Source organism: Calypte anna, chromosome 12 (genome assembly GCF_003957555.1).
Source record: "Calypte anna isolate BGI_N300 chromosome 12, bCalAnn1_v1.p, whole genome shotgun sequence".
NCBI classification, from domain to species: Eukaryota; Metazoa; Chordata; class Aves; order Apodiformes; family Trochilidae; genus Calypte; species Calypte anna.
The window spans coordinates 10,143,432-10,428,961 of NC_044258.1; the positions used below are offsets into that span (position 1 = coordinate 10,143,432).

Genomic DNA, 285,530 nt, shown 5'->3' on the forward strand with positions numbered 1-285,530 from the left:
GATTAAAGATTGAGCTGCTTAGAACAGCAGCACCAGTACAGCAAATTTCCTGGCAAGGTAACTATCACTTTGCACATCAGATGACTGCTCCAGCCTGCAGTGCTGAGCAGGGGTGGATTCTTAATCCATTTTGAAAAGTACTTAACAAAAACCTTTAGGAAGGACTTATCAGCTATGAATACTGAAAAGAGGGTGAACTTCCTATCCCATGGTTTTGTTATGCTATTTGGCATCTTTGTATAAGAGCACGAGAAGCCACCAAGCAGTGAGCTATTAATGCATGAGTCATGACAAGGCTTTGCAGCAATTATCTGTCTTATGAAGTCTTTGACTATTTGTCCCCTTAATGCACTCCAAAGAGTGGGCTTTACAGGAGGACAGTTTCAGAGTTGAGGTGAATGCTGATGCATTAAGGCACAGTTTGATGAGTGACTTTTATAGTGGCAGTGCTGGCACAAGCAGCTGCTGTACCACACACCCATTAGTGGGCACTTGTTCTGCCTCTGTGCCTCCCTTTGTGCTGTGTGGGTATGTAAGCAATTTTATAGCTTCATTGCAATATGAACAACAAAATGATCTGGCTGCAAAAGACTTTTTCAAGTTCTGCAGCTGAACTACAGGATTTAGCCTCTTACATACTCATTGAGGTGTTCTGTCTGTAACATAAGTGAATACCTTAGTTTGCTTTATTTAAAACTTGTAATTAATGAGAGCAGTGAGCACTAACAGCTTGAGCTTCAGCATGGGCTGCCCAAGCCAGCTACAGATCACACCCAACTGCTAGGGCAGCTGACATCTGGACTATGGAATCTTCATTGCAGATCATTAGATTTGGCTAACACTGTGAGCCTCTCCACGATGGGAAAGAGATTTTTAGGTAGGTCTGAGGATCTTCTCACACCTTTGTTTCATTATTTACTTAACTAATAGCTATACTTCACTCACACTGGTGTGGGTGGGAGAAGGATCTGTCCTGTTTTTTGTTTTGTGTAACTCTCTGAACTAATTTTTTTAAAGGGTTTCAACCAGTTGCTGCACACAAACTTCCAGCCTAGCACATTAAAAGGAAATAAAGCAATTAGGCAGCTTTCTGATCAGAGCTGTCTTGAAAATAACTGCATTTATTTATTTTGTTGTTTTGTTGGGGCCTTTTAGCTGCAGGGAAATGCCAGTGCATCTCATTGTCTGCTTAGTAAAAAACCTGTACCCTGCAAAACTTGTCTTGACCTAGAAGATTTTTTGGAACTTCAGGCCTTATGAATTATAAATTACCTGTCTGTGAGTACTATAAATTACTTGTCAATTCATCAAAGATTATTACTCACACATACTGTTTGGGAAGGCAACAAAATCACCAGTATCAATTCAAAAGCCAACAAATAGATGCCACATTTTTTACACTTAACCATTATCCTAAAACCCTCCTTTGTTCACTGCATAGATGATTCCCTGGATGAAAGAGTGCCTTTTGGTGACTAGTTAAATGCATCACAGATATGTTATGGGAATCCCCAGAGAGCTGAAGCTTCCTTATCAAAGCTGTGACAGATTCCCTAACTTCAGGTCCCAGTTACCCAGTAAATCTCCTACACTTCTGTAAAGCACCTTCTCTTTTTTGCTTCATAGCAACTGTGGCTAAGCAGCATAATTTATTAAATCAAATCTGCTTTGAGAAAAATACAGTTCACTCATTCTTCTAATTACTACTGTTCAAATTTAGCCACAATTAGTGACCTCTCAATTTGCTGAGATTAGTTCTGTCTGTGTGACTAGTTATGAAGGCTCATGCAACAAGCCTTACAATTTCTTCTTCTGCCTAATGTACTACACAATTTGATGTCTCTTGTTGCTTTTTTGTGAAGGAGTAAACAAAATCCCTCATTAGCTGCAAACATTTAGCATCTTCTTTCTCAGAAAGGCCGTTCCTGTATGCTATGGACAACAGTTGCCAAAAGTCAGGGAGGTATCAGCAATGCTATAATGTTAATATTTTACTACTGTATTTCACTTTTTGACCTCTGAAGCTCAACGTAACATTACAGCCATCCATAAGCCACCCCCTCTAAAACCACAGCAGGGCAGACCCAGAAAATGAGTACAAATGAATTATATCATTATTTCACATGGGTGAACTTAGGCACAGAGATGAAATGCCCAGGTAAACCAAGTAACCCAACTGAAAACCCCAGAGGTTCAGATTTCCCAGTCTAGTTACAAGACATCCCTCTGTGATCCTCCTTCTCATACTGGAAAGCCTGGAAAAGCCTCCTGAATGGGTATCATAGCTTTTTATGTTTGGATTCAGCAGTTGTTTTAGCCACGTGTGAAAGGAATGAGTCAGGAAGTTGTGCATGTGGGAAGTGGTTTCCTCTCACACTACTGTATGTATGTATGTATGAAATACATTCCCTCTGCTATAAAGCTGCTGAATGAGAAAATAAAGTCATGCAGCTGACTGGCACTCCAGTGGCTTTACTTCAACCCTGGTAATGAAAAGTCTGTGGCCTTGGGAGGCATAGAAAAGCTGGTGAAATCACTTGCATTCTTACAAAAAATTACTAGAGATGGAAAAGAGTGGGGAAAAAGATATCAGTACTGAAACCTGATAAATTGGAGACCAGGTTCTTTAGTGAAAAGGGGCCTGACTGAAACTGCAGGAGAAAATCCAGCTTTAAGACGAGAGCTACAAGGCAATAATGAAGGTGCCTCCCTCTGTGCTTCAGACAGTTTTAGCAGTAACTATTGTTCAGGAACTGGAGATAATGATACTGGCTTGTGCCTCCAATCATTACAGCTATGGCACATGCAGTATGCAAGGCATTTAGTGTCAAACTTACCAGCAGCACATAGCGAGACAGTGGCAAGGCTGAGCAGGCTGCAGGTCACTGCCTTCCAAGCCCAGACATAGCCAGGGGATCAGGAACACTGCAGAGCAGGCAGTTTCCATTTGCAGTGAGACTGAACCACAGAATTTGGGTTGGGGCTAGAACCTGCTCAAAGGTTCGTGCCCTCAAATCCAGGGAGCTGATGTGGTCTTCCTTCTGTCCTTCAAAGCTGATCTGCTGCTGCAAGAATGGGCTCCTGAGAAGCCTGGTGAATACTTCGAGTGTTTGTTCCCATCTTCTGGGGAACTAAAAGGGAAAAGGAGGAGTTTAAGGGCTGGTCAGACAAGTGGGCTGAGGCAGAAATGGGGTTGGTGGAAGAGAAACAGAACAGACTTGCACAAATCTTTCAAAATTACTCTGAGATTCTGAGGGGAGTGCTACAGACAGAAAAAAAAAGGAGAAGGAAAGAGACATAGGTGAGGACTAAAAGATTACCTCAGTTGTTCCTTAGCTCAGCAAGGAATTTCAGGTTCTTTTTTACTTGAAGCCTGGAATAGTTCCATATATTTCAAGACCAGTCATTTATTTAAAGGACTTTGATGAGCTATGCTGAAGACAGAGTTGCCAGGTATGTGTTAAAAAAAGGATCTTACTGCTGTCAGCAAAGAACTTCTAAAATAATTTTATACATATAGATAGAAAACACATAGGGGTATACATCCTGGAACACTTAAACATTTTCATTTGAAGGTAATCTTTTATTTAGAGGCAGACCAGCCTGTCAGAAGCCTCAGCACCATACTGGTTCCCTCTGCACTGGCAGCACAAACACCAAGGCCCAGGATGGACTTTACTGTGGCTGCAATCATGGGTCATTACTAAGTTATTCCATCAGACACTCAGGCAGAGAAGCAACCCAAGACATATTCATAAGGAAATAAGGAAGTGTAGTTCCATGTACAATCTATGCATATTTTAACCGTTTTCCAATATTTCTTTTGCTTTCAACCTCTACCTGTCAAATGGTAGTAAATTGCATATGTACTGCTTCCAGCTGAGCACAACTGGGGGTGAGATTGCTTTTCTTTGAAGCTGAAGCTAGAGTCCACTTGAAAAGCTATAGGGAGAGCCACAGAAATTTTCAAGAGAGAAACTGAAATTCTAACCTGGTGATTCAAAGCATTGTGGTTCATGAAATAAAATTTCAGAGGAGGTACATAATACATTAAGAGAGCAGCCTGTGAATCAAACCATCACTACAGCTAACATAGCAATCACTACGTAAACAGCTTATTAGAAGAATGCCATTGTTTTCCAGATCAGCAGAAAGCCAACACCAATCTTTGTGAATATATTTGAAAATTAAAAATGTAATATATTATTCTAGCATTTGTTTTGATGCTTTTCAGGTGATCAAGGATCTCACTGTATGTTTCAAATAGAGAAAGAATATAAGATGAAGATCCAGGGCCAAATCCTTCTACGTTTGAACCCTTCCTAGGAAGAGATGCTCCAGCCCACTTTGGCTCTACTGCATGTTTTAACATTCTGGGAGCACATCCCATCTCTGCTGCCAGTCTCTTGGTTTTGATGCTCCCTCAGCCTCTTACCTGGGGTATATTTGGGAGTGCTGATAGAGGAGCTGACAGCTCTGTGTGTTCCAAGGCAATTTTCTGTTGGGAAATCAAGGCTTCCTGAGTGGCACAATGGAGCTGGAACACAATACAGAAACCACCCCATAAATTTCAAAATTGCACACATACAAAATGTGTCTGTGTGTTTGCCTGTCATGGGCAGGGACTGAGGTGAGGGCAGTCACAGCAGTGACAGGGAAGGATTGATAGTCAGATACAGGCAGTTCCTGTGACTACATGTATGAAAACAGAGATGAGATCTGCAGGGATCCTCATGAAATCAGCTACACACGGACATTTTCAAAACAGAACATTAGCTGGAGATGAAAATGGAGAGCTTCAATTTAGCTTTTTATAGCATTTCATTTTTTGCTTTACCGTGTGCCTTGCGACCAGCTACCTCTCCAACACTTTTCTTCATATTTGGCAACTAGTGATGCACTTCAGCATTTCAAGTGAAACTGAAGTACATGCCTTTGCTTAATAATCCCCCATTCATTTAAATTGCTAGTAGCTTGCCAGCTCTGCTTTGTTTGCCTTTTAGAATTAAGATTAAATGCCCAGCTAACTACTGCTCATATGGAAAGTGGCTCAAGTAAACTATTATTTCAGTGAAACTCACAAGCTTGGAGAATGCATATTCTATATCATTCTTTTGCATCAGGATTTGTAATAGAAGAAATCAAGACTCTTAAAGACTTTCCCAGCAATGCAAGATTAGCTATGGACATCTCAGACATGCAGCATTCATACAGTTTCAAAAGGATTTTGGCTCAGACTTGTACCTCTCAATAGGCATGCTCTCTGCGGCTCCCTTCCTTCCTCAGTCCAGCTTTCCCTTCCCAGTACTGGTTTAGAAACATAATTGCCCCAAGGGCAAAACATGAACTACACACGGGCTACACAAAATCATGGAGCTGCCTCCCCCATTCTAGATATTTAATGCAGAAGAATAGAATTCCTTGCTTGATACATAGTAGTAGATGTTTGGACTTAGGCAGAAATAGAGAGATGTGGACACACAAGAGTCCCCACTGCCAGCCACCCCCTGGGCAGCAGGAACCAGGATGCTTGGTGTGGGCAGGGCACTTGCCAGGCTCACCACAGCTCAAAGTGGCTGCTTGTAAGGCCAGTAGAAAAAACCATGCAATTACTCTCTCCAGTTCCAGAGCCAGACCTTCTGGGAGTACATACTTTCCTTCCATCCACCTCATTCAATACCAGTCTAAAAGGCAGAACATATGAAGTGGGAAAGAGATTACCAGCTCACTACTGGAATTAAAGTTTACTAGAGGAATCTCAGCTGTGTTCCATATGTATATAACTAATGAAATCCTGCAAAAGTCTCCCTTCTCTCCTTGAAATATTCTAAGCAGGCTGTCTTTTAGAGAGTGAAATCCAGCAGGCTAACTCAGGCTTTAAACCACAGGAGGGTTTGAATTGTCAAGAAGAAGCCACAGAGCAGAGACTGAAGACAAAAAAAAACCACTTTAAATAATTCTTTCTTAAAACAAATAGAGTGAAAGCAAAACCAGTTGTAGAGAATAGTTGTACAAAATCTACAGTTGCAGATTTTGAAATTTCACAAGGAAACACTTAACTGATGTTCAAGAGTATTGCTTCCAGCCACCTTGAAACCTTTTCTGTAGAGAAATTAGAATGAGATAATCTTTACTTTGCAGTAACAATGAAAGTAAAAAATAATAAAAAAAAAAGTATTTCCAATATTGGATTACTAATTGGAAAAACTTTCTATTAGTTTTGTTTAAAAACACATTAAAGCTGAGCTGGCCTTCCTGATCTTATACTTACACCTGCACCTAGCTACCAGAGTGGTAAAGACCCTAGGAACTGATCACTAAATTGCATCACTGAAGTTCATCTTTGTCACAACTTTGTTCTAGACAGTTGATGACCTCCACATGAATAATGGAAAGAAAAAAGAATGGCTGGATGATACAGAAATGATGCAAACACTTGAGTATATGTTCAGGCTGACACACACTCTGCTTGGGAAACATAAAGGCAGAAAAGAGATTAGCTGTGAGGCTCTCAAATTTACTCCTTTTCTAAATGTTTTATTTAGTTTCATCTCCACTAAATCCCTTACTGTCTGAGAAGTTCTCAGTGCCCTACTATAGTTATCAGGTAAACTGTAGTGACCTTCCTGCTAATTGTTTTTATATTACAGTTTAATATTCCCACTGGGTATTTCAGACTATAGTTCATGACCCAGAAAATTAAGAATTGGTAAAGGGCTTTTGGGTCATCCTCCCATCTCTCTGCCATAAGCATTGCAAGCTCCCCGGCCCCCTCCACAAAAAAAACCAACCAATCAACCAAAAAAACAACCAGCTGGTATTTTTGCAGCCTAAAATGCAGCTGAAGAAAAAGAAAATGGAAATGCTCTTAAGTGCAAGTCCTGCAAGTGATGACAGACGGGGTTCCCTCACTTTTTGGGATTGTCTGAGGGGTTCCCTCATTTCTTTGCCAATTATTTCCTTCTAATTTTGTTGCTGCTTTTGTGGACACCAAAAGCAACTTCTTGCTGGCAATGATCATTCTTGTACTATTTCACAGACTACTCTTAATATTTGCCTCTGCCACTCACTGTGCACTGCAGCATAATATCATTGCAATTATGGCCAAGGAGCACAACTGAGACTTCCAGCTCTCTTGTTCACACTGCCCAAGTGGTGACAGATACACAAAGCCTGGCACCAGAAAAGTCATTAATAGCTATTAGTAATTTAAAGGGGGTAGCAGTACTTTTAACAATTTTCTCTCTAATCTATGGTCTTCAAGACCCATTAAGGCTTACACAGCCTTAAGAAACACTGTTTGAATTATACCTCTTTCCTGTTATTATAGCCAATTCTTTAAGAAAAGAATTTTCCTTATGCTACTTCATTAAAGCTACTTCTATAAAGCCAGCTACTGCTACATAAACAGTTGTTCAGCACATCTATTCTTTGCCTGTAGCTGCAGAGCTGCTATGCAGATAATACTGGTCTCATTTATCATATTTTAGTTTATATCCCATTCTTGAAGGAAGAGCTTTTTCTAACTAAGCTTTAAGAATCTGGGCACATTAGACCTTGTAACAGGTAGGATCTATGTGTAAATGCAGAATTCTTCTTGCTTTTGGTACAGACTGCCTACTAACTCTGCTGGGAGCTTCACTTGTAACTGCTTGCCAAAACACTGCTTTTCTACAAGCACAGGCTCAGCTCTGCTGGCACAGACAGAATCTCCTGACTCTCCTGTCTGTGGCTTGGGCAATGTTTGTAGTAGCTGGTGTACTTGGCTAATGAAGCTTGGCTAAGTTTTTTTGTTTGTTTGTTTAAAACAAAAAGGCTCTTCTCCATTTTTCCTCTGCTCCTGCATCAGTCAAGTACAGTCTGGGCCCCTTTGGTACAGCTGGGCTGGTTTTCATCAGCTGACTTAATATATTTCTTAGCTGCATTGGTAGCTTAGTGGAACCAGGTGGGATGAAGAGCAAAGGAGGGATTTCCCTGGCTAGAGTTTTCCTTCCTGTGTCATGCCCTGCTGTGAAATGAGCTCTGGGCTGTTGCTGTGCCTGTGAGGCAAAGGATCCCAGAAGCCCAGGCTGTGCCCAGCACTGGAGCTTACACAGCCAGGTGGAAGATGAAGAGCCACACACACAGGCTGGCAAACCTCAAATTTCAATCACCCAAGTCTGGAGTACCAGTACTAGCAAATTAAGCAGTCTGAGAAGCACAGCTCCAAGGCAATTCTGTCCTTAAGCATGTGTGGCTGGTTCCTTTTTGTGGGACTCAGCTGTCATCCAGAGCCAATGCAGCATTTTCCCCCCTCAATTCTTCAGTTTCTACAGATTCTGAAAGCATTGAAAGTCACTGAACTTCTATTGGTCCACCAAATCTGGAGGAGGAGGGATGAGATCCCGTGGGTTCAGCCTAGCAACGAGGCAGACATCGTAGCTGTCGTGCATGAGAACATTGATGGCCACCACGTTCCACTGGTTCTCCCATGTATCCAGCTCGAGGATCTCTTTGGTGATAACTTCATGACGAGCTGAAAAAGAGAAGCAACAAGAGCAGGCATCAGGAGTCAAGTCAAACAGGATCAGAGAGGTTTGTGCAGTTGTTATTATGACCTTCCTATAAGGCAGCAATGAAAAGATAATTTTTGCAGTACTAACAGCTTCCCTGTTCAAAGAACATGTGATTTGTCAACATATAGAAAATAAAATAACACAGATGGAGATCTACTTGGTGTATTCAGTCCTCATGCTCTGGGCTCCAGGTGCAGCTGGCAGGGACAAAAAGCATGAAGTACTTCTCCTTGGTACAAGTATGCAGGTGGCATTTCATGGTGCAATTGATTGTCAAATGCTCATACTTCAGACACAGAGGATCAGCAATGGTTAGAGAGCATGCCTACTTGTAGTATATGTTGTCTTTTCTTTCCCCTGACTAAAATTCATCTCTCAGGCTCCTGGAAGCAGTCCAATTCTATGGCTTTTCTTGGGTGTGAAGTATGGACATCCTGGCATTTGGGGAGAAATAAAGACAGAAAGAGATCTCCAGGGCTTTAAAAGTACTTTGGCTGTTCTGAAGTGCTGAGGAATTTGTCATGAACAGTCGGGTTAGAAGAATGCCATTAAATCATAGTCAATCTCAAGACAAGAAGCTTTTTATTGAGACTAACAAAAACCAATGAAAGGATCACCATGCAGCCAAGAGTAGTTGTCAACCAGCAATGCTCTATTAAACTTCTCATAAGAACACAAAAAGCTTTCTTTGCTAACAAAAGTCCTGAAACCTCCAGCAACTTTACTCCAAGCCAAGTTCTCTCCTAAAAATAAAAATATCTTTCATTTCTTCTCACTTCTTCTCATCTTAAAGTTGCTTTTCACATCAAGTAACCTTGGTGTAAACTTCTACTTTCAGCTGAGAACGTGTACGTGCTTTGCTGTCGGCTTCCTTCTGGTGCATTTTTTGATAAAATATCAAAACCAAGCCTCAGAGATTTCCAAGCAGAGACACTTCACATGTACCAGAAGAAGAACCATCATAGTCAGAAACACTGAATACCCAACACTGTTTTACTTAGCCTTAAAAGACTGGTTACAAGCTAAACTTTACAGGGTCCAGACTGAGGATCTCACCCAGCTATCCATTCTAGAAAGCTCTTTTTTAAAAAACAACAACAAACAACTCCATCCTTCACATACATCAACTCTGCCCTTCCGTGGAACCAACAGCATTGGACTGAAGAGTGGGAAAAGAATGTACTACAGAAGAGCATCCAGATGCCTATATTGCTTCTCATGTTGGAAAAACAGACTACAGATTACTCCAGAGGACAGCAACCCAGGGGGTTTAATACCCCCAAGATGAGGCTGCTGTGGTTTAGCATCCATGTAAAATTGATGTCCATTTTATGATGATGTAGTGTCAAAGGATTTAAAATGCCCCTGGGACTCCCCCACAAGTAGCCTCAGGATGTGGGGAGGTCCTATGGAAACGAGGCTTCTTCACTGCACATGCTGCACATATATAGGAGTTGTGGATGTTTTAGCTTTATGGAAATTACTGCATATCTTTTTCACATTTAAGGAAACCACTCACCAACCATCCACTATCTGTTCCCATCTCTCACCTGATCAAAGGAATGCAGCACAGTATTTCACAGCCTGTTCTCATTTTACCCTCAGTTCTGTCACAACTAATTGTGGTATATTTTTTGTTGGTCCAAATCCAGACCTCTGGGGCTTTCACAGATCTCTAGGATCTTGTTTGTGTAAAAATCTGGGTAAGATTGAAGGATTTAACCTCATCTGAATAGTCCTTGTTCCAAACGAAACAATAGCCATGGTGGTTTGCTTTTTAAACCCGGATATTAAAGGAGAAATCATGCAGGAAAGCTGCACCCATTCAAGATAGAAGAGAGCAAACTGCTAAAAAAAAAACCCCCAGCTACATGGGAAGAGAAAAGGCATGACTGACAAACTGCAAACAAACAGCACATGCCAGTACCAGCAAAGAGCTCCTTTCTAAATTACCCTGCAAGAGTGAGCAGTTGTTTCCTAAGCAGCAAATATGGAGCCACAAACAGACCTGAGCTGTGACATGGGAGGCTCCAGTCCCTGTATTTATTATTAGATCATCTCCTTTATGCAATAAATTTTTGAGCCTGGATTTTCTTTGGCATGGATGATGACAAAACCGAGACAATCAGAGGGAAAAAACATCAAACATTGGAACTGAGACCTTCTGGGGGTGATTGTGACACTTGAGGAAAAAAGAAATCATAATTAAAACATCAAAGGCAGATTCAGCAACCTTTCCTTACAGGCCTTGCTGTGTTTTTTCCTGACCCTTGTGACTCCCAACCTTTAGTATCCCCTGTTTCCCTTTTCTGTGAGATGTTTTAACTGGTTTTGTTCACCTCTACAAATTCTGCTTTCCAGCATATGGAGTGGTAGTTAACTCTTAACCCTTGGGAGATAAAGAGAGAATGTTCTTGGAATAAAGGAAGCAATCATTTCTCTAGTCTTATCTTGTTTAATACGAAAGGAAGCAGAAACTTTTGGACGAGAAAAGTTCATGTGAGGAAAAGCACTGCTCAAAACACAGTCATCTGCAGAAATAGATTACATCCCCCCTTTCTTTTTAAAAGAAAAGTGAGTAAAATGAGTTAAAACATCTCAATTTGCAAGTCTTTCTTTTTAAACTTATATTTCTTGGTTAGGACAATAAAAAAAGGTAACAGTACCTTTGATTCCAAGTTGTAATGTTGGACTTTTGGACTTCCAATGAAACTTTTTAAGCTTGAGCGTGCAAATAATTTTAGATTTTACCTCATTGGTTCACCTTATTTGATTGTCTTTTTTTTTTTTTTTCTCCTTATAGGAGTATAATGTAACATCTACAAAAAGAAATTGGCTGAATTACACATTAATGGACTTAAAAAGCCACCCATAGAAGTACCAGTCATAGCCAGCATCATTTGTAATCACTTACCAGACAACCACCTCATCTAATGAAAGGATTTCACTCCTTTCCAAATACTTTCATTTTTCCTACAAAACCAGAAAGTATTTTTCTGCACAGTCTTGTTTAACCATGAGAAGTTTTAAGAACTTTCTTTACATTATGCTTTTCTGCATAGGAGTTAAACCACTTTATATTACAATTATTCAGGTAGTACAAACCTAACCCTAGCACAGGTTCTTTTCAAGCAGCAAAACAGTTCTTGTAGCAGTATGGTCCCCTCTTATTCAGGGAAGGAAAAGGCTAAACCAGCACAGGGAACATTAATTCCTGCAGAAATTTATCCCCACGAGAAATTGCAGTATGTTAAAACCAAGTCAGAGCTCTTTTGGTATGGATATGGCTTTGTGATGCACAGGTGCAGACTGGAGGCTAACACTGAGCCTACAAACCCATTTCATCCCAGTGAAGGAACTGGAGTTATACCTAAAAATGTTTCCTTTATAAATGTTAAAATATTTCAAGCATGCAAATATAGTAGTTAGAAAGCAAAATTGAGTCTAATCTTTTTATATTCTGGTCTGTTCACAAAACATTTTCCCACAATTTTTCATGTGAATATTTTCTTTGTGCAGAAAAAAACAATAAAAATATTAAAATTTATCAAGTTATTGCATGCACTCTGTATATACAATCACATTTTCTCTTTAAAAGGTTTATTTTCAAATATGATTCACTTCCCAAATATGGCCAGACTTCAATTTATGCTGTAAGTTTTCTCATGTCACTTGAATCAGGTCTAGCCATAAATCAGAATGAACCATTCTTGGAAAGACCCCCAGTATGACTGCAGGCAACATAAATATTTGATCTGCTTTTTCTTGTTCTTGTTCTTTTTTTTTTATTTCTTTCTTCTTTTTTTTTTTTTTTTCAACTGCATTCCATTTGTGATTTGGAGGTTGGGGATAGAGGGACAACTTTCCATGTGTATATAGTATTTATTACCACATCTGGTCTTTTTTGACCTTGCTTTTTCTCCCCTGTTTGGAACAGAACATTCAGATACAATCATTAGGTTTTGGGTTGATGTAATTAAGGAGAGGCAGATGTAGAAGAATTAAGCAACATTCTTAACAGGTAGAAAATCTATAGGTCATCCAGTACTATTAACCATGCAGCTATTATGTCTGTAAGCCAATGCAGATAAATGCACTCTACTGCAGCCTGTTCAATGGGCAGAGAGCACTGAACTAAAAAAAAAATCATGCTGAAATTTAGCTCACTGGAGTTAAATCCATGGGGAGTTTTCTGAAATATGGTCAATACTTATTTCTTACTGAAACCTATTGAGATCACCTGGTACATTTGTCTCCATCGTATGAAGGAGGTAACAGAGGTTACAGAGAGAGTGAGAGCATCTGCTAAGTCACGAGTGGCAATGCCTCTGCATCAGCACAGGGCAGGGATACCCAGAGTAGTTCTGGTTGGGTTCACCTGCCTGCCAGCTGCAGTGTAGTTACACTGACATGCTGGTACAACAAGACCTAAGTGAGTTTATCCATAGCAGGGCCAGGAACCTCAGCACTGAACAGCACTGTGTCATGGGAATAGTCTCAGTGTTGTCTCTGTCCCTGTTCATGGGCTCTGTGCCCTGGGACACCCTCACACAGGCTACTTGCCTGAGCTCCTGCTGGTGTTGGTCCTAGGTCACCACAGCACCTTTTCTTTCCAGCTTGCAGCTTACTATTGTGGTCTATCTTCTCTTGCAATAAATCAGTTTGTAAAAAAACAAAACAAAACAAAACCATACAAAAACCAAAAAAATCCCCCCCAAAATTCCAACTTGTAGTGGTTAAACCATTAACTCTCAGCTCTTCCCATGGAAAAAAGCACTTGAACATCACAAGATATTTACCAGTTCCCCAGCAGTACTCAAAATGTTTACTCAGGTTTTTCTTTCACTGGCTTCCCAGTTCTTTTCACCTACCAGCCCCTCCCAAGCTGCCTTGAAGCAGTTCAGACTCCACTGCTGGTTTGTACCTGGTTTTGCATGCCATTAGCTTTGCCAGAAACCAGAGAATGATTTTAAACATACGAGATGAGCCTCTGCTACTTATCTTCCTCATCACTAATAGCTGCTTTCCTAATTACATGATGTGGAGTTAGGTGACTTGGGAATTCACGTTTGTGTTGCAATGGGATAAAAGTGCATTTAGATCATTACCACCAGATGTCCTGGCTCCCCCTTTGCAGTAGGAAAAGCAATAAGTTCATCAAGTCTGTGGCCTTCAATCCCATTTGTGTACACAAGGTACCCCTAACTCTGCCAGCCAACACCCCTGGTGGGGTCAAGTACATCCATCATCTGTGCCTGTGGGCAGAAGCAGGAAGAGAATACACAGGAGAGGGAACTTGACTTGGCTGTTTAACATGCTGGCCAGCCTTCGTGATGCTAAGTATGAAGGCAGTGTATCCCACCAGGCACAGCAAAAGCTGGGAGGCAGGTTGGGCTTGAATTTACAACTGTGGCAGCTTACGGTTTTCAGAGCACCTGCGTGGAGTAAGGTAAGATACTAACTCTCATAGACAGGACCTCTAGCCTCTTGCTCTGCTGTGTAATTCTTCAGGACTATAGTTTCATGGTCCATCCACTCACTCATGAATCAATATGTATTAAACTTTATATATATTTATATATATATATATATATATGCATATATATAAATATTGGGATGGTATACAGGAAAGAACTTTAATTCAGTTGCTGCAGCTGTTTTTTTGGGGGATTGATCCAGATACTTCAGCTTTTAAAATCTTTCCAGATTGTGCCTGATGTTCAGAGGCAAGGCCTCTTTCAGACATAGTTTTACAAGGATTGGTCCTGCTTGCACTGCAGGTGACAACAGGATCACAGATTACAGAGGCACCAGGATCAGCGCTCTTGAGGTCAATGCACCATTCATATGAGTAAAAGCTGCAAGATCATAATAAAAATTACTGGCCTCAGACCATCCTGAGATACTGTTTCTAAATGCCTTACAATGGGTTAATACATTATTAATAGAGGATATAAAGCATGTTTAGACTATGCATGACAGGCAGTTATGAACACAACAGAAGATGTCATACATGGCTACAAGTCATGTTTCTAAACAACCTATTGACCTCTTCAGCAATTAATTACAACACATTAAAATATCTATTAAGCATTTATTAACCATTTATAAACAATAAGTGAACCTTTGTAAGAAGCACGACTGGATTGCTAATACCATGCTGTCAAATGTGGGTCTGAAATGAGCAGGTGCTGCTCCCCAGCAATTCCCCTGACCTGTACTGGCCTTATTTACAACAGTGAGCTTCTCACTAATGAGCAGGGGTCAGTGGGCAGCCCTCCCCGGGAAGGCAGGGAGCTGAGGAGCTCTCTCCTGCACACCCATCCCCAGCAGCTCACACCAGCACTGGGGGAGAAGCAGGGGAAAGGCTGAGCAGGGTGGGCTGGGGGGGCAAGGGCTGGAGAGATGTGGCAGTGCCTGCAGTGGGCGGCTGCCAGCAGATTTCTGTGCTGAGCGAAGCGCAGGGACCCTGCATCCATCTCGCTGGTGGGAATATTAATTCAAATGGTAACAACTGTGGGCAGGAGAACTTTAATTATTCATCGCTGCCCGGTGAATCTGAGCAGACGGAAACAAACAGTGGTGCAGATCGGCAGCCCTGGGGTTTGCCCCTCTGCTTTATTTAGCTGGGAACATGGGAAGGTGCTGGAGAAACAGGTTTTGTTCCAATCCCTCAACCTCCAAGCTTGACAAGTGCTGTATTTACTGTGCTAGGCTGCTTAATATGTCTAAATTTAATTTGATTCCTGTAATGTTCCATAACCACTACAATAAAAAAAGAAGTACTAAGAATGATTCTCCATATCAATCACATAATGGAGGAGGCTAGGGGGAGCAGCCTTTATGGTAGATTAGTCAAAATAAATAACTATTAAGCTACTGCACTGTCAGGAGAAGATGGCATAGAGACACAAACTCATTAGCTCAGCTGGAATACAATAATTACTTCAGTGCCGCAAGCACTGCCACTGCTATTCCAATGCATGGATTGCAATTTATGTAAACGAGGAACAAGAGGTCAGAAAATTAATCTAGGATTTTTTTTTTTTTTTTTGTAGAATCAGAATTACAGATCTAATAGGGCCCAGTGTCACTATCACCAATCTTATTTAACTGTTGCAAACACAAAACTGAGATTCATACATTCTAAGGGCATAGATATTTCTTCACTTTCCCTTTCCTCTGACTGTAACACCACCTAAGTGAAAAATAAAAATTCTACCTGATATCAGCAAGTAGGTAACAGAAGTGGGTTGAGCATCTCTAGACCCCCACGTGATGCTAAACACAGTACAGAATTCTTTAACATATATAGTAGGGAAGCAGTACATTTATATTCTCTGCTATGAACTGGATTGGAAGGAGATGGGAAAACAGCCAATTCAGACAAAGACAATTCCATGTCAAGTGCTGATGACCTTTTAAGTGATATGTGCTGCTAACACACGTTAAACATTGGTCTCTGTGTTGAGGTGGCTGCCCCTTTTCTTCACACATCAGCTGATGTCACATTGATGGCATTCGAATTAAAATCATCAAGTTAAAAAAACAACCCGACAACAACTCTGGATTTGAAATTACTAACTCAGCTCTGTGTGGCAGGCAGCTGGACCAACCCCTACAAACTGAAACTAAAGCTACAACCCCCACCCCTCAGAAACAGGCTGCAAGCTCTGCATTTGTGCAACAATTCACCATACACGTGCTTTCACAAGCCTACAGTGACAGCAGACGAGGCAGTCCCAGCAAACAGGCACACAGCCTCAGCCAAAAAAAAAAAACAACAACAAACCAACAAAAACACAAAAAGAAAAAAGGGAACCCAGTCTGGCAGGAATTTTATAAGCATGTGATGCTGCATACCTGAAGAGCTGCTTCTCAGCACCTCGGTGGAGCTTGCTGCTAATGAGGCTGCAGCTGCCATGCCTGGGCTAATGCTGATCACTGCCAGCCCGCAGAGGGGGCAGGGTTTAGCTCCATGCGAAAGGCAAAGGCAACAAAACACCACAACAAGAACATTATACACTCAGTCTACAAAGGCTGGTTTAAAATCCATAGTGGAAGCAGTAAATGTGGCAATGTATTTTAGCAGTAGAAAGCTGGCTGCCTGCTGCACCTCAAGTCCCTTTGAGCATTCACACTACAGTGAGTGATTTCTCTCTGTGCAGATCTACAAACCAATGGACAAAACCAACGGTTTTAAACATTTCTGATTATTTCAATGAATGCCACAAAACTGCTAACAGATGACAGACAACATTCATGACACTAGGCTATATGAGCTGGAGCCAAGCATCAGAGACAAGCAGATTAACATTTCCTATTTGCCATAATGAACTGATTTGTATGAACCACTGGCAAACAGACAAAGTTTTGCAAATTTTGCTAAAGGAGGAAACAAATGCAAATCAAACAGAAGCAGGCTTTTTAGGTACTTATGATTGTAAGAAGATAACGTTTGTCAGCTAGTGACACAAGGCAGAAGACTCGGAAGGGTTTGTACCACCTACCACAGACACCAAGCTTCTGATGCGGTTGCTTTAGGTAAACCAAGTCAGGATCCCTCATATCCCAACCAAAGAACAGATCATTGAGAGATTATAAATCTCTCCTAAACTGTTTTCTGGTCTTTCAGAGTAGCTTTAAAGCACCAAGGATGTGAATTACCCTTAGGAAGTGTCTGTGCTCTTCCACATGCTGCAGTGATCCTGGGGTCAGTAAGGTCTTAGTGAAGGCACTCCAGATAAGTGTCTAAACTGAAGATGAATTAATCCCCTTCCCCCTTTCATAGCCAGGCCATGATCAAACTTCTGACTTGAGGAAGCCACAGCAGGGGAGGTCTTCCAAGCTCTGTTTACCAACCCAGCTCAACATCAAACAGCATTTTTTGCAGCTCAGAGGAAACTTTCTCTTGACGAAACTTGAACACACTTTAGAATGCACTCATCCTTCACAGAGCCTGCAGCCTGCATTCTGCAAATGCTACTCCCAGCTGGCCAAGCTGACTGCCCTCTGGAGACTGGAAGTAGCTACAATCTCTCTTTGCTCCTGAGGATGCTATTAGGGCTGCTCCACTTGCTCTCCTTCAAGCAAAGATTTGAGAGGAAAAATATATAGGGCGAGAATCCTGGCGTCACAACACTACCATCAGAAGGCAAAGGTAGCTGAGCAGTACTCATCTTTTAATTCAAATTTAAGGCCCTTTGAGTTGCTTTTCAGCTTTGTGTTTGTATACAGCACTGCTGGTCTCTAATTATGCATTTAGGTCAATACTTGTGCAAGAAAGCACATAGAACAGGGCACATATGAATAAAATTAAAATCTAACAATGTCCTTAGTAGGTCAGCTTTCACACTGCAGGATTAAGAGTGGGTTTAATCAAATGCAAAGGCAAGCTGAAGCTGCAGATCTGGGTACAGATGTGTAGTATATAGAGAGTTGGCTATAGGCCCCTACATACATTCGCTAAGACTCTCCACTGCAGAAGTGCATTTGGCTTATTTTCTTTTTTTAAGCAGCACTCAATTCTTGAATGTTCAAAGCAGCCCTTTAGTGTTCAGCAGGCAGAAAACCCAGAGACTACAGCTGTGCCTCCAGCTTGTTCCAAAAAGCTCCAGTTGGTTAAAACTAAATTACAGTATTTTGTAAAATTGGAATATCCTCCCTTGGTTGCATCCCTCCCCAAAACCAAACTGATGTGCCAAGGAACCCAAAAGACTAAAATCAAACAAGCACATTCTAAAATAACCCTATCTGCTACTAAGGCAGCAGCAGCACATGTTGTTCTGTGAATATCTTGAAGCTGCTGAGCAGCTGTAATTGTGAAAGACCAGAATCAAGCCACCCTCTCAAAAATCTCATGTGACAGTAATAACTCTTTTGCTCCACTCTTCACCCTCAAACAGTGGATCAAGTAAAAGGTCTTTCCAGCACCGGGCCAGGGAGAGAGGCCAGCTAGATGGCCTTTTCAGGTTTAACATATGGGTCGCACCCACCCTTCATTATGGTAGCTAGAAATTGTTACTGTTATTAAGATTTAGAAAATCCTGTTCCTTTAGTAATTGGAAAGTGACATTAAAAAACCTGGCTTTACTGCACAGCTTCTCAAGCCTTTTAGGTACATTTGATTTACAGTTGACAGTTATAATCTTATTTTGGCTCCCTTGTTAATAGATATAACAGCCAACAACACAATCACTACTCCTAATCACTAACAACGTTATTTCTTTGCTGGTATACAAAAATGCACACGTTGGGGGTCAGAGCTGAGGTTGCACAGGTAACAGTAAAACTGGCATTTTCCAACTCTGACCTGTTATTTTCCTATCTAAATAACAGTGCAGGGGAGTGCTATACATAATTATATAGATTGTGATAGTACAGTCAGGAACTGGGAACCCACTGAGCTGGCATTAGGCAGACATACAATAGATGACCATCTTGAAATCCACTGGGGGGACTTTCAGCTTCTCCCAGTAGTACCACTCCTTATACATGACTCAGTGCCAGAACGTGGTGGTATTGTACAGAGAGTGCTTTTATGGCTCCGAAGCTACCTTATTCAGAAAATCTCACACTCATTTTAGTCATCTTGAATGAAATTGCTTCATTTGCCACTATGAATGATCATCCTTTTGAGATTCATATGCACTGACTTTCAGCTTTTTCCTAATAGTGCTGAGAAAGAGACAAATATGATGGCACAATGTTTGCTATGGAAACACAGCAATGTATCAAAACCATAATTGCTCTGAGGTCACAGAACTTCCATCAGAAATAACAGAAGAACAAGCCTCTTATAGAGCTGCCATGCAATTGTTCTCAGGAAGCAGCTTCCTCAAACAGCAGCAAATGGAGGGAGGGGCAGGTGAGTTGTGAACTAGGTGATGAAAATCATCACTACAAAAATAACAGCAGCTTTAAGTTTAGAGTTTTTATACAAGTAAAAGTCCATGCAACTGCAATCAGTGTAATGTGAAGGATGTTGTCACCCAGTGATGATACCACCTGGGCAACATCAAGCCTTCCATGACATTTATCAGCAGTGGATCTGAATTACTAGCACAGAAAGGAATCTGAGGCAGCAGCTGTATGTAGCAGGAGAGTTTAAGTGTGCATTTTTGAGGGACTCTTTGCATTTCTAATGGAAAGGAAAATGGCTTTCAGTACTAGGGATTTAGACAGAGCCAAGCATAGTTGAGAGAAAGAAGACCTGAAAAGAGAAAGATGGCCACAGGGCTAGGATTATCTGAAATCACCAGATGTGAAATTTCAGTGTCTTTGTATCTCATTAAGTACACAAGGTTTTTCGACACTGATTATGAAAAGCATGTAAGTAAATAGGCAGAGCCAGATAGCTTGGCTAGGGACAGTTGGATAGTGCCTTAATCTTTAACAAGTATGTCCAAGCTCTTAAGTATTCATAACACACTAAGTTCCAGTCTCAATAGCTTTGGATGTAACTCGGACAGGTTTAGCAAAGAACAGAAATATCTTTAATTTTTTATGTTTTGTTAAGGAAAAAGAAAAGCAAAATACAAACAGAACACAATTAATGTTGACACTAGGAGCTGGCAGTCCAAAGGGCTGAATCAGCTCTGTAGTTCCAGGGTATGCGAGAGCAAACTGATAGGGTTGGTCAGTCACCAGGTCAGGCTGTGTACAGTGAAACTGATTTCAGCTCTGCAATGAATGTCAGACTCATTTTAATACCTGCTCCATGAAATCCTCCACAGAGGTACAGCTTCCCATCCACGGAGCCTGCACTGGTGGAGTTCGTTCGTAAGGAGAGAAGGGGAGAAGGCATAGGAGGTCCATCCCTCCAGAAGTCTCCATCAGGGTTATAAATCTCCACTGCATCAAGACATTTTCGTGTCTGTCCCCTGTCACGACCAAGGCACCCAATTCCTCCTGCAAAAGATACGTAGGTCAAAAGTAGCAGCCCCAGGTTCTGCTGAAAAATGCATTGCTGGCTGCATCATGTGTTGTTTACATGTCCTCATGCTTCTCCCTTTCTTTTCCCTTTTACAGCTCCAGAAATTTTAGAAAGTAAACTCAAAGCAGAAGCTACTTCACGTTATCTACAGACATCACAGCAAGATCCATTCTGAAGTCCTGTATCAAGGGAAGGACAAGGAACATGCCTACAAAGAGCAAAGGTATTTCATCTTGCTTTCTTCCTAGACAGTAGAAATTGTCACAATTACTTATTCTGTGTGCTTTACTTTATCATTAAGTTGCAGTGAATCAAAAGTCACCAGCTAGTTAGTGAATTTGACCACTTGTTAACCAGCAATCATTTGAATTTTTTGGTTGTCTTCAATTAAAAAAAAAATGTACATCCATTTCTTAAGGGCAATCAGCTTCCAGGACAAAACCCATCCAGTATGCAGGAGTGCCAGTGAGGTTGGTTGTGGCAAGCCCTACTGCTGAAGGATTAATTAGGGTGCTTGAAGTTGGTGTGCAGGATTCAAACAAATCCCAATTTTCATTTGCTGGGACACACCCCAAGAGGCTGCAGACATACCTGTGATCACAGCACACACTGCAGATGATGTACACAGCAATCATGGTGTAAACATTGCCTTCCCAAATCCTTCCCAGTGATCAAAACCGAGTTTGAATTCACAGCCTTTGGTTCTCAAGAATTAATATGCTGACGTACCCTTGCAGGTTTTCCATCTGTGCCAATGGACACAATACCCTGTAATGAGCTCTGATGCTGTGCTCAAGCAGTTCTTTTGTGCATGTATGTGACCACTTTAAAATGTAAAATGACTGCAATATGCAAGCAATTTCCAGATGAAGGCTAGCATTCCAGATACACGTGTAGGACTGCTCAATTGTGCAAATTCAAAATGCATTGTATGGCATGTAATTATGGCCTTGCATATGCCTAGGGAAAGGATAACTTTTGCAGGGTTAGGGAGGCTACTTTTAAAATACATTCTCTCTCATGCTGTTAAGCTAGTCTGTCAGAGAAATGAACTCCTAGTGCTTCGAGTTTTACTTGCATATGGTTTTCCATATGCAAGGTATTTGCAAGAGGCAGGAACATGTAAATGAGGACTGTACTGCTTCTAATTTCCTACCATGGTATTTCTGATCTGTATTTTAAAGCCAGGTGAAGACAAGATCAGCTATGGCTGCATAAGAGCTGCAAAATTAGAATAAAATTCAGTGTCCATTACCACCAGCAGAGAGTTCTGCTCCAGCTGAACACAGCAGCATTTGATTCAGGTCAATACTTGAGTTTGAAAACCCTCACTGGATTTGGTTTTCGGCTCCTTTTCCATGCACAGCATATCTTAATTTGACCTAATACCTACCAACATGATCCTAGCAGTCTGTATTAGCCTCTCCTCAGTGTGTGCTTAAGCAAGGCTCACATCCAAATGCTTTCATTACTAGCTTAACACAACTAAACAGCATTTGCTCTGATGGGCTTCTCCTATGAGGCTTGATTCACCTGAAAGAGCTGAGGTAGGGAGTAATTGCAGTCATGGAATTTTGCTAATCGTTTCCACACCAAAAAGGGAATTGTACACATCATCACACTGCTCCTCTCTTACAATGGAGTCTGATTGAGCTATTCCTTGGGATTATTTGGAAATAAGAATAAGTTTCAGAATTCAAACATTTATTTACTGTAGTGTTCTTTATGCCAGGAGCATTGTCCTCTTCTATGCAGTGTTCTCCACTTCTCCTTAATGGCTTATAAGAGAGATGCCAAGCTAAGGACAAGGCAAAGTTTCTCTATATTTATTAAGAAAAAAACCAAAGCTACGAGGCCTTAAAATTTCTCTGCTAAGACTGTTTAATTGATAGCTTATCATATAGTCTTTCTGATGCTATAGCATCTTTCAGCAGAATTGCAAAGTACAAGCATGCAAGACAATTTGCTGCCAAGGTACATACAGTGCAACACAGAAAGAGATATTTAAGGCAGTTTTAACTGGGAACCAATTAATATTAAAGCTCCCCACACAATAATTTTATCTGTTCAAAAGGCAGCTTGGTGGTGCTGACTGCTGCTGATTATCAAGCTCACTTGTTTTAAAATGAGCCCAGGTGTTACTGTACACTTGTGCAAGGGAAAAGCCTCCATGTGAGGAATGAAAGAGCATCTTGTTCAGCCAGAGGAATGAATGGTACCAGCTAGGGAATGCATGCAGCATGTCAGAGTCAAACAACAATAGCTTTGCTGATTTCCTCAGTATTTCAATGGAGACAGTGGACAAAATGCCTCAGAACTATTCTAGAAGAGTAATTGCTGTTTATTTCCTAGTGTGCTTTTACTGTCATTTTCTACACTGTGTAACTGTAGGGCATGGCAACTTCAGAGAGAACAGAAATAATCAAGTACAAAACTGATAGAGCACAGTCAGAGACTTTTTGCTAAAAAAATCACAACTGTTACCAGTTAATGAAGACATTCAGCTGCCAGTCCAGGGGGCCAGCTTCCAAATATTTTTCCTGTCTAGTTATTAGAGGAATCACCTTTTAAGATCTATTGGAGCATCTTTTAAAAAATTTAAGAGCTACCACATATTTTCAACCACTTATGAAGTCTTTGTTGCATAGTTCAAGCAACTTAAATTTAACCTCCTTTATTTAATCCTGTCATTATCAGAGACAGTCCTGAAGGTACAAAATATTTCCATTTTATTTATACCCTCCACAGCCATTTCAGATAAATTCAATTTCATGTTCAATCTACAACATGAGCAAAGTTACATTCTTAGCAAATAGAAAACAAGATGGAAAAATCAGAGGGGAATAAAATTTAATTTACAAGCTTAGAAAAGCAGTATTCTGTTAACCAGGAATTCCAATCACCTCTTCTAAAGCAATATTAACTCTGAACTATTGCTAATATAGGAATCTAAGGATATTAGACTCCACCAGTACTGCTCTGTCATGTTCCCAGATGTAGTAGCTGAGAAATACTCCTGTGAGACAATACTCTTTTTCCTCTGTGGAGGCTGCTGTCTCAGGCCTCTTCCCAAATAACTGAACACACAAGTCAGAAAAAAAAAAAAAATCTCAAATTTAAATCAATTCACATGTGCAGCCAAGGAGAGGCATCTTGCATTAACCATGCTACCCATCATCTACAATGCATATAACATGCAAGACAGACAGGAAAAAAAGAGACTTTGTGGCAGACAATTCAGGATGCTTTATGCTCCGACTCATGACTCCAGATCACTCTGTCCCACTGCCTTCTTCATTCAGATTTATGGAATCATTACAAGTGCAAGTGGAGACATATGGAATTGCAGTTAAGACCATGACAATTGTCTTTAATGCACTCTGGGCAGAGCAGCTGAACAGCCAAGTTCATGCTCTGCTCCTACAGGAGCCCCTACATAAAACAGGGGTAACATTTAAAAGTCTGTAGCACAATTCAGTAAGGAGGGCAGAGGGCTGTGGGTCATCTGGGGGAGACTCTTGTGCCAAGTGACCCACCAGCATCATATGAATCTGTACTTCCAATGGTGCCTTAAACCACCCAGAGCTATAGATGGGATAATTAACACACACATGCTGTGGTCACAGCCTCCTGGGCATCCCAGCAGGTGGGTAAAGGGCAGCAGTTGCCATTTCCATGCCTGGACTAGGGTGGATGCTGGGAGAAGTCCTTCATTAAGCCACACTTGCCTATCTTATGAACAGAGCAGGTGAATTCAACACCACCTGGCTCAGTGCTCTGCATAAAGCCCAATTATATGTCGGTAGTGCAGGGGGAGATGGATTTCTCACTGGGAGTTTTGAACATTTCTGTCATTTTCACATTAATCACACAAGAGGATTTCACCCCAGAAGTCAGTCTTCCCCTGCTCTGCCCCTTACAAATACACCCTTTCAACACGTTAGGCTTTTTACATTATGCGCTTTCACCAGGAGATATTTTGGATGCCACTAAAGGACTGAAAAAGCCACTGAAGCCACCTTTGTGTTCCCAAGCCTATTAATGCTTGAGAGCTTTCCATATCACGCTTGGATGATTCTGCAATCAAACATACTTTCAAGAGCCCTCTGTAAGCAGTGGTTCTAATGGACTTTAAATTTAAAGTGAAGCTCCATTAGTAAAATAAATATATAAATAAAATACATTACCATTATTAAGAAATCAGGATGGAGAAGACAAGCCTTTGACACCAGAAGGCAAAGCAGGGTAGGTGATGTGATTAGCATACCTTCAGAATTTTGATGAGGTGCAGCTCTGTGCCTTCCTATGCCCTCATGCTGTTTATAGCTGGCTGAAAGCAAAACATTCTGCTTTGACTGAGGTCAGCCACCTCCTGCTTACCCCATGCCCATAGAACCATTTTGTCTGGGAAAGACCTGGAGGAGAACACCACACTGCCAAGTCCATCACTAAACCACGTCCCTCAGCACCACATCTACATATCTTTTAAATCCCTCCACTATGGGCAGCCTCTTCAAATTATTTCTTTCAGGGAAGAAATTTTCCCTAATACCCAATCTAAACCTTCCCTGGCACAGCTTGAGGCCATTTTTCCCTGTTTGATTGCTTGTTACCCAGAAGAAGAGACAGACTTCCCCCTCACTACAGCCTCCTTTCAGGTAACTTTAGAGTGTATGACAGTCTCCCTTCAATCTCCTTTTCTCCAACAACCCCAATTCCCTCAGCCACTCCTCGTAAGACTTGTGCTCTAGAACAAGCACCTGTAACAGCAGTGAAGCAGTGGGGTTGCTGGTAATAACTGGTTTGGCATGAGCAAAGGAAAGAAGTGCCTTAGATATATCTAAATATGTATCTATAGCCATGAAACTGACACATACTTGAGTTTCAAGAAACAGGAATCATTCCTACCTACACTTCACCCATGTCACTGGTACTTGTAAAAACAGGCACTGGTGTAGAGCAATTGCACCTCGAAGTCACACCCACACCAAGCTCTTATGTAGCTAAATCTGCCAGGCAGCTGAATCCAACGTGGCTGATTTTTTTTCCACCCAGGATAACCACCCAGATCCAAGTCTAGATTGTCCATTGCACAGACAGGATTACTGCCCAAAACAACACATACAAAGTTGTTGGTGGTCCATATAGGACTGGAAACAGCTTATGTTCTTGATAGAGTAGTTGTGACATCTGAGTATCAGACTACACACCATTTAATTTGGTTCCTTTACTAACAGACAGCTAAAATTAAACATGAAGTACAGTGTCTCAGTCAGGGCTGTGTATTGAGAAGCAAGAAGAGCATAGCTGCTCCCCAGGGGAAGGTGATGAAGGTCATGAGCTCACCATAAGAGAGCAGCTCCACAGAACCAGAGAGGAAGTTGCAGAAGGTCCTACCAGTAGCTTTCAGAAAAGGCAAGGGGGATAAGAAAAGGCTGATCCTCCCCAGGTCCCTGCTGAAATGATGCTCCTGGACCCATGGGCAGAGGGTGTGGGTGGAGGCCCCAGGTGATGCCAATCAGGATGATCACAACCAATTAGTGCCCTCAGGGCAATGACACTGTGATTCTTTATCATATAATTAAGTCCTCAATTCACAATACTGAGCAATATTTATTCTTAGTAGTGCCTATGAATTTTTATCAAAGGAACTTGGGAAATGAGTGAAAAAAAAAAAGAGAAAAGAATAAATCTCCAACAAGCAAGTGAAATTCAAGCTTTGCCTCCCGCAAAATAATTCACTATTAAATTGATCTCTGGAATGCACAATGGATTTCACAGCCCTAATCTCTTATGTAACATTTCCCTTCATTACTCTAACAGCACTCAGGCTGAGAGTCTCAGCACTTACATTGCTTTATTCTGCAAGGCAGGGATGTGTAGCTGGTTTCTCAGAGAAATAAGGGAGCAATAAAGCTATCCCTGGCAGGCATGTCCAAAGATGAAACCAAGAAGCACTGTCATTCTTTGCTAACACAGAGCAAAGGGGATGAGGTAATGCAGCTTATAGAAGACACAAGGGCAAAAGATTGATTAGAAACAGGACTGAAAAAACAGGTGATTGTCTTCCAAAACATGGTAAATCTCCTTGGTTTCATCTCCTTTTCTCCTTTAATGCCTTGTTCTCATTTTCTTTGGTAATCCTAAAGTGGGTAGAAAGCATTTCTGACCTCATCTATCATTCCAAACGTTTGACTTTTTTGTTCCTCCCTGCACAGAGGCACTATGAAGGCTGTTGCACAGGTATAACAGAGCAGAATCAGGCCCCTAAGTTGCTATTTGTCAGAGGGCCAAAGCATATTTATAAATAGACTTGTTTATTTTAGAAGGTGTTATTCAAATGCACATGAAAAGCATGAAAGCTAACAAGTCTCCTTCCAGCCCACCCTACACATGCTTTCCTTTCCAGAGAGACCCCAAAGTACATATTCATTAAAGTATTTCATGATCAAGACATTCAGTATTTAAATTGAACCTCATTTAACTGCTTAAAACTTTAAAAAGATCTCAGAAAGAACTCGGGAGGAAAAAACCAAGTTGTAAGAGGTAGGATGCCAGGCTAAGGAGCATAAGCAAAAAATCTTTGTTTCCTTAATCTTCCCTAATAGGATTTCTCATTTAAGTCCTTCTATATGTTCTTATTTATAAAGCTGGAATTATATAACATAAAAGCAACACATGGTTAAAGCTGTCATGGTGATACAACGTTTTTACGAGTGACCTGTATTTCAGAGATGGTAGTTTTACTGAATGTGTTTTGACACATTGTTAAGCGAGTGAATAGGCATTCAAATTGATTCATTTGGAATATTTTTTCCTAATTTGTACGTTGGCTGTAATAAATTTTCAGAGACTTAGCTGGAAGGGATATTTTTTTTAAGCAAGAGATTAAAATGAATGACCTTAAATAGAGCTCTCCCATCTGGTTTTTTTCCAAAAGTGTCTCAATTGCCTCTGTCATTAAGAACACAATACTGCTCTTTCTTGGGCTTTCCAACGAATATAGTTATGTTCCTGGGAAAATATGGAGAGAAAGAGCTAAAACCAATCAAATGGCATGAATAGGAGAAAGGATTTTGAGCCTGAGGAAATGCTGTTCATTTACTTATGAGGATTATGTACACTGTATAAATAGTGTAAGATTCTCAAGGAACACTGCAAACAATTACATTGCAGGATTGCTGATTAAGACACATGGTAGAGGTTCCTGAATGCTGCTATTACTCAAACCAAAAACTCCAATCTATTTCTTATTTGCCTCCCATCACACTCCAGAATAACTCCATTTAAGTCATTAGGATTTTACACACTGGAGCTGGCAATTAGGCTGGGAAGAGTTTTTGGACAGTGACCACGTACTCTCTGTTCTGTGCCAATAAGACTTTTCAGAAATTAACGCTTCAAAGGCTAAAGCACCAGAGTCTGAACTGGGTTAGAACAAAATGAGTCTGACACAACACAATTGAGATCAGAGACTACTAACTACAGATTTACACCTCCATGGATGAGAGCAAAATTTATACTTGTATATCAGAGTCTGCTACTGTGTCTTACTCAAAGCTAGTGCTCCATCTCTGCTTTTTTCTTCATATTTATGACAGAAATTGTATTCATACACCAGAGACACTAGAGAGGATCAACCCTCTCTGCAGTGATTTTTTATTTACTTAGAGGCCCACCAAATCCTGAGTGTGCTGACACCTGTATGAGCTGTACAGGAAGAGAGATCCTGCCTGAAGGAGCTGACAAACCCAATTCACTGAAGGACTTTGTTTTCAAGGACTGTTGAAAGAAGTTTCATCTCTCTGCAACACTACTTTATCTAGCTAAAGTGATGTATTTCTTTATTTCATGGTTTTGTTACTGGGAAGCAGGTCCTCATGGCATATTGAAGATATCTTGCATTTACCTGTTTCCACCTTGCCTCCCTGCCTCTCCTTTCTTTGCCCCAAGTGGATCTCCTTAGATTGGTGCAGACTGCAGGGAGCCCATGGAAACACTGCACCACATAGGGAACAAATATGATGTGAAAAGCAGGTGAGGCTTGTGGGAATCAAAGCACTGCCATCAAGAAAGATTCTGAATTGCTCCTTCACCAAATGCCCTGTGGCTGGGGCTTGGATGTTCAAGTCCTGTGCACACACACTTCTCCATGGGGAACACACATGTGGAGGGAGAAGCTGAATCAATGGCTATGGGAGAGACTCCACAAAAGTCTCTCTTTCATCTGTAGCGCAAAATCTTAGTCATTATGCTTGAGCATATATGTCTCTGAGATCACTACATAAGGACAACCAATGAGCTCTGATCCTCTTCAGAATGTGGCTTTTGGAACAAATCACCACTGACAGCATCTTTTTAGACTCCCACAGTGCCCAACATTCCTTGAAAAATGGGGTGATGTCTGAGGGATCCGCAGCTTTGAACAGCTTCTGGTGGTTTTACCATCCTCGTGACAGTTGCTATTCTTTGGTCTGTCACTATCAGCCTCCATTCTTTCCATTCCCATTCTCTCCTGAATGTCATCTGCATGAGCAAGTACCACACCAGTGAGATTAGGAGCACTTTGTCTGCCTTCCTCTCAGTTCCATGAATACCTCTTCACCCTGCTGTGCTTTCCATCACAATTGCTCCTGGAGGAGAACTCTACCCATCTCACAGCCCAGCAGCCTGGGAGCCCATAAGGTAACAAGAACCTGTCACCAGGAATAAACTGTGGAATGTAGCTTTTCTGTGTGAGGTTTTAATTACAGTTGGTGAATGTAAGTTTACAGCTGGAGGTGAGGCCATGTGTGATCTCAGCAGAACATGAGATCTCAGTGACTGCATCACTGTTTCCAAACAGAATTTGTTTGGAAATCGCTTCTTCATTTTGAGAGTTCTTGGAAAATGCTTTCATCTCCTCTGCAGAGGTTTCAGACAGTGATGGTTAACATTTGCCAACCACATTGTTTTCTCGATTTTAACAGATAGGTCTTCATTTCCACCAATACAGTTAAAGGTGGATTTAAACCAGTGTCTTTAATTATTGTAAAATAATTTTTGGCTCAGTGTCAGGCTTGTAATTTCATTAAAAAATTAGTTCTTATATTATTTGATTTCCTAAGGAAATAAGATTCATGCAATTAGTCTCAGTATATATGTGTTCTGTATCTGCATTTACATTAGTCTGCCACTCAGAGCTTTGGTGCCCTGTTGGCAAGTTTCAACCAAATTTCACAGATTTACAGACATTAAACTCCTCACAATGTTTGTGAAAACAAGCAATAAGGAGTTTGCAAAAGTAGCCCAGACCTTGGTCAAACTGTCTTCCCTGCAATCAATGTTCATGCTGTCTGATGGTAACTCATTTCCCTCTGTACTTGCTGCGGTTACACACTGAGTGGTCACAGCATCACAACAGATGCAGGGTAAGAAATGTGATGGTAAAAATACCACAATCTTTCTCAAAAATCTCTCTGGAGCAATGTGTGAGCTTAAATTACAAGCAAGTTTGTTCATTACAGTTAAATTATCCCAGATTTAGACTGCCAAAACTGCAGACAATCATTGCCTTGACATCTACCTCATTACATTCAGTAGCAAGGGTGAAGAGTCCAGTGCAGCAAATTGTCAGTCACAGGATTAAGTGCATTGGTTCCCTTAGGACTGGTAGAATAAGGACTCCTCATGTGAAGGTGCATGAACCAGCAAAGTGATAGAGACCAAGCAAGAGCCTGTTCTGGCCCATGCACCAATCCCTTTGTTAACAAAGATTTTCTCACAAAAAAAATATTGTCACTGGCTGTTATGAAGGAAGACATTCTAGTCAATATTCAGTTCCCCAAACACTGCAGAACTGGCAGCTATACATAATAAAAAAATGCTTTTATTTTATTTTTTTTTATGTTAGCAAGATGCTTGTGAAGGTCTGTGAGACCGTGAACTTTCCTCGGTGCCATTTAAATAGGCACTTTTCAGATTTAACACTCTGCTTTGTGTTCAACCTGAACATTTCATTACTGTAATCACTCAGAGATGCTTCTTGCTTTCTGAGGTTTTGAGGGAAGAAAATTGAGGGAGTTTTCCTTATTAGCCCCTCCTTTCCCTTCACTCAGTGTCAGGCTTGCTGTGAAGAAGGCTGTCAGTTTGTTTAATCACTTGCATCCCAAGGTGGCTCCTTTTTTTACCTCTCTGACTCTCATGTCACCACAGCATTTGTGGTCTTGATCTCAGAATGCCTCTTACTGAAAGACAGAAATACAGCCTTTATCTTCCCATGGCTGCTACTGCTGTCCATTAGAGCATCAGTGTCAGCATAAATAATTATATACATCTAACCTTTTACAAAGGATGGAGTTTCCACATTTTCCATGCATCTTTCAAGCTGTACAGCCAACACTCTTGCTCTTTAACAGTATACTGATGTTCTCTACCACTAATCTTTGAAAACAATGAAGTTATTTTCTGTTTGCAAAACTCTCTTTTCTACACATGATTCTTTCACCCTTTTCTTGTCTGTGCCTACGGGTTTGTGGCAAACCACCTAAAAGAAAGAATTTTCTCTAAAAGAAAACAAATGCAGTGCTTGAGCCATTTCCCCTTTCAATTTCAAAGACAGCTTTCTTAGATACACCCTCTGTCAAATACTTCCTGTATTACATGCCAGGAATAAGCCTTCTTCTACCCATGGTATATAACATACCAGACAAAATTAGAACATCCCTTATACAGCAGGTGTATTAATTTGTAGTTATTGTGTTCACTTCAATACACTTGTATGCAGGAGCATACTTTCACACAAGTCTTAGAACTTGGTCAAAGCACTGTTTTGAAATGAAAAATTAAAAAGATTCCATTAAAAGATGACAAAAAGGAAGATTTGTATTTTTTTAAAAATGCACTATTGGGGTAAGTGGGAGAAACTGACTGAATTTTGTCAGCATCCACAATAATGTTGGCTTTGACTGGGAAATCCAAATTCTCTTTTTCTCTGTGTCATTCTTTTGTGACATTGGGTATATTCCTTAGCTTTTCACTGCTCACCTGGGAAATGGTACTAACAAGGCTTCTGTACTCACCTTTTAAAATCCGGTATTATTTATAGCACACACTGGTTCTCCAAAGAAAAGCAGTTTAAAAAGAAAAGTATCTTTATTATGTTAATCCCAAACACTAACCACTCAATTTCTTCTACATAAATTAAGGAAATAAGAAATTATATGGGGAAAAATAACTCTAAAAATCCCTATCCCTTTAGTCCAACATACTTCATCCTACAGCGTGTAGTAAAGGGTGAGATATTTCACTTTGCAGAGCCAAATTGCTGGAAAGAAGAAAAACTCATGGTGCTATCTGTTAAAAATCTGTTTCCTCTTACCCAAGACATAAATCTCGCTGTTGACTACGGCTGTGCTGAAGCGATATTTGGAGTACTTCATTGGTGCCCCTTCTGTCCATTTGTCTTGGCCCGGGTCGTACCGAAATACTCTGTTACTTAATCGATCGGGCTCATCATCAGGCAGATCCATCTGTATGAAATATGACAGCCATATAATAATACAACATTTGGAGCCCTCTGCACACGCCTGCATGCAATTAATCACTGCCGACAGCTGAGCAGATAAATAACATAAACACATCAGTTCTAGCTGCAAAGTGATTCATACTCACCAGGGTTTAATGGCACCCAGGACTTGGGGCTGGGAGCAGGCTGTACAAGGCAAATAAAGAAGAAGGCATCTCTATTCTGCAGCAATAAAGCTGAGGATTTGGGTAATAACAGTATGGTCATAGGCCCAGCTCTGGTAGAACATATGCCTTCCACAAGGCTACTGTAAAGTCTTAATAATAACAGAAGGAAAACCAGCCCATTGGACTTTTTTTGTTTGTTTGTTTTCTGGTGTAGGTTGAAGTCTATTCCCTCTGTTACTCCAACTGTACTGTGAGCCTTAGTAAGGTACTTAGTTGGCCTTTCTTAGTCCTGTGTATATACATAACTCATTCTCAAGTCATTCACACCTTTTTAAAGTCAGCCTAACCACAGTAATGTTGTTCAGCTCCCATAACTTCTCCTTCAATAATTTCTATAACAAGCTCCTAGCCCCCTGCTATATCCTTGCTGCCATAATACTCTTTTTATACTCACTCCCCCTCCTCTTGTTCTCTCCAATCTTCTTCCCCTTTCTCTGCTTGTCTAGTGTGATGCAGAGAACTCAGATTATATCTTCTGGGTAGGACAGCCTTGAATATAAGCAGTAGGCTGTGGGGGAAGCATCCTGAAATACTTCAGGATGAAGGGTTTCACATAGAGTGAGGAGAGAACTACTTTGCTCACTCCTGATGTTGTTATGTGTTCTTGCTTTGCTTGTTATTTTTCTTTCCCAGAAGACCTTTCCAATGCTGATGTAATAGACAAGACAGGAGAAAGCAAACTAGAAAATAAATATATAGCCCTTTGGTTACCCCCTGTAACCAGAGGCATGCTCTTTCTCTGTGTTGTGAAACACTGATTTATTCACTGGAAGAGGGGTAGCTGTGTACTTTGAACACAGAGTAAGGCTACACTTGGGAGTGGGCACCATTTGGCATACTGTAAATGCACATCCTACCTCATTTTTCTGGTAACATTCACCTCTGTGAATGTACAGAAAACATGATGTCCAGTGGCTTTAAACTCCGCTTGCATCAGTGAGGCTAGAGCAGTGTAGAGCCAGAGCAATGCTGCTGAGGGTTGAGCCCTTGCCCTCCTAAGCTGTCATTTTCTGTCCTGGCTTGACTTTATCTTGTCTTGTTTCAATTGCAAAGCCTGAGTAGGAGGGGAACATGTATTTATCTCTGCCCTGTAATGGACACATGCATTTACAGCACTATCAGTGCTGCATAGTGTTTGTTCAGGATTGACAGAACGTTCAGTGCTGCTTGAGCAGAGGGACAGCTCCTGGCTTGACAAACTCATTTGCTTCCACAGTGCAGCTCTGGTAACCCCACAGACACAATCCCTGCATCTGGCAGCTGAGTGTGGGAGGTTTATGGTACCAGAAGAATTCAGCACTCTGCCATGCTGGTCATAAACCACTTTTTTTGAGACCTTTAGCCAATTTGGTCTGATTCATTCAGGTACACCCCAATCCCACAAAGGTATGGGTTTTAATCAGTTACTGTTAATCTGCACATCTCAAGCCTGTTTATGGATAAATTCAGACTCCAGTGTATTGTTACTGATAATACTGGTTGGCAAGTATCCACTTCAGGTGTTCCCAAGGTGCCTGTATATTTTTAAAAACCATTCTTGCCTCAATATTCCTGACCTGGATCGTGCTTCTAAGCCACTTTCCCCTATTACAATCTGTTCTGGAGAACTATTAAGAAAGACAAAGCTGGCTGTCTGACTTCAACATCTGCCTTTGTGATACAGCCTATCTTTCAGTTAAAATCTTTTTAACAGGCAGATTGTTTCTATATTTAGTATGTTTTCATATTTTAATTCTCTAAACAGCGAGGTATCCCTGCTCGGTGAGTTCAGTTTCAGAAATAGTGTGATCTTTCTGTTTTCTCCTTTGGGGACTCCTGCACTCAAAATACCCAAAGAGGTAGAAATTGTTTGCTACATCTCACTTCTAATTACTTTAAACAGTAATTTATTTCAAGAGAACACAACTCTATGAGATGTGATGGCAGTCTGAACATACTGCTGTCTGCAATAAGGATTACAGATACTCCACTTTATTCTCAAATACAGTGGGGATTTATCTTGAATGCTAAAATTTAAACTGCACTGAGTAGTAAATAAGAATGAGACCTTAAAAGAGGTTTTTTTTGCACTGGGAACAACTGGAGAGAGCAATCAGTATTCCTGACATCCATCTTCTTTGTAGCATAGTGCTGTATATTCCCCAGGCTACTGAATATGGTATCTGTGGCCCAGCAGAAAACTTCCATTAAAACTTTCCATGCCAGGCAATCCAGCTGAAATGAATAAATGTACTCATTACTGAAGTCTGTTTTTCAGAGAATGCTGTGACTCTTAATTTAAAATATAATTTAATGAAAATCAAATAAATTAACTGGTTAACTAAGAAGGTTTCCAGAGAAATGCAGGTGAACTTTAAACAGAATTCTGTCCCTGAATTTTACCTGTGTACACAGGTTTTGGAAGACAGGGCTCAGTTAAGGACCTCTGTATGATTTAAATACCATTACTTACTGAAACCTTGAAAAATTAAGTGGACAATATACAAGGAAAGGAATGTCTGAAGTTAATGCAGAAGTCAACACATTTTTCACAGCCTGTGATGACAAAAAAGTGTCAAGTAAGTACTAAATATCTATTTCAACTCAGTAAAAGTTTTTTGTTTGTTTTTCAAATAAGGTGTTTTAACAAAGTAGCTACTTAAAATGCAAACCATGTTGACACAGAAGATGTATTTTTACATCTGTGAAAGCACTGCCTTTTCTAAAGTTGGTAGAGTGTGGATGGCATAAGATGGATGTTATTCCTCTTCACCCTGTTAGTTTTTTCTACAAAACATATTTAATCAGAGGAAGGTGAGCAATTTCTCCTAGAATTATCCCTGCTGTGCCTTTCCTATGCAAGAAGCACCATAAAATCATGCATCATCTAAAGCAAGCATAGCTCTACTTGTTAGCAAACAAACAAAACAACTGGCATGTGTCTTAACCTGTGGTGTCCAGCCCCCCAGCACGTAGAGCTTGTTCTTCACTGCCACCACCACATGGCAGGCTAATGGCACTGGCAGAGGCGCCGTTCTTCTCCAGGTGCCTTGCTCCATGGAATACTTCTCCACACAGTTGGTGACCACATACTGATTTTTCTCTTTCATTTGCCCTCCTATTACATAGAGATCGTTATGGATAGTGCCCAGGGCATAGAGTTCCCGGTGCTGGGTGCTGCACAGACTGTGCCAAAACTGGTTTCCTCGCTGATGGTATCTGTAGGAATATCCAAAGCTGTAAAAGCCCTGGTTCACTGAGGGCCCATCAGCTGCTGTGAAACATCATCCCCATCATCAGCATTGTTTAGTCAGACAATGGTACAATAACAAGAAGAGTTTCCTCCTTCACAGAGAAGTTATAAAATTGAGCCAAATTTTTGCAAGGTCGATATTTTTAGTGTGAGGGATCCTAACTTTAGGCATCCTTTCAAAGTTATTTGACCCTAATGAAAGTAAGGATTGCCTAATTTCTGCATGTGCTGTTCAATAATGGTTTCCACTGAAGTTAGTGGAAGAGTAAGAGCTCAGCACTGCTAAAAATAAGACCATCAATTCATCTGCCTTGGTATGTATTTTCTTCCTTAAATTTACACATCTGTATTTGAAAATGCTATCACTATTTTTTAAATTTTCCTTTAATCCAGCAAACGTCTGTTGTTTTTGTTAAATGGGTTCATCTGAAAAAGACATGAGGAAATGCAGAATGAGGGCTTAAAGCTATCAATATTTATCCTTTAATCTCTGAAATCTTATTATTAACAGAGATTTGTGTTATCTCTGTCTTATTGGACTCCTTGGGTCATTTGCTTTATTCATGTTCTACTACTGCAAATGCCCTAAAAAAGTGTACCTGAGGAAAATGTTTGAGTAAGGAGAATATAAAAGGCATGTACATTGCTGTAGGATCTAATCAAGATCATCTACACAGAGATGCCACTACAGTAAATCCTTCTTCTTTCAAGAGAAAAGGCATCAGAATTTGGCTGTATGTGTGTAATTCATTGTGCCACAAAGAACAGTTGTGACACATTGATTAGAGTAATCAAAATTTCTGGGAAAATGTTAAAGGAAGAACTCTTTGTCTAATGGTCTTCTTTTGACCCTCGAAACATTTAGATTTATCTTTTTTAAGTAACTAGGGATTTTCCAACAGAGGGTACACACCTATAGATTTCGATGTTCCTGGTCTTTTGTCTAGACATTTTGACAGCACTTGCCTCTCCTGCCACAATAATATCATTATTCTCGGTGACAACGCCAGTGCAAACACATCCTAAACCCTCTCCATACTTTGGAGAGGAAATGAAGTAAGTCTTCTGTGTTGCAGGAGCATAACAAAAGCTGGCATCTGCATAGCTACCATGTCTTGACCTAATGCCGAGGGAGTTGTTGCCGATGCAGAGCAGGAGATCAGTCGTCTCCATGCCGTACCGCAGGCTGAGAGGAGGGTTCCTGGATGAGAGCTTGATGGCTTTCAGGGCTTCCTCAAACATCTCATTGCATTCTGAGCTGCACAGGATCATGGTGTTCCTTTTCCTGGCTTCCACAAGAAAGGAAGGGCTGACAAGTACCAGCCTCACTTGTTTCAGGAGCTCAGTAAGGTGCTCTACACGCGAGTTTCTGCTGTGTTTGACCCATCTAATGACGAGATCCAGAATGCTCTCCTCCCTGGAAATATTCAGATCATCTGATTTTATGAGAGACAACAGCTGATGGAATTCAATCTCTAATATTTCTTCCTGCAAGCTCACCTCGGCGAAATGCTGATATAAGTATTTCCTTGCTTGATCAGCTAAATCTTCTGCCCCAATGTGGTTTGCAAAGTAGTAGATGCCCACACAGTTAGAAGCATCCATATGGTCCATCATGTACTTCTGACACATACTGAAAACTTCTTCCATCTGCATGAAATATGCAGCAAGCGCAACAGTCTGCACATTCTGATTCGTGAGGTGCAAATCTGCACTGTACATGTAATGGAGGATGACAGACACACTTTCTGCAGAGATGTCATACAGCTCCACTTCTCTCTGCGTGCATTCGGCCAAGCCACAGGTGAACATGGCTTTGAAATAGGGACTGAAGGCTGCCAGCACTACCTTATGGCAAGGGAATTTCTCACCTTCTGCAATGAGGACAACATCAATTATCTCTGTTGATTCCTTCATTCTCTTTACTTGCTCCAATAAAGTCAAGCTATGACGCTGCTTTCTTTTCTCCTCAGCCTTATGATCCATGGTTTATCTTCAAACTTCCTGGTTTTAAATCTTTCCAAAATTCAAGGTCTTCATCAGGTATATTTCTAGAGGTAGAACCATAACACTGTCCAATGAGGACAAGGTATTTGTGAAATTAATATTGTCATTAATACCTAAAGCTAGTAATTCCATAAAGTGTGATATAAATCAGTGATGCATAAAAGTTAGTGAGGTCTTAGGCTCAAGGTCTCCAAGACACAAAAAAATAAAATCAACTGTTCAAATGTTCATCAATATTCAGCACCTCACCTCCAAGTTTTGTGATTATTTAAAGAAAATTTCAGACTTTCCTACAAAACAGATTTTCCAGCTGCCCGTTTCCCTGGTCCTGATCCAGAGCCCAATAAATAAAGGGAAAGATTGCAAGTGACTTTAATGAAGTCAGACCCTTAGTCCCTTAGCTATTCAAGTTTTGTCTTTCATGTGCACCTAAAGGAAATTAGTCCTTGCTTAGATGCTGAAAGTATCTTATATTGCCCACAGCCCCTTAGGTTAGACAGCTCAAATGGAATAGTGCCTCTTCAGTGCTCACAGCTCCTCTCAAACTAGGAGTTATGCCTAAGCAGAGACTTCAGAAAAGGGCCCAGCTGACATTTTTACAGAGTGCTAACTGGATGTGTGGATGTTTAATCATAGAACCATAGAAGGGACCTTAAAGATCACCTAGTTCCAACTGCCCTGCTATGGGCAGGGGCCAGTTGCACAACTGATTCTGCTTATACCCTTACAAAGCCATCAGGAAGCTGGCAACCCATTCCTCTGCCACTGGACTTGTCTCTGCCACACTGTGCCCCACTTTACCACTAGCTCTGTCCCCAGGTTTCCAGCTGGGAGAGTCAAGACAATATTGTGGGCAGAAACAGCTTCCACCCCTGGAGTATGATGGTGGAAGCTGCAGGAAGCAACTCACTTGAGTTGGTCAGATTCTTTACTCTTTCCCTCCAAAGTGTCGGTCACCGATTTTTAGAGTTGCAACTGCTTTGCTTTGAGATAAAAAAGGATTAGTAAATAGGGACCAGTTTTTGAGTTGCTTCTCAGTGGGATGCTTAAGTGCTGCAGATTGACAGAGTTTTGGTTCTACTTACCTCAGCCTCAAATGGGATTTTTAATTAAATTCTAATTATTAACATACTCCCTCTGGTTTTATTTATTGAGGAAAATAGAAGGAACTTCATGGTCCCGTATCTGTGTTAGTGTGGGAGCACTTTACTGAAGGCATCAGGCTTTCAGATCAGCAAGCTGTGGGGTAAGGTGGTGGAGCTGTCAGTGGGGAAAGAGAGCTAACTCACCACTTGAGGGATACCAGTCCATAACACAGGTTTTGTCTCTAATTGGATACTGAGGCAGTTCTGTTGTGGAAATGCAATAAGGCCTCATGTCCTCACCAATACACAGACAAGTCCTAAAGCTGTGGTATAACCATGTTTGAAACATGTTGTAAACATGTAATGAACTGCTTTACGGGACTGTTCAAATGAGTAATATTCCTCACCAGCTTAAATATTTGCAGGATCAGGCTCTTGTGCCACAGATTGAATTGGTTTTCTCCAACCCTAGAGGCACTAAGGGTAGAAGAAATATGCATCAACATAAAAAGGAGTGTATTAAATTCTTTCAAATGCACCTAAAGGTGTTTGCACAAACAGTCCAGATTTCTCTACAGAGCTAGATAGATGTTTTAAAACAAAATATTGAAGTAATTTCCCAGGTGAAAAGGAAATCTACAGCTGTATCATCAGTCTCAGACCTACTCTTTTAGCTGTTCAGTTGGTTTTGGAAGTAGTCATCATCCTATTTTAGTACATTTTATCAGCCTTCATATAGCACCCTCACTTGGGTGCTAAATTAAAAGCCAGGCATGCTTGAAGAACACCATTTCCTTAATTTTACCAATTCTTTCCACATTTCAAATCTGGAACTAGGAGCAACGCCTCTGAGAAATTACTCTGGGTTATTGCTGCATTTTGATAAAGGGACCACACCATACACTAAAGATCATAAATTATAAGGACACATATCATAAAGCAGATGAGCTGTAGTATCTTTAATCATGTTGTTCACTCTCCAACTGGATAAAAGTATTAATTATTCCCAACAACCCTGTTTAGCAATCTGATTAACCAGAGTTTTTTCCTATGAAATTATCAACTTCTCTCTTTTCTCTTTTGCAATGTCAGAGCTTCACACATCCTCCAGCTTTTCCATAAAGGACAAAATGTACATTTCTAATGTGAAGAACAAGTGAGATGATTAATCACCATCATCCTTCCCAGACTTTTGTACAGCTCAGGAAGAAGCAATGTGAAGCACTGAGTAATGATTTCGCTTCCTCTGCTGGTCACCTTTAAGTTTTCTTTCACTGGTAATTTAGCTTTCTTAAGAGCAACACTTTGTCTTTGATTACACCGTTCAGCAGATCTGTGAATTTTATGTGTTCATTTACCAGTGAGGAGGATATCTGGCACAACAAGCCTGTAGCTCTTTTCTCCATCATTAAAATGTTAGCAATAGGAAACTTGGAGCACAGCATAGCTTGTGCCATAATGTACTACTTCAGGCACAAATTATCTGATGGATAAATCCTGCACCCACTACTCAGATGATGAAGGGGACTTCACAACTTCACCCTGTGCAGGGTGGTCTCCTCTGTTGCCACAGAGCTAATGGGGCAGCTCTTGCTGCAGGTCCTGCAGCTCCATCCTCCCCAAGAGCAGCAGCAGAGTGACATGCAGGAACCTCCTGGAGCTGGTCCCTACCCATGTACAAGGAGTCTCCACCTCACAGGCAGGCTCATCTGCAACCCTCCAGCTGCCTCTTCACCCAACTCGTTAAGGTCTGCAGGACAATGTGACTTCCCCAGCCAGAGCTATAGGCAGGATTTTGTCACCTTCCACTTTCAAGAAGACTCTATTTGCCTTTCCCTATAAGAACGCACCTTCTCCATCTCCTTGCTTTGATATCTTACCAAGCTCCTGGCTGAACTATACTCAATAAAACAGTGCTGTCAACTTGTAGGCAAGTCTACTTTCTCCATCCTACAGCTCAGGAAACTGAAGCTATAAGGTTAAAAAGAAAATAAGAATAAAACCCAGGGGTGAAATCCTTTCATTAACTTCAGAAATTCTTCCCTGTACAGTAGCTACAAGCTTGTCACTCCCTTCCTGGCTTTTAGCAGTGTTTAGGTGAGGTCATGGAAGGATATTAATATTCCCGTTTATATCACTGGGAAGACTATTAAAGGGTAGTAATGAAATGGTGCTGCTTTGCTTTCCCTCTGGATTACAGGGGAAAAAGATGGTACATTGATATTAAAAGAAAGGATAAATGTGATACAAATATAATTTGCAGTGAGGCATTATGCTGAGACTGTGCCAGAGGCTGGCTTGTCATTATAAAAGCTCCAGTGCAAGGCTCAGATCATATGGAATGTTACCAGGAGCTGAAATCAGAGTCATTGCCTTATTCAGAGTTTTGGTATATTTTTTTCTTCTATTGTTAAAAATGGGCTCAGGTGCAAATCATCATTTGATGTTACTTTATTTCAGAGCCATGCTGTTAATTTTCCTCCAGTTCTGGCTGATACTTTTATTTTTTTATCAGCTGTTTTGTTAGTCTATTTTAAATTTTTTTTTTCTGTGTGCCATGAACCTTATGAAGAGTCACATATAATTTTATTCAGGAGCTACAGCAGATGTTTTGCTAGGCAGTAGGGTGCTGCCTGAGCAGTTCAAAACATATATAAGCACACTGCTGTGAGCTCAGCTCTACAGCTTTTATGAGGTTATCAAGCTAAAAATAAATGCTGTCCTCAATTCTCAGTTACACTTCAGCCTCTTCGAACTGTCCCAGAGCAAAGGGACTGTAAACCAGATGGAAGTATCTCATCAGGAATTTCCCCTAACCTCTGGAAAAACCTCTGGAAAAACCCTAACCTCTTGTAATTAGAAACATTATTTTGTCTGGGACATAGATTTTTCTTGTCTTTTTCCCTAGTCCCAAGGAATCTGTTCTTTCCCATGCCATGGTGGGAGGGTGGGAGCTGCAGGACCTGGTCTAGAAGAGGTCACAGTACACAGCATGGGGCAGGGGATGTGGGGCGGGGGGGGGCACCTCCTGCATCCTCCTCTTCCTCTGCTGCTGTGTTGGATTTTTTTTTCTTCTCTGTCTTAATGAGGCTACACTGCCTTCATCCTGCCTCCCTTCAGGTGCTGAAGGGATCAGAGTTCCCATCAGATCAAAGAACTGGTGCCTCTGCTTTTGAATTATTTGTGCTTCCTTTGTTATCAGAAAGCTGAGAAGCAAATCTGTTAATTGTATGCATCATGACATTTGGCTGACAGCCACAGCGAGGCAGAAATCAGTACCCAGATTATAATAATCTTGTAATCTCAGGGTTTAATTATGAAAGCTGTGCTGGCATTTAAGATCAAGAATTTAAACTATGCAAAACGTCCCACAGTGTTCAAGAAGGGCAACTAATGATGCTATTCTTGATATAAGGAAAATCTATAAGAATAAGATAGAGAAAGGAAGCTTTCAAAGAATTACATATGTTCCAATATCTATAGGATAATAGGAACTGTTATGCTAATTCTTATACCTGGAAAGATGCTGGAAGAAATTGTTACATGATTGAATTATAAGAACTTAGAAGGCAATAAAGTGATAAAAGCAGCTATAGCACCTATTTATCAAGAACAAATTGTGTCAATCCAATCTAATTGTCTTCATTTTTTTCAGGGATAATTAGATACTTTGTCTTGAGTGAAGTTACTAATATAATCCTACTGATAGCACCAGAAATTAATTGTGATTAAATCAGCTGACTAAATCACTGTAAATTAGGTGCCCAACTGGCAAAAAAAAAAAAAAACAGCAGATTCAAAGGATGTTTGTCAGTGGTCAAGCTGGGAGGCATTTCCAGTCTGTGCCTAGAGATCTGTGCTGAAGAGGTCACTTACAGCTTCAGGGAACACCTGCCTTCTTGGTTTTAATTAGAAAATACTTGTTGAATTAATTTCATCAATTCTGTCCAGATAGTATAAAAAATTCTGGCAGAGATATTAAGTGGGAAAACATCGGTTTCTTTTTTGGAAACGCATGTCTGTATAGTTTGAGATGGCATACAGGTAAGTGTCTAAAATAAATGGTTCTCTGTTACAATTACAGTTAGCTTTTGGATGTGTCTCAATTGTCACCAGATTACTAGGAGCCAGGATACCTTTTCTGAAGTTGTTTGTACTCTGTCAGTCATCAGTTACTTAGAGTTTTAGGATTTTCAGGCTTTCAAAGGTATCTAAGTTAAAAGCACAAGTCTGACTTAAACTCACTGTGCAGTTTAGGAACTGAAGTGTCTGCATTGTTTTTAGAGACAGAACTTCAGCTTGAAATTGCTTAGGCAGTTTTAAAAGTTGTGCTATGTCACATGATCCCTTTCCCATTAAAATCAGAGAAAGAAATCTCCTTGCTCCACCCAATTGATCCCAGCCCCACAGCAGGTACATTTCAGGTGACCTGAACCAATTTATGGCTGGCAGGGAAGCAGCAATTTTGAAGTTTTTAAACTCTGAACACTACAAATCAAGTCATGTCATTAGCCTGTATAAAATAAAGCACAACAACCCCTCTGAGGGAGATTTCAACTGGTTTCCTCCCCCAGTCCCTGTGGCACTGTGTTTGTTTTCACATGCCATCTGATACTGAGGAGCCTGAGTCAAGGCAGCCTGAGGTCTCATGCTCCCCAAGCATGGGCCAGCTCCCAGCAGACATGTGCTGCCAGGCATGCTCACTGGAGCTTTCTTAGCTGGTTACAGCCTGCCAGGTCTGTAAAAAGGAGGTTCTCAGTGCAGAAGGAGGCTGCTGACCTACAAGCTGCTGCTATAGAAGCAGACAGTTGTGGCAGTGCTGCATTCCCCTCTGCACATCCCTGCTGCTGTAAGCATCCTACTGCCAGCAATGCCATCCCACAGCCCAGCCCCTTCCAGTAGCTTGTTTTCTTTCTCATTTTGTTGCTCTTAATTTAAAATAAAAATAAAATGGGCCTTTTCAGGCTAGGACTAGCTTGACACCTAATAGTGAGATTTTAAGCTGTGTGCAAAGCTTCAGAAACTGTGTTTGGGAGACCTGAAGATGCCTTGATCAGTTTTCAAAGCCTTTGGGTGGTTTATTATTCTGCAAAGATTTGACAATTTGAGCTCCATTTACTGCCAAGACAGAAGCCTAGATTTGGGATTGGATTAATATTGATCCCATCTTAGCAAATACCAAGCATATTTTTTTTTCTTAAACTGTTATAGATTCATGCAAAAAATCAAAGCAGCTGAAAGAGAAAGACCCTATGGGCCATCTTTTCAAATATGCCTTCACCTGACCTTAATCTTACTCTGAATCAAAGTTCAGTGAAGTCAGTCACAAGAATCCCATGATTTAAGTAGATGTGGCTCTGTTCACAAATCCCAGCCTGAGCCAATTATGTGCATTAATTGCATGAGAAGAATAGAAGATAAATACATACATAGAGCCCATTTCTTTTACAGTTCACATGTGTAGATGATTTTTCTTACATATCAAAACTAATTGAAATGGCAAAGTGCTTTTTCACAGAAGGAGGATGCATAACTTTTTTACATCTCCAATGACAGATGCCAGCAGAACTAAAATATGTTTCTAAAATATATTTCAGCAGCTCTTCAAGCAGACTGGCAGAGGTCTTAGAGCTTTCTCTTTTTGCATTTAAGTAAATGTAATGGCAAGTAGAGGAAAGGCTTACTTTCTGGAACAATTATACAGTGTAAATAGAACTGCAACACAGTCTAAAAAATTCAATTTAGTAACTTGTTGCAAACCTGGCTGCATTTGCATTTTTACAACAGAAAAAACTGTGATCTTCTATTGATGATATTTACATAAATCTCTAAAGTGTAGATCTGTTTGGTGGGCAAATGCTGGCATGCAAGTGCTTGAGTATCCCTGACACTCAGCAGTGAAATGAAAATAACCTGAAATCTGTAAATCCTTATGACTCGATGTCAGCATTCCTTTAGTTACTGTCAGAATCCAGCCTTCCCCATAAATTTCTCTAGTTTCAGCTTCAATCACTACCAAAGACCAGGGTTTTCTGGGTACCCACAGAAAACAAAATTCACCACCACCCATGGCAAAACCCAGCAGCACTTTCAAAATAGCCCCTGCACTGACACATGTTCAATACCTAAGAAATCTGCAGTCCTCGGTGGACCCTCATGTTGAAAACATTCATCCTTTTGAAGGTAAGGATCAGCCCCAGGTCTTGATGGGAGAAGCAGAGTTTCCTCAGGATTCCTTACTGGAATCAACTCGAGATGTTTGCAGGTTGTGGGGTCTGCAAAGGTCCCCCCTGCCCCATGCACAGACCTCAGGCAGTATTTCTGCATCCTGACATTGCTGGCAAACCCCGTGTAGCTGCAAACAAGACCCCGAGGTTGACGTTTTTCAGGGGATCCCATCCTAACCTTGTAATTAATCTCTTACATTCCCTTTACGAACCGAACAGAAGGCACTGTAAGGAACTGAGAGGGTTTCACTTTAGGGACTGACAAGGGGTCCTACAGCCCCCCACATGGCTGCCTTGCAGCTGACCCTGCACCACCATACCTAGGTCCCCCTCCAGCACCTCCAGGAGTTCCTCAGGGCACCCATTCCAGGACCCCTGCCCACAGATTTCCCACCCCAGCAACCTGCAGCTGCCGGGCGTGCGCCTTTCCGCACCGCCCGCCTCACACCGGATTCCCGCCTCTTTCCCGCCCAGGGTGGAGAAGGGACCGAACCGAACTGTACCTTCTGTACGGCAGGACCTGCAGGTGCCTCAGAGTGTGCGGGAGAGGGAAAACAGAGACCTCACAGAGCTCCTGGTGAGTGGCGAGGGGCCAGGGCTATAAATAGCCCCAGCTGGGCTTGGGGCAGGCATGAAGAGCTGCTCCAATGTCACCCGCAGGGGCACCTCAGGCCGCAGGCTCCCCCTCTCTCCTTCTTTGCCAGGCTCTGGGCTCAGAAGCTGCAGGGCCCCTCTGTGCTGGGCACAGCTGCCACTCGCACTGGTGGCCCACCCGAAGAGTTTTGTGTCCCCGTCCCCAGGCATGGCTGTGGGCACATCTCTGCTGTTGTTTCTGGGTGGTTGGAGTGGCTCTGGTGTTGGCCATGAGCAGAGTGACCGCCACCACCTCAGGTACTGCACCACAAGAGATGCTCCTTGGCCCTGTCCAGCTCACTCCCGAAACCAGTGCACCGTCTCTACATCTGAGAGGAATTTCCCCAAACGGTTTCTTCTGCCCTTGCTAGATCACTGAGAGCTGAAGTTGTGCATAAAATAAGGATTCCTGACTGAATGTAAGTGTTAGCTGCATATTTTTAACCAGGCATAAGGCCTGACTATCTCCTTGTTTGTGTGGATGTAAATCAATAACACTGGCTAAATCAGTCTGTAATAGTGGGGCTGCACTGTTTTACATCAGCTGCAGATCTTGTACTCCTTAAATTAAAGGGGAATAGAAAGGGTTATAATACACTTTTTATATCTCCATATGTTTAGGCAAAGATGGAAAAAAGATTAAGCAAAGGTTAGGGTCATAAAATTGATTAATGTCATGCCTATACTTTTGTTTCAGAAAGGCATTAAGGGGCTTTCAGAATGTTCTTTTTTAAATGGCATTTATTTATTCACTGTACTAATTGGTCAGTTGATCATAACAGCTTCTGAGAAAAATTGAAAAAGAAATATATTTCCTTATCTAGATTTTTAGTCTGATAGTTCTATTACAGAGTTTTTCCAGTGTTCAGGAATAAACTAATTGCTAATAGCAATTTGTTGGTTTTAGGGGGAAAATTAAGATGTGCATCACTTAAAAAAGCATATTTCATCTCATTTGTGAACATTACCAGGAAAAAAACACCGAAGTGACTAAAGTTTACTCATGTCAGAAAATTCAATGGATCAGATCACAAAGAGATATATTTTCTAAACTCCCAGATTGTTCTTATTAAAAGTTCAACTTTATCTTGGAAGTAAAAATATCCGATCTGATACTATAGCTCTCACAGAAGCCAAAATGGAACACTGAACTGATGAAATGCCACAGTTGTGATAAAAGTGGACCATATCCCCTAAATTGCCTTGTTCTCCTCTTACATTGAACAATTTCTAGTGTGGTGATGGTTAACATGGAGTATTTATGTAATGAATTTTGTTCACATGAAACCACCACCATAATAACAATCATATTTCCTTTATGGGTCTATATTTTTAGCTAATTTCTGTACTGAGTCTGTTTCACAAAAATACTAATACTTGTAAGACAAATTCCTTTTTGTTGCTTATGAAGTTCAGAATATTTCTCTTACACTTCACTGAATTAGCCAGGACATCCCCTCTTGCAGTGAGGCAACAGCTGGACAGCTTTCAGCAGCACTTTGCAATTACACAAACAAAGTAACACCACAATGAATCAGGGCCCCAATATTTTTGTTAGAATTAAAAGCTTTCTCTGCTGAAAGCCAAGCTTATTTTCATCTTCTTCATTTAATTAAGTCATAGCCCTTTCGTTCTGATATCATTCTCTGTTGTCATGGTGATTTTAATTATAAAAATGAATGGTTGAGAAGTGGGTGAAGACAAAAGTTTTTGTTGAACTTCATTAAGTTAATGGCAAAGGGAAGAATATCTATGGTAACACAAAAAATGGGTGATCTTTTAATAGAGTGTATTTTAAAACAATGATAAGAGGTAGGTGTCAGAGACAGAGAAGACACATTTGATGTGATTTTATCAGTGTTTAAGAAACATGTGTTCTATTTCAATGTTTTAGAACAATTTTTACATGGCATTGATCCTACAGTCCCTTCTGGTGTTGCAGTAACAAAGAAATTCCCTTTTAAATCTCAACTGCTAGTGATTCACCTACTGGAAAAACATCCCCTTTTCAGGCGAAACTGACCAGTTTCCAAGAGTGTGTTTCTCTGAGTACAGTCTTTGGGAGCAGCTACACAGCATTTGCAGTTCATCCAAAAGCAGGAAGGCTGTTTTGATGGGAGGTGGGCTTGCAAATTGTCCATAGGTGAAACTGTGCCATGGTTTGTTTGAGAGGACCCACAGTCTGAGCCATTTGAATCTGAGCTTTAGAAGAGATCTACATCAGCTCAGTTAGACTCTGGGTGGTATTAGGACATGTTTTTTTCTTTGCTACCCCTGTAACATCTCCTCTGTCACTCTTGCTGTGGTTCTGCAGTTTTGCTCTACCTTACTCTTTACTGTTTTACACAGTTTTCTCATAAAACAGTGTCCCAACACCATAGCCTGGGAGAGAAGAGCCTTCATGCTTGGCTCTGTGTTCAGGCCTGAGTCCCAGTGTGGCCACTCCATTTCTCCAAGCTCAGAAATTCCTCAGGGCTGCTCAGCCTTTTCCTGGTGAGGCAACTCTGCTCTGGGGGACTGGTTCCTCACAACTGCTTTACCTCCCACATGTGAGTAATACCCTGATGTCCATTCATCCACTCAGCCAGATGTGGAAGCAGCTCCAGTCTGGCCACAGCAGTGATGGCACCAGCACCAATGGCTGCTCCCTTCTCCCAGTACATCCCACAGGACCAACTTTGGCATCTTTCTGCTCAGGCAAAGAGCTGGGGTGTGTTCAGGCCCTGGTGGTGGGTGTGGACCACAGCACATGAGGTGATCTACAAACAGAGATTATTTTATATATATTACATTAGCACCAGTGATGGTATTTTGGTTATTGTATCCATATATACAGTGCCAGTTTGGATACACAGGGAGAAAAAAAACAGAAACAGAAAGACATTTCCAGTTTAATCCTATTATCTACTGTCTTATGTCAGTCCAAGTACAACATAGATTTTTTTTTTTCTTGGAGTAAGTGATGACCTTTAGAGCAGACCAAGGGCAATCTTGAGCTCGCCTGTGACCACCGGTCCAGGGGGCATCACCTCTACAGCTCCTCTGAATTGAAATCTCTTTCTGGCTCTGTCAACCTCATTCCCAGGTTGCCTGACAGATAATGCAGCATGCCAGCCACCCACTGCTTTTTCATTTAAATAAATGAGAAAGTTGTGGCTAAATTAACACTCCAGCGGAGGTAATAAGGACCGACTCAGCAGCTGCCCTGATGTATGCAAATTGCAGTTTCACACATTAGGATCTAGATGTTGCTTAATTTGTAAGTCTTTCTGTCTTTTAAATGAAAGACCCTCCATTGAATTCAGGGAATAATAAAAAAAAAAAAAAGGCAAAAGAAAGATCCCAAAGTCAACTACTCACTGGTGCTTCTGACTGTACCTACAATCTCTCTTCTGGGGTTTCCCCCTGATCCCCTGAGAAGCAGTTCTTACTGAGTTACATTGCTCTGATGGATGCTTTTAGGCAAAATAATCTGCTGGTTTCCAATGAACACACAGCCTGATTAAGGAGGTACTGCCAGCTCTTCAGTATAAATAGAAACCTAGGATTTTTTTTTTTTTTTTTTTTTTTTTTTTTTTTTTTTTTTTTTTTTTTTTTTTTTTTGCAGTGGTGTCACAGTCCAAGAGCTCAACATCTTTTTTTATTATTATTATTTTCCTTTGGAAATGAAACTCTATTAGCACACTGCAAGACCAGGGACAGTTAACCAGACAGAAGGAATGAGCTGATAGGAGAGCATTTTTTCTCCTTTTAGATCAGTAAAGATAGAACTGGAGATGCAAAGAAGCAGGTAGCTAAATGGGGTTTATGGAACTAGCTATTCTGTACATTAGGTTTAGTGCTTTTCAGTCTTTCTAGGAAAACCATGCATAGAATGTTTTTACCCAGCACAGGGTCAAAAGATTCCTAAATGCAGACCCAACTCAGGAATCAACATCAGAATAGCAGAACTTGGGGCATCTTGACCACAGAAAGTAGAAATAACAGTGTTTCTCAGGGCATGTTCTGTGATAAGCAGGTACTTAATATCAGGTTTTAGCTCAGGAATTCTGCAGCCACAGGGTATAGGGCTAAGAAATGTTCCAGTCTCACCCAATATTTCCCAGGTTTTGTTCAGAAAGGCAAAGGCTTAATTCTAAAATAAACCCCATTCAAATGAGATGAGGTTTGCCTATCTTTTTTGCTCTCCTGACCTGCAAGGTCAGTCTTTAAAAGCTATTGCCACAGGTCTTTGAACTCCTGTGGAGATGCTTTTTGCTCTGCTCAGCAATTCTTCCATGCTCAATTCCTGTCCCTGGATGTCACTTTCCCAGCCTTCACTTATCCCTTCCATAACCTAGAGATACCACAGAGTCCTGCAGCCTGCTGCCAGCAAAGAATCACAGGAACTTGCCCTGTCTGGTCACTATTGGGGTGCATGTGTTAAAAGAGGTACCAGAAAATGCAAGTTAAAAAGCCCCAGTGAATTTGTGGGCAAGGAACACTCAAGACTACAACCAAAACTCAGGGTCTGAGAGTGCTTCCCAACTCTCAGAAGTTAATGCACATGTGGGCTGGTTTTCAGGTCCTTGCTGCGGGCAGAGCTGGCTTACATCTCCTCCCCAGTGCTCTTACTCCTCAAGGAAGAGAAAGCTTCCTGTCCCTGGGGTGGGACAGGAGCTTCAGCCTGCCCTGAACTGAGGTATCACAGCTGGCCCTGAAGTGCCTCCATCCTGCTCTTCAGATGCAGTCTTGGCAAACCAAAGCCCATGGTTCTGGCTTCTGGGACTTTGTCACACAGCACAAGCCCCAGCAACACTCTTTGGTCTTTTTCCCTCAACACAAAACCAGGATGAGGATGCTTTTCTATCAGTCAGAGAGATTAATTGCTATTCACTAAGATACAGGGCCTATCTGCCAACTGTGCAAATTAAGAAGGGTATCCAGGTTTGTGTATTTCAATAATTTCTGCATTTGCTGCAGACCCCCAACCTGATGCACAACTGTGCCACAAAAAAAATACATTAAAAAAAACTTTCTTATGCAGCAGTTGTTATGAATGAGTTATGAAATATGAAGCAAACTATACATTGTTTTTCAGACATCGAGAGACAGTAACTCTGAGATAAATGGACTTTCCACATCGTGGGCATGAGACATCTGTCTCTAAAGCGGTCTGAAGACAATGTTTGTCCAGTTGTGAGCACTGAGCTGGAGCTGCCTCCTCTCTTCCATTTCTCCCCTGACCCAACCATGGCTGGCATTTGCAGAGTAGTGCTGCAGCTCCAACCTACATAATGAAACTATGTCCCAGAGACAGACAGACAACCTGGACTGTCCATCCATCCATCCATGGGTGTCAAGGTGATGGGTAGACAGATGGTCACAGGAGGAGAAAGTAGGATGAACCACCTATCAGGGCCTTATCCTCAAAGACCTCACTAAACGGTCCACATCCAGGCTTAGGCACCAGATATCCTCTTTCACCTCATGATCTGTCAAACAATCTTGTAGTTTTGTGAGTTCATTCACAGGGGCCATAATGAATTAGGAGGTAAAAACTTGGAAAGATTAGCAATACTGTCATACCTTGAATTACCCACCTTCAGTTGCCCATAAACATGCAGCTGTATTTTCTCAGACCTTGCAACTGAGCATAGTGCTTTATTCTAGAGAATCAGCACATCATAGGAAAGGAAATGGGAATCAGAATCCTTCAAAAAAGTTAATTTTCTTCTACTTTTATCCACAAAAGAGGATGAAGAAATGTAGCATCTTCCAAATTATAACCCATGTGGCAATCTTCCAAACCTCTTTCCATATGCTCCTAAGTGTTGAAAGCCCAAATGTTCCATATCTTGCTGCCAAATTCTCTGGCTCAATCCCAACAGCTCTTACAATACTGTTGGATGTTGTCTAGTAAAAAAAAAATCACCTAAGATTGATAATTAAAAATATACTTGATCATTGGATAGATATGAATGAATTGTTTGTGCTCACAGATTTCAAAGCAGCAGAAAGATGTCTTTCTGATCTTACTGAAGTTGCCCCAGAAATCCTTGTTTGTTGCAAAATGTGTTGCTGAAGAGCTTTGAAACTGGGGGCAGAGCTGGAAGCAGATGAGCCATGGCAGAGAGCTGTACTGCTGGGGTGAAGCCTGGGGTATGTGTCTGAACTGCACAGCAGAGGCAAGGTTTGCACTCAGGATTGTTTTCAGCCCTGCCTCATTTCAGACTGAGCCCCACAAGAAGTTTGTCATTGCTCTTAAGCAAGGTGCAGATGCTGCTGTAATCCCACTGCTGCTGGTGCAGAGGCACTGGGCACAGGTCTCAGTATGGGCCTGAGGACATAGGTGTTGCTCAGCACATCTTGTACACGTTTCACAGCACAGGAGAGGAAGAGATGCTTTGTGCTCTCTGGACCAGGTGCTGAGTGTTGCAGCCTTTCCTCTGCAGTCCTCTTCCTCAAAACCTCCCAAGGACTGGGAATGATGAAGTTTCATGCCCATATATATGTCCAGGAGCTGACAATTTCCTCTTCTGCCTGAAAGGGTAGCACCTCCAAACTTTAGATTTCCATTTGAATGTCACTGTAACTACTGTACTGTACTAGGAAAAGTCAGCAAGTAAAACCAATGCATACTGAAATCAAAGCACAGCACTGTGACCTGAAAGGTTCCTGTGTGCAAGAGTTGAGGGAGCCCCACTGACAGGTCTGGAATGGGAATCTGAACTGACATCACCAGCCCACAGCAGCTGCAGATGCTGATGACTCCAAAGCACAAACAAAACCACAGATACCTTTGCTACAAGAAAATCAATTACTGCAGCCATGATATAATAGGTATCTTGTGTTGGAGGAAATGGGATGAAGGTTGGGGGAGGTGAACCAAAAATACCAAATACCAGATACCAAAAATTTCGATGCTGTTAACAGCACATGCTGCTAATTTGCAGAAAGATCAAATTCGAAGGGTGTTCAATGGCTTTGGGGATTGATGTCCATCTCTAAAGGATACAAGGCTTCTTGTCCAGAAAAACAGCATTGTTATCTTATATAGGAAAAATTTTGCCTATGGATGTTTTGTCCCATTTTTCACTGCAATGCACCTCATTTAACATCCTCTTTCTCAAGCTGTACTGCTAGGTTAATTATCACGAGCATTAATTCTGCCTAGGAGGAAAACCAGTGGGTGTGTTGTCCTGCACTAGAAGTTATGAAGTAAATTGTAGCAGATGCTGTAAAAATTAAATAACTGAGAGGGAATGATAATGAAACAGATGCAAACATTAACAAATGTAGTGTTTAGTGCAGAGTAGGTCACATGTGAATTCATGTTATTAGAGTGCAACACTGAGCACAACTTGCCCTTAATTTTGTTGGCTGCTTGGTGTTACCACAGTACATACAGAAGAGAACACTCCCAGGAGTGAGCAGTGCATTTCCTATAAGACATTAAGCTATTATCTAACACCAACACCAGGATGGCAGAATATCTGCCAGAATTCTTCTAATTGTTCCATGCCATAATGGTTACTTTTTTCCTAAGATGCATTTTGAACTGGGGATGTTCTTTATTTTCTCTAATGGCTCTCCTGATTTACATCAATGTGAGGAAGGGCAGAATCAGGCCTCCAGTTAAATAACTAATGCAGCTGTTTTGCTGAACCAGCTTCCTGGCTGGGAATGAATCCAGTCAGTTGTGGATAATAAACCCCAGTAAAAGAGATTTCAGAGATTTCATACATTAATTTTTGCCTTAATATTTGCAGTTACTTTTCTTTCAAAATTTGTTATGCAGATGTTCGGAAGTAATTACCATTCATGAATCAGGAAGAAAATGTACATCTCACACTGAACATGTGTGAGTGGACCGAGTAAAGAAACCAAAGATACATGAGAAGAAAGCTAAAAGATATTTGAGCAGAATCTGTCAGTATTTATGACAGAGTTGTAAGGAAGGAACACGGCAAGCTCTTCTCATGAGCCATGTGTTCATCATATATCCAAAAAAACAAGCCTGCCACCTTTCCTAGCAACAGCAGCTTTACACTCACCATTCATGCATCAAAGATGAAATGAGCTCTGGCTGGGCAGGTACAGTTGCCATTAACATTGGTCAGAGGTCTTCAGGGAACTGCATCAGTGACCAATATGGCAGAGAGTACTGAAATCTTGCTACATACACCCTGATGCTGAAATACCCTTAAGTGTCCTTACATGCACATATGTAATGAGGACTAATCATCTGAGCTAAAACTCTTGCCTCTGTGTACAGAATTATTGTAATTTTTATATATAAATACAACAAACCTTCAAAGGATTATGGCAGCTGTAATAACACCCAGGAGATAAGGATGGAAAAGGATACTGTAGGGAAACTTTTGCCCTCAAGAATGTAGCTATCCAGGCTGTGGTTTTGTTCAGGACACAATATTCCCTGTACTTGTGAATCTGGGTAATTTTTAATGACTGAAAAAGTTACTGCTTCAGTTTTTCACAGCACTCTGATGGATAGATTTTGAGATAAGATGGGAGTTAGTAATGGTATAACTGGGTGAACAAAATTAGGAGCATTACAAATGGATTCTGCATCAGCTTGCCTCCAGCACTGAGCCCTGTAAAATAAAAATTTTATCCTTTATTATGAAGTACTTTGAAATCTCAAGTTTAAAGAACTAAATTAGAGTTAAATAAAACATTTCAGTAAGTAATAATGAAAATACAGCATGCATAGGTTAGATATTAGAAAGAATTTCTTCACGGAGAGAGTGATCAGACATTGGAATGGGCTGCCCAGGGAAGTAGTGGATTCTCTGTGTCTGGAGATATTTAAAAAGAGACTGGATGTGGCACTCAGTGCCATGGTCTAGCAACTGCAACGGTGGTTCAAGGGTTGGACTCGATGATCTCTGAGGTCCCTTCCAGCCCAGCCAATTCTATGATTTTATGCCACTTACTACTGCTACCAGTTAATGAACTTCATAGGTAAGGTTAATATATTTGATAATTATGAAGGTAATTAAATTACCTTAACATTGCAGTGGCTGAGCAACTGAGGCCAAGTAATGAAATAATTTACCTGTACCATGAAAACTCCCTTCTGGTGCCTCTTAGGGACATAAAGCAGACCTCCAGATTGTGCTGATTTTCATACATAGAATCAATTTCATTCAAAAAATAAATTGCACCTCAGTAACTACAGCCCTCTAAAATTCCATCTCAGTGGTTATGAACCTATAAACACCATAAAAAACTGTTGCAAAAGAAGCCTTTAAAACTACAAACCAGGCAAGATGTTTAATATTTGAAATCTAAATGACAACATAAAACCTCATTTGGAGAAATGCTATGAAAGCATCAGGGTTGGGTGCATTTTAGAACAGCATTTTTCATTAAAAAAAAAAAAAAGAGCTTGAACATTTGGGTTGCCAAGGCAGAAACAAGCACCACAGACACGTTTTACCCTTATGGGGATTCATCAAGGTTGTGCAGTGCAGCTGTTGTCTTAGTGAAAGAAAGTATCGGCCCCTGGCTGGAAGAAACAGAAACATAATTATGTTATGATGAGCTGGAAAACATGCAAAGAAAAATTGGAATGCAAAGCATGATAAATGTTGCTTTGTCAATTGCAAAGCAGCAAGAAAACCAGGCAGCACAATAATAACTCTTCTCCAGTCAATGCTTCCAGTTTGGCCACCAAAATAAAGCACCACTCTACCCATGAGAGGATAGCTCTGTCTTTTGGCTGGTTTTTTTAGTTCTGAAACAATGATGCTGCATCTGTAAAGTGGATTATGCAGTCATTCTTAGCATCAAAAAATGAGAAAAGGAATGGTCAGGTACTTCTCAAAATTGAGACTGTAATTCCAGCCAGATAAAATCTATAATGCTGTCTTCTAATTTTTATGCATATTAAAATTTAAAGCTTAGAGCCTTTTCCTTTAAGATGTCTTTTAATTAGATAAAACCCCTGTTTTTGCCAAGGTGACCAACATTTTATCAATAGAAACATGCAGTCATATTGCTGTAAAATAGGAAATGCCATCCTGTAATGGACTCATTAATTTGTCTGTCCCCAGAATGACAAGGACAGGATTTCCCTTCAAGTTCTGCAGCAATGTGCTTGTCCAGGGGATAAACCACTCGAGTTTATTCTCATGATGTGCGTGAAAAAATTTTCCTAATTCTATACCAGCACAGGAAACTTCAATTTAGAAACTAATACTGGGCAGCAGAGATTAAAAGGAACAAAGCCTCGTGATAAAGGGGAAAATGATGAATCATAGAATCATAGAATTGGCTGGGTTGGAAGGGACCTCAGAGATCATCGAGTCCAACCCTTGAACCACCGTTGCGGTTGCTAGACCATGGCACTGAGTGCCACATCCAGTCTCTTTTTAAATATCTCCAGGGATGGAGAATCCACCACTTCCCTGGGCAGCCCATTCCAATGTCTGATCACCCTCTCGGTAAAGAAATTCTTTCTAATATCCAACCTAAACCTCCCCTGGCACAGCTTAAGACCATGCCCTCTTGTCTTGTTGAAAGTCGTCTGGCAAAAGAGCCCAACCCCCACCTGGCTACACCCTCCTTTCAGGTAGTTGTAGAGAGTGATGAGGTCTCCCCTGAGCCTCCTCTTCTCCAGGCTGAACAGCCCCAGCTCTCTCAGCCTCTCCTCATAGGGTCTGTGCTCGAGTCCCTTCACCAGCCTGGTTGCCCTCCTTTGGACCTGCTCCAGGACCTCGATATCCTTCCTAAACTGAGGGGCCCAGAACTGGACACAGTACTCGAGGTGTGGCCTCACCAGGGCTGAGTACAGGGGCAAATATGAAAAAATGAAAATACTGATGGGAAGAAAAAAAAAAAAGTAACGAATTCCGGAGGAAAGGGGCTGTGGTGGGGTTCCCCCACGCTCCCGGGCACACAGGAGCTGTCGCTGTGCCCTCTGCTGCCGCTGAGCTGCAGCGCTCACCGCTGCTCCTGCGAACCCGCGGGTTCTGCGGTGGGGAGAAGGCACCAGGGAGCTGCTTCCTGCAGCATCCCGCCGAGCAACTCCCCTGCTGGGACACTCCTGAGGTGCCTCAACTCTAGACTTCTCTTTCAGACTTATTTTTTCCCCAAGGCAAATGTTATTCTGAAGCAAGAGGGTTGCTAGGATAACTCCTGTCAACTTCCCCTCCAGAGGGAATTTCCACCTTTCATTTTGAATTTCCTACCTTTGGAGGATGTGTTTTATATATTTCATAGTAAGAACACCACAGAATCTGATATTAATATTCTTATGGGGTTTTTAATTGAAAAACCTAAATAAACAAACAAACAACACCTGTATTGCTTCTGTAATTAAAAGCAACCAGTTCTTAAATTAGCATCTACGTAGGATGGGTCATCATCTATACATCAGTTTACAGAACTGAAACCTTTATTCAAGCAGTGTATTTTTAAGTGTGTATTTTTGGTTCTGTCAGATAAGGAGCACAGGAAAGATACTGCTCACTTCCCTCATACAGCTACACTTTGCAGTCATGGCTTTGTAAGCAACTTCTAGTGACAGCATGATTTGCAGAATTTTTATTACCTATTAAAAATAGGACTATTTTTACCATGAAATTGTTTTCACTTACATAGTAAAAAAGCTTTATTACTTGACTGTAATTTGATTCTAGAATTATTAAACCACTTGTAACTTAATCTAATAATTCTGTTCCCTCTGATTATGGGAGGTAAAACTGCTGATGGGCAACAAATCAGTGGAAGTCTGCAAACAATTTCTGTGATGCTCAGATATCCCTGGGCTAGTCCTGCAACCTCTCTCCATTTTACATTGTGAAGAAGGGATGACTGCAAAACTGCAGCTCAGTGCCAAGCTAGTTATAATTTCTCCTGATACTGGTAATCTTAACCTGATCAATAAAATATTGGCCTTTAACATTTTCTTCCTCAATCTATTTTGCCCAATACCAGGTTTATTTTGGGGCTGAAAGGCATGAAAATAGATATTTTACAGGAAAAAAAAAAGCAGTTTATCCCATCCCCCACTCCTGTCTCATCCCATATAGGTCTTATTCAGGAATAGCAACAGGCAAGCAAAGGCAGATTAGACACATAAGTGAAGCTGAATGCCTGGATTCTGGCAAGGGATAAATTAAAAAATAGCCAAAGAGGAAGGCAAATCAGAAATAACAACTCTATCCTGTCAGTTTTAGTGACATTGGCTTCTTTGCTTGTCACTGGGTTTTATTCTTCCTCTTCATGCTTCATCTCCTGTTGTTTCCCAAGGCTCTCTTCCTCCCACTGTCTGTTGCTCTCTCCAGTGGCTCCCTGACTACTGTAACTCCAGCATTTTTCTGTAGGAGCACATTCTTCCATAACCACATACTTCTTAGATATTTTATTGTTGCATCCTCCTCCACTATTACTTGTTTCCTCCTTCCTGTCAGCAGAAGTTCTCTTTGTGGTGCTGGTGAGCAGAATCCCAAATGGTTTAGCACTCACACCCCATCAAATGCACTTCTCAAGTAAAAATACTCCTTTGCAATTTAAGAGTGTGGTATTGTCAGGGCAGAAGCATCTCAGGAGTTCATTTGCCTTTGCATGCCAACAGAATAGAGTCCATTAAAAATTAATTTTATGAATGAAAGCCTAATGACTGAGAAAATCCTATCTCATTCCCTTTCCTCATGGTCAGAATTACATGCCATCCACCTTACTCTTTCTCTTCCCTTCTCTCTAGCCTGTTCTCTCTCTCCCCTTGCTGGGATAATGACTCTTCATTATATGTGTTTTATCTGTCATTGCAACTATTGATTATTTTCCTAAAATTTGCTTTGTTAGAAGGTGTAATCGTTTTTTTTATACTCTTGTGGGTACCTTGGGAATCAGTGAAGATGCTTAAACTAAGCAGGGCTGAGCTTCTAATAAACCAATCACCTTCCCTGCAAGGCTTATGTAATTGCTGAGTTAGTGTAAAGATTCACCAAGAGTATTTGTATTTTTTTATTAAGAAGTTGATTTAGCTTAAGCTGTATTTCAAAAACGTACTTCAATCCACTGAGAAAAGAGGAGACATTGCAGTCTCATAAATACCACATGCTCAGACATCCCTTTGATTTCTCACAGGGAGCCTGGTGTGCAAGAATGGTTTTGCTAAGGCTCAGTATATTGTTTGGGTATAATCTAGGTGAATTCTTCCCACTCCGTCCAGTTTTCTCAGATGACTTTTCACTCATAGTTTAAACTCCATAAAATAATAGGTAACTAGACAGCTTCTCATTCATTTTTTGATGTTATCAGGGGATGGAGGTGTGCTACGTATGAAGAGAAATATCCTCATGCTCCTGGGGGCTCACAGAAGGTGGGGAGAAGGAAAGAGGGTCTGGTTGATCATACACTCCTGTGCTGTGGGGAGAAACTGGACCTGGCAGAGCATAGGGTTAGACCACAGTCCTGCTGCCTGCAACGTTAGCTACACACAAGTTAACAGGGTATGTAGGGGATCATATATCTGGCCTGACCAGGGCAAGCTTTCAAAGACAGGATCTTGCCCTTGTGTCCCGACAAGGGTCATTTTCTTTGAGATGCTATTTTTATCCTGAATTTCAGAAAGAGATTTTTTCCTTGTCTCTTCCACCTCTCTGTGTCCCTGGGAACTCAGATATTCCCAGCATCACAGCAGGAGAGGAGCCTGTTCTCGGCACCAGGTTTCATGGATGACTGTAGGGAGGCAGATAAACTGTGAACAGGGAAAGAGGCTTCTTTCCTTCTTTCTTTTCTTCTTACTCTGGTTGTTATCTGATCTCTATCCTGTAAATAAATATATATGTCCTTGCTTTTCTCAGGTCTGGTGCTGGATTCTGATAGGTTTTTAATTCCACCCACCCAGGCTTAGACAGTAGCTGGCCTAGCAAACTGTACATCTCTAAGCTTCCATGTCTCTGGTTAAAACCCCACCTGACCTAAATCTTGCTTATTATAAACAAGATTACAAATGTTGTTTTGGGGATTTTGGGTTGGTTTTTTTGTGTGTGTTTTGGTTTGGTTTTTTCCCCTATACAATAGCTATTACAGGAATACATAATTTTGCTTTGCAGTTTCTAGCTAAAACCTCCTCTAGGGCATTTAATATAAATGGCACTGAAAAAGTCTGCTCTTTATTCCCTTTTTATTTTTATATGGGTCATCTCCAACGTTTTGCATGTATTGTTATTATTGTTAGCATAAATTTCTTTCCTTCCCTGAGGCTTTGTTCCCAGGTTGGCACTCAGTGAGCACATTGCCTAGCTTTAAAAAATATTGTTAATAGCTGCCTCTTCCTCAAAAGGCCTGAGACCTCTAGGTATATGTACTAATGGGAAAATTAAAGGTTATAATTTTATCCCGATGAAACATGAAAGGCATGAATCTGTCCCCTAATGTAAACAATTTAAAAGTGCTTAATAAATGCAAAGCACTTACCAGTATTAAGTGACAGAGCTCTGTATGGGGATGCCTTGAGGCTTGGGAGCTATTTTGACTTCGGGGAACCTTGCTGTGACAATTTTTACAAGCAAGTATCAGGTACCATCAAACAGAGCTTAGATTGCATAGTTGCAACATATGTAATTCATACAACCTATGGTAATTATGTGCACTATAAGATGATGTGTGTGTAAATTATCCACTGTATTTATGAACTGATGAGGGCGCAAAGCAAGGGGGCTTGGGTGCTCTTCTGAACCAGTATCTCAAAGTCTTGGTCTTCCGGCACGGCTTCAAAGCCCGAAGAGCTGCGTGTAGAAATAGAAACAACTTTGGGTTTGGGACTACAAAGAGGGGTTCGGTGCGGGGAAGCCCAAAAGGCAGCGCGCCTTCAGCATCTTCCCTCTCCGGATCCAGCCCGTTCCCGGGTGTCCCCGCTACCCGGCTGTCACCCCAGCGGCCACTCCTGTGCCAGGAGCCCGGTGTTGGGGGTTCTGTCAGCCGGCCCGGGCTACGGGCGGCTCTGCACCTGCTTCCCCTGCCTGCAGGGCCGGCCCGGGGGAGGCCGGCAGCGGCTCAGCCGGTGAGGAGGCACGGCGGGCCGGGCAGCCCCGCACCGCCACAGCCCCGGGGAGGAGGCAGCGGGTTCTCCTCCCTCCCCGCGGCCGGAGGGCACCGGGGGGGCTTCTCCGCTCCCTTCCCTGCCGTGCCCGCCGCTCCCCTCTCCCTCCGGCCGCTGCCGCTCGCTCGGTCGCCGCCCAGCTCGGCCCCGCCCCCGCTCTCCGCCGCTGCCTCCGGGAGCCGCCGGTGCGCGGTGGAGCCACCCGGCTCGGGCTCCGCTGGGGGCAGCGGGGAGGATGCGTGTGCGGGGCTGGCGAGCTGGAATCGCGTCGGTGTTTGGAGCCCTCCTCCTCCTCCTCCCTCTCCTCGCTCTCCCCTCCTTCCCCGCCTGGCAGCGAGGGGCTGGGGAAGTGGCGCTTACACGCGAGATGGCTTCGCAGCGGGGATCGCTTTGAGAAAAAGATCTCCCCCTCCCTCGCCTCCCCCCGTCGCCGTGGCCTCCGAACAGTAAGTGGCAGGAAGGAAGTAAAGTTGCAAACAACCTGCAGCGGCAGGAACTTTCTGAGCTGCTCCAGCTGCATGTGTTCAAGGTGCCTTTGATGTGCGTGCAGCAGCTTCTGGAAAGTGGACTGCAGCTTCCCCACTCGTCAGCCCTCCCTCTCCCCCACCCTTCCCAACCTCCCCTCCCACCACCGCCACTTCAGCCCACACACGCAATTTATTTCAGAAGGGAGAGGGGGGAAAAAAAAAAAAAGTGATGAAATGAGCAAGAAGTGGTGAATTACCACAGCGACTTTTCTGTAAGAGCGAACGAGCTGGGAAGAGGAGCAGCGGCGAGCCACGGGCACCCACCGGGCACCCACCGAGGACCGCGGGGGCTGCCTGGTTGGCGGAGTGTGAACGCGGCTCCGCAGCGAGATGCAAAAAGCCTTATCTGCTTGCATTTGACTCGCGATGCCGGCTCCTCACTAGAATGCAAACGCTTTCACAGGATGAAAACAGGTTTGTTGCAAATTCTCCTGGAAACGTTTCATTCTCCACCGCCACCACCTTCCTGTCTGAGATGTCAGAGAAGATCTTAATGATGACACGGTGGCAGATCCCTCTGCTGCGTACCCTCCGCTGTTCTTTGGAGATGTTAAGGCAGAGATAAATCTTTTATGCAGCTGTCTTTTCATATCGGTAGCGGTTGCTGCACAATCTGCACTTGATTGCAGCGAAAATAATCTTTTTAGGATTCATTTCACAAAATGATGCAAAATAAACACTGATGGGAGAAGTGGGGGAGAGAAAGCTGTAATGAAGTAGCGATGGTGGATTAATCTTCCCTCCTTTCCCTCCCCTCTAATGCCCTCCCCCAAAATGTGAGCCTTTTCTGAACGCAAAATGCTACATTTCTGTTTTAAAGCAGTATAGATGTTGGGGGGGTCTTTGGCTGAGGTTTTGGAGGGAGACTTCCATCAGTGGTTCTTGCTTTATGGACTGACTTGCTTGAATGTCTGGCTGCCAAGGCCATCAGCTTCTCTCTTGCTTTCACCTGTTTTAAAGCATGTCTTGTCTCTTCCAACACCACGCAGGTCATTCTTCCAGAATGCCAGAGGAAAGTTCGCCAAAGCGGAGTCCTCAAAACATCCCATACAAGGACCTGCCCCATATCATCAACGCTGATGGGCAGTATCTCTTCTGCAGGTATTGGAAACCAGCAGCAACTCCCAGGTGAGCACTTCCAAGCAAATGTTCTGTTTCACTATCAGTAAATAAGACTGTGTAATTATTTATAGCTTGACAGGCATTACAGGGCTGTGTGCATGGAGCTTTGCAGAACCACTAGGAAAAATTTCTGTCATCTGAGAGAGCCCCTGCTGTAAGAACTGTATTGTGCAAAACTTTTCTCACTCAGATTGGCCTCACAGATGTAAAACGTGGAGTTACTGTGCTTTCATGCACAGCTGGCTTGGTTGGCAGTTCAGAATGCTGCCGAGTGGCACATGCAGGTGGCTGATGCCTATCAGCAATGAACAACTATGTTGAAACTAATGGCATGGGCAGTCAGGGAGGGACAGCATACAGGCTTAAGGATCTTTTTGATTGTCTCAGTGTCAACAAATTAAACATCAACATCTGACTTCAGTTTCAAGAGCAGCTGCCAAAATCTCAGGGCAACAGGCAGAATATGGTTTGACTGTTGCTTTTTGGCTGTCATTTGTTTTTTCAAAAAGTTATTTATAGTTAGTAAATGATTTAGGGAGCTCTTTCACTGGCAACTGTGATTTCAAAACTAACCTGAGTAATAAACACTGCCAAGGAACCAGATGGAGAAATTTCTCTATTTTTTTTGTAATGTAAATAATCCCTTTATTGTAATAGCTTTCTATGCTAACTGTGTGCTGTTTATGATCTGCTATAGAAAGCTATCAATAGTTATGATCTTTCTTCTTCCTCCCATGCTGGCTTGGCATGTGTTTATGCTACCACCGCTTGTAATATAGGTAGCTACTTCATAAAAGTCTGGATGTTGTTTTATTGTTTTCTTCTTCTGAAAGCCAACAGGAAAAGCAGAAAAGCAGTCACAGTAAAAAGTTGTTCCAGCTGTAGTAGGGAGTTGAACTATTTCCTCAACCACCCAACAGGGTAGACATCTTCCTGTGTCCAAATCAGTGTTCAGCTGCACTGAGAGATGGGCATGGGTCCGAGTTGTGGTTTGGTAGCTGGTTGTGGGTTTTCTGCCTGCCAGTCTAAGGGGCAATGACATAAAGCTGTGAGGTGAGCAGATCACCTAAGTACACTGTCCTCAGGGGAGGGGACTGTGCAGCCACCCCACCATAGCTCAACTGCATCATTTGGGCTGTAGGACATGGGTCTTGTTTTAAGATCACCAGGTCCACAGAACATTTTAGAGTTACTTCTATTCACTGGCTTTCAGAAGCAAGGAGGAAACTTTTTGGCAATGCTGCCTTACATAGTCTTTGCACCAACCTGAAGATTTTCTCTACAGAAAAAAAAAAAAGTTATCAAAACAAGCTTCTACTGTGAAACCAGACTGTCTTGTATTATAATGCTAATTAATCATTAACTGCCCAGAAAGTTCTTCACCCAGTTGTGAAATTGCTTTCTTTTTTTATGTTTAATTTCTTAACAAATTAGTAGCAAGTGGTTGGGTCTTTGATCCAGAAATGAAAGGATGATAAAGAGTTGAGAGTTAAAGCTTGCTGTGTAAGTCCTCTGGGTAGTTAATTTTTTTGAGGGCTCTGTGCACCAAGCAGTTGACTGAGAATGAGCTCGCCCTAGTTCTGTGGCAACAAAAGTGGATGGGATCAGTGTTTGCTCATTTAAACATGATTCCTAAATGCATGTGTGTGTGTGTTTGTGTTTGCATGTTTCTGTGTAAGGAGAGAGCACACTGTTATTAGCTCTTTTTGCATCATTGTGTATGAGAGAGATGGTAAGTGACTGGAAAAGAAGTTAGTGCCTGAATCCTACAGTCAAAAATGCTCTTGAAGGGCTTTGATAGGCAAACTAAAAATACATTTTTTTTTCTCTTTTGCTTTTCATAAGTAGCTCAGCTTTTTCTGCTTCATATTGTAGAAGCTCAGCAGCTTTCATCTAATTTTAAATGTTCATCGAAAGTCATCTATATATATGTATAGGGAGAGAGGGACACCTCAGGGGACTTTTACAGGCCCGTTACAATTTATTCTCTTTCAAATACTGAAGGCAATTCTTTCAATCTTCTAACTCAATTGTTGGTTCAGGTTCAAATCTTAACACTAATGAATGATGCTATAACTGTCAAACAGTGGCATCTTCCATTGATCCATTATGCATTTAGTCCCAGCTAGGCCTGTAGAAATACTTCTTCACTGCAGATGCCCAAAGGTTCTCATTGGTTTGTCTTCTATTAGAATAGAACTTACCATTCTTGATCCCCCCCCCAGGGAGGGTTAAAAATGGGATATCTGCCAAAGGAAAAATTAAAAAGTAGCCCTAGCCTGGGGTTGGAGAGCAAACAATGTCTCTGCAGCCTCTGAGAGGGGGAGCAGCCAACAGGCATGGCCCCTTGGAGCTAGTGCTTCTTTTTTATCTCTTTTTTTATCTTAAGGTGGATAAAGGCTGTGGCTGACTAATGTGACGTAGCATTTTTTTTCTTAATTATTTTTCAGGAAGAAAGGAAAAATTTGTGAGGTTCTTTTTCTTCATGCTCAGAAATATCCAGGCTCTGATCCTGTGTGGTGTTGATCTGCCTGATCAGCCCATACTGGTGCACATATGGAAGCTTTGTTAGAAGTGCCACCGAGGCCAAGGTTGTCCTGTGAGTGAAAGGCACCTATTGTGAGTTCCTCAGCAGGGTCTGCTTTGTTTCCAAGGGGGATTTAGGTGATTACTTCACAGGAAGCTGACACACAAAGGCACTCAGATGTCACAATGATTAGATGGGGTAGATAGAGTAGGTAGTAATGGGAATAAGGAAGGAGGGTAACACTGCTTTCCTCTTGTTTTTTGGGTGGGCAGTAGCTGACAACATCAGAGCTGGGGACTGGGTGCTTTCTGCTGGCAGTTGGTGCAGGTGTGACCTCCCAGCAAGCAGCCCTGCGAGCTGCCCAACTTGTTGAGCCAGTTTCATCCTAAGTTATAATTAAGTGGTCTTGCTGAATGCTGCAGGGAGGAAAAAGCTGTATGTTCTGGTGTAATTTTCATGGGTTGTGCCAAAGGTAGGATTTGTGGAGCATAAAAACAGGTAATTCTTGGCACTGAGAGCTCACTTGTGAGTCCAAAGCTGAAGATCTGGGCAAAGCGAAGTATTTTAAGGTGCACATCATGGTGTTTGGGGGAACTTAATCATTGTTACCAAACCAGACTGATCTCATGCCTGTGGTGTGTCCCAGTAGCTGAGGAAATCCTACTTAATGGGAAAGTAGTCTTTGTGTAAGCAAAACCAAATGGCTTTGTGTGAGGTTAAAACCTCTGCCACCACCCTGAGCAGTCTGAGTCGAAATCTGAGGTAATAGGAGATGAGGAATTTAGAATCCATGCTCTGTTCCCAGCTTGCAGACAAAGATGCTAAGAATAGAGGTGGGGTGAGGGAGGGGAAGGAAAGTTGGGAGGAGAAGTCAAGACATTTCCTTTGAGGCCCCTAGAGGGCCCGGAGAGGTTCAGAGATTACCTTCTTTTCCTCTCTGTTCTGTATCCCCATAGCCTTTTCTGGATGCTTCAGCTGTTCCTGTCACTACCTAGATAAGCACTAACAGTTTGTTCTGGGGCACTTTTCAGCCCCTCTGCTTGACCTCAAATAAACCCTGTGAGATTTATTGACCTGGAGTAGTTTTTTCAAAGATGTCAATGGCCTGCCTCTTGAGAAAGTGATGCTCAGCTCTCTCACTGTAGATTTGCTGCTCTAGGTGAGACACTTGAAGACTGAGACATTTGTGGTTAGAGGATGCTTTTGAAAATGTGGGTTCCAGACATCCTTGTTTCTGAGCTTCCTCATCAGACAGACATCACTCTCTGGTTAGTTAGCATGATGCTTGTGTGTCTCTGCACACTGTGGTCTGGTCTCTCCGTGCACTTCTTTGGTTGTCTGCAACTGAAGTGGGGTGCCTGAGGGAGCTGCCTGAAGCTGAGACACCTGTAGGTCACAGATGTGGTGCTGGTCAATTGTTAATGTGTACTAAAATGGGTTGCCTCAACTTTCAGCATTGTGAGGGTTGATTTAAGTGATCAGATTTGCAATTGTCTGAGTAAACAGTGTCTTTGCAGGAGTCCTTTCAGTTCTACACCTGACAAGGGTGATTAAAAAAAAATTAAACAAACAGAAAGCACCTGCTTTCCTGTTTACTTTTAAAAATTTGTTTTACTCTTTGAAAAATGCCTGTCATTCATTCTGACTTGTTAGCACTGAAAGGCCAAGCCAATAAGGAGAAAATATATTTCTTTCTTCCCTAAGGACTTTACAGGATGCCTGTGGTGCAGGAATACAAACTGCCTTTATATTTGAACTGGCCCTGAAATTGTGAATATTGCTTGCTGATTTTGGCACCTCATTACCAGCATTGCCATGGCATTTCCAGAAGAACAGCACAGCTCCCAGCATGAGCAGATGACAAAGTTGAATTTGACTTTCAGACCCTTCCAAAATGAATAAATAATAAACCAAAGTGAAATCAAAGCAAAAGGAATCACGTTACTAACTGTAATGTCTTTAAGTATACTGGGTGTTGTTAGCCTCTATAAACAGGGAAAGGAAATTCACTCTGGAAGAACACTTGTTTGTACTAGTGGGGCTTATTTCAAACTAAGGCACAAGGACTAAATTTGTATCGTACAAAGTGACTTCTGTCAGCACAGTTTGATGTAGGATGAATTTAGCTCCCTCTGTGTCTGATCACATCATACACAGTGCACAAGGGAAATAACAGTTATCACTGTCAAGTCAACGTTCCAGGCTTTGCTTGTTGTATTTCATTGCCTGAGTTTCTAAAGCCTCCTTCCTATTCATCAGCCGTGTATGTGTTCCCTTAATGCCTATATTCTCTTTCCTCCACGGAACTGTCTTATTTATTGTGAATAGGGGCATCCTTTTTATGATTTCTACTGCATTTCAGAGAATAAATTAGCAAACCAGGTTCACATAAGAAGGACACTGAGAAACAGGAGAAAGGCTTTTATTCTCAGTGTAGATACTTCCAGCAGGCTTTTTTAGCAGGATAATCTTTTTCAGTACCTGCAGGAATGTTCAACAGAAGTAAATATAGTTTTGTAACTCAGAGCAGTAAAATTTCATCCTGCTCCTGAGGCAGCAGCAGAAGAAGCAATATGTTAGTTCTTGGGATGCCACTTGATGGGTTCTTGGGAACAGTGCTGTCCAACACGATGAATGTCAGAGGCAGAGCTAGAAACAGAAGAAAATAGAAATGGTGTTAAGATTGTGTTGAAAAACTCAGTTTCTGCTCATGAGACAGAAGGCTAAGCAAACCTGGCTTCTCTCATGTAAATAGCTCATTTGCTTTCAGTGTTACAGGTGTGGTCATCAGTATTGGGTTTGTACCATGATCCTGCTGGATCCCTAGCTGGTCGCTCAGCAGTTGGAGACCTTGAGCTTGTCCCAGCAGGTCTCTTTCTCCTGGGTAGACCCTGCACTAGCTCTCCTGTCAGACTCTGGTGCTTCAGATTTTTTCAGCTCATCAGATTGGGAGCACTCTAAACCAGGTGTTTGTTGACAGTGATGCAATAGTTGGAGCAGAAAAACTTGACAACCTTATCCAGGTTCCAGATGCAAGAGCACTTCACTAGCACAAGAAATGTGTGGGTTTATACAAAACAATAAAACCAGATGCACACAGTTCCTTGCCTCAATATCTTCATCACTCTTGAACATCCTTTGGGAACATACAGGAGTTCTTTTAGATCACCGTGAGTAAATCCACAGCAAGAATTGGCTGGTCTAGTTGTACTGGCTAGAAGAGGGCATTTTTTCTAGATGCCTGTGCAAAGGAGTTGGCTTGTGTATCCTTTCAAGTTCCCTTCAAGCTGCTGTGGTTTTGTGCTTTCCAGAATCAGGGCAAACATCTGATCTCTTTGTTCTTCTAGGGAAATTGCATTGTTCTAAGAGCTGTCCCTGCAGACACATTTGGCTAAGCTGCCTTCCCTAGCTTTAGGCATGTCATTGTCCTAATGGGCTTCCACTTGAATGGAAGCCATCAGTGTTTTATATCTCCTTATCTCCTTTTGTCCCTTATCCAAGAGATGTGACACAACCCTGATAGCAAATGGCTAATTCTCCTAAGTATTCAAGGAGATGGTTTTGCATCCTGTCCATGAGATTCCTTAAGATATGCTTAGGCAGGTCCCTCACCTCCTCACACCCCTGTTATAAACTCAACTATTCCCACACATCCCCACCCTCACTGTTCCAGTACAGACATCTGATGCTATACCATTATGGCTTTATTATCCTAAAGGAAGGAAATTAGCAGCATTAGGGTAAAGTTTTTCAGCATCATTAAAACTATACCTCTCCCTAGTCTTTCTCCTTGCAGACAAACAAAATCTCACTCAAGCTAACTGGAAGAGAAGTACTGGTATAACAGTCCCAAATACCAGCCTTGGGCTGGTCCTGACCACAAATATCTTCTAAAGCAGCCAGACCTGGGCAAGTCATTGTGTGGTGGTGTCAGGAAGGTTTGTCAAAGCTGACCAGACTCGCTGTCCAGACAGTGATACCAAGGTGTGGCCTTGGTGACAAGTAGGAACTGGCTGGTGGAAACAGTGCAGGTGGCCAGAGTGCTCCAGTCAGGTTCACCTGCTTCTAAGCACATTCCTATGGGCTGTCCTCATCTAAGAGGAGCAGGAGAAGGGATGGGTCTTGGAGTGTGCTCTCCTTGGGGATGTGTTAGTTTCTTCTACACAGATGCAGTGTGTTTGTAACCAATGGGATTCATTATTTTTGCAGTAGTAGCCATGTAGCCATTTTCAGTGTCCCAACACCTTGTGTAACACCGAACTTCTTGAATACTTTCACTGGAAGGAAAGAGTCACCCCTTCTGTGTGACTGACACTTGATCTCCAACCAGGAGCTATCTTTATTCCTGCTTGGCAGGCACCCCCTTGATGGTGGAAGCCTCTGAACCCTCCCAGCTAAGTGATGGCAAAGGCATCTTGCTAGACCTAGGAAATTTAATGACAGAAGGTAGAATAAAGAAGTCAGTGAGAACAGGCAAACACACGGTCAAGGCTGTCATTAGTCAGTGGCACAATGAGCAGTGATACACAGAACCGGACCCTTAATTTTCTGTACTTTTTGTTTCCTCATCTAAAATTTGGTGAAACCATCTATGCAAGTGATATAAATTGGATCTAGAATCACTAGAAAAGTGCCAGAAAAATTAAATTCTTATTGAGGTTTTGGTGGTTGAAGAGTGCTTGAGAATCCACTGCTCAGCTACAAGTAAATTGTCTCAGCAGCAGTCTGTTAAAAGCAAGAGAAGAGAGGGAATAAAAAAGGGAAAGAAAATATTGACAACTGGACTAAAGCCAAGCATTTAGTGGTAACAGGGCAGTAATCATTTGCTCCAGTATTGTGTGTAGATAGGTAAGGAGAAAATGTACAAACTACCATAGATTTGGTAGGCAAGAAAGATTACTGATCTTTTTCAGCCATTTGTCTGACTTGTGATATAAAGGGCTTGCTCTATATGTTTTCTTTCTTCCTTGATCAAGCTTGAAGCTTGCAGAGTGAGGGAATAACACTTACATCTTTGGCCTTTTTTTAGAACATAAAGTTGGTTTAATTTGCTGTGGTTGTCAGCAGGTTAGCTAGTTCACCAGCTGGCAAGATGATCTTACTTTATAATTTTTCAACATATTTTTTACTTTTATTTTCAAAACTATCTCAGTGAGGTTTCAAATTCAACTGTCAAATTCCAGAAATATGCAGTGGCTTAATTTGCTGAGCTAAAGGCATGAGGAGCATTGAGGAAGCAGTAAGTAATTAAATTGCTGCAGAGATAACATCAAGCTGACTTAATGGGTAAGATTTTTCTTCATATTTTTGATTTTGTGTGAGAGCTAGCTTACAATATTTGGAGTATTAAAACTGCATTCTGTGTAGCATTTATAGTCCCATTTTATTAAAAGGATATTCAAGCAGTGTTCAATCATTCTCTGGCCTTCTGCAAAAGCTTTTGGCAAGGAGCACCAAGTGCCTCACCCCAGGTTGTCCTGAAAATGTACAGATCACTGCTCTGACATTATTAGCTGCCCACAAGTTCATTAGGACAGGAAGCTTTTTTAAAAACTGACATTTTTCTTTCCAGGTTCACTGTGGCCCCTTGCATGTAGCACGAGGCTGAAGCCATGGTGACATTTTGACTCCTGATGGTTGTAGCATCAAGGCAAAATGTACCATCAAGGGCTGTTTACATTTTGCTAAGCCCAGAACACTGTAGGACAGATCCCTGCTCCAGCAGCCCACAGCTCTGCAGGCAGTTACCAACTCTGCTGCCATGTGCCCGTTCCAGATCTCAGACACCACACAGGGTGTGGGCAATGGGGGCTGCAGTGCTCCCTGTCCCTATCTCATGACAGAACTGAGGTTTCTGTTCCTCTCTGTGTCCCACACAGCATGTGCAATGGTCCAAACCTCATCTGGGAGCTCTGTTGTCTCTGGTGCCATGAGCATCCCCAGTGTTCATAGAGTCATAGGATGCCTGGTTGGAAGGGACCTCAAGGATCATCTGGTCCAACCAGAAAGGTTAAAATGTAGTTATGTAGAAACACCATTTAGAGGAGGTGGCTGTTAAGCCTATCAAGATGAGTCTTAAAAGCATCCAATGGTGAGGAATCTTCTTAGGGACATTATTCCAATGTCTGTCTGTCAGTCATGCTGTGGTGCTAGAGCTGATGAAGCTTTTCCCATTCCTTAGCAGGCTGTGACAGATGCTCCCCTCACATGTGATCCAACAAATGGTGTCTTGTAAGTTGGCAGAAGAGAAACTCAGGAGGAAAGACAAAACATCTTCCCTGCTGCTAGCTCTGACTTGAGCTCTGACTCTTTCTTTGCCAGCAGAGAAGTCAGAGCTGGTCTGGCAGTGGTGGGGTTAATGATTGTGGTATTGAAAGTATTTGCTCTTGATATTGCGTGGGCTTTTTAAAAGTGGTCAGAAATGTGTGGTACTTCTCAGTTGCTGGTGCAGCACTCCTCATAAAACACAGCGTTCCTGCAGCAGAATAACAGCTTGTGGTTTAAATAAATGTTGTTATTTCTGCTCTGCTGTAGGTGTACATGTATGTTTTGGTTCAGTGACTGCCAGATACTGTAAATGAGTATTGATTTCCTTTTCTATTTTAAGCTTTTCTGCAGAAAAGGCATCCCACATGCCTTTTGCTTTCTTTGCTTCTACCTAAAGCGATCGCAGCCAAGGATTTATCTAACTGAATACTCTTTATTTTATTGTTACCACTCATCATTGTTTTAGTAGTTGCACCCCACATTGCTCAGGTCCCCATTCACCCTTTGGTGTTTAAAGCTTTTACATTTAGGGCTTTTTAAGAGCCATTCAACAAGACAGTGTTTAAAACTCACGGCAAGTAGTTCCTTATGTACATTGGTGTGGTAGGTATCTCTGCCATGGGTGAAGCTGCCTTGGTGCTAGAAATGAATGAGCATTTTAGGAAGCAGGTAGCTTCAGCTGTAATTGAAGTGTACCAAGAAATAACACAGACCTGGATTTGGCAATTGCAGTCTGAAATGTCTATCCATTTGTGAACTTTCAAGTCATCTGTAGGTAAACTATTGCACCTCAGCCACAGTTCAGATTTACTTTGGTTCAAAACATGAATAAATATTTCAGCTTTTAAAGCCCATGTTGCAGCCATCGTTGTCGTAGCAGCATTCCTGTATCTCAGGTTTAACTGCTTCCATTCAGCTTTCTTTCCTACCCCAGGTCTTCAGCAAACGAGGAATAGTAAATTAATCGAACATGCTCAAAGCCTTGGCAAATGCTTTGCCTGTGACATTACTGATTTCCCAGAGGAATAGCTGCTGATATTGATTTTGACAGAGCCTGTAAAGCCTCTCACTGAAAAGATTCCTCTCATAGCTGGGCAAGCCAGAAGTGCAGCTCTGGGATCTGCCGAGATAGGTTTACTTACTGGAAATTAATGTGCTTAATCTCAAAGTATGTTAAAATATACATAAGTGCTTTATGATTAAGAAATCAATCCTTGAGGTTCCATCTCTTAAGTCTATAGGATAATTCCACCCTGGCTTGTGGAAAAACCATGCAGAAAAAGATTGGCTATTTGGAGACTCATGCTATCTGTGTCATCTGAACTTTTAGTGCGTTTGTCAGTTTGTTAAAGATAACCTGTGAAGGGAGGCCACAGATGAAACTGGTAAAAGTGAGGACAGGTAATTGATTCAGTCCAGGAAGTGATCCAGAGGTTCACATTGTTGGTGGAATCACCTGGTTACAAACTGTGCTGTCAGGTCTAAATATTTCAGGGAACTGAGGTGGTTTTTTTTTGCTTTTAACCATTGCCATACGACTGGGAATTGCACAGTTAGTGCTTTATTAGAAAGTGATAATATACTACCTCAAGTTCACACAACAGATGAAGTGTCATCCCCTTTCATGCTCCTTCCTTATTCACAGCTCTCTTTCAAGCTAGTTAAGACCACATAAGAACAAAACACCTGATCAAAGTGCTTCAGTTGTGCAGTTTTATTGCAAGAAATGCTTGGAAATGTGCTGACTCCCTTGTGCTGGGTGTGTTCTTCTTGGCTTCTTCCCTGCACCAGTGCCAGGGTGATGAGCAGAAGTCTTCCTTTAATAGGTTTTTTGATACTGCTTGTCATGAGTTGTCTATACCATCTACTCCCTAAAATAACATCTTGAGACTGGAGGTGATTAGAGCCATGGCTAGATTCTAAAATGTGGACAATCCCATTTTTAAGAACCATTTTTTTTTCTAGTGAGACTTACCATGAACTCCTGGTGAGCCCAGGTTCAGACCACTAGTGATGTCCAGCTCCTGCATGAAAAATACCTTGTGAAAAAAGTGAAGTCAGAAAAACTGCAGACTTGTCTTAGAGGAATTTAGGAAACACTGCTCAACATGTAGATGATTTGTATCAAACTACAAACACTAGTTAGCAAGCAAACGTGTTCCTAAGGACTTAAAAGTCAGCAGGTACTTGAGTGAACCTAACCAGAGGGATTGATTTACTAAGTAGAGTAATTTTCATCACCTACAGAGACTCAGTTAGAACCTCTTATCTCAATACAGGGATTCTGCTGTCTAGTTCCATCCTCTGGGCTATGCAGAAAGGTGAGATTAAATGGTCAAAATTGGATTTGGATGCCATTGTAGGGTGCATTTTTGCATGCCTTGAGCTGATCCCTTAATCAAATACACCTTGTTCCTTCCTAGTAGGAAAGACTTGTCTTTTGGTACTGAGTTGGTTTTGCCAAGCTATGAACTTGCAGCAGCAGTAGGTAGTGACTTGTCACTGGAACAGGTACTGGTGCTCTGAACATGCTGAGATTGCAAGTGAACTCAGTAAGAAAGAACTGTTTTTGTAGAGGTACTCTGAAACAGAGATGTACTTTTATTAAAAAAATCCCTTCTTTGTTCGCTGAACAGGTTTAGTCCTGAACTCATGAGTAGTGCTGAGTTGAAGTGATAGTGACTGTGCAGAAGAAAGCTTCTGGCCCTTCAAGTGCAGCTTTCTTATGCTCTGAAAGGACAGTCCATCTAATTACATAAGACTCTCTTTTTCCAAGATTTTGTTTTGGAAATGCAGGCAGTGCCTGCATTTTGATTTCAAGAAGAAACTACTACATGACTGGTTAAACAGTAATTTTTGTCCCTTTGGAAATCAGAGGTTCAGTGCCAGTTCATGAAAGAGGAGGGGGAGGTCTGCAAAAACTGTTCTTGCTCTTACTCCCTATTTGTTGGTTCTCCACTGAGAGTTGTGGTCCTGCTGCCATCTTCCATCTGCAGTTGCTTTGCTTCCAAGTGAAAATAAATTTTTAATAAAAAGAAGTATATTATTTTTCCTGATTTCCAGGGGGATCTATGCCAGAAATTTTTGCTTTTTGGACTATTCTTCCCCCACACCTTAAAGCTAATCTAAAAATGTTGGGTGTGATTTCAGATCAATTTGAATTTTGCAGTTGATGTCCTCTATGTAAATAATGCTTTGCATAGTTTTCTTAGGAAGAGTCTGCCCATATTGTGCATTCATCCTTGTAGCTCCCTTTGGGAGATATGACCTCCAGTTTATCTCTGTTGTAGTCTTGGTGCTGAGGAAAGGCTGAAGCAGAACAGGATGTTCCCATTCCAGCCTTACTGGTCCAGGGGCAGGGCTACCACCAGCTCATCCCTTCCCCAGATCTGTGTGTGAGCAATGCCTGCACGCTGCTTCTTTGAGAACAAAAGTAATAATTCTTCTTTCAAGGATTCCTGAACCCTGTGGAAGGGCAACACCCCGAGAAAAGTGCAGCTCCAAACCTTGAGCTGCCTGTGTCTCCAGGGTCCTTGTCTGCCTTGTGAGGTCAGAGCAGCAGTTAGCTCTGCTGAGGAACATCTCATCACTGATAACAAAGCACAGAACTTTCTCCCTGAGGCAGACCATGTAACCCTAGAATCCCTTCAGTTTTATCCAAGAAAGAGGTGGGAAGATTTGGCCCATTAATTTCAAGTTACACACCTCAAGTTTCACCTCTGCTCTCAGCCTTGTGTCTCCTAAAATTCTACTTCAAAGTTTCCTTCAAGAAAAATGCAGCTGGTCTCAAATGTGAACTTTGCAGAGATTTGTCTAGAGCTGTGAAGTTGCCAGGTTTCAATGATTCCTTCCCTCCACCCCCACCTGAAGTTTCCTTCCTCTCTTCCCTGTATTAGACCACGCATGAGATATTCTCAGTGAGGGCTTGCTTTTTGAACAGCTACAATAAATCAGCAAAGGCTGTTTCTCCACATTGTTTTCTGCTGGCTCAAGCAAGATCCTGTTGAACCTTTTGTTTTGAAATATATCTGTACTACCCAGTTCTGTCTCTGCCCCATTGATTTATAGTGTCTGTGTTTCTGGTGTTGTTGAATAACCTACCCATGTTACTCCTCCTGGAGGTCATGGCAGTTCTCAGATGTCCTCCTAACTCTATGCTGATGAGGGATTGTGTTGATTTTGAGATGTATGATAAGTCTGGGCTTTCAGATGTGTTGTGAGAGAGTTGCTTGTGGAAGCAAGGGCAGATTTCAAGACTGAACCCTAAATCTCTTATCACATTAGGGGGTAGGATGCTGCCCAAACTAACAGCAGCCCCTTTGGAGAGGCTTGACTGGGAACTTCCAAGTCTGAGCAAGTGAGGTAAGAAAGTAGGAAGCAGAGTTTTCTGGAGGGGTTTGGTTTTTAATTGCCAGTTCAGGAGCTGGACAGGAATGGAGCTACTGACTCTGCTAGACTAGACCAAACCACATCAAATGTGAATGTTCAGAATCCTAAATCCCCCAAAACCTTATAAAATCAGGGAGAAATTATTTAGCATGTGCATAGTGCATTGTTCCTTTGGCATATTCTGTGGTGCTCAAGGGTTTTTAAGAGACTAAACTAGTGCAGTCTGTCAGGAAGAGGTGAATTCCTCCATCTCTGAAATATCCATGCTGATGCTTCCATGGTCTGTGATACTGAGAGAAGGTAGATGGAGACAGCTCCAGGGCATTGCTATTCTGACTTCCTTTTTCTCCTAAGGGAGGAAGAGTAGCCATGGAACTGCTAGTTTCACATAACATTGTTCAGTTTCAATGACAGCTGAATAAAGAAGTGGCTGCCCAGGTTATGGACCTGCATGGCAAAGCTGAGCACATAGAGGCTGGTAGAGCAGAGGCTAAAAATGCATTTGTCAAAAAAACTGAGCAAGAGAGCAAGCAAAGCTCTTTGAAACATGGCTTGGAATTGAGCTCAAGGTCATTGCCTCTTGAGCTTTCAGGGGGACATAACTCTGCATATTTCCTAGAGACAGAAGGATGGCATGAAGTGACACACCTGACTCCACCATAAATTTTCCTGTCTAACATGGAGTCACCAGGCTGAACTCTTGGCTAACTGTAGAGGTCACAAGCACTCACAGCATGAGAGAAATTGCCAAAACTATTTGTAATCCCATGGCCCAAGTTTTGTCAGAGTTGCTTCAGGACACAAATCACCTCAGGAAAATAAAAAAAAAAAAAAAAAAAGAAAAAAAAATGCTGGCTCAAAAAGCAGATACAGAAACATTCCTCTTCCAAGCTTGAGGTCTTATACCCCTCAAGAGCCCTGCAGAGAAAGGTCACCAATGCCTGTTACAGTGAACAAAACAGTTCATTGTATGTTCTTGGAAATGATTAGCTGGAAATTTTATTTTTAAAAAAGGTATTCTTTAACCAGATAAACAAGTGTAGAAAATTGGAATGACAGGTAAAGCTTGACAGAGTCACAAGCTACTTAATGTGTAATCTTATTATGTGAAAGATAACTTCATAATCAGTGAGGACCACTAACCCAGCCAGCACAGGAATGCATACCTTTCATTGATTTTCCAGTGTAACATACTTTGGAAGCAAAGTATACATGACATTAAATTCTTAACAAGTTAAAATTGTTTTTGATCAACTGTCTAGTTGCTTGGCCAAAAATGTCACCTTTGGAATGGTTTTGATAAATAAAGATTAATTGTTCATTACAGTTCCAAGTCGCAGGCTGATGCCAGCTACAAAGGAACTGATAAATCATCTCAAACAACACAACAAAGTGCAATACTTAATTTCAGTAAGCCAGGCATTTTTCTGGCAGCCCAGAGAACTCAGAACTTTCCTGTCAGTGAGTTTTAAAAAATTACTTTAGGAATTTAGTGTCAAGTATGCAAAACTGCTCAAGTCAGATGTTCTTTGTTAGAGTTGATCTGATTCTGGTAACAAAATACATAATACCAAATGAAAAGCATAGTTCCCTTATGTAGAATAACATGGTATTAGCTTGAGTTGCAAGGACTTGATTCAGGAAATAACTTCCACGTGTGATTAAACCAGTCCTTATTCAGAACAGCGTTTATAAATCCTTTTTTACCTTTTATCTTGTATTGTGTAAGTCCTGCAGACTTTCATGAGTTAAAGATAGTTTTCTTGAGGTTAAGGAAGTATTTAAATATTGTACTGAAGAGGGATGCTTTGGAATGGGGTGGAAAAAAGATTGCATTTTTCGTGTATGCAGTCATAGGAAGTTTGTCTTCAATTCTTTGGTCTGGTCCCAGTGGTTTGGGTTATTTTCTGGCAATAAAAGAGTATACATGGTGTACCACAGAAATGTCTCTGTCCCCAGAGGACACACTACGATAACATCTTACTATCCTGCTCACAACCTTCCTCATCTAGTTCAGTTTCAACAGCATTTTTGTTGAAAATTAAACAGGAACATGGGTCTTATGCCCACCAAGACCCAAGCCATGAGTTGTGTTTCTGGCCTGCCAGGTTTCATAGCACAGCATCTTTCTGGGTGTTATTTCAAGGTATGCTTCTTCTAATGACAGGTTTAAGAAGCCTTGGTTTAAGAGGCCTGTTGCTTATTTGTGTAAGCTGGGTGCTGCTCTTTATTTTCCCTGCAATTCTTCTCCTGTAATTGATGGTGGAATTGCATCTATAAACAACTGTACTGGCAGGGCAGAGGGAGCAGAGGTAGCAGTGAAGAAAGTTGGAACCTATAAAGCTGGTACTTCTCTTGCACCTAAAGCTGAACGTATTCCCTGCAAAGCTGCTTCCTGCACAAGAAATTAACTCTAAGAGGATGTGGAGTTACAGTGAGAAATACGGGAGGGTGGCAAACACCTAAACCTTTGATCAGCTGCTGACAACTTCAGGAGGCAGGACAGAAGGATGATGTGTTCGGATGGGTTTGTGCCCACTGAGTTTGTGTGGCAGCTTGGCCTCCACATCCCCAGCCCCCCGAATCAGACTGGGATCTTTGCTTGTGCCTGGTACCTACCCCATGTGTGGCACTGTGGCTGTTGCTACCTGCAGCTGCTGCACAGGAGGGACTGACACCAGCCATGGGTGACCAGTACAGTGGAGATGTGACAGCAGGGAATGGTCACCTCCAGATGAGAGAGGTGTAACCACAGCCTGTAGCTGATTTGGACAGCATAAATAAATATCATCCTGCCCTCTTCTTGTAATGAGTAACTGCATCTGTGTGCCAAGCTGGTCAGTACCAGGAGGCAGAAACCTGCAGTGGGGAGAGAGGAGGAGGTGGTGAAGGCTAAAGGAAGGGATCTCTGAAAACTGCCTGTTGCTTTTGCAAACAGTGGTCAACAAACTGGTTTTGTGCAATAGCCATCATTGTTGCACTAGTTAGGTGAGACCAAGGGTGTGTGGGTTTACTAATTCTCAGCTCACACCTTGGCTTTGTGTGAAGGCACACCTGCTGCGTGTGGGGGCATGGTGCTGTTGTGTGTGTAGGTGCTATCTTGAGCAGATGCCCAAACAATGCTATTTCAAGATGTTCAGCAATTACAGTTCCACCAGCCAGAGCCAGCTGAAGCATCCAAAGATACATCAGGTTTCCTGCCTGTGGTTAGAGAGAGCAGTCAGCCTGGGTTCAGGCACAGGTCAGTCTCCACCAGGAAGCTTTGCAGGCTGTGCACACTGCTTTCTACCTGAGATGTGTAATTTTCCAAGGATTTCAACAGTGAAATTGCAGGAGCTGGAGGTGAAGAAATTTCTCCCCAGGATCAGTTTGATTCATGGCCAATACTCAAATCTTGTCTGAACAAAATTTCCATTGGGGTTGTGCACAGGGGCACTGCAGTCCTGAAAAATCTTAAAGCTTTAAGGGGGATTTCACATTAATTTTAAGTAACTCTGTTGAAAGTCTCTGAGATTCTGTTATTCCAGCCATTGTGGTAAGAAAGCAGGCTGTGATTCAAGAGCAGGGGTGTCTGCAGCAATGTTTACATACAATAAAGAACTACTGTCAGTTAATCTCATCACTCATATTTTCATGCCATCTTGCTAGTGCAATTGTCCTGAGCCATGTATTTGTTATACTGCCTTCAGTATTGTTTGCCAAATCTCAACTTGTTTTGCAATGGAAAACAGGAGATTAGGTGAAAGAGACAAACCATTCAATCTCATACTAATTTCAGTTTTTCGAGCTGTCGTGTTTAATGTATGGCCCCTGTGCTTAGACCTGAAAGCTGGAGCTAAAGGGCTGTGCAGATGTGACCTAGTTTTCAGTCAGTAAACCCACTCTCAGTTCTTATTGATCAACAAAATCAGCTGCTTCTGTTTCAACATAACAATTTGGAAATTTTACTCCTTGTTTATGACTGTTGATAGGACAAAACTTTCAAAAGTACCTAAGTCTTATTGGCAGCTACTGCCATTAGGGCTCCTAAGACAGTCTCAGGAATTACATCCAGTGCTTTGCAGACAGGTAATAACCCAGGTCTCATCCCTCTGGTGTCCAAAGGCTCAGTTCTGCAGTGCCTGGCAGTTGTTGCTCTAAATGAGAGGAGAGGCTGCAGGAACACCTTGCCTCTCTGAAGCACTGAGGTTTTTTTTCTTTCCCCACTGGTTTGACAGAAGATGAGGAGGCTGAGCATCTAGCAGGATGCTGTCAGGCAAAGTCGTGGTACTGCATCAGTGTGAATGAAAGCAAAATTAGGGCTTTGATATCAGGGAAGATGAAATAACAGCAAAAGTTTCCTGTCAGAGATCCTTTTGCCAGCTTCTCATTAGGTTTCATTCACTTGATGCATTTCAGAGCATACACTCAAAAGATTATTTTTTGAGAAATGAAGGGCTTTATTCAGTTAGCCAAGTTGCACCTTAATCTCTGTGCCTAATCAGCAGGAAAGAATATAGGTCCTTTAAAGAATAACCAAGGGCTTAAGTAAGGCACTGCGCAGGGAAGGTGTCAAGAGCCAGGTAATGGGAGGTGCACAGCAGAGAGGCTTGGCCTGGCTGAATCTGTTGGGTATCAAGGTGATGGGTACAGAGGAATTTTCTTCCCAATTCCTAATTTTCTGCATGTGCACACAGGGCTGTACCACAGAATCCAGAGCCTGTAGGTTCTCAGCCTGGCTGTGCTTCACCCTCCACCCCTTTCTGCTGCATTTCTTAATGTCTGGCATATCTGCCAACCCCAGATTTGGGGACTGTGATGTATTTCTAGGTGGCTCAGGACCAGGGCTGGGGTATCAGATCATTAGACCTAGGTGGAGGCAGAGGAATTTGGATGGTGCCTCCAATTTTCAGAGGCATGTCTAGAATAATGCCTTGCTTGACCAGCACTGGCCAGAGTGTCTCTCCTGGGCTGCCTGCACCTGGGAGAAGTGGGACATGTAAAGCCATGATACCTCTGCTTCAGAAAGTTAATACATTCTTTGCTGTGGAATGAATAGTGTCTCAATTTCTTCAGTATTTGGAACTATAATAATAGACCCTGCACTCTGAAAATCAGTCTGGCAAGTGCACTGGAAACTTGTCAAAGCTGCTGACCCAGGAAGCTGAAGAAGGAAAATTAACTGCTCCACCCTGACTGTTTCATAACCCTCAGTGATACTAAAGAACATTGGTAAGGCACAAGGAATTAAATATACTACATAACCTAACCTCACCCTTCCTAATTAGTATTAGACAGATACCAAAGCAGCATCTTCGTGTTGCTGCTTTTGTGTTTGCAGTGTGCTCTGTAAAATCCTTCTGGTTTCGATGGATGCTCTTTCAAGTTGCCTAGCATGAGCAAATACTTTGAAGCAGATGCTAATCAAGGAGCTAGAGCAGGAGTTGCTACATCATCCAACATATTTTTAAAGTTTAAATATATTAAGATCAAAGCAGTTTGTTGCAGTGAAAACATAGCCTAAGAAGGTATTCAGAACCTCAGTCAAAATAAAGTTGAGGAAGTCACTAGCTGTAAACTGCTGTCATTATTTCATGTTGTTGGTCCCTTTCCTATTTCACTGTAAATGTACTGAATATGTCTAACTTGTAGCCTTCAAACTGGTTTGTGGTTGCTGATGTTGCAATGACAGGTGGTACTTTTACACAAACAAGTAATATTTGTGTTGTTAAAGCTGGATTTTAAATAGTCACCTGTCAAATTCAGCAAAACTTCTGTAATATCATTGCTACTTCTGCTATAGTTCTGGTCAAATTCTGTCCAGACTTTGCCCAGTAAAAACACTGGGAAGGTTCATTCAACTTCAGGCACTCTCACTTGATTCCATTCCATTAATCTTCAAAGATAACCATGTGTGAGTCTTTCACAAAGAAGCGCCTATTAGACTGAAATTTTCTTTATGATCTCTGTCTGTAGTCATGTGGTGGCTGTGTAAGAGTCACTTTGATAACCAAATTGCAGCAGCTGTATTGGGGCAGAATCTGGAATGGTATAATTACCAGAATTGGGGTCAAAAGGTCCAATTCTGAATGTAAACCAAAGTTCTCAACTCTGCTTGAAACCTCTTCTTCAGCTGAAATTTCATCTTTTAAGAGTGCTCTGTAGGCAGTGTGGCAAGTCACAAAGTTAAGGACAGGATTTTTATTGGAAACCACGGAGAAATACCAATCCTAAAAGAAATAAAATGGCAGCACTTAGACTGTAGGAGCAGTGTAGACTCCTCAAGCCCAAGCTGGAGTTATCCAGCTCATGCCCATCTTCATCCTCTGTTTGCAGCAGCCCATGCTGGCAGACAAATGGGAAAGGGCAGTGTCTGTCCCCTGGGCAGCTGCCTCCCATCTGCTCTGTCCTGCTACCACCTGGTGAAGGACACCAAGTCGATGCTGGGTCAGTGTGGCAATCGTTTGCCTTCTCTTCAAAGCCAACTCAGCCAGTTGATGCTTGCCTTGTGTTTGCTGATGTCTGAAATACTGTTACTCAATTGAATATACTGTTTTCACTTGCAGCTCTGGAGGGCTGATGACCAAGTTAATGATTTATACCTTAATGCTCCATCTAGGGCTCTGGTGTTTATCGCTCACGGTGCTGGGGAACACTGCGGCCGCTATGACGACTTGGCCCAGAGGCTGGCAGAACTTAACTTGTTTGTTTTTGCCCATGACCATGGTGAGTAGCCTAAAACTGTACTTGATTTATAGCAGCTCAGGACTTCACTGAAGTAAATGCCATTAAAGCTACTGAGCAGTGAGAGAAGAGTCAATTAAATATTAACACCTCAGAATAAATGAGAATGGGATCAGCTGATGTTTTGTAAAGCTCTGTGTATTGAAACTGTAAAAAGCAATACCTGTTTACTTTGTGTTTTCCTCAGCCTTATCCTTGACATTATTGCTAGTGCTATCTTAACCTCTCTGTAAAGGATTATTTCTCTTTCACTCATCTTTTGGGGAGTGAGGAGGTATTGTCTGCTGTGGAGGTGGGGCTAGCAGCCATTTCTGCTGGATTCATGCTCAGTGTCCTAAATACCTGGAAGTTCTATCACTTCCATAGACTTCCTTCTGAATTGGATGTGGGCAGGAGTCTGCAGTGATCCCAGCAGAAAGTGTCTCCATTCCTCTCTGCTTATCTGTAAGGCATAAAATTCATAGGAAAGTCAATGGAACAGGCCACATGCTGTCCACTCTGAAGCCGCTGTTGGTAAACCACAGACAATATACACAAGAAGTTCCTGAACTCCAGGACACACAAGCAGTTTGTTCAGAGCCACCATGAGCTTGTAAGAGTCTGCAGTTGCTCACTGTGAATGCATAATGTGCCTTTGTTCCTCATTCCCTTAAAACTTGATAAAGGTTTAAGGCATAAAATTGAAATAACAATATCTGAAGTAACAAATCCAGAAGAAACAATAAAATACTGTATTTATTGCATGGTTTTGATATGAAGAATCCCTCTTTTGTTGATGGAGAAGGGTATTAAGGGTGAAGGCTCCTATCAGGCATTCTGTGCTGTATAATGAAACAGTTATTTATTTTTTTTTCCTTGAATATCTTTTTGACTAGAGAAGCATAAATATTTCATTGGGCTTTTATTTGTAGTCTGATGTTGCTGGATTAATTAGTTCCCTTCAATTAGTACAAATCTGGTTGCTCAGGCCAGTTATCAACTTTGTTCACCCTGTCAAACCTACAGTTTTCTTTGTGAATTCAGTTTGGTTTTCTTCATCAGCAATGGAGAGAGGGTAAAAGGTAACCCAAAAGGAGAGTAACAGTTGTGTTACACAAAGAGCTAATTTAACTGAGTCTTTATTCACTGTTAGAAAGACAATTAACATAATTTAGGCTTTGTAAATAATCTTTGCACCTTACCAGGCAAGCAGTGAGGAAAAACTTAGATGGAATACATGTTACAGGCTGAGCTCAATGCCAGTGAGGGCTGAAGGACACAAACACCTCTATTGCCAGATTTGCTCGTATCAGACCAGGAGGCTTATCCCTCTCCTCCACCATTTTGTCTGTTCCAAATCACTTCAGCAGTGTGTTCCCCTTTGGCATTCCATCCTTTGGATATCTTTGGGTAATATTAATTATTCAACAATGTTATCAATATGAATGCTTTCTGTTTCCCATCTCTTACAGAGGCTCTTAGTCTCATGAGCTTGGCACACATTTCCTGACCTGGACATTTGTTCTGGTTCTGCTATTCCCATGGATAAAATTCCCAATATAGGCACATTATCCTTGAGATTATTAATGCAGTTCCACAGCGTGGCTGGCATGATTTCCCAAATGATTTGGGAAGTTACTAAGGCTGTAGTATACGTGACTTGGCTGATTTATATTCTGTCTATCAGTCAAAAGAAGGAAAAATAATTTCCATTCATATTGCTGAGTCTGTGAGAACTTAGGCACTGGCTCTAAATCTTGCTGAAGGCTGCTCAGCAGCCCTGATTCCTGCTATCCAAGGCTTCAGCAAAAAGGCTGGCACTTCACAGAGTAACAATATTCACTCAAGTTTGTGTCTCCGAGTTATCTAATGTGAGGTATTAGTGGCTCAGTTCTCTCAGTATGTCAAGATTTGTACATTTACTCTTTGGGGTATTTCACAGTAATCCCAAGGCTGCTGGACCTCATAAATATGTATTAGAAATTTTCCACAGTGGTGGTGAAAATTTAATTCCAGACCTTACATCTAATGTTATTAAAGTGCTTTGTTTTATATCAGTCCTGTGGAAGAAGAAATTGGTATTCCTTTGTAATACAGAGTTTTTCCTGTGGTCTCTCATATAGTGCTCTTAATAGGCAGGTAACCATTTCCTGTGATTTCTGGGTTTCCTTGGCATGCAGCTTCATGAAGGCAGAATTAAGGCTGCTGGGATGACCTCACTATGCATTTCTGAAAGCTTTAGGTATTTGGAAATGACATCTCACTTTTTCAATTTTCTTTCCATATTACTATTATTTTATTATGGTAACATTCTGATGACAGAAAAAAAGAGACAGACAAACATGCTGGGTTATTGGCAATCAGTTTAGGAAAGCCCTCTTGGAAGGAATACCCGTGGGAAATTCATGGAACCAGAGTGATACTGTAATTTTTCAGTCAGTCACAGGCAGATTGCAGCTCCTTTAGTTACAATGCAGTATTTTTAGGGATCTTTAAGCTGAGAGCCAAGGAAAATAAGAATAGAGAATGTGGCTTTGTTTTCTCAGACCAAGCATTTTCAGTTGGTAAAGCACATGATGTTCCAGCTATCCTCATCTCTCTTCCTGTAACATCTCATTTGCTGATACCCTATTCTTTCTGGTTGCATGACAAGGCCAAAGCCCAGAACAACTGCAATTTCACCTTCAAAAGTACATGTCAACTAACAGCAGTTACCAAAGCATTTCCAAGGTGCAGGAGCCACAAAAATGTACTTACACTTTTTGACAGCAGTGGCACTGGTCCTCTTTGTCACTTGGACTTGCTTGTGCTTCTTACAGGTGCTGTGGCTGTCTCACATGAAGGTGGGGAAGGTGAAATACTCAGCCCTATCTTGGCAGCAGTTCCTAGCCCTTAGGTTTGCTTGAGGACAGCCCCTTCAACCTCCCTCTACCTGTCCTGGTACACAGAAACCTCTGACTCTTTGCCCCTCTTTGAAGCTGTTGAATTTCCCACTCTTGAGTAATGTGTAACGCCAGATCAAAGCAAAGAGAAAGGTTGCAGCTCTAACAGCTTATTCATATTCCTCAGATGTTTCTAACTGAAGTTCAGCTTTCTTTTTAGCCCTGCTGCTACCTTGTGCGTGGTGAGCATTTCTGATGGTTTAGCAGGTCAGACACCTACTGCTGCTTGGACTCCCTTTTAATTTTCTTACTGTTTTCTCTATTTACCAAAGCACTTACTTCTAAAAAGTAGAAAACAGCTGGAGCAGAAATTTTTAAAAGCTTCAGATATTAGCTCATTTTTTTATTTAATTTTTTTATCTCCAAATGATTGCAGTGTTGTTCTTGCAACTGTTAAAAGACCATTTTGTTGATGAGAACAGAAGGCTTTTATTTATTCATAGCACTGGGAAGGATTGATCTATGCAGAAAGATTTAAAAGGACCAAATATGGTCAAGCTGGGAGGGGGGAAATGACTATGAAGTATGTCAGCATTAATAGGAGGAAGAATTAGGGTAGCACTGTGAGTGAGAAGTATCAGCTCCTGCACACCAGCACCAAGGGATGTTCCTGGAGAGCAGCACTCACTGATATGGTGATCAGGCAGGCTTCAGGGCCATCTCCAGGGATGGAGTGAGGAAAGCCTTGGCAGGCATTGTTTGGAGCTGGTTTGCTGGCAGAGCAGCACAACTGTTCTTTGGTGGCTGTTAGCAAGGCTGGGTGTGGGCCTGCTTACCCACAGCAATCTGGTCTCTTTCTGCTTCCTCTGATTGACTCTACCTCACAAGAGCAGGAAAGAGTGTAAACTACTTTTCTTCAGAGGCATAGGGAAGAAAGGCACTCGTTTGCATTGCCTTTGTCAGGATTCTTCCAAAAGGTTGGGGGCATTTTTTTTTTCCAGAGAAGGGGTTCTGTCCTTCAGCATAGTACGTGAACATTGCTGGGAAATAAAATCTTCCATGTGCACTACTGGAAATAACCAGAAGTATGGACACACTGACATTTGCAGGAGTACAAAATGCCTGCTCTCCCCTGGAATCCTGTTCTCCTTCATGCCCCCTGCAGCAGGCAGAACTTCACAAAGAGTTGTTTCTTCTTCACCTGAAGATGCACTACCTGAGCCATACCAGCAGCCATGCTCTGAGCAGCTGGATGGCTACTGATGTGCTGCTCAGCCTTGGGCAGGTGCTCTCCTTGGTTAGGAAAGAGAATATAGTAGTAGTTGTGTACCTGTATTAGTCATCCTCTCTTGGGCTTTTTCTGAAGTGATGAAGGTTGTTCTCTCAGGAGAAATTCATAGTGCTGCCCAGTCCCATGTATAAATACAGGTCCTGAAGCCTATAGTGCATGTTACAGGCAGAGCTCCCGTGGTAGGGATCAGGGCTGGCTGGCAGTGAGAGCTGCAGTGCTGCAGAACCAGAGGGAACCTCCACACACAAGCATTGTGAGGAGGTGGAAGGTGCTGTTACAGTTCACAGAAGCCCAGCTGTCAGGTTGAGTTCTTCTCTCTCCCTGTGTACTTCCTCTGACTCTTCAAGAGTCAGGAAAATTTAATATTTTATGTATGGTTCCCATCTGAAGACCCTGAGCCCATCCATGTTTGTCAGGCAAGGACTGCTGCAGGGCCATTTACCGCTGAAAGTTTGTTAAGACTTGTCAAGCAAAGATTGAAGTTCTTCAGAGTTCAGATTAAACTTCACAAGTACATTCCCTATGGGGGAATTAGCCATTCTGTTCTTCAAATTACCTCGACTTGTCTGTCTTTCAGTCTTTTATGAGAACTCATTTGGAGTGGAGAGAGAGAGCTGCTAAGGGGTAATTAATCTGCCCCACCATGATACGAGTGTACAGACATAAATCTTTGTGGCAATAGCTCTGGAAACTGCTTGACTGAAAGCTCACAACAGAGCAAAACCAACAGGAATAAAAGGGACCAGTTAAATAATTATTTGACCCTCCCTCCATGTTAAGTGTCATATGGACCCATGAGCCCTGTCTGGAATTCACCCATCCTCTCCTTTTTAACCCAGGGGAAGACTGAGTCATAAACACAGCTGTGACCTCAAAAGAGGCAGTGATGTCTGCTGCAGGGCATGCAGGCAGAGAATGCTGAGGGGATATGCTGGAGAAAAGTCATGCTGCTGTGCCCCACCTCTCATTTCTCTCTTGTGAGCGTCTGCTATAGGTTCCTCTTAGCAGGGGGATCCTGGAGGAGATGGCTTTTGGCCTGGCTGGCAGAGTGCTGCCAGTTCTATCCCTGTTTTGACTCCCTATTCTGTATGGTTCTATGCCAGCATAACTCTACCTAACTCTCCCTTCTCCAGATGTTGAAGGAAGGCAGCAGTCAGGCTTATCTGCCTCCCAGGGCAGTGGTGAAGAATGCTTAGCATGTGCTGGCCACACAGGAGGTGAAACCGCAGTGTTTAATTACAGGGTGAGAGTTCAGTACACCATGTAACTCCTTAGGCAGTGAAAAACCTGTAAGAACCTTCAGCAAAGTCCTATAGAAGGAGCAGGTAATGAGTAGACTTCCTTCTGCTACACTTTTCTGCTACTCTTTTCATGTAAAGTGGGACTCCAACATGTGCTTCTTGCAACACAGACAGGGAATTAGGAACTTGAAGACCAAAAAGCAAAGATTAATTTGGGATGAAGTGAGAGACCAGCCTGCCATCCAGAAATGAGCTCCAGCCACAGTTAAACCAGTTACTTCTCTCCTCCAGCTCTTCTGGAGTGACGCCTGGTCTTGTAGCACAGCACCTCAAAGCAGCAGTGATGGCTTGCTAAGGAAAACAGGTCATTCAGTTTGAGTCTCTTTGAAATTATATGCAAATTGATTCATACTGCTAAGATGCAACTTTCCCTGTGCATGGGACAGGCTCTTCAACATGCTTTATACTGGGTAGTGGATTTTCAGCCAGGTTGGGCTCTGGTGGTGGTGGTGAAATAAATAGCACCTTCCAGAGGGGCCACAGCTCCTGCAGGAAGGAGGAGACTGGATACACCTCCAACAACACAATTGTGCTGAAATGTGCCTGTAATTGTATCAGGATACAGTGTAGTCCAAGGGGAGTATCCTGTGGCACAAGAGGCAGTTGTAAGTACTTCGAGATGGGTTTTATTAAACGGGGGGTGTGCACCCTGTTCCTGTTACATCGGAGCAGCTCATTACAGACTTCTGCAGCCCAGTCTCTCTCTGTCAGAGTCATCTCAGCAGTGATTCTATCACTTCAGCACTCGTCCTTCTTTCACACTGGGATGACAGAGTCCCAAATCTCTGCCTGCACAGCATGGCATCTTTCAGGACAGTAAATAGGGTTTGTGTTTGGGGAGGGCAACCACACAACAACAAGCAAACACTAGGTAAATCATGAAAGCAAATACCTACCATGTCTCATGCCCTACAGGAAGCCACAAGCTGGGATTTAGAAATGCAAGTGCTTTTTTTATTCTGTGTCTCTTGTGAAGACAAATGAAACAATGCTGTCTAGCCAGGAAGCAGCTAGACCACAGCAGACTGAAAATAAAGAGACAGAGGCTGCACACAGCTGATGGATCTGACAATATACACATAAGTTATAGTGGAGTGTTTTGCTTAAAACATCTGAGTTAGGAAAGGAGCAGGAGATACTCAGGGATGTGTGCCCTCCACTGCACTCAGGGCTTTGTTTCATTGACTTCCCAAGAGTGATGCTGGAACCATGCCAATGTGAAAGTGGGGAAAACATAGTTCTGCACCTGTTTTTTGGACAAGGGCATCAGAAATTGTGAGAACTGGATACACATTTATCTCAGACACATAGAAGCAAGAGCACCTGACACGTAATGTCATCTGATGTGTGCAATATGCCAAACCAAACCTGAGCTTCTCAAAGCAATCTATTTATTTATCTGACCTATTTATTTAGTTAGTTAGTTAAGTCAATGTGGTGTAATCAGTGATATGAGACAAGCAGTTAAATTCTGTCCCACAACCCAGAGCTGGATGCAGCATAGTTTGGATGAGGAGGAAGGCAAAGCAGATGAGCCTTCATCACTGCCCCTGTGTGGGGACACCACTAGATGATCATGTTGGACTGCAGTAAAGAGTGCAAAGAATGCTTATGGTTTGGTTTTCTCAGTTAGAGTTTCCTCAATTCCCTTACTCACTCTGCTCCTTCCAACCTCTCAGACACTGCTGTAATCCACCCTATAACAATAGATGATTGAATAAACAACAACAGAATATCCAGTCAAACAGGATCCTTGGATCAGGTCCTGTCTGAGCTGAGCTTCTACTTCATGCAGCAGATGTTTGCTTTTAGTTCCAGCTGAAGTGGAGCTGGGATACCCTTCCTCCATCCACCTTCTAGCACAAGCTGTTCTCTTTCCTCATTCCATCAGGTGATGAGAAGGTGCTGCAGAGACAGCTCTCCTGGCTTTGCTGCAAGGCCACTTTCTGAAGGAATCCTTCTGGACACCCTGAGATCTGAGGGGCTGGCATTTTACTTGTAAAGAAATGGGCTGTGCAGTCCACCCTGGTTCTCCTAATTATTTGCTGCTTACTCCTGAGCAGAGGGAGAAGTGTCAGTGGGTCATTCCATGAGATAGTTCATCTTCGCAGCAGCTGCCTCTTGAACAAAGCCTCGCTGTTGGCCTTCACACAAGGAGGCGTGAGGCTGTAACAACGGGCACAGTGAGAGGGGACACAGAGTGCTCCCTTTTGGTCACAGTGGCTTTGAGCATAGAACTGTTGGCACTGGCCATTCTCCAGACCATATTCCTCAACCTGTCATTGTTAACTGTTGGCAGACCAACATGACAGAGGAAAGACATGTCATTCATTTGGGAAACTTAAAAGGCTTCCTTCTTCCCACAACTGCAGAGTCCTTCTGGTTTCCCTTCCGTAACTCTGCCTCTCAGATGAGAGATACTCTCCATGATGAAGGGGAGCGAGGCACTAAATTTGAGGGGAATGCCAATAAAGGTGGGACTAAGTGCTAGGAATTTTGAATGAGTGGTCCTAATAATCAGGAAAAAAACCCCATCCTTTATTCAATGAAAGCTTTCACTATGGAGAATAAGATAAAACTGAAGAGGAAATACCCTTGGCTGAACTAAGCTAATTTCATTTTACAACCTGTCATTTTGCTTCTGTTGTCTCAAAGACTTGTGCAATTGTCACCTGTATTCAGTGATGTGATGTATAATCTTTACATATATAAATTAATCCCTACATCAGGGGTCAAATTCTGCTTTGACAGCTGCTCAGGTAACCCTGTCATCATGTCAGAGAGCGGGTTCAGGCATGTATTGGTAACTGCATTTCCTATTAGTGAAGCAGGGTTGGCAACCCCATGTTATGTTTTCAACAGCTTACTTGCTCTCCCATAACCAGCTTTACTAGTTGTAGGCGTCCGTCTGCAGGCAAGATGGTTGAGAGTGGAAGGACAAGGACCAGATGCTCATTAAAGAACTAGGGCTGAGAGAACAGATGATTTCATGTTGCTAGCTATGTCTGTTATCTGGGGCTACTGGGCAGAAACCAAACTTGCTTCAAATTTTGTTCTAGGGGTCATTTCCTTTACTGACTTCCATGCAGGACATTAGTTCACATCAGTAAGGACTTCGGCCTTAAGAAGCATTAGAGGAATCTCTATTGTTCAAGGGGAAAAATAGATGTTGCATTATGATCAGTGGTCTTTTTTTAATTAATCATGTGGATGATGGGATGGAGAGTGCTTTCAGCCAGTGTATGGTGGGCATACCAAATTGTGGCAAGGGAGCATATGTTGGAAGGCTTCTGTTCACAGGGGCCTTGACAGGCAGAAGAAACAGACTGGCAGGGATCTCATGAAGTTTCAACAAAGGCACTTGGTAAGCTCTGCATCTGGGGTGGAGTGACCCCATTCAGCATTAAAGGTTGGGCACTGGATGAATAGAAAGCAGCCTTGCTGAAAAGAATGTGGGGATCCTTGCAGACAAGTTGAACATGGGTCAAGAGTGTGACCTTGTCACGAAGAAGGCCACCACATACTGAGCTGTGTTGGAAAGATTATAGCTGGCAACTCAAGGGAAGTGATTATTCTCTTCCATTCAGCATTTTTGAGACCACGTCTGAAGTGCTGAGTCCAATTTGCTCCCCAGTAAGAGGAAAACATTGCCATACTGGAGCAAGGCCAGAGGAGGGCTGGCAAAACAGTTAGGGTACTGGAGAACAAGATGTACAAGGGGAGGCTGATAAAACTGGGTTTATTTAGCCTTAGAAGAGAAGATTAAGAGGGGATCTTATTACTGTCTACAAGTCCCCAGAGGGAGAGTGTGGAGACAGCTGAGCCAGACCTTTGGAGGTACACAGTGATGGGATGGGAGGGAACTGACACAAGTCAAAGAATGAGAAATACCAATCATGTGTAAGGAAAAATGTTTTCATCATGAGGACAGTCAAGTACTGGAGCAGGACCCAGAGAGGTGGGGAAATCTCTAGTCTTGGAGATATTTAAACCTCACCAAGACCCTGGACAGCATAGCTGAGTGGGAAATGCTTTGAGTAGGGGCTTGAACTAGATGATCTCCAGATGTCCCTTTCAGCCTCAATTATTCTTTATGAACTAAAGAGCATCCTAGTTGCTAATATTTGTGATGTTGCTTCCAAAATTAAAGCACAAAAGGCTTTGAAGGGGGAGAAAAAATTACCCTCTTTAAAAGCAGACTAATGGTATCTACAATTAGGAGCAGCTTCATCTTCAGGGAGATGCTTTTTCATATATTTGCACAATAAGGAAAAGGGAGTGTGTTTATTTTCACCTTTACAGGTGAAACTTTTCCATAGCAACCACATTTCATTAATGTGACTGCTTTCCTATTGTTTATTTGTCAGATGGGTCTAATTTGGAGAAGGTAATTACTGATGATTCCTCACCTATAAATGTATCTTCATGCAGATGTGGAGCTTGTCATTTTATTGAGTCACAAATGACTGTTCCAACGTACTGAACACCATCTGAAAAATACAGAAGGAATTACAGTGTATGTGTAAAACTCCTGTTGAATTCAAAGACTGTTTGGTTTCTTTCTGTACATTTTGAAATAGGTAAGCTCAAATAGGAGTCAAAAGGAGAACAGTCCATCTCAGGTTAGTCTCTAGTTGGGCACTAACCTGGAGGAAGAGCCTTACTAAGGAGTTTGGTAGTCACAAGGAGCTCTTATTTGCACCCAACACAGACAAAGGACAGGCAGCTTTACAAAGGGAACTAAAATGTATGACCAGTCAACAAATGGCCTAAAACTGCCATTTCATCTTCCTGTTTATTGCACTTTGTGCCCTACCTACATTGAAAACTACTGAATAAAATAGCTTTTGCTGAACTGAACAGCTGTATCAGGAAATCACTAAAGCAAGCAAAACGTTGCATGAGGTCTGAAGTCACGGGAAGGCTCACTTAAGCTGCATGGATTTGTGTGTTTAGATCAAAACTGTGGCAGTCTGATTCTGTTTTTCACCAAAACATTGCTCTTAATATATTCCCTGGGCCTGCCCCAGGCAAAGCTGCTGCACTGTGTGTGTCAGAGCAGTGTGAAAGGCCACGAGCTGCTACAGGGTGTAAGCCAACATCAGGTTTCTTACATCAGCCCCTGCAGCTCCACCATCCTCTCATGGCTCATGCTCTTAGGTAAGGTGAGGGCTGGGGCCAGAGTCACACTTGCCAAAATAAGGATGCAGAAGCAGCCAGTATACTGCTTTTTTTACTTTGTAGTTCTCATATTTTTTTTCTTTTGATTGTTTATGTGCTCATTCATGAAGTGTGGTATGTTGTTATAGTGCTGATATGCTTCCTTCAAACTGGTGTATTTCCTCCATAACTAACTAACCCTTCCTGGGAGTAGCCCTATTTGTTCCAGACCACGAATGCTTTCTCACAAGTCCTAAAACTAACAGACATCTTTCATATTACAAAGGATGCAGAGACTTAAAAAAAAAAAAAAAAAAAACCAAAACAAAACAAAATTAAAAAAAAAACCCAAAAATGTTCTTCAGCAGCAACTGCAAACAAGACATTGAATATTGCACCAGTAAGACCCAGAAGAAAAATAGACAATGAATGATTGGAAAATTAATCTTTTTTGATTTACATACACAGATTCTTCCCTCTGTAATCAATCTGAGAGTTGCAAAGAAACGTAAGTGGTTTCAGTGTCTGGTGTTTTCAGATAATCATGCTCCTCCTGTTGCTCATTCATTTTGAATGTGAAACAGGACATTGTTTTGTTTATTAAAACATACTCTTCTTAGCAGCACAGACAGGAAGACACTCCCTGGGTTATCTAGGCTTTTGTTCCTGAAAATAGGATCCCTCAGTCTTTTTCATAAATAGTCAAAGATCAGTTTTAACCAAGTTTGGTTTCTCACAGCACTGTTCTGGCTGAGTAGGCTGTTCTTGCTCTTCTGACTATCAGAAACTTCTCGCTTTGTCTACGCCATCTGTGGCCAAATATTAGTGACCTGAACTAGAAAAGCTCCTTTGCTCAGTACTCTGAAGACTTCCCTGGATTTCACATAGCTTTAGGGCTGGCCTGTGGTCTGCAATGTTTCCATAGAGCAGCAGTTTGAGTAGCTGTGGGTATCTCTCACAGGTGGTCCTTCCCACTAAGCATATGATTGATTCTGTATGATTCAGCTCAGGATGTGGCTCATGTATTGTGGTAGCAGACCATGAAAGGAGGTGTTTGGAAACCCCTACTCAGCCTTGCCACAGGTTTGTTGTGGATCGCAGGTAAAGCTCTTGACCTCAGAAAATAAGAAAAATAAGAAAGCTTAAAAAAATAATTTTAAAAAAGCAGAAAAATATGAAACCTTAAATTGCAACTGCATAGCCTTTTCATATGTCCAAATGCTAAGCATTTTTGGTCAGAAGTGCTAAGAAATGGGGTTGTGGATAGATAATAAACAATCCTATGTCAGACACTTCTATGCCAGTTGGCTGGTTTGGTAGCCTTTGGCTGAACTGGTATTCAAGATTGCACCTGGAAACTTGAGCACTTCACACAAATAATGCAGAAATTATTTTGTGCCAGCTAAGCCTGTGTTTTATTCCACCTTCCACCAGTATTGCCCCATGAGTCAGAATAACCTGTTTTAACTACAAGGTGAGATTTCCCACGGCATTAAAACTGATGCCATGGAGCCTGTCCTGTGGCACTCGCGGGTTAAGTTCCCTGAAGATACTGTCTGCAGATTCAGTTCTTGGGGAAAGCTGTTATACCCACAGCATCTCTAATGCTGGGAGTTATTCAGGGCTTGGCAGTACTCTCCAATTTGAGAATCCTTTTTTTAGCTTTAAAATAAAGTGCTGAATTGTAGATGGTACAAAGACTAATGCTCCCAACACTAATCCCTTAAAATTGACGTTCTCCACACTGCACTTATTTTCTGGTTCTGAATTTGTCAGAGGCAAAGAGTGCTGGGAGACCCTGGCAGTTTGTCTAATGCTAAGGACCAGGCAGCCTGATCTGTAGAGGTGCCAAGTTCATGAGCAGTTTGGAAGAGGGCTGGGGGAAAGGAGGAAACCTGCGGGGTTTTTTTGAACTGAGGCTGCCTGACGTGACCTCTTATTTTCACCACAATCCCTTGCCTTTCCATGAACCTTGCACCCAACCTGCCGGATTTTCAAGAATGCTTTCTCTGAGCTGCAAATACACCCACGCTGACTGATTGCAAAGTAGGTTGCAGAGCTGAAAAAAAAACATAGTACATAAACTTCAACAGCTCTGCACTTGTACCTGCACATTGTTTACTGAAGTAATACTGCCAGCTAGTATTCATTGTCTACTGTCAGCCAGCCATGGTTTGAAATGAGTAATACAGCACAGAAAGCAGTAACCTGCCTGTTTCATCCTGACTTGTTTGGTAAATATATATGTAGCGAGGATTTCAGAGTTGTGGGGAAGAGAGTTACAGAGAAAAGGGTATCAAGTGCTAAAAAGCAGCTGGAACAATAACACTGAAATCAATCTCTACCAAGAAAGGACAACAGCTTTTGCTGCAAGACAAATTTAGTAGAGCTATTTTCTGCCCTGCTACTTTCCCCGTGACTTTCCCCATGCACCAGTTAAATACCACCCAGCCATGAGCCAGCTGGCAGCCAGGGGACTCCACTCTGGCACACGGGGCAGGGTTGTTCCACCCAGGAATGCTCCCTGCCAGAACTGCTTGATCAGAAGGTTTTTTTCTAATGGTTTTGCTCCCGGTCAGGTCTGGTTGGGTTTGAGGGAGCTGGAGCTCCATGCGAATGTACCCTGTTAAAATAACAAACAAAAAAAGAAGCCTACCCTTATTTCAAATAGTCCACCTGCTGCTCACCCATTGAGCTTGTGAAAAGTGGGTATAAAAAGCTGTCAGCTCTGGAAGAGCGGTATTTCCTTCATGCCTTGTCAGGAACAGGGACAAATCCAGTCTAATGAGGGTGGCACTGCCATGTGGCAATGCAAAGGAGAGAAGCAAAAAGCGAAAAATCTCTTTAACTCCGTGGGAAAGCTCCCTCTGACAGCCTGATTGAGAACTGGAAGTGCAACCCATGGGGAGAGCTGACCCCGAATGCAGGAGTTGGGGAGCTCTGGCTTACTAATGACATTTTGGCAGATTAATTGGTAACACACCTTGCCAGTGTTTTAAAACATGATTCCTACTTTTTAGAAATATTATTATTTATTTGATGGTTGCTGAAAAAAATTATGTAACAAAAAAAAAATCCATGCCAAGATTGCTTTGAAATAGAGTAATGCTGTACTCCAGTGCCAAGAATCTCACAGACTAAACAGAACCCACCAGGAGCCCTTGCTCTATATGGGAACTGGTATTTATTTTAACATGTAAATAAATTGGGTGAAAATTTTTTTTTCTCCTTTTTTTTTTTTTTTTTTTTTTTTTTTTTTGTTATTGATGTGGGTTCCCAATGTGTGGTCTGCAGGGAGGGGAACCTTTTGAAGATAACTTGAAAGGCAGTTGTGCCTGTCCCTCAAGACATTCTTCAACAGCATGGAAGGAGTTGCTACATGACCCAGCTTTCATCTTCTCTCCTTCTTGATGCCTGATCTACTGCTGGCAGTGAAGAACTAGAACTGCCTTCCCTGAGATGAATTGGTTCGATTGTTTTCTCAAGCATTAAGAATATTCAAGGCACATGTATGGAATCTGCAATGTAGCTCACTTGGTGCTGCTGCAGTGTGCTGGGCAAGGCTCCCCACACAGAGATCAAGAGGAGGGTCATTAACTCCCAGTGCTACTTGGAGGGGAACAATCAGGAGGGCTGTGCAAACTCTCAGGCAGGGCAAATGAAACCGTCTTTAAGCAAATAGAAGAGCAAGAAATGAATGGCCTTTGTTAAGGAAAAAATGGAAATGTTTTCTAGTTAAACAAGCTGTCATTTAGGACTTAATAGCATGTGCGTGTTGGAGAGCCAACCCACATGCCAGCCATGCTTTGGAATAAATGGGCAGGGAAGGGGAGTGTGCAGTTCCACTCCAGCACTGGCTTTTTCATTCAAAACCCTGACATCTTGAATGGGAGCCCCAGCTGTTCTAAAGCTGCAGCTTGGATCAGAAAGGTAATGCAAGTGGACTTTCAGCCTTGTTTTCTTTCAGGAAAAAATAAAGTTTGCTCTCTTTTTATGGTACTAAAACAAGAGAGGAAAATTATATATGTGATTTTAAAACTAAGTTAAGATGACAGGGAGATTGTCCTTGGCTGCTTTCCTCTTCCAGTGGGTGTGAAACTCTAGCAACCATTAGAAGTATCTTAAGTTGTATGTGGACAGCAGAAAAGAGTTCCTTCTTGATTCTTGAAAGATCAGCAGCATATAGATCAAATGAACCAGTGAGACCTTGGATTAACTCCAGCAAAATCCCTGGTACTTTTTTGTAGTGCCTGAGCACTGATGCTGGTTCTGTTTCATACCAGAATAAGTCTTTGAAGGCCAACACTGATGCTGAATAAAGTCATATCAAAAGTACTTTAGCAAATTGTCCTCTCTTTATAAAAGAGGGTAAAATCTCAGTGCCGTGGGTTATAAGAGTTCCTAGAGGCAACATAAGTTGTGCTTCACAGATTAGCTATCTTGCATTTATATTGTGATTTTCATCCTATAGGAAAATATATTAGATAAGAATTGCTTTAGCCATACCCAAAAGAAACTCTTTTTGCAAGGGAACTCAACATCTGCCCAACCATCTATACCTGCTTTGTGCAGCAGTTTCAAATCATTGATCCCAGTAGCCTGGTAGAGGACATTCCCTTTAACTTTCTTTTGCTTTAATATTCTTGACAGCTGGCTTGAGAGGTGGCATTGCAGAAGGAGTGAGGAAGAAAATGTGATCCTGTTGTGTATGAACTTTGTGGAGAAGGACCCAGGCTCCATGTTCCTCTTTCATGGGCTTTAGCTGCCACCAGCCATGTTGCAGCAGCATCCTCATTTTGTGATAGGAATGACAAAGTTCCCCTACTCCAGGCAGCAGGGGAAGTGTCTATGGGATGTGCAGGTTTTCGTAGTGTCTTGCCCCCTTTCATTATGTGATGTCCCAGGAGACACATTTCTAGTCTGGCCACAGCAACTGCTGTTTATACATGCAGCCTATGAAGAGCTCATTTTTGTGTAACACAAACAATCAGATGGGTTTTTTCAGTATGTTTTCATGAGCAACACGATGTTCCAGGAAGACTTTTAAGAAACTGGAGTTCAGAGCCAAATTCAGCAGCAGCCTAAGAAATGGCCAAGTCTTCTAAAGCCAGAATAGTCGTGCTTGTATCCATTAGAGATGAATTGGCTCTTAACATGGACAGAAACAGTTTGCCTTGTCAGACATGCTCTGATATGTACCAGGTCGTTTTGTTTGTCATCTCTGGAGCACAGAAAAGATTTTAAATGGCTTCAGCAAGCTGACTAGCTCTCTGCTCCACAGAAGTAAGGCACAAATAATTTTAGTATAGAGAACTGCCTCTTTCTTCCCTTTTTCCTAACCAAGACAACAAACAATATAACTGTGTGTGTGCACTATTCTAAAAATATCTCAGCTCTGCAAATGTGTCTCCGTTGTGGGAGGAGAAGGCTTTTGGTTTGCTGCGTTCTTTGTGTGAGGCAAGTGAATAAAAATTATACAGCAAATGCCGAAAGAAAAATTATTTTCCTAACCTTGAGAAGGGAGAGGGAAGCTGACAGACTTGAGCTATAGGACAAGGCTTATTTTGGTAAGATAGAGACAGAATCCATCTGAAATTCTTAGTTACACGCTTCATAAAACACAAAGGTGAAGAGAGATTTCTGTTGGGAGCTGTATCTAGTGGTTTTATAATGTGCCTATTGCCATGGAAAACCCAGAGTACTCACTGTATCTATACAGCTGGTGTGAAAGAGGGGATGCTGAGGACTACCCAGAGAAGAATGGTCAAAGATTACTGAGGATCAGCATATATTTCAGATCCTGGAGGACTATAAGAATGGAAGCAGTTGTGAGATGGAACATTTTCCTTGTAGTTCCTAATGCTTTCCTTCTGATGTGGAAGTAGCTCTCCTGAAAAAGCCCTAGACCATAGGCTTGTATCAAATATTCAGTGTCAGGATTGTCAGTATAGCAGAGCAGGTTTACTCTGCATTGTGCCAGGGGGTCCTATCTCCTGGTGGAGATCATGGGCTTTGCTGAAGCACTCCACAGCTCCCTTCAAGCCTAAGCACTGCTTTTTTTCCTGTGGAAGCCAGAGCTGTCAGAGAGGATGAGAGAGGTGCTGGTCAGATGGGTGTTGAAAAGCTCCCCTCCAAGGTTTAGTTACAAAATACACTGCAGCACAGCATCTGACCCAGGTGGCAACTTGATCGGTGAATCCTAAGGCAGCTTTATCCTGCTTCTCCTAGCTCAGGGCTCTCTGTCCTGCCTTTGCTTTCCACCTGCAATCAAAACGATGAGTATGTACATGTGGAAGGCAGACACTACTGAATGCCCTCCGTGAATGAGACTTGATTCTGTTGGGCAGTGGTAAAAGACAAGAGATGGGAAAAAGAGCAGGGTCCCTTGGTGCTGTAAGTCTGTTCTGAGGACAAGGAGGCTGCTTTGTTGAGTAGGAATCTGCAGGATGAACTCGGAGGTGCTTCCTGTGAGCATTTGTTCTGTGAGTGGAACATTTGCTTTACATGTTACTGACAATGCAAGCACAGCCTGTTGACTTTTCCAGATGTTGATTGTCCTGCTTTGAAGCTTCTTCCTGTTGTTTTAGTTGTTTGTGTGTCTGAATGGTGGATCAGATGTACTGCTTGTTAAACAAATAATTAAACATTGGGAGCTTTGAAATCCAGTATGTTTAATTAATGAGCTTTGTGCACTTGATGAAAAGGACATGTACTTGATTCATTACAAAACAAGTATAGTTTTTTCACTAGTGAGCTGTTATGACAATTTGAATTGTTTACTAGTTCATTAATATTTTTTTTCATTAAAACACCCAAGCAGAAAATCAAGGCTTCACACAACATTTGCCATGTAAACCCATTATTAGTGTCGTCTTGTGAATTGTCTCACCCACATTCTCCATCTATGTGCTTTCTTTCATCTCCTCCTCTGCAAAACTGTGCTGCCTTAGAGCCTGAGATTAGTTAATTATTACTTTTGGATCTTGCAGTTCCTTGGACCAAGGTCTGTGATGATGCCCTGCAGTGCTGGGTGCTGTACAAGTGCAAAAAAAAAGGCAGTCCTTGCTCAGGCGAGTTTCAATAGATCTCCTAAATACAGGCATCAGCTGTAGTGCCTCCTCACACCACTTTATTAGCTGCTGCACTGGCTTCCAAAACTGAAACACTCCTGAACTGTATCTGCTTCATCTTGCACTTTAAGTTTTAACTCCAAGGCATTTCCTATGGGGCAGAGAGGAAAGCAAGGGCAGACAAGGGTCACTGTCTCCCAGTCTAAGGAATTTGGATATTAAAGTGAGTTGCTGATGTGGTCCCTTCCCATGGCAGTGGGGTCACAGGGTAGGTTGTGGATCACCACTGCGAGGTCTCTACCTGAGCAAGCTGCCACAAGCTCAGGAAAATCATGGGAGAGGGATTAGGTTGGCATATTTGCACCTTCTGCACTAGAAGAGCCATCCAAATTTCTGTCACTGGCATCTCCCTCCTGTAGGCTTGAGGCCCAGCATTGCTCTTCCATGTGGGCACCTGCAGAGAGATCTTTTAGTTATGGTGTTGGATTTTTTTCTTAACAGTTTAGCAGCAGGAAGGACACACTATTTCACATCTCTCTCCAGCAACATTACCTGCTGTGGGTGAGAGAAAAAAGGGTAAGGGGGACTCACCCTGTGCTGCTGTGTCCAGCACTGCTGACATGAATTGCACCCACGCTTCCACTTATTAAATGAGACTCTACAGCACTGAGCCTCACCAGTGACAGAATTGTGTCCTTGTGATGGGGGATTCTGTGGTTCAGGAGCAGCTCTTGGCTGTGGCTGGTGCATCATTGACTTTGTGGTGGTGGCAGTTCTCACCTTTAACTATTTCTGCAAACTCCCAGCACTCCTGCATTTGCAATTCAAAATGTACTGGTGCTCAGGGAGTGATAAGCATGGAGTGACAGACCATCTCCTAACCCTCCCTGCTCCTACCTCTCCCACTTCAAAATTTTGGAATTAGGGATCTAGTGAGGGAAAGCAACAGTGTGATGGACCCAGAGGCAGGAGTCCAGCTCTGCAGTCCTCCTGATTGTTTCTATCACCAGTTGGTTCAAGAGAGCATGTCAGACCACAGGTGCCTGTGATGGTGTCCTCACTACAATGAGAAAAGGATCCAAACCATCCCCTTTCACCTAAAGTGGAAACCTCAAAATATGTGAAAAGTCAAGATCCAGATTTTGCCTGGAGAGTTACTGCTCCCTGAGCAGATTTCTCATGTCCTCTCTCCCTGTTTTATGGCTTTTCCATAATAAATAGGGAGCAAAGGCTGAAAAAACAACCTAGCCCATATTTTTCTGGTCCCCCATGACTGTGAACTTTAAGGAACGCCGCTGAAATGGGTAAATTTACAGCAGCATAGCTGAAGTCAACATCTGACCCTCCATTTCCCCTGTCACCTCATCTTCTGTAGCAAAATATTCCTGCTGAAGCTGTGAGGAGGAATTTGCTCCACACCTGAGCATGCAGCATTGGGCTCTGCCTTTGTCAGGAGGGCTTGGCACTACGAAGGAGAAAAAATAGTAGTTTGTAGCTGATACAGTACTTGGTGTTTAGAGCAAAACCATAAATAGTGAGGTAGTCATGGCCCATAGACAGCCCAGGCCACTTGGGTTTGCTGTTTCTGCTTGCTCAGCTGTCTTACATGGTCACTGTAGAGATACTAGAAGCAAGTGCAAGCAGCACAGGAGAAAAAAGAAGTGGAAGTGCAGAGCTCTGCTAAAAGAAAATGTTCCTCTCTCTGGACTATTCAACTCATATTAACCTGCTAATTTTGAAGTTTAAATAATAAGCAGATCGGACATTTGATGTCCACATAGTGAGAGGACTGGACACATACAAAAGTCAGGAAAAGCTCCCTTTCCATCTGTAATAAAAATCAGTTTAAAGTTACTAGATCCACTAGCCACTCACATGGCTTCACTTCCATGGATTATTGCAACTTGTATTTTAACTGGCTCTTTGGTTTGTTTCTGGTCACTGCTCCATGGCAGATGCTTCCTATATCATATTTTGGCAGGAATTGAGGTGTGTGTGTGTGGAAAGCAGATCTGGCAGTATGTCATTTATAACTGACCAGCATGGGTCTCTGGGTTTATTTGGCAGAGAGCAGGACTAATTGCAGTGTTCTCTGCCAAGAGACCCAGAAAGAAGAGCAAGTTTGAGGTTCAGTTTTGTTTAGATGGAGTGTATTTAGACCCAAATTTTATTAGGAGCTCTGCTAGTTTGGAAAGTGAGTTTTTGGATGGCTTGCAAGAAAAATAAGTTTAAACATACTGATTTCCTCTAGTATGACTCTTTCCAGGTGATCTAACTGAAAAACCTTTACCTTTCAGTTGGGTAATATTTTTCTTTGCTGAACACAAGAAGGGGTTCAATCCAGCATGTAAACAATTCTTAGGCACTTCACATCCTTTGCCAAGCCCCTTTGTGCTTTTAAGTAAGCTGAAATGCCCGCTGGAGAGGCTTAGGGAGACACACAGGAGAAGGGAGATGTTTGAGGCTCCCTCTACCCTGTCCCATATGGATGGGATGCGTTTTCCCCTACAGAGTTTTCCTTAGCGTCTGGCATGGAACAGAAACAAGCAAGAAGGCTGTTTTTAAGGGAGAATTCTATGTGTGATAGATAATATGTAGGTCAGGTAAACATGCAAACTGCATCCCCAACGTAGTGTTAACTTCAAGCCTTTGCAAGCTCCAAATTGCCTGGGACTGTCTTTGTGGAGATGCTGGCTCCACCTCTGTCAGGGATGCTGCTGTTCCCATAGCAACTCACCATCTCCCATTTTAGTCTTTCCCTTCCCTTTGATCAGACAAGATAATTCCCAGATACAGAATGAGCTAACAGCAACCAGGGGCAGTACAGTTTGCATTAACAGTTCTTTAGGAGGAGCATGCCATGTGATCTTTTCCCTCTGCAGGCTGTTGCAACCACTGTCACTTCGCTTCATCTCCTCACCGGGAAGGTTTTCAGCCCAACCAGTGTTCCAGGGTAGCAGTGAGAAAAGGCAGGACCCTGCAGAGGTCAGCACCAGGCACTGGGAAAGGCTGTGTCCATGGCTCCAATACATTTATAGAGACCATACCATATCCAGTCTGCAGAATTTTTCTGTTTCTTGCCAAATTCCTCCACAGCAGTTGGCTCAGTACAGTTGCCCCAGCAGCTGTGCTCCTTGGGACAAAAACTGATTTCCCAAGATGCAGGCCTTCTGCCTTCCTCCCCCTGATGTTGAAGGCTGCAGGAGATTAGATCAGTACTTGCAGTTTTCAGACCAGGTAGAAACACAGAAATAAAAATTTTAACCAGATCACAGACAGTATGGCACTTTCAAAATAGTTCTGTGCACTTTCTTTGTATTTCTGCAGCCCTCTTTCTCTTGAGAGATGACTGCAGGAGAAGGTCAAGTTAGGACAGTAACAGTCTAACAGAGGTGTTTCTGCTAAAGTCTTTCTTGATTGCAACCACTGCTTCAAATTACTTAGATGCCTGCTCTCCTTTCCTTCTACAGTTGGTCATGGGCAGAGTGAGGGTGATCGTATGGTTGTCTCAGATTTCCACGTCTTCATCAGGGACAGCTTGCAGCACATTGATCTCATGAAGAAAGAGTACCCTGAGCTGCCTGTTTTCATTCTGGGGCACTCCATGGTAAGCACCACTCCCCCCTCTTTGGGCTGCACCCAGGCCCAGTGCTACTCTTGTAAATAACTCAGCCCACAGTACCAAAAACACAACTGCAAGCAACCATCCCTTCCACTTCATTCACTGTCTGAGTTGTCAACACGCCTTTACCCCACAAGGTCTGCCTTGAGTATAGTCAGTCCTCAACTTTCCACCCAGATCATGGCCCTAATTAGTGCATTTGCAAGAACAGGCCTATTTTATAATAGGATCATTCATTCACACTGGGTACATGGTAAGTCCCACCACTTCCCTGCAGCACTGGGCTCCTCCTTTCATTTTCAGCAGTAACCAGGAGGTTAAGCCCTCCAAAGCTTTGTGAGTGGCTTGAGGATGAAGCATGAAAATACCTTGTAGCCTCATTCTGTTAAACAACCTAACAGGAAAATGTACCAGGGATTAGGGCTGCAAAAACAAAGGCACTGATTTGGTGAACAGATCTGAAGTCTAATTCTGACAGCATGGGCCAAATCCCTTCATTCAAGCTAGCAATATTCCCACTGATGTCATTGATCTGCTCTCTCTGCCTTCCCAGAGGAGATGAAAATGAATAAGTACTTTGGGATTCAGGCCATGCTCAGATAAAGAAGTGTTCTTGCATAAGAAGGCATGGCATGCTCTGAAGTGCTCGCTGGGCTCCAAAGCCACTGTAACAAGGGGCTAATTTCCCAGTGAGGTCTTTGAGATGCTTCTTGCTGCTGCTCCATTTAACAAGCCCCTGCTTCTCCAGCAGCGTGGAAGTTCACCAAATATTTCCCTTGGCAACTAATCCTCTGCAAACTTTCCCAAGCAAGCCAGCAGGTCCTTTCTGTCCCTCGCTCCTCGTGCCATCAGCCACTGTCCTCATGCAGGAAGGGGCCCACCCTGGCCTTCAGCCCAGAGCCACAAGCTGGGTGTTCACTGTCAGGCCTTGGGCACAGTGCTGTGAGGCTGGAGGGGTGGGGGACACTGACAAGAATATTTAACTTCCAGTAATTAGTGAAGATTTTCACGTGCTGGGTGGCAGTGTCGCTGTTGCCCAGATTACCAGTGCCACAATGCATGGAGCAATCCCAGCTGTATGGCATCTTTCCAATGCAGCACCAGTCTGTCACACTGACAGAGCCTCAACTTAGTTTTAAGTCCCACCTGAACTACCACTTCAGATGTTTTCTTCTTAGTCCTTTTAAGAGAGGAGGACACGAGGCATCCTAGGGAGCTGACAGACATTGCACGGCAAGTTAAGTTCGGTGGGTGTGAGGGTTTACAACATGAGAGCAGAAATCAGGTTTCTTCTCCCACAACAAAAAACAACCACTTTGAGTGACCCTGCTCCTCCAGCCTTCCTCACTGACCCCACTGCACTCTCCCTGGGGCAGAAATAATATGCTTGTTTGGGATAGACCCCTTCCAGTAACAGGATTGCTATATAAATGAGATGTTGCTGCCTGTATTAAGCTGTGGGCTGTTATTTTGCATTGCAGGGGGGAGCCATCTCCATACTGACAGTTAGTGAGAGACCCAGCGAGTTTTCAGGCATGCTGTTAATCTCTCCTTTAGTGGTAGCCAGCCCAGAAGTTGCCACTCCCATCAAGGTAAGTACAAACCTGCATCACACCCAGGCACCTAGCTCTGACACTGAAGGAAACATGGAAAGAGCCTTAAAAAGCCTTAAAATGCAAAATGCCCCTGAGATCTGTGCCACTGGGGTGCCAGTCATTACTTCTCTTCTAAGTGCCTCCCCCCCCCTAGCTCCCCCTGCTTTCCAGAGGGGAAGTGAATTCTGAATTTGTCCAGAAAAACTTATTTATATCAGAGTCACAAAACTGCTCTCTTCACCACACCCTGTGGCAGCCCACAGAGTGCTGTCCTTTCCCTTCCTCTCCTGCAGTTCTCTTCCTGACTCATACAGAGTCTGGTATGGTTGCAACACAGGCTGCTAGCTGAGTCAGGCCAGGGTTATTTCTGGCATTTGGGAGATGACCAATTTCTAAACAAAACTAAAGCTCTTGACTCCCAGGAACCCTTCCTTCACAAGCCTCAAAGGAGACTCCCAACTAAAGCATCACTGCTCCAGCAGAGTTCCATGTATTGATTCTATAACTGATCCTTGTCCAGACCATCTCCTTTAGTTTGGATTTTGGCTTTACCCCCCTTCCATTCACATCTCCCTTCAAGAGCTATTTCTGATCCATATTTGTGCTTCCACTTTGCCCTTCCCCAGGGAGGCTCTGCAAGGCAACTGACCCTCAGCTCTCCCCTCCTTTCTGGATTTTAAAAGAATAAACAACAATCCCAAAATAAGCTGGAAGCAAAGGGAAGGACTAGCTAAGATAGCAGGAAGGACAGACCATCTCATTTCCACAGGACTTGTTCCTTTATCCTTTCTCTCCAGATTATTCTCCTCGAACTACCTTTTTGTTTTAATCTACTTCTAAGCTATTTCTCCTGGGTTTTGTTGTTCTGAGGGAAAAGAAACATTGCTTCAGCTTTTAGTATAACCTTTTCACACCTTCTGCTGTGGCTAAAGCTATCTACCGACCCCATAAGTCATTACAAGTACCAAAAAAGTGCTTTTTAATCACCTCACTCTTCCACTGAAGAAAAAGCATTAGGACCTCTAGCCTTAAAATGCAAAATCCAACTGATGTCTGCACTGGGGGAATGCCAGTCAGTACTTTCCTTCTGAGAGCCTCCCTTGCAGTGCCACCCCTTTTTCATAAGGGAAATGAATCCTGAAGTCATCAAGTCCAGGAGAACTTTTAAAAATAGGTATGGGAGCACCAAAGTGTGCTTTTAGGAGGCTTGGTAGCTGATTCTTCCCATGTGAGGCTGTACCTCACTCAGCATAATGGTCACACAAGCACTAGTGCCCCTGTTTTTTCTTACTTTGGAAAGGGAAAATGAATAAATATTAAAAATAAAAAAATATGGAGAGTCTGAATCTGAAATCTGAATGTTAGCCTTCTGTTTCTAGGAAGGAAAACGTATCAAGGAAAATATGTGAAGTTTTTTCTTCTTCTAGAAATATACCTTTTGCTAGATGCTAAAGCCTTTCTGAAATAAGGACTCATCAGTTCTGTGGGAAGTGGTATTACTGTAGTCTGGTTTCTTGCAGATCCGTACCAGATTTTTGCTTTATTTCACTGTAGGAAATGCTAATCTCTAACTGAAGTATTTTGGAAGTGTTTATGTGGTCCCTTTCCTAGAGAGTTTCTTGCATGCAGTACTAAAAGTGCACAGTAAGCTTCTTTCTTGTTGAGATCTATTCAGATCTATTGTTGCATAAATAAAAGATTGTCTAATAAAAAATTAATTATTCCTGAAATACCTCTGCTCTGTCAAATTTAGTTGAAATCAGTCCTAGAGTTGAAAAGGTATTTGCAAGAGGAAGGAGTGAGAACAGGCAGAATATTCCTGTGTAAGCCATGTTTTCCTGTAAAGCCGAGCTGAAACACTCACGTGCTTTTTTTTCCTCTGAGAGCTAAAAATCATTCCATTGGTGTTTGTGCATCTGAGGCACAAAAGCTTTGGTTTTTCCTTGGAACTGGTCCGACTTCTCGGCCCTGGGCCATTTCCCAAGGACCATTGCATTCATCCCTTTGCTGGGGAAGTTTCCAGCGGAGCAAGAATTTACCTTGGCCTAAAGAAACTAGAGCTCAAGGCAACAATAACACTGGCACAGATTACACACTGAGTCCTTCAGTCTGTGTTGGAAATACCTTCCCTTGCTGCTTATCAGCCCTGGCAGCAGTAGAAGCAGTGCATTTGATGACTACAGGCAGGAAAGTCAAATTCTGCTCTTTAAAGCAGAATGTCATCAATGCCCTTCAAATCCTGTGGCCTGTCAGGAGCATCCAGTTGCAAATCCAGTGCAGGAGGGATCTTACTTTCTTTCCCCCTTTCTCCTCAACTAATCTGGACAAAATTCAGCTCTCCATCTTCAAAATTTCAAAAAGATGAGAGTTACACAGTGATTAATCCTATGTTAACCCTCAGCCTATGCCTTAAAGACTGAAGTACATGATATTCTCTCATTTTTTTGTTTCCCATTTGATCTCTTGCTGGTTGCAACTTTTCCAGCTCAACTGAACATCCCGTTGTTCCAGTCCCTGAGGATCTTTCTACAGCATCAGTTGCCATTTCTCAACTATTTAATTTCAGTGCTGATGTCCATCAGCTCAGGATTTTTCCCTCTGTGTTACCTCTCTTGCTCTAACTACTTGCTTTCCTCTCCCACAGGTTTTTGCAGCAAAAGTGCTCAACTTTGTTCTCCCAAACCTGTCACTGGGGTCCATAGATCCAAATGCAATTTCCCGGAACAAGAAAGAGGTGAGAACCTTAATGCCTTTTATCTTCTTTTTTTTTTTTTTAAAGTGTTTTGCTGAATCACAAGGGTAAGATCTATGCTGGTGTAAAAAGCTGAACCATCTCTAAAGTCAGTGGAACCAACTTGACAATAGCAGAAAGCTTGGTTCACCATGGGATATGAGCTGTTCTTCCCTTTGCAGCCACTCCAGGTATAGGGCATAACAGAGACTTCTGCTACAATTGTGATGGAAACCATGTAGGGATGGTGCTTGTCTCTGCTACAGTACCACCACTCATTGCAGCAGCAAAAAAACAGCTCGGGCAGGTTGCAGACACACTGCTAAAGTCAATTTTCCCAACCTTGCTCTTTGCAGTGAATCCATGCAAAACTCTACAATCCCAGGGATTTGTTTTCCTGCCTACAAACTGGATCACATTGTGCTGAATGCATGTGGAGGAAAAGAGTGTGCTTGCCCCAGAGACCTGCAAGGTCTCCTGGATTACACACTGGCTCTGCTACAGCCTTTCTAAATAAGAGATGTATTTATGCTGTGCCTGAGAATAATACTTGAAGGAGCTGCAATTCCAGCTCCACCACCACAACAGTGTATGAAGCTGTTCCTGGGTGATGATTTTTAGCATCAGCGCAGCTTGGGGCTCCTCTCCCATTTATACTCACTCCTGGCAATAATTTTTGCAGCCTGTTCATACCATCATCAGCAAAACCAAATCTTGCTGCAACTGCTGCCACAACACATAATGAGGTTTTTTTCCTTCTCAGTGTTGCGGGACACGTGAAAGGAGGGAGACATGAACTGTGGGTGAGCAAAGTTGCCCCATCTGGAGAGGGGAGTGACCCAGAACTTGGTGTAATTTAGTAATCAACTTGAATGATAGAAAATGGCACCTGAATGTGTGTCAAAAGCAGGAGAGATTCACTGGTGTAGTAGGCAGTTGTTCCTGTGCTTCCATGTCAACTGGTATCTCACTGGCAGACGCTGTCATTTTTCCTGCTGTTCATGCAGTGGTTATTATGTTAAGTAGAAATTAGTAAGTTGCCTTCCTCTGGGCTGGCAGCTCAGCTGACATTAGAATTGAAGCTGGAAGTCTCAGGAGCAAACACAATGTCAGTGTCTGTGTGAGGGCAGTGCAATCAGCCTGGCATATCCCACCTCCTTGACTCACCCTTCTGGTGAACTGCAGAGCAGAGGGTCACCCAGAACAGCCTCCAGGCATTCGGCATTGTTTCTTGGCTCTGCCAAAAAGGCTTTAGGTCAAACAACTTTAAGTTCACTTATCTGTGAACAGAACATAACATTTCACTTGGTGGAAGACAGAAAGATCCAAGGAACTGAGAAAAGGAAGACAGAGTATGTTCTAGGAAACTGTCAGGATGAGCATGGAGCAAACTCATCTGTATCTAACTGATGCACCATATGACGTGTTCTTAAGTACCATATGAGGCTGCACAAAATATATACTTGGGAAGGCTGATTCCACTCAAGCTCCACTTAAATTTCTTAATTACATTCAGCTGCTGTAATTTGTTGCATATAATTCAGAGAAAAGGTTTAAATTAGAGAATTAATTCACTAAACTCACACAGAGGAAAGCTTTCACTTCTGCATTTGTATTTGGAGGATAAAAGCAATCAATGCCCTAAAGAAGGGGAGGAATTTAAGTGTTAACCCCTACCTGAAGAATGAGTGTGGCTGGGGCTTGTGGCTCTTTGCCTGCTCCTTCAGTGATGTGCTGTGTGGCAACTGAGCTCTGTGCTGCAGCTGTCCCTCAAGGGCAGCAATTTTAAATGCACCTCCAACAGCTGGATCCTCTGCTGGAAGACACCAGTGCTGCACTAAACAGCTTTACAGGAGAAAAGTGCTGATGTGGGGACATCCCAAATAATAATGTATTTAGAAACGTGTCAGTGAGCTTTCTTAATTTGGTGCACAATATTCACTGAGCATTTCCATGTAGGCTGCTAGGGTGATGTTATGAATCACCACAGCAACCACTGGACATAGTTTATGATAAATGCTGTTCTGTTACCTTCCTACACAAATATTTGCTGCTGCTCCCTCTGCTCTGTCATGCTCTAATTCTCAAGAGCTTCCTTTGAGCATTGTTGTTTTGCCTCTGCCCTTTCCCTTTCTGTGGAGCGAGGGAAAGCCTTTCACAGTGGATTAAAATGTGGGTCTGCTTATAATGGAGTATCTTCAAAATGAGATAAGAAACCCTCCTTCCTGTGCTGCCCATACACCTGCAAGTGAAGACCCAGCTGACATTGCAGCTGTGGATTGCCACAGCTTTTCTTACCATCTTCAAGCACCAGGATTTGAGGCTCCAGGCCCTTAACTGAAGATAACACAGCATCTTGGCCCTCTGGCTGCTTCTAATGCACACCCCACCCTCCTTTTGGACTCAAGACACAGCTTCAAAGCACACAATGTGCTGGAAACGTCCATTATTTAAATGTTAAACATATTCTTCTGCCAGACCAACTTTCTATTCTCTAGAAATATTTTTGGGACACCATCCAAGAATTTCCTGATGAGCCTGTGTTCCCAGCAGGCCACCCTCAGGGTGTAGGGACTGAGACACAGGATGGTTTGGAGATGTTTGTTTGATCTGCTTGCTATATCAAATGCAAGAGATACAAAAGAGTGCAAGAAGCAACCTTAAAAACCCAATTCTGTTATTCCAAGGAGGAATTACATCACCGGGATGGGCACCCCTTTACTCCATTAATCTTTTTTAGTTTCCATTTAATTCAGCAGAATAGTCCCCTGACTTGTCTCATTTCTGCAGAGTCCACATAGGGTGAGGCTGTAATTGCCTTACAGTGAATTTACTGCTCTGCAAAATGCAAAGGGAAGATACAGACCACCGAGCAGAGAGACACAATGCAGCAGAAGCCCTAATGGCTGCCTCTGTCTTAGCATTACATAAAGAGAAACAAGAGCTGTTGTGATGGCCTCTGCAGAGCCTTTGCTGGACCGTGGCTGGAAGTGGTTGCAGGCTCTCCCCAGGGTCATGCTCACTCGTTTGTCTCCACTGTCCCAGAGCTCAATGTGCCAACAGAAGCTCTGAGCTTGCAGGTTTTGCAGTTTATAGCTTGTAGAATATACAGCCCGTTCTTCTCTGTCTCTCTGTCCTACCAAGCTGCTCTTTGCTGTCTTCCCATGCACTGAACATTGACAAGGATTCCTGTCCATTTGCTGGCAACAGGATCCTTCCCTCCAGTCCTGGTCCATCTGGGTTAAGATTGGGTGATTTTTTTTTCCATTCCTATCATCTATATAAAAATATTTGTTGGCTGCTCAGTGGCTAAAAAATCCGTGTTCTTTTAGAAAAGAAGAGAAAGAAAGAAACTCACTAGGTCATTCTCTTAGCATTTCTGAGGCTGGGGAGAGGCCAACTCACATGAATTCATCAACATTGTTTTATTCCATGGGAAGGGAACTTCTGTCAGTCCATCCACACACCCCTCCTGATTCCCCCTCCCAGCAAAGTCCCACATTTGTTGCCTTCAATTACAAACAAACAAACAAAACCCCCCCACCAAACTAAAAAATGAAAAGAAACCCATCTCAAAACTGTGTATTTAAGCACAGGACTGTGACAGAGATGCAGACAAGTAACTCCCAGGTTAGGCTGAAGCCAGGTGCTAAGTAGCCCGTGCAATGCAGTAGTTTTGCTCAAAATGTTGATGAAAAATCAACACATTTGGCTGATAACAACCAGGTACACCCAGCTGTCAACGGGAGAGGTAGAAACACCACACCAGGCTGTAGGGAGCTGCAAGTCAAAGCCTGAGTTTTTCCATGAGGACCTTCCCAAGAGGATGCTTCTTTTTAAACACAGGCAGCTTCTTGCTCTTTCACAGCACTTTGCAGTGCACAGAAGACACGGCAGGCAGGGCAGTGAGAGGAGTGGAGGACATGGGTGGAGGTTTCTGCCCCAAAGAGGTGGTCAGGCACTGAGAGGGTCCTTGCAGCCCAGATGCTGTTCAGTCTCTGTTTTTGAGGGCCTTTAGCATGTCTTTAGAGTGGATCCTTTTACCATAACTACAACCTCATCTTTGCAGTGGCCTTGTACAAACAGTGTTTTCTAATCCCTCATCATGTGTTGCAAGATGAACCTCTCTTAGGGTACGACGCTCCAAGGTCCAACCATGTGTTCCAGCAGAAACTCACAAATAGTGCCCTGAGGCTATAGCCCTCAGGGTTGATCAGCCTAGATCGGTGCTATTGCTCCAAGAGCAACTGACCTCTCTGCTGGCTTGCTCAGGACTGAGCTGAGCCTGTGAGTTTGAGCCTCACCTTTTATTGGCCCCCTAATCCTGCTCATGTGCAGTTGGGGCCTGCCCTAATCAGGCACAGGTGGGCTTAACACAAGCTCATGCCCACTCCCTGGTAATTAGTGGCACCTGGTTGCCTCATTTCACTACAGCATGCACAGGTACTTTTTTTCTTTCAAGAGGAAATATTGTACATTAGATCCTAATATTGGGAGCTGTGATGGACCTCTGTCTTTGTCTCTCATCTGCTGAAACCAAGGGTCCCTAAATGAGTGCTACAACAACTTAAATGTCTTTGATCCATCTCTAGCACAAGCTGGAGTCACTCTACAGTTCTCACCCCCTTGACCATCTTCAGCACTGTGGTCTGGGACTGAAGGGTGCCACTGCCTGATAGTCCCAAATTCCCACCCACTCCTTCCTCTTGCTGCACTCAGGGATAGGAACCATGGGTTCAAGCAGCAGGAGATTGTGGGGATTGGAAGCAGGAAGGTGATGGAAAATGACCTGTGAGCATCAGCACTGCTTGCTGCCAGCTCTGTTTCCAGTGCTTTGTGCCCCAGCACATTTGAGACAATAATAAAGCAAACTGGCTGCACACCCACTGGCAAATTATTATCCCCCCAGCAGAGAAAGTCCACCACATAGTGTCCTTTTGCCACCCTGACAATCCCATCTCACAGGGAGATGAAGGCACAATTCACCCCAAGGACTTTCTGGCTTCTTGGTGGGGACCAGGCAGGCCATGTTGTCCTGCTACAGTGCCTTTCTGTGCCTACACCTAATAGCTGCATGTCCCTGGGGTGGCCTGGTGGGTCACCTCACACCAGTGGTCCCCTCATGGCAGCCTCATGCATAAGGCAGAGGGCTTCACATTTTTCCAAAGTGAGGGAGAATTAGAACAGACCCCACTGACTGCGAGGAGAGGAGGAGATGTGTTTTTGGCTAACATATAAATAACCATAATTTCTATAAACATCTGCCAGGACTGGGAGAAACTGGAGGCTGTGCCAGAGACCAACCCATAATCAAAGCATTCTGGCAAATATTGAGGTGGCAGTGGCTGTGTGGGCAGTCTACACATACAGTATACAAATATTTACTGTAGATTTGCCTGCTGCAGGAGCTCCTTGTTCCTAGCAACTTTCTGCACCAACTCTTTTACATTTTAATTCTCATAGTCTGGTTGAAGTTGTTGACTTTTTTTTTTGCCTACCACCTACTACCACCATTTGCTGCCTTGTCCATGCACCCAGAGAAGACCCCTCAGCATAAGGGTGCTTTGCAGTCAGATGTGTCACTTGTCTGCAGGTGTAGGTCATGGCCTTCATCCCCAGAAGGGGAAGATGAAAAAGAACACCAGAACCCTCAGCAGAGAAGATAAGGACCTAGCTTAAGGACATCAGCTTTCAAGTAACACAGTCTGAAGAACCCTCTGCAGGAGAGACTGTCACTTTTAAGTGACAGAAAGACACAGCAGAGCAGAAAGATGTAGGGAGGTGCCCCCCATGGGAGCAGTCTATGTCCAGCACTGACAGTTTGCCTGCAGAGAGAGTGTTGCCTTGAATACTTTCTAGTGTTGTAAGAGAGAAGCACACAGCATGGGGTCAGCCAGGTTGTGTGAGCCATTCCGGGTAGCCACAAAGACCTTGACCTTGACTCTGATGGCAGGATGTCCTGACAGAGCAGGAAATGACTGGGCAGGCCAAGGGAAGAGACTCCTCAGCACCAGACTGATCCGCTTTGTCTTTTCTGCATGAAATATTGCTAACCTTAAATTACCTTCTTCTCTCTGCCAGATGGAGTCTTATACATCTGATCCCTTGGTCTACCACGGTGGCATGAAGGTCTCTTTTGTCATCCAGCTGATGAATGCCATTGCCAGAATTGAGAGAGCTCTGCCCAAGCTGACTTTGCCCATCCTGGTGCTCCACGGCTCTTCTGACAAGCTCTGTGATATCAAAGGGTCCTATTTACTGATGGACACAGTGCAGAGTCAGGACAAAACACTCAAGGTCATCTTGCTTTCTTTATTTTCAGAGTTCTGCCCCATCAGTGTTGGCCTGACTATGAGCAAATGTTAGGGGTAGGGAGCCTATTGGACTCTGGAGGGAGAGCTGGAGGCAAAGCAGGGCTGATGCATTGGCAAGACTCCTCACCACAAGGCAGCCCTCCCAAGGGTGGCCTTTCACCACCTACTCTGGGCTGTGGGCAAGGGGTGGTGAGTGATCTAAAGACTTGACCCAGGGGTGGCTGTGTACCTAGAGGGCCTCTTGGATATGAAGCAGCTTGTCACAGAAGTAGAGCAAGGCTCATAAGCAGACAAAGTAGTGACCCCAAAAGCTCTTCTGAACAACATCAACTGTGTGAGCACCAACCTTACCACATGCCCAGCATGTAAAGGTACAGGGGAGCTTTCCCAAAGCCCCCCACAACAAAAGCTACTTCACATCTGTTCATTTCAAGAGAACCACAGCTGATTAACCAATTGTTAGCACATGAATGAGCCTGAAAGAGAGACAGGGAGCTTTTGTCACTGAAAAAATAACTGGATAGTTGGGACATAAAAGGAGTAAAATTGCAGAAGGCATGACGGGAACATCCCCCATTATCCTTTAAATTCCAAGGGCATGGTAAGTATTTCCTCCTTTTTATTGGGATAGGAAGCAAGAAATGCATGGGGTGGGGCCAGGCTTTATCTCCCTCAGGGGCATGGTGCTGGGGTAACACAGATGTTTAGCTGCAGTGTCAGTGCCTTCCTGCTTGCCAACAGCCAGCACCACCAATGACATCTTTTTGATGTCATAACCTGACACATCTAGGAAAAAACCTGACCAAGTGTGGGCAGGATGTGTTAAACCTGCAAGTGCTGAGCTGAGGGACATGAAAGCTGATTTGTTCATATGGACTTCTTTTCTGAGCTACTCTCTGCTCTCTTCTGGTTGCAGGTGTATGTGGAAGCCTATCACGCCCTCCACAAAGAGCTGCCTGAGGTATCTACTGCTGTCTTCACAGAAATACTGACATGGATTGGCCAGAAGATCTCAGAACCTGGGGAGAGCAGCCAAACTTAAGAGCAATTGTTTTTGCACCTTGTACTGGGGTTTTCTGGTAATCGATGCTTCTCTTAATGGAAGTCTCTCCAGAAAAGGTCTAACATAGAGGGACTCTTGGGATATTTTATCATGCACAGCTTAAGGGGGGGGGGGGAGGGGGGAAGAGGCACAGGGTGGGGCACTACTCGGTGATGTAAATGGCCATTGCCCTAATCTGGGGAAGAATTGATAACTGTAAGGGCAGTTGTCACAGCTCTCCAGGTTGGGTGATTTTACTGAAATGCCCCTCATCCACTAAACTTCCCCTATCACTTCCCCTTCTCTGCTTTTGCTGGGGTGACAGGGGTGTATTTATACTGCAATAATTTTTGGTATGTTAAAGAAGCCAGTATCTTCCACTTAATGGTTTTAATTCCACAGTCCCTTCCCTGGCCCCACCATTCAGTACCTTAAAACCCCTGGGTCCTTGAGAGGAGAGCAGTATGGAGGTGCTGGGTATGAAGAAGAGGCTGAAAAATGGGAGCTGACAGCTCCCTGAAGGTGAAAGGCTGGTTTTCAAGGTCAGAGCTCTTTGGATACTGCCTTCATAAGCAGGGCAGGGGAGAGTATGAAGAGAGTCTCCTGCATGTCCTCTATGAGTTTGCACTTGGGGAAAGTGTGTTGAGCAGCTCTTTAATTTTCACCATCAGAGGAGGATCCCAGAGGGAAGAGGAAGAACATGCAATCAAACCCACTCAGCACATTCAAAACCCATGCTTTTCCCAGTGCCAAACCCTATCTCCTCTGCAAGATGAACTATGCTATAAATATTCTTGGGGGCTGCTTTCTTAATTTCTTTTTTTTTTTCTTTCTCTTGGAATTAATCACTTATGCTACTGAAACAGCAAAGTTATAAGAGAATATATAGTAATATAATATATGATGTATATAGAGGTGGCTGGGAGCTGGGGAAGAGGTGGGAAGAGAGTCTAAAGAAGGGGTTAATTGTTCCTTCTCTTGGCAAGGAATAATGTTGTCCTATCAGGATCCAGTCCTCTCACCATAACTTTACAGTCATAATCTGTTGTTTTCCTTCATCAGTTGGAAAATATCCTGAAAATAATGCTGGAGAGAAGCAGAGCATCTGGTAGGTGGGGATTAGCAGTGGGTGTCCTCATGGTCCACTGGTTTAGCAGGAGGCCCACCCCATGAACAGAGATCTCATCCAAGCTCACCCCAATCTCCTCATAATCAGCATAAGCACCTCTGGGGCAGATCAGAGAGCAGAGGGGCTGAGCACATGCCTTTGAGCACCATGAGGATCTGAAGGCAGACTATAGGATGGCATCATTCATCCAACATATATCTTGCTGCACTTGGAGCATCCAGGGGCTTTGGTGTACAAGCCACCATGCAGGAGCTTGTGAACAGGTCCAGTGGTGCAGATGAGCCAAATCCTAGAGCTGCCTGAGTCCCTGGTAGCAGCAGGGCCAGAGGAAAGACATAAGACCCCATTTACAGAGGCATTGTATTGATAGTTTGTCCAGGGTGATGGCCCCAGTTATAAATACACTTCTTGGCATTCACCAAAGGGAATGGCTTTAATCTGCACCTCTCTCTCCAGTTTTGCAAGAAGAAAACACCTGCAAATGTTGCACTGTGAGAGAGTGGGGCATCCCCCCAGTGACAAACCAGCCCCTTATTGCCTTCCCCAGCGGCAGAGGGAACCATCACTGTTCCTTGTGCCACTGCTCCCAGGGCTGGATCTCACCTGCCGCAGTTGTGGAGGGGGTCACTCATCTCTCCTCCCCTCTTGCCCCAGTTCTGGCAAGATTCAGGAAAGGGACCTTTGTGCAATAACAGTCAGAATCAGGGCTTGGTCCCATTCAGTCCCAGCAGTGTGGATGGATGAAGGATGTGTGCATACAGGTTACAGCCTTGTGGTGTCCCTAAGGGGCCCAAGTCAGGAAAGCTTTTGTGCAGTTGATCCAGCACTTTCATATTTGTATTTTCTTGCCTCTCAAGAGAGGGATGAGATGTAGTTCTTCCAGCAACATCAGCTTTTGATTCACTCTTCAGGGCAATCAGCTGTTCCCATGATCCCCAGCTAAACCACTGGTGACACTTGCTTTGGGAAGGAGGTGATGCAGAGTTGCCCACTCTGTATCTCTCAGCAGCCTGGCTTGTTGTAACTTCCATTCCCCAAGCAAGATCCCTCCTTGCCAGATGTTGCTGGGGAGAGACAGCAAGAGGAGAAACACTACAGTGGTGATAAACCTCACCTGCTGCTTCAGCTGGAAGGGGAATCACGTAGGCGTGATCCAGGCATGACAGGCATTGCAGGGGTGGCAGCAGGATGATGATTTAAGGATGGGATTTTTGAAAGCACTTTTCCCGAGGAAGCCAGGAGGAGCAAATCAATGCCCACATTCTTTACATCCTTTCCCAAATTGACAAGCACTTTGGTAGGGAAGTGACCCTTCAGCAGAAAGGTCAGAGCCTCTCTGCTCCTTCCAGCCTGGCTTCAGGGAGAGGAAGGTCCATGGTCAGTGCCTTTGATGAAATGTGTCCTTTCACCCAAGAATTATCTGCAGCTCACCAGAAAGAAAAAGAAACCAGTCACATTGATCTAGGGAAGGCTTGTCCCTCTGTCTAGCTCAGCAATGGCATGTGGCCTGGGGAAGCTGTGTTTGGAAATGAGGTTACCAAACAAAAAAGTTGAAAAAACAACAACAATAAAAAAACCCTAATAATCCCCAAGCCCCTAGCACAGCAGGGGTTACAGCCCCCACTCAGCCAGTTTTCTTAAGAATTACCTTCTAGGAAATGAACACAAGGAAACCTACCCAAAGAAATCCTTCCCCAAGAACTGGGCAGCCTTCCCCAAGAACATAGCTCCTGGTAGGCTGCTTAGCTGTGCGGGAGCAGCCCCTGTTTGCAAGTGGGGAGATGAGCCCAGAGGGAAGGAACCAGGAGCAAACCACCCTGGGTGAGCTGAGATGTTGTTTGCACCAGCTGCAGCTCAGCCCTCCCAGTTCAGCTCCCACTGCTGGTGCTGATCCCTCACCCTGCCCGTAAGCTACTTTATATTGACCCAGTTAGGTTTCACCATGTCCCAGAGGAATTCTTCCTTCACTGACCCGATTAGTAACGAGCAGAGCTGCTGCCAAGGGAAATGTAATTATGCTTTATTTCCAAAAGGCAGGTACCATTTGCAGGGAGCACAGACAGCCTTAGGAACGTCGCTGTGCAGAGCCACACCGGAGACCGCTCTGCCTTTAGGGATGGGTGGCACTCCTGACTGAGCAATAGCAACGTGTAACTACTGTATATACCACCACCTGTAGCACTGAGAGACCATTCCCCACTGCCCAGGCCATCACATTTTCTATTTAGCCTGTTCTTTTTATACCACTCACCTTAGGCCACTGCCAGCACACACTCATGGAGATCACACTTAATTTTCCGAGTAATTTCTGAGCTTGTCTCTCTTGTTCCATTGTGCTCCAGTTCAATAAAATACATTTATAAATATATATATATACATATATAAAAACATATATACATACACATGTATTTTCAGTGGGAAAAAAAAAAACATATACAAGTTTAGGATTCTTAAAGGAATACAATGTATATTGCAACTAATAATAAAGTTATGTTTTCTGAACAGAGCGTGGCTGAAGGCATCATTGGTGACTGCCATCCATCCTGAGGGTGAGCAGAAAAAGGCAGAAAGTTATTAAATTGTCATTGGCTTCAGCCAAATGGTTTTGCTGATAGTATTTGCAAATGGTTTTGCCTTCTGGTTTTGCTGAACTGCCAGCATGGCTGGCACCTGCTCCCCAGCCACTGTGCACCAGGGGTCCAGAGGCAACCCAGCCTCATGGAGGCCTGAGATTCCCCTTTCTGGCTCCTGTGTGCATCCCATCCTGCAGTTGCCCTGCACCAAAACACACCCTGGGGGGCACGTGCATGACTGGCACATCCCAGATGCCAAATACTGACCTTCACAGATCTGTTACAGCAGCCAGCATGGTGAACTCTTCAGTCAGCAGAGCAAGATAAGTACTTTCCCTGTGTGTGCTTTCAGACCTGAAAGACTGTTGCTTAACTGCATGCATGACTGGAAAAGATCACATAAAATCAGGAAAAAAGAAAAGCCATCTCCGGGAAGGAGCTGTCACACCAGCACCTTGAACAGCTGAGACTGATGAAGTAGCACAGCAGAAAAAGCTTTCTGGACAACTCACCTGAAGCATTTTCAGCTTCTGAATGAAAGCCTTGGGAAAAGGGAAAGACATTGAACTTGCCACCAACAAACTTCTTTTAAAACTCCTGGGTAAAAATTCAGTTTAGATCCAGGGAGGAAGGGGGTGGAAGGAGTTCTAGAGAGCAGATTGCTGGCTCCTACTATGGAAGCAATCTTAATAAAATTCATAAAAATATTGGTGGTTCTGCTACGCTTTGCCAAGAATGTGTTAGAATAAAACCTTCTGAGCAGAAGGGAGATATGTCATCTCAGCCTTGATATGGAAGATCAGCATTCATCTCCTAAAGCATATCTCAAGGAGCAGTAAATAAAGCACTTACTTGGCCTTCCCTCCAGAACAGGTCTCTGCACAGCCTTGCTCCCATGGTTCATCACTTCTGCAGCCTTTTACAAATGGTCCTGGGATGACCCTGAATTGCAAAGCAGTTGTAGGACAACAGAATAAAGGAAGCATTTTATTCTTACTGCGGTTTAAATGATAACCCAGTGTGACAGATGAGCTCAGTTTTCTCCCTAGCAAAGCTGTATCAAATTACTTTGGATTGTTTTGAAATGACCAACCCCACCCTACCTGAAGCCCATGAACTGATGCATCAGGCCAGAGCATTCCCTTCACCTCCCTCTCTCCTAACCCACCATGCCAAAGCAGCAGCCTTGGGTTTTGCCATTCCAGCCAACAGAAGGGAGAGACCCACAGGCAGAGCTGCAGCCAGGAAGGAGCAGATCTCACTCTTCAGTCATACTCTCTTTCCCCTCAAGCTTGCTCTGCTGGTAACAGGAGGAGCTCTCGCATTCATTTCTCAGAGACAGGAAAGCTCTTACATTCATTTCTCAGAGCTTATTTTGGGAACCAAGCATCCAGGCCCTAGGGATCAGAGCAAGCTCTTTGCACGGTACTGATCTGCCTGTCTCCTGAAATGCCCTCCAAACCTTGCCCTGAACTTGGAGCCTTATAAAAAGTTAACCACAGCTAAGAAAAGTGACAGGCAAGTGCATGGTTGCCCCCTTACCCAGGTGCTGATCACAGAAGGTCACAAAGCTGGGCTTTGCCTTTGGGGGCCATAGCTGCACCCACCTGTGGCTGCTGTTCCCTAACAGATCCTCTGCCACTCTGCAGCCCTTGTGTTGATTTTTGCCAATAACCCACCTCAGATTTCCAACCTAAAACCACAGAAACCATTTGCAACTCTCTAAAAGGGGCTCTCTGCTCTTCTCCCTTCAGCACTTCTTCAAGGCTGAACCAGTGCCTGCATTCAGAACAGCCCCCCGAATGACAAATGGTTTGCCACTGCGGCCTCCATTAATAAATCTGTTATGTCGGATCTGTTTTAGCTTAAGAAAGTTAAACAAAACCCTGCTCTGCCAGCATACCCACCCCCTGTGAGCAGAGAACCAAGCCAAGCCTTGCCTCCCATCACCTAGCTGGGTTCCCTCATCCCTGGGAGCTGGGCATGGACACAATCCAGCTCCCCAGGCTGACAGCCTTCAGCAGGCTGCCCCCAGCCAGAGAGAGGAACTCGGTGTCACCCTGAGCAGACGAGTCTGTCAGCACACACCGACTGCAAGCTGTTACGTGGGAAGGTGCCATCTCCACAGTTTGACCATGACTGTACCAATATAAAAGCTCAAGCCTCTTAAAGAGGCCCATGGTTTACTCCAGGCTCTTGCAGCACAACAATACTGCTTGTTCTACCTCAAAAACCTGGGAAATGCTTGAACTTCTCCAAGCCCAGTTCCTCCCTTCCACACTATTACCCACTGGGACTCTATCAGCTTTCCCGCCAAAAAGCACACGCTCCTGCGTATCGCCTCAGGGCCTGGATCCTCATCCCCTCAATGCCAGTCACGTTCTGAAGTCAACAGGGCTGGACACAAAACTGCTGCAGACACCCAGACATACAAGAAGGCAAAACAGAAAGTAAGTATTTGTGTCCTCAGAGAGGAAGGGCTGCCCTGGTGCTTCAGTGGACTTTGAGGCTTTGGAGCAAACGCGCTTCAGAGGCTCTGGGACTGCACACAGCAACTCAGAGTAATGAAGCACAGAGGCTGAGAAATCTGCATTTAACAGGCAGCAGTGACAGAGAAACAGAGTGAGGAGAAGTAGGGACAAATCAAATGCCAAGGGTTGCCCAGAACCTTCCGAGATAGATGTCATCTCCCTGACACACCACCACCACGCTGAGCAGGCCTGAGCCATGGTGTTGATAATGAAACAATTCTGGGAGAAAGGAGCAGTAAAGGCAAGATGGTGCTTCACATCTGTGTTCCAACAGGACTGTACAAAAAGGTCACCAAGGGAGGACAGCAGAGCCACATCTCCCTCACTGCTTGGACACCAGGTTGCAGAGCCCAGGTAAATAAGCTGAAGGAGCCCACCAAGTTCTTTCAGAAATAAAGCCATGTTGATGTTGTCAGTGGTAAAAAATAAGCCATAGGAAGAAGATATAGTGAAATATACTATTTTATTGCTGCACACATGCTTACACATTTCATCTTAAATATAATGTTGCTCTCATAAATTTTACAATCTTAAATCAACAAGTGGCTAATAGTAAATAAAAAGGACGGAGGCAACAGAACACAAAGAGGACACTAGCAACAGAACAAAAAAATAAAAAGGTTTTTATTTTTTGATAAAATTATTTGCAGCAAGAATAACGTGAATTCAAATCAAAGTTTCAATCAGTTCAGAGAGCTTGCCTGCATGCTGACCATCTGCTTTTGCATGCTTTTTGATAGCCCTGTTTTGCCAAAAGGGATTGGAGGGGTTTACAGGACCCCGAGTAATTGCACAATCTGACACGAGTCACAGATGTGACCACTAAGTGCAGGCAGACAGAGGAGGTGTTTGCTTGGCAGCCCACATGGAACTGCACTACCAGGGAGGCAGATCAAAAGGCCACACTGCCCTTTCCTCCCACATGTACAACTGCAGGCTCACTCCAAGGATGCGGGAATGGAATTATTCAAAAGCAGTCATACGGAAAACACTTCCCAGCACTGCCCCTCCTCTGTCTTCCTCCTGCTTTGCCCACTACCAGTGTCCATTTTGCTTTAGCAGCTGAGGCATCTGCAGGGAAAAAGCATTAGCACATTTCCCAGTAATCCTGTTTCTGCATCTCGCTCTGTACAAGCAGAACAGGACATGTTTTTTTTCTCTGGCAGCTCTGTGCAACCTTTGTGCAGGGCTGTCACAGCCACTGCCGTGGAAAGCTGACTACAAAGATGTCAGATGTGGAATTTAGGCAGGAGAAGCAGAGGGGATGTGATAAACTACACATCCTGCTTATCCCTTCGGTGTCAATTTCAGCCATATAGGGAGGAGAAACAGAGGGACTGAGCCACCTGGGTTAAGCTGTTTGTTGTTTCTGTGGCAGGCTTTCATGAGCCTGACACTCCACTGAGAAGAGACTAGGCAGTTCTGCTTCCACCCTTTTTTCTCCAAAATATGTGACTTTTAATATTAAAAAAAATGATAATTTCAATAGCTTTTCCCCTCCTCAAATCAACTGAGACACCTTTATCTGTGCAAGGGAGGTTGGGCTCTTTGGTGGTCCTGTCAAAGCCACATCAAGCTTAGAGATGGGCATGGAGGTACATTCCACAAATCACACAACAAACACACAGCTCCTCTCCATGACACCACTCCAAACACAGGCACACTTCTGCTGCTCCCCTCTTTCATACAGCACACCCTTGCAAGGACACATCTTCTTCCCTCACCCTAATATGGTTGCAGAAAAACTACAAGAACTCTTTGCACTCCCAAGAATTTTGAAACAAAATAACTGAAGGACACCCTGCTTGAGCAGCCCTGCAGCCACAAGCCCCTGCCCTAGAGAGCTTGTTGTGCAAAAGAAAGGAATTAACATGGGTGAAAAAGTGCACAAACATCCCGAGTCCAGTTTAGTCAGTGCTGCCCCACCAGCCCCGTCCCCAGCTTGTTGGGTGCAACTCAATCCTGACATGATTTTGCCAAAGTCTTGCATCTCTCAAGTACAAATCCCAGTGTCTGTTCCTCACTGCCAGTGAATGCAGCCTGCCCAGCCCAAGTGCTGCCCAAGGCCTGCCCACGTTTATGCCAAGAACTCCAATTCACGCCAGATGCAGGCTCTGAGCAGGGGCAGTGAGGCTGCAGTTCTCACATTGTGTGGGAGCATCAGTCTCTTACCTGGTGAGGTGAGCAAGATGAGAAACCCCTCCCAATAGACCCACACCTGAAGCAAGTCCCAGCTAAACTAGGGATCTCTAAATCCTTCCCTTATTCATATGAAGCACCACTCCATGCCCAGTTCCCACCTCAGATACTAGAAGGACACCTAATTTCAATTTCTTGCCTCACAAAGTGACCAAAATGATGCTGTGCATCAATAATGGCAGTTTACTGCCTGTGCAAGATTCTCTGTGTGGTTTACACAATGCCTCTTCTCCTTCCCAACTCACAGCATGAGCAAAGTACACTCAGGCTATGCCTTGGAGATCTGAGACTCTCAGATTGTGAAGTTCTGGAGATGGACAGTTCTGAGGGCTGCCCATTGGGCAAGGCTTTATGCAGGGCTAACACCTGCTGACTGGTGCCAAGGAGAAAGAACATCATTACTCTCTTTAGGAGTCTAGAGAAACAACATGAGAGAATGTGACCTACTGCAGAACACAGATTCAGAAGCACTCATTAGTACAGTAAATTTCCTGGAGAACAATGAAGCTATGAGGCTGAAGGGTGAGCAAAGCCAGAAGGTTGACAAGTGAGCCCTGCAAGGCTCCTTTTAATTTTTTAGAAAAAAGGATTTCTAGTAACTCCTTTTCCCTGACCCACCAGCAAGTCAGTTCTGCTCTACCACAGGAGACAAAAAGAAAGGAAAAAGTGCTGTTTCCAACAAGGTGTTTCCCTCCTGTCAGGAAGAGGTGCTCTCCCTTTACATGCCTTGAAAGCTACTGCTAAGAATGGAAGGACTCTGGTCTGTACTGTATTCATAAAGATATTTGTTCAAAAAGCAAAGCTTTTAAATTCTAAGCATTTCAAAGCAATGAAAAGCTAGGGAAGACCTGGAAATCACTTTTTTTTTTTTAATCTAAGAACTAGAATGACAGATGACAACACTGCCTTCCACATACCCAAATGCTCCTGTGTCCCTGTTAGGGAAGCACTGCCTGCTTTTGTCAATCTTGCAAAGCTGACAGTGAAAGAAAGGCCACCTCACTTCCCATATACTTATTTAGAGACTTTTATCCAGTTTTCTTCCTCTGCTGCTGGCAACTCAAATATCCTGGCATGAACCAGATTCAGAGTGTGATGTTGGGCAACAGAACAAGATGGATCCTAACATCAGGCCATGGCAAGTCCTCCAGAACAGCTCCCTTACCACCCCCAACAGCTTGCAGTCCCCTGTTTGCATTATATTGTACAAAGGAGCAGCTACTGGTTTGATTTGAGCTTTGGGAGCTACGTCGGAAAGGAGAAACAAAAACCAAAGTAGAACAAATACAAACCAGACATGCAAATGTCCAGATACAAATAAATTAAAATTAAACCATGCCTGAAAGTGGACGGGAAGGAAGACAAAGAAAGAGAGAGACATTCAGAGACTCAGATGTTCTTGCACTCTGAGCCAACCCAACAGGGACTACGCAGGCTGTATACGACAGGCAGGGTTCGCAGACATCAGCACTCAAGCCCTATACTGGCCAGGAGGTTTTCCAGAGCTTCCAGTTTCTGGTTGGCTTCCTCGATGGCACTGTAAGTCTGCACATTGCTGGTGATGTGGAAGCGGATGTCATCGACCAGAGGAATGGAGTCAGTCTCCTGCCGCTCCTCCACAGCCTCTGCATTCTCCTTCACAGCAGTCACAAACTCCTCCAACTCCACCAGCTGCATGGGGTAAGTAAGAGAATCATTAGGAAGACAAGACAGGAAATGTAAAGGGTTGGGATAATGGGCTCAGCCACTCTTGAGGGATCTCACAGCAAAAAGCAGAGTGCTAAGGGTACATGGAAACAGAAATCTTTGTCTCCCACAGACACCACTCAGAGATTCTGCCATTCATCCTATGGAGGCAGTAACACTCCAACAATAAAACAATAAACAACCACACCTGTAAGCACCCTGCACCTCAATCTGCTCACTGCAGTACCCACTAAGCATCCATGGTTCCAGGGCACATGAATATACACAGTATTTCCTCCAGAAAGGCTCCTCAGCAGGAACCAGGAGATGCTGCTAGACACTTTGGGGAAATGTCTTGCAAGAGGCAGGACAGTGGCTGCTCGTGGCCCTGCTCAGAACCAGGAACCACACAGATGACTATCCCCACCATGGCACTCAGCCCCACCACCACCAGCCAACCAGCAGATCACAGCAAGGCAGCTGCTATGTTCTGTGCCCAACCTGACAGAATCAGGTCACCCATGAATGATTTTGTATCAAGTTCCTCAGGAACATGTGGTGTTCTGAAGGGCGAGAGCAGCTTCTGTCTGTCTGTGCTACCAAACTGTGCCTGGGCACAGCAGGCTGCTGAGCCTTGCTCTGTGCTATGCACACTGCCAAAATCTCTCCCTGTCGCCCTCATCAGAGTATCTCCACAAGATGTTGGCAGCTGCTGATGTTTGAACAGCTGGGGTGTTTCCATTTGTGCCAACACCCTTAAGAAGGCACATTGCCAATGCTGGGTCTGAGGACTCCCACTCAAGCTAGAGAAAGGGAATGCAAGGGGAACATAGAGGCAAACCCCTGATTACTACCTGGGATATTCATTCAGCTTTCAAACCAAACCCATTTTTCAAAAACCAGAATGTGGGTGCATGCTGATGTGTCTATCATCCCCAAGCTATAAACTGGAGAAATTAACAACTTTAGAATCATTTCCTTCACTGCTTTCACATGCCAAAAAGAATTTCACAACTCTAAAGCTGCAGGTGAAAATATAACATTCCCATGTGAACTGTGCAAGCCATTTATATAGATCTGTCTCAGGAGAAGACCCCATAGATTCTAGCTTACCCTTATATAAGGCAACTTTCTCCAACAGTCCTGAAATTATCAGCTATAATCACTCAGTATGACACTTAAATGGAACTCCATGAAGAAAACTTCAGTGTTAGATTCATTACTTCTGGCAGTTCACTGGCCAAATTTCCCTTGTGGAAACCCCCACTGTCAGATTTGTCATCTTGGGGAGGAGTGGAGATCACATTGGTAACACCTTTCTACAGTATTATGTCAGAAAGGACTCCCTGCATCAAAGACTGCAAAACATTTCACACATAGAGCTCCCATGCACACCCCACTGCATTCTCCAGGCTGCAGCTGGTGTATTCAGCACCACTGTTGCTCTGGACACAGTAGGTGAAAGCTCCATGAAAGCCACCTGTCTCAAATCTTTTTTGGGCATGGTTTTCAGCCCACACTCCACAGGGATGTGCTAGGCATCCACCAGCATTTGGATTACAGCAGCAACATCAGGTACTGCCACACTCCTCATCCTACCTCCTAACTCACCATGTGCTCTGCTACTTAACCACTGCTCATTTTCAGGAAGCATTAAGCGAGAGAGGAGAACCATTTATTACAGATCAAAGTACAACCACTTAATCTGTTGTATCTACAGCTCACTGTGCAGTTAGATTTGTGTGGGAAGTGCAGTGGGGGGAGTGTTGCTGCTACCTTCTCAATGATCTTTGCCATGTACTCCGTGCACTGGTCCTCCAGTCGGGTCAGCTGGAACAGCTTTGCAATCCTCCAGATGCTGACGATGTTCTCCTCATCAAGGATCTGAGCCAATGTTCTCCCGCAGAGGCGCTTGAGCCCAGGCAGGAGGTACATGTCTGCCACACACAGCACATCATAGGCATTTTCTGGGGACAGCTGGAAATGGAGAGAGGGGAATTACTGTCCAGTCCTACCCCTTCACTTGTCTCTGGCAAACTGCCTCCTCTTGTGTCTTAGCTGAGACTCCTTCAAGTGTTGTTTGGTCTGTAACTGGGCAAGTGTTAACAGTACTATGGAGAGATAGGAGCTCAATCTTTCAGGTTTTGGTCTTTCAATCAGTTACCACAAAGGAGTTAAGAATGGGGCAGTGGCAGCTCGCTCAGCACAAAGCAAGAAGCTTGACACGCTGCAGCTCACTCCTCCAGCCAAAGCAATGCTGAAACACCAAAGGGCAGCTGAAAGCTGGCTGCTAAGAAATGTTCAACATGATGGTGGAAGGAGGAAGGTTTTACCAGAACTACCAAAAACCCTTCAAAAAGACAGAAGGAAAATCCTAGCAGAACAGTGCAACCTGTCCCCACTAAGACTTTTCTTCCTATTTAGTACTGCTGGACTTGCATTTTGTAAAAAATGTGCAAAGTTCTCTGAAGTTCCTTCCTCAAACTGGCTCTGCTAACACAGCCAGCACAACCTGCCTGGCACAGGGATACACCCAAGGACAGAAAATTGCACCCCAAAGAACCTGTAGGTGAGGCCCAACTAGACTCTGCACATCAAATACTACTGAAGCTTTAACAGGCATTCACACTGAACTAAACACAAGCTTGATGCTCAAGCTTACACTGTTGTGAATGGCCTTCAACATTTTCAGGATTTTGAGCTAGAGAACCACCTTCCCATTTCCCTCTTGGGCACTTCTGTTCTTTGCAAGTCAGCTGAGGATAAAAATTATGTAGATAATGTTGGAGACACCACCTCCAGCTTCATTCAGTCTCTTTCCCCTGGCTGGGCAAATCCTATTTTAAATCAGCCAAATGCGTCACTAACCTGGAAATAGAGCCTCTCTCTGCACAGTTCTGTTCCTGCTAATGTGAGGTGCAAAGAGCACAGTTACCTCCATCCATTTTAACAGCCCATCTGCAAGGTGCAGAATAGCCTGGGGGAGGAGAAGGCAAGATCACTTGCATCCAAAGACCAAGCCTGGTCTGGATTGAGTAACTCAGTAAATCTGGTGTGTTGTGGTCCACTGCCCTGGTAACTTGTCAGCAGCAAAAACACTGCTGTCCACATCCTGCACATGTGGTTGCTTACTCTTGACAATTGTGAAGGCTGATTATTTCTTCACCTACAGCTGTCCACACTAGTGTTTGGAAGAGACTAGCCACAGCAAATGTCTCAGCTGGGTAACACCCTGCAACAGCTGTGCAGAAGGATGCAACATGTTATCAGAGGCATGCCAGGAGTGCTACAGTGCAAAATGGTGTAACAAAGCTCTCAGGGTTACTAATGAAGTGCTGTTCTGTCCTCTCATAAGCTCCAGGAACCTCGGAAGTTCGAGGAGTCTGAGTCAGTAGCATTGATGGCAGCAGCTCCAAACACTTGATCAAGGACAAACCTCACAAATGTTCCTCCAAAACTTCCTCTTGAGCCCACTCACACAAGTACTTATTACTGATCAGCAACTTCTTCTGCCTGGAACCCTTTCTGTCCTCTGCACACACTCATCCCTCCAACTGCAAACATGGTCACTACTACAAGACAGGGACATATAAATTGATTGGAACAAAAACCATGGGAGTGCTGACATTTGGCTAGAGAAACAGAGGGCAGAGAGAACACTCCACATGTAAGTGTAAAACTTGAGCTATGTTCTTGTTTTCCTGACCATGTTTCCTGGTAGTTTTTCATGACAGATGAACTCTCTGCAGAAGCCTGTTATCTTGGCTGCTCGGTTTGAAATCCAATCTAGTTTCAGTGATGACACCATTCTGCATAGAAAAAATATGAGCAAGATCCTCTGAACTCCTACACATTGATGTTTTTCTCCTGCTCCAAGTCCAAAGAGGGCAGCTGAGGCAACCCTTGGAAAGAGGTGGCTGCATTCAAAACATCCCTCCTGTGAGCCATCACGGGAAGGGCAGGCAGGCTGGAGAGGTGCAAGGGGACAGGGTCACACTGCAGTGTTGGTCACAATATCAGGAGGGGCTTCACAGCCCCAGCCTGAATCTTTCCCTCTCTGCCTGACCTTTCAGTGTGTCGCTGAGGGAAGAGTGCAGCTGAGTGAAGCATCTGCTCTCTGGCACACCAACAGCAATCCTGCCCTTGCTGCCTGCTAAATACATCTCTCCCTACCCCACATTCCCTGCTGCTACCCAGAGGTGAACAGATCAGCAGAAACAAGGTCGCAGCTGGACACACTCTCTGTATGTGGCACCTAACCCAGAGCATGAATATTGCTTGGGAGAAGTGACACTGCCAGGTGCAGCAGTGTTTCTGATCACTGCCTTACTGCCAGAATGTGTTCTGGCATCTTGTAGCTAGACCTGCTGAAAGCATTTTCCACAAAACCAAAGCAGGAAGCTGCTTAAATGCTGAGAGTTGCTGCATCTCCCATTAGGAAGATTGGGGCCATTTTCTAACTGCTTGTGGTACTGAGCACAGCAAGACGTTGGTCTCCCAGCAGAGACTCTGCCCACCCCAGCAATTCATCAAAGTGGAAATAATGACTTGCTACAAATGGAAAAGCGGGCTATGATGCCAAAAGCAAATGAGCAGAACCTCTCAACCTTTCCCTATCTCCAAATGTGTCCAATCTGCCATCTACTGGCAGCTGCTCACCAATCCCTTCCACAGAGCCCAAGAGAGAAATTTGCAAAGCCCTGTGCTCATCTTGCCAGCATACACTGTGACACCCAATTTCCAAATTTTTGTTGCAGGGTAAAATGATTATAGATTTGCTTCCTGATTGTCATGCAGAAACTAGATCTGTCTAACTGGTTAACAGCAAGTCCCAGTCTGTGGGTTTCTGAGCCAGAAGCAAGGTAGTGGAGGAAGGCAGTGGAATTTAAGAAAGCACACACATCCCCCCCTCCTGTAGGAAAACACCACTGTGAACACCTCCAGAATTAACGAGCACACGAAAAGGGGCTCCATGGTTTGCCTCACCTCTGTATCATCGCTGTAGATGTAATAGAGGACCCGGATGAAGATGTCTTCTGAGATGTTGTGAAGAGTCACCACAGGGATGCTGGGCTGTGTCTGCAGTTCCTCACTCTCACTGAAATGGTCTTCAAGAAGGGCTTTGAAATAATCACTGCGACCACAGAAAAATGCCTGAGAGGAAATAAAGACCAAAACACTCACATCTTTCCCAAGGTACCAAACCAAACAGCACTGCCAAGCAGCTGGCAGAGCAGCTCGGAGGTATTTCAGAAGTACAGACTCTAACTTTGATACTCCCATATTGCAAAGCTGCATCTCCAACATTTTTCCATACCTTATTTCTGTTCATGCCTACCCTCAGAAGCAAAAAAACAATTTGCAAACTTAAGGTATTTCAAAGTAGCATGGTATTAGGGCAGGAGTTTGAGTTGAGGTTGTATCTCAAAATCTATTCTTCTGCTTACTTGTTACATTCCCCTCTCCAGACACTGAGCTCACAAGCCAGCAGTAGGAGATTTTGTGAATGCTGTAGCTGAAGCCATAAGTTTATTGCCTCACCTCTGCAAGAAAGGCAGGGTTTACTCTTTTGTTAAATGCTTTAATATAGCTTCCAGCTTTTGGTTTTCCAGCTGATGAGGCAATGCTGATTCTGTAGAGTGTATCAGCACTGGATGACTGGGGGAGAAGAGCAGACTCATGGCAAAAAGGAAGGAGAATGAAGAATACAGCACAATCACATACCTTATGGCACAAAAAGTTGTAATCTGCCACCCGGAAACACACATCAGGACAACTATTAAAGTTGTCAGTGCTGTCAAATGGCAACTCCCCAAAGCCAACCTAGGAAGATAAATCAGAAAACCATCCCATTAACATTAGTGCTTTAAACACATTCAGAGTCCCAAGTTTGGATTTCCTGGTCTTCCCAGCAGCAACCATCCACTCATTCCCTTAGCACAGTGCAGAGCCCTAGAGAGGCTCTGAACACAGATTTCAATGTGAGGAACAGAACTCCTGATAAAAGATATTCTTGGGACAAGTTACAGATGTCCTCCTTCCTTATCCGTGGAAACTCCCTGATGCTCCACACATTTCTGTGCCACCTAACAAGGCAAATAACCAGGTGGGGGTGAAGTTCATTTGGTGTAGTGAGCACCATAAGCATACTAGAGTTTAGGAATAGCCCTCTACTGTGTAGATGTAGAGGTAGATGTAGTACCATACAGATTACACAGACATACACACCAGTTTGAAATGGTCTGGCTACAATTACTGCTTCACTTGAATAATCCAACATTTCTAGAGCAAATTCCTCATTTGTTTTGCAGCCAAAGATAGTGTTGTTGCAGTATTAATAATCTAGTGAATTATTTTAACACCAACACACCTCCTCCCAGTCCTGCATGCCAAAGACAGAAGACACACACAAAAACACTCTGTTGGCCCCATGTTATTTTAAAGTGACACTTCCAAATATCTTCACTTACACCCAATCCTATATAAAGGGTAATTCAGTTGTAAAACAAAAGTTTATATTTATAGTCAGGTAACCAACACAATCTCCAGAAAGAAAAAAGTTTCCCCCTGGTTCTTACTTGTCAAATTCATGCCCCTGAGCTGCTTGAGCCAAGGAGTTTAATACTGCTGTTTCTCATCCAAGGGAAGTTACACCCCAAGTTTGCACCTGAAAAACCCTGGGCTGACTGTAAAGATCAGTCTCCCAACTGCAGACTTCCTAAGCCCTATTTCCAACACTGCTGCCTCCATCCTAACTGAAGCAACTGACTTTCAGCTTAACTGAAGAGCCAGATGACCTCTCTTCTCTCCTGAGCTAAACAAAGAGCCTGCCACACACTGGGTTGGTGCTCTCAGCCAAGCTCAGTTTGCATGCTCTGAGGTTTCTCTCAAAAGAGGTTCTCGAATGTGGCAAGGCCCCAAGCTGGCAAAAGCTCACACCAGCACTGAACATGGCAACCTGGGCCCGTTTGCCAGGCTTTTTGTCTGCCCAGAGCAACATTTGGCAGCCTCTGATTCCTAACCATGGGGGAGTGAGCCCAGTGACATTCAAACTGTGCACATGGCTGTCATGGTAATGCTGCCTCTCCATGGGACCTCTTCCCTAGGTGTTCTTCCCCATCAGGTATCTCCTATCCCAGAGGAGGAGCATAAAAATTGAAGGAACATTCCTCACCTGATCTACTACCTGGCTTTCATATGGCTGTAACACAAAGGACAACTTCAGTACTGAAGATAAGATCAGACTGTCCCATTCCCAAGGCTGCTATTTTGCTGTTATCTGTCTCACGTTTCAAGGCAATGAGATCTGAGGTCTGAGATCTGCAGCCCCACTCTGTGGCACCAGAGTGCCACAAATGCTTGGAGTCATCATCCGGCTGCCTACTCCCTTTGCCTTGCTGCTATCCCCACAGCTTCCATACTCCTTCCTAGAAATTCTGACTTTACTCTGAAGGCTACAACCTTTAGGCACATTATGGGTAAACCAAGCCTAAATGGGCTTTGATAAAATGCCACTCCTTGCAGCACAAGAATTTTAGTTGAGACAAACTCCACAACTATGTGCATACCTTCTTTGTTCCCCTTTCATTTTCCAAAGTAAGGCTTTAAAAGTAATGTGTCCCATGTGACATGGGAGTTTTATTTGTTTCAGAGTTTGTCTCCTAAATTAAACTCCTCCAGGCTCAATTTCTTGCTTCTAGCCTTGCCTGGTCCCTGCCCTGATGCTCAGGTTTACAAGGTCATTTCCAATTCCTACTACAAAAGCAGGTTCATGTCTTTGTCTCTCCTATTCAGCATCAAGTGGCTTTGCAGAATTTTCCCTTTTACTCCCCTTTTAAGTCTCTACTACCTCTACTCTCCTCCCTTGTCACACTTGAATTTAAACGCCCTTTCAAGGTCTCCCCACAGAAAACTGGCTTATTTCTCCCACTCCTCTATTCAGGCAACCTCCTCAGCAAACCTCTGTCCAAGTCACAGCTGCCAAAGTTAAGTGTGTTGCCCTGGAGCAGAAAACAGTCTGGCCTATGAGTTCACAGTAACTCATCCACCATACAGAATTATTCTCAACAACTCTATAGCATAAGCCTGAACATGCACAGAATCTTCCAGCTGTCACATGTGGAGGACGAAGTCTTTACTGCTACAAATTTGCTATTAATGTTTAAACAGAAATGCTGCTGGAGGCAAAAACATAAAAAAAAAAAACCAGTGGCAGCAATTTGTATTTTGGCCAGATCATCTCAGCAATAATTTTGTCAATAAATTACAACACAAAATACAGGGGCTAGTGATCCAAGAGAAGATTATCAGGCCATAACCAGATGCAAGTGGATTGTATTAAAAAAAAATTAAATTGGAAGCATGTTGCAAATAGTTCAGTTAATCTGCCTCTGCCAAGGGCACAAAGCACAGGAATAAGTGCCATGGACAACCACCAACAATTACACAGGTGGGGAGACAAACAACATGGAATCCATCCACTTGCTTCCAACTGTTCTATTACAACATTGAGCTTCACCTCAGAAGTGACAAATGATCACTTTTTTTTGCAGCCACACCAAATGTCAATACAGACAGAGAGAGCAGTATTTATTTCATGGCAAACTCTGATCCTTTTAAGTTGGATTTCTTCTTGGATTGGAAAATAAGATTTCAGTTTAAAAAGTAATGAAAAAACAGCCACAAGGAAACGATGTGCCTGCAGTCTCTTAGACTGGAAGCCCTGGCACCTCTAGCTCAGGGGTCACCTGGCAGACGTGAGATGAAGAGCAAGACAGACAGGCAGTGGAAAGCCACATGGTTTTTTACAGTTCCCTGGCTTTTGATGGACACTTTAAATCTGTCACCTCTAAATTTTATTGCAACAAACCAAAGAAGCAGCTGTTGTGGTCAGAAAAATTCTGTCCATGACTAGTTTACAACAAAAGAGACAACAACCATAGTTTTAAAAACAAATGCTGAAAGCTAAAAAGCTTTCAAGTCTAAGCAGGAACGAGAAACACAACACTATGATAATAGCATGTTTAAGAGTTCAAGGAACAGAAAGTTCCCGCTCTAAGAACTAATAATGAACTGAGAATGGATTTCAAATGTTAATTATTCCTTTAGTCATACAGCATTTTACTGATCTATAAAATACGGATCCATAACGTATTCCACATCAATCAAATACCAAAGACATTACTATAAACAAATTATTTGTTTATAGTGAAACAAAGTTGCATACATCCCCATTCCATGCAATACAGCATTAGACCACATGCAGCAGCTCAGAATGTCTCCTGCCAAATTCAGATTGTTACCTGAAATGCCATCAAGAAATTCTGCCTTTTATCCAGAAGTCAGATAACGTTTTTGTTCTGCATAGGCTGGAAAAAAATGTGTGTTCCTCTCAAGAATGCAGATGTTTCTATGTGACAGTACATTTGTCCCTGACATTTTAGGTTACATAGCTTGTACACCACTCCTTGCATGGCATCAAACCCTGCTAAGAACGAGGATGCATGATTCCTCTGACCTAGAAGAAAGGTGCCTAATTTACAGGATTTTACAATGGGCAAACATTAGGATGAGATATAAATGGTAATAGAATGAAGAGCTTCATTTATATATTCTTTGTAAGTTAGAAAAAAAAACAACCTAGAGAAATTGTTGAGAATTTATCAGCCTTAAACAAAGCACCCATATTTGTACATGGTGCACAAACTCTCCAGTGAACAGGAGGGTGCCTGTGCCATCTTTTTTTTTTTACAGCATAACAAATTTAATTGACTTTGTTCTGGTGTATGAACATAGCAAGAAAACCACAGCTCAAAGGCATTTACAGTGCTGTCAGATAATATTATTCCTAGCTTCATTTTTTCCTTCCAGCTCTTATTCTGAATAATTATATTATTATAATAATATTATAATTATAATGAATATATCTGAATATAAAGGGAAGTGTTTCTAACCCTTGAGAAGAGCTTAGCAAAACAGTAGCATGCCATCAAGGTCTAGGAACAAGCAAACAAAGTAGTCTTTTTATTTATTGTCTTAAAAATTGTGTAAATCTCACTGTTTTGTGAGCCACAATCCTTTTTTTGAATTCTTGGGGAGGTAAATCTGTCACTTATTTATAGTATCCCCTCCCTTTAAAGCCTGGAAACACATGGAAAAGCATATTAAAGGACACAAATAAATACAGTTATTTGGGGGAAGCAGGTTACACAATAAAGATTTCAACACTGCAAGGTGGAAAGTTGGGAGGAAAAACTCCCCCTATAAAGTACTCAGAGAAATGTCTGCCAAAAGCCAGCACAAAACACACTGGCTTATTACAGGTAAGAGACCTTATCCAGCAGGTCAGTCACACTCACACACACACAAGGCAGCCTTATTCAGAAGAGGACAAGAAGAAAAGGCAATAAACTTTGCTACATCACTCAGCCATACAACCTCTGGGAACAGCAGCCACCTAAAATGACTTCGTGTTATTAAATTCAGCACTTGGTATGAGAGAGAGAGGGGAAAAAAAAAGGACAGACATAAAAGCAAAGTGAATCTGCTGATATTGCAGAGACCAACACATGCTGGGAAAATGAAGACCACTAATATTTAATCTGTTCTACAATTTGGAGTAAAGATCCACATATCTGAGCCTAACTAATAATATTAATGGTATTTTAACATAGTGATCATCAACCTCTGGTCTGTGGGTTATTTCTAAGGGTCAACAAGCCATATTATACTCACTTCAGAGGGACCTACATTTTTGCTGGAATATTTTCATGGTTTGAAAGTACATCTCAACTATACTATGCCAGTTCTAGCAAGCAAGCCCAGCAAGCCATCTTCCATTTATATGCCTCTGGGTATCAATGCCTGCTGATAAAACACTTCTGATACTACAGAAGGATGGCAGAGAGAAGGAAAAAAAGATGGAGGCCAACTCTTGTCCCACTGGAGTCAACAGGGAAATCCCCACCAACCACATGGCAAGGGTTTTGTTCACCAAGGTCCCTGCTGAGGGAAAAATCCATAGGAAAGGACCAGCACTGACAGCCTCATTAAACAATTCTACAGCATTTCCAAGCAGTAAAAGGCTTTCAGCATTTGGAGCCATCCCCAAGCAAGCAAGCACTAAATTCAAATGGAGAGACCACAACTGAACACATATCACAGACCCACAGAGACCCAAAGTAATAAAAATGCTCCCTACCCGCAGTTCGGCTGGCAAGGCGCAGTCTGCTAGGAGAGCCAGATCTTCCTGCAGCTGGCAGTTACCTGTGGGCTCAATTGTCAGCACTTTCACACAGGTCCCTGGCTTGGAAGAGACTGGAAGAAAAAAAAAAAAAGAGAAAAAAAAGAGCAGAGATGCCTAAATTCCACTACAAACATTCTCTCCCATTTAGAGAAATGACAGACACTCCATGAAAAACGTGCCAAACACACACACAGCACCCCAAGTGCAGCTGCTGAGCAGGGCTGGAAGGGGATGCACGGATTGCTGTCTCCCCTCAATCCTCCACTTAATTCCTGGTGCTAGAATATCAGCCGTGGCAAAGTCAAAGTTGCCACAGGCATTCATCAAGCCCAGCTTGTGATCTGCATCATCAGCTGTAGTGAGGACTGCTGATCAGGCTGGCCCTGATCCCCATAGGAGCCACTCACACACCCAGCCAACCACCCTTACCACTGAGATTGCCACCTGGGGTGAAACCCCTGCCAAGGAGTATTTGGTTTAAATAAAGCTGTTTCCATGAATCTCTTCCCAGCCACATGCTCTCATGGGTCTCACATCACCTGTGCCATCCTAAATTCACACTAGGGAACAAAGGGATTTATTCTTGTTTAGGTAATAAGTTCTGTTTACCCAGCTCTGTCCTGTAGATCTCCTGTGTTCTTCACAACCATTAAATTAGTATCACTACCACCAAAGAGATAATATAAACCATACAGAGATGGCAACATTATTTGCCTTCTTCAGACCTAGTGAGTCTTTCTGTCTTGCCCAACCAGCCAATGCAACTTAACAGCCTGATAAAGGGGAAGCAAACACACAATCCTACTTCTGTGGTCTTGGTATGACCAAAGTTGCCATGGGGCTCACTGTAGCTCACTGTAACTTCAAGAAGCAGCAGCCTAAAGTGAGCACAGCTGTTGTGTCACAACACTGCTGCCACCACAGTCTTCCCTCTTTCTGGCCGTCTCCCTCTCACAGTTCACTGTCCCAGGTTTATTTTCAGCTCAGCATGCTTTGGGATGAGGACTGAAGTGTGTAAGACTCTGCAAGAGTCCCTGGAATAGAGGGAAGTGTGGGAAAAACAGCACCACTGGAAAATGTGAAGTAGTGGTGTGGAAGGCTTGAGAAGGCTCTCTGCTGAGAGGCAGCATTAACTCTCAAGGACAAAAGAGTGAAGTGACAGCGTGCTGAAGCACTCAGAATTTGACAGGCATGATTCACTTCATTAAAACCCCTTGCAGGTGAATCATGCCACCTCAAGACCTCAATTTTCCTGACATTTTGCACAGCATTATTACATGAGCTCCATCAGATGATTCCATCATGCTGTGGGTGAAACAAGACCACAATGTCCCACAAAACAAGTTCTCCACCCCCTCCTCCACGTTACTGCTGCACCTTTCAGATAGGCCACCACTGTACCTCATGTAGGCTGAACACCCCAGAAAGATGCTGGCAAGGGAAGGATACTCTACAAATACAAGACCATTACCACACACAGAGCTACACCACCAAGGAGACAGGCTGCTCTGTTAACACTAAACACCACCTTCAGACAGATGACTTGCACAGTAAATAAGCCCAGAGGAGACCTGGCACCAACACAAGCAAGGCTGAGTGCATTTTCTTGAAGAACCTTGTCCAGACCAGTGCAAGAGAAGGAAATTTGTCACTATGAAACTAGAAATTCTTTATGGAAGAGAAAGAATAATTTGTATTTGCATATTGCCTATGATAACAATTGCCAAATCAATCAGTCTGTAAGCACTGATGGACCCAGCAAGTTTTAAACCATAGGCAAGGAAAAGAGTTCTTGCAGATCTGTGCACTTTGACAGTTGCACAGTGAATGAACAATGATCTGTCTAAAAAGCACATCTATCATCAGATATTTCAGACACCCTACCTCTCAAAGCCAAGAGCACACCATTTGGTATCACAAGGAACTCTCTCCTAACAGAAACAATAAAAATGAAACTGAGAGAAAAAAGCTGTTTGCTTCAAGCAAGCAGCAGGGACCATTGCTTTCTTGCAAGAAATAGTAATGAAGGGTTGTCAGAAATGAGCAACTGTGCAGGAAGCTGGAGGCCATAAAACCAACTATGGTTGAGAATGAAGGATTTTGTCTTTCTTCCCAATCTAGCTCAGCTGTATAGCACTGAACAGCACCCACCAATTCAGCAGCTTTGTTTCTACTGCTCAATACTTCCTTGTCTTTTGTTTCCATTGAGCCAATGCACCATAAAAAGAAAAAAAAATTAAAAATCCCACCAACTCCCAAACCTTTCCAAAATCATGCCCCACTCAGATACCTGCCTTATACAACCTCCTCTCAAAGCCATGAGTAGCTATAACCACAGATTCTGTACATCCAGTGCCCCTGCTACCAAGGCAAGCATCACAAACCTTGTTCTTGACCTTTTTGCACTAGAAGTTGTAGAAATAACTGCAGAACATTCATTTTCAAATACTTCCAGTTTTAAAGGAAGGATTACAGCTTAATTTGTTCTCAAATCAAAATTAACTTGACTGAAGTAAAGAACTCCGAGCATGAAATCAGACAGTTTCAGCCTGAAGGTTTTGTTACCTGATACCTTTTTTTTTAACTTAATGACTAACACTCATGATTTGTCCTATTTGTGCCGATTCTTCACTTCTGCTTTAGCTTGAACTAAGGAGATGAATTATAAACTCAAACTGTTGGGTTTCTCTCTCTGCGTTCATTTTAAGCTAGTTTTACTTTGGTTAGGGGTCCAATAAACGGAGAAAATTACTTTTAATGGTACATATTATATCTCCCCAGGGGTTTAAACAAGCTCTCTGCTGAAAGGCTCTTTACAGTACACCCCACCCCACAGTGCTTCACTGAATGTCTGGCAACCACAGTGAAGTCCTGCTGCTGTGGTTTCTCTACTAGAATGAAAACATTCAACATAAACATGTGTATCTACAAAACCACTACAGCTGGCCCACCATCCCATGAGCGAAAGCCATGATGCAAACATGGGAATTCCACAACAATAATTTTCTGATAGCCCCAAGAGCACCACAAGATACCCACCACCACACTTTCTTTTTTCTCCCTGAAAGAGCACACAGGCACAGCAGAGGCAACAAGTAAAATGCTTACCAAATTCATAGACTTTTTTACATTTGGTCTCCAAATCATCTATGAGGTCCTGCATCCGACACTGCTTGGCCAGCCTCTTGCAGTCACTTACATATTCTACATCAATGTCAAGACGACCTGCCAAGAAAAAAAGCAGCCAGCTCTTTTAACCCATACCACATAGGTGTAAAACCCAAAAAAAATTATGGGCTGAAAGCTTGAGGGCGTAAGTTCACGAAGGATACACTTTGCCTTACTTTTCAGCACTCGGTTACAAATCAGTTCAAGACAACTACAACTCAGTTCAAGAAGACTTGGTGCCCTACCACTCTGGTGCATCTCACTTTAGCATCTAGCCCACATTCCCACTTTCAAGTGTTTAGCCTAACAGTTCCATTTCAGAAACGAAAGACCAAACAGGCTTATTCACATCTAAGTCCCTCAGAAAATAAAAAATACCAGCACAACAGCAGCATAGATGAAAGGCACCACTGGCTACCTGGTTTGGATAAGAAAAGACTTTAGGCTCTTAAGCTGCCATCCCAGAATGTTTCACCATCACTAAAAACGTGGCATTCCTGAAAACAGAGAACTGAAGAAGGCAAGCCTCAAAGATAATGTTATTTTCTGGCACCACCTCCTGGCGTAAAATAGTTCAGCAGTTAGCATGCCTACAGTGCAACATTTGGCATTTTCATAGAAGGCTTAGCATCAACTTCTGTTCAGAAAGAATATTAAAAAGTACTCAAATCATTCAGCACACACTGCCCAGGTCTGGTAGACTGAAAACGTCCTATGTGGGAACCTGGCTTTTCATCACATTAGGGGATTGTTAACCCAGGTGACAGATTTACCTTCCTTAAGTTAAAAACACATTTTCTACATTCATTCAACAATCAGCATAAGCTTGTTTTTTTTCTTTTTTTTTTTTTAATTGACTATATGTTATTGGCAGGACAACAACTGGCAAAAGGTACAAACAACTTGGAAGAGCTGGGGATTGCTCACAGTCTTCCCTTCTGCCAGCAGAGAGGACCCACTGGCAACTCATGAACCCAAACATGGCTGTCTGCAAGCCTGTGCCTCCCAAGCAGTGCTCTGGCAGAGGCACAGACAGCTGCCTACCAGCCATGTGTACAGACACCACACAGTAAGACATTTACCTGTGTATAGATACTGTAGAAGAGCACCAAAGGCTGCAGGATTAATCTAAAATAAAACATGAGAAAGTTACCTTTAGAATTCCCAGGAACTTAGTAACAAGCTTGAAATTCGGTTGGATGCAAACACGGCCCTGAACCAGTTAGAAAAAATAATAACACAAACCAAAAAGACTCCCACTTATATAGCACCTCAGACACTGCATCCAGTTTCCTAATTCCCTACATAACTAACACTGCCACTCCTCCTGGTTTACACAGCTCTCTAAAAGTATCAACTGCTACTAATCTGCAAGCCTAGGGGGACAGGACCTGACTAATAGAGGTGCTCCAATAACACTGATATAAAACAAACTCTGTAAAACCCAGTCTTCCACTGGTCACCAATGTTTCCACCTCTTCTTAATTTGAGAGGAAAGATGTGTTCTTGTACAAAGAAAAAGGAGAGACATGAAGTAATGTGCTGAGAAACTGGAAGTATGTTTTTAATGAGAGGCTCTGCACAGCTGCAATCAAGCTATAGAAACATATGCTGGAGTAGTGGTGATTAATGGATGGAAAGCACTTTAGTTCTTACTGCAAAGGCAACAAAAGGGACTCAATTAGTAACAATTAGGGAGGTGGTGTCTTCAAAATAGACCACCTGTCCACCAGGAATTAGACAGACTCAACTCATCCCACAGAGAAGCTGTGCCCCAGCTGGCAGATGGTAACAGCTACCTGCTACTGTAATTAATTAAGATACATTTGAGGCCATGACAGAGGGAACAAAGGGGAAGGATGCAGTCTACAGCCTTTTGTTATCTGAGTAAGATGCTATTTGACTGCATTAAGTGCCTCCAGAAGCACCTCTCCTTGACTAGGGTCATTCTGAGCTTCAGGCACTATTCACTGTGGAAGTTAATCCTCAGGCTGTCCTTCCTACTTACTTCTCACCCAGCTGAAACAGGGAAAGAAAAGGAAGAGCTGGAAGCTCAGTCTTACTCACCAGTGGATGCTTCAACACTATCATGTTCTTCCCCTTCCATTTGGTCTCAAACATTTCTCCAAAGTAGGCGCTGCGAGCACTGAGAATGCAGCGGTGGGCACAGAAGGATTTGCCATGGACAATGAAAACAATGTCACTTTGGTAACCCTGCTCCAGCAACCTGCAAAGAACAAAGAGAGGGGAAATTTATTGCAGAATGAGAAAGAAAAGGAAGGAGTGAAGCTAGTGGGGGGGACATGGCACAATTAGGTCTAAATGCAATACCTCTGGATATTGCAGCCTTTCCCTGCCCAGTTAGAAGCACAGCACATGGGCTTGTACTTCATACACTAGTCTGGAATCTCTCACTCCCTCCAGTGACTCAAAGTTTCCCTAGTGCAAGAGGCAGGCTGGAGAATGAAACTTTCCTGCCACAGGTGAACCCCTGAACACAAGGAATATATTTGTAAAGACAAACTTGCTGCCCCCAAACACACCTATAAAGCTTGATCCCGTTTTGAAATTGTCAGATGACAAAAAGCCCTATAGAAATATACATTTTCAAAAATGTTTCACCACACAGTAGGGTGCAACTTTCCAGCTCTCTGAGCACTGTCAGTGTGCATGCTTTAACCACACAGCAAATAGGAGTGGACTTGATGTCACCCACCCCAGAACCCAGAAGAAGGAAGGATGTTACAGGCATGAAATGCAAGCAATTGCCACATCTGAGATAAAGCCTTGTTTATGACTGCATGCCCACACCCTTTTCTTTAAATGAAAAAACCCCACATGACTGCTACTTCTAGGGTTTACTGAAACTATCTCCAGTGCTTCCTAATGCACATCACCCCTTGCATATATATCCCCACAAACATCCCCAAGAGGTTAAATAAGACAGACATCAGGCATCATACCTCTTCTAGAGAGCAGGACTGGTGCACAGAAAGGTGTGGGGTCACATCAGATGATGTCAAAGCAGGGTCTTGAATGTTTACAACTCAATCTCCTGCCACTAGAAAAACCTTCCTGCTAGTCCTTCTATTTTGTTTCAAGAGAGGCAGTTAGGTGTTTGCCCCCTACTGTTACCCTGTTTCAGTTTTAGAAGTCTTTTTGGAATGAGAAGCAGAATACAGCGTATTTTGTTTTTCATGTGCACTCAACCCTGCATCAACTAAGCCAAAAACTCAGTAGGGAAGTGATAAATCACCCTGCAAAAACCTGCTTCCCTGCAAGGCAGAATCTGATTTTACATAAATCAGTTTCCTTTCTCCCCTCTTTCCCCATAGCTTCAGAAATTAGGACTCTATAGTAATGGGAAGATTGTCAGATCTTGCTAGCACTTATGAGCTCTCTTATTTTGAAGACCCAGAAGCTGAAACCTTATTGTCTGTGGGGTATTTTTAAAAGTCAGCCCAATGGGAAGGGAAAGAAAAAACATGAAAACTACCAGACAAAAAATCAGCAAGCAGAAAAAAGGCAGACACTATTCCTCTGCTCCCAGAGCAAGTCAGCCTTCTTCTCAGGTAGGATAAGACTACAAGATATGACAGGCAACTTTGAGAAACATCTTTAAATACAACACATTTTAAAGAACAAAAACAAAGAAGTGAGCACTGTGTTTGAGGGTTCTTAAGGTGCTCTATCTCAGAAAGGAGACACTTGTTCTTACCACTGGAAAACTCAGCTCAAGGACTAGAGCAATTCAGGCCAGAAAATTAATTTCAGATGACATCCTAAGTTGCTAATGTGGTTTGAGTGATCTGATTTTAGTTTGATAGTCAAGGATGTGAGTCTAATCCTCCTGCAATACAAAGAGCAGCTTTCTGTTGGCTCCAGAGTCTGTAACCAAATCATGGGAGACTACATTTTAAATGCACACATAGCTGGAAGTCATCCCTTAGGGTACAAAGGAACATCCCTTAGGAAGCTCTACAATCAAGGAATGAGTGAAGCTGCTGATCAGTCACCTTTCAAATCTGCCCTTGACAGAGAACTTGAATATCCAGCTTAACAGCTAAGGAAGGGTGACAGACAGAATGTGTTGCACATGGAGCTGCCTCATCTGCTTACCTCTGGAGGAAGACATCATAGTAGTCTCTCTTCATGCACTTTGCTGTGATCTGCTTGTACTCCTTCAGCAGGCGCCGGATGGCATCGCTCAAAGCTCCGTACAAACAACGTTCCCCATCAAAAGTGTTTGCCTCACATTTTGCTCCTGCAAAGCAATGACAGGCAGATGCCAGCAGGCAGAGTTACATCTTTCTCAAGTGTCCCAGAAGGGTCACTAAATGTCCATGACTTGGCTCTTGGCTGGTGACGTTTCACTGTGACCCCTTGTGCTACTGAGCATATTTACAAAAAGGAAGCTCCCCTTCCACGTGCACAACTTAAAGCTCTTCTCCCACAGCAAAATCCCTTTCTGAAGTCATGAGTCATTTAAAGTGACCCTGGCAATAAGCCTCTCAGCACGGCTCCAGCAGTGTTCTGGGAAGAAGAATGTCACTGTACAAAGAGTACAATCATTTATTGGCCTTTTAACTGCTCCTCCTAAAAGGCATTTCTGCCTTGCACAAGGCAAGAGATGCTTCTTTAGTTCAGATTCTGCTAGAAATTTGGATTTTGCTATTTTTAAATTACACAGGTGGTTGATTAAGGTGCTCTGAATGCAGTGGAGGAGACAAACCTTTTGAGATCTGACTCTGCACTCTTGATTCCTCCACCAGAATACAGATCATCATCACCACCTAAGGGAATTTGGGTGCTGGGAGCCAAACGTGCAGGCACTCTGCCCGGAGACTTTGTCTGAGATTAGGAAAAGCCCTTGCATTTCACCTCTAAGTCCTGTTTGCAAAGCAAGACTGTTAGAAGAACTCAAGAAAGCTTTACAGAGACAGTTCTTCAGATAAGGACAAGTCTTACACCAGCATACTCCCAACAGCAACACACCCTCACAAAACATCACCTCTGAGTTCAGAATCTCACTGGCATGAGTAAGATTCTACCCAAAGCTTCCCTGTAGCAAATTCAAGCAGCAAACAAGCTGTAAAGAGGACCATAAGAGTGTGTCCAGGGCTCCCACTGCAGCCTGAGATTGCTGATCAGATGGCTGGTTCTAACAGAAGCAGTTTCCACAAGGGACAGCTAGAAGAGTACACAATCCCTACATACCAGCATGGAGAAATGTATTGCACCCCTGACCAGCAGGGGTTTGCTCACCATTGGCTAGCAGATAGCGTACAAGCTCCTCATGTCCACAGAGGCAAGCATAATACCTGACAATAACAAGAGAAAGAAAGTTAGAGGTACAACAGGAAGCAAAACAGTGTCTGGGCACACCAGAGCACTCAGATCTCAGCACTGAGCTATCTGCAATAAGCTTAAAAGATTACAGAAGTGAGGAACTGCTACCCTAATAGCTTAGAAGTCTAAACTCAGCAATAGACTAAGCAGGATCTCCTAGGCACTGCCATCCAGCAAGGAGATCTCAAGGTCCCAATCTGGGTTCCCTATCTTTTGTTGCACCAAATCTATCCTCATTTTAATGGCGTTCATTTCAGGGACACTCAGCAATTCCAGTGGATTCTCAAAAAACACTCTTTGCTCTGCTGCCAGTCAGACTGTACACACTGTGATAACAAAGGAACAGGGCCCACACTGGATGTACAATAAATTCACTCCTCAAAGCCATACTTAGGTTGAGTTTCATTTCCTCTTTCACAACCTAAGCCTTTCATGATTCTTTTTCACAAGAACCTCAAATTGTCCTAAAAAGGAGAATGTTAATGTACCTTTACATTGTGAAGTTATTCTGTATTCTTACTGCAGATGTGTAAAGGCACTTTGGAATTGGTGTGTGGGAAGCTAAAAAGCTCACACCACTCTCCTCAGCATCAGCATGGGGATTCTTCACTATCTACTTCATGCTCACAGCCTGCCAGACACTTCACATTTACTCAAGCCAAACCTTCATCCAAAATAAATGTGCTCAAATGCTTAGAAAAAGCCTAAGCAAGCCAAGAACAGAGTGATTAATCCAGGCAATTTGGTCACAAAATTAAGCAACCTTCTGAGCACTAGAGTCAGTCAGATGGGGAGACAAAGACATATTTAGCACAGCACCCATACAGAAGCAGAAATATATAGCCAAGTCTCCCCAAGGCTTTTTGTAACAGTGCTCCTAGCTGTGGATACAGAGAGAGGAAAAGAAAAAGCTCTGAAAGAGCTCTCCTCCCACCCAGCCAGCACCCCAGGCTGCAGGACTCACAGGGGTGTACTGTCCCATTTATCACGGACATTAATTTCCACATCTCGCTGTTCAAGAAGGTATCTGGAAGAAAAAGATGAGCAAAGTTATAACTTAGTACAGCTGTTCACTCAGTCACATTCTCTTCTTCCAAAAGATCTGATTTTTAATTTAAAGAGCAAGTTCCAAAGGGAGTTCTCTGCTATGGCTGAAGAACCATCAGCCAAATCTTCAACCCAAAGAACAGCAAGCTGCAGCATGGCCAGACAGCTTTAATGCAATCTTAAGTGGTGCACGTGGGGAAAGAAGGAATCAAACCCACCTCACGCTGACTCCTAACAGGGCAGCAATCACAACAGAAGCCCAAGCACTTCAGCAGTACTTTTGCACTCTCCTACAATGCTCACAAGTATGTGGTTCAGTTTACAAGGCCAAGGCTGGACTCCCATCCTGCTTGTGGCTTCTTTTGCCACAAGTAAGAGCATGAATATCACCCCAGACTGCTCTTAATTCCTGCTGCTTCCTTGTCCTGCACATTCAGGATATATCAATGCTGCTAACACTCCCTCCAGCTTTTGCCTTGCACACAAATCTCCTGCACAGGCTGGCTCTCATTATAGCCTGTCCCCAACTTCTGCAACAACCACCTCTCCTCATCACATGTAAAAGTCCCTCTCACCCTTCATAAAGATTTTTAAGCTGTTCTTCTCATCCACCACACCAGTCTCTCTTTTCACCTCCTCCATCTTTCCAGTCTCAAACTTCAGGTTCCACTGACCACAGTGGAAATCACAAGCAATCAGCTCCATGTGGCCAACTTGTCCCCTCTGCTGTGACAGCATTCCCAGACCCATCCTTTCTCCACTGTGGCTTCTATACCAGTTATCTTAAACTTCTGCAGGGCTCCTCCTTTTACCAGAAAGCTGCAATTTCCTGCTTGCAATAACAACCAAATGTGAACATACAGCTTGTAACAATGCTCCCCAGACCTCAAATACCTGCTTATTTCCTGACAGCAAGCACTGTGAAACAGAGAGGCTCTTTCTGATTATCTGATAAGATCCACATGTTGGGAACTGGAGGATCAGCAGGTGAAGAACATTCTTAAGACCCAAATCATCTGAAATCACTGCAGCTCAGTCCTACTGCTCCAGCACCAGCAGGAAGCCTGACCCGGAGCTTGAGAGCCCCGTGGTCCTCAGAGTTAATACTATTGCCTACAGCACAAGGCATCTCCGTATTTCCATGGTTATTACTTTCCAGACAAGCAGCTTCCTACGAGTGCAATTAAGAGCTCCCGGTGGTAGGGAAAGAACAACTGGAAAGGCTTTTGCAGGGACATTGCCACACTCAGCACCCGGAACAACGAAATTCACAGCAACGGCCCCGGACTTGGACCCCTGGGTTTTTAGAAAGCAGGCAACTCCCGCAGCAAACACCCAGCTTCGCGGGGTGAGGAGAAACCAAAACTTGTTTATTTATAGTGAAACAAACGCTCCTCTTCTTCACAGCCCCGTTCTCTCCGGGCTGGGCCGGTGTCCCGGGAGGCCCAGGGCTGCGGGGGCTGCAGGTTTAGCGACCGGGTCCGGGCTGCTCCTAAACACCACCCGGGGAAGCCGTAAGAATCCTGCAGTGGGATCCCCGCCAGGCCCTCCCTTACTTCCTCCGGGGGACCGGAGCGGCTCCGTGCAGCGGCTCAGGCTGGGAAATGCCGGGACCGCCTCCCTCCCCCCGCCACCTCCCCGCCCCGGCTCACCGGACGCGGCTGACGTCCCCCTTCTTGCAGCTGGTGAACAGGTCGCTGGTGTCCATGGCCAGGGCAGGCCGCGGGGTGGCGGCGCCGCATTGACACGGAGAGCGGAGGGCAGCCGCAACGGACCGGACCGGGCCGAGCCGGGGAAAAGGCGCAGGGAGAGCGACAACAGCGGAGCGGAAGCGGCAGCGGATGTAAACACGGGGAGGGGCGGGGCCACCTGACCCAGCGGCGCGGGCACAGCGCCCCCCTGCGGCCTGGAGGAGCAAACACCGCCTGTGCGGGAGCGGGCGGGAGCGGGGCTGCTGCGGGGCGGGGAGGGGGCGAAGGGTCCCGGGGGAAGGACGCGGGTGCAGGGCTGGTGCTGTGGGGAATGACCGTCCCCACCGGGACAGGATTCCCGAGGCACAGGCAGGGGGTGCGGCTCAGGGCCTCTGGAGGGGAGGATTGAGGAGCTGTGGTGAGGCCGCAGCTCCAGCGCTGTGTTGTTTTGTGCCCCTCAGGACAAGAAGGGCCTTGAGGTGCTGGAGAGTGTGGAGTGAAGGGTGGGGAAGCTGAGGAAGGGTCTGGAGAACGAGTCTTACGAGAAGGTGCTGAGGGAACTGGGGGTGTTCTGTCTGGAGGAAAGGAGGCTGAGGGGAGGCCTGACTCTCCCCGCAGCTGCCTGAGAGGAGGGGGAGCCAGAGGGGTGTTGGTGGCTCCTTCCAGAGAATAAGTGATAGAACAAGAGGAAATGGCCTCAAGCTGTGTCCGGGGAGGTTTAGATTGGGTAGTATGAAAACTTACTTTACCAAAAGCATTGTAAGGCACCATCCCTAGAGGGATTTAAAAGACATGTAGAGGTGGTGCTGAGGGACACAGGTTAGTGGTGAATTTGGGAGTGCTGGGTTAATGGTTGGACTTGATGGTTTTAAAGCATTTTCCCAACCAAAATTGTGATTCTGTGGGGCCAGGGGGGCGGTGAGGCTGACCACCCCCCATCTTGGCAGAGGGGCCCTGGCCCACACCACATTAACAGATGCAGCAGAGATGAACAGCCAAGCAAAGGACTCTGCTCTGGTCAGTGTTCAGACACCCAGGAGGTGCATTTTATTGCAAAGAAAACAAAACCACAACCCTGTTGCTCCCAGGGCCAGACACAAGTGTTTCTAAGTGTTCTCTGGCAGCAACACAGAGCAGTGGCCAGGGCTTGCAGTTTAGGTCCAGCAGGAACAAGAGTCTTGAGAAGAACAGCTGGGAGCCTGGCTGTCAGCTGAGACAAGCCCATCAGGCTTTTGTGAGCCACCACAGATGAAGGTGTTCGTGGTCTCTTTTCAAGCTGCCCCAAACGTTCTGTGAGGAACAGGATGTGCTTCTGCATAGCTGCAAAGATGGATGGGAAGAGATGAGCTGCTGATGGCAGTGGCTGCAGTGGGATCCTGCTGCAAAGCTCCAAGGTAATACTGTAATAATCCATGTGATAAAGTACCTCTGTTTCACGCTGCATCCTTTACCCAGAGGGATCCTTGAGGGTAGTATCTTGAACTGCATTCTGAACTTGAATTAGATACTCCAGAGCACAGTTACCAGGTCACTTTTCATTGTTCCTCTACACCCCACGTACCACGAAGCTGCTGGCAGGATGCAAAGTTCTGTCACATGTTGGACTCCATATTAGAGATGCTGTTCTAGACATCTGGGCAACATTTGGAAGTCATCTGCAGCTTGGCCATCACAGACCACATCTGGTCACCACCCCACAGAGTTGGAGAGCCTCTCCCATCTTCTCTATGCCAGTTGATGCCACCAGAGGTGTTCCCTGGGGCGCAGATCTCACACCAGCACATGATGCTCTCTCTGAAGAACCACCTCTGTTTCAACCCAGAGCCTTGCTTGGCTTTCTGGCCAAGCTCCCTGGGAGGAAAGGGGGCAAGCGGAGAAGAAAGGAGGAGATAGAGCTAAGATCCTGTGTAGCTGCCCAGGGCCTCTGGACTGGTTAACTCCAGGGAAAGTCCCATCTCAAAGCTTTGCAGTTGGGGGATGCCTCACAGCAACTGTGTGTGTGAGCCCCTCTGCTCACAAGCGAGTCCAGCAGCCCCCCATGAATGAACCAGGTGACTGTCCAGGTCACAGGAAACAGATACCCAGAGCTGAGGGGGGAAAAAATGTCCTTTTTAAAATTTTTTCTCGTCTCCAAGTCCCAACAGCCACCAGGTGTCAGCACAACCAGACGTTTGGCAGATGAGACCACAGTGAAGTCCGAATAGGTGGAAAAGAGTTTTTCAGGAATCACTTTGTCTCCTGCATCTGCTGTGTTGCCTGGCACACTGCTCCGAGAAGTCCAGCTTTGACAGTTTTGTTAAAAAGAACTTTAACTACATTAAGGTGATAGAAAAGCTTCCTGTTACAAATGCTAAGACAAAGTTTCTCTTCCTCTTTAAATCCTTCCTGTACAGAGCTGGAAACCCAGGCACCGACCAACAGAATAAGTGGGCTCTCAACAATCTCTCTACAGTGCTCCCCAGCCAGCAGGTCCCCAGAGATGATCCATCTCTGCAAGGCTGGCAGGAGAGGGATAACAGTGCAATCGACTTAACAAGATCAGCCTAGTGCAAAAAAGTTATACAGAGAAAAAGCAAATGGTAAAGGTATAAAAAGTACCACCAGACTAAAGTGAAATGCTATTAACCAGTAGATTTCTGAAACTAAACTGAGATCATACAGTCAGGTACACCTTGTCACAGACAGCAGAAAATTGTCCTCAGCCTCATGATGGCCACCCTTAAACACTCTCAGTGTTGCCTGGATGCTGCAGATGCAGAAGGGAGCTCTATAGTCTCTGGAGAACCTTCAGACCGTAAGCAGAGCAAATCAGGAGAACTTGCTATATTAAAAAGTCTGCACAGCCCCCCTTGGATTTCCTAAAGTTTGAAAACTTCACACTAGATCAGCAGATGCTGAGCCCAGCCAGAAGCACTGCTTTGTCAGAACCTTGGTGTTACTCTGAATTAGTGAAGGAAAAGCAGGGCAGGGAAGCAGCTCCTAGCAATGAAGTGCAACAATGAAGTGTCTGCTGGGTGAATCGATTCACACTGGATTGGTGGGGTTACCTTTTTAATAACCACAGGGCATTAAAAACATGTTTATTGAAAATTATTGGACTAAGAAACACTTAATACGGTGAAAACTGCCTAAAGGCCACAGCCATGCCAGGCCCTGTTATGCTAAGTGCTACACAAACTCAAATTTTAACTCCATGCTTTAATTTACTCACCATAACAACAACTTGGTGTTTAATCCTGCGAGTCCCAATGTGCTGTGACCAGACCACTGAACTCGTGTGGTTTAACTGCACAGACCCATCCAGCTCAGCAGGAGCCATCAGTGAGGGGTGGTCAGAGAAAGACCACAGGTGGCTGTCCACAGACATGGACTGTTCCCCATTTTATGAACTGCTGGGACAGGAGAGGGAACTTGTCTGAGCATCTCTGCAACCCTACCAGTAAGGTCCAAATGAAGCTGATGGTTACCATTCTCCGTCGTAACACAAGGGAAGGTGTGGAGGCAGGATGAAAACACTGAAAATTGGAATCTGGATTGGAAGCCAAAGGCTATCACCCTTCTTGAATCCCTAACAAGAGTGTTACCCATGCAGTCCTACACTGAGGTGATCTGTGATTCAGTTTGTGTGCAAAGCGAAACAACAGACTCTTGTACCTTTGACTTCAGGCACTCACACCAGGGATGTACGTGCTAAAAATATCTATACATACAGGGATAGATGTACAGGCTCAGCATCATGCCATGCACCTGGAGTCTTTCTGTACAAAGGTTCCCTTACAGACCAAATGTGAAGATGCAGCTTACAGTGATCTGCATGCTTGCTTACTACAGTAGACAGGAATACTGCTGCCTCTGACCAAAGCAGGTCCCTCAGTCCCACGATGACAGAAGAAACAAATGTTCTGGCATTTCAGGCTTGACAGTAGTTCTGAGTCTGGGTTTAGGCAGGGCTCAGAGAACATTTATGCACATTCACGTGCCTTTTATCACACATCTTCAGGGAGCTGGAGCCTCAAAGTTGCCTGAGGCATGCCTGAGACACGTTCACTGGGGACCTCTTAGATCTGATTCTCATTTCTTCTGAACTGGCTTTTAGCTTGCTTAAATGCAGTGATTTTAAAGATATTACACAATTTACACCTATGGGACATTAATCACCTCCCCCTACCTCAGGGCAGGATGCTGAAAAGGAAACCGAAGGTCCAGAAAATTATCTGAGTTTTTACTTCTCTTCCTGTTTAAAATGTCTCACAGTCTTTACCTTGGTCTAAGAAAAGACCAACTGACACCAAACTATCCTGAAAAATGGAACAGCACTGGAGAAGGCCTCCAGTCAGAAACTGAGATTCAGACAAGGGATATTTTGGTGCATGAAAGAGGCAGGTAAATTTCCTTATTTAGTGGATTAGTGGATTTCCCACTAAGATGCTGCACCCTAGCACCAAATCTGCTGCAATCAAGCAAAGGTAAAGCACTCAAAACCTGCAAACTCAGCTTGGAGATGTGGAACTAAAAAAGAAAGTGGGGCTGTTTGTGGTGCAAGGGGAGAAATTAGATGACAGCAGGATGTTTTTCCCAGATGTAAACATCAGCCCAGCTGAATGCTGCTAAAAAACACCAAAAAAAAAAAAACACAAAACCAAAAACAAAACAAAACCGACCGCCCCCCCCCCCCAAAAAAAACAAAAAAAAAAACCCCACAACTAAAAAAACCTTTTCACACATGGAATGCAAATTCTGTCCAGCACATTGACTGAGTATTGGCTCCCCTCCATCCAGAATGCACAGGTTTACTGCACCTGCAAGGACTGAACATGATCTCAAGGTCAAGATCTGGCTGCCATAGCTCCATCTGCACTCCCAAAGTGAATTTACTGCCCCCAAAGCTGGACTCTGGGTGGCAGACTTAGCCTCACCACCTTGCTTTTCAAGCCCAGCCACTACCAGAGAACTACAGTAAGTGCATTTAAAGGTGATGAAAGCATTGGTGCTACTGATAGGAACACACACACAGAGACCTACACGCCCACCCCTCCCCACTTCCCTCTGTTCAGTGATCCTCCTGGCTCCAAGCCTCAGATGCGTGCTCAGGACTTCTGCTGGAAAAACTTGCCCAAAGACTTGTCCTGTCCCAAACCTTTAAGAAGTTCCTGAGAAGCCACCTGATCCCATGGTCCATCAGTCAAGACAGGAGAAAGACAAATGTATTTAAGGAGGTGATTGCCTCCCTCCTCTTTCTAAAGATGCGTGTCTTCCTCAAACACATCCACATCCTCGCTTGCCTGCTTACTGATCAGGACATCCCAGCTGTCAGGGCCATTGATGGTGTTGCCACCATTCACACTTGGCTTCTTCTCCTGCATTTCTGACTGGCTGTCACTGGCCACATCCAAGGTGGGGTTGTCATGGCAGCCATTCTCAACAAAGCGCAGCTCCTCACCGTGGGACTACAAAGGATGAGAGGAACACAAATGGGGACAAAATAAGACAGTTCTCACAACTGCAGAGAAGAGCAGTCAGACCGGGCTATGAGGGTCACCAAGGACACTGCAGGATCAGTGGGAAAAGGTAAATTTACTCCTAGCCCAACCCTCCCTGTGGAAATGAACTGTCCTGAGCACAGCAAGAGACAGGTTTGCACCTTTGTTATACCTGAACAGGCTCCCTTGCTGCTCCAGTGCATCCAGCTATGTCCAGTTAAGTGGACATGGGAAAACAATCTCCCTCTTAGCTTCCCAGTCTCCAAGGGGTAAGAGTCCAGCCACCTTCCCCACCTTTCCAGTGCTCACTCACCATGTTCTTCATCTTGGGCAGGCGTCTCTGCCAGCAGTTGTATATGAGCCCCAGTACAATGATGATGGCACAGATGGAGCCAATGATCACCAGTACCACAAAGAGCTTCCCATAATCACTGCGTGTCTGGTTGGGGTGTGACTGGCAGCTTGTCGTGGTTGAGTAATTCTGGATGCCAATCTGGAAGGAAGAAAGGGGTACCCTAAATCCTCTGGCCCACTGTCAGTTGGGATCCTGTTCAGACTTTCCAGGGTTCAAGTACAGAACCATCTCTGTGGGCAGAGGAACTAAAAGCCAGGGTTGGGGGGTCAGGGCATACAATGTCTTACATGACCAGAAGGCACATGACTAAATTTAACAACAACTTCCATGACATCTGGCACACCAGCAAATGGCAGTAGGTACAATCTTGCTTCAATCACCTGCACAAAGATCTCACCTATGTGCAAAATAATGAGGTTTTCACAGGAGAAACTGCCCAAGACCAAGAGTACCCAAAACAAACTATAGATCATTGATTTGTGCTGAGGCTTTGGTGACTGCATGTCAGAGAATGAAACCACAAGCTTCCTTTAAAGCTCTGGTATAGTGGTCTTTCCAAGGTGGACAGCTGTCTGCTGATTCACAAAGCTCCCTAGAAATGGTTCCCCTGTGGTAGTCAGGAAAGACCAACTTCAGTCCCAGTGACCTGGCAGATTTCAAGCAGGCTATGTATTAATTTAATAGTAACTATGGTTAAGAGTATAAGAGGTGTAAGAGAATATCCTCCCCACCCTCCTTCCAGGCTCGTGCTAGCACAAGGTCAGTGCAGTGAGCAGAGTTTCATTATTGATAGAGCTGGAGGCAGGTAACAAGGCTGCTGTTGTAGGACACATGTCAGTGTAGGGGCACAGCTGCACAAAGAAGTCAAACCTTGCATCAACACCAATCCTTTCTGGACAGCCAGTTCTTGCCACTGATACTTCAGTCACACAATTTCTAGAGACTTGGCTTTTCACACTTTCTCTGGCATAAGCCAATCAATACAGCACTGAGCACTTAATTTGCTTTGTCTAACTGCACCACTTTGTTAGCTCAAGGGAACACCTGAGAACAGACAGACAGCAAGGCAATGGCCCAAGTCTGCTGATGAAGTCAGCAGAATTACTCCAGTAGTGTAAAAAAACCAAGTGGAAACAGGCCCTCAGTGCCTACATATCCTGTAGGCCTAAGGGGCAAAGTCAGAGATTATGGGACTAGGTTGTCCTCATCTCTGTCCTCATCCAAGCTGACCACAGTTAGAGGGGAACATGTGAGGGCCAGGAGGCAGTGGAGTCTGACATCCACCACCTCTGGTTCTCTGTCTGCCCTTGTGTAGGCAGTGGTCTAAAAGAGTGAAATGCAGACCCTCGGGCTGCAGGAAGAAGGTGTGTGAATGCATCCCATCTGGTATAGGCATCTTTCCCACCTTTCAGCAAAACCTGAGTTCCTCAGAGCAGCCAATATATGTAAAACATGCAGGGTGCTCAGGGCCAAATCTGGGGCTCTGCAGCACCCCCACTGCTGCAGGCAATAGTGTAGAAGGGATGAGACCAAGTAGCCCAACAAAATAAATGTGAGAAAAGCTTCACAATCAAGCCAGAAAAGTGGGGAGGGAATAACCCACAGTTACTCCCTTAATGGGAGCAGACATTTGATGGGCTGGCAACTACCAGAGAGGGGAGAAGGGAGTTTGCCAAGTGTCTGACTCATTTGTTTGCCTTCTGTGGGTTCAGCATTCGGTAAGACTGAGATATGCTCCCAGTTTTCAAGTTGCTTATTTTATTTGTACAGCCAGTCTTAACAAATGGATGCAGGCAGATAGGCTCTTACCTCAGCTAAGCTCATCTTAACATCCCCCAGTGCCATCAGAACATCTTTTGTAGGGATGACACCTGTAAAGATGGAGAGGGAGAGATCAGCACTGCGCTCAGTTCAGATTAGCACAGATAGATGTGCTCATCACTCTGAAATCCCCAACAGGACAGAGGCAGGGAAATACATATTTTGTAGCTCCCAGGATGCTCTCCAGTCAGGGAGGATTTAGAGGCTGAAGCCTCTTTCTCCCTTCACCTGCACTGAAGTAAAAAGAGGAACTGAACTGAGCAGAAAACACTTGGTTCCTGAGGTTTCTAAACTCAGGGATATCTCCCAGCCTGGCTGTGCCACTGGAGTTCTAACCTGCTTTCTTCACCAGGAAGGCAAACATGCCCTCTCATGGTGGCATGAAGGTTTTAGTTTAAAAGACCAAATGCTCACCAAAGCCCTTTCATTGGCACATGCTCTAACCCAAGGGCTTGGGAGAGATGCAATTATTTAAGGCACCAATGAAGCAAATATCACTTAAATGTTAGCTCTTTTTTCCTCTCACTGTGGGGCTTGTTAGAATAATGCTGGTTTGTTGGTTTTGTGTTGGGTTTTTTTTTCATACAGGCCATAATGTCAACATTAGAGGCCTCTGTCACTAAGCAGGCATCAGAAGCAGTACAGGAAAAGCAAACCCCTCCCCTCTGCCAGAAGATGATGGTTAAAGTGTTCCAGCCCACCTTTCACTGTCAGCTTCTGCTTCTTTGGGAACGCAGGGGAAGCATTGCCAAGGCGGGCCCAGTTTGGAGAAGACATAAGTGTTAAAAAGTGAATTAAAAGCAGGCTGTCATGTCCTGCCACCAGAGTGACCTGCTCATGGGGGAGGGCATACAAACCCTGGGATAAAGCTGACGGATGCTTGAGTGAAAGCAATTCAGGGAGGGAGCAAAGCAGGAGGCAGAGTGCAGAAGACTGAGCTTCCTGCAAGCGGTGAGAGAAGTGAGAACACAGATGTGAAGAAAAAAGGTCTTCTGTCCTCAGTTCCCCTCCAGCCTTCAAGTCCAGTTAACAGTGGGAACTGGTGGGATTGAAACAGACTGGAGAGCAAAAGCTCCTTCCAGCAGGGCTGAGCAACTCCATTTGAGAGACCCTTAAATATACCACGGGAAGGCTCCTTCTGCCAGCACTTACCCTGTTCCCCTGCCAGTGTCATGAGCAAGTGCTTGTCGTTCTCACTGGGTTTGCTCAGAGAGATCACCCAGCGCTCCTGCAGTCCATCCGCCTGTCTGGAGAAGGCATCCTCCACCAGTGCCAACAGCTGGGGACCCCTCTCCAGCCGAAACTCCTCCTGCCACAGGAAAGGGACCTTGGTGAGCACATGGTGAGAAGAGAGCAGATACAGAACTGCAGGGCTGGCACAGCTGAGACCCCTGAACCAGGCATGCCCAAAAGCCAGCAATGATGAACCTGGTGCAACATCCCCAGTGCCTCAGGCTGGACTCCCGTACATCTCCCAACACACCAACCCTGCTCCTCAGTTCCTGCAGCTGCCATGCTGCCCACACTGTGTCAAGCCCAGCTCCCCCAGCACACAGGGATCCTGAAGGGACATTATCGTGTCAGGCAGGATGGAAGCAGCCAGGCTCTACCCTGCAGCCAGCACTGGGTCAGCCAGTGCTGCTCAGCCTGACATGCTCCAGCCATCCCTCAGCGGGCTCCTTTGCTGCTTTCTCACTGCTGTGTTTCTATTCTTATCTCTGGTTTCCATGCCAACGTGAAGGCCACATAGATGATTAATAAAATGGAGAGCTCTTGTTGCCATGGCAATTCAAAGCGCTCAGGGCAGGCACAGGCCTGTGTCAAAACCAGACTAATTGGAAGAGACACCAATGACTGTAGCCTGAATCAGAAGGGCCTGCCAGTGCCCTGTCTCATCAGGTTATGAGTGCTGGCACAGGGAGGCACGAGGAGCAGCCCCGGGATGCAGCACTGTGCTGCTCGGCTCTGGCTCACCACCCCACTGCCAGCCTGCTGCTCTGTTTAGGGGATACAGATGAAGGGGGAGCAGCTGAGCCCAAGAGCAGGAGGAAGACAGAGGTAAGATGTTTCTATTGACAGGGAAAGCAGAGGTTTGCAGAGTACTGATAAGTTCTTTGTGGTGGGGAAAAGGGAGCTGAGAAGGAGCCTGAATGCACAGGAGCAGAGACAGAGTTCACCTCATGATGTGTAGGCAAGTACCCCTATCAGGTCAGATCCTGCAGTCCTCACTTGGGCAAAATTCCCAGGTATATTTAGTGGGAGATGTGCCCAGAGAGAAACTGAAGTGACTGCCTTGCCCAAAGCCCATTAGGAAGATAAATAGGCTGCCAGCTTAACCCAGCAATACAGACATTATCCCAGCAGCAAGTAAAAGCCCAGTGCTATGAAGAACATTAAAACTCAAGGTACAACCCTCTGCAAGGGACTAAGCATCCTCCATGCCCCTTGACTTTTCAGTGGGACTTGGTACCACACCAGGACAGGGCATAAAAGCATAGGAAATATGTGAGAAATCCCCATTTGCACTGATTTAAACTACTGCACTTGCAGTGCAGATTCTCTCTCAAAGCCCCTGAAAATCCAAACACCATGAGGCTCAGATACAGAAATCAGAAGACAAAAGGGACAGGCAAGAGGGCAGGCGAGTTGCCCAAACTGAGCAAATTAACACGGGTAGGAAACAAACTGCATCAGCACTGGCAAAGAGCTGGATTTCAGCTTCAGCCATGCAAAGTGGTAACGAAAAGCAGAGAATGAAGCAATGTTCATGTTAAATATGTATGTTGACAAGTGTCCCTTTGAATAAGGGGGAGGACTATGCAAATCATTCACTGGGAAATATGTTCTGAAACATGAAATCAAGTAGAAAAACAGTTCAGCCCTGCCTATCCCAGGGCACTGTCTTCTTTCAGCAAGGCATAATGGAGGATTCAACAGTAGACACATTATTTGGTCAAGAGACATCTGCACATCTGCTTTTCAGTTCTTGCCTTTCCAGTGGTTTAAACAACCCATGTGCAAATGACAACAGGAAGGAAGCTACTACACAATACAAAATTAACCATCATTTAAACTCCATAGAGATAGACTAAAGAGCAATGAAGACTAGAACATGGAGGAAACAGAGCAGCCAGACTGTTCTGTCACGACTGATTTTCTGAGTTGCAATTGTGAACTGTAGCAGAGATATTTAAAACCATCCAAAAGGCAAACTGGTGTGCCTCAGGTCAGAAGGAAAAGAGACTGACTTTTCAGCTACCTTTAAACCAGTCAGCATGCTTTACTGTGTACAGGAATCCCCCTGATTTTCCCCGTCCCCAAAAAGTTCACCTTAAGGTCACTCCACACAACCTCTTCCCCTCAACAACTCACCAGTAGTGGAATAGGCCACAGAACCAATCTGCAGTAAGAAAACCATCTGGCTCTGCTGATTGCAGGAGCCACAGCAAGTGAGAGTGCTGACACATGAGGCCAGGACACAGTTCCCTGATGAAACATTTTGGTCTCAGGCTGTCAGGCTCATAATAATTTCTTAGAATTATGAAAGGCACCTTGACCCCAGGCCTTTCACAACGGGTTTTAAAGTGCCTGATAAAAGGCCCAGCAGAGGTGAACGAGCCCTTTTAGCAGGGATCCACAAGGGGCTCTGGCCTCATGAATTAACTGCAGCTTTATGGGGATGGATGGGTAGGCACTGGATTAGCAGAGCGTGGCTGGTTAACAGACCCAGATAACACACAAGATAACAGGGTGGGGAGAAGAGGCACTTAAGGAAGATTTAGTGACAGCTGCTTGACACTGAACCATCCACACTACAAATGGGGAATCCCAATTCCTCTGGGCCATCAGTTGCTATATCCTGGAAGGAGAGGAAGGAAAAGGCAGAGAAGGGGCGAAAGTCACACCTCAATTCTGACACATTTCCAACCAGTAAGAGGTGCAATGTTAAAAGCTCCACAATCCAGGTACTGAGTGGCACTGACTATCAGCCAGAAGTTAGTCAAAATCCAATATGGGACTGATGTGCTAGACTATAAGCAAAATCTTCTCCACTCACTCTTTCCTCATTTGGACGATAGGAATATTCCTGTCCTACGCCTGTTCTCTCCACAGCCTCTTTAGGGATTTTGAGATTTCGTGCTTTTAAAAGGTTTTGTAGTGAAAGCAAAAAGCAAGAGCTGTGCCAGCTCTCACATCTCTAAACACTCTTCCCCCCCATGCCATCAAATCTCTTTGGGCTGACTTACACAGTCAATGTTATCCGACATATTCAGGATGATGTAGTTTTTCCCCGCCAGGTTGCTCCAGTCTTTGCAGATCACCTGGAAAGACAAGACACAGACAGATGGGTTTGGGTAGCAAATGCAGATCTCCTGCTGGAAGCACAGGGTACACAAGGGACAGGAGCAAGGAGCTGTGCCATACCCTTGGGAAGCACTTCTTAAAGGAAGTAACTGTCCTCTAAAGTCTTTTCACTCAAGAGGAAATACTATTTCCATGCTAGCACATGGGCAGGGAGAACGTAGTGTGCCAGCTTGCAACAGCCCAACAAACCTCCCACCTCTAGATAGACTCCAGGTTGAGTAAGTCAGTAGTCAGAGGTAGTCAGTGGAAAACTCTCTAGCTTGCAGCCTTATTCTGTATGTGACCAGGACTGAACACAAAACCCAGTCAGGAGCCTCTGTGGTCCTTGAACAAACTGGTGAGACAGGGCAGCATTTTGCATGCAGGATGGGAAGCACAGAGAGACAAAGTCCCTTGCTTAGGGTCCTGAGTACTGTGGGATAGAAAGCAAAGTTACAAGCTTTCCCCAGTACTTTCTCACTAGCCAGTTCCTGCAACTTTCTTCCCTTAACTGGCTGCCAGTTGCTCAGCTCAGGAACTGCAGCTCACCTCACACCTCCTCTCCCGTGAGCTCCCCTACACCAACATCCTCACAGATCACTGTATGCTGCTCCACCTGCTTTGCATCTGGTCCCTGCAGGCAGCAGCAGAAGTAAAAATAGCACTTCCTTCTCACTCCCTTTCTAGAGATCCTTGGGGCCATTTTTGTCCTGACACTTCCAATAATGCAGGCTGAGGAAACAAGGAGATTTCACTGCTGTGCATGCCCCCAAGGGCAGGTGTTTATTAGAAACAGGATTCTGAGCAGCAGTTTGCTGGGGAAGATAAAGGAGGGCAGGGCTTTCACCAAGGATGATGGATACACTTCAGAAGTGCTGTGAAAAAGATCCCCCAAAATTCAGTTTTGGCTTGGGTGAACATGAAAAGAAAATTCCACCAGCCACACTTAAGAGACATGGGCAAGGTTAAGGGCTGAAACACTTTGCCCCAGAGAGAAGTACCCAAATATTTCCACTGCAACCTCTCACCCACTCCCTGCTCCCACAGCTACCTGTGCTGAGTCCCAGGGCATCTCTGTTGGCAGCATGGCCATGCGGGCATCCCCTGCCTGTGGTGACAAGCTCCTCTCTGTCACCACAGTCTCAGTGGCTGCCTCAGTGTCATTCCAAATGGAATCCAGTGCAGGCTTCTCAGGTCTGTCCCATTCAGACGCAGAAGAAGTGGGTTGCTGCTCACTGCCAGGAAGAGTCTGGCTGCCTGGGAAGCTGCCTCCAGGAGATGGTGTCCCTGTAGGCAATTCTGCTGTCTGCTCCCTTTCAGTTAGCACTGTGGGCTCCAGCATCTCCCACCCCACTGTGGTGTCCAAGAATTCCTCTCTGGCTGAATGCTCTTCCCCAGCAGCTTCCATCGTGGTCTCAGAAAGCTCTGTTCTTGTGGTGGTCATAGTGAACTCTGAATCTGCTCCCCCAACAGCCCATGTGTTCCCAGCTGTCACCTCAAAGGGCTCTTCTGAAATACTGGGAGACTTCACAGCACTAGTAGTAGAAAAAATAGAGGACACAGGCAGAAGACCTGGTCCCATGCTGCTCCCAAGGTCTAAGCCTGGAGGAACTGAATCTTCTTCTTGCCCTCCTGTGGCTGCCTCAGTCACAACACCTGGCCTGGCAGAAGCTGTGGAAAACAGAAGAGAGAAGTAGTCCTCTTGTCCCACGGGTTCGGAAGACGCAACCTCTGGCTCAGAGGTCTGAAGGCTCTCCAGTCCTCCTCTTGAGTGTTCTATAGGGAGCAGTCCCTCCTCTTCCTCCAGTGTGCTGGAGAAAGACGTGTGCAAGTCAGGCTCAACAAACTCTGCTGGTGTCTGGACAGTGGCTGTTTCCCAGTTGTCCTTCACCTGTGTCCCATTCCCTTTCAGCGGGGACTTCTGAGACGCAGTAGGAAAGCTGTAATCTAAAAAGAGATCCAAAAGACTTTGTGTCACATTCTGAGGAACTGTGAACTCTGAAGGGTAGAAAGCTGGCCTCTGAGTCTCTCTGCAGATGGAGTCAAATGGCAGAGACTCTCTATGGGCAGGTAATTTGCCACCAAAAAGAACAATCTGACAAGTGCAGTGCAACCTCCTACGCTTTCCCAGCTCCTTGTCCCATCCCAGCAAACCCCCAACACAGAACTTCAGTTTGTACAGCACTTCACAGCAGAAAAGTTATCCCCAAAACATCTGCATTAGGTATTCTCTGTGCCATTAAAGAACAGTTTTGCTGCAGGGAAACCAAAGCCAGAAACAGGAGCCAAATCTGACTCCTTTCCCTCCAACTTCAGTCCTGTGGCTCTGACCATGAATGCACATAATGTTGCTAGACAAATGTAGATGCTGAAGGAGAAAGATGCACCTCGCAAATGTAAGGTCAAAGCAGGTTTCTGGAAATCCAGCAAGGACCAGTGATCCCAGGATAAGGGGAGTATGTGTAAGATCAGACACGTTAAGCTCAGAGTAGCAAGCGTAAAGCCAGCAGGCACAGATCAACCTTCATCTTTCTTGGGAAATTGCCTGCGCCCAAGGAGCTGTTTCTGAAGGCTGCATCCCAATTAGCTGTCTTCCTCCCCAAGATGAGTACAGTACATATCCTAACTGGGAAAGGGGAGGAAGAGAATCCTTCCACAGCCAGGAATGAGAACCCTGCCCTGTCTTTGGTTACTGTTACTAATAAAGTGACTGTCTGAAGTCCCCCAAGGCCCCCTGCCTGCCAAAGCAGATGCTTCACCAAGCACAGTGGAAAGCAGCTGTCTGGATGCCTTACAGAGGAGATCTGCACAAGGAATCTCCATACATCCCTGACTCCAATCCATCACTCACTGCTGCTGGAGTGGGTGGGAGCTCCCTGGCAGGGAGGCCCATGGCAGTAAACACATCTATTGTCTCCAATATTCCCCTGCAACCAGGTCTGCCCGTGCTGCTCCTCCACACCCCTCCTGAGCAGGGAACCATGCTGCTCCCTCCACCCTGAGCACGAGGTGCAAAGATGCTCCTGTTCAGTTGGCAACTGACTTCCCTGACTCACAGCTCATTCCCTTCGTGCTGTCAGCAGCTCCCTCCAGGTGCTGCCCAAAGATAAGCATGACCCAGCTGCTGATCTCTGGGGTCATCATGTGGTGATAGTCACCCGACTCTGGCTGCAAACAGGCCACCAAGATCTACTGACCACTGCAGGCAGAGACAACGTCTGCTTTGCTGCTGTGGTTCAATAGGAAGCACCCATCCTGACTGAGGTTCTACCCAAAGAGACTGAAGGTTAAAAGATTACTGCTACCCAACAGACTACCTGGTGATGCCCCCTCAGAGGCAGTTCCTCTTCAGCAAGTGCTCTTCTAGACCCTTTAACCCATCAACCCACCTGGTTGTCTTCCTTCAGAAGACTCCATAGCAGCCTCATACCCTGGGCACATGGAAAGGCACTCACGGATTTTCTCACCTCCCTATGCCAGTGCCACCCACTGCCATCCCCACCAGCTTTTGTGGAGAGAAACAGCAACCCTGGAACAGAGGCTGAACAGACTCAGGTGAGCTGTGTTCCTGCTGCAGAAGTGAGGCAGGGTCTTCTCTTAAAGGAGAGAGGTATTATAGAGGAAGCTGCAATGCCAGATTTGTCAGGCTCATTTATCAGCTCATCTAATTTAAAGAAGTTAAGGGTACCTGAAAAGGGAGGAGTCAGTAACTGCACACATCATCAGCTCCTTCCCTGCCAGATCTGTTCTAGAAGTCTCTCCTCATGATCAGCAGTAGGCTGGGGCATGAGGGACTTGAGGCCACACACAGAGGTGGCACGTGCCCCTTCCAGCCACAGACAAGAGCAGCCAATCCATGATGGAGCCAGTCTGAGAGGGCAGAGGGGGACACCTTGGGAGAAATGCCAGAAAACTGTCTCAGCATCTCTGGCCAAACAGTCTAACAGACCCGATGAGTGTAGCAGACAGACACATCATGTTGTCTCCCAGGGGTTCTCAGTCACTCCATCCCCTTGGGAGTCTGGTTCCTCAATATGAAATTCCACACCTCCCCCCCACCTCCTTGCCACCACATCCTTAACTACACCCCTTGATGCTTTCCATCAATAGTGATATTACACTGCAGCATCCAGCTGCCTTTGCCTCCTTCAACCCCCTCTAGCTTTTTTCCCAAGCTCTCTTACAAATACCCTCAGGCACTATTTCATAAAGAACCCATTTCCTACATCCTTTCTGCCACTTCTGCTGCATCTCCCAGCAGACCTAGGTCAGGATCACACAGATTCATGTCCTTTGCCCAGGGAGATTATTTGCCCTGTGAGAGATGAACATGAGCTACAAACCTCTGCAAAACCTTCCATTTAGGCTGTGTCCTGCTTCCTCTGCAATCAATCCCAAAACTTCCCTGACACCAGAGGGACCAACATTTGGCACTGTGCCAAAGCACAGTTCCCCAGACAGGAATTTAATTCATTACATTTCTGTGTCTCCTTCATTCAGAAGAGTTGGTCTCAGTTACTGCCCTACAAGGCTCTCTACCCCGCATCTGCCACTATGAGCTGTTTAAAGCAACTGTGACAGCTCAGCAAAAGGCTGAGCCTCATTGTTTTTAGTACACAAAACCTGACCATAAGGTCTTTATGGGATTAAACTGGAAGATCATGTTAACTAGTGATTGAATCACTGATAACTAGAAGGCACTGTAATAATGACAAGAATGTTCCTGCACTTCCACCACAACACCTCAGCACCATTCACACTACAGCACCTACCAACTTCACAAAGTGCAAGGTGCATTCTACTCACTGCTTATCATGCAGCCAGGCCTCAGGTGGTATCTGCCTGCTGTTTGCCACTTTGCAGTATAGAGCAGCAAAGCTTACTGCAAAAAGGCATACTGCATCTGATTGAAACTGCAGGGGGATTTCAAGGAGGCAAAATGCAATTACTGGTGCTGGAGCTGAGCCAGTTTGGGCTGATATCCTTATCTTCTAGAAGAACTAGATGAAGTTACTGTCTGCAATTCCAAGACAGGTCCATACATAAAAAAGATCCTAATTAAAAGAGAGACTCAAGGTAGCAAAATTGTTAAGTCTCATTATGCCTGGAATTTGCTTCAGGTAAAGATTGGGCACCAAGTGCTACAGCTGTTCCCAAACAGCCCCACATCTTATCCTGCTCACTCCACAAGCTGCAGTAAGGCTAGAATGAGCCACCCTCACCCAAACACAGAGGCAGTCAGCTGCACCAGAATAACACTACACACAGAGAAACCCTCTTTTTTCCAGGTCAGTCTTTGCCAGCTATGTCTTGGTTGAGAAGGCTTGTCCCAGGACACATCACCTAACGGGTCAGTGTACACCAAACCAGGGCATAAACAAGAGGCATCCCAGGAGCTGAGCTCAGGCAGGGGCTGCTCAGCATTAAGCTCCTTATGTATACAGCCTTTACCAGGTGCTTCATTTCATTAATGCTTGGGTTGAAGATGGTATTAGAACTGCAGATTTACTGTCAGTCTGGATGAAGAGGCAGCACATTTCAGTAAGGCTGTGAGAGACTGAGATCTCTCAAACCAGAAGCAAGTAATTCATCACAGAGGGAAGCGAATCTCACTGTGAGAGATGAGCTGGAGACAGAAGATAATTTAACCCATTACCTGGTTAGAAAACTTACTTTTCTTTAAATACAGTCCTTCTAACTTGTCTGCCCTACTATCCCTAGTTCTCCTGAGAATCCCTTCTGCTAATTACTATGAATAATTAAGAGATTACAACTCTACCCCCCATCCCCCCCCCCCCCCCAAAAAAAAAAAAAAAAAAAAAAAAAAATGCACTGCCTGCCATCCCAGTGAATCACCAAGCTATAAGACTGGATTTGATAACTCCCAGCACAGTCATGCTTTGGTCTTCAAAGGCACAACCTTAGAGCTAAAAAAGCAGATTCTGGCTATAACAAAGCAAACTTAATGCCAGCCCAACATCACACTGGAAGATGTGATGATGTGCTCCAACCCTTGGAGTCTCAGCTGTTAGACAAGGGTGGAGAGGAACTTAGTGCCTTCTTTCACCAGATATTTACAAGTCTTGCATCAGTTTTTGAGAGCCTGTACTTCCCAACAAATGCTGATTAGGACACCTCAACCTACAGCTTTCACTTGAAGGGCAACATGTGGGGCACTGCATTCTGACCGAGCCAAAGGAGAACACCAAGAGGTACAAACCAAGGAGCACTCCAGGATGGATCCACTCTGTAACTCTCTTACTAAAAATTGGAGACTCCAAGAGACCTGCAGCCCTAATGACTCCCATCTTCCACCCCTAAGGCTAGAAGAGATCCTGCATCTGTTGCCTAGAAAATCCAGTGTGACAGTACAAAAAATGGGGGATTGGAAGCCTCTAGCCAAAATAAGATTGGGAAGGTGGGAAAAAAGGCCAAGAAGGGCCAGATGCAAGTCCCTGCAGGTCCACTCTATCTTCACAGCTGATTTGTGGCTTAGGACAATTTGATACCAAAGGTGAAGCAAAGCTGCCAAACCCAAGCTACAATCTGAGTAGCTTCCAGGTTCTATGGAAGCTTGAAAGTAACGGGAGGTAACTGGTTCACAGCTCCACTGCCTTGCCTTTAGGCTGAAGTATGAGTCACACACTGCTTTTTTCCACATGGATGGGGCATCCACCTCCCCACCAGTTCTAATCCATCTCCTCCAGATGCAGCTCCACTGAGCAGCAGCCATGCCTGGGTTAGCACACACACAACCATGCACTTCTGTGTACACTCAGAAAGAATGAGACCAATCTCAGGGTTCTCCCACAGGCTGGCAGTCACTGATCTCAATATAGATTTACTGTTCTGTAGCCTAAGTCAGCAAAAGCACATTATTCAGAATCAGTGCCCCAGGCTGAGCAGTGCTCTGCCAGTGGGAGTTTGTTCTCCCTTTATAATGGACTAACAGGTGGTCCTAGATGACACATGTTATCCAGAAATATTTTTAAAGGATGTTCGAGTGCACTTCAAAAGGAAAAAAATAAATAAAAAGAGCAGCAGCTGCAGATTGTTATTGCTTTTTATCTCTTGCAGCCTCAAAGTCACACAAAGGCAGAGGAGTCTCCCCACACAGACTTCAGAAGGACATAGTGAAAAAAAAAATAGAGACATGATTAATACAGCTTTGAAATCCCAAGAGATTTGGCCTATCTGCCACCAGCCCACCAGTTCCAGGACAAATAACTTTACACCAGAACCAGAAAGAACCCAGAATAGGTCTCCTTTAGTATCAAAGAATTTTCTTTCTCTCGTAGCGTAACAATCTGGTTTGTGCCTTGATTGATACAGGGTCTCAAATATGTGCCTGGGACAGAGCTACCAGCTATGCAGAACTACACTTGGCTGTCACTGGAGAAAAATCCCAAGTAAGGAAAATTTACACCATAGCCTTTTTTTTTTCTTTCCTTAAACAGCAGCTGTTTGAAAGTGTTTAATGGATTTGTATGTTGAAAATAACCTAACAGATGCCATCACACAGTTCCACAAGGTATCACATGGCATCTGTCACACATGCAGCATGTAAGGTTGTGTGTCTCTCTCATGCACAGGCTTTGCATGACAGGAGAAGGCTGTCCAATTTAGAAATGCTATTACAATATCCTTTATTGTAAAATGACACACAGCAGGTTTCTAATTAAATTTTAAGTAGAAATGCGCTCCCAGCTCTTGAATAATTCAAAATGTTCTATTAACCAAGGTTCTGAAATACCACTGAGACACGAGCTCTGGACACAGCAACGGCCAGGGGGAAAAAATAGTGCTTGGAAGAATTTGAGTGGTTATCTGGGCAGTGGATAGGGCAGGGTACACGTAAAGGACAGCTGAAAGAGCACATCTGCTCGTGGAGGAAAGCACTGCAGGCAAGAACGGAAGGAGAGAGGAGCGTGTTCTGCATACAGAGCAGGCAAGGCACGTGCAAGAGGCAAGGCTGGGTTGGGTACCCAGTGCCCTCTCCCTCTCAATGCACAAGCACGGGCTGTTCTCCAAGTCACGTCCTGAGCTGTGAGTACACGCAGGTGTCTGCTGGCACACCCAGAAAAGCACTGCTGAGCACCCTGCCAGGGCCTGGGAGCAGCAAAGCCAGAGCGTGGCCCAAGGATGCGCTGGTGGGAACTGGCACCATCCACCCTGGGCATGGCTGTGGAGGCAGCATCTGTGCAGCTTCCTCATGGAAGTGCCCCAGGGGCACTGCAGGGCAGCAAGAGCTCGGCCAGATGAGTTCAGCAGCAATGTTAGTGAGCAAAGAGCTCTGGAGATCTAAGCTGGGATGGCCCTTGACCTGCAGAGTATGGACCGTGCCCCTGTGGTCAGCCTGAGCCGGAGCACCACGGTGGCCTTTAGCCCTGTGGGAGCACAGGTCTTTTTTTTAAGGTCACTGAAATAGGAATGATGATAAAACAAGATTTGTGCTTTCTAATTGCACACCTCACTCAGCCCTGCTGAGAGGAAGGCAGTGATGCCAGGTAAGGGAAGAGGGATAAAGCTGAAGCCTGGCCCCTAAGTAACACTTAATACATGTCCCACATAGCACTTTGGAGAAGCATGTGAAATAATCTCCTAAGCTACTGGAAACCCTGCAAATGCTCCTCCTCCTTCCCCCTCTGCCTCTCCCCGAGAACATCTCAAAGCCAACCAAGGGTTCAGGGGAAGGGGAGACTGAGGGGACTCAGTGGTCTGAAAAAACACACCACAAAGGCAAAGCAAGCTCAAATGCTAATTAAACTGATTTTGGCCATGGCTTCCCCAGGAGAACAGGCAGAACAGGGTAGGCAATAGGGCAGCTAAAAGCTGTCTTTTTTCAGGCCAAATCCCCACTGAAGTCACAGGATGAGGAATTCAGAATTGGCCCAGGGAAACCATTTCTGACTCAGACCCTGAGATGGCCTTGATCTCTGAGTGGGGTCTGAAGACCTTTAGGTTGTCTATATTTGACAGAAACATAAGGAAGAGAGAGGAGAGCATAAAAGAAGGAAGGAAAGAGAAAGAAGGGCACAAGACCATGGGAAACTAGGTGAAGGCAACACTTCCCAGCACATAGCAGCTCAGGAATAAGGCTCAGCTGTAAGTTGGTTTCTAAAGCCTGTGCTTGCTCAGGGTTCACTGGGGACATCAAGCACTGAGGTGAGAAAATAGAGCTGACGTTTAATCTCAGGCTCAAGAGCTGTGTCAAAGCAAGAAAAGAGATCCCTGCATTCTTCCACCTACCTGCAGAGCAAGGTGGGAGAATGGGGTTAAAATAACCTACCTGTTGCTGGTCCCAAGTCCAGACTGGAGTCATTGAGCTCTCCCCCATCTTCCCAGAAGTACTGCGGGGGCTGCAAGATCTTGGACTCTTCATTCTCCTCGCTGGCAAAGCCTGATCCTGGGGCAGCATGCAGAGAGCTGGGGGCAAGATCAGGCTCTGCAGCCTCCGGGCTGGTTTGCTCGTGGGAATTCATGGCCTCCAGGTGGGACATCATGGCAAACTCCAGCAAGGAAGTTGATGTGAGGCCATCAACAGTTGGCTCCTCTGAGGAGGCAAGGAAGAGGCACAAGTTCCCTGTAAAATGACAGTAAATCCGTATCAGAGATAAGACTGACACCCAAGGGGCTTATCTTCTCCTTGCAGCCTGCCCCTGCCAAACCAACCTACTGCACACACCTGCCTTCAGGGTACCCTGCCCCTCGGGTGGGCTGATGAGGAAAATCAGGGTATTTTGGGAAACATCCACAAACATGGATGTGAATAGGAAACAGTCACACCCAGAAGGAGTGGGTGCCAAGCAGCCATCCAGCCTGGGGGACCTTTCCTCAATGGGGCAGTGAGGTTTGTTGCCTCTTGGAAAGGTCTTGCCTTGTTAATTCCAATATTCCTGCTTTACATTAGCAGGCTGATTTTAAGTCATTGATTTGATCCTCATTTTGCATCTACAATTTTTGTGTTCATAAGGAAGGGCTGACTGCCTGGTAAGAATTAAAATGTACCAACAGCAAACATCCACCTAATGCCAGGCAGGAAGGCAGATTGCATTTTTATACTTTTCTTTCAACAATTATATCCTTGTTATTTCCATTTTATCTATTAGAAGGCTTGACTGACACATCTCCTAGATGAGACTTTGTGATCTGTGTCAAGGTGCATTCACATGCATATTGAACTTCAATCAAAATGCAAGAAAACAGCACCTAGAACTTGGCTTTATTCAACCTATAAATACCATTAGATATATTGAGATATAGGGAAAGAATGAGATTACCAAAACACACTTTACATTTAAAACAGTTTTGTTAAGCAAGCAAAGTAACTAATTTGGGTGAACTGAACCAACTGCTTCCCAGCCCTCGGTTTTTCAGCACATTAAAACTGGAAGAGCTCATCCTCTCACAGATGATTTTATTCATAATTTAGAAGAAAAAAGGACAAGTTTTCCTGCTTTCTCAGCTCATGCTCAGTTTCTCACTTCTTAACGAACTAGTCACTGAACTGAACTAATTGAATAAGCTAAAATGAAGACCAATTTGGTATTTTTCTTTGATAACTGATTTTCTAGACAGGAGAAATGCAGCGAATCTCATCCATCTGGACTTCAGTGAACTATCTGATCGAGTGCCTCATGCAGAATTACAAGAGAGGGAAGAAAAGACACCAATTAGCAGGAGAACTGTAAGATAATGGCTACGCAAGGAACAACAGAGGCTTGTGCTGGAAGGAGGCTATTAGTGGAATTCCTCAAGGTCTGTCCTTGAGCCTACTGTTCTTTACCATTTTCCTAAGTGACCTTGGAACAAAAATTAAGAACACAGTAATGAAATTAGCCTCAGACACAAAGCAAGGAGTTATCCTCACTGCACAGAAAGACTGCAGGTACAGCTAGGTGGTTTAAAAAATGGAAATAACAGAAATACTATTAAAAGAAAAAGTACAAAGTGATAAGTCAGCATCTTGAGAACTAGCACCAAACATTTTTGATGTAAGATAGGACAGCATTAATTAGAAAGGCCTTAAGAAGAGACACTGCTGTATTAGCAACAGCCCTGGAGATCACTGGAATGCAGATGTGAAAATGCTTGCACAGTCCTGAATTATTAGAAATAGACAGAATTTACAAAGCACTGCTGAGACATCACCTGGATGCTGCATGCAGATCTGCATACACGTGGCCTGAAATTATCTAAGCAGAGCTGAACTGCCTTCAGGCAAGGACACAGAGTGGGCAACCTCCTGAGGTTCCTTCCCACCACTCTATCCTACAACTCCATGCCCCAGGATTAATTCCAATCAGGACAAGTGCCAAGATGAGCTATGGGGCAATGACCGATGGGCTGGCCCCCACGACTGCGTGGAAAACATTGCCTGGGTAGCACAAGAAGTTTGGGAGTTGCTGCTGACTTGCCAGGCTGATTACCAAACCTGTCCTGGGAACGCTGGAAGCCAGAAATGCAGTTCTCAAGCCTTCTGCCTGCTCTCACCCTCCCACCTTCCCCTGATATTCTCTGAGCTGAGCAAAATCCAACACTGGTAACTCTTTCCCATATACACTTGGGCTAGGCTTCAGCACTTCTCAGTCTTGTTTATTTTGTTCTATTGATCCAAGGCAAGACTGGCTGAGGCCAGGGAAGCAACAAAAAGACAAAGGCAACAGAAGCAGAGTATTGATGGGGAAGGAAGCTACTGCAGCATCACGGAGCCAACCAAGGAGCCTCTGGGCATCCCTGGGGATGGGTTGGCTCCCTGCAAGCTGTGCACGCACAGTGAAGTCTGTGGCCAGAAAAACTAAAGGGTTTGCACATCTTATGTGTGAACATGGATCCAGAAAGACCTGGCCAGGCAAGGCCAGCCCCTGTGCCAATTCAGTGGTCCTCACCAGGCTCCAATGTGATAGTCCCTAGCCCGAGCTTCCCCAAGCTGACACAAGACACCTGCACCACTACCAAAGGGCACTGCTGAGCCCTGTACAGCCCAATGAAGAAGGCACTTCTCTTGAGCAACTTACAGTTTAGGCAAACATGACAGAGGGAACATTATTCTCCAAAAAATGGGAGCAGAAAGATTGCGAAAGACCACAGCAAGTGCAAGGCCAAATGGAAAATCTGGTGTAGTTGGAGCTACAACTGATGTCCTGGATCCTAGCTCAGCTCTTTAACCACCCCAATTCCTCAGTTTCCCCCAACTCCCAGTACCAGAGACATGTCTGATGTGGTCCCTTGGCTTTCCAGCCACACTGCAACACAAATCCTGGCTCTCCTAGCCAGCCAGGCAAAGCCTCAAGATGTAACTCTGCACCAGCACCAAAGGCTCAAGCCCCTCTGTTTCCATCAGCTTCACCCCGTTTGGGCTGCCTGCAGCACTGAACCACAGCCCATCTCCCCAGCTCTACAACAGACATCTCACAGGCAGGTGAACCTGAGCACCCAGAGAGCTAATCCCATCCATGCAGGAAGCTCAGATCCTAGGAGTTTGTTTACCCTCATCTAACTCTGAAGTGTTTACACAGTTAAAACCCCCTAAGCTGCATTATCTTGTTTACTGGGATACTCCTCAGCCCAAGATAAAACTACACCACCTCATCCCTAAGAATGAGTCATTAACAGACACAGCCTGAGCAAGCCAGGTTTCTCCTGAGGTGGATCTGGAATAAGACAACACCCTGGGGCCTGATCCACAGGCACAAAATGCAGAGGCTGGCCTGAGGCAGCCTGCTGTACCAGCAGCAGCCCAAATGCCACTGGGCTGACAGCACCATTGCACCAGTGTACAAATCAGGACTCCTCCAGGCAGCACCCTGACACCACTTCATATCCTGTGCACCAACAGCAAAAACTCTAAGGCTTGGGGTGTCAAACAGCAGACCCAAGATTCTCCACCTTACCCCTCCAAGCATCTCATAAAGAAGCTGAATGCAGCTGTCAACTCCAAAGCAAAGAAAGAATCAAAGCATGAGCTAAGCTGGGAGGCCAGGGAGCACAGCCAAGAGAGGAACTCTAATGCCCAAGACACCAGTGGCTTGTCATTTTCCTCCTAGGATGAGGAATAGGAATCAGACGACTTCTATAAGCCATCAGTCTCCCAATTCTCTATTTGAAAAGGCAGATCAAACGATAGGAATAAAGAAACACCAACGACTAAAGCCCTGTGACTGGAGATGGGAGGGAGCAGGGAACGGAGCCAGGACTCACCAGCTGCTTCAATGGGGCGTTTGTCTCATTTCTATTTTTGCGGCACCTCTGCGTAACCTGGAGGAGATGAAGCTCTGCATGCTAAAGAGCTTCATGCCAGCCTTTGGGGAAATGGCAGGGCTGTGAGCACAGGAGGAAAAACCCTCCCCAGATCAGAGGAGGGGCAAGAAAGGAAAGAAAGTGGGAGAGGTAGGTGGAGAGGGAACAAAGGCAGAGAGAGAGAGAGCACCAAAACCAACACAGGAAGTCCCGCGCTGGCTGTGAGCTCTCCAGCTGCTAAGACCCACAAAGGTAATGCTGATCTTGCAAATGATGCTTCACCTCTGTAAGAAGCAGAATGGGGTGATTTCAACAATAGGGAATGATACTGCAGTGTTACCTTTCTGAGGCCGCTGGAAAAGAGCCAACAAGGAGGATACACAGATGAAATGAGTTTGCTAGTTGCTGACCCCACTGTCCCCTCAGAAAACAGCTCCAGGTCAAAGCAATGAAGCTTCCTCTATTCAGATCAACAGAGGATTCAATGCAACAGCCCCAGACAAGGCATATGAAGGAGTTTCACTCAACAGCAGGAAAAAAAAATTGGAGAAAAGAACATCTGCCATGTTTCTCCCAAACTGCTATGATTAAGAACAGTTTCAAATTTCTAAAGGAACCCTGAAGTATTTTCCACATTGGCTGACCAGGAACCACTTTATCCCTCTGCCAGAAGGCAGGCTATCACTCCATGGGACAAGGCAGCTGTTTAAAATCTCCCAACTGGCCTATTAAATAGGACTAGAAGAGAAAGATGAAATAAGTCGTTCTTGTGTCCTGCTGAAATGAGGAGGGAGGGATCTGGGGAGACAAAATGGAATCTGGCTGCAACTGTGTCTGACTGCCTTTAAAATTTTCTTTCTTTACAGTTAACAACAAGCAAGCCTCAGTTTTCTCCCCAAGAAAACACACAAACATCCTTTAAGATGTCATCACATTGCCTTGACATATAGGGAGGCTGGTGTGCCTTTCTGTCTACCCAGCTGAAGGCTGCTTTTGCCTCTCCTTCCGAGGTGCTGTGGGTACAGCACACTGCCAGGGAGGCAGGATCAGCTTGCTGAAGGGAAGAGCACTCACTTGGAGCACATGCACAGACTTACCTGCCTCTCACCACCCACCAGCAGAGCCTCTCCACCACCACCCAAGCCCAGTTACACAATGAGTACCAGGGAGGGAGGTCAGAGCATCTTGGTATTGCCAATACAGCAGCCACAACAATGTCCATCTGGCCCTGCTACCGTTGACCTTCCTTTCAAGCCCACCTCAAACCTGGGAGCTACCCACAATGTTATTTCCTAGGAGAGCTGGGTCAGGAATGGGTCATTTACTGATAATTGGTTAGGACAGAAACACAATGACCAGATGAGGGAAGCATCTGCCAGGGATATTCCCTCCCCCAGACCACTGTGCCTGGAAAAGCTGGGGAGAAAGACCCAAGGGCAGGGAGGAGAGAGGCCCCAGGGCTGAACAGCAAACGGCACAAACCCTCCAAGAACATAACAAAACGGGGTGATTTAAATAACAAAAAAGAATCCCAGCAACCGACAGTGCAGGAAGAGGAAAAACTTCATGTTGTTCAGCTGAAGGATGTTCAAGCTGATTGTCCCATGCTTATCTGAAATCTCTGTCCCCTTGACCCTCAACAGCTTGCACAGGGAAGCATATGGGATGACCATGTATCAGACCAAGTCCTTTTGATGCCAATTCAGAGTTGTGAACCATACCTGTACTGGGACACTCTACACTCTCTCAGCCCAGCTCCCATGCTGCCATACTGCTGCTCTCCCATGCTGTACTAGACCACTTACAAATCCATCCCAGCCTCTAATCTCAGAGATCATTTCCAATTAGGGCTTCAGAAAACAAGATCAGACTTCCATTCTCCTTTGGTCCTGCCAGTAAGCAGGTCCCTCACCAAGCATCCCTCTAAAATTACCCACCTACCAACCCACACCAACAAGGACACAGCACAACTGAGGAAGCTCTTGCAACAGGACAGCTCTTCAAAAGTAGAGCACACAGCAGCTGTGCTAGAATCTTTAAGCTTTTACAGATCTTTACAGTTAGCATAACAAGGGAGCTTAAACACCAGGGCACAGGGTATGCATGTCTGCAGGTACTGAGTGGGCACTACCTTGCAAAGAACTGCCAGGATTCGCCCCTCTGGCATTTCAGCAGAACATCTACAGCACACAAATCCAGGTACAGCCATGGGAAATGGCAAGGCCATGGCAAGATGCACCTGCTCTTGCAGATATTGCAGATGTGCCCTTTGTAAGCACATGTGCACCAGCACTGAGGAGTCAGGTCTCCTGTCAGTAATGATCAGTAACATCAGGACTGCTCTAAGCACTACCACCCATCTCCATGGAAGAGATGCCATGCAAGCAAGGCACAGCAACTCAGACAAGTATGTCTGTCCTCCTCCATTTGCTCAGCCATTCATGCCAGGAATCAAAATCTTGTTTGGTTTCAGTCTCCCAGACTGTTTGCTTCCTTCCCCTGATCTTCTGGTAGACTTTCCACCTCCCTTCTCTGCTGCTGCAATGTCTGCTCTCTTCTGAGCTTCTCGCTATCAACAGAGGCCGTTCCCAGCTCAGTGTGGCAGATTCAACCCCTGGGGAAGCAGCATCAGGCAGACAGTTGTGTACAGCAGAAGTGAATTTCCTTTCATCATTTACCTCTCACAGTCCTCCTCAAAGGAGCCCACAGGGGTTAACAGACCACAGGATGAAAACCACTGATGTAAGAGAAATACTGCAGTCCACAGATTCCTTTGCCCTTTCACAGGCCTAAAGCATTTCACCTGTCTTCTAAAAATCACCACACCAGGCCTGTGCCTCCTCTTCTCACTCTGTCCTGCCCTGGACTGTGTATCTAACACAGAACAGAAAATGGTTATGCTGTGCTCCAGCCGCTGCGGCAGAGCAGTGAAGACCACCCAGCCACATGCTGGCATGCTGCACAGCATTGTCACCCCTGAGAGCCTCCACTCTCCAAACAACCTCACGCATCGTAGGCAGGAAAGCTTGTGCAAAGGTTTGGTACTGTTAGGGCACAGGTATGGGTCCTGACTGCCTTCAAAACACATCAGGCAAGATGGGAATAACCAAGAGTACACAGGGAGGGCTGCAAAGCTGGTTTCCCGACAGTGAAAATTATCCCCAAACCAAGAATGTACATCCAAACCCTGGCAACCACAACGGGGCTTAACCAGGCACGGGGACAGTGTGGCACAGCTTCAAGCCCCAGCAGGGCACATCTTCATTGCCAACATCCCTGGCCCTCTGAATAAAACAACGCACATGTTTGCTTTACCTCTGTGCGGGCTGCACTCGTGTGCCTGACAAATAGCCTCTTTCCATTCTTTTGGGATTACGTGTTTCAACAGCCAGCAAGAACTGGAAGCAAGTTCACTCAACTGCCAGCTATGAGCTGTGATGCACCTTCCCCACAGTCCCTCTGCCCCTGGAGTAGGGCTGCTGTGGGTGCTGCTGGTCACTCAGGTACCCACAAAATGCTGGAGCTTCTTCCCACTCTGAGCAAGTGGAAAAACTTTTGTGCGCTCTGATTTGCAGCTCACTGCCGGCAGCTTCCCCTTGAGGGCTTAATGTAGTTATTTCTACCCCTCATGCCTATAATTAAATGAACATTTCCTTATAGCACTGAAGAGGCCGAGGAAAAACTGACTACAGGGAATTTTCATCTATCCTGATTTATACTCCCTCAGCTTAGGCTCGTTCACACAATGCTAACAAGAACTCTTCTAAGCAGGCAGAAGAGGGAAAAGAAAAAGCAAACATCTTAAATAGCCCACATGCAGACAAGCACCTGGGGAGAAAACAAGAGGGAAGAGACTGATTCCCTCCCCTCTTCTCCTGCTTTTAACCACATCATTTTCCTTTTTGCAAAAGGAAAGGGGCTCAGATACCCTAGAGCTTGGCGAGATGTTTCCACACTTTGTCAGCAGTGCTGGGACCCTGACACTGCCGAGCAGTCTGCTGGGACCCTGATGAGGTGCAGATCTCATTTCAGCCCATCCCTCAGGTGTGTGGAGGCTCTGGATCCTGGAAGGCATTCTGCAGGAAGCATTCCCTCTCCCCCAGCATCTACGAATCTCGCTCAATCCCTACAGCTCGCTCTCAGGTTTTAATTGTTCCTGTCCTGAAGGACCAGAAGAGCAAAACTGGAGTGCACTGAATTATTCCAGACTCGAATTTCTGAGCAAAGCTGTTAACCAGAATGGGCTTGATTTGTAAGTTTGCAGCAGTCTACATCTCCACTTCTGACCTCCCCTTGAGGTACGAGACCAGGTGTCTGGAGATACCTGGTCAAGTGAGCCAGACCCCCAAAGCTCCCACAACCCAACAGGATTACCATTTTCATTAGATTAGGAACTGAGCTGTCCCTCAGAGCTGCTGCTTGCCTCCCACCCCTACATGTCTCCCAGCTAGGATAAAAGAGAGGATGACAGAAAGAGCCAAGGACCCAACTCTTCCCTATCACCAAAAGCTGGACAGCAATACTGGTAAATTTCCAGCAGCTTCAGCATAGCAGTTATCAGCCATGGTCCTTTCAACTGCCAGACTTCAAAACCAGCACAAGGTCAGTCTCTCCACAGAGATATTGTAGTTTTCTAGCAATGGGGATGGAGCCAACCTGCACCAGCAGATCAGTGGGGTGGGAATATGGCAGTTCTGCTCCATGCCCCTTGCTCTCCTCTATAGAGGAGGTAGAGATATGGCTGAATTTGGGGACATGGGTCTCCTCCTGAGATGTGGTTATGATGGTTTTGCCATGCCAAAGGTTTTCTCCTAATGTGAACCACCTGCCAGGAGGAGGTCACAAAACTGGCTCCCTGCTCAGCTCTGGAAAGGCTTATTGCTTCTGTGCCATAGAGTATTGGCACAAAACCCCAACAGGTTTTCTGATCCATTTTGCTCTCTAAACTCACTATTGTTTGCAAATCTAAAAGGCTTTATATGCTCCCTTTAGGGAGCCCCAGGTGACAGGGGCAAAGCACTGTATATACAGCTCACGGACAGAGTGGCTCCTCAGTGGCTCCAACATTCCCCCATGAACATTTTTGGGAAACTGGGGTAATAAAAGAGACATGCCAGGGGGCTGGATGTCACTGTATCACAGCTCGGTCGTGCTGTAAGACAGTGACTGGTTGGGAAATCAGCCCTTCCCTCCCTGCCAGAATGACTCAAGACAAAGACTCTCCCACTCTTTAAATGTCCCCGTTCAAAACTCCTGTTCCACACTAACCAGATTTCTGTACAAAAGGGATGGGGGTAGGGAGGGCAATCTCAGCCTCACTGGTCTTCTGAGGGGGATCCCTTTGTTGGGAAATTTCCCCAGACTATTTAAAAATAGAAGCAAAGCCTCCATAACGATTCCGAGTATAATTATTCCAGCACTTAATTGCCTTTCCCTGGCATCCTACCTCTCCTTCAAATTTCAAGAGGAGGCTCTTGGGGAAACGCGAAGCAATTTGCGGTTACCCTTTCCTTTGTGCCAGTTTCGCGGTAGTTAGCAAAATTACCACGACGCCAGACGAAGCCACGGACAGGAGAGTGAGGGGGCAGCCCCGGTGTACCGGGGTCTGTCCCTCCGCACCCCCCGGGCTATAGGGGCTGGTCAGGGCTTGCGGGGTCTCCGCAGGGACCAGGGGCTGCACACCCCGTCTCGGACGCAGAGGACACCGGGTCAGCCCCTGTCCCCGTGGGGTGAAACCCACGTGTATCCATGCCGGGAGACCGGGGGCTCCCGGGGCAGAGTGGCCACTCCAAGAGGGTTCCCGGAACCCAGGGAATGCTCTGGGGACCCGACACAGGTCCCGACCCCGGGTGCTTGCAGGGAGCCGGTGGAGGGGGTGATGGGGACCTGCCTCCCGCACAGATCCCGGTGTCCCGGGGAACGGGACCCTTCGTGGGCCGCGGTTCCCCATGGTTAGGGGGGCGGACGAGCCCCCCCACTGCTGGTCCCGATGCTCGGGGCCCTCCGGTGTCCGAGGAGGGGTCTGACACCGACACCCACCCGCTGCCCGGTGCTGCCCAGTTCCAGCCCCGCCGCGGGGGGTCCCGACGGTCGGCCCGCCGCAGCTCATAGGGATGGCGGCAACCCCCTCCCCACCAGCCTTCACTCACCGGCGGCCAGAAGCATCAGTACCAACGCCGGGGCTCGGTACAACGGCTGCATGGCGGCGGCCGCTGCCCTGCCGCGCCGCCTCTTCACGGGGAGCGGGGCCGCCCCGCCGCCCGCCGGGCTCTGCCCCTCTCCGCCGCGCCCGCCCGCCGCCCGGCCCCGCACTGCATCCCGCCGCCCGGCGCCGCCTCCTCCCGCCGCCGATGCCCGCCGCTCCGGGGGCGGAGGAAAGAGCGGGGAGGCGGGGGGGGGGTGGGAGGGTTCCAACTGCGGGCAGACGGAGTGGCCGAGGCAGAGGCGGAGCGCAGCCACTGATTTGCACCTAATTTCAAGCGGTGCAGCTACCGACACCCCCCCCAGCTCGGCACGGCACGGCTCGGCACGGCTGCAGGGCCCGGGCACGCCTCCGCCAGCCCCGGGTGGACACAACGAGTGCCGGCGGCGCGGCTGCATGCGCAGCGGTGGGTGATCAGCCCCCGCGGCGGGGAGGCGGGAGCCGCCGAACCCCTCCGGTGACGCCCCCCTCTGCCGGCTGAGGAGGGAGCAGGAGAAGGGACCCGGGGTTCGCCGAAATAGAGAGGTTCTGACAGGAACGGTCCGCACAGTAGAGACTCTTTAACAGCCGCCTTCGGGCCTTTCCTCAGTTGCCCGTGGTCCACAAAGCCACTGTGTCTGCCTCACCACTCAGCTACCACCTCACTTCATTGCCTGGAAAAACTTCCTCAGGGCAACTTCATCTCCCCACCTATGGAGGCACCTGGTCCAACCTTCCTACTCCAGCAGGTTACCTACAGCCAGTTGCCCAAGACCATGACCACATGGCTTTTGAGGATCTTCAAGGCTGGACACTCTGCAACCTCTCTGGGCAACCTGCTTGTGCTTGGACATCCTCACAGTAAAAAAAGTATTCCTTGATGTTCAGAGGGAACCTCCTGTGGTTTAGTTTCAGCCTTTGGTTTACTTTCCTTCCTCCCCTTAGTATCCTGAACTCCACCATCTCCTGCATCCAAGGCTGCCTTTGACCTTCATATCCCCAACAAGCTTCTCATTTTTGGTGAGTATGAGGTCCAGCAGAACATCTCATCTGCTCCTTAACCTCTGTAGAAGGAAGCTGTTGTCAATATCCTCCAGGAATCATAGAATCACAGAAGTGTCACAAGTGGAAAAGACTTCTAAGGTCACCAAGTCCAACCGTCAACCCAGGAAGAACTACCATGCCCATAAAAAAAGTTCCATGCCTACAAATTATTTGAATACCTCCAGGGACGGTGTCTCCACCACTTCCCGGGAAGCCCGTTCCAGTGTCTGACTACTCTTTCAGTAAAGAAATTCTTCCTAATATCTAGTCTAAACCTCCTCTGGTGCAACTTGCTGGATTGTTTATATCCCACTGTGTAGTTGCTCCAGCAGATATCAGAGTGGAGCACAAGCTCTTCAGTCTTCAATGAGATGAACTTATTTTGTAGTTTTAAGTCCTTGAGGGACTTGGAGCTGGAGCCTTCCTCTTGATGTCAGAAACTTCCATTTGTCCCCTTCTCCACAGGTTACACTTACCATAATAATAGTGTGGAAACTGCTTGCTTCTGTACTTCAGTTGGAGTAGCAAGCTCTTTGAGCTTTTTTGTCTCAAAGAAGCTCCTATCCATCTTCCTCCATCTCCGATTCACCACAGGCTGCTCACTTCTTTCTGCAGCTCCTCCACTTGGTGGCACAGCCCCGTGAGGAGAGCACACCTCCTGCAGGACTGAGAGACATTGCTCCTGGCAACACAAGAGTAGTCCCAGGCACCCACTGCAGCCTGGAGCTTAGTAGTCTGCACCCACCATCTGAAGTTGGGACAGTGTTGAAACCTCAACCCTGGCAGGGACAGCTGCTCCAACACCTGCTGGGGAAAGCATTCTGTGGCATGTCATCACCCTATCCGAGACTGTCACACAGATCCTAATGCAACTCTCACCTCTTTCTCCATGCCCTCCCTTGCAAGCTGTTGCATCTTAAAACAAAAAACAAAACAAAAAAGATTTTACAGTGCAGCAGTTAGATTTGTAGCTCTTGGAGCAGTGTTCTCGTTTGGAGGATAGCACACCAAAGAAATATGCTGAATATCATGCCAAAAATCATTATTACAGCAACAAGGCCAACCGCTACAATTACATTCAATTTCAAATTAAACACATCTTCAGTGGCTTCAGGGCACAACATTACAGTAAATTACTCAAGCAAAGCCTTTGTCAATCAGGTGCCCAAGAAATAAGGTTCAACAGGTCCTATAATTCAACATCAATTGAAAACACCCACCAGCTCCCTCCACTGCATCCCCTCTCCCTAGATGGATGAGCTGAAGCCTTCCTGCTTCCCTCTGGCAGGCCTCCAGCATCTGCCACCTCAGAGGAGATGTGCAGCTCCTACTCCAGCCCTGGCCAAATATTTGACAGATCTGGTTAAGCCACAAGCACAGCACCACAAGGCTGCAAACATGGTAGGACTCCAAGCCATGGGACCTAAAAATGTACTGATCTTTCTGTTAAGCATCTAGCTTATGTTTTCAAGCTCTCTTCAACAGCACCAGCTAGGAGCCTTTTTCTTTGGTTTCAAAACAATTTTCTCATCACACACCTTGAGGAAGGCAGGAGATCCTATAATCAAACATTGCAAACCCTGGGTGAGGAGATGGCCACACTGTCGTGGCCTCACCATGTGTCCTTGCAATGTTTGCACCAGGAGCCCGGTGCTTTACATCTCCCATGCAGCATGTCATGGAGACAACAGGCTGTAGGTCTGAAGATGATCAGGATTTTAAATTCAAACATTCTTATTCCTCAAATAACTGTTCACTCAAAATAATCTTGAGTTGTTTTTTTCTGTAAGAACTGAGGTTTGGGGTTTTTTTGTTTGTTTGGTTGGTTTTTTGTCAAAGAGTTAACCTCCTGACAAAAATAATGATGGTATTTTTGCTGGCATGAACTTGCTGGTTTTCAGCAACTGAAGAAAGGCATCATGTGCCAAAGCCTGCTGAACCTTCTAGTGAATCAAACACCCCGCTGAGGGTACCTGATATTATCGATGCTGACCTTTACAGCTCCTACCAGGCCAACACTGGCACATGTCACCCTTTCATGCAGTTGCCTGCCTCTTTTTGTGCCAGCTCTTCCCTTCCATGATCTGCTCCCATGCAGCAGCTACCCTGAGAGTGACAAGGGCAGATAGCAGACTGGCTGCACCCATTACCCAGCATGGCAAGGCAAAGCTGACAGGCTTGAACCAAACTACTCGCTTTTGGCTTCTTTTGGAACATGTCCTTCCAGTGCTCTGAAAGTCCTTTTTATCCCAGAATCAATGCAGCCCCCAGCCCCCATCGAGCAGGAAATGCAGCAGGAACTACTGTGCTGTCACTTACCCATTAGATGAGATAAAAACACTTCAGTGCACTCAGATTCTAGTCCAGGGATGGCATTTAATGAATGCTCTTGTCATTTTTTACTTTGCTACTGGTAATTTGGCTGTCTTCGCATGCAGGTGGCTTGCTACAAGTGGGTGACTAAAAGCCTTTCAGATCTCCTAACTCTGCCACATCCAGCTCCAAAAATCTTAGAAAGTGAATCCAGTGTCTGAAGCAGCCTAATCACATCAAAGGAAGCACAAAAAACACACTCATGTATGACATGGCCTCAAATCAGAAGGAAAGAAACCACATGGGCATGGCAGTATGCACATTTTCTGTGAGGCTCATGGTGCTCCTTGGATTTATTTTGACATTACACATTGGTCACAGTCTGAGCAACAAAGGGGGACTATGAATAGAGAAGATACATCTTAGACAAGAAAATTAAATAAAATTAGTGGCAACATCAATCAGCCAGGTCAACGCTGCCAGCTGAGTGGAAAACAGCCAGCAGAGACAGGCAACATCAGCTTTCTTTAAAAACATGAACTGAAACCCAGCACAGTTCTTGGGTCTTCATTTTACACTCCCTGGAATAGGTGTGTAGGCTCTCTCCTGAGGTACTGACTGCTTTATAGGCAAAAGCTTTACATGTCTCATTTGATCTCCTCCAGCCTCCGAGCCTGGTGTATATTCTCCAACAATGTTCAGAGCACTGGTAAAAGGGGCTTTACAATTGCACTAAATGCTTTTTTCATAGCTATTTGAAGGCTGTTCAGAATTTTCTGGGTATTAGCATTATCTGTGCTTTTCCCTTCTTCCCCAAAATTGTTCAATTTCACAGTTACATCTGTTAGGCAGAATCAGAAAGCAAGCGTGTATTTTAGGCTGGCAAAACTGAAAATCCTTCAGCCATCTTTCCCTGTAAGTTACCATAACAGCTTTTGCCTTCAGGAAATTCAGCCAGCTTTCTGATTTCAATTCCAGGGTCACATTCTGTTCCAGGATACTCACAAACAAATACTAAGGAGGTGGAAGAATGAGGTGATAGCTAAGGGAAAGAATTTGGCACCGAGAACTTGTTAATTAAAAAGAAATTAACCACAAAGTCTAATCTCAACAGAAATGTAGCTTATTTGGAAACGCCAGCAACACATTAACTTGAAATATGCTGGTTTTGTTATCCTAAATACAGCAAAACTGAATCCACCTACAAAGGTGAAAGGGATCTATTGCCCTTGGTCAGCACAGCAAGAAAGTAAACAGCAAGCAAAACAACTAAGCAGTCCAATGTTAAGCTCTTGCAGTGTTAGAAAATGCAAGATGTCACTAGTTCCAGGAAAGAGGTTTAACCCTTCTTCCTTTGCACACTGACATTTGTTCAGGCAAGGAAAGTGATCTTTGCCCAGTCTGAGACCAGAAGGAAAAAGCCTACTCTCTGTCCCATTACTTGAATCACTGACTCTTTAGGGCAGAGACTGGGTGACAGAGCAGGCTTGTGGCACACCACACAATTTAACCCCATCTTCTATGAAGCTTTTGGCATCTCATCCCCCCAAAAGACAGAAGCTTGAAAATTCCCTGCCTGGCCCCTCCTTTCTTAGGCACAAGGAAAGATTTAACCTCTCCCTTGTTCCAGCATATGGGAATTTACTTCAGAGCCTCCGACAAGCTTTGTATAAGCTTATTTGCTGACTTAGTCTTTTTAATGCTGGGACACTGTGAAACGTTTTGACTGTACCAAGCAGGGGTGGGTACCTGCTCTGTTCCTGTGCAGCCCAGGCATGCAGCCATTCTCTGGGCAAAATGCACAATTTCTGCTCCTATCCAAAATCCTGCTGGGGAGGACATATAATAAACACTTTGCAAGGAGTGACCTGGAGCAATTAATGCCTTCCAAGGTAGGCTGTAATTAGAAGGGAACAGAACCGGATCTATTTGGAGGCCAGAAGACAGCAAGATTTTCTGTACAGCTTCAAGCCTTTCTTCATATCTCTGCACCAGCTTGCTCCCCTCCAGGGAGGGCACACTTGGACACAGTGCTGGTACCAGCCCTGCTTGTTTCCTATCCCCTGCTGTAACGTTCAGTGGAAGAGCAAGCACAAGTTGCACTTCACTTTTCCAGTTTTCACGTGTCTCTGCTGCCTCCCATCCCCTGAAGCTTTACATTTCTCTCCTCACTAAAGCAGAGCTGATTGCTGCATTACCAGCCCTGCCATTCTCCTGCAGGAGGCTCCAGCAGCAAACCTCAGCAGATTCCTAGAGGGCAGAGGAAAACAAAGCAAGATTCAATTTGATTAAGAGGTCAGAATAATTTTTAACAGAGCCACCTGGGGCAAGAAAAAAGCAGACACTCTCCAGGTGGAAGTCCTAGTAGGTTTCCTCATAGGGGACAGGGCTCTGAACCTAAGAGGAATAGGAACCTGGTCACATTGCTCTGTGAGGAGGGATGGTCACAGCCTTCCACTCACATGCAGGGTAACTACAGAGCTTCCAGCCATGAAGGAGAAAGGGCTACTTCTCTTGGGAACTGTTCACATCATTTAAGCTGGGCTTCTGTACAGCACAGCTTGGAGAACCCCTTTATCTCTGTGTTGAGCTCATCAGCTCAGATCACAAGCAGAGACTGAATGCCCTTCTGGAAGGAATGGAAAACCTGCAGATGCAGAAAAGTAGATGTCAAGAGAGCAGGCAAACCTCAGACCTTCTGAGGCTTTTTATTGAGGCAGAAGGATAAGCAGGCTAAAGCCCAGTAGGCTGATGACAAGGTGTAAGATGTTTGGTCTCAGCTCTGTCTGCTCTTGAGGTGTAACCTGACCCCAAATATGTGACTGCCAAGCCCTTGCTGTGCAGGGTTTGAGGAGCATCAAGGAGCTGGGCACAGTGACAGCCAGCAGGACAGGCACACCCCAGAACCCAAGGCAGATAAGCAGAGCAGCTCAGGGGTGGCAGCCAGATTCAACCAGAAGTCCAGAAGTTGGTCCAATATCAAACCAGGAAATCGAACCAGAGGTCAGAGTCAAGGTCTGCTGATGGGAACTGTGGTCAGACATCATCCAGTGATCACTTGGCAGCTCCATAACAGTAGAAGGTGACCTTAGCAGCAGATGACGACTCAGGTCAGGAAGGCAGTCCCATGGGTCACAGCCCAAAGCAGTAGTGTCTATGACCAGGCACAGTGAGCCAAAAACCAATGGTCCCATCTCATAAGTTCAAACAGGCACAGAGGGCCCCAGGCTGAGCTTAAATAGATCACTTAAATAGAGCACAGCCTCATCTCACCTTTAGAGAGAAGTCACTTGCAAGATGAGCAGCAGAGAGCACAACCCCCTTCCAAGGAGCTTTTGCTCTAAAGATGCAATGCTCAGCAGCCCCTGGAGGCCCCTCACAGACGTTTAGTTGTGGCTGAAGTGCATGCTGGATGGCTGGATTTGTTGGCAGACCAGTGCTCTGTGATAATGGAGACATTAAATCAGTCATGGCAGCAAAAACTGCATAATAGATGCAAAATATGGCAGAAGCCTGATCCAATTTTGGCTCTGCCTTGTTAAGTGGAAAAGTATTTCAGGAGATGGAAAAATACTAGGAAGTTCAGAGTGCATCCTCCTTGCAGCAGGGCATGAGGGGTAGCTGCCTGCAGTTATCAGCCAAATCTGTAGCTGTGCATATTCTCTACCCATATTTCCATACTGCCTTCAGAGCTCAGCCATCATGTCCTGAATTTCAGGTATTCAGGTCAGCTGAGGTCAGCAAGAACAGAGCCATAAGCACCTGAAATGGCCTTCCTGGTCAAACTGCATCAGGTTGGCCTCTTTTAGGATAGGAATATTACACTGTCCCACACAACTGCTACATCCAGAGCACAGTTATGCTAGGAAAGTACTTGTAAACCAGTTTCCAGACAGCTCTTTAGTAAATACACAGATGCTGAACAGAGTGGGTTCCAGCCAAGGTCTGGCATGGGAGAAAGGCAAACAATGCTGGTCTAGAAATGCTGCATATGCTGATTTATTGAGTGGATTTGGCTTTAATCTGGAGAAAAAAAAATAATTAGTGGAGTTAGAACTTTCCCTACTTGTGAGGCATATGCCATTTGACAAGCAGGCTCAGAAACAGCCACTAGCACACTGGATGCAAACCAGGACTTGCAGATGTGGAGTGTTGGTTTATGATCACAATAGAGGCAGAAGCTATCAAGCCTCTAAGCCCTGTCAGCGGGTAGGAAAGAGCTTGCAGAAAGGGGGGCAGCTTGTCTCCCCCTTTTTCCCAGGTCACATACCTTCATGTGTTAGCTGGTTATCTGCAGGCCCCTGCTAACATCCCCCAAGCAGACACATATACATTATTTGTATGTCTGTGTGTGTCTATGCTCTGTGCTGGGCTCAGGTCAAACAGCTTTTCATGAGATGCAGGGAGCCACGCTATTTTCTCTCAGGAAGGTGCACATAGCACATTCAAATTAAACTGGATCAGGATCTGGCCCATCAGGCCCTTTTTGAATCAAGATGTTCTCCCAAGCCAGTCTCACCCAGCATACACCAACAACCACAATCCTAAGAAGGGAAGGGGCACTGTTTGGCTTTGCAAAGCCCTGTCTGCTTTGCAAGGAGCACCCTTATCATCTTCCTTTGAAGCCCAGGCACAGCCTATTGTGGACAAACCTCACCTCCCCAGGACTCTTGCTTTTGCCCCAAGTTGTCAGAGGCACTGCACGATGTCTGAGTCGCAGCAGTGAGAAGCCAAGAGCTCAAGCTTGGCTGAACTCAAGGTTGTCAGGGGAGCAACTCCTTGTTTCCCAAGTGTGGCTTTGTTTGCCAACCTCCAGAGCCCCACCGTAAAATCCTTGCTACGTTCAGCTGGAACATACCCCCGGGCAAGGCAGTCCCTGTTCAAGGCAGCATCTGCTTTCACCCCTGTCTGCACCCCTGTCCAAACCAGACACCCAATGCTGTCAACATCCAACATTTGCTCCAGGGAACCTGCAAAGCTCAGTGGCCGTGAGAGGAACATAACTTCAGACTGGCACCGACGCTCCGCTAAGCGGCCGATGCCAACGTTAGGGAGGGAGCAGCTGCAGGAATTCATTGCTCTGCTGGATGCTGGCAACACAACGAGGTGGGGAGGCATAACTGCCTTTGTAATGAGGATTCAGGAGGAGGCAGAGCAACCCAAGTGACAAACAAGTGACTCCAACAATAGCATCTCTCTTGTCACCGCTCATGCCATGCACCAGCTGCAGTGGGACCAGAGCATGGGAGGCAGGAGCATTCTGCAGGAAAAATCTGAAGGGTGATGGTAGAAATCTGCCCAGCAGCAGGACAAGCTGCTTGGAAAAATCATGATTCCCACTCCACTTTATTCTCATGGTTTGCAGTAGCATGGTGGGCTTTGTATTTATCTCTGCAGAGATGTAGCAAGAGGTTTCCCAAGGATTCAGGTGTTTAAGCAGCATTTTTGATTTCTCCAGCATGTCACAAAGCCGCTTACTCCTCCCACACCCCATGTTCATCACTACAACACGCAAGTTCTGTTTTCTTGACAAGCTTGTTTCACCCCTTGTTACTGCTGGCTATGCTCTCTCAGGGACAGCATTTTCCCCAGTCAGGCATGGGGGTTCCCACAGAGCTGGGGGCAGCTTGCAAGTGCCGGCAGTGGCTCTCCCCAAGGATGGCCTCTGCCCATGCCATGAGGAGGTGAGGTGCTCACAGTTCTGTGCCCAGCCCTGAAGAACCACAATGGGCCTCACCATGTGCCCCCAGGCCCACAGCAGCTCTGCCATCCCTAGCACATACCTGAGCCAGGCACACATTCAGGAGCCAAAGACAAGGCAAAGCACGCCAGGAAAGCATCTCTATGAGCTGCCAGTGGAAAGGAAGCCCTAGTAGGCAGAGACCCAGTGGGAAGGAAAAAAAAACCCAGCCAGAACAATTAAACAAATACACAGGGGGGAGCTGGCAGACAGAAGAGGCAACACGCAGAGCCAGTTTCAGGCTGAGAGTCATGTGTTAAGCCCCCAGCAGGGTGCAAGCACTGCTCGCTCCAGAGTAACAACCAGGCTGAGGGGACACACAGACACACACGCCATCACTAGGACAAACCCCATGTTTTGACAGCCAGGGACATGTCTGCTTGGCCAGCAGAGAATTTCTGCAGCCAGCTCATCCATTCTCTAGAGCACAGGCAGTAGGAACGATGCTGGAGGTGCCTCGTGGTCCAGAAGTCTAGCCAGGCAAAGGACATTCACTAAAGACGCCAGCTGCATCTTGGAGAGGGTTCACTGCTTCTCCCAGACTGAAATCTAGAGGGGCAGCCAGGATGTAAGATCAGGGATATCTAACCCAAGAACAGGAGAGGGAGACGGGAGAGATGTACTGTGATGGGACAGTCTCAAGGTGATACAAACATTTGCACTGAAGAGTCCCACAGAGGGATCAGTGCTGCAATAAGCAGGCAAGACAGGAAAGGAGTCCCTGCAGGCAGGTCCTGGATGAACTGCAGTGTTTGTGACACTCCTTGTGGACAACCAGGTCCTGCTATCTATCCACAGTAAAAATGTGCAATTGCAGAGATCTTCACTGTACAGTAACTTAAAGACAGTGGCAATTTCCACTAAACTTCAAAAGCAAACACATGCTGTATTTGTATCCAAACCAAACCCCACAGACTGCTGAGTAGCTTGTCCAGCATCCAGGTTGTTCACATATGCTCTTCCTTCCCCACACCACTGCAGGAGTTCCCAAAATAGGAAGAAACACAAAAGTATTGGAAAACAAATGTATTAGAAACCACACACAGCAAGAAAATTGCATGTGAATAGCGAGCCCATCCAGTCCTCCCTAAACACCTCCAGCTCAGGGTTCTTCCATTCCTACCCTCAACACCAGCACCATGGGTACTTCACCCTCAACAAACGTGTGAGGTGATGTTTGGTCCAGCCAGAAATTCACATCTGCTGACAGCTGCAGAGATAATACTCATTAAGTCAGGGGAAGACCAAAGGCTTCTGCATGATGCCCCAGCATGTACTGAAGGAGGTTTCACTGCCCATACAGATCACCATTAGTACGAGAAAGAGTTGTTTTACTTCAGTTCTCATCTTCCTCTGCCCACCCCCCTTCCCCTTGCAGAAACCAAGCACAAGGTCAACCTATGAGGGCACCTGGGGAAATGTCAAGTGTCAAGCACAAAGGCCTGGAGCCAAGAGGCTGACTGGTTCATGGAGAGTTGAAAGCAGTCTCAGTTACCACCCAGCAGGCTGTACAGTCACCAGAGATGGGAAAAGAGAATCCCTGAGGGTGCTTGCAATGCAAGGGGCATGGATAAGGCAGACAAATGCTTTTCTATTGCTCCCACTCAGTTCCTCCTGCAGCTGAGCCCATAACAACTATGACAAACAAACAGCAAACATGCCACCTATGTGGCCAGCAATTCTCTCCCTGTTGTGCTTAGCTACAAGGCAAAACAGTGAATGAAGTTGCTAAACAGACTTGGTTGGGCATTTAACTAACTCTGTTCTATTTACAAGGTCTTCAGCAGCTCAGCACTCCGTAAGGCGCAAAGCAAGTAAGAGAATGTACAGCTGAGTCCCTCTGGATCACGAGAGGTATTGTTCCTGGGAGAGCTGCAAGGTGTAGCATGTAGGGAACTCTGCTTCCAGCCTCAGAACTGCTGCACAATCAGCTTCCGCTTCACATCCCGGCTGAACCTGTTCATCTTGAACACTTCACTGTCATAGAAGGCTGAGAGGTTGTGGATGTTGATCTGCCGAGCCTGGAAGGAGAAGAAGGGAGAGGTAAATGTTTATTTAAAAACAGTAAGAACCAAGTGGTTTTCCACAGCAGAGGCTGCATAAAATTTGACACTCAGCAATCTCTGCTCTGCTCAGCAGGAACCAGAACTGCAGTAGCAGAGGAGACTGCAGGTCAAGAGGAAGGGAGCACTGGCAGAGCTAAGCTGAGCTAAGAGAGGATGCTGGCTCAGCACCTGCCTGCTCTCAGCTTGTCCTTCTGCTTCCACTGGAGCTAGAACATAACTGCTATTCAAAAGACCCCAATATCTCACCCAAGTGGGTGGCATTTCTGCAAAAGACTTCTAGTTGGGGGTGGTCACACTGGCAGCACTAAGTAGGTCACTCTGGAAGTAGTTACTCTGCACAATTGATGCAAGAAGCAGAAAAGCAGCAACCCAGGAATCAAATACGGCTTTAGTGCCAAGCAAGGTCAATGCATTGCACAGAAAGGCAGAGCTAGGAGCACATCCCCTGGACCAGGATGAGGGTGCATTAAAGAGAGTGAGCCTCAGGAGAGATTGGGAAAGTTCATACAAGCAGAGATTTTTCTGCTCATTGCTTTTTCAAGTGCAGGTGCCAGGGAACTTGTGTCCTCATTTGCCTGCAAAGCACCAGCCATACTGCAGGATTTATCACTCCAACCCCAAAGCCTTAGGCAGTTGTATGGGAACTAAGGAGGAAGAAAATGGCACTCCTAGAGAAGACAGCAGAAACAGGTGAGAGACACAGTCCTGATTCTGTGTTAAATTAACACCATGCTTTTTTTGGTACCATAATTCAGGAGGGAAAGTTACAAGTCACAGAAAACCTCTGGTTCTGAGGCTGCAGAGAGAGAGAGAGCAGAACTAAACCCAGAGAAGGCTTAAGATAAGCCTGTACCTTATCCACCAGATCCTTCTCTGGGACTTCTATGGTGTCTTGCTGGGCTCCAAAGCGGTTTCTCTGGTACATCACCTGCTCTGCAACCAGCTGCTTCAGGATGAACAGCAGCAGCTCATTGTTGTCTCGCTTGAATGAAAGGTAGCGGGAGAATGTCTGGGAGAAAGGATGAAATGAGCCAAGAGGATCAGGGAAGGACTGATGCACTGCAGGTCTGCTGTGCCCAACACCAACCAGCTCCCTGCCCCCACAGAGCACAAGGGAAACCAACTACGTCCTTAGTGTCCTCTTAAGGGACTTGGCCTTGCCAAGCTGCCACCTGCACATGCAGCTAAAAACACAGCCTTGTGACAGCCACGACACTCCTCTGCTGGCTGCTCTTACACCTATTAAAAAATCTCTGGAAGGTCCTCATCAGCAGAACTGAAGCCTCTAGGGGCTGCCTGCAGGGAAGCAGACCTGGCCCTGGGGAAGGCATAGAGCAGGTTCCCTTAACCCAGACTGTCCTGTGACTCCCCAGCAAACGCTCACACTTGGCTGGCTGTTTGAAGCCAGAGAGACCATGAGCTGTCCAGACTGAGGGCAAACAGTCGGAGTGAATAAATGCCAGGCTGCAGCCAGCCAAGAGCTGTTGGGAGGCAGCCCCTGCCACTCAGACATAAGGGCACTAAACCAGAGTGAGTGCTGCCCTGTGGTTAGCTGACCCCTGAGGACCCCTAGGAAAAAACATGAAGAAACCGACTGCCAGCTCAGGCTTGATCACCTGGCAGGAGCAGCAGTGGGAGTCCTGTGCCAAAATAGCAGGGAAAGTGTCAAAAACGAAGTGAGATGGAGTAGTGCTTGGGGCACACACAGTCCCAACAAAACCACTGCCCCAACACTGACTAACCACGGGCAGTCACACAGCAGTGCCTCCAGCCTCCCAGTGTGCCATTTGCTCAGGCTCTGTGCCTGACTGTAGGACAGAACACTGCAGAGCCTGGAGGAGCCTCTTCCCACAGCCAGGGCAGTGCATGGAGCCTGCAGCGGGGATGGGGGTGCAACCAGAGGGCCTGGGGCACAACTACAGCCCCCAGCTCAGCCTGCACCCACCTTGCGCATGCTCCGCATGACACTGAACTTCTGCGTGTCGATGAAGCTCTCCAGCATCACCCGGATGGCCATGTTGACATCATCTTCTACCACATAGTCCCTTAGGTGCATGCGGGCATGAGCCTCAGCCATCCGGATCATGGACTCGATGTGACGCACGGTGATGGGGATGCTGCCGGTCGCCTAAGGGGAAAGGGGGAAGGGGGGGAAGCAGCTCCTTACTGAAAGGTAAAAGGCATGAGGCCAGGAAGGTAGCCCTCTGACCAATGACCTACTGCATGCTGTTACGTAGCTGCTCCTCAACCTTTGAGGACTGTCTTAGGCTAAGGTGGCTCTGCCACCTGCTGGCACACACTGCACGGAGCGGTCAGGCTGCCTCCCCCGGTCAGCATTTGCAATTGGCAGGGTGCAAGAGGATGCTACCTGGCGTCCCTCTTTGCCATAGTTTAGCTCCTCCCCAGAAACAACATTCCCACTTCCTCTGGCAACTTTTAGGAGGAGCTAAGGACATAAGAAGTCAAAAGATACAGTTTTCAAAGCTCAAAAAAATCTCCCTCTGATCTCAACAAATTCCTCTTTCATTTGAAGAGCATGAAACAAGACAGAGGTGCCACGGACTAAATAGAAGGGCATTTCTACACAGAACAGCTCCCTGTAATGTACCAAGAGCATATGGGTCTGAGTGAATGCAAACATCTCCCATAGGCCTGCCAGTCAGTGACAATACGAGGACTTTGCTGTGGCAGACACTAGTACACGTGTCTGGTCCATCAGCCCACAGATCACCAACAGGCAAGATTCTGCATTTAAATGAAGAATCATCTGTTCAGCAGACACTGTGGGATCTGCTTGTCTCTCACAAAACAGTGGCACAGACAACAGTGACAGGAATGGCAAGAATCTGTCAATGTATTCTGGAGCAGTCTCAGATTGCTTTGTAGTCTAGATACATCTCCCTTTCTTATTATTCTCACCATAGACTCTTTCCTGAGGTCACTGTACATCCGAGCCACCTTGTCCTGGTCCATCTGGTTGAGTTTTGGGTGGACCTTCTCTTTGGCATAGATGATGTATTTCCTCAGGATCTCTTGGGGAATGGGCTCAACCCCATATGTATTGGGGAGAACAACCTCATTGGCATCCCCATTCACTGCCTCCTTGCTACCTGGGTGGTGTTTGACATGGCTGCCAACAACAAACCGGGCAAGCATTTCATCCTATAAGAGAGCAGTGGAATAGAAGACAATGAACTCAGTGGGCAACTGCAGCTGAGCATCCCAACAGCAGCATCACAAGCCCAGCAAAAGCTCAGATGGAGAGCACAGCTTGTACCTGCACAGGGTCCACTGTGTCTCTCACCACACACAGGATATCAAATCGAGAGATGATGGGCTCTGTCAGGTCTACATTCTCTGAGAAAGTTAATGAGGGGTCGTAACGCCCACCTAGAGAATAAGAGACAAACCTCAAAGTCAAACACAAGCTCCAGGGCGGAAGCTCTGAAGCAAGCATAGACCTCCTGCACAAAGGGACTTCACTGATCACTTAATCTGTAGTAAGCAGGCAGAGGGAGAGGAAGCTGTGTCACAATTCCCATGACAGCAGGACCTATGCTGGAGGCCTGAGATGGTCCTGTGGTCTGTCAGCACCTACCTATAGGATTAGCAGCAGCAATAACAGTGCAGCGGGCTTGCAAGGACGTGACAATGCCTGCTTTGGAGATGGAAATGCTTTGCTGCTCCATGGCTTCATGGATGCTGGTCCTGTCTTGATCATTCATCTATGAGAAAGCAAGAATGACTTAAACTGAACCTTTGTACCCATCGCCCAGTGCACCTAGGAGAATCAGTTCCTGATGCTCTGAAAAAGTAGCAAACTGCTCTATGGGCCTGTAAGAGCCTAAGCAAACAGCTTGGTCAGCTGTGAGATGACACTGTAAGCTGTAGTGTCTCCCCACTGCAAAGGTTACAGCTGTTCCCTTCCCAGGTAATCCTTCCCACAGAGGTGAAGCTAGGTCTCACCTTGTCAAATTCATCGATCAGGCAGACACCTCTGTCAGCCAGCACAAGGGCTCCTGCCTCTAGAGTCCACTCCTTGCTGACTGGGTGCCTCTGGACATAGGCTGTGAGGCCCACAGCAGAAGCACCTTGGCCAGTGGTGAAGATTGCTCTGCTGGATGCCTTCTCTATGTATTTAAGAAACTGTGATTTTGCAGTACCAGGGTCTCCACAGAGAAGGACATTGATGTCACCACGGACTTTGTGTTTGCCACCTACAACAGTAATGGGAGAGACATGTTGGCAGCTGAGCACATGGCTTTATAGCAACCCTGCCCTTAACACCACAAAGCTGAAAAGAAAGCAAAGAGGAGGCAGGGAAACCACTTTACAGGGAAAGTAAAAAGAAAGTCAGCTTTGAAGGCAGTCACATGTGGAAAACAGCACTTCTAGCCTTGCTCAACACATTCTTCTAAGAAGGTAACAAATCAGGACACCAAAAGGTCAAACCTCAGAATGGGCATCAAACACAACCCTCCAGAGGATGGGTAAAGACTTGTCCAGCTTTGCTCAGGAAGCTGTTTTCAGTCTTAGTGTTTCTACTGTCACTTCAGAGTTTTCAGCATGTTAAAAGCAGCCACTTCCACCACAGATATGTCTCAGTCTGCAACCATGACACACAGGTATCTCTATCCACTCTCACTGCACCAGAACATTCAAACCCAGACCAGCTGGGTGCAGATACTTTCTGCTGAGTGAAGCAGCACCAAGTGACACCCACCTGGGTTTTTGGGCTCTCCACCAAAGAGAGATAAAGCTAAGCCCCTCTTGATATCTTCATGCCCATAAATAGATGGGGCAATGCTGGCAAAAATCTGAAAGGAAAAGAGGAGTTGTCCAGGGATTACCATTTCACAGTCTGGGCAGAATTTAGCATGAAAATTGGCAAGAGGATGTATCATGGTTACCCTTACAATCCTGCTGTCTTTGAAGTGTTTTCTTACCCACAGTGAGTGGGCTTTTTCGAAGTTAACTATCCACCCAGGGTCTCCTAAAAAGTGTCTCACAAAAATGGTGCTGACTGTGGCATGATTGTGTAGCCTGGTGCTGGAAGGTGCTGTCAATGCCTCCATGCTCCAGCTGTGCACAAAGTGCTCCACATTGGCTGTTATCAGTTGTTGCAAAGTCAGAGACCTTGAGACTTACTCACTGCACATGACAGTAGTTGGATGGGTGATGCCACACATGAATTGTCATTATGGTCAAATATTACGAACAACCAGCTTACTTTCTCAAGAGTTTTCTGGTAATAGCCTGTTCCTGGAGACTAGTGATGTTAAAACAGCCCTAGCTCAACTGAAGCTGCTTCACCCACTGGGAACACCAGTCAAGATAAAACCAGCATGACAAAGGCAACAGAGTGAGGTCTCCTTATTAGAGAGCTTCAACCTGACCCAAATGAGGTTGAACGTGCACCAGTCCAGGAGCTTTGTCTTTTAAGTATAGGATTCAGGTCTTAGCAGGCCAAGAGGAACAAAGCTAAGATTTCCACCACAGCTCAAGCTGTATGAGAGATACTCAAGTCCAGAAAACCATTCAGAGGGAACTGGGATTTCTAGAAGTTTCTTCTAACTACTGTTGAGTCAAGTGACAGCTTTCATCACTTTCTGACCCAGGTGCCAGATGACAGAAAGGTATCAACAGAAAAAGAAGGGATGTCTGAGGTTCACCTACCTTCTCCCCAATTTGCTCATCCTTGGACAGACCCACAATCACTTTCACATCTTCATCAGTCAGTTCTCCAATAGCCAGCTTGTTGTCCTTCTTGGCAATGTGGTTGGCCAGGATCACAGTTGCGAACACTGGGAACCCATTGGCAGTGTTCAAAGAGCCATCATAGTTGTTGTGGTAGATCCCTGTCAGCTCCTGGGAAGCAGGAGATGGTGTGTCAGTGTCTGCACAGCACAAAATAGACCCCTCTCCATTTTAAGGTGCCAGTCTCAAAAGTAGCTGCCCAAATATATCAGAGAACGATCCCTCCCTGCATCCACAGATGTCCTGTGATGTCACTGTCAAAAGTTTAAAAATGCTTTGCGCTCACCCCATACTCGAATTCAATCATGTACTCACAATCTCATCCCCTGGCTTGCAGCTGTCAACCAGATCAGCAAGGAGAATGGCATCCTTGGAGCGGGGCAGCCTGCCAGCAGCTACCTTCCCAGGGCTCTCCTGGATTTTGATGCGCTGATAGTTCTGATAGACTGTCTGCAGCAACAAACAGAAATTGCCCAGCAAGGCTGGTGGGCATCAGCATGGCCAATGCTTTTCAAAGTCACTTCACTAGAGACGGTCCATACAAAGGTTTGCTGTATTTTGGTGATAAAACATCCCCCTCATTCATGGGAGGATGAAGGTTGTGGGGAGCAATTCCAGGGTGTGACAGACACCAGTGGGGACAGGAAAGCACTTTGCCACATCTCACTGCTGTGTTTCAGCCTCCAGGGTTTGCCCACCCAAATGCTAGAGTGGTTCCTGCTAGGAGGATACTCCATTTGTTACAGTTAAAGCTATCAAAGCAAAGAATGAAATTCAGAAGAACCACATCAACTATATTGCTACTGCCCTCTAGTTTCCTTAGCTGGCAGGTCAGGAAACAGTGACCTAACTTGGGAAGGAGGGGAGCCAGATAGCCTACATCTGCACTTCTACAGTATGGATGGGTAACTGTAGCACAGATGATTATGGCAAAAGATTCAGCCTTAACACTTACAATGAGGCAATAAAATACTTTTAGGTGATAAATTTGGCACATTCAGGTCAAGAGCTCAAACAGACAAGATCTATCTTGACAGAGCTGATATAGCAATAGACCCTTCTCCTGGCACCAAGCCTGTTGAAGGGGTGGGAGCCAAGGCAGGGATAGGAGGAACAGGCACTGCAGAAGCCTGTCCAGGCAAGCACATCTCTTACCTCTTCCATGTTGATTTCAAAGGGCCCCAGAGACTGACACTCTGGACAAGAACCAGGTTTCACCTCCTGGTTCTGGGACTGGAAAAATGGTCCTAGGATGAAGCTGCACTTGCTGCAATTGTATTTCACCATGCTGAGCTGAGGCAGGACCCCTGTGCAACTTGTCACCACTCCACTGGTCCGGATCAACTGATTCAAGTGGAGCTGCCTGTAGAAAAGACAGATACTCAATGCCTGCAGGGCACAGAAGACAGAGCACTCTACAGATATATTCTTGTTACAAGGCACAACTCCCACAGGTCTAGTAAGAGACAATTATCAGTAGCTTTCTCACACAGGATTTGTGTTTTACCTCTGGGGACACTGGGAGTTCACACTTAACATGGCTTTTTCCCCTGTAATAAGCTCAGTCATCCTTACTGAGAGCTTTAGCTTGCAGATCAGTTCTCCTGAGCACCCCAAAGCCTGCTGAAGGCCACACAGCCAGTGCTGGTAACTCTGCTGCTGCTCACCTGAGTGACCGCAGCTCTTCCACCAGGGGAAGGTGGGAGATACGGACATGGATCTCCTGAGCAATACGATCGTATTTGGGGTACATGGCCAACACCACTTCCTTGGCTGCTTCATCAAAGATCTTCAGCATTTCTGCTGGGGCCTCAGGCAGAAAGTAGGCAAGGACATGTTCCTGGGCTGCCAGATCCTCATAGTTCACCACCAGACTCTCTCTGTTCTCTGTAGAAAAAGATAGGATGAACTGTATCTGAACTGAGCATTTGTTTTACAAACATATCCAGGACAGACAAGCCTGCACCCTGCAGGCTGCAGTTTGCAAGTATTTGCACCTTCCCTGAAAAAACGTTTAGAGGTCAACAATTTGAAAATGTCTGGAAAACACTTTTTAGTCTAATTCTCTGGCCAATGCTTCATCAGTACCGAACTTGTGATTGTTCCTTTCCATTTCAGCACCAATACTTCCCAGGCTCAGCGCTCCTGAGACTCAAAAGCCTCAGCCCAACACATCCCACAGACCTCCAGGAAACAAATTAATAAGAGACACAACTGTGCTGTATGGATGACAAAACCCTTCAGTGTCTTATGTTCCTGGAAAGGGACAAAACAAATGCCTTTAATTTCTTAGCTGTGTAACACTGACCCTGATCCACTTCTCAAGTTTCTGGAGCTTTTGCCTCAGTATAAAAAAGAAATGGACAACTGCAGCTACATGAGCTGCTCCTAGATGTGACAATGCCTGCTTTTGAAATTTATCAGGCAGCCTTAAGGATTGCTTCTTCTGGCAGTCCCTTGTCAGAATACAAGGCTGCAACACAGACATGGTTTTTAAAGTCACAAGGTCTATTTGTGTCCCCTAGTTGGATAATCCAGCTTCCAGTGTGAGAAAGGAACAGGCACAGACAGCATTGTTGTCTCTTTCAGATGACAAAAGTGGTTAGCAGACCACTGTCTGCTGCCCCACATATTTTTTTGCTAGCACTTCTTTGATATGAATATTAATGAGTACCAGATGCAGGGGGCCTTCTAATTACTCAGCCAGAATCAAAGAAGATAGCAGACATGTTTCCATTATTCATTCATCTCCATTCAGCACCCGACTTTCCTAAAGTGCTGACTCAAATGTCTGGGACAAACAGGCAGGCAGAGAAAAATCCACCTATGGACAGGATCACTGCAAAGCACCACGACCCACATGAAGAGGAGAGAGCCTCTAATCACCCAGTTCTACCTTTGCACATGTCGCTGATCCTCTCCTTGAAGACATTGTGCCCATGGTCATCCACATGGGTCTTCAAGAAGTTCTTGAAGCGGTGGTAGATCTCAAGCCGGGGAGCTGCCATGGAAACCCACTCCCTCACTGAATGCCCTTTCATGTCTTCAAGATTCTCAATGCTCTCAATCATGTCCTCATCTTCCTCCTCAATACCATCGGCTGCTCGTTCTGCCAGCCGCCTCTTCCGTGAAGGACGATCTTCATCTTCATCATCACTATCTAAGAGTTGGGAGGAAAAACTGTTAAGAAGCTGGAATTCCCATTCACACTTTTTTAATTAGTCATGGTTGGATCGCTCGGGTTGCAAAAGCAAAGAGGTCAAAGTCTAGGATACAAACCAAAAGACCTCCCAGTCCCAACCTAAATCCAGTTCTAGCCTGGTTCCTACATCTTCCACCAGGTAGCTATAGACTTCAAAGGGTGGAATAAGAAGATCTGTATGCAACAGCACACAATCATGTCCACTGATGCATTGAGGGAAGAAGGCCAAGGAATGCACTTACAAGTGCACAAAAAGCCCTCCCATCCTGCCCACAAAAGTCTCTATAGGAACACCAACAAACCCCACTTCATATGCTCAGGAGAATCCCCAACCCCTGATAAAGATCCAAGGTCTTGACTTTGTTTCAGCAGTGAACACATAACCAGAACACACCACATGAGCTCCTGGGAAGCCCAAGTCAAAAGGACCATTCACTGGGGAGTCCAGCCAAGCCCTCAGACAGAGATTTTTCTGAAAGCGCAAATACACTGGAGCTCCAGGGACTTTCCTGCTACCCTGAGGGCAAAAGCCCAGCTTCCCCAAAAGGGATGGCTTGTAGTCAACCACAGGGAGATCAGCAGCCCACCTGATACAGCTCATCTGCACCTACCATAGAGCAGTCCCCTCCTCATGCGGCCCATGCCCTGCTCCAGCTCTCGGTCTCGCTGCCTCATGACTCGCTCCGCAGCTTCCCTCTGGCTGGCTGTCAGCTCCTCCACATCTTCATCATCCAAGGCCAGGCCCTCTGCTTCGTAGACGTCCAGCTCGGGGATGGGGCGGTAGTCCCTAGCACACACACACAGCACTGAATCAGGCCAGGCTCCAGAAAGTGTTTCTCCAGCTCTCCTCTGGCTATGCCTGGGTACCTGTCAAGACAGCCTTGCTGCAGCAAGCCTGAAGGTGTGGAGCAGGAAGGCACTTCACAAGGAAGGTGCCCTGCAATACCGTGGTTATGAATGCCAACATTCCAGCCTTTGCATGGTAAAGCTCACCAGCTGGCCAGCAGGCCTGGCTAAGTGAAAAACATGAAGATTTGCACCTGCAGGAGTAAAGAGCTGGATGCACATCACAGATTGAGGGAGATCCTGATTTACCCATACTGGATCACAATGGCACTTCACCCCCAGCTTGCTCAGTTCTTCAGAATTCCAATGACAGCTTGCCCTGAACTTTCTCCACTATGCAGCAGCTCTCCAGCCCTGTCACCCCAGCTGCCAGCACAGCAGAGGGGCCCCACAATGGCTGAGAGGCCCCCCCCTCCACTGAATCCCATTAGCAAAACCCCATTCCCATATACAATCCCCCCAACAAGCTGGCTCTAACCAGTTTCCTTACCTCTCCATCCCTTCCCCAATGAGCTCTTCTCCTTCTTCTTCCTCCTCAGGGAGCCCTTCGGTCCCCAGGAGCCCCTCCGACTCATCCTCGAAGGGCGGCAGGTCTCGGCCAGGGCTGGACGTGAAGGCATCGCCCCGGCGTGAGCTGCGGAGCGGGCTGGTGACCGCCGTCTGAGACTCGGAGGAATCCTGCAGGGACAGAAGGACAAGGTAAGCAGGTAAGCCAGGAGGACCCTCCTCCCCGGCACCGGGCGGTGGGGGAAGAGAGGAGTGAGTTGCTGCTTCCAGGAGCCTCTGCGACGGGGTGGGTGATCAGCACTGGGCTGTGGATCAGCAATGAGTCCTCCCTCCCGCTGCGGGGTGGGGGGAAGACCAAACAGTAAGTGCTCCTTGGAAATGACTGGGAGGGGGGACACGCACCCCATGCTCCGAGTCCAGGGCAGACAGAGCAGAGGGAAAAAGCTCCAAGCCCCCCGCCCCGGCTCCCTTCTCCGGTGCCGAGCATATGGGAAACTTCTCGGCGAGCTCACCCCCATTCAACACACCTCCCACCGACCCCCGAAATCCCCTCTACACCCCGCGCCGCCGTGCCCGCAGTGCCCAGACTCCAGCAGCGGGACGGAACCGGGATCCGATCCGACCAGAACGGACTCGCCCCGCCTCACCCCGCTCCCGTGCCCCGGTCCCGGTGCTTACCGCCATTGCTGCCGCCTCTTCCTTCCCGGACCGATTCCGCGCGTAAACTGACCCACGTGGTAGGAAAAAGCGCGCGAAAGCTCATGAATAATGCAAAAGCTGATGGGGCGGGCCCCGCCTCCTGTGTGAATATTCATGAGGCGGTGGGCGGGAAGGGGGAGCGGGCTGGGGGTCGTGGCCACCCCCGGGTGCCCGGTGAGCAGCAGGGACAAACTTCGGTAAGTTTTGTGCCCTCTCGCTCTGGGCTCGACTGGTGCCTGCTGCCAATCCCCGTGCCCCGTGCTTTCTGCCTCTTCTGCAGCTAAAATCCCGTCTGGATGAACCAGGTTTGTTTCTGAGCCGTTTGAATCAACGCTTTTCAGGCTCACAGTAAAAGTAGATGAGGAGGGAAGAGGGTTCTGCCGTGTGAGTGTGTTTGGTGTGAGTCTGTATGGAAATGCAGAACATCTGTGCCATAGGGACTGGAAGAGGAATTGAGAGAGGCAAAGCAAGCAGCAGTAACACGTACTGCTGATGTTTGGCAATGAAGTGGAACACGTCTATTCCAGGCTCTTACAGAATGGCAGATGGTGTGAATTTTGGAGATCTGTCCTCTCTGAATGGGTTTCTGACAGCTCTATTTAGTATCAGGGTATTTCTGTTCTTGGCTGCAGTCAGAGATTGGACAGTGACCCTGAAACAGGAGGCACCAGAAGCAAAAGTGACTGAAGAAGCAGCTGACAATCACAGACCTGAAATGGCTCTTCCAGGAGTCCAGCTGGATGATTCAGCCTGGTATGAATCCAGCAGAGCAGGAGCATCACGATCTAAATAGCAGAGTGGCTCATTTTCATCTTTGACACATGATGGGGAGCTGGCTGGTGCTTGGGCTGAGAGGCACAGAGACCCCCCAAGAGATGCTCCCACCTGTAAGGCTACTAAAGACCACCATGGCTTAAAGGCAAGCAGCCCAGGACCTGGGTAAGGCCATGCTGTCTGAGAAGGCCCAGGTGACATGCTGTGATGAGCTGGACTCACCACAGGGTAATACTGTCTCTCCAGGCACTGGACATCTGGATGGACAGACATCTTTTCTGTCTGTCCTTCCTAGACAACTATGGACTGCATCCATGGTTTTGCTGCTCTCTTTGGGTGCCAGATACAACTGGTTCTGTGCTTGAGCTGGGGTGCTCAGTCTCTTTGAGAAGAGCTGAGGTTGGGCACGTGAAACTGTCCCTAAAATCAGGTGGCCACCATGCATAGGACAGGGCTCCTGCTGTGATAGGGACCATGCAAGAGGTCTGAGATGCAGGCAGTGCCTGGACAGCTTGCTGGAGTGAGTATAGCTGAGTACCAAACTCTTTACTGTACCAAAACATGCCACTTGGGGTTTGCAGACTTGGTTTCCAGCACAAGAGGAGTTCTTGGGAATGAATTCCCCCAAAAAGAAGGGCAGAGACACAGGAATACAGTCCAGGCGCTGCAAAACTATACTAGAAATTACTACACCAATACTAGAAATTAGTATCTCGATAGATCAGCTGTAGAACAAGACAGGCACACAGGTCCCTGGAGTTGTTCCACACCTGAACAGCAGCAGTTTCGGATGAGAAGTAATATCCTGACCAGTAGCCTGATCTAATAAAAGCTGCAAGAGTATTTTAGAGAGATAAAACATCCTCGAAAAGTGGCATCTGGTGATACCACAAGGGCTTGATGCTGTTCTGGAAACCCTGACTGTACCTCTTCTGCCTCTGACCTGCAAATCAGGTGAGATGGCCAAAGGTCAGCAGAGTGCAGCAGGCACAAAGCCAAGTGTACTTGACCTTCCTTGAGGCCCTCATGGTTATACCAAGGCTGCTAAACAGCCTTGCTTCCCCTCTTGCCTTGCTTCAGCCTGGCAACACCAAGTGGTGCAGCAAGGACAAAGGGAGTGAGCCCTGGCAACTTTATGCACTGGACGGAGGAGATGACAGAGAGCAGTGGTTCTCAGCTGAAATGGGAGGACACGTGCAGTTCAGGAGATGAAGCAGTCCTCGGAGGTGGGGAAAAGCAGGGTTATGTTTTCACTCACCATGTTTGGCTTGTTAATACAAAGGAACCGTAAGTATGGATTCCCCACCTCCTCTTTCATGGAAGGAGTGAGGAAGGCAAGATCTGATGTGTCATGAGGAAGGCAAGATCTGATGTGTCATGGTCCTTGTGATGGCACTCAGCAATCTTCTGCCTGAGAGACAGCTTTTGGATCTGGTGTGTCAAGCCCCAGAGTGCATCAGATGGAAAGAGCAGGTGGATTGTAAAAAAAAAAAAATCTCTCCTTCTGACACTGTTACATGGGAGGTAACACCTATTAGTTAGCACCTGAGGCTACAAGTGAGAAGTTTTGTAACCAGGGCACTTTTTAGGCAGAATCACTCCACCTCTTTTTAAATGGAAGAGTCCCTGATATAGCTCAGAGATGTCGGTGCCTGCCGAGCCCTTGAGCTTGGATCCACAAATAGAACATGCCAAAATATTGCAACATATCATTATCCTGAATGACAGAGTGAGAAGAGACAAGCTAAGGACCGGCCTCTCCAGATGTCATTCCAAAGACCTGACACCAGCATGAAAAACCTTGTTCATCTCACTGGAAAATGGGAACAATGGGCTGAGCCAGTCAACACAGCCTCAGGGCAGGACCCCTCCATGAGGCCTGGCTGCAGTGAGGCTGGAAAATTAAACCTGAGAAGAAGATCAAGCAGATTTTAAACTGATGCTTTTGCATAGTGGGCCTGAAACACTTAATGAGTCCTATTTGCCAGAGCAGGGCATGAAACTCAGTCAATACCGGGATAATCCAAAGAGGTGTAGATCTCATACAGCAAATTTCAGATTAGCACAAGCCTTGCATTCCTGTAGGAGGAACTCCCTAGATGTCCAGATGAACCACAGGTAGAAAACCATCCCAGAGCTTACCCTCCTGCCCCTTGCCATGCCTGGCATGACAAACAACTCCCTGAAGCAGTCAGACAGTGCTCACTGCCAAGAGTGACCTCCTGATATTTAGCCAGTTATTTCCTTCAGTTCCCTTTTTGAATCTTGGCTCATTTGTCCCAGTTATTCTCTTGTTACTCTATGAAGCAGATCTTCTCCCTGCCTGATATTTACACATCAAAATCCTGCTAATTATCGAGTTTTCTTGTAGCTGTGAAAACCCAAACTGTGTCAGGTTAGCTCTGTCAGCTTCAAACTTTCCTTAAAAGCTGAATGTTAATCATTCTCTCCTGCAGGAACTTGACTACCGGATCCAGTCCATGGAAGAAAATGATTAACTCTCCTCCTTTACAGCCAGTAACCCTTCTACACCAGTGGCCTCTGTGCCCTCGCCCTGCAGTACCTGGCACCCAGGCACTGGAGCTCCTGCGGAATGCTTTGTTCCTCCCACCCGCTCTGGGGCTCGGCTCGGCTCGGCTCGGCGCTCGGCTCGGCTCGGCTCGGCTCGGCTCGGCTCGGCTCGGCTCGGCTCGGCTCGGCTCGGCTCGGCTCGGCTCGGCTCGGCTCGGCTCGGCTCGGCTCGGCTCGGCTCGGCTCGGCTCGGCTCGGCTCGGCTCGGCTCGGCTCGGCTCGGCTCGGCTCGGCTCGGCTCGGCGCCCCGATGGTGCCGGTGACCCCGCTGGTAACTTCAAGCCCCGAGTGCCCTTAAATAGCGGCGGTCCCAGCGCTGAGGTCCCGCCTCCCGCCCCTTCCCATTGGCTGCCACCGCTATTTGTTTTGGCCTCTTTGGCCGCTCTTCTTTCTACCGCCTCTCTGATTGGCCCGAGGGGCTCCCTGCTGGGGATTCTCTCTCAATATCTCTGCTGTTCACAACCGAAGAGCCGTCTGCCTGCTGTAGCCGTCTCCCCGTCTCTCGGTGCGGCGCTTTGCTTGAGCCGCTCTTTAGCGACGCTCCGTGGCTGAGGGGAGCGGCGGGCCGGGGCCTGGCATGGCGGGGCTGTGCCCCCGGGACTGAGTGCCGCTGCCGGGGAGGTCGGGCCGCGGCGGGTAGGAGCGGGGCTGGCACCGGTAGGGGACTTACGGTGGGGGGGGACGCCGGGGTTCTTCAACCTGGGGCGGCAGGGCCACCCCTACCGGCACGGCCTGGCTGCGGCGGGGGTCGTGGCCCTCTGAGGGGAGCGGCGGGGCCGCGGCATCGGCCCCGGGTGAGAGCGGAGCCTGAGCGGAGCCACCGGGCCCGCTCCTCGCTCCCCCGCTGCCCTTATTACGGGGAGTCCGGCAGGGTAAAACGCTCGGTGCTGGGGGCGCTGCGGTTCCTGGGTTGCTGGCGGTGCCAGCTCGGAGGTGATCGGTGGCCTGGGTCGACCTCGGTGCTCCCTCGGTCCCTGCCCTTTGCAAACACTTCAGGGGTCCCTGGCAGGCGGCTCTGGCTCCCTGCGCAGCCTCTGAGCTCTCCTACGGCGGGAGCCTCCAGAGGCACTTCTGTCCATTCTAAAGGGTGGAAAGCAGCTGAAGAGTTTCTGCAGCCTCCTGGGTCCCTCAGGCAGCCTTTGCAATCGGTATCGGTTCTTGCCGGTGTAGAATAACACGACCGGGGGCTGTTGCTTCGCTCCGCTTGCTGCTTTCTTGCTTGCTCTCTGTGCCTTCCAGAGGAAAAGAAACTGAAACAAAACGAGGAGTTTAGGAGATTTACTTCTCAAAAGACATAATCTCTGGGCTGGGGCTCCCTAAAGGTTTTGGAGTGTTGTTGATAATTCTGCTTTTGCTGTTTTGCTTTGGTTGGTTTTAGCATTGCTGTTAAGTTCGTGTTAAGAAAGAACGAGATGTGAAAATAGAACCTGGAGAAAAGAGAGGTCCTTGATCACTGGTGGAAAATCCCTTGTCCTGGGAGTTCTGAAATGCAAAATACAACTGCTGTGACCAGGAGTGATATTTGAAGAGCTGTCTTAAAAAGGAAGAAAGAAAAACAGTTGTTAGTATTATATAATTTTTTAAATTTAAGCTATTGAAGTGCCAGTGGTATTTAGGCAGGGTTTGGCAGTGCCTATCTTCCTTGCACAATTACAGTGTTTTAAAGAGCAGTCTTAATCCTAATATGGGCCGTATTTGTAAGATTTTCTAATACTGTTCTCAGAAAGGAAGAAAACTTTTTTTTTTTTTTTTTTTTTTTTTAAGTAGAGCTGTATAATTTAGCATGTAGTTCATGTTTCTGTGATTGGGTTTTGAGAGCACAGAGAATTACCAGTGACTTGAGCCCGGAATTTCACTGAGCTCTGATACACTTAGGATGTTGACTCAAGAAGCAACACCCCCTTGGTGAGAGGCAGAGAGGCAATCCTGTTCACTGGAGGTGCAGCTGAGCCTTCCCAGCACCCTGTCACAGCAGCCTGTGAGTCATGTGGACGTTCCTGATCTGAATTCACTTGGAGAGTCCAGTGCCTGGACAGACAAATAGGTCTATACTGAGTCAGCTTGTCTGCAGCTGTAGTGTGGAAGACCCTTTTATTTTGCTTTCTTGTGTATGGGGAATAGAGCTGCCTGCTAGAAGAAGAGAGACCAGGACTGTGGGACTGTGTTTCCTTTTGTGTGGCTGTGGGGTGATTTTACCCCCGTGGTACAGGCTGGGCTGGCTGAAGTGAAGGGCTCTGCAGAAGCAGGGTGTGGTGAGTGATCTCTTGGATTTGCTCAGCTGACTGGATTTATTTTGGACTAGACAGGGCAGGGGTTTGGAAAGTGTGCTGCAAGAAGCAGCGTTGCTGGGGATGACGAAGCCTCGCCGGGACCTTGCCATCAGTGCTTGGTCCCATTGTGATGGAATTTTTGCTGGAGGAAAGCAAGGAATCCTTGCTGTAGGCCCCAGCTATTGGAAAAGCATGGGGATTGTGCTGTCTGGCTGATGGCTTTGCCTGTCCTTTCTTATCATGTTGGACATTCTGTTGCTCTGCTTTGTGTGTCCTCCATCTTGGGAGGAAGAATAGGATACAGCAGGCTGTACCCAGCAGCCTGGCTGAGAGGTGAGCTTGATTCTGCTGTGCCCTTTGGAGCCTTCTGCCTGGAGCTCTGTTAAATGTGGCCAACTCCTCTCCTTATCTGCAGCTCACTGCTGTTCTGTGATAGTGGTGGCTTCTGGGGAAAAAGAATGTTGCGTGTTTGTTCTTTTTATAAGGAAGATGTTTTTCCCATGTAGTTCTTTTGCAGCTTTTTACTTGAGTGCTTTTCAGTGACAGGCAGATTGAATTCTTTGTCCCAGAGAAGATACTAGGAGGTTGTGATGGTTTGTAGTTGATCATGTTACTCTGCCTCTGCTCTGTGAGTTTTCTCTCTACTCTTTCCCAGCTTTTTAAAAAATTAGGTAGATTTTTTTCTGTGTTGGCAAATGCGAGCATACTTGTTGCAGCTACTGAGATGCAGAGGTGTTTCAGAGGAAGAGAATGGAGAAAAATTGTTATCACAAAATCGTTCTCAGTGGTGTCAGTTCAGAGAAGTGAGAAGCTGGAGGGAAGAGAGGGAGGAGTCTGGGATAGGAAGGTTGTTTCCCAGATGGTCTACTAGAAAACTAGGATGTTTTTGGCACAGATTTTGCCATCTCAGCACAAAGCTGATCTTTCCAGGTCTGTGTGTGTTTATTTAGTGTGACTTGTGTGCAGCACACCATGCAGCAGTCCCAAAGGAAAGGTTCCTGCTCAGGGAGTGTCTGCCAGCACAGATGAATCAAAGGGAAGGTTTGTTAGCTGAGTGTGGGGTGATCCCCTCACCCCTCAGAAAACCTGAGAAGAGTCTCAGCCTCTGAAGAGAAAAGAGGCTGTGGCTGGCAGTCTCCAGCAGCTTGTTGGGGAAGGTGATGCTGAACTCTAAAAGCACAACAGATAATACAGGGCTGTGCTGATTCTTTTCAACTTGGGAGTCACCATCCAGAACCTCACAGGGAAGATACTCTCTGAGTCCTGTCCTGGAGGCTGTCAGTGTTTGCCATGCCAGCCAGGGCTAAAGTCAAACAGGGAGATCTTTAGGATATGAATCCTGGATCAGCTATAGCACCCAGACTGCTGGAGTGCAGTCTCTGGCAACTTCCATCTTTAAGATGCCAGCTGATAGAGACTTTTTTTTTTTGTTGAGTCTGTGGGTCATCTGTGACCCTTTCTTTGAGGAGTGCTGGGAGAGATGATAGGAGCTTGTGTTTGCATTCATCTGGTGGGTAATCAAGTGCCTTAACCATGAAGGTTGTGGTTTTGGAGTGGGAAAAGGAGAGGATTTGCACAGGGTGGTAACATTGAATCAAGAGCAGGCTTAGTGATGCAGATCAGGACAGAACTCCAGTATTTACTAAATTCCGATCTGAAGTACTGTGTGTCATAATCCACTTCAGCTTCCAGGGTGATTGTAGAATGAATGGAGGGACAAACTCCTGCAGGTGTGGTGTCTGCAAAAGCCACTGACAAGGACATGAAACATGTGGAGTTTTAAGGATGACAGAGCAGAGTTTCCCTTTAATTTCCAGAGGGAGGGACAGATGGTAGAAAAGATGTGACTATTCTCTCAGGAAAGGCAGTACATAAAAGTTTCATCAGGGGAATGGGAAGTTATGTCTTCTTTCTGATGGGCAGGAGAGGTGTAAGAATCAGAATAGTTCTTGTGCCTTATGGAGGGCTAAAGGAAAAATGCCGTATATTGGCTTTTGCCAGTGTAGGTTTGAGAAGATAAAAAGCCAGTACAGTCCCTCTGGGTAAACATGTATGGGGGTCTCCCTGCTCTCAGACAATGGGTTTGATAACATATGCAGGTTTTAAGTAGGTTCCTTCATTTTTATTTTTTTTTTTTATTGCAGTAGTTGAAATCAAATCATTGATTATAACTTCATCTTGGGAGCTAGAATGATAATTCATATTTTGGAACAGCAGAGTTTTTGTGTTCCATTCATTGGTTCAAAGTATTGCTAATGAGTCTTGAGTCAAAGCTCCAAAAAAAAAAAAAAATCACAATTTTAACCCAGTGTATAATTACACTATTTTGGAGGTATTTGTTGCTCTGATACAAGGTTGTGGTTTTGTACTGTCCACCCTAATGGCCATGTGTGGAGGAAGGGCAAGTGGCAGTTTGTTGTGTAACACAATCTTTCAGATGATGATAATTTGCTGTAACAAGCAGGAAGCAGGGGCCTAATGGCAGGGGATGTGCTTTACCTCTGACTCACAACTAATTTTATGTTCCTTTTTGTCTCTGCTGGGCTTGTCTTGTACTGTGTTTGACCTGGACCAGAGGGAAGGCAGGATGTTCCACTCCATAATGCCTGTGATGAGCCTCTCCATGTCAGACAACATCACACATTCAACTACCCTGGTGACAACACTGGAAAATGTGACAACTTTGTCCCCCACAACAATACAGGCAATCAATGACACAAACATCACTGTGCCACACAAGTGCCTGTTGTTGCTCTATGAAGACATTGGGAAGTCAAGGTGAGACAGAAAAAATGGGACTATGGTGTGACACTGGGCCAGGGGAAGGAGCTTTCTTTCTCAGAGTTGGGTTGAGAGGGCTCTAGAGCTGGTGCCTTGCCTTCTGGATGCTGAAGAGCAGGAAAACAACTGCTTTATTTGTGTTGGGTTTTTGTTTGTGTTTTTTTTTTTTTTGCAGAGTCCGCTATTGGGATCTTCTGTTGCTGGTTCCCAATGTGCTTTTCTTTATGTTTCTGCTCTGGAAGCTTCCCTCTGCCAGGGCCAAAATCCGTGTGACTTCCAGCCCAATCTTCACTACATTCTACATCCTGGTGAGTATTGCTCTGTGTTTTTGAACTGGTGGGTAAGTTATTTTTATTACCACTCACATATGATATCACTGGACTAGTGGAGAGAATGCCTAGAATAGATCTTGCAGGGATAAACATGATTTTTAGTTAAAAGTGTACTATAAGATATAAGCACAGATTATTTTTTTTTTTACTGTCTGAATTCTGCTTTCCACAGGGTGCTGGATTTCAGTAGGTTTTGTTCCCTGTGGTTATTTTAAAATTTTGTTTTCCTTTTTCTTTAATTACTTTCTTGTCTTGTTATCTTGTATCTTAGACTTTCCTTCCTTCTTGCAGTAAGTAGCATGTGATGCAAAACCAGCTTTTCATTGAGGCAGTGACAGTGCAACACTGGAGAATAATGTGTGAAATTATTGAGGAGCTTGGCCATCTGATGTAGAAAATGGTGATGTGGTAGGGATCTGGTTAGTCTGGGAATCTAGAAACCCAGCCCTGTCGGTTTCTTTGCCATTGTATCAAAGTGCTGGTGTGATGATGTTCTTGATAATTCTTAACGTGGTAACAGAATATACAGGGAGTACAAATAGAGTTCTCAAAGATCTAAGATCTTGTCTGTTCTGCTCTCTTCAGTTTCAAAAGGCACAGACGACTTTTGATCACATTAAGGTAGTCTCTCTTATGAACATCATACCTACTAACTGTGATACAGCTCACAGGGAATGGTAAATGCAGCTTAGGACCTGATTTTAAAAAAATATTATTCATAAGTTTTATTGTAGGTGCTTCTTGAGATCCTGTCTTGCCTCAGTGCATAGCATAATGTGCTTGCTCTCCTCAGTAGGACTAGTACAGGTTGTAAAAGTAAATATGTGTTTGAATTAGGTTAGGTGGGAGGCACCCTTCTTTGGGCTGCACACGGGTACTGATGTGGCAAAACCCAAGAAGCATCAAAAGTAAATCTGGGCTGGCAGCCTCAACTGAATCTTTGGTGGGAGATCTTGTTCTTTCAGGCCTGGTGTGTGGGCACGGTGCTTGTGCACTGTTTGGATGACCAGGTATACACAGAAATGCTGCAAACTTTAAAAAATGCTACCAGCCATTTCCATCTGGGTTGAAATCTTCCTCTGTGCTTCCAGTAATGCACATGACTCAAGAAGAATTTCAGGCCAAAGGCTTGGTAAAGCAAAACTCCTGAGAAACCAAAGGAAAGAAAAATAGTGGACTGACTGTATGTTGTTGACTTTTCAAAATGTAGTGAGAAGCAGAAAGTGATGAAACAGCCTTAGAGGAAAATGCTTTCACTCAGTTTGATGTTCTAGAGCATGTTGTTGGGTAATGAGGATGTGAGTGTGTTCTGTATTTCCCTGTAAACAACAGTTTTGTGTCTTGAAGGAAAGCTTTTTTGGGGAGTCAGTGATTAAAGTTAATAGATTGTGAAGAGTTTCTACAGAGGAAGCAAAAAGGGTTGTTGCTGTTTCAGAGCACCATTATGTTCAGGGACCCTTATCTTTCTGTCAGTGTTTTGTCCTGGAGTTTTCTACCCCAGAAGGAATGTTGTATGATTCTTTCATGGCATTTGCATCCTGTCTTTTTGTAAGGAGGAAACATTCTGCTGTAGGTGGCTTCTTGGTCATCTCCATTCTTCAGCCACTTTAGAACCAGCTTGGATTCTGTGTTCTCTGATAGTTATCTGTCTCATACCAGCACCATTAGAATTAGCCTATGACTTGGAGAACTTATCTGGAAAATTCTGCTCTTAAAGGGTAAGTCTGCACAGTGTCTGCACAGAGGGCTGATACATCCAGCTGAGCTCTTAATTGCATTGTGTGGTTCTGACAGCACAGGAGTTGTTGAAATTAACCTTGCTGAGCTCTGTGCTGTCATGCTTAACTGGTACATGAGCTGACTTGGGTACCTGTGCTGCACTGTGCAGCAGAGGAAGATGTTTTAAAGTTGTTGGCTGCAGCTGACTTTTCCTCTGCGTTCCTGAGTGGTGCCAGTGTTGAGTGAGAGAACTGCAGATTTCAGTTTTATCACAGATCTGAAGTGTAGTAGTTGGTATTGAGTGGCTTCTGTTACCTGATACGATTGGTTGATTCACTCATACCAAGCACTCATACCTTCTGTCATTTGGAGGGATTTGTCTTTTGCTTGGTTTCTCTCTTCCTCTGTTCCAGTGACTGAAGGGTAGGAAGACAGCTTGCAAATATGTTGTTCAGAACTCTTCAGCGCAGTTCAGTCTCAGCTGAAGAAATTTGTTCCTTCCTAAATCCTAAGCCAGTACTCCTACATATAACATGGTTTAGGAATCTCCTTTGGCAAATAAACTCCAGTCTGCTACAGGAGATCCTCAGTACACATTATCATACTTTAAAGTTGACTTGGAAATGGTATTCCAAAAATGGTATTTCTGGATGCTACTGTGTCTGTGCCTTTTGACATGAGCTCACTTTTGGGGTCTTCTTGTGTAGGTATTTGTGGTGGCTCTAGTTGGTATTGCCCGTGCTGTTGTCTCCATGACTGTGAGTGCCTCTGATGCTGCCACAGTTGCTGATAAGGTAGGTACAACACTGATTTTAGAGAAGAATGGTTTTTTTTCAGTACTCACAGCTGTGTCTACTATGGAATCCTGTTCTGATAGCTGTGTCTAAATGACCACAACATCCAGGGCTGTAAAACAATGGGCTTCCTAAAATAGGTGCACAAATAGTGACAGCAAAACTTTCCTCTTGTAGGGATGGAATGATTCTGCCTTGCAAGAGCTAAACATTCAGATACCTTTAGTGGATAGTCAAAACCTGGGCTTTGACACTCTTGCAATATCAGAGGGACTCTGAAAAATATTTAATTCTTTTGTATTGTAAGCAGATAGAACTGAATTTCCTTTTGAGACTGGTATCTGAATGTCCTTGCAGCCGCTCTGAGCACAGGACGAGCCCTTAGCAAACAGGAAATAGCTTTGGACGTGCTGTTCCTTTGGAGTAATTTGTCTTGTAGCAGAATATTACCTAAAACAAAAAGCTCTGTAGCTCTTGAGCTGTTAGAGGAGGAAGAGCCACCTGCAGAGTACAGGTCTTCTGGTTTATTCTCTGGCATCAGCATGTTGCTTTTGCTTTTCCCTTTAGTGTTACCTATCAAAGCACTGTCAGGCACTGCTTGTTGTGCCTGGCTTGCTGCGTGCAGCATTTTTTAATAGATGTAAGTCCAGGGTTTTGAATAATGATGAAGAGGTGAGAAGGTGCTTTTCTTCAGCTCTGCTGCAAACTGCACCTTGCTGGGAAGCCATTCAGTAAGACATACTCAGTCAGTTTTTCTGTAAACACATGTTCTATGTGTTTATTATGTTTATTTTGTTTCTCTTATAAATTTACACAAACACTGTATGTTTGTGTATTCTGAGATTAGAAGTGTCTCATTAAAATATTTTTTAAAATATTGTGAATCTGCAGGAGAGTGCCATTCAGTGTTCAGAGGAAAAGGATTAATAAAACAGAATCTGGGGTTTTGTTCTGGGCTTAGCACTGATTTATTGCATGACTATATGGAAAGGTGCCTCACCTGCTTTTTTTTCACTACATTAAACATGGGAATGAAAATGACAAGCTGGAACTGGGGGAGCTTTAGAGCTGCAGATGCTATAGATTTAGGGACAAGGAGCTTTGGAGGAGTGCAGAATAATGAGTTTGTTCAGTCATAACTGTACTACAGTATCTACTGCTTTAAGAATTATGATACTTTCCAAGTTGTCTTGGGTTTGTGTTCCTTGGGAGTACTGCAGAAAGAGCAGATCCTCAGGTGTGGCAAACCATGCCCACTTCCTCTGTCTGTAAGGATGCTATTTGCTTGTGCCCATACAACTATTCACAGGCATAGGCAGGGCTTGGAACTAGTATAGAATTAGCATCCCTACAAAGCATGAGGAACATTTGTAGAAGTGACCTGCTCCATTCAGAGGCTGGAGCAGAGTGGAGTTTTGCTCTATCAACTTTTCACTGGTTCCTGGCTGCATCTAATCATGTTTGTCTGATTTCTGTTATCCCTCAGATCCTGTGGGAGATCACAAGGTTCTTCCTTCTGGCGATTGAACTGAGCGTGGTGATTCTAGGCCTTGCCTTTGGTATGTGTCAGGAGGTTTTTGAGTGTTTTGAATGTTTCCTGTTCCCTTTCTTTCCACAAAGGCTGCATCTGTAAGCTTGCAGAGATGCTGATTCCATAAAGTAAAGGAGCTCTAGAATAAAGACAAAGAATAAATTGGGCAGTTTTAGTTAGAAATGGCTGAAAGCCTGAATATATTTACATATCTATGGCTTGTGCAGTTTCAGCATTTGTGTTCTGTTTGTTTCTGCATGCATGTGGTGAGAGGAGTATAGGGGTAGGTGCAGATGACTTAGCAAAGAGCAACAGTTTCATCTTTGCTTCAACCCCACTTTATTTAAGATGGTCCCATTTGGAGTCTCTATTCTCTCCTTAGTTTGACTCCACTCTGGCTTCATTCAAACACCTTACCTATACTTGCAGTCTGTAGCTGATATTTTGTTTGTTTTGTTGTACAAGTGCTTTTGGAGCACTTCCTCCTGTGGGTCAGGCAGAGGGAAGGGGTTGGTAGGCATCTCTGTTACAGCTGTCAGTGGGACATCTGAGTGCTCTTTGACCTCTTGTGAGCTCATAGAATGATTAAGTGTGGAAGGAGCTTCTGGAGATTGTCTTCTCCAGCATATTCCAGTGCACATTTCTCTAAAGAAAGCTCTTTTGGAGCTATGTAAGTCCTTTTCCCCTGCTCTGAGCTGGTCTCCCATCAACCTTTTTTTTTCCTGAGAAGAAACTTCACAGCATTTCAGTGGACTGGAGTCATTCCTGTCTTTTTTTTTTTTTTAATCCCAGTGATTACTTTCTTGCTTTCTCTGTTAGTGTGGTCAGGAAGAAAGCAAGCTAAAACTTTTCTGTGAAAGGCTTGACTCTCCAAACAGGGAATCAGTTTCTAGTTGTTAATTGAGCTTTAACCTTTCTTTGAAGGCCTCTGAAAGTACAAATGTTTTCCTGTATTGCTTTTTGGAAAGAACTGATTTTTACCAGGTCTGGGATCACATCCTGATTCATCTCTGCATTCCTCAATTCAGGTCACCTGGAGAGCAAGTCGAGTGTGAAACGTGTTCTGGCAATCACTACAGTGCTGTCTCTGGCATATTCTGTCACCCAGGTGAGTACCTTGGAGCACAAGAATCAGTTTTTGTGAAAGAGAGGACTTTGCTTCGAGTTAGGTAGTGAGGTGTGGGAAGTACCAGATTTGCTCTTCAGATGTGGTTTTGAGGGAAGTCCGGGTGCTTGTGGCAACGTCCAGGGATTCCCAGGCTGTATTTCTGTCCTTTATGGCATGAATGTCTCAGCTAAGGTCAAGAAATGAGGTGGAGGTTTAGATGGGTTGCCTTGCTTAGTGAATCTTGGAACAGGAGTGAGAGGTTTTTCACATCTGAGCCACAAGTTCTGAATCTAGCCTCAAGGCTCATGAAAACAAGACTGAGACCTGAGGTGTACTTGCCAGGTAAGGGCAGCTCAGTGGGCCTCTTGTCTTCTGACTGAGAGCTGAGAAATCGTGCTTCCCTTCAGACTAGCAGCTGGCTTGCTAGCTCAGTTTATTAGCTGTGCCTCCATCTCTCTGAACAATGCAGTATGTGTCTGGGTTTATTCTTCTTGGTATGTAAGTGGTCAGTCCTGTGTCTCCTGTGGCAGTGCCAGAATAACAGAGAGATCTTTGTTCTGTGACCAGGCTCTTGCTTGCTAGAGGCAGTGAGCTGATGGTTGCCACATGATAAAGCTGGAGGAGCATCATTAGATATCAAGTGTCTGAACTGTATCTGGGTTCAGTAGTGCTTACAAGCACTTTTCTCTCTCCATTGTCTGCCTGGTAGCTTCTGTTCATAATATTTTTCAGGAATTCAAGTGTCCTTTCCCAACTCTTGAACAAGCCTGGACTTTTATATTCTGGTTGTTTCAGCAGGAAAGGTCTACTTCAGAGATGGAAGTAAAAATAGAACTCTTAGTCTATTTCAGACAACTGCTTACATTCCCTGCCCCTTCATTCAGTCTCTCTTGTGCAATGTCATTGGTGCTGGTTTCCTTCAGATGCAGATTCCTGCCATTTTTTCCCCCTCACTTCTTCAGTTTCTTCTTCTTCTCATGTGTGAGCCTAACTTGGTCTAAGCAGAGCAATGGCTGGGTCTTAGGTGGCAGGGGCAGCTGTTCTCTGAATTTCTTTAAACACAGTCTCCTTTGTCCAGACATCCCTTCTAGTGAGGATGCTGCCTGTAACAGAACCATGTTGGTGCCACTCTACTTGTAGGGCACCCTGGAAATCCTGTACCCTGATTCCCATCTCTCAGCAGAAGACTTCAATATCTATGGCCATGGGGGCAGACACTTCTGGCTTGCCAGCTCCTGTTTCTTCTTTCTGGTAAGTACTGGGCATGTGTCCTGCACTCTGATAGCTTCTTGGCAGTTTCCTAAAAGGGGCACAGAGGATGATCTGTGTATAAAGCCTCTGTTCCCCTCCTGCCTGCTCCAGGGCAGCATTGATGCTTATTATGGGGCAGGGAAGCTGAAGCATTAGGTGTGATGGGAATGGTGTGAGCTGTGGCAGCTGAATTCCAACTGAACTCAGATGTTCTGTACTCACTCCCTTGTTTCTCAGGGAGCAGCCTTTGTGTGCTGATGGGAGTGAGGTGTGAGGCCTCCACACCTGCACAGGGTTTAATATCAGGGGGTCTGTGTCTCTGTCTCACTGTGTCTAGGGAATACATGACAACACACCATTCCTGCAAGGATTGTTGAACTCAGTTGCCAAGCAGCTGTGGTACTGTTAGTTCTTTGTTTCAACAGGTCTATTCCTTGGTGGTGATTCTTCCAAAAACTCCTCTGAAAGACCGGATTTCTTTGCCCTGTAAGTCACTGTAGTGTGTTCCCTAGTGTAGACAGAGACAGTGGCAGGATAAAACATAGGTGGGAGTAAGAGATGCCTGTAACTGGTTGTGCTGCAGATACATCCCATTATCTTGGAATGCAGATACATGGCAAAGGGCTTGTAAGTTATCCCTGGAAAACAGTAAGTTGTGGCTTTTGGTGAGCAGAGAAAGAGCAATTAGATTGCTATTTCAGTAGCTAAACAATTACATTTAGAAAACAAGATTTACTGCTCAATTAATGATACAGATGTAATGTGAATATATAATGTTCAGAGAGCCATAAGATATAGCTTCTTAATAATAGCTTCCTCTAAAATGGGTGTATGATGTTCGAGTGTACATGCTGGTTGTTCCTTGGAAGAGAGGCTGAGTGGGAGCTGCTTAGTAGTTTTTATCTGGGCATTTACTTTATTAAGATGCTTTTCTCTTCTTTTTGTTGTAGAATATGTGCAGTACTTGAGTAGGGAGAGAAGCTGTTACTCAGATGTTTGCACTGGGCTGTTCTCTCTTTAGTAGTGTTGGCATCAATGTGTTCCTGAGGGAGTGAATGTGTGTGGCACATGCCACAAGTAGGTGGTTCCTGGACTCAATCTGCCTTCTGTCCCAACATACCCTGCTGCTCCTCTCCAGGTCTCCTGGGCAGTTTTGTGCTGTACTATCTTGTGTGTATATCCACATGCAGGAGGATATGGCTTAGCCCTCTGTACCTCCATCAATCCACCAGCATGGGGCAGGAAAACAGCCTTAATTCTTCAGGAATTCTTTAGGAGATAAGATGCTTAGATGCTTTTGTTGGGTTTGCCATCTCCATCAAACAGATCTGCACTGGGCTGGTGCTTGAAGTTGAGTTTGTCTGTATTTGTCTTTCCCACAGCCAGGAAGAGTTTCTATGTGTATGCTGGAATCCTGGCACTGCTGAACCTGTTGCAGGGCCTGGGCAGTGCCCTCCTCTGTGTGGATATCATAGAAGGACTGTGGTATGTATGCTGGGGAGGGGTCTGCAGCTCAGTTTCTTATGTTGCATTTGAATGTACTTCAGCACTGCCCCTCCCAAGACAACAAACGTGCTGAATAAAACTCTTGGTTCTGTTTAGTGCCAAAATACCTTTGGTCAGGAAAGGTGAGGTGGGGAGGTGACTGTGGAGCTGCATGCTCTGCAGGGGTCTAAAGGAGGTAAGAGTAATAGTTTGAAGCCACAGATACCTGGCCACTGGCTTGGGCTTCCTAGTGAATAAGGGAGGAATTATGCTGCTAGAAATACCATGGAGGTACACTTGTACTTACCTGGAGTTTCATTCTGTAGGGATAAGTGTCACTTCTGCACATGAAATTTGGGAGCACCAAGACTGTTCCCAGTCAGACCTTGGGTCTTGGCATGGTTCCCCCCAAGTGCCCAGGAGCAGTGGCACATGTTGATGGCAATGTCTCTTTGCATGGGTCTCGATTTTTAGCACAAGGCACTTCTTGTCCTCTGCTTGGACACTGAAGGGAAAGTGGATCATTCATGGGGGACAAGATGGATGTTATCCAGCTTTATAGTGCTTAAGTGCTGAATTTCTTCATGTTCCTTTTTGCTGTTGACAGCTGTGTTGATCTTACCACGTTCCTTTACTTCAGCTTCTTTGCACCTCTCATCTATGTGGCTTTCCTGAAAGGCTTCTTTGGGTGAGTAGCCAGCAACAGGAATTGAGGTTTTATCTTGTAATGTAATTGTTTTGCACCCAAGTTCTCCCCATTTGCAGAATAAAGGCAGCAACTACAATGCCAGTTAGGAACCAGTTCTCAATTCCTGGCTTTGAATTTTTTCTTGTGAGTTCGTTCTGTTCAAGTCTCTGTATGCACAGTAGAGCTGACAGCTGTGGTCCTCTCAAACATTTAAGAGGATTGCTTCTTCAGGGTCTGCATTGTGCTGAGTCCAAAGTTTCTCCTCTGAAGCTAACTAAACGGTTAGTGAGAGCTGAAGTCGTGGAAGGTTAAATGGTCTCCTGGGTGGGTTTTGCGACAGAAAGGATCTAGGGGTTAGGGAACTCTGGCTGAGCACTCCTCGTGTTGGGAGTGTGATTCCTGTGTCGGGGTTGCCGCCGTGTGGCCACTCAGGGGAAACGCAACTTGGTAGAATAGTTTAGTGTAGGCTTTAGGTTTTCTTGTCCAGAAGCAAGCAACAACAGGTTTTGAAATAACTAACAATATAAAGTGCTCCTAAAATATCAAAGTGTGCCTCTGTGAGAACACCTTTCCCACACTGTAGTCAGGATCCTGACGTTTTTATCCCTCGTGGGTGACTTGGTCCAAAGCTACATTTAGTGCTGCTTTATGGCAGTTACTCTGCTAGGTGTATTTCAGGACAGAAAGTTTTTCTCATCTGATTACACAATTTCTTAGTGCTTCTGAGTTTCAGCTCAGGATAAGTTGCTATGATACTCCCTTGCTTAAGCCTGTGTTTTATATCTTTGATCACTCCAGGTCTGAACCAAAGATCCTCTTCTCCTACAAATGCCAGGTGGATGAGCCTGAAGATGTGGATGTGCACCTACCCCACCCTTATGCTGTTGCCAAGAAGGAAGGACTGGATTCTGGGTTCTACTCAAGCACTCAGATTGACACCACAGCCTACCTGGATGATGTGGCCTCCATGCCCTATCACGTGGGCAGCATCAACAGCACAGACAGTGACCGCTGGAAAGCCATCAATGCCTAAGGCAGGGCTACCCACTTCACACACTGCCTCAGTCCTTTCCTCCCAAACCTCCTGATACCACAGCTGTTAGGATGTCTGTTGGAAATCTGTCCTTGGCTATCTGCCATGGCTTTCCTCTTTTCCTTGGGATTTCTGAAGCCTCTTGTGGGATTAAGCTGGCAGCTGAAATCCTGTCGGAAAGAACATTTTCTATTGCTGCCTGAGAACAGTGTAGAACATTTTTGGTCATAAATGTATAAACACTGAACCTTCCTGATCCTCTGTGTCCCAGATGTGAATATGACCCAGAAGACAGGCCCTCTTCCTTTTCAATGACTGAAAGCACTTGTCTGCCAGTTAAGGGAATGGTGTTTAGGGAAGGGGGGCAGTGATTTGACTGCTGTATTGTACATATATATTGAGATAGTATGGTGGCTGAGGCCAAAGATGGTCTTCCTGGGCTTTTCAAGCAGCATGGCTGCTTGGGTCTTGTCATGCAATAGCATAGGTGGTGATAGCAGTGTATGAAGAGGGGAGCTGGTAAGCTGGGCTCCTCTCTGGTCTCAGCTACTACTGATGAAAATAATGAATTGCAGTTGCTAGGCTTTAAAATGAGTGTTTTGAGTGTGTGGGAAGGAGAGAAGAGGGATGAAGAGGAATGAACTGTTCTTTGTGCCCTGAGAGCATTCTGGGGGGCCAACAGCTAGCAGCATGGATGTGAACTGACTGAAAAATAGGGAGACAGAAGGACAGACAGTGCTGCTGCCTAGCTGAGCTGAAGTAGCTGTAAAACAGTCTGGAGGCTGTACCACTGTGCAGCTGAGCTGACAGGGAAATCTAGGTAACAACACTGAATCAGGGCCAAGTTTTGAGAATAAACCATCTGAGGTAGGTGCATTTTCCATCTGCACCTTGCTTCATGGCTCTGACAGGGTCCTGGAGAGTGCTGTTAAGGAGGAAGCTGGTTCTGCAGATGAAGGCTCCAGAGATAGTGAGGAGCTTGAGGCAGAGCAGAAGCCCATGATGAGTCTGAGCTGTCAGTATTTAGTGACTGGAAACTCTAAAATGCCATAGGTGTGCTAGAGTCAAGCTGGCTGGTGTTCTAAGTTGGGAGGCAAGTTTCTCTGGTAGTGTCCTCATGTTGCAGTTCATATTCCCAGATTTCTGCTGGTTCTGAGATTTTATGGCTCAATGCATTGAAAATACTTACGTGCATGTGGAGTGTGGTTCCTGTAAAGGCTATCTGGAACTTCTTATCAACCCCTTCCATCCTGGAAAAGGGACTACTGTTGTCTGAGCTGTCTGGCAAGCACTTCCAAGACACTGTGTTCACATCCAGGGACTGTTCAGCTGAAAGCTGCATCAGGCTGGTTTCTGGGGCATACTGTGCTCTCCAAAGATGAAGAGTTGTATTCCTGTAGCTTTGGGGTGTGATCTGCTATAAGCAATAGCAACTTTCCATGAGAGATTGTAGAAGGAGGGAATTTGAAATGTTTGGGGACTGTGTGAATCTCTTGCCCCAATTCACTGTTATTACTGAAGAATACTGAGGTGAGGGTTTCTGTGAAATCATCATGCAGGGTGCAGCATGGGGGTGTTAGTCTGGATCACAAGCAGATAGGGGAAAGCATTTGCCACCAGGTCTTCCTACCACAAGGAAATAAAGTTTGGGTAAGAACACGAAGTTCATGTTGGTTGCCAAAACTATGCAGGCCCTTTGCTTATCTATTTTTGTTAATGAGGAATGCAGCCTCTGTTCTGTCTGCGGACTTTGGGCTGCCGACCTTGAAGTAGCACTGGCACCTTGAAAGCAGCACCCCCTTTTTTCTTTTCTTTTTTTTAAATTTACTCTTGATGAGAAAAGTCTCTTAGTCCATGTGCCAGAGCTGAATTGTCTCTTGTAGGTCAACAGTGTTTAACGTTTCCCTTCCACCCAGTGACTGTGGAAGGGCTGAGCTGGCAAGTGGCCAAGTCAGCCCTCACCATGTTAGAGAAGTGTTCCATGCACCTCCCATCACTTGCTGTGAATCAGCCTGAGCCATGCTTGCTTGCTTGCTTGCCTCTTCTAACAGGGATGGATGATGTGGTGCCTGATTTGTCTTGCTGCTGCTGCTGCTTCTGATGCTGCTCACAGCACTGAACCCAAGCTGCTGTTAGAAAGTGCAAAGCTTCCCTGGAGCTGGTGGGCCTTGGGCAGAGCCAAGACATATTAAGGTCTTAAAGCAGTTAAGAAATAAAATAGCAACTGCTTTCCCATCCCAAGGAGTATTTGCTTGCTGTCAGCACCCTGACCCAGAGGACTTATCTGCCCTCCTTGGGGATGTGAAGGGCAGGTTAGGAATTTGCCTTTTTATCAGATGAATTCAGTGCTGAAGGATCACCTGAGTAGAGGTGGTCAGTGTGTCCATCCTGTCCTTTGCTGGCAGGGCTCCAGTATTTCTGGAGTGCCCCATGTTCTGCTGCTGAGGAGCTTCTGTGCTAGGTCATGGACTGACCTTCCTCCTGTTGTATTTTTATGTATATATAATGCTTTGGGCCATATTCAAAATGGTCCTTGAGCACAAGTGTGTTATGTGTGTGGGGGGATGCAAAGAGAGAAAATATAAAATAAATGTATATTTTTGTTTGTAAAATAAAGAAATAAAATTAAGTTTGGCATAAATGGTCATACTTTCTTTCTCAAATGGAGAGATTTTTTTTTTAAAGCCCTGAACAAATCTGGCAGATAATGCAAAAATTTGTCTTTGTCAGAGATGAATTTTTTTTTCTTCTTGGAAAGATATTACTTGGACAGCAAATAAATGCAGAGAGTGGTATCCAGACCTAAATAATTGTCAGTTAAGTGTTTGACTCTGCTCTTTGTAACTAAACCTTTCTGTTCCCAGGCATGCCTAGCATTAGGGCTCTCTGCTGGAGGTCACTTGGGAGAAGGCTTATGTGGAAGTTGAAATTGATTCTTGCTTATTTCCTGTTTGGGGTTTTGAAATGCATTCTGTGTGTCAGGATCAGTTTTCTGGCTGCAGGGAGGACATGATAGCTGCTGAGTAACAGGTAAGTGTCCTGGCTGTAATCAGCACCCATCAGGTTCTCTTTGTTGGGGTTGTAGAGGATGGGGGAGTGGGGTGAGCTTTGTCTCTACCTTGGGATCCTGTCATTATGTGTTAAATTTTACACAGCTCCTTCCAGGTTCCTTGCAGAAAGCTGGGGATTGCCCTAAGAGATGCTACCACTGGAGTTAACTTCAACATCCTCTGGTCCTGTTTAAATGAAGAGTTGTTTTAAGTTGCTGTACAGCTCTTGTACAGGGCTGCAGGTTGTTGGGCACCCTCAGGTTCTCAGAGATCATAGGGAAGCATGGCTGGAGGTATGGCTTGCAGCTTTCTTTGTCTTTGCCCACTCCTCCTCCTTGATCTTTGCAAGTGATGGCTGGAACCATGTGGGAGTTAAACTCGAAAAAGGCTTAAGGAAGGATGACAAAAATAATCAGTTTTGAGAAGGCTTCTGGGGGAGAATAATTATATGGTTAAGGACTCCCCAGCCTGGAGGGGCAATGGTTGCAGGTGAGACCTCTCAGGACACCAGAGGTGAATAAAAGCTTTTTGGGGATACAAACTGTGGAGCCAAAGCTCTGGTTGCCACATTTAGCAGCAGGGAAAGATTATCACTTTCCAGTTAAAACTGGTTTGTGGGTCTTGCTGTGGAACGGGGTGGCTGAAAGGGTCAGAGAAGAGGTGAATTCTTCCCAGAGAGCAGCTGCTGTGAAATTGACTTGGAAGCTGCAGGCTGTAATTTTGTTTAACACCTGAGAAATGTGAGCTGGCAGGTTTGGAGGTGGACAAGGGATTCGTGGTTGGGGTGAGGGTGATGCCTTCTCTTGGCTGCACCCACCCTGGCTGCTTTGACGCTGGGGAGGGGGAATGTCCAGGACAGCCATGGGGGTTCTCAGCTCGAGTCCTCCCTGGTGGACAACACCTTGGTGGTTCTTCCATCTCGCAGCTCAGCCTTCCTGGCTTGTTTTCCGGGCGGTAACACGTGCTTTGGTTTTCCTTCCTTAATTGTAACCCAGTAAAGAAAGGGGGTGCATGGCAGAAGGGGGAGGTGGTTCAGCAGGAAGGTGCTGAAGGATGGGCACAGCACAGCCCTCGGTGCAGGAGGGGAGGAGGATATCTCCCGAGGACAAGGGCCACAACCCGAGCCCGCAGAGGGCTTGGACCCGCCGTGGGCATGTGGCAGGGTGCGGGGTGACGAGGTGCGGGGTGACCCCCCTGCGAGCGCAGCTTTCCCGGAGCTGGCTCAGGCCGCCTGCTCCCCCGCCAGCCTACAGCCCCCAGCACGCCCCGCGGCTCCCCGCCAGCACCGCGCCGCGCTATTGGCCGCCCCGGGAGCGTCCGCCAATGGGGATCGGGTATGTTGGCAGGCTGCGGGAAGGGAGGGGCGCTCCCGGCAGTGTGCGTGGGGGGTGCGGCGGGGAGAGACGTCCCCAGCCCCCGCCCCGGCGGCATGGGGGGCAGCGAGAGCAGGCAGAGCGGGGGGAAGGTGTCCTTCGGGCTGGATGAGCGGGAGCGAGTGCGGGTGCTGCAGGGCATCAGGGTGAGGCCCCGGCGTGCGGGGATGGAGGCTGCGGGGGAACGGGGGCGGGGAGCCGGGCTGAGGAATGGCTGCTGGAGGGGACATGTGGGACAGGGCGGGGTGGGGAAAACAGCGAGGAGGAGGAGGAGGAGGGGGTAAGATGGAAGGTTGAAGGAGGAAGAGCTTGGAGAAGGGATGGGGTGGCTGGAGGGGTTGGGAAAGAGGGTGAGTGCTCGAGCGCGGCTCAGCCCGAGGTCTCCCCGTCCTTATCTCAACCCCATTTCCCCTTCTCGCTGCTTCATATCCCATCTTGCCCCTGCCTGGTGCTTCCCAAGCAGTTCCGAGGGCATCCAGAGGGAAACCTCTCTGCCCTTGGGAATGGTCCTGGGAGCTCCGCAGGGCGCCGGTGCGGAGCGTGCGGGGCGCTGGGAGCTGATGGGGTGCGGGGGATGTGGGAGGGAGGGGCAGCAGCTTCTTGAGCTCTGGTGGGGCATCCACGTGTACGTGTTGGGAAAACAAGCCCTGGAACACGGTGATGGTACCATTAAGAAACATATTTTCCAACCCATGGAGATAACTTATAAAAAAACCAGGAAAGAGTAATTTAAGGTTTGAGGGTTGGTTTTTTTTTTTTAAATGTTTGTTTTATTTATTATTACTACTATCATTTTCATTGCTGTTGCTTCTTCACACTTCTGTCAGGTTTTCTCCTAAGATTTGTCTGAAAGGAGCTTGCAGGGTGTATTTTGCTGGGGTTACTTATTTTTCATCTAATTTTGGCTGATCAGGTGCTGTAAATTAACTGCGTTTTAGTATTTGATGGAGGTAAAGTTGTTCTTGCCTGATTTAACAGGATACAGGTGGGGACCCTCACCTGCCATAGACCTAATTTGTTCTGGTACTTTAATTCAATTAGCTGCTCCTTCAGCACCCAGCTGATGCAGCTTCAGAAAAATGTGGGTTCTTTGTAAGTGTTTTGTTTATGGAGCTCAAGATGAAGAAGCCATGCACTTCTCATGATAGCTGATTAGGTGAAATGAGCTCTGGTCTTTGTGGACCTTTCTGTTTGACTTCTTGAAGTGTTTTTATTTTTCAATCTTTTTGTTTATTTGTTTTGTGAAACAAAATACTCATTCCATCCTTAGTGTCAAGGATGTTGTTTGTTTGTTTGCTTTCTATCTGTTTATATAAAAGTGGTTCCACTTGGTCTGGCTTTTTGCAGATTTGTGTCTAGAAAAACCTGTTCCCATGAGCAGGAGTTTTGCATAATAACAGCATCTAATAAAGATATTGAAAATACTGTTAAATTGGGAACAGCTGAACATACATCTGTGACCAGCCTGGGAGAGGACACAGCCTCATTTTATTTTGTTCTGGAGCCAGAAGAGTGAGCACAGATCCTCTGACCTTGGGAGGAGGATGGAGTCAGCCTTAACAGTGCTGTGAGATGCACCTTGGACTGAATTGCCAGAAAACCTCAAGTTAACTTTTCTTTGTTTTCCATGGGTTTGTAAAGTAAAGGAGTGAGAATGAAAAAACCCTGCAGGACTCTGTGCAGTTGTTCTCTGCTGCATGGTTTGTAGTACTTCTGCCATACTGAGCTGGATTAGCAAGCATGGAGGAAGAAGGATGGATGGACTTAAAATTGGCTTAGTTCCTTTCCTTCCACTTCTGGTAAATATGTCCCTGCTCAAGGGGTTGGATTGTTTGGCAGTACTCTCCAAATTCATTAGTACTTTTGGAATATTAATTGTGATTGCCCAGTGAAGCCTCCAGGATCAGTAGATGGGAAGTTTTATCACTTACTGGTAGGATATGGGTTTTTTTAATGTAAAGCAAATGTATAGATGTTGACCTCCTGGATTTGAAGGACTGTGGCACTGGAAATGAGGTACCTGGCAATAGGCTTGCAGTAACATGGAGATTTACAAATGGGGATCTTGTAATTTCTTTCCCCTGTACGTGTATTTCAGCTCTCTGAAGATGTGGTGAACCGAATGAAAGAATCTCCTCAAAGTAAAAGGGACAACCAGAGATGGCCCCGTTCATCCAGTGGCACAGCTCCAGCTTCACCAGCTGCAGATGGGAAACCCAGATTTCCTACAGGTACTGTAAGTCCCTCTCAGGTGTACTGGCTGCTTTGGCACACCTCTCTAGTACAGGTACTGTCACATGGTATGCCTGTGTTTTTCAACACTATCTTGTTGTGAGAGGAGCTCTCTGATTAGCTTGTAACATTTTTATGTGTTTAGGTATTGGAATTGTTGACTGCCATAGATGTCACTGTCCAGTGATGTCCTCTTCTTGTTTCTGCAAGGTAGTTGTGGCTTCTGGCAGTCAGAGCTGTTGAAATGCTATGGTTTTAATTCTTTTGCTGCATGATCGAAAGTGAGACAACTTGTTTTTCTGGGTAATTTTCTTCTTCAGCTTTGGATAATTACCCTTCATGGATACTTTAATGAACTTTTATCACTTTGTGAATTTTCTAGGATTTCAGATGAATATGCAATAAGCAAGGCAGAATTATTTTATCTTTCCTTTCTGGCAAGCTGCCTTGTTGTCTCTCTTTTATGCACAGGGAGTGTACTATGAATTGTAATTACAGCATTGTCTCTTTATTTCATGAATTCATACTCCAGCTTTTAAAATTATTTTCTTGAGACTGTCAGAGTATTTTTTTTTTCTTTTCTCTTGTTGGGATAACTCTCACATCTGAAGTTCTGCTCAGATAGTTAATGGTGTGATGAAGGTTTGTTTTGTTCTATAGCTGTCACAGGCTTCTATTCTTCTTTTAGGAATCCATCCCCCAATGTCAGGTGACTCTGGTCAGAAGTCTGCTGCAGAGCAGGAACTGTACAAGAGGTGAGGTGAAGCTCTTGAAAAAGACAATAGTTTATTCCTTGTGGACTGTATGTGTATGTTTTGCTTCTGCCCAAGAACAGTGACTGTGTTTTAATGCCTGAGAGTCCCCTGTGAAGTAATTTTCAGTTAAGGGCCATGGAACATACATTTTTAGGGAAGCCTCTCCTTTAGCCAAAAGGGGCAGTCAGGGGAGCTGTGAGCAATTGGAATGGTGTTTGGAGAAACAAGGAGTAGGTAGCTGCAGAAAACTTGTGTGTGATGTGCATTACAATACCAATAGAACATAAACTGTAATACAGTTGATTTTTCTGGGGCAAATGGAGGAATCCTGAGTGCTTGATAATTCCCTTAGAGATTTTGGAATCTCAAGTATAGTAATGGGTTCAATTCAGTTTATATGTAAAATAATCAGACACATCTTATGGATGTGATTTCATTCCTCCTCCTTTTTCTAGGCTGGACGTTATGCCTGTCAGACAAAACTAGAGTGCTATGGATTTTTCATCTAAGAGTATTTTAATTTATTAAGCTAGAAATACCTGGAAAAATGAGGGTAAGGAAAAAAAATGCAGAAGAAAACTGTCCTCTCTGTCAGAACCACAGCAGTCTTTTCCTGGTTCTAGGGATTGCAGGGCAGTGAGAATTTCACTTCTGTGCTAATCAGGAGCTTTCTGTTATAAAACTGCTGGCCTGATCTGTGTTTGCATTCTTAAAAGATGCTACAAGGATGGGTCTTTTCCTTTTATTCTTTCCTTTTCTTTCCTGTTCTTTCCTTTTATTTGAGTCCCTTGATCTTTTCCAAAGCAATATCTATTTATTTAGTTAACTACTTTATATTCTCATTGTTCTAAGGTGATGATAATAATTCAAGATAATTCAAGACTTCATAGAGATAAATATAACTGAAATACAAGCTTATATGATAAGACTGCTGTTGCCAGAGCTGTACCTCACTGAAGTTGCAGTTCATGTTTTAAATTTTGTTGGGCTTTGGAATTCCTGCTGTTAATGAAGGGGCTGTGAGCAGGCTTGGTGTCAGATTGTGAATTTGTGTTTCAGCTCTGGGCAGAGGTAGTCCCTGCTGAGCCACGACCCTTTTGCCAGAAGTCTGCTGATGACCTTCTCTCTGTTTGCCCTTGCTGCTCACACAGGTATGAGCAGGAACAGGCACTGGTGCAAGAGGAGTTGCTCCAGCTGGCCAAAAGAGAAAGAGAAGCAACCAATGAAGCCTTGAATACTGTCCTGCAGCAGGAAAGGAACAGCACTGATGAAGAGAGGCAGAGAGTGGCCCAGCTGGTGAGTAACAAAAAACCCCCAGTGTGCTTCTGTGCAGGACAAGCTAAAATATCTCTATTTGTAAAGGGATTCATTGAATGTCATTTGTGTGATGAGCTTAGAAACGTTGATTTAGGCTGAAACACCCGTGGCCTCCCAATTCATCACTTAATGTCTGGCTTGCAGTGCAGCTGGCAAGATACACTCAGCACTTCATGCAGTGGCACTAAGGCCAAGCTTGCAGGGAGAGGCATAAACAGGGACTGTGCTGGGGACTGTGCTGGGGACAGCTTTAGCTCTGGCAGGTCAGTGTGGTGGTGTGTATCAGGTCGTTGTCTGAGCTAGAGAGAAATATTTTAAATAAAAGTAAAGAGCATGAAATTAGTATCTTGGTATAAATGGGATCAGATTCTGCTGATCTGAAACTTTGCTCACTTTTTTCTATTTGGATATAATAATAACTAATTTGGGCAAATACCCAAATCAGTAAAAAAAAAAAGTGAATTCTGTTGTGTGAGTATTTATGATGCTGGTAACAGAAAAAGTATTATAGAACTAAGTAGCTTTACGAAAGTATATATAATAGGAATATTATATATTTTACAATACTTTTATTATAACTATTATAAGAAGTATTAAGATTGATTTTTAGAGACCAGGAAGCATAAACCCCCTCTGTACACATCATTGACTCTCAGCCAAGCTGTTCATGCCCAGTAGGCAGACTTCTTGTTGCAGCCTTTGCTATTAGTGAGGCACCTTGGTGTTGCTGAGATAACCTGTTGGGTTATTGTCATACCAGTGCTGAGGAGAGCAGAGATGGAGGCAGAAGTACAGTAAGAGGAGACTGAGCAGAGCAAAAGTCTTCTATCAATCACTACAGTAGGTTGGAGTTGACATTGGTTCTTAATATTCACCTGATACTGTTTTAAATAGTTTTCTTTTAAATACTAATGTTACCATGGCAGTGGTGTACTGCCTGTAAACAATGCAGTGTCTACTGGCACTGCCACTTTGACCTGACCTGTGGTGCTGTGTGGTGTCAGGATGTGACAGAGAGGTGGGGTGATGCTGCCTGCTCATTGAGACTGTGATGCAACCACTGAGAGAATGAGACAGAGTAATTCTCCTTCCCAGGTACATACTGAAAGGATAATTTAGGTAGAGGACAGAATTTGTGTTTCTTCATCCTATTGAGCTGATGCATGCACTTGATTTAAATGAAGAATCATTCTATGAGCAGGATCTTTCTGTATGCTGAATGCTAACAGGCATGGCTTACCCAGGCACATGACTTGGCTGTAAAGCATTTTGAGGTTATAATATGAAGGGATTTGGGGGGGCCTGAATAAATCGGATTTATATAAGAAGGGCCATAGGGGGGTTCAGTCAGAAGGTCCTTCCAGTTGTATCCTGTAGTGAAATGAGGCAACCAGGTGCCACTAATTGCCAGGTAGTGGGCATGAGCTTGTGTCAAGCCCACCTGTGCCTGATTAGGGCGGGCCCCAACTGCACATCAGCGGGATTAGGGGGCCAATAAAAGGTGAGGCTCAAACTCACAGGCTCAGCTCAGTCCTGAGCGAGCCAGCAGAGAGGTTGGCAGCTTTTGGAGCAATAGCACCGATCCAGGCTAGTCAGCCCTGAGGGCTATAGGCTTAGAGCACTATTTGTGAGTTTCTGCTGGAACACCTGGTTGGACCTTGGAGTGTTGTACCCTAAGAGAGGTTTGTCTTCCAACAGTATCCCATTTCTGACTGGGATCCATATCAGCTGCTTGCAGAGAGCATGAGAACAAAGCAGGTCTGTCGTGGTGTTTCCCACATGCATGCCCTTCCAGCTTCTGCTGTTCTGGAGCTCAGAGGCTTCATCAGCAAGTGGTTTATTTTCACCTTGCTGGTTTGCAGTCCTTAATGAAATTGGCTTCCATGACTATGTCCTCTTTGTGTTGTGGTTTTTTTTTGGTTTTTTTTTTTGGCATTTCTGTGTGGTTGGATTGGTAGATCTGAGATTGCTCTCCTGGAGATAGGTTGTGAAGGGCTGCTGTGTTGTAGGAAACTTCCCTGTGGCAGATTTTACCCCAGCAGCAGAAAGCTGCATGATTGTTGAGCTTTGAATAGTGATGTCTGAGGCAGGTGACTGCCATTCCTCTGCACAGACCATCTGGCTCAGCAGGTACAGTATTAACACTGCCCCCTAGGAAGAGAATATTCTCTTGATGAATGCAATTAACAAACTTCTGTAAAGAGTTGGGGGCAAAGAGTTAGTGGATTTATTGTCCAATCTAAAGATGTGGCCTGGCTTAGAAGTAGAGCCCCGCTCTCCTGCAGTGAGGTGTAGAGTAATCCTAAAGAAATTTGTCTAGCAGAGCCAGGCAACATCTGTGAAGTGTGCAGTGAGCACCTCTAAAAATGAGTTGTGGCTTGACCACTAACATACAAAAGCAGTTGGTTTTTGTTATCTGTATTAGCTTTTAATCCTGCAGTGCCTCATACCTAGATATTGCATAATTGATGCTCTGTAAAAATCTCATCAGACTCTCCTTGTGTAACCTATAAAACATAGAGTGACCATGGACTGTTAACTCAGAATGTGGTGCAAGAATGAGAAACTGTTAAGTGTCATTGCCCTTTAGCTATGTCTTGATCAGTCATAAATTTGAGGTCCTTAAAAATGGAGTAGTCCAGCCTGTCCTTGAAAAGATGAGGTCAAAGCTATTGTCTATCAGCTTCTTGTTGTCTTCCTAATCAGGCACTGGTTTTGCCAGCTTTTAAAATTATTTGTATCCTTATCAGACTTGCTTTTTCTCAGCTACAGTTTCCTTTTAGGCATGGTTACCTTATTCTATTGACTCAGTTTTACTCAAATCATATCTGTCCTTTGTCTTTCAGTATTATTTTCTTCTTTTATTTGGAATATAACTTGAATTTCTTCTTGCTTACTCTTCTACTTTTGAGCCCTAATATATGAGGCAAATAACGGGAGTGAGTTGCTCTTTCATCTCTTTTGTGTCAGTCATCTGTTTCTGGTAGGAGATAGTAGTGGAACTCTACCTAGTGGCAGTCCAGGTGCAGATGTCACTGGAGATAATCTGCTTAAATTTATAAGAGAAGGACTTCCAGGGTTGTTGTTGTTACTGTTATGACCTACTGGGTAAGGCAGAGAAAAATGGAGCAACTCCCATGAAAGAGATAAATCAATAATTTTCTTCTAGCAATACTTAATTTAGTAAAATAAAGGTTTTATTTACTTAATATTTGCAGTAAGATCTTGAGGTGCACAGTGTCCTGAACATATAATCTGCTGATTAGTAGCTTTCTCTTGTACAGTTGTCTCCAGTAGTGCTGCAATATTCTCCTTTACCATTGCCACTTGTAGATCATAAATCCAAACATGATAACTGTTTGGGAATGATTGCATTTTGATTGTGCTGAATGTTGCGTGTTGTTTAATCTGTCCTTTGATTTTCATTCACTGAGTTTTGTTACTGGCAGTGTTGCTGTGAAGCACTTCTCCCCAATTACTATAGTGTGTTCCTGAAGAGAGGGTGGGCTAGAGCTAACCCTTGATGGGGAAGGTTACTTCCCTCTGGGGACCAGTTACTTCATTTATGGGGTAGAGTGCAGATTAAAATTCAGTTTTTTCTAGTTTGTATTAGGTTTTGTTTGTTTTGTTTTTTGTTTTTTTCCTTGAAGGTGATAACCCTCATTATGAGGGATTTAGATTTAAGTATCTGGGTCCTGTTCCTGTTTTTGTCTTGATTTTTTTTTTTCCTTTGAGCAAGGTACTTAGCTACTAGGTATTTTAGATCTTGAGTAAAACTCCTTAAAGTTTTAGCTTAAGAAGTAAAACAATTCCAAGTAAAAACAGTGCATCATTCACTTTGCTTTTTGAGTGAATATGGCTTTTTTATTAATCCTGGGGGACGGGCTCAAATGGAAGCTGTTTGCTAAGCTGCTACAGAAGACCTCTCACCAGTTCATATTAGAGAGAAAATGTTTTGTTTGTTTGTACAGCACTGCAGGATCGTGGTGCTGACTGGACTCTGAATAATTTAATGATGTGGGTACTTAGAGTACAGCAAGGATTATATGTGCAGTACTTCACAGGGGGGCCTGGGGTGCTTAACTAATGCTTGTAGCATGCCTTAAGTGTCATGGGAAATATCCAAGAACTGATACAGCTAGCTTTAAATCCTTTTTTATTTCTAGCAGAAGCAACTCCAGAGTTGTCATAGTCAAATTATTTAATTGCTGCTTTGTGTTGTGAATAGTCACACCTTTCAGCTGTACCAGGAGTTTTTCCTTTTTCATACCCCATTAATCAAAACCTCTTCTCACAATTTCTCGGTTCTTTCAGCTTTCTTTTCTCTTTTTTTCTCCTTCTTACCAACCAAAGAAACTTTGCAAGCAAAGCTGCTCTTTTTTTCTCCTTTCTGCTTTTGTAATCTCCCTAAGGCTACACAGCATGTGCAGCATATGCATCATGAGCCTCTTGGAGCCAGTGACTCCCTGCCTGATGGTTTTCACTGAAACCTTTGAGACAAATCAATGTGGAATGGAGATGGAGAAAAGCAGAAGCTGAGGGGGAGAAAATAAACGCGATTAAGTGCAGACATCTCATTACTACTCTAGAAAGGGAGGATTATAACTTATAAAATAGGAGGATCTCATTTAGGGGCCATGTGTGCCTGTGTTATCAGGACAGAGAGAGAGCAAATAGAATAAATGAAATTAATACTTTGAAAAGAAGCATTACTTGGATTTGAAAATTGAACTAATATGATTTGTGCAAAGCCCTGAAGTTCTTATCTTGCCATTTAATACTCCCAGGATAATGGTATTGTCAGACTTCTTGACCAAAAGTCATCGTCTCCCTTCCCACTTTGAAAGAATGAATTAAAAAATGGGTGATGGTAGGGACAAACTTTGCACAGTGAATAGGTATGTGGGTTGCTGTGTGAAAACATACTGGTCACAGAGTTCCTGAGTTGTTCTTAAGTGTTTCTCCAGCTGTCAGTGATGGGACAATTTACTATTCCCAGTATTCTGGACATGCTGTGCTCACTGGCCTGCTGGATGGCAACCTGTGCATTCTGGTGGCTCCAGCACTGTGCTTCTGTGATTAGAATGCCAGAATCTGAGCATGGGAGGAAGTACAAGGATTTAGGGTTTGTCTCTTGTTGCTGCAGTACCTGATTATAATTGGCCATAGGCTGTTGAGTTCTTTCAGATGATCTCTTCTCTACAGAACCTCTTGTCTCCTCTTGCCCATTCATAGATTGAGACAGTGGAGGAGACCTTTGGTGGTAGTAGGGGGGTGACCAGGTAGAGTTGTGATTTTCTTGGCCCTATAGAGGTGGAAGAATAATCCAGTTGGCCCATTTGTGGAAAGTTTTATATATATTTCTGGTCACTGATGAAGCTTCAAGCCAATCTTATTTACATTTTTGCTCATTTACTGTTCTCACTGTTGAGAAGTAATTAGCTGCAGAGGCAGCTGAACTGGTACTGAAGATGGTTTTAGAAATGGTGCTGAGCATGATTTAATTTTGTTAAGGCTTTAATTTACTTTGTGATAAGCTGGGGATCAGCTTCATTTTGGCTGATTAACCATAGGTAAGCATCTCTAGATTAGGCTGGGTTCTTGTGTGTAATCTCAGATCATTGTTACAAACTGGAGTGACCAGCTGAGGTCCAGTGGTAGTTTGAAACTACAGTGTTTGAAACTGACAGCATGGGGCCAGCAGTGAAGTGGGACTGATGTTTTTGAGGTCAGGCCTTTATCATCAAAAGCTGTCATCTTTTTCCTCTCTATTAATTAGAACTGACATGTTGAAAGCTGTTGTCTCAGGGAGCTTTGCATTGGTTTGAATGCTGCTCACATCAGTGCCAGTTTTGTTGGTTCTCTTTGCTCTGCCTCTAAAATGGAGCACACTGAGCTAAACCCCTTCTCCATAAACCTGGATGTAGGAAATAGGTAGGTTCTGGGAAGAGCCATGCTGACAGAAATCTTGGGTTTTAGTGTTTAGTGCCTCTTTGAGTTCTGTAAATAATCCTTGAAGTTTTTTGTGGGTGAAGCAGAAAACATGAATGTAAATAAAAAGGTGTCGAGGCTTGGTTTAAATAATAGTGCAAAACGAGGAAAAATCCCATTCAGTTGTATTTCCCCAAATTTGATTTTCATTGATGTTACAGTGATTGGCAGCAAGTGTCTCTGTGTGTTTACTAAATGAATGACACCATTTTTTTCAGTTTAACTTTTGTTTCCTTTAGATAATGCCTGGTGTGGTTAGTTAATAGCACATTAATCCCCACATATAGTGTAGGTACTGCCAGTTGTGGGGTCAGTGCCTCCTGCCCAGTGGTGTTCCCTCCAGGTTGGCTTCTTGCAGAGCATTCAGTGCCTGCAAAACCTGCCAGGGAGCTCTGACAGGCCTAGCAGGAGTGGTGGTATCTTTGGCTAGAAATTGCCTTGCAGTAGTTTTTGATTGCTTTCACTAATTACAAAGGAAGATATGTTTTGTTTGTTTGGTTTTTTGTTGTTGTTGTTGTTTAAGCCTTAACGATTTGTTGCAAGCTATTGATTAGGGGGATTTAAATAGGTAGGCTGAATAGCTTCAGACCTTTTTCCTTCTATCCCTCACATTCTTGCTGTCTAAGAGATGTCTTAGACTTCCCTTTGAAGAAAATGTATTAGCATTTAGTACTCTTTAAAGTTAGTGGTTTGTTAAACTACAGTCTCTGGCCGGAACCATCCCTTTTTTTCCCCTGCAGTTTTCTTTTGGCTGCTGGTTTCTCCTTCAGAAGTGGGTGCATTTCTGCTGTGAAAGAATTACTTCTTTTTATGAATGTACTTTATGAATTTTAAAGAATTTACTTCTTTTTATGAGACATTTAAGGGATTCCTATAGAAAGTAATCTTGCAATATAGAACGGTGTACTTTAGAAACGTTTGTATTAAATTTAAGCTTGGCATGGTGAGGATCTGTATGTGTTTTAGCTACAGTAAGTTGACAAACTGCAGTGGCTGAAGCATCAGAGAGGTCTCAGTTTAACTAAGTCAGTTTTGGAGAATATATACTACAGTGAACCTAAAAAGTAAAAACAAAGCCAAACCAAAAGAAAACCTTCTCTTTTCTCCTTTTCCTCTGGAGGGAAGGCAAAAGGTATTATCTGGCTAAGGGTAAGATGCTGTGTATGTGCTCCTTACTTTCTCTGCTACTGCTGCTATGATTTGTCAGACATTTATAGGATTTTTTTAACAACTTCCAATTTCTGCAGCTAGTCTTTTATCTCTTGGCTCTGAAGGTTAATTTGTATTTGGAGAGTTTTTGTAGATTTCAGCAGCTGATGGTTGTTTGAGCTTCTCATTTTTGTAGTCTCTTGGGCTAAAGGACCTTATCATAAGGTTGGCCTCTCTTTAAATCAGACAGCTGCAACAAATTGAAGTTGTCTGTGGTGGTGTCTGCTTCCCCTGTTTTGCCTTCAATTTTCCTGTTCCCATATTTCACACTTTTTTTTTTTTGTCTATCGAGTTCATATACTTCAGAAACTTGTCCCAGATTCCTTTGCTCTGACTTAGGGTTACTATAAAGCCATTTGATCATAAGCAAATTATAAGGTCAGCCTTTCATTTCCCTTTCATTTTGTTTTCATCTCCAACTACAAAATACTCAATTCATGAAGAAATAAGAATAATATGTTGATATTTTTCCATGAATGGTCCCACAAAGGTAGCACTGCATTTATTTTTGTTTTACTGCCAGACTACCATGGAGTAGTATAATTGTATTTTAATTTTGAGGCCACGAGCAACAGAGATTTAGTAATACATCAGGGTGTTTCAGTGGGCTTTCCTTTTCTGTGAGCCAGTATTAGTATGGCTTGTGGTATGAGATTGTCTTAGGTTTAAAGACTGTAGTTCCCACTAGCTTGGTTAAACTGTTTTCATTATGGTTTTGCTTGCCTGTGTTTTGAATATTTGGAATATTACCTATATCTAACTTAGTATTTGGTGACAGCTTTCCAGTGCTCATTGTATTCAGTCTAAAAATGACATTGTTTGAATCCTGAATTGATGATCCTTTAGCACTGAAAGTTTTCTTGATGTTTTTATCTGGAAAGTGTTACTTAAAAAGAGTGACAGTATGAATTTTAAGGGCTAATATAATAGCTAGGAAATAAACTTGCACTGAATGGAACACTTTTGATTGTTCCTGCACTCTCAGACAATGGGGATGTGAGGTAGGTGACCTGTCACTGGATGTCATTTCTGTCATATTCCCTAAATGCCATGCTTTGGTGCTTCTGGCACCTTTTCTTGGAACCTTAAGGTGTGTGTCTGGATGTGATCTTTGTTGACATCATATGATACCTGCAATGGGCAGTGTTCTGCACTGGGCAATGGTGTGGGAGAGAAACAGTGCAGGGTTCTTTCTGGGCCTCAGTATGAAAAGCTGACAAGTGGCCTAATAAAATCTGTTTTAATAAGATGGAATAGACAGAGGACTATAGGTATCAAGTAAACCTTGCATTCCTCCAGATGGGAGCCCTGCTTTCATGCAGCTATTGGACATACCATGGGTAGATTTTCCCACAGTGTTCTCTGCAAGATGGAGAGGTTCCTCCTCATTTGTAATTTGAGCAATTATATTCTTACAGGAAAAATCTGTTCATAAAGGATGTTTATATGAGGACATTTTTCTGGTGTTTCAGATAAAGTCGGGGTCCTGCAGGGGCCAGTCCTGGGGTGCAGCTGCCTGTAGGCTCCTCTGTTAGGATGCTGAGGAGTCTGTGCAGCACAGTGAAGGAAGGGCTGTGCAGAGGAGATACTCAGTGGGTCACCACCTCCTCCATGCACAGTGGTCTCCCAGTCAGGATCACTACATCCCACTCCTTCATCCACATGCAGTGAACCTTTCTCAAGGGTAGGAAAGTTACAGATTAGATTAAGCTGCAGGAAGGTTCCTGGTGGGCTGGGATGGTGTCTCTGTGATCACACCTGTCAGGGTGTGGGGCATTCCAGCAGGTTCCCATACAGCAGCTGCTCATGGTAACATATGGGCTTCTCAAGCCCTGAGTGCCAGGCCCAACAGAGCAAGATGTGTCCTGTTCAGGATCACATTTCCTCAAACACAAATGTCTTTCACAAGTTTCCCAATACAAATAGCTTTGTTGGACTGTAGCAGAAGATGAAGCTGAGTCTACATGTTATGAGAAATGAAAATTAGCAGTGGTGATATTTCTTTGTTTCTCACCTTTAAAGTTAAAGCAAGCTTATCCAAAACATAAATTTCACTGAGGCTTTATCCAGTTAGATTCTCTCCTCTGCTACAGTTTGGCATCCTCAAACCTGCTTCTGTTTGCTGATGAAGTTTATTTTCATTGTCGCTTTCCTCTCCCTCCCTCCCTCTTTCTCTGTTTTTTTGCTTTCCCAAAACTGCAGGATGGTTTGCTCCTGCTGCTTCCCCTGGTTGGTGGTGTTATCAGGCACGTGTGCAGTGGGTGAGATTGCAAACACCACGGTTCTCTGGGATTGTAAGCATCAGACAATGTTTTACACGCCGTCCCATTCTCTAGCTGGCTGGTTGGACATGATGTTGGTAGCTTATCTTCACGCTGACACACACTGGACATTAATAGAAATACATTGCTGAGGCACATGTGTGGAATTTCAAGCAGCCTTTCTAGCTGTGCTTTAGATAGTCTATTGTGTGCTTAACCTCTTGGAAGAGGTTTTGATGAGAAATGCATAATGTTAACTCTTGGGCAGCTGGGTGGACTCTCAGAGAGTCTCTTTTTACGGTCAGCATAATATCTTCCTAATTGCATGCTGCTTTGTGTATTTTGGAGTTTCAGTAATTTTGAGCCTATCTTTCCATAAGCAATATTCCTCCTTCCTAATGCAGATTTCTGTGTGTATTGCATGTGGAGAGGAGGTAGGAAATAGATGCTGCAGAGGGAAGTGAGCTGCCAGCACCCTTGTTTAGCTTTGTCTAAAGTCTTCCCTGCAAAGTCTCTCCCTGTATTATTTTTGGCTCTGTGAATGCCTTTCATCAACTACAAAAATGACCTGGATGCAACTGCTGCTATTTGCCAGGAATTCCTTTTGCTTTTGGAGCCCATCAGAATTTTTATTGTTTCCTTTGTGCTATATATGTGTACTTTCTCTGCTTGTTTGTTATGACCATCTGCAATTATCTATATTATTTATGAGTACTGAGTAAAATATGATGGAAAGTAGCTGCTTAAAAGGGACTGTACTAAGGGAGAGGAAATGAGCTGATGATTTTGTCTTTGATTTTTAGACAATGAAAATAGAACACCTGCAAGCTTGTGAGGGAGGGAAGGAATTAGAGAATTAGCTGGCTTTCTTCCTGTCTGCATGTTACACTGGGGGCTTAGAGCCTTTTTAGCCTTGAAGACTTTGTGATAATGGGCAAACTTGAAGGATGATGCAGTAAGAGTTGAGAGTAAAAATTGATCAGACAGATAAAGCAGGGCTATGTATAATTACTGCCCAGAAGAAAAAAAGCTCTATAGTTTAATATCTACCTGAATAGTACATTAGACTAAGGGTACATTTGTTAAATAACCAGTGCTCTTCCAATTAGGACTGAGAGCTTGCCATGTACATTCACTGATCTTCAGCCTAATGCTTATGCCATGGAAAAAGTGGTTCCCTGTCTAGCAGATGACTTCAAGCCCTTTTCTAAACACATAGGCTCCATCTCCACTCTCTCCTCTTCCTTTCTCTCCAGCCTCTGAGCAGAATGGATTTGTTCCTCAGTATTCATCTTCCTGTAGCTGTAATTGGCACTGTCATTCCCCACTGAAGCTTCCAAACTTCCAATACACAAATGATTTCTTGCAAAAGCTGTTCTCCCACCTCAGGACCTGAGCAGTCATTTTTGTATTTTCATATGATATGATTTCCTAGTTTTAACAGATAAATAGGGAGAAAAGGGGATTGGGAATAAGGGTGTTTAAAAAAAAAAAAAAAAAAGAAACCAAATAGCAAACTGCCACAAAACAAGGCAGCAGACTAAAAGAAACCCCAAGATGGCAAAACTAATAAGAATATAACTTAAATCTGCTTTAAATAAACTTTCATTTTTCTTAAATCTTTTTCCCTCATTTTTCAGGGTAAAATAATTTTGTTTCAGTAATGAAACTTGAAAAAACACGAGAGCTTTAAACTGCAAAGCCAAGTACAATTTTAAATATAATGAATGTCAGTCCCACCTACAGCTTTCTATCTTTTAAAAAGTTGCCTACCCAGCCACTCTGCCTTGTCCTGTTAAAGGCTCAGTGTTTTGCAGTGTAATTTTTCTGAGCTCTGTGCTACTGAAGTTTATCATTAAGTTCAGTTAAAGCCCTACTTGCCTGTGATTTCCTGTTACATGGTGACCTGTAAAAAAGAGGTGATTCACTGGTCAAGAAAGAATATGACACTGTTCCTGCACTGATAAGAAGTGGGAAGCATCAACACCTTTTCCCATCTGATAGTTGTTCAGAAGCCAGCTCTCAGGTCACTCTGCCCTCGTTCCACATCATGATGAAGGTCTAAATGCAATCTTGAAGGTGTTGTTGACAGCCACTTATTTTTTTTTTTTTCTTTTAAACAGTTCAGTGCTCACATTTTTGGCATCTGGGATAAAATTAAGAGTTTTCAGTGTAATTAATCTTAGGTAAAGCATCAGTTTGTGCCCAGATTAAGTGGAGATCATTAGCTGTGCTCCTGCTCCAATAATGTCACTCTCCTGCAGCAGTTGTATTTTCTAAGGTTAATAAGGAATCTGTTAAGGCACCTGGAGGGAAAGGAGCTCTTAATGGTGGTAGCTGCCATTCTCCTCTGTGTAGATGGGACCAGTGGGGTTGATAAATACCCCACAGCCTCAAGCCTTGCAAATGTGGGCTGATTCCTTAGGAAAAAAAGTAGTTCAAGGGGTACCATGGGTGTTCTTCAGATGGGATGGAAGCAGCTAGACGAATTTCCTCCATCATGCTGTTACTAACCTGTGTTTCAGCCCCTCTTAATTTCAGTGTTTTACTGTCAAGTGTCTCAGTGGGCAGGTAAGAGCAGATGATGGATTTTTCTGCCTACACGTGCAGGCAAAGTGTTGCCTTGTTGTTTGCACACATATATAGAAGCTACATCTGCTTGCTGCACGAGGGATGTGTCTTAGTGGGCATTCTTAAACTGCAGCGAAAGTTCAAATCTTTGTAAGAATGAATAATAAACTTGTGTCTAATTAGAACTGATTTGTATTGCTAGTCATTGGCCAGCAGATGTTGCTGTTGAGCTTGCTGAGGCTGCACTGTGGAGACCAGCAAGTCATTTGCCTATTTTAAGAGCTATGGTGCAAACTTATTTGAAACTAAGTTTCCTGCTTGGTAATTCATGTTATCTACCGGTAAGTCAGTCTGCTGTCCAGAGACTTATGGTACATCTTGGGCACACTCGTGTAAATAAATAAATTATACCAGAGTGTCTTTTTTTACCTGTGCATTATTTTTTTTTCCCTTCACTACTGACTGAATTCTTATGAAACTTTCTGCTTTCATTAGCAGAGCAGTTTTGGTTTGCTTGTTATTTTTAAATCATTTTTGAGGGAGGGAGTTTGGCTTTTTAAGTGAGCCTTTAAAATGTGATGGTTCAAATGGAGTCTAATAAACAATCCATTAACAGCACATCTTCATTAATAACCCTTTGAATTTAGGATCAGGGAAATTCTATAATTGTGCAGAAGCTGGGAGATGAGTTCCATACCTCAGCTGGGGTCAAAACCACTGCTCAGCCCCACGGCTGCTTTGTGTGTATTGATCCTGCAGGCTCTGCTCTCCTCCTCAGTTCTCTGGGATGTGATTTTAGCTGTAGTATTCTTTTCTTGGAACTAAAGATTTTTAATGTGCCTCTCGGTTCCGTGCCAGTGCTGATGCCTTCGCTGACTTCATCCTTTTTTCTCCCGGTGTCTAGAATATTTTCGAAGCAGCAGCGAGTGTTTCCTGAAGGTGGCAGCGAAGGGACACCCATGGAAATTCCTTTCCAGGGGCAGACCTGGAACTGCTGAGCCCTCAAATTGCTTGCATACCAATGAAATGTCTCAAACTTTTTCCTTATTTGTTTTCTTGCTGGCTCTAACTTCTCCAGGAGGTACCATAATACTTTTCAGGCTGAGTTTATCCTAAGTTTTTGAAGTTCATTGGATTCTATAGAAATACTTTGGAGTTGTGAGGCCACAATGTACTGACATAGTTTACAAATTGGAGATGTATGTTGAATCAGCCTGCTTCTCTCTTTCCTTTTCTCACGATGCTTTCTGAGGCTCAGTTTCATCCTTTAAATATAGGGATCAGGCATCTTTTAAAGTTCCTGTGTATTCAGGCTGCAGAGGATTGTCATGATGACTGCAGGTGTCCACACAAGTGATGTGGTGTGTTCTGAGCCACCTCTGATTTCCCTTTGGTCTTCATCTCTCTAGTTGGCTTCTAGTAGTACTTCTTGGAGAGGTATCTCAAGTGCTGCTGAGAAAAAACTTGGTTTTGGAAGTGGTGGGAAGAGAGAGGCAGGTGCTGCCCTAATGAAATCTCATGCTTGATTTCAAAAGTGATGCTGCTGCCTCTATTCCTCAGATCATAAAATCATTAAGGTTGGAAAGACCTCTGAGTCCAAGTGATGCTCAAGTCAAAGATGCTCTTTAAGATTCATTGTTTTTACCCATCTAGTTAGGTGCTACCTACAAAATGTGGTCTGTAAAAACTGTCTTATAGTACCTGTTTATCTGTAGTTGGACTGTGTAGACTGTCTGAGAAGACCTGTAGAAAAAAAACGCTGCAGAAGTTTGAGATTTATGTGCAGTGCTTTTACAAAGGCTGTAACTCAGGTCAGTCTTCACTGATATTGTAAATTTCTGAGTGATTTGCGTGATTTGGAGTTTAAAATATAAAGATGATCTAGCTGGCCTTGGACAAATGAATTATTGCTTTGAGGGCAGAATCTTCTCTTGAGGGAGAGGTTGGTGGTTGGCTGGAATCCCTGCAGATTTTTAGGGAGGAGATTTGTATCTTTTAATATATTTTCAAGAAGGAGAAACAAGAGTTACAAAAACCACTTAAAGGTTCAGTTAAGATTTATTCTGGCTGCATAACTGCCTCCCATAATAACTTTAATATGCATCATCCTGAAACTCCTAATAGGCCCCGGTGTTGGCAGAGCTTTCAGGCCCAGCAAAATCTCCAATGTTCAGCAGCTTTTAGGAAGGAATGTAGCCAGAGAAGCACAAAAGATGAAATGGCTGCCTTATAAATTCTGACTGACCTTGAGAGTCCTTGTTTTAACAAGCAGGAGGATGCTATCAAGAGCCATCTAGGAGAGCAGTGGTGGAAATGTGTGTGTACGTGTGCAAGTGTGGAGACAAAAGGAGAGGATGGGAGAAGACCTCGTGGGCTTTGTTGGGAGGAGGTGGCTTTGTGGTGGGCCACATACCTACTTTTCCTCTTGTTTCTGTTGTAAGTTGGAGTCTTGTCTGGATTGACACTGATATAAAATGTGTGTTGTTGTTTTTTTTCTGGTGGCTGCTTGTGGAGGTGGCCTGTGGAAGATCTGAGTTGAATTAATTTGTTTTGTCAGTTGTTCCTCTCTCCTTAGTGACTGACTGGTCCCTGTGTGGGCACTCATCAAATGGATCAGAGCCTGAATTACTTGGGAGGTTGGAATTTCCTTTTTAGCTTCTCCTCTGCTCCCCCTATGCCTCTGTGGGAGGCAGAAGCCTTCCAGGCTGCTGTGGTGTGTTATCATTTTTGTGGATGATGGAGGACCTTCTTCTCCATCCCCTGGGCTGTCATTTGGGCACCTTTTGCAGGCCCTAAATTCCCTTTTAAACAAAACATTTGGTTTAGTTTATTTCATTCCATTAAGTAATTTCACTGCTAATGCATAATTATCTTCAGCAGTGACACTCATCTATGCTTTAATTATCGCAAAGCTGCACAATTCCCCCTCCCCCCTGCCTGGAAGTTGTCACTTGTGCAGGGTGGCTTTGCAGAGATAAGTGTGTAATACACGGCAGTGCTTTGGGACTCACACAATACTCAGGCAGTTGCTGACTGCTAAATGTAGGCAATAGAAGAGTCAAGGATTTTGGTCTCTGTCTTCTATTAGCGGCTTCCATCTACGTAGAGTGAGGGGCGTTGGGAAGGAAGAAGCTTATCAGAACTTCATGATATGGGCTTGAAGATAAAGATATGAGCAGTTGCTGATGGGAGGTATTAAGGTTACAGGTGTTAGCAAAATTTGGAAGTACAAGTATTTGGTTTTCTTATGAAAAAATAGAAGAAATGAAGCATCCATGATCCTGGGCAGTATCCTAGAAGCCCTGATTGTAAAAGAAAAAATTCTTTTGTAAGACATACTGTGTTTGTTTCTTTACCGTATCTCCATTACCCCCCCTGCCTCCAACTGTTTGTGTTAAACACCTTCTCCCAGTGCAGAAGAGGCCAGTAAAAGTCTTTGATCCAGCCAGTCATATGACAAAAACAACTGAATTAACGTAAGCTGGCAGAAGATAAATAGTTGGGTGAAACACCTGCTCTTTCTGAACACCCCACTCTCTTGTTTGTTAAGGATTTTGTTAAAGGAGGACATGGTCAGTCCTATATGAACAGTGCTCATGTGGGCAACAGGATACTTGTGTTATTAGAAGGTGAAGGTCTGTTTGGGAGTAAAATATTCTTTCAAGATATTTGTAAAACCTTGCAAAATCTGAATGAGGAAAAGGCTGGAGGGGGCTCATAATTATACTTGTGTAGTTTCACCAAGTTGAGAGAAGTGGGTCATGGTCGTTTAACTTGCAGTGATGCACTGAGGTTTGTGGATGAAGAACACCTGGAGCATGTGTCAAAAAGATAGCAAATCTTGAGAGGGACCTGATAGAAGCGAGGACAGTATGAGGAAGCAAAACCTGCTTATTATCTTATAATAGATGGAAATGAGGCCATTTATTGGTGTTATCTGCGGGTGGAGACATTCTGCCAGCTACCTTTGTTTGGAACTCTGACCAAGATGTGCAAAACATAATTGTGTTCCAGCTTCCATCCTCACTTAATTCTTAGCATTGAAATTGCTCTCTTTCAAATACAAAAGCATTGAATTCTTTCCCTGTATTGTTATGATGAAGGCAATTTCTGGTTGCTGACTGGCAGGAATGAGGAGGGGAGGACTGTACAGCTTGTGTTACAACACGCATCCTCAGTCCCTACATATCTGCTGCACTTGGCAGGCAGCAGTGAACACCTGTTTGAGCAAGATTTCTTTGGCTTAGAAGCATGTTGTATGTTTTCTTTGGCCCAAGGATATAGTCTTAAGTATGTCAGTTGAAGATCTCAGGGCTCTTTCCCTCAATTTCATTTTCTATGGTGTTTATCAGCATAGTGTTCTAGATAAGTAGGCTGGCATAATATGGTGATCAGCTTGAAAGCTTTCTTTGTCTCAGGAAAGGATGTTGTAGTAAGAATTGTTCTTTCTATGGGAGGTTATATGGATGGTCACCCACCAGTAATTTAGTCTTAGAGCTTTCTGGGAACCTGTATACCACTGACAAATTTCCAGATGTCTCTTCTCTAAATACTATTGGTTGGAATACTTTTTCTGGCAATGGATGCTCACATAGGAACATTTTAAAGTGGCTAAAAAAGAACTAAAGAGCTAATACCCAGAACAATTGCTTGGGTTTTTTTGATTTTGTTTAAAGTGTGCTTGAAAATCTTCCCATAAGAATGTGGAAGTAAATACTGCGTTAGTGGCTTTTTTGACTCATCTTACAAAAACCACTTGCCAAGTCTGAAGTTTCTGTGAGCCTGTGTTCTTCTCTGGAGCTGTACTCTCACCTTTGTAATATACTTTCTAAGTAGGAATGGGATGAGGTGTTGTTCTTAAGGATATTAGTTCATGCAAAAATACAAAGGAAAAAGGGCAGACAAGGAGAACTCCTGGAGAACTCTGTTCTCTTGGCTGCCATGATAGAGATAACAACATGGAGAGAGCATTCCTCATCCACATGGCGAGGGAGATGGGTTGGGCATAGTGAGGGAGCTGCTGAAGGAAAGGGTTAGTGAATGACCCTATCCTGATGAGGCACTTGTGGGGGAAAAATAAACAGTAACAAACCCTATAGCATGCTCTGTGAAGCCTGGGGCTGGAGGTAAGACAGGGACTGGCACTTCTGGCTCTGTGTGCAGGTGGAAGGCTTTTACCTCTTGTGAGTTTGTTGGCAGGTGTGGAGATAAAGGATCCCAGCCTGGCAAGTCAGCCACCAGTATGGCTGCTGATGAATTGCCCTTTTTAAATTGCAATTATGTCACTCATAGAACCTGTGAATATCAGTTCCCAATTTCTTACTTGAAAAACTGGATGATGAGATGGGTCCATTTTACTGATGTCTCAGAAGTGGGCTCAAGTGCTGCAGCCAATAATTGCTGCTGAAAGGAAAGGCTGCTGTGACTCAGCACTGTTTTGTGTCTGTCTTGCCTCTGTTTTTTTCAGTGCTTCTGTTCCTTCCTTTAGCTTACTTTGGGTTCTTACAGCTAATTTTCCAGGCTGACAGTAGCAGGTAGCAGCCTGGCACCTGGAGTGTGTTAATCACTCAGGCAATATTAGTTGCCTGGGTTTGGTGGATGGCTTTCCACCACTCACTGCTGCTTCCCAAGTCCCTTAGAGACCTCAGAATGAATTTTTGCTGTTCTAGCTCTTCCCCTTCATCTCAGATGTGTGTAACCTTTCATTCCATTCTACTTAAATCTTTTGAGATAGTTTTCTGATTGTGCCAACTTGGAAGGATGTTAGCAGGCAAGCACCAGGACACTCTGACTCTTTTCCTTTCGGTAATCTGCACAAACACATGGATGATGAAAATTTGGTTTCTTCTGTGGTTTGGGTCTCTTGTTATCAGTCATGATCCTGTCTAGTATTTTCTGCATGAGTCAGGACAAATCAATGCGTCTAGCTTGTCCTTCGGTTTTCTTGGAATGCTAGTTATCTCAAGAGGTGTTGATATTCACTGAGGTCTTTGAAAGTGAGTAGTATGGTGCATTTTTAAAAAACAAAACCCCTCTCGGAACCTTCTGTCTGTTAATTCTTGATGGTCTTCAGATTATTAAAAAAATCAAGTTTCTTTTAAAGCTTTACCAAGCTTTCAGTTATAAGTGACTTGCATATTTTGTTTGTTGGTTGTGGGGTTGGTATATGCTGAGCTCTCAAACTGATCTAGGATTTGTAGGGAACAGAATTAGATGGTGGAATTTTCACAGAAATTGTCTCTACCGATTATTGGGTTTTTTTATTGTAGATCTTATGTGGCTGGAAAAAGTCGACTGTTTCTTGAAAATATTTCAGAATGGGGGCACTAAAGAGCTGAAAGTGTTAGGCATGTGAATACAAACTAATTTCTTGTTATTTGTGGAAAAACAGACTCTGTTACCTGGCAAGCACTCTGAAATTAGAGTGCCTTTTTTTTTAGCCTGAAGTGATACTGTTCCATTGTGACATTCTTAGTGTTTTGTGTACAAGAGAAGAGGGCCTTGAAGGAGAATTATATCCCATCCCATAAACTAATGCATTCATATTTAGGGATATCAGTCTATTAATATTGATTGTTATGTTTAGCACTTAACTTCATAAGCCCCTATTATTATGATTCTGTTTAGACATCCATCATTATAGTTACTGTCCCACTGAATTAAAAACAGTATTTGGTAACTCCTAAAAACACAAGAGGTGGGACTTGAAGGCAGTGGGAGACTGCTTCTAATTCTTTGTCAGATTCCTAGGGAAAGGCTAGAAGAAAATTAGCTGCAGCAGAAAATAGACAAAATGTTTTCAAATTTCACTTAATGTCCTTTCCTAGAAGAAAGATCTGTATCAAACAGGTAAGTATATTTTGATAATGAATTTTTTCTGGCCTGAAAAGGCATTAAGGGCAGCTACAAGACTTGAGGTTTGGTGCTTCATTCTGTTTTTTCTGTTTTCCCTGTTTTTCAGCTTCTATAGTTGAATGGTAAATTTCTCATTTTCACTAAACCCTTTAATTTTGGAAGGCTCCAAGTAGTCTTGTATTGCAACTCTTGTCCTTTGAGGTGAAAATGAAGCATTTCATTTCACGGATGCTGAACAGACAGCCAGCCCTTTAAAAAAACAAGTTAGCTTTTTGTCACTTCTTGTGGGTGTTATTTTTATCCTCCCCCTCCATCCTGTTTCCCTGAGGCATTTTGTCTTACCTCTGGTGTACCAACTACTCTGTCCAGTGCTTAGTTAATGGCACCTAAGCTTGCCTGGCAGATGAGGAAGCAGTCACTTCTATTATAGCTCTGAAGAGGTATCAGGACTGCCAGCACCCTTGGCTTCTCAAAGTGCTGTTTTATTGGTATGGAGAGTCTGCACTTAGAAGTCTGTCTGCAAAATGCAGTGTGTTCAGTAGTGTTTGGCTGATACAGGAGTTTCTATTGTGTGGTAGATGTAGAATGATCAAAAGCTTCAGCCTCCATGTCTGTTGCAGTACTGTCTGTTTTGCCCCAAATTGCTCTGAAAGCTTTGTTTTGTCATCATGAATTGAACTTCAGATTTTTATCACTTGCCCTTAGGATAATATTCCCTACCTATAAATGGATACTCTAAAGGTCGATTTCAATTAACTGAAATAGTTTTGAAAAATGTATTTTTTTTGTGCCTGAGTTGTTTTAGTAGGAGTTGTTTCTGTGGGACACCTTAGCAGCACACGTTGCAAATTTTCCCTATAAGATATTGCCAAGACAGTCCCTGGTTTAAGTGGGAACCCAGCAGGCTGCACAGTGGTGTAAGTCAGGTGTGCATGCTCAGTCTGTTGACACAAGGTGCAAAACCCACCTTTTATTCAGGAAGTGCCAATGGAAAGTCATGTTTAAAGACAGTGCAGGCTTAGAGGTGATTTCTGGCTTTAACTTGCCTAATTATTCAGCAAGGGGAACTGGTATGATACCCCAGTGATTTATCTAGAAAAGGAATCTAGGGGTATCTGGACAGGAGCTGGAGGTTCATTCAGAAGGTTAAGGTGCTTAGGAACAGAATGTTCTGATTGTCACCAGCCTGTCAGTAGTTTTTGTTGGGGACTGAGAATGGAAACTAAAACTTGAAAGGACTCTTTGCCTCCTATTTAGAAGTAAAGAATTAATTGTCACTTGTGATGTGACTGGAGAGAACAACGAGTGTTGTGGAAAGCCTGGGAGGAGCAGGGAGTCTGCTTTTGCTTGTTAATATTCTTTTGGTGGAAAAACACACACACAAAACATCATGTTACTAGACCTTGCCTTGTTTGCTTGGCAGTATGAGTGCTCGTGTGTTCAAGGTGAGCTTTGCTTCCTTTGGGGCTGTGGTCTGACAAGGATCCTGATCTTATTGCTCAAGCACTGTGACCAGCATGAAGAGGAAGATGACTTCAGCTGCTGCCTGTCTCATTTCTGTCAGTGTAAAGAGCTTTACAGAGTCGGTTAATATTTTGCAATTGAGTTTCTCTTTTAAAGACACTCTGATGCTAATGTTGATTTAATAAGGTTCTCTCATTCTTTCTTCTTGCTTAATTTTAGACGTCTCATTTTGTGCTTCACAGTTCTGAACACAGAATTAGTGAGGGAAGAAGAGCCCGGAGGCAGGGGGAGCAGAGTGCCACACCAGAAGTTGCCAGGGGAGATTGATTCAATAGAGTGAAAAGGTGCAAAAGGTTATATGACCACACTGTGATGGTGGTTCTAATGAGAAGGAAAGCCTGATCCTTCAAAATGTTTTAAGCTCTCTGTGGGTGTATAACCAACAGCAAATGGAAAAGGGAGCACTGGAGTATTGGTTTCAAGTGGATTTTTCCTTTGATTTCATAGGTATGTAATGTATATATTATATGACAAGTAGGAAGGAGGATATCATGAGATAAGCTCTTAAAAGTTCTCATTTTAGAATCTGTTTTGGTAAGTGCAGCGTTTATTTACAAAAATGCTGAGAGGTTATGAGAGATTGTGAATTTGATCTCGCTAATTTATTTTGTCTGCATCTGATTTTTTTCCGCTTTAATTTTATGCTTGTGGAAAAAGCTATTGACATGCCTGGAAATTTAATTCCTTCATTGTGTTGGGGATTAATGCAAACTCCCCAAAACCGCAGTGTCAAAATAGTACTTAAAAAATTGTACAAATAATAGTCATAGTAACACAAGCTTTTTCCTCTGCCTTCTGCTTTATTAGTATACCTGTCCTCAGCCTTTTAGGAAACCACTCCTGTGCAGCAGAGCTGAATCCTAATTTGCCTTTTGCTCAAGTTGGATGACAGTTCTTCACACAACTGAGCGGACAGTGTAAAAGGAGTACGAGTTATGTTCAGCTTGGTTTTATGATAAGCTGCCAACACGTTTCATTGAAAATCTCATTAAATCAAAATTAAATCCACAAGGAAAAAACCAGGCCATCTCAGTGCATACTTGATAGATGAGGTTTATGGTTTTCAGTGCTGGCCAAGGGCATAATCTGTTCCTTGCTGTTGGAGTTTGGTGAAAGCTGTGGTGATGTCCCACCACAAAATCACCAGAAAACTGTCCCAAGTGCTGGAAGCTGCCTGTGGACTCTGATCTGCACTTGTATTTCTTCCTTCCCATGGCCTTGGGCAGCTAGGAGTATCCCTTTGCTGCCTCAGACTCTCACATAGCACACTCAACCCCTTCATCTTTCTTCTTGCATTGTTGCTCTTAATTGGAGCCAAACTTCTGCCAATTGCTTCTGCTGAATTTGATAGCTCATGCTGGATTGTACAGAGTTATCTCAAACATTTGACTGGGGTGTGCAGTTGACCAAGCAGGCCTCCATAAGGAATGAAGATTTAGGGCCAACTGTTAATACAGACACTAAAAAAAAAAAATCCCTTGCTTTTAAAGGTGTCTCTTTCCCTGACTTTCATTTCCTTTACTGATCAGTCTCCAGGAATATTTATCAAACCATTTGCCTGTCTGGTTATTTCTAGTTTACTGCACTGGTCAACTTGATTAATAAATCCATCAACAGATTCTTAAAATTACTTTCATTGACTTTGTAGTTGTAGTGTACAAAAGGAGCTCACAGGAAGTAAATGACTGTATGTGCCCCAACTATAATTAGAGAGCAAATAGTGTGAAGATACGTTTGTAAATAGTATCTCCGACAATAAATTCAGCAATCTGTCTTTAGGGTTCTGTAATACTCTGAGCTGGATTGCCTCTTTCAATTTGCAAACTCATGAAGCTTGAATCTTAGCTCTGCCAGGTCATCTGACTGCTAGATTTAACATACACTGTTTTAAAGCTAAATTTCAAGCTTCTTGCTTTTGATCAAGTGGTATAGAAGTAAATTATTCTTTGGTTCTTTAGCATGTGGCATAATGTTTGAGCTTCAGGAGCTCCACAGAGACCAAGATGTGTTGTTTTCCTAAGGAAAATTCCTTTAACTATTTAACTCTTTCTGCTGCATCCAGTCTGTAACCCTCTTCTTGACAGTAGCAACACCTGGTTTGTGATCCCTGCTGAGAGATTACCAGTACTGCTCCTTCATAGCACAAGAGTGCTCTCCCCTCACCCCTGATTATTCTGAGCCATCTGCCTGGAGTGAGAGTGTGTTGCATTGCCCACTAAATGGGTATTGAATCAGCATTGAATTCTTCCAGTCCTTACAAATGCTAAGCACTTGCACAATGTGGACAACTGCTGTTTGCAAATTGTCCTATCAAATTGGAAATCAAGATTTTGCTGGCAGTGACATAGATTTGCAAGATTTTGCTTTTGATACAATCGTGCCCTGGAGGTTGCAAAGTAAAAATAAAGAATACAGTTAAACAGTAGCCTGAAATCCTTGTTATTGCTGGATCTGTGCTCTTCGTTTTGCAGATGATTTCATTATGATATACTCAGACTTCATTAAAAAGATGCAACCATGCAGTATTTTCTCCTGTCACAGCCTTGTGAAGAGCCAAGAGTGAATGTATTTGAGAACCAGTATATTCTATTACTAAAACACACAGTGGGTTGCAAGTGCTTTGGAAGCAGGAATCAGAGTCTCTAGTGGACATTTTGTCCATAGCTCAAAACCACAACTTAATTGGCAGCCTTCTCATAACACTGACTGTGTCCTAGGATGTAGGGAATGCTGCAGGCGAGGTCTGAGGTACGTTTTCAGAACTGGTTGTAGGGAAATGTAGTGCTGGCTGGCTGGCTTTAGTAATCATAGAAATAAAGGAGATTGTGGTGAGGTTCTCCACTTCTATGTGTTTTCTCTCCTGGGCAGTCTCTGATTAAATTTTCTATGTGTTTTCACTCCATTTTATTCCATAGGTGTAACACCTTACAACAGTGCTTTAGCCCAGACCTTTTATTTTAAATCGAGTTCCCTTAGGTTTTTTTTGTGGTCCTTTCTGTTAAGGATTCTTTGGAATCCACTTGGTTTGTGCTAGATGTTAATTACTGCATGTCTTTCCCACATACATCTTGACAGACTGGTAGCTTGGATTCTGCCCCTAGGAAGATACCAACCCTGTACTGCTGTGCAAAGCTTTGAATATGTTTGGGATGAAAGAACAGGGAGAAAAGAAAAATTGCAGGAGTGTCAAAATAGGTAAAACTATAAACTGTGAAGTTTGAAACTGCACCTGACTCTCCACCTGCAGAAGGATTTGTAGAGACAGGGTTGCATGACCGTGACTGAAGGCTTTCAAGAATTTTCCTACTCAAGCATGTAATTAAGACAGTCTTTGCCTGTATTAGAAAGCAGTTCCGAAGTATTTCTCTTAAACAGTCCAGTATTTGAGATAATCTTTTTTTTTTAAATAAAAAGAAATTAGATTTATAATCTTCTGGCAGGAACTCTGTATTCACTGTACTATACTAAGCCTGCGTCCACTGGCTGGTGTCTATAAATATGTTTTGTTAAAAGGCAGGTAAAAAATGCACGTAGTGTCTGCGAGCATGTGTGGGAAGGGAATTCCTGCTGAACTCACATGGTTCATCATTTTTACTGCTTGAAGGCACATGGGTTGATTATGCATGTCATCTTGATTTTTTGCTAAACAGTGGTTATGTTTGAAGTACTATGTTTGACTCGAAAGCTAATATATTTGGTATTTAGGAATCTGGCAGCAGAAAGCTCTGTCCCCATATGCACGCACAGAAATGAGATGGGGATGTAGGCATGCGTAACTGTTATTTTTCCCCGTCTGTCCTATCCCTAGAAAGCCATATGCCACCCTTAGGCTAACATGATGGGAGTTTGTATTAATGATTATGAGCTAGAAATAATCCAAGAGCTGAGTGGTCTTTGATTCTAGCTTTATGAGAAAATACCTCATTGACTCAGTAGGGTCTGAAACATGTTCTGGGATAGAAAGTCGTAATTAGCGTAGAATTTCATGATTTCTCTTCAGACTTGTTTTTTTTTTTTTGTTCTCTGAACTGCTCAGGGACTTAGATTCTTGTCCAACAGGAAGAGTAGGAACTTAAGGAGGTAAAAATTAGGGGGAGTTGTTGACTCACCTGCTATTAGAAATAAGCACCTTGAGCACACATCTCCAGCAAGCCTATGCTCTGCAAGATTTCTATAGACACTGTTGGCAGCCTGCAAAATGAAAACTGTATGTGTGTATAGAAGTGGTGATGGGAAAAGGAGAGTGTGGGAATGGGCTGAAGTATCAAAGCAAGCAATGAAAGCAGATGGTTTACTCTGGATTTATAAAATAGGTTTCTCTTCATTTTGTTTTAAATGAAAACGACCAACTGTAAGCATTGCAAACCTATTGCAGCAGTGCCATAAGTATTAGAAGTGCAGTTGTCCCTGAATCATGAAAGGGCAGAGGATTTTTCTGCTGCTTCTCATCTTCATATTTATAGAATTGTGTATGCTCTGTGTACATTAGAGCTGAGCAATTTCATCATAGTCTCCTCAAAATTGTTTGCTGTTCAGTGTCTCTTCCTGCTTCCTCTCCCTTGTCAGTCGGTTACATCTCTGACTCTCATTACATTTACTATTGATACTGCTGCAATTTTCCACTAAACTGGAAGCATTTAAGGGTCTGGAGTGGATACTGAATGTCTGGATGTGTTCTTTAAATGCTTTAATTCCTATTGCTGTGGAAAAGTTGAGAGCTGGATTATTGCCTTAAGAAGAAATGACTCTTTGCTCATTCAGTGATGAAGTCTGGTCATCAAGATGTTAGAATATGTGCTACAGAGCTCTTCAGATACTGACATGAGCGCAGAAGTTGTTGCCAGCAGCTGTCTTGAGTTTTGGGCACCTGCTGCCTCTCATTTCTTGCACCTCCCCCTCTATCTTTGACTCCCAGAGTTGGCAGTGCCCCTAAAAATAATCTGTATTGAGTTCTTGAGTAGGAAAGCTCTACCAAGCTAGATAGTCTGGATTCCTGAGTCATTGATCACACTATAGTGAAATTAGGGGTATGACAGTTACTGACTATGGCAACGTAAAGGACATCAGGATGAAGCTGATTCCAGTCAGGTTCCAAAGGCACCATCCTTCCTAAGGCCACTGCTTTGTCGTGCTGATTCCTTTATCCCAGACCATAACAGACCCGAGTAATGTGCCTGTTGAGGCACTCATGTACATGTGATGTAGTATGGGTTTGGGAAAAGATGCTGGAAGTTATCTGTTTGTGTTAAATACTAATTTGGTGCTATATTCATTATTTCACTGGGAGTTGTACTGTTAATACGTAGGCAGGAAAACAAGCTCTGCCTGAAAAATTGGTGCTCAAATCTGAGGTTCTCAGAAGTACAGAAGATGTGACTGATACCCAGTGAGCGACCTGGAAGAGAAATTAATCCTTGTTTTAGCAGAAAAGTACAGCAGTATTGACTGACAGTGCTAAAAAATGGTGTGTCCCAGGGCAGGGATTATAAAGCTTGCAAGCCCCCAGTTGGAAGTGAAATTCCCTCAGTTAGGAAGCAAGGAACCCAGATGTTGTTTGTTTCTTTAACAGTTTACTAAAACTTTGAAAATATTAGTGGACATGCTGTGTTTTTTATTAACAGTCAGTGTTGGTAAATGCAGCTCTATTAAGAGATCTTGGTACAGGCTTATAAGGTAACAAAACTTAAACCAGTAGCCCTCTTGAGTTTTCAGTTTTGTGTGATTTTATTATTATATTTCATTTAGTCTGTGCTTCAATCCAAATGTAGTTATTTTTTCCCAGTGCAGTGATACATCCTACTGCATCTACACCTGTTTCAGTTTTCCTTTTTCCATTCAGTGGAGTGGATTTGTCTTTTTGTGGAGTAATAATTTTCTTCCCTCCTGAAAGGTGACAGAATTAAAGCCTTTGGCATTTCCTGCAGAAGAGATGCCCTGTGGTTAGCAACAGTGCTATCTTAAAACTGTAATTCTGCTCCTGTGCATTATGTCTTACAGAGGTGTAAGAGGGATCACCTCTTGGTGATAGGGCTGGTTCCTTCTCCCTCCTTGCTTCTCAGGAACTAACACAGTGTGTTAGTATCTTGTCTTTATTTTGCAAGAGTTTGCCCACTAGGAACGTGTCAGTTAATGGCTCAGGCACCCCAGGATGACAGGTGCAAATCCAGTAAAGAGCAACTTGTGTGCATTACCCACCTCATGAAATTATAACAGGCACCATAAAGAGCCCTCTGTTTCTTTTGTCCATCTGCTGAGGATGGACAACCTTGCCATTGCTAAAATGTAAAACCCAAACCAAGTGCATCTGTCCTAATTGTAAAAAACATCAGGAAGAAAAATGTTATTCAAATCAGGCTTTTGTCAAGATCAATCAGTGATTACCAGTGAACACCTGTTGTCTGTTGGTTTGTTTGGCCAAGACCTTGATGCTTCCTATATCAAACCTGTCTGTGGAAAGGAGGGAACTGACTTCCCCCTTGTTGAACCATAGATGTTCGGTTCCAGCCCTCTCAGCTGTTGCAAAGGATGAGGATGACACATAGCTGATGACACATCATCCCTCAGTTACCTGAAGTAGTCACTCTGTGCCATTAAAATGATGGCAGATCCCATAAACCTATTGCACTCCACCGTCTGCTCCCTCTGGCACTGAACTATGACCAAGAGGAAAGTTCCTCCTGCCCTGTCAACTCCTCTCTAATAAATAATCATAATAAAAGGGACAGACTCTCTGAGGTTCCTGCTCAGCAAATGTGCTGCTGATTGAATGTAGCCCTGAGAGGCAGGGAAGGCAACAAACAAGAACTGTGGCTGCCTCATAAATGTCCTGGCTTCAGAAGGTTGTTATGGGCATGAAATGTTGGTCATGTTGTGCCTCTGGCTTACTGTGTAAATAAGAAATGGTATTAAGTAAATAAGGGATAATGATGCAGCTTGCTTGATCTGCTTGTCTTCATAGTTACATAGACCGGGACAGCATAAGGAGCAGGTGAAGGCATCTTGGATTTGGCCAAGGGTTTGTTCTGTGCACTAAAGCTGTGTCCAGTTGTCCATGAAGGGGGATCTGGTTGGAAATGATCAGTCAGCTGGCTTTCTATTAGAAAGCATGCTTGCAAGTGTCCAGTGCAGAAGGTGACTTGATGTGTAGGTCAACTTGTGCATTTGGAAATGCACTTGAGAAAGGATGCTTGTTCTTTGCAGGTAATTTGGAAATGGTGCAGCTGTTGGCCCCCTCCTTTTTTAATATGTCCAGCATTGCTGCCCTCATTGGTACATGGTGGGGATATCAGCATCTCTTAACATTGCACAGCACCTTGCATCTCTCCCTGAAACCATCTGCTTTGCAGCTGTCTTCCCTTAGCTTCCACTCTATAGGGGGGATTCTGCATCAGCCTCTGAGGGCTTCAGTTTGTTGTTGTTTTTGAGGTCCATGTGCTTTTGTTTTGCTTTAATAGCACAGTTCCCAACAGGGGACAGCACTGCACTGTTTAAGATGCTTGCCATTTTTAAGGAACTTTTCCAAGCTTGTCATCCTAAAAGCTATATTGTGCAGCAGCATGAGGCCTCCATAAATCACTGATTTCTCTTTTTCTTCTCTTTCCCTTCCTTTCTCTCTTGCTCTCTCTTTATTCCAAGCCTGCGGATTTGGACGCCTGGGTAAGCTCTCTTTTTTTGTCTGGATCTTGCTTATTCCAAGTGTCATGTTGTTACTGCGCCTGTACAGATTGTTATTGCTGAGCACAGATGCAGGATTTTATTTTCTGTCATTACATTTTAAAAGGTGTTCAGCTAGAAAATTGCATATTATTTCCTCCATAAAGATTTTCACTGGTTCCTTTTGTGTGGCTTACAGCTGCTGAAACCAAAGTTGATCTGGTGATGTTTGTTGGCTAAGAGAGCAGCAGCAACTAGAGGAAACGAAGGTTACACAAGTACTGCTTCTTAAGGCCACGAGTCTGTATCTAGGTTCCAAAACAAAACAAAATCCAGTCACCTGCCCTCAACAGAGTGAGAGAAAAGGCAAAAAGCAAGTAATTTTGTAGGCCTTGTGTGTCTGGAATAGCGACTGCAGGTGGCTCACAGTGGTGCTGGTATTTCTGCTAATTCAAGTAGAGGTTGAGTCAAGGTTCCCCTGTGGCTACCTCTCTGGTACAATCCTTTCTGTAAAGTTCTGCTGTTCAGTCTCAGGCATGATGTGCTCTTGCTTCTCATTGTTGCCCTTTCAGCTCTGCCATTCTTGGTCAGAAATATGTCAGCTCTCTAATTTTGAAGCTAGTTCTGGTCCTCAGTGCATTGCCCTCAATTTCTTCTTATAGTCTTGGAACCTTTGGTAAGTATTTGGTTTTCTTCCCTGCCACCTGGACTTCTACCAGGTCTGGAAGAGACATGGAATAGAAAGCATGACATGTAAGAGTTTGCAGTTGGGATCTGTGGCAAGCTGAGGTACTCAGCTAAAATGTTTTTGCTGTGCTGCTGCAGGCATGTTACTGGGTTAATCTGAGGGAAGCTGGTTACTCCTCTTAGCAAAAATAGGATGATGTAGGAACAACATTTGAGAGAGACTTAAGGACCTTTCCTTTATCCTTGTAGCTTCTTTCCCTGGTTTGCCTCTTACAGTCTCGGCATCATCTCACAAGTTTGTCTATGAGTGGTGAATGTGTTTTGTCAAGAAGATAAATATTTTTGTGATAAACTTGCCAAGTGTTGTGACCTCCTTTGACAAAATTCTTTATATGTTGAGGTATATGACTTGCCCTTCGCAGAGAGAAGAGTGTTTTGTTTCGTTGGGTTGGGTTTTTTCTCTCCTTCAGTAGTCTTCTCTAAGCCCTCTCCCAGAATCCCAGCAGTATTGTAGAGGGAAGCAGCCTGATGATAGCCATCAGCTGCAGGCTGTGCTATTGCTGCACTCTATTCCTGGGTGCCACATTCCCTGCTCTAATCTGACCCTGCCAAGAAGCCCTTTTTAATTTTTTTTCAAGCAGATTTCCTTTTTTCTTTTCACCTTTAACAAGGTGATGAGACGGGACTGTGATTAAAACCTGTGAAAATATGGCAATATTTTATGGGGGGGAAAGCCAAAGCTAATCTGTGAAAGTGGATGTAGCCAGAATGAAGCCCAGCTCTAGGAGATCAGTTGCACAGTGTGATGTGTTGCACTTTGGTGTCAGTTCAGAATGAGGCTAAGGGTTTGTTCATAGGGAGTGAACCAATGATATTTCATTACCTCAATTATCAGGCTTGTAAAATATTTCTTTTGGCCTGCCTGTCAGCTGGCAGGCTAGTGCTTGAATTCTTCAGTTGAGCTGGTATGTAATGCATAGGTTTAGAAATGTGCTTTCACAGTTTGTTTCTAAGTGGGTTACTTGATAAAGAGAGAGGAGGAGGCAGGGCACTGCAGGTGACTCTGCCCAAGCTCTGTCACTGTTCAAAGCAGCTCAGAGGGAGCCTGAAAAACTTGGGCTGTAGAAAAAGTAAAAAGATAAAACTTGGGAAAATTTGAAGAAGTCCCCAGCCAGGCTGTTGATCCATGCACATGGAAGCTGTAATACAGTGTTAGTAGAACACTTTAACTCTCTCTGCTTTTTTAAGAATGCAACGCTTGTGACTTCTGACCCATCACAGGGCATTCCTGACCGTTTCTTGATTGTATCTTAAACTTAGTTTTTGTACAGAGGACAATTGCCTATTGAACACTTTTTTAAACACTTTTTTTCCCCCCCTTTTTTTTTTCTTTTTTCAGATATGTGCTGTCCTGTGCTACTTCTGAGTTTTGGGTGTATTTGTGTGTTCTGCAACTAACTCAGCACTCTTCTTCCCCTCTTTGTTTTGTTTCTCTTTTCATACTTATTGGACATCACACTCTTGTGTTCTGCACTACAGTTTCTGAGATGTCATCTCTGGGCTTTGGTCATCTCCAGTGATGTGTTCAAGCTCAGATGTAGCTTCTGCAGCGTGGATGTGAAATGCAACTTTCTGATATGATTTTTCAAACCATTGTGTTATCATGCATGTCTTCACTTCTCCTTCTGTCTTTAGTTCTAAAGGCCTTTATGTGAAAAATGTATCTGATGCTTTGTTTGGCACCTGCAGTCTCAGTCCCCTGTGAAATTTTAATCATCTCCATAGCAGCCAGTTCTGTCTGGGACATCACAGGCTTCTGACTTCAGGTAGGGAATAAGCAGCAGGACTAGAGGCCTGTATTCATAAAAATGTCCCTTGTTGCCTAACCCAGTTTGGAACAGTGAATATTTCAAATGACACATGCTCTGACTGTACCATTCATACTTCAAACATCACCATAAAATGTACTAAAGTTTCTAGTAATAACAGCTGGGGACAGAGGGAAACAGAAATCAACTTTCAAGCAGATCTGTCACGAATAGAATGTTTCTCAATATACTTCAATGCACTGAAACATCAGCAGCTCTTGAAAACAAGCAAAGCATTGAAAATATGTTTGAGTTGCAGGTAGAAGTTCTCTCTGGTTCATCATACAACTTATGGGAGATAAATGAGAGATGATGGGAGATAGTATGGGAGCCCTTAGTTAGTGGGAAGGATGGTGTGTATCCTGAGGTTGTAGCCTGCAGCTGGTAGATCCAATTTTGATTCTTTGACATCAGTTTTGCAGAATCCTGGGGAAGTCACCAACAGAATCTCTGTTTGCTGCCAGCTGCATTGCTATGGGAGCTTCACTCCCTGTGGACACCCCAGCTCCAGCCAGGTCTGCTTGGGAGTTTTGGTCAGCACATCTCTAATGGGTCTGCCTCTCAGCACGTTGCTTGAGAGGTTAGAATGTTTGTTGTGTGCTCCTTTCTACAGGTGAAATACCACATTTTTCCAGAAACAGAATAAAGCCTCTTGTCCACCAGTGTTATTACACGTATTGGTTTTGTGCTCCCAGAACAGTCTGCTAGCCCAGGAGAATAACACTGCCACATAAATTATTTAGATTAAGCAGAAACTTTCTTGCATTTTAAAAAGTCGATCTTTTGACTTCTTTTTTCTTTTTTCTTGAAATACACTTCACAGGAAAAGCACCTTCCATCTGAATTGTGCAGAGGGGTCAATACTGTGTTGCTTGTATTTCTTTTCCTTATTTGTTTTCTTCTTAAAGAATACAAATCACTTGTTTAGTAACCTGATTTAATGGATGTTATGCAGAAAATCAGCAGGAGGATCCGAGTCCTTTGGTCATCTATCAGACCACCCTGCCTTCTTTTGTCTGTTTAATGTCAGCTAAAATTTCTTACTGCTTTACTGTACGGAAGATGGATACTTGATTAGAAGGATAGCTTTGGTTCTCTTAGCACAGAAATGGCAAAAATTTTCACACTTACAGAATGCCCATCAGTGCTCCAGTTGTTGCTTTGACACTTTCCTGGTCAGGCTGCATGTATGGGGCAGCTCGTTCTCATCCCTCTCTGTCCTATTTCAGCCAGTTTGAGGGCTGGAAGGTGTATTGCAGCTCTGGTTAAACCAAAGCCATAGATTTTGCCTTTAATCGAGGTGTCTTTGAGAATAAGGGGATCTAGATCTGAATCTGCAGTGCTTGTGCCTTACCCTGGCCTTGTTGGCTGGGATAACAAATGTGGGAACCAAAGTACTTATTTTTCCTTTAATGCCAAATAAATAAACTCTGCTACCTCATAAACCTTTATTTAATGTACTCCTCTACTTCTTGCTTACTTATCAACTATCCTGCACTACCTAGCTTAAGTTGTCATCTAAGCCCTATGATACCACTTAGATTTCCATCAGCAGGGGAGCAGAGAGAAGGAAATACACAGCAACTGGCTTTCAGATGTTATTTTTCTCATTAACAATGGCTGGTGGCCACAAAATGACAGGTCTGAGCCCATGAGGATTTTTGTGGCAGCTGCTTAATCATATTGGACCAGCATTTTCTCTGATTGTACCATCATCATAAGTTAAGAGCAGTGCTGCTGGGGTGCTTTGGATTAGCAGGGTTTGTGCTCATGTTAAGTAGACTAGGAACTGTAGTTTTGAATATTCTTCTTGCCTGGTGATAGCTTAAGTGGAAATTCTGGGGTGGGATGAGGGAAAAAAACAAGTGCTATTCTTCTTGCTGTTGCTGTTTGTTATTTTTAAGCTTTAAAAGTTTAGTTAGTTCCATCAATGCCATGTTTTCTAAATGCCAGTTCATTTTAAGGGTGGGAATGCAAGTAAGTGCTGCTGGTTGTAAAGAGCTAAAAGTCAAAAGCTGTTGCTGTAAGGACACAATTGGTCATTGTGTAGCTGATGAGGGGGTTATGCTTAAGCACATGCTTGTATAACAAGTCTGCTGCTTGGAAAGTGTCACACTTGTACTTTGGAAGATGGAAGAGAAATTCTTTGACACCCACCTCCCGTCTAACCCTGCAGCACTCTGGGGAACTCTGCAGGAGCTCTGGGGGTCCTGGTGGGGTGTGTGGAGAGAGTATTTAATTATTGGCATAATCCTGTGTGTGTCAGTAAAAGTAAATGCATGGCTAGTGAGAGTGTCTGTTGCTATAAAAATGTTGCAATACTGACTTGTATCATGGATCTTCCTTATGATAGTAGGGATCTTTTCTATAAAACTTTCCTGACATTCCAAGGGGCAGCTGTTTATAAAGTAGATGGTTTGAGGTTTATTTTTAAGGTAAGGTGAAGAGCATTGAAGTGGAGTAATAAACAACATGATTTGTGAAAAGCAAAGCCTTGGAATAGGTTGAGTTCTGAGAAAGGCACAAGGAAGATGTCACCTTTTTAAGATTATAGGTTTGCAGTTAATGAGAAATATAATCAAGGTTATGAGTTTAAGTATGATACTATTAAGAGTGTTTCAAAATTGTGGGGATAATCCAAAAGAAGCTGGTATCCTGAAGTTTTCTAAATCATGCTTATACTTGATACTTTAGTTTTTAAATCGTACTTCCACTGAGAGGGATCCCATACACCAGTCTGGAAAAATTTTTTTTTTTGTATTCCAATCTGCATCCCATGTGCTTTCCTATACTTCTTACTTCTGTCTGGTGATGCTCTTTTGTTGTTGTTCTCAGGTTGTGGAGCTGCAGGTCAGGGAGGCAGAGTTGAAGCGGCAAGAGGACTTCTATAAGGAGCAGCTGACCCACATAGAGAGGAAGGTAAGGCTGAGTTGTCCTGGTTGTGTCCTCTTTGTACTGTTGGGATCAGGTGTGGTCCTGTGTGGATCCAAAGGGAAACAGGAAGCATCATGCTGAAACCTGTGACTGTCAGTTCCCAGTATCTTCGTTCCCTCACCCCTTACATAGCCAGATGGTGAAAAAGTAGCCCAAACCAAATCCTTAGAGCAACTTGTGTTTGAAAGGTACTAAGTAGGGTTTTAACTGGTTGATTTTTTAAAAAAATGATTGCTAGTAGTTCAAAGTTTTTCTTGTTCACCGTGGGGTTTAGGTGAAAGCTACATTGAAAAAAGTGCCCTGTTTCTTTATTCCTTTTCTTAAAAATGTTTTCCTAAAAAGAGGCAAAACCAAAGCAAAACACAAATCTTACTATAAATGAGTTAAATTGTGTTACAGATTTTTCTCTGGGGAGCCCAGCAGTTCAAAGTCTGGTGCTGCAGTGCACTGTCTGCTTCTTGCTGGATAAGCCTTTGAAATGAACTTGATTTAAAGAGACATTGTCAAGCATCTTTTAAGCCTGAAATGACCTTTGAAAATCCATTTAGGGAATTGAATCTCTCCCCTAAACGTAGGATTTGCTTCCCTGTTTAATTGTTTACCATGATGAGTTTTTAAAAATTGATGCCATAAAACCAGGAGCAGCCGTGCTGTTCCTTATGAACTAATGTGTTTTCACTTCCTGGTAAAATGAAATAATGTTATAAGTAGTCTTTATTTTTTAATAAATGTGGAGAATAATCTTCTTGAATCTGAAGCAATTAGATGTCCTGACAGGGAGTTGCATATATCTGACTTGTATTTGTGTTACGTGACTAAAAAGAAATGCAAACAATGAAAAAGGTGGGTTGTAAGGAGATAGAGAAATCAATCAGCTTTACTACCAACATGGATAATGATGGTGAATATGGAACATGGGAAGACGGCAGATTACAGAAGCTATTTGCACATCTATCCCACTTCTCATTCCCTGCTACTGCAGGATTGTCCATACAGCATTTTTTAAAGCTGTTGATGGTAAAACATGCCCATGAGCAATTTCACATGATACCATTTTGCAACACTTTAATCCATACAGTTCATTAAAAAATAAGCCATTAAAACTACCACTCAGTGTTGCATTCAGATTTTTAAATTCTATTTCTAGATAATGGGGATTGTTCAGTGAAATTACAAACAATCTAGCAGCTATCGTTCTAATTATCACAGTTGTCCATATGTTCATACGTAAAGGGAATTTTTGCAATTTCTTGGCCTCATGCTGTGTGCTTCTATTATATTCTTCTCTCCAGATCTGGTTTCATGAAGTGGAAACCACTGAGAAAATTTCTGTGTGCGTTTGTCTTTTATGGACAGGGTAGTGGGGAGAAGTTTGTGTCCAGGCTGCATTGTCCTCTTTTCTAAATCTTTTTATTATATTGTGTTTCCCTTTTCAGATCCAACTCCCTTGCTGCAGGGTAAATTTTTAAACACCACGATAAGTATTTTATTGCAGGATCTTCTCAGGGGAGTAAGGTGGCTTGCATGTAGTCCTATTCAAACCACAGAGCTGCATAAAACCTGGCTTCTGGTTCTTCTGTGTACAAAAGCAAGCAGATAAAAAGGACAGGTTTTCTTTCCTCTCTTGAAACACTAGATAGTTTCTGACCCTTAAACACTAGCATTTTGCTGGTAATAAAATAGAAGAATGCCTCCAACTGTTAGTCTGGAGTGGGAGGTGGTAGGGGCTAGAAGGGAGAGGAGAGAAATGTACTTGAAAACAGTGTAATAAAGCTTAATTGTATTAGTTTTGGAAAAAGGTTTTCAATCTTCTCTGTGGATAATTTTATTCCTATAATGGTTGGAAAGATGGAAAACACGACACAGAACAATCTTTTTTATTAGCTGTTGCTTTTATATAATTCTGCTTTTATTTGTTGAATACACGCAGACCTTGACATTTATTTATTTATTTTTCCTTCCACTGTGCTAAAACCTTCCAACTCAGGCTTAGATGTATTTTTATAATCTACGTATGTGTGTGTCTATATTAGAAAAAAGCAATCAATAAAAGCATGGGGTGAGGAGGCACTCTGAAGTTTGCTTTCTGTGCTGTTTTCAGAGACTTGGAGTGTGTGTTCTGGTGGTATGGAGGTGTTGGGCTGGGACTAAATGGATGTCATGGCTTGGTGCAGAGGTAACTAAAAATTTTCCTTCTAAGGACCAGGCTATCAGGAATTCCCCCCTGTCCTCCCCTGTTGTGCCTATCCGTAACCTCAGGTTGGCTTTGTCCCTGATTCTCCATGATAACAGGATTTAGCAGTAGGAGACGTAGAGATTTGTTTTTGAAGGATGCTTTCAACTGTTGATGTTGAGAGCTCTGTGCTTTCTTGGTAGGAAGCTAAGAATAATTGAGTTATGTGCTGCTTACAGTGTGGTAGCTGCTGCACTGAAGGGAACAGGGAGCCTGTCCTGTCTTCTGGCAGTGGTCAGCTTTCAAAGGCTTTGAAGGAAGATGCAAAAAAACCTCACCAAAACAAAACAACATAAAACTTTTGGAGAACAGCTTTGAGAAGAGCCTTCTTAAGTGTTGTCAATCAGAGAATGACACATACCCTGCTGCAAAAGTTTTATTTTCATTCAGTATTTTTATTCACTGTAATGGAACTTGGATTATTGCCATCATTCTTCTATGTCTCTCAGGCATTTTTCCATAAGCCTTGTTTAGTTCTTTGCCTCCAGTATCATGTAGTACTGTGTGTCACAGGTTAACTTATATGTTCTATAAATTCTCTGTTACCAGTTACAAATACTTTTTTCATTTGAAATCCTTTATATTAAAGAGAATAAAAAAAGGACTTCTTTTCATTACTCATTATCTGTAGACTTCTGTTCTCTCTTACCTTCTCATTAAGCTGGGCAGTCCTCACTTTTACAGCTTCTGCTTGTGTGAATCATTTTTTTTCCAGGTTTCTCATTTTACTTGTCTTTGGAGCCTTTCCCCCTTGTGGCTCTGTCTGAGATGTGTTGACCAGAATTGAACTCAGTATTTCCTTTGAATGCAGTGGATTGTGTGAATACATTATCCTTTTATTTTGTAATCTCTGAAAGAGTACTCTAAGCTGCTGGACAGAGTGCAGAATTGGAAGCAAAAGACCTGCTCATTTTCTAATAGCTGTTTCTCTTTTGGGAGTTTGAAACAATTACTTAGTCAATCTATATCAGTTATTCCATCTCTATGATGGAGTAGCTTACAATAGGAGGGAAAAGTGTTGTGAAGCAGTAAAGCTATAGAAATGCTAAAAAGCCTTTGCCCTTAGTTTTGCAAGAGATGAACTATGGGTTTTCCTAATTTCAAATAGATCTTGAGAAACTCAGTTTCTTTAGCCATTCTTACTGAAATTTTCACTGGAAAGGGTGTATATGAAAAAATAATTTCAGTGTTTCAGCTTTTGGGGTTTTCCTTACATCTTCTACTAAAGCACTGGAAGGAGACAGTGAGTGCAGCAGTGCTGTCTCTCTAAGGATCCATCTGCTTCAGTGTCCTGCTTGTGACTGACCAAAACTGGATATCCAGGGATCAGTGTAAGATCAGGACTTCGTTCATCTTGTTTGATTGTCTTTGAACTTTTTTCCACATCTGTTTCATGCTCTCTGAAGGGTGTGAAGCAGAACTGTGCACACTGCTCAAGATATGAGTGGACTGGGAAGATCTATATGCTCACTGTATGAGTATCACTGCTTCTCTTTTTCTTTGTAGTGCCTCACGCATGATTTGCACTTGTGACTTGTGTTGAGCACATGCTACACACTGCTAGCAGCATTCAGCTATTTTCAGTGCAGATTTGAATGCACAAAGTAGCTGTACTGGGATTAAACCGATGTTCTTCCCACTGTGCCCTCATTATCAGTTTGTCTGGGGTTGTGTGTGTGTGTGTTGGGGTGGCAGGTTTTGTTCTGCTGCAGTGCTTGCTTTTTTTATTTTTTTCTTTTTCATCAAATTTTATTGAACAAATTCCTTGCACAGGATCAGGATGCTGGGCAGTGCTCTTGGTCTCCCTGGCTTTAACTCTGGTAGTTCATTGTAGTTGTGTGTTTCAGTGTTTTGGGTTGCTTGTATGTTTTTGTTTTGGAGTGGCTGAAATACTTTGGCAATCAGGCAAATTACAGGGAATAGATCCTTTGAAGTGACTCTTGTATGACTCTATGTAATTGCTGGATTTTGGAGCTGGTGATAGACATTCCATTCCATACCTGTATTTCCAATGTGACTCCAATCTCCAGTAAGTAATTCAGTAATGAGGCCTGGGTAATTTGTTGTAACTGGTTAAACTTCTAACTCTGACTTGTTAAGAGTAATTTTACATCTTATTGATGTAATTTGGAATTGTTTCACCAAAAGTGAGTCTTGTCTCACTTGTTTTGAAACAATTTATGTACTGTAATATTTCTCTTTGTAGAAAGATTGAGAGTTGGACCTAATAACCTCTAAGAAAAACTTAAGAAACACTTCAGTTGGAGTAGTTTAAGATGATGTTCCTTTATGAAATTATATGTTGATGAGAATCAGGGAGGGAAGGCAATGAGGGGAAGCTTGGTATAAATAATTAACTTATGCAGTGCTCAGAACTGGGATTTTTGGTAAGGATTCTGTGCGTGCAGTGTCCTGATTTCTCCAAATGGTAGAAACATCCTTTAAAAAGTATGGTAAGGTTCTCCTGGAGCCCTTTGGATGCCAGGAGATTTCACTTAGCAAAGTACTTGTATACTTTCCCCCAAATAAATATTTGTTTGATTCCTTTTGTTATTTGGCCTTTTCCTGAGTTTATCTTGACAAAGGGGAAGGGCAGTTGCTATAGGACAGCAAAACAGGGGCAGCTCTTTGGAGTAGTGTAAAACAGAGAAAGGCTGAAAGGTAATCTCAGCAGATTAAGTGAGAGTCCTTGCTATGGATAGATGTCTTCTCTTTGTCTGGATTTTCCTAAGCTCCAGCTCCCACGTTGTCTTTTCTTAGGTGGCTGTAGACTACTATGAGCAGTGGGAGCATTATTATGCAATGCTTTTCTGCTTGTAGCTTTTCAGAAGTCAGTAGCTTGAGGTACTTATAAGTCACTGAGCATTTATACAAGTGGAAAAGGAATGCATTAAATAAATACCTTCCATTAACAAGGTACACTGCACCTTTTTCTCTGATTGGCTTCACAAATCTTGTAATTTTGTGTGTAGCATTCACCTTGTTTGGTTTGTTTAAATTAATCTCCTTTTGCCCTTGCACTTACCATTTAATTAATGTTTGTAAAGCCTTTGGGATGTGTGAAGAATGGGAGGGGACCTTGTTTTTGCTTGTTACTCTTACTGGCCTTGATCCTTCTTCTTGGACCAGTCTTATACTTCTGGTGCACTAAGATCACCCATACATGTAAGTCCACTGTAGTTTCTATGCTGTATGGCTGGTAAATCATCTCAATAAAAATCTTCACAGAGAAAGTGACAGCGGCCCAGAAGAAAAACCCTTCCAGAATAATGTGCTAATATTGGTTCTTCCTGATCAATTTTAATCGGATTTTGCAGGACTGGACAAACTGATGTCACCTGGCAAAGTTGGCCGGGGGTTTTTACTCATGGGAATGAGGAATCAGTTCCCTGAGCTGGGATCCCAGGCCGTGTCTGTATCCCTGAGTCCTGAGAGCATGCTCCCTTTGAGAACGTGAGCAGTGCTGCCGTGTTATCTTCAACCCAACCCTCTGCCCTCTCAGCAGGAGTTAAAGATTCAGTGCCCTTTTCTAAATGAATTGATATGTCTTGGCAGGTGTCACCAACACCATTTGCTTTCTCAGTAAAATGGCCTGGAATGTCTTAGGGCTGCTTGTGAGCTATTGCTGTGTGGGTAAGGGTTGCTTTGTTTGCTGCAAGCCACTAACTTACTGCTCTAGCCAGTCCTGGGGTGTACTTTGAAGAAGAACACCAGTGCAAAACCAGGTTCTGGTCTGAAAAAATGTTTTTTTTCCTTTCAGAAGTATTTCATGCCTCCTCTTTCATAATCCAGGCCTAAAATATTCTTTACAGTTTCCATTTTTGTTTTACCTAATTTCTGCAATTCTCATCCGCAGCTCCTGCTGCAAACCTTTCTGCCCAGGAAACTTAACAGGGCTTGATGTGAACCTGCGAAAAGCTGTGATCCAAAAAAAAGCTTTTTGCCTTTCAGACCAGTAGAGTAATATAACAAAGCACCCTGGTCACTGAACTGCTGATTTAATCTCCTGAGCACAAGAATGATAATCCCCAGTATAGTTTTCTGAAATAGTCTGATAAAATCTGTCCTAATCATCCAGATGACTTCCCAGTTTCTCAGGCTGTCTGTCTGAGGTTGTGTGGATCTTGTCTTTGCAGGAGGTGATTGCTCTAGCAGTCTCTCAGAGCACACAGCCTGTGATATTTAGAGAACTGAAGATTTTGTCCTGTGTGTGTGTTAAATTTGTGAACAGGAACAAAATTAAAATTTGTGAACAGGAATGAAATTAAAAGAGACCAAACTCTAAATAATTGTCTGAACTGGTTCTGACCTCCCATCCTTTTCCTCCTTTCAGGTATTCACAGACATAAAATGTCATTCTGGGGGAGAGGGGAGAATGTAACATCCCTAATTTCCTCTTTCTGCCAGTACCAGTTAGGGCTGACCAGCATCTCAAGGATGGCTCCCTTCTTAATGCCTGCCCACTGCCCTGCCTGTGGGGAGAGGCTGCTTTGTCCTTGGTGTTGGCCAGCTCACAAATTGCCTTCCAGTACCCTGTGCTCAATTCCCTTATTTAGTGGTTGTTTTGCTGAAAGCTTGTAAAGTTTAGTAGTTAATATACCTCAGTGCACCAGCTTTTAGAGATCAGATAAATTGATTAGTAATTTGATGAACTCGGAGGACATCTATAATGGGGTAAATAAAACGTGTTAGATGTCAGCACTGCCTCTGCCTTCTCTGTGGTGTGTGTGTTCCCTCTTCAATATGTGTTGACTGATGTACAGTACATTACATCAAATTACAAGCAGCCTCTATGCAAACAGCAGCTAAGTGTTTGCTTCCTCTTGAGTCTGCCTGCTCAGTGCAGAGCTGGGTTTGCAGTCTGTGTGCTGAGTGGGGAACTGTCAGAGCCTTACGGTGATTTTGTTTCCCTGGCATTTTGAGTACCTCTGCAGAGGGAGAGAATGATGCTTATGGAGGAATCCATCCCCAGGCTCGACTTGTGAAATAAATGTGGCAATGTGTGGTTTGAACTTAGTGTCTTAACACTGAATTTAGCAGCTGAATTTCGATAACAATCTGGTATCTGGTCTCATCAGTGTATCACTACGAAGACTTGTTAAAAGCAGAACAAAAAGACCTAGAATGTGATCTTGTCTCTTTGTTAGACCTCAGCACTGGAGTATTTGTCAAGGCTAGTCCAAAGAGGGCAATAAAAGGGGTGATTTTTGTCTCGAGAGCTTTCCCCATTATCTAATATTTCTGATACTCTTCCTTGCTATTTTTTATTCAACCCATTTTTCCTTTAATTCTTTTTCCTATTGCCTAATAGCTTGAATTTGTACTTTCTCCCTCTTCGTGCTGTTTATGTGCTTGTTTGTAACAGAAGAGTGTTTATAAATGTGTGTATGTACAGGTAGCACTGCTACTGGTGAAACCAGTGTTACTTTTCCTAGGTGTTACTTACACCTTAGCACCAGCTACAGTATTCTGCTGTAGTAAATACCAGTGCTCTCTGTTATTTCCATGTAATTCACCGACCAGTGTACAATTAATTTTTTGCTCTGTTATTGCAGTATTGGCTATTTTATGAAACTGTGGAGAGCTAGCACAATGAATTGATTAAATATGTTCCAGACCTTAGGCTGGAGTCTGTGGGTCTGCTGGGATTTGGATGATTGAAGCTTGTGCTTCTCTTGGGATATTCCTGATTTAGACTTAGTCTTGTAAATTGTTTCAGGTAGACAAAATGTGTGTGTGTGTGTGTGTGTGTGTGTGATCCACTTGCATAAGAGCCTGACTTTGGGGAATATGAGATTTCTCTTTTAACCCACAGGGTTCCTTCCATGTGGCAGGAAAAAAAATCATTATTGTGACTTAAAAATAAAGGCAAAGCCTGGGCTCATTTTGAAAAGGTCCTTAAAATTATGGCTCTACCCTTGCAGAATATGCTGTCATCAAGTTAATGGAAAATACTGCTAATAATTACTCTGTAAATTGGTCAGGCTCCCTGGAACATCTCAAATTTGTGCTGAATTAAGTAGTCCAGAGATCAGACTTTTAAAAGTGACTACTCCATATTTAGAGCAGCTGTACCTTCTGAAGTGAGTGTGTTTAGTAGTTTACTGTGGGTGTGTTAAATACATGTTTCATGACAGCCTAGGGCCACTTCTCTGAAGGTTTTCCCCATCTGCCAGTCATTTTAAAGAAACATAAATAAAAGAGCTATTCCAATTTCTCAAACATATAATGCACATTCCCAAGAGACCAGAGTGAATCAGATGTAGCTTGTAAATAACATGTTTGAATGTTCTTAAATACATGTGCACCATCAGGCTTGCCGTGAGGTCTTGAGCCACTGGTATTTGCTTCATTGGTTCCAGAATCTCTGGATCCTAGGGTGATGAGTGGTAGAGTTTTTTTTTTTTACATGTTTTTGGGGTTACCTGGTGGCTTGGCTGTAAATCCTGCTGCACCAAGAATGAGCCCAGTGGCAGTTCACCATTAAGCACTTTGACTCAAATGAGGATTTCCTCAGTCATTCATAGCCCTAAGCCCCATTGTAACTAAATGTGAAATAATAGCTGAATCTGTTTTGTTCTAAAAAAAATTAAAAGCACCCATCTCATGCACACTAGAACTGCCTCCTTTCTGTAGAGTCAAACCCTGCCAAACGTGGAGAGTTTTGCCCTGGCTGGTACTGCCCATTGGAGCAGCCATCAGATACAGGACAGTGACAGTGAGGAATGGCCACGGAGCCAGAGAACACAGAGAGGACACTTCATCTGTGTCAGCCTCCACGGGGCCACAGAAGAGGGAGGGATGGGAGGAGGAAATGTGGGAGCTGAGATAAAACTCTTTAAGCCTCTGGTTTGAGAAGACTTGTAATAACTGGGTTATTTTAAGGGAAGACCTAGTTTTTCTTTTCCTTCCCAATTATTGCATTTCAGGTATTTTCGTAAGAAAAAAAAGGCTTAATTCCTTCTCCTTTCTCCTCTCTTCCCGTTCTTCTGAACAGGAGCCAAATTTTTTGCTTATCTAATTTGAAGCTGCAAGGTTGCTGTGAGCTTGCATGCCCTGGGTCAATCCAGAGGTGCCTGGATTTTGTTTTTCCCCCTAGAGACATGTTACAATGCACTGGATGGGATACAGGAATCCTCTAATTTGCCCTGACATGCAGCAAGGCTGAACTGGCTGGGCTGTGATTGTTGAACCAGAGAAGACAACACGTATGGGTGTGTAGAAATGCTGTATTGTCTGCCCTGCCCGCCTGGGCATGCATGGGATTTTTCTTTATTTTGTTTTTGGGCTACACTTCTCACAATAGTTGTGTATACCACAGAATTTCCTTTGGCTCTTTAGGGGATTAAGTGTAGTATATGAGACCTTTCACCTTTAAGTCATTTGTTGAGGTGCAGCTTCCGCAGCAGTGAAAAGCCATTGCTTCCTGATGGCTGATCAGTCACTGCTGTGAGATAATAACTTTTCCTCCAGTCTGAGGCGAGGGCTTGTTGCAGGAAGAACCCAAAGAAATAATAGTTGTGTCCTAGCTGTCGATTTCTGTGATAGGCAAAGGGTGCCCGGGTGAGGAGCACAGTTTGTCCTTGCCAGTGGAAAGCAGGACAAGGCTGGGTTACAAGGTGGTTGGGTGGAGAAAGGGTTTGGGCTCCGGGTCTGCAGTTGTTTGTGGTGTTTTGGGTTTGGGTTTTTTTTTCCTCTCCTTGCTCCCCAGCACAAGTTTCATTCTGTCCCTTCTTTGCATTCCTGCTGCCAGATTTCTGTGCCCAGGCTGTCCTTGGCTGAGGGGCTGGGGTGTTTTTGTTTGTTCTCCTCTAGTAGATATAGGTAAAACAAAAGGATACTTTTTCCATGAAAAATCTACTTGGAACATTGTTTTATGAAGCCTCTTCTTGTTACAATGTTTATCAGCTATAGCAGCGAACCCTGGATAGTTAGAGATCTTCCTACCAAAGTATCTCTCTTGGAGCTCTCAGTCTGCTTTTATTTCTTCTTTCAGTCCCAAAGTCAAGGTCTATTGTTTGCATGTGGTGTTCCTTGTGGTTAGATACTGGGTTTTCAGATTAAATTCTGAGAGTAGATTTCGCTTTTATCTACTGTTGTATGGTACAGCATATGTGTGACATTCTTCCATTTATGCTTCTGAGGTGGCATTGGCAGCAAAGCTTTGGGTTTTTTTGGGGGAGCTTAATGTTAATAAGTAATTATTCTTGTTATTCCTTAATGGGATAAAAGTGAGAAATCTCCTCTTCCCTTTTCTTCTCCTGGACTCCGCAGTGCATTTATGATACTGAGCTGGAGGTGACCAAATGCTGTTGGAGGTGGCATCATGCACAAGGGTTGTGATGGGCATCCTCTGTCAGGGAGGGGATGCTGCCTGGGAATGGAGCGTCTGTGTGGCTGCCTCTGCTCACTGTGGGCCTTTGGTCCTTATGTTAATATTTGCATTGCAATAGCCCTGCTGTGGAAATGCCTCTCTGCATCTGGCTGGTCATCCTTGGTCCTGCTTTCTCATTGGAGATTTCACAAGCTCTTTGCAAGCTAGAGAGATGTCTCTTCAGTGCCTTTCCTCTTCAGAGGAGGCAAAATGACTCCATTAAAAACCATGTGAAAGAGATCACCAAAAGCAGGGAGAATGAGACTGTCAAATGATGGAGGGGAAAATGCTTACAAATATTTTCTGATTTCTTTCTTATCCCTTTTGCCATCCCTTCTCCTTTGTCCTCCTTGGCTTTTTTATCTTAGGGTAAACATTATATTTATTTTCTGTTTACAGTGTGGAGAATTTAAATCCATTTTGAATAGCAAAGTAAATACAAAAATATACTAGTGTTCTTTTCTCTGGAATACCTGATGCCTTGCAGGGAGAACTGGAGGTTATGTGACAGTGGTAGTGTAAAGGCAAGCCAAAGGAATCAGTGTTAATCCAGTTTCTGTTTCTTATTATCAGTGTTTCATTTTATATTTTACTTCCTTTTTAAGTAGTAATCAATACTTCTTGGTAGAAATAGCCTAATAACTTTTTTTTTTGCCATTCCTTTATGTTTGTCCAAATATTACTATAATAAAGGGGAGTGACATCAAGTGAGCCCTGTAGAACTGTTCTTGAGCTGTTGAGCTGGGAACTTTTTCCAGGTATTCATTAACTGAGGTTTCCAGCTCACTGGAAGATAAGTGAACATTGTCCTCATTTAAAAAGTCGGACATTAATGCTTCAGGTTAGTATTTTCTATAACAGGTTTTGTAACTTCATATTTTGTTTGTCCATATTTTGTCCAGATATATGGTATGGTTCTTCAGATGTGCTGATTACCCATAACTTGTGCTTGAATTTTTGAATAATGAACTTCTTGAACATCTCCAGACAGAGCCGGGAGCGAGCAAGAGCTTCTGAAAGTGTGGATTTGTCTGTGCCGTTTACCACGTACAGGGACCTGTAAAGTCCTGGTGGTCATCTTGGCTGTAATCATTAAACCAGCCTCTCCTACAGGAGAAAATGGGAAGAAGAACTTCAAGCGTAGTGAGAAAGCCCTGACTGAAAATACAAATATCTTCAGAAAATGCTCGGAGAGTAATAAGAAAAAGTATAGTGGCAAAATAAATTGCTGCTGATACAATTTTTCTTCCTTGCCCAAATTTGCCTCTAGTATGGCAGTTTTTCTCCCTTCGATAAATAAATGCAAAGATGAGAATTGCTGCCAAAACCTGTCACATTTCTGGAACTTTCAGCCCCTGATTATTCACATTAAGCCTCCCCCCCCCAGCAGTACAGTATTCTGAATATGTACACCCACCATTCTGTCAGATCTGTGCAGTCTGCGTCTGGTTCATCTTCTGTGTCTTTGATGTGCTCCATAACGTAGGCAAAGAGAGGTCTGATAGTCTCTCTAAAAACCTGACAGTTTGTGTGACAATCTGTCCACGAATCCACAGGCTCCTTGTCAACCAAATGAGCCTTTGAGTATGTGAGGTTTTTCGGAACAGTGCTTGCAGCGTTGCATATGCACTAAGAGGAGAGTACAACAGGCTTCCTGTAACCCAAGAGATGTCTGCATTTTCCTTAATCATTCCAGGGACATCTCATCATTGCTTCTTGGCTGGTTCTCAGCCCCACACATGTCAGGGTTATTTAGCAAAGCTTGATTTACTGGAAACTGCACATGGAAAATAATTTGCAGTTGGGGGTGGAGGAAGAACCCTGGGAGGAGGTGGAACATGCAGGCTTTGGTATACTTTTGTGTTTTGGTATTTTTTTGTTTGTTTCTTACAGCGATTCTCTTTCTTGCAGTTCCCTTTAGCCATGCAAGTGCATGGATGTGATGCATCATCATCAGTCTTTTCCAGTCTTCTTGCACATCCTTCTGCCTTGGGTCCCTCCTCTCCTGGCTGCCTTTGGGAACCCAGTGAATTGCAGTCCTTAGCTACTTGTTGTAGAAAAGGATGGGGTCATAACTGTAACTTAGGTTTTTTTAAATTGCTGCAGGAGCTGTTAACTGGGGCAACTGCTGCAGTTTATAAATGGGGCTTGAGGATATTTTCAGCAGAGAAGGAGGGAGCTTTAGCTGTAGCATGCCCATCCAAGGTGGTGGGAGTTCTGTTGGAGGCTCTGTCAAATACCAGCTTTGGTGTGATGGCATCAAACCTTAGCTATAATGCTTCTCTTTTCCTAAAATATGCTCTTGTGATGGGCCTTACAGGGAAATGTACATCTTTTTTTAATGTATGATGACTACTTGATGTCTGCTAATTTTCTGTTTGTGGTGGTGTTTGGTTTTTTTTCTCTCTGAAGTTCTGGTCAGCCTACCAGTCAAGCTTCCAGCTGTCTACCTTGGCACTCTTGACAATTCCCTTCTTTCTCTCTTCTCTCCTTAGCACCAGTTCTCTGCATGCCTGTGACTCTCTCTTGGACAATTCTCAGTTGTTAGAGGCAGCACCCTGTGATATGAGTCCACCCTGGCTGTGTGATGGATGGACTGATAGGACCCAAGTATCACTACAGGACTTGTGCAGCTGCAGTGATTCAGCAACCATTGTTCTGTCCTTAAAGTCATGGGCACTGCCTTATCTGTGCAGGTCAGCCAGGTGTAGGACTTCTCTGAAGCAGATGCTGAAATTTTTTTGATGTTTAATCAATGCCTGGGAAGCCTGTTTACCTGCACTTGTCAGGTATAATTGATTCAGGCATTTACTGTGAATTCCTCACTAAGAATTCTTGCTCCTATATTAAGCTTCCAGCTAGGAGGAGAGCAGAGCTGTTGTCTCCTACAACAGTTTTAGCATTAATCTGGACCTTTCACGTTGCTATTGCTATCCTTGTCAAAAAGCCTGGCTTGCCTACTGGCATTTTATGGCCTTTCTCTTTGAAGGTGCTTTTACTTTCCAGAGTTTGTATTTTACTAATGCTTTATTTGCAGTCTTTCAGAGTGGTGTGCTTTAAACCAGCCTCATATAAACACAGTGTTTAATTCTGTCATTGTTTTTTTCTCCTTCTTCACCCTTTAATAACTTCTGTAGTAGTATTTTCTTTGCTGTTAACTGTCTTTCTGAGTTGATGTTAACATAAGGCACTTGCAGCTCTTTGAAGGAATTCCTAGTATTATTTTTCTGTGAGGTACCTGTTTCAAGTGGACTCTTCCCAGGGTACCTTTGTGTCTGATTTTTTGTGCAACCTTAGCCTGGGTCTGTAGTCCTGTTTTCACCTAGATGGAGTATCTTGGTGTGGGGCTTGGTTCTGGCAAGTCTTGGGGTTTGTTTGATTCACTATGTGCTTTAAGGGCTTAGCTTTCTTAGCTTAGCTTTCTGTGCCTAGCCTGTTATATGCAGGATAAACCCAGCCATGGTCCTTCTCCCCAGGTGTGCCTCCCGAAAGTTTTGTGGAGATTGATATTTTGGGGGATTTTATCTCTGAGAACCTGTCCAGGTGTGCTAGAGAATTAATATTTTGATTTCAACTCAGAATAATATTGCAGTCATGAAAAGATCTGTTCAAACAAGAATATACTTATGCTTATGACTAGTTTAACTTTCCTGTGCTGCTACTGAGGATGTTGCTCTTTTTCTGTCCTCTCTGAATCTTAATCCAAAATTTATGATCTCGCAGCCTATTGCCAAAGGAAAGAATAGAATGACACAGATTCAGTGCTCTCATTTCATTATTGGTCTCAGCGGGAGGAGTGGATAAACCCACACATGAACAGCAAACAACAGAGCTGTGTTTAGAAGTTGGCTTTGGGTAAAAAAAAATAAAATCTTTTTCTCCATATCAGCAAGCTGTTTGTAGTTGCTTACATCTTTCCTCTATTACCTTTGGAGAAAACAGATTTGAATTCACATAAAAACAATTTAACCCTTGGCTGCTGTGCTCTCATGATATGCTTTATATGCAGATTTCTCTTCCTTGTTAATCAACTTCTGTGTGTATGTGCATTTGTGCTTGATAGGAAGGAGAAAATGTGAATGATCTCTTTTAGCTGGATGCCATCTGACACCAACAAACAGGCTGAGCAGGGGCTACAGAGGAATGAGCTCAAGTGGTAGAGAGGTTGCTTCTTGCAATGTCCTGAAATTCCCAAGCTCCCTGCTTTGGACCAAAGTTGGTAGCAGTGATTGGTTTTGTAGGTTGATTTTAACAGATCCAAAGGGTCATCTAGTGAACAGACCAGCTCAGCTCATCTGCCTCGGCACCTGCAGGAGGAGAGCAAGTAGATGGAGTAATTTTTCAAATCTACAAGGAGCTCTTTGCATCAGACTTCTGAGTGATGAGAATCAGCAACCTGATTTATAGCATGTGTGAACCAGCGACCCGGTGAGGTGTGTGGTGCCCCAGTGTACCTCTGCTTCCCTGAGGCAATGCTGTGAGCACAGGTGGTTCCCAAAGCCTGCACTAACCCATGTTTGCCTGTAGCTTTCTGATGTTCCTTGTGGCAGCAGCTGTGTCCAGAGCACGTGTGTGTTCCCTGTGCCCAAGTGCGTGTGGGCAGGCAACATGAGCGCTGCACTATCAACGATGCTGTGAGGTCTTATTTCTGGCTTCAGGAACAGCTGGAAGGAGGAATTTGAAAGCCTTCCAGATGCCATTTGGAACATGAGAAGTCATCTCTGCTTTCCTTTCCCTTTCGTCTTCCCAAATTTGTTGTGTTGCCTGCTCCTCCTCTCAGGCAGCACTGCCTCTGCTGCTCCCTTCAGCTCCAGCAGGGCTTGTAGTGGGGCTTGGAAGCTGGTTAGTGGGGCTTGGAAGCTGGTGAGCATGGATGTTGGGAGAGGGGATGGAATCAATGCATCTGTCAGGTAGGAGGCAGATTGCACCATCTAATCCCCCAGCTGTCATCTGCAGCATTTGTCAAGGCCTCTGCTGGGCTGCTCCATTTCATCAGAGGTATCACTGGCATTCATCTAGGCTGGCAGCATTTCAACAGCTGTTAATCCTCTTTGTATCTTTAAGCACTGTGACCACTGACAAGCTTCCATACACGGAGGTGTCAAAATAGCTTGAGATAGCAGTCATGATGGTGGTTGGGTTTGTTTTTTAAATCCGAACACCTTCTGATCTATTGACCCAGACTGAACTTCAGAGAGAAATCTGTGTCCCAGTGTCAAGCTTTTGCTGCTGCTTCTTGATGTGCACAAAGAATTGTTTTAAATCTGATTAGCTATTAGTTCCTCATGCTCTCATTGCTCGGTTTTCTCTTTTACATGTTACCACAAGTAATGTGTGTTTCACTGAAGTTGTAAGGAATGTGGTTTAAAGTCAATGTGAGAACAAGCTGGCAGGGTCTTCTCTATGTTTTGAATACTTTTCCTCCTGAAATAACCCTGAGAATACTCCATCTTCTTCTGTATTGTTTTCTTATTTTTCTATATGTTGTGGAAAAAGCCTGTGCAGTGTGACGAGGTATAGTAGTGAGTGTTGGAGTTTCTCAACATGTTTACAGCCAAGGAGGAATGCATAATCAAAATTATTCCAAATTTAGCTCTTGAATTTTAAAATTGATATCCTTTGGCAAGGGAATTTATGGTGTTTGGTTTTTTTGGGAGGAGTGGGGAGCAAGGGTATAAGCATCACATCTGCTGTAGAAAAGCAGCAGGGTAAAGGGAAATGGTTCTGTTGGTCTTTAGGCTCTGGTTATGTGTTTTTATAACTTTTCTGTGTTTTTATTATTTGCTACGAAGCATCATTTAATAGCAGGGGAAAATCTTTCAAACTAACATTTCTTTGTTTAGTTTGTTTGTCCTCTCTGGAGAGCTCTCTCCCCATATGACAAAGCTCTGATGTTCTGAAGTTGGCTCCCCTAAGGCTCAGCTTTATTGAGAGAAGTGAAACATTTTAGGTGGTTCATTCATTCTTTCTGTATCTCTTGTTATTTGAGGCCTTATGGTGTCCTTTGGTCATGTTTTTAAACTTATTTCTGCAACTAAGACTGCCAGGAGCTTTATTTAATACTAGTTGAGGTCTCATGTTCAACTTTTTCTTTGTGAGCTGCCATTTTATCTCCCAACATCAAATATTGTGAGAGTAAATTAAAAGCAGCGTTGATGTCTTGTAATTTTGTGTTGGCTGCTCTCTCTTTTTACTGTGCAACTGAATATCATTTTATGAAGCTAAAGGACTTCACTAAGACTACTGGCAGCTCAGACTTTTGTTTCAAGTGCAAATACCACACTTTGATCCTGCTGAACAGCCCTTGTGTGTGGGCAGCTCTGCTGAAGTTACAGGAAGGCTTGGTTCTTCATTATGAAGTGTCCCAGATTTCTGTGGGGCATTGGAACATTATCCCCTGTCCCAGTGTGATAGGGTGAAAGGCTTAAAATGAAGCAGACTTTGCATCTGAAGTCGTATAGATGAGTGTACTTGAAAAATTGTTCTCTGTGAGTAGAAGCCCCAAAATGCTGCCATCCTGGTGGCCATGCTGGAAGGTCCATCTGTTGCTCATTTAGCTTGTGTTATAGGGCAAAAGTGAACAAGTCTTTCCCAAGGTGGGAAAGAGCCTGGAGGCCAAGGAAAACCTGTTTAACAAGTCTGCTTGTTGAATTAACTCGGGTTTAAATGGTGAAATTCTGTTTTTCTTAGTTGGGGAAGCATGTAAAGATTCTGATTCATAGCACTGGAAATGGTGCTTCATTGGATCCTGGAGGTTTTTGAGGGGGAGGGAGGAAGAAGAAGGCAGAGAGGTCTGATCCAAAGATAAGAGGCCCCAGCTGGATCACATGCAAACATATTTCCTTTTAATTTTTAAAACTTAGCAGCTTTCATCTTCATGTTGAAGGTCTTCTGTGCCCCTACTTGATCTTCACATCAAGCCATGTGCTTTGTGGTTTCTTTGAGGCCAGGTCTCCCCCTTTCCCTCACTGAGATTCTTGCCTTTCCGTTCAGGTTTTCACTTGCCTGCTTTTCTTCAGCTTTAGGATCCAAAGCTGTTTCTTACTGGTTTCTTTTCCAGCTATTTTTGTCTGTATTTACAGTTGATGTTACTGAAAATGAGGCTGACTGTAATACTGGGCAGTTGAACCCTCTCTCTTATAAACTGGGCAAGGTTGTGCCACAGCCACTGTAATTGACAGTGCAACCAGCAAATGCATCTGTTGGCTGCTTTTTCTTTCTTTAGGTGGGTTAAATGCCAACCTCATGCTGTGTCTCATGTACAAAATATTTGTTCCTGTTTTCCTCTCCTGCTGCTGTTTCACTGCAGAGTGCTGCAAGCTAATAGTATCTGACGGGGCTACTTCCTATTGCCTGAAAAATGTTTAATTTTACTCCCTTGCTTTCTCTCTTTTCCACTTTCTCTCATTTTGATCTCTCAAATCCAGTCCCTTTGAGAAATCAGACAGTATGAAATATGGAAATTGCTTGGGTAGTAATTGGAGAAACGGTGAGACTTATGAAGCCCATGGAGATCACGCTTACATCTACTTATTCACATTATTTAATTTTTAATGGCAAATTTAATTAATGAAGCACAGGTCTCGTGGTTTCATGTGTGAATAAGTAACAGCAGGGAGCTGAACATCATGAGGTCTGTTTACAGGACCATTAAAAGGCTCCATTAAAAGCTGAACTTTTCATTATAGGAAGGAGAAAAATGGGTTTAAAAGCACAGAAGTTTGACCATTGTGTAACGAGTAAGTAAGCGAAAACATTAATGACAATTTGCTGGCAAAATACATTTTTAAGTGGTTATTCATCCATGATTTCTCAGTTTAAGTCTGTCTTGTAGGTCAAAGTTTGGAAAATCAAAGCCTGTTCTGTGGTTTTTTTGGTATATGACATAAATTCAGGCACCAAAGATAAAACACTTAAATATAGCACCTTGAAGCTTAGGCTCTGAAAACCTGTGTAAACCTTCCAATTAGCTAAGCTTCACACTATTTCAGTGATACAGGCAGCTGTTATCCCTCACTTGCAGATGGAAAATGGTGACTTGCCCAAGATTGCACAAGTGGCAGAACCGCTGATAGAACTTGAGTTATATCTGGCCTTTCCTTTTGTAACCACTGAACAATATGTGTCGTCTCATCATGTGCAGGACCACAGCTGCATTTATGGAAAAATAAATGAAGAAGGGCAAGAATAATATTTCTATGACTGAATTTGGGGAGAGATGAGATAGCAGCTAGAACCGTCCTGAAGCGAATAGCTGTCCTCACTTTCAGTACCATTTTGCCACTTTTTTTTAATGGCTTATTGCATATTTTCTGCGTGTGCCTTTTCAGGCTGAGGGCCTTGCAGATGAGCTTTGAGTCAGGCAATTGCAGCAATTTCTGTATGAAGTACAGAGGCTTTGCCCAGAGCAGCTTCATCAGCAGTTTGGTGACACAAGACCTTGCAGTGAAGTTGCCGGGGGTGTTCAGTTGTTCTTTTTTGCTCCTTGTGCTTGGGAGGCTCTAAGTGTGGCCGAGAGGAGGAATTCATCCTTCGTGTTCAGCAGCTGAGCAGTTGTGAACTAAAACTCTTTCTGTGCAAGCTCAGGAGAATTTAATGCAAACTTCTTAAGCCCTGCAGCAAGATACTCCAGACTCGGTTTGGCAGTGCCTTAACTGATACCTGATATGCCTCTCTGTGTTGTTAAAAGGGAAACAGGCTGCATAATTTTCTTTTTAAGAGTAAGTAACGTAAGTAGAAGCACTGAAATGTAAAATGGATTTTCCAGTGCTAGCAGCCAATTTTGATACTTGCATGTCAGTAACTTACATGATCCTTCATAGTAATTAATGAGAAAAGAGAACAAAACACAACCTAAGTCAAAATAACTCAGTGCTGGAAACAACTTGTTTTTGTGGTTACATGGAATAATCAAAGCTGAGGGTTGGTTGTTAGCCACCTTTTCCCTTCACAAAAATGAAGCATGGAATGGAAGACATGTGGCCTTGATGCATTTTCCTGAAAAGAAAATCATCTTTTAAGCAATTTTGGGTTCTTTGAACTGAGTATGCTGTTTGTTGTTGGAAATGGTTATTAATTATAGAAGATAACTTTGTGACGGGGTAAGATCTGTGACACCTTTTAATTCTTAGAGCTGAGCATTGTTCTTTGTTTCAGAATGCAGAGATCTACAAGCTGACATCTGAGCAGTACCAGGAAGCAGCCACCAAGGCAGAGGAGTGGATAAAGTGAGAATCTTTTTTTTTTTGTCTTCTCCCCCAGCACTTCCAGTTGCATTTCACAATGCTCTGTTTGCAGCCTGTGGTGGATATTCCTGTAAACTGAGTGTGCAGTTACCTCATGTCAGGTATTTAGGGGGCTAAGGAGCTGTAAGCTACCATTCTCTCTTTCTGTGCCAAGCTTGACAGAATTTTGTATTAAGTTGTTAAATCTTGCAAGGGAGAATGGAGGGACCACTTCTGAAGTTTTCACTGTTCAGGGGAGAAAAAGGTGAAGAGCCTAAATCTTAGCCCTGTAAATTTCAATCAAAGTAGACTTGTAATTACCATGAATGTTTTCTTAGAATGGGTGCAGTGGTTTTTCTGACCTTTATTATTGGCCTTGGCATAATTAGGGGACCTTTTAATGTTGTCTTTTTACCATGAGCATATTTAGTGACTAAATTCTACTTGTATTTGCCAGTAGTGTTGCATAGCTTATTGTTCCACATGCACTAAACAGCTGTCCAAGAAAAAATATTTTCTTTAATTCTTGAATATTAATGAGTCCAAAGCAATTACACTGTCAAGAGCAGCACTCAGATCTCAGTTGGGTAAACAGTTGGACAACATGCAGTAAACTGGAGTAGCAGCATATGTAGTCCAGTTGGGTTCAGTCCAGACTGAATGTTATTTAATTGCTTAAATAGATACCATAGTAGTGATGAATATATTAGGGGGGTGTGCAGTATATTGTGTTGTCTTCATTTAAAATTATTTTTGGCTGCCAAAGCATCACATAACCTATTGTAATTTCACATTTTTGTTTGTACAGTCAAGCAGTAAGTTGATAAAGAAGCCAGAGCAAGGCAGCTCACACATTGAGTGCATTTTCATGCAGTTTTCCCTAAAAGAATTCTAAATTCTGTTTTTAAATACAAATTTAAAAATTCATAGGACATAAAGTTCTGACAGTCTCTGATCAGTTCAGTCTTTTCTTGGATTTGCTTCTGCAGATGTGTCATCAGTTGTTAGGAACACATGTAGCAATGATTTATCCTTGTGTCTTTGTAAAGGGAGAGATTAGGACCTTGGATTATGTTCTTTACTTACCATAACAGACTGTAACTCACCTGTTTTTTATAGCAGTCTTTAAGTTTGGTTCCGGAGGTTTCAGTTTCATTCGGTCTCCTCTGTTTCTTGTGGAGATGAAGGCTGGTAATTAAGGAAACTCAGGAATGTAACCATTTCTCATGAAGGTTAGTGGCTGAGAAAAATGCAAATGATGGCTTCAGAAAATGTGTTCTTAGTCTCTTAGGGGCTCCTTTCCCTTTTCTTTGAGTCAGCCAACCCCTAGCTTCTGGCCTTGTACATTGCTCTTCTATTTCAAGGCCATATGAACCTGAGGTGTCAAAAAGGGACAGATTTCTTAAGCTCTTATCATTGCAGACAAAGGAGACACCTCCCCTGATGGGAATTTTGTGTGAAAAGATAATGTCTGGGGTATGCCCTGAGAAGGGTCAAACTGTGTGGCACTACTGATATTGAGGGAGAAGGTGAACATCGTACTTTCTATTTCTTTATAGTAGGAAAAGAACAGGGCAGAGCTGGGGCTGTTTCCAGAGTGAGTACCTTGCTTTTTGGAGTCTTTGTTGAAGCAGGTATAAGAAATACCTGAAACATTCATTGAGTGTTTTATTCTGTTGACATCTACAGCTCTGCACAACTGGCCAGGTGTTCCGTAGACTATTTCCTCTTCTTCTTGATTATCAAGTGTTTTAGGACTTAATACTTCAGGAGTATTGTACAAGCTTTCTACCCATGATCATTCACAGCACGCCTGCAGAGCAGGCAGGTAAACCTCCCTCTCTCCTTTTGTATAGAAACAGAAATAAAGTGTTAGCACTGAGTTTCATATGAAATCACTGACAGTGATCAGCTCGTGGTTTCTGCTTCAAGGCAGGACACCTGGACTTGATGCTTGCATGGTCTGGCTTTTGCAATGGTCTTTGCTCCTTATTTCTTCACTTGAGCCCAGCCTGCTTCTGTCTCCACTTTCCTCCTACCTCAGTGTCTCCTTCTTTGTTCTGAGCTCTGTCCAACCTGTTCCTTTCTCCCAGGAAGATGATCCTAGCAACAAGAAACCACTGAGCACAGCTTTCAGCACCTTAAGTAGCTTGCCCTTGTTGCCTGCATGCTGTGATGAATTGGACAATTGCCACGGACATATTGTCTCAATGATGATGTTATAATTGGTGCATTATAATTTTTCTCTTTTGTTAACCAACAGAATTAAAGTCTGGGGACCTAGAACTTTTCTCCCCCTTCCTTCCCTGTTTAGCAAATTGTGCACATCAGTAACCACCCACAAAGGAAGCAGTGTGTAAATAAAAAGCCAGCGCTCCCCGCCCTGCGCTTCGTTCCACATCCTTTTCTCAGTGTTCATAGAGCCATGACTCAGACTGGGTTTAGAGAAGACAACTTGCTAATCCCCTCCCTGCTACAGAGAATAAAAAGGCATTTCATTCCAAGCTCTATTAATGCGCTCGCTCCGGGGATAAAGCAGCACTCCCAAAAGGCAGTGGCCAAATTTTTTTTCAGTTGCGTTGTCTTTGTCTTCTTTTGAGTGTTACATTTAGATTAGCTTCTGAGGATTAAATGTTATTACAGTCCCTGAATCTGTTAAGGGGAAGGAAAAAAACATCAGTAAAGAGGTTATGGCTTAGTGCAGGCACTCTAGCTTTATCCTCAAAATGCTGTTTTAAAAAAAAAACAACCTGATTTATTTTCTTTTGTGAAGGTTGTCTTATCACATTTTTATTTTATTTTTTAGTTGTTGAATTTGGATGCAAGATTGGCATGGGTGGGGGTGTGTCTCTCTCTAAAGGGTAAAGCTGCAGGAGTGGGGTGAGGGGATTAGGAAGCTGTTAAAAGATAAAATTGTTCTGAAGCTGAGTTTTCCTCTGAGATCTCCTTACAGCTTGCAGAACTCTTTCTGAAGCTGCTTACCTATGGCTGTGTTGCTTTGCATCTTGTGCTGAGCCTACTGAATATGCTCAGCATTGCTATCAAGGAGTGCATAAAGAACATTGGTATCTCACCCTGATAAGAGATCAGCCTCGAGTCCAGGGCAGCTTTCCAATGGAGGAACTGCCAAAGAGATTTACTCCATATGGGACTTAGTATCTAAGAGTTCCATTTAATGGTCCTAAGATCTTTGAACTTAATGGACATGAGTCTTTAAGGTGATTACGCTGGGGAAACTGGCGTGTAGTAAGTATCCTCCTGAGCTGAATGCAGAGTAAGGAACCACACTGAGTCAGTGGGGCCAGGGGAGAAAGTTCATAGGTGGATCATGTGCTGGAAGCAGGGAATTTATGGCTTGCTTTCAGGACTCATGGAAATGAAAGATTTTATTGCACAAAATTTTGAAGCTGATGGCCCTTCAATTTAAATGTCAACATGAACGTTTACTTTTTTTTTTACTTTTTTTTTCCTGCTTGTATAGATCTGGTAAGCTTGTAAGATAGTCATGGGGTGATGCTTGAGTTTATTGATCTTGACATCTACTATGAGGCCTCAGGTATTACAACAGAGGGCTGTGCCTAGAAGTCAAGCTCTGAAATAGTTACTGTGTGGACAGTCTTGAAGCCCAAGGAACAGAAGGGTAAAGACATCATAGTTTTCAAACAAAATTACTCTGGGATTTCTTCTATAATTTGATTAAATAAATGATTAATTCATTGTTGAAATTAAGAGCCTCTGCAATAGACATTTAAGAGTTCTCAATTATAAAAGACTGATTGCTGCTGGGAGCTCATCTCCAGACTTATTTCAGCATAGTACTTTTGTGCCCTGTAATGATGATACTTTCACAAAAAATGGTT

General features: G+C 44.1%; 7 protein-coding genes across 21 annotated transcripts in view; 3 read left to right on the forward strand and 4 right to left on the reverse strand.

Annotated features, from left to right (window-relative positions):
- Positions 1-1,973: 1,973 nt before the first annotated feature.
- Positions 1,974-45,319, reverse strand: KBTBD12 (kelch repeat and BTB domain containing 12). Of its 2 annotated transcripts, none has more exons than XM_008499013.2 (6): positions 45,278-45,319; positions 36,369-37,506; positions 35,151-35,421; positions 31,850-32,000; positions 20,268-20,465; positions 1,974-8,515 (listed from the first exon to the last, which is right to left on the reverse strand). In XM_008499013.2, exons 2-6 carry the CDS (start codon positions 37,439-37,441, stop codon positions 8,346-8,348), a joined length of 1,863 nt encoding a protein of 620 aa, XP_008497235.1. In that variant the 5' UTR covers positions 37,442-37,506; positions 45,278-45,319; the 3' UTR covers positions 1,974-8,345. The 2 variants fall into 2 exon arrangements, with proteins under 2 accessions (XP_008497235.1, XP_030314319.1); XM_030458459.1 differs by lacking the exon at positions 45,278-45,319 and adding an exon at positions 38,955-39,005.
- MGLL (monoglyceride lipase) lies at positions 20,286-118,643 on the forward strand. 3 transcript variants are annotated; one of them, XM_030458460.1, is made up of 9 exons: positions 20,286-20,478; positions 20,586-20,713; positions 61,985-62,123; positions 81,899-82,005; positions 103,177-103,313; positions 104,810-104,920; positions 107,568-107,657; positions 113,736-113,951; positions 114,885-118,641. In XM_030458460.1, the coding sequence occupies exons 2-9, from the start codon at positions 20,695-20,697 to the stop codon at positions 115,008-115,010; spliced, it is 945 nt and encodes a 314-aa protein (XP_030314320.1). In that variant the 5' UTR covers positions 20,286-20,478; positions 20,586-20,694; the 3' UTR covers positions 115,011-118,641. The 3 variants fall into 3 exon arrangements, with proteins under 3 accessions (XP_030314320.1, XP_030314322.1, XP_030314321.1); XM_030458462.1 differs by lacking the exons at positions 20,286-20,478; positions 20,586-20,713 and adding an exon at positions 60,622-60,914; XM_030458461.1 differs by lacking the exons at positions 20,286-20,478; positions 20,586-20,713 and adding an exon at positions 60,940-61,409 and having other exon boundaries at positions 114,885-118,643.
- Positions 118,644-121,687: 3,044 nt separating this feature from the next.
- Positions 121,688-147,773, reverse strand: ABTB1 (ankyrin repeat and BTB domain containing 1). Its single transcript, XM_008499424.2, has 12 exons — positions 147,590-147,773; positions 145,855-145,917; positions 144,807-144,862; positions 143,661-143,805; positions 141,609-141,768; positions 140,624-140,669; positions 139,482-139,598; positions 136,329-136,444; positions 130,853-130,951; positions 130,115-130,282; positions 126,905-127,105; positions 121,688-125,113 (listed from the first exon to the last, which is right to left on the reverse strand). The coding sequence occupies exons 1-12, from the start codon at positions 147,643-147,645 to the stop codon at positions 124,907-124,909; spliced, it is 1,434 nt and encodes a 477-aa protein (XP_008497646.1). The 5' UTR covers positions 147,646-147,773; the 3' UTR covers positions 121,688-124,906.
- Positions 147,774-148,648: 875 nt separating this feature from the next.
- PODXL2 (podocalyxin like 2) lies at positions 148,649-179,184 on the reverse strand. Its single transcript, XM_030458697.1, has 8 exons — positions 179,017-179,184; positions 168,918-169,211; positions 160,680-161,575; positions 159,532-159,606; positions 156,437-156,593; positions 155,273-155,334; positions 153,422-153,601; positions 148,649-153,075 (listed from the first exon to the last, which is right to left on the reverse strand). The coding sequence occupies exons 1-8, from the start codon at positions 179,066-179,068 to the stop codon at positions 152,866-152,868; spliced, it is 1,926 nt and encodes a 641-aa protein (XP_030314557.1). The 5' UTR covers positions 179,069-179,184; the 3' UTR covers positions 148,649-152,865.
- Positions 179,185-189,156: 9,972 nt separating this feature from the next.
- Positions 189,157-205,363, reverse strand: MCM2 (minichromosome maintenance complex component 2). Of its 2 annotated transcripts, none has more exons than XM_030458183.1 (16): positions 205,238-205,363; positions 200,507-200,694; positions 199,782-199,957; positions 198,865-199,128; positions 197,636-197,855; positions 197,124-197,331; positions 196,284-196,418; positions 195,888-196,079; positions 194,935-195,028; positions 194,178-194,428; positions 193,810-193,936; positions 193,489-193,601; positions 193,131-193,373; positions 192,157-192,339; positions 191,065-191,220; positions 189,157-190,166 (listed from the first exon to the last, which is right to left on the reverse strand). In XM_030458183.1, exons 2-16 carry the CDS (start codon positions 200,512-200,514, stop codon positions 190,056-190,058), a joined length of 2,481 nt encoding a protein of 826 aa, XP_030314043.1. In that variant the 5' UTR covers positions 200,515-200,694; positions 205,238-205,363; the 3' UTR covers positions 189,157-190,055. The 2 variants fall into 2 exon arrangements, with proteins under 2 accessions (XP_030314043.1, XP_008502749.1); XM_008504527.2 differs by lacking the exon at positions 205,238-205,363 and adding an exon at positions 201,202-201,303.
- TPRA1 (transmembrane protein adipocyte associated 1) lies at positions 204,837-222,360 on the forward strand. Of its 11 annotated transcripts, XM_030458185.1 has the most exons (12): positions 204,837-204,888; positions 205,946-206,128; positions 209,413-209,615; positions 209,794-209,926; positions 212,377-212,463; positions 213,950-214,022; positions 215,023-215,102; positions 216,243-216,353; positions 216,779-216,839; positions 217,736-217,838; positions 218,446-218,526; positions 219,325-222,360. In XM_030458185.1, the coding sequence occupies exons 3-12, from the start codon at positions 209,425-209,427 to the stop codon at positions 219,557-219,559; spliced, it is 1,155 nt and encodes a 384-aa protein (XP_030314045.1). In that variant the 5' UTR covers positions 204,837-204,888; positions 205,946-206,128; positions 209,413-209,424; the 3' UTR covers positions 219,560-222,360. The 11 variants fall into 11 exon arrangements, with proteins under 11 accessions (XP_030314045.1, XP_030314051.1, XP_030314044.1 ...); XM_030458191.1 differs by lacking the exon at positions 205,946-206,128 and having other exon boundaries at positions 204,868-204,888; XM_030458184.1 differs by lacking the exons at positions 204,837-204,888; positions 205,946-206,128 and adding an exon at positions 205,101-205,203.
- Positions 222,361-223,982: 1,622 nt separating this feature from the next.
- Positions 223,983-285,530, forward strand: part of CHCHD6 (coiled-coil-helix-coiled-coil-helix domain containing 6) — a 108,354-nt gene continuing 46,806 nt past the window's right edge. Inside the window, exons 1-9 of the mRNA XM_030458656.1 lie at positions 223,983-224,128; positions 226,081-226,213; positions 226,903-226,969; positions 228,121-228,265; positions 241,796-241,815; positions 244,069-244,076; positions 257,812-257,818; positions 261,740-261,824; positions 281,603-281,673. Of these exons, the coding sequence (XP_030314516.1) occupies positions 224,039-224,128; positions 226,081-226,213; positions 226,903-226,969; positions 228,121-228,265; positions 241,796-241,815; positions 244,069-244,076; positions 257,812-257,818; positions 261,740-261,824; positions 281,603-281,673 (626 nt within the window). The 5' untranslated portion in view covers positions 223,983-224,038. The remainder of the gene's footprint in view (positions 224,129-226,080; positions 226,214-226,902; positions 226,970-228,120; positions 228,266-241,795; positions 241,816-244,068; positions 244,077-257,811; positions 257,819-261,739; positions 261,825-281,602; positions 281,674-285,530) is intronic.

Coding starts and splice junctions, on each gene's coding strand:
- MGLL (XM_030458460.1), top strand. Junction 107,658..113,735: donor TTTCCCGGAACAAGAAAGAG/GTGAGAACCTTA, acceptor TCTCTCTGCCAG/ATGGAGTCTTATACATCTGA. Junction 113,952..114,884: donor GTCAGGACAAAACACTCAAG/GTCATCTTGCTT, acceptor TTCTGGTTGCAG/GTGTATGTGGAAGCCTATCA.
- KBTBD12 (XM_008499013.2), bottom strand. CDS start 37,441: ATGGATCATAAGGCTGAGGAGAAAAGAAAGCAGCGTCATAGCTTGACT. Junction 32,001..35,150: donor TGGGGGGCTGGACACCACAG/GTTAAGACACAT, acceptor TATTTCATACAG/ATGGATCTGCCTGATGATGA. Junction 20,466..31,849: donor CAGCGAGATTTATGTCTTGG/GTAAGAGGAAAC, acceptor TATCTTTTGCAG/GAGGAATTGGGTGCCTTGGT.
- ABTB1 (XM_008499424.2), bottom strand. CDS start 147,645: ATGGACACCAGCGACCTGTTCACCAGCTGCAAGAAGGGGGACGTCAGC. Junction 139,599..140,623: donor TCTACAGTATCTATACACAG/GTAAATGTCTTA, acceptor TTTTCTTGGCAG/GTCGTCTTGACATTGATGTA. Junction 130,952..136,328: donor CCTTGCCAGCCGAACTGCGG/GTAGGGAGCATT, acceptor TTATCTTCCTAG/GTTGGCTTTGGGGAGTTGCC.
- PODXL2 (XM_030458697.1), bottom strand. CDS start 179,068: ATGCAGCCGTTGTACCGAGCCCCGGCGTTGGTACTGATGCTTCTGGCC. Junction 159,607..160,679: donor TGCCCTGGGACTCAGCACAG/GTAGCTGTGGGA, acceptor TTGTCTTTCCAG/GTGATCTGCAAAGACTGGAG. Junction 156,594..159,531: donor TGTCGGATAACATTGACTGT/GTAAGTCAGCCC, acceptor TTCCTGTGGCAG/GAGGAGTTTCGGCTGGAGAG.
- MCM2 (XM_008504527.2), bottom strand. Junction 197,856..198,864: donor GATCAGCGACATGTGCAAAG/GTAGAACTGGGT, acceptor CTTTTTCTACAG/AGAACAGAGAGAGTCTGGTG. Junction 194,429..194,934: donor TGGAGAGCCCAAAAACCCAG/GTGGGTGTCACT, acceptor TTACTGTTGTAG/GTGGCAAACACAAAGTCCGT.
- TPRA1 (XM_030458185.1), top strand. CDS start 209,425: ATGTTCCACTCCATAATGCCTGTGATGAGCCTCTCCATGTCAGACAAC. Junction 209,616..209,793: donor GAAGACATTGGGAAGTCAAG/GTGAGACAGAAA, acceptor TTTTTTTTGCAG/AGTCCGCTATTGGGATCTTC. Junction 214,023..215,022: donor GATTCTAGGCCTTGCCTTTG/GTATGTGTCAGG, acceptor TCCTCAATTCAG/GTCACCTGGAGAGCAAGTCG.